Raw genomic sequence first — 288,358 nt, forward strand, 5'->3', positions numbered from 1 at the left:
TGATTGAACTCTCAACTTGGCATTTAAAAATGTATTCATTATAGAATTATATTAAATATCTGTTCTGAATTTGTCATTTATTTAAATAATTTATTTAGACACAGCTGCTAGATTTTCTAAATAGACAAAACATGATTCATTTTCCTGTAATGTAACCTCTTAACCTCTTCATTGTTCATTCAAAAAGTAAATTACACTAACATAATCGAATGTGCACTTCTACTACAAAATGATTGGAAAAGAAGATACAGCCTGATTCCCCATGCCATATTGACTTTTCAACCCTTTCTTAATTAAAGGGTTGAAAAGTTAAAATGGCATTGGAAATCATTATCTTCTTGTTGTGTAAGTTGTGCAAGTTGTGTAAGTGCATCTACAGAACTTCTCATAATTATTAATCTATTAATCCCATGCCCAGAAAAGCACAAATAAATATGGGGAATATTTCTAAATATGTATATGTAATAATACAGGCTATTATATATAGGCTAATATATAAAATATATATGAATACCCTACCTTTTAAGGCATTTCATCTTATTTAAAAAAATTCTTCAATTAAATAGAAATAAATATATATTTAATCTTTTCTTTTTTTTTAAATCATCAAATCATTTGTATGGTTATTTTTGATTTTCTAAAATTATTTTATGCATGTTATTGTGTGCACAGAGGAGAATTGGACATGAGTTGTTATGTTATTTTCATATTATATATGCCATTATGACAAATGGTGTGCATCTTTCAGCTGACACTGCAGCTGGGTTGTGTGTTTGGCAGGCAGCCTGTAGATGGAGTACATGACAAACTCTTGGTGTACATATACATAGAAATATTACCATGACCATAGGAATCTGAATTCATTTTGAAATGGGTGATAAATCATTGAAGATGTATAAATCAATGAAATATATAAGTTGAGCACGATTCTATCCTCCTCACTAACAGAGAAAGCAGAACATCTTTCATCTGTCTGACCTCCACAACAAGATCACACCTTCAAGCCTTCATAAAAGAGCCAACACTGTCAGAAATATTCACATTCTAGTCGAATGCATAGGTATAGGTACACTGAATTTCTTATGTTAACAGCATTTATATAACATAACAGTGACTTATTGAGCATGTTTAACGCCGTGGATCTTCATTTTTGAAGGATTTCAGCCCACACTGCTCCACCCTGATGCTCCTCACGCAGACTCTTCTTCAACCACACGGATCTGCCTCACTGGCCTGCCAGTTGCCGTGGTAACTTGACATGTCTCCATTTGCTCTGATCAATGGAAATGTTGCTGTCGCAGGGGATTGGAGCGCTGCCAGCTCTCTCGGAGTGCGAGTCCCTCTCTCTCTCTCTCTCTCTCTCTCTCTCTCTCTCCCTCTCTCTCTCTCTCTCTCCCTCTCTCTCTCTCTCTCTCTCTCTCTCTCTCTCTCTCTCTCTCTCCGAGAGAACGAAGACACAAAGGAAGAAATGGTGGCAGGGGAAGCAGTGGGGTGGTGGAGGTGGGTGTGAAATGCCATCTGGGTGGTTTCTTGACCTCTGTTGTCAGGGTTAAATGATCACGCATGAGGAAAATCGTTTTCATTTGAGTGCACTGATTCTGTAATAACAAAACAATCAGTTTGAGCGGCACTCCTGTGATGTAGAATAAGGGATTTTCCTTAAAAGATCAGCCTTCCAGATTCTGCTGAGTAAATTTCTGGAGGAGTGGGGGTAAAAATGGCTGCGGCATCCATGTGTTTGTGTGGAGGAGGATTTGATTTCAGCATGATGCTGTTTTGCCAAACCTTGAAGAATTGAGCAGTATATATAGAAAACAGATTTAAGGTATTGTTTGTTCTCAATCAGTGAAACATGACCACAGTGAAATTTAACATGACATGCTTAAAGGCACAATATGTAAGATTTTTGGATTCAAATATCCAAAAACCACTAGAACAATGTTATATATTTAGTTGAATTGTGTACATTAACCCAAAGGTTTCCAGCAATGTTTAAATCCAGAGAAATCAGCCATTTTAACCAGTGTAACGGCCCGTGTCATCGCGTAGCCTGTCAATGACGCCACATCCATGTGTTACCTTCGATTTCTGGTTTTACTTCCATAGAAACACCAAGAACGCTTTAATATATTACGTGTTTTATTAGACATGTGAGCAAGTTTTTGGATACCTTTATCGATTGTTATATAGCTCAACTATTTTGTCTTGATTTACCGCAAGGAACATGTTTGTACCATGCATCAGAGACAGCACCAAGTAAACCATGTAAAACAGCGCTGTGTTAAACCACAATTTTAATTCATCAAATAAAGTGAGTAGTAAGCTAATTCAGCATTTGCGGCTATTTCATTAGAATTTAATCAAATTAAGTGAATATAAGTGATCAAACGTTACTGTAACAGTGTTCAAGTTTAGGGACGAAGGAGGCAGACATTAAACAATGTTATATAAGCATAATTAAAACATCAACATAAAATGTCCCAGGCTGTCCCATAACACAGTAACGTTAATAAAACTTTAATACATTAGCTCATAATCATGATTTGTGCATGAGTCCCGTCAGATAGCATTCCATCGGCTGTGGAGGTGAAGACGACAACTCCCGTGATTCCACACTCATTCATTGTGTCATCAAGCTATGCCTTTGCTATTGTTTTGAATAAGTGACCTCTAGCGTCGAAAACTACATACTGTGCCTTTAAAGTCCCCTGTAGTCAATAATTTTATCCCTTAAAAACTCATCTTTGATCACCAAAATGACATATTTAAACGTTTTTTTTTTTCCTTGAAAAAAATGTAATGCCTTAAAATAGCTTGAATGTAACTCTACACCCTTGCCTTATTTAGTATATGCGGTTCTATGAATATGCTAATTAGCCCCGCCTCCACTCACTCACACCAGCTCAGAGATCCAATCGTTGATGATCACATGTTGACATGATTGGTTACAAGGTAGTTTGTGATGTCAGAAATACCAGCGAATTCAAACCGTGTTTTTGAGACTGTCTTTAGTTCACTGCAGTTTTAAGAAGAAAATATTCAGCAATGGTGTTGACTTGTGAATTTGCACATGGTTTGTCTTAAAGCATATTAAAAACACCACATAGATAAACAACATTAAAAGCTGGATTTTCACCACAGGGGGACTTTAACACACTGTTTAGTGAATGATTACATATAGAGCACAGTAATGAGTCTACATTCATCAGTTCTACACATATAGGTAATGACGCCTGCTGTATGCAAGACAAATAGAGTCCCCTCAAAGAAAAAATAAAGAAGTGAAATGAAGTTAAAAATGATATTTGATTTAGAAGTTGTATGGTTATTGTATAGGTAAATTATAAAGTGCTGCAAAATCATTAAAATTAGTTAAAAATATATAATTTGGACCATCTGTTCAAAATGAATCCTTCAGAAATCATTCTAATATGCTGATTTGGTGCTCAAGAAAAATGTTGTATTATTATCAATGTTGAAAACAGTTAAGTGCTGCTTAATATTTTTGTAGAAAGCGTGATGCTTTTTTCCAGGATTCTTGTTAAACAGCATTTATTTGAATTAGAAATATGTTGTCACATTGTAAAATTCTTTACACTTTTCTTTTTAAAAGTGTTAATCTCTTACTGTTACCAAACTTTCGGTGTGACCCATTTTGACGGCTCACCAGTCGAGAACCTCTACCAACCAGTAAAGTCCACTATACCTGTTTGAGTCATAAGCATTGAGAAGTGGTCCACTCCTCAAAGCTCTGCAAAAAGTGTGACATTTGGCCACCTGAGTTGGTGCGAAAGCCCAGTAAAAGTCACAATGAGCAGCCGAAGCACCTGGAGATCAAAGGGCTGCTGTCTTCATTAAAGCTCTTGAAAATTTAATCAACGTGAATTTAATCAGGTTGAGTAAACTGAATAGCCTACTGAAGGGACGAGCAAAAGACATCACCCGCTGTCTCCTTTACAGCAGACGACTGATTTCATTCTTCCTCTAGTTATTTTAGACGCATGAATATGATGAATTATGAGGAAAAAACAATTAAGATATTGTGTATTTGGGTGGTTGAGTTAGCAGATACTATTTTATCTATTTTCCTTTATTGTTGGACTCCTGCATACTTTGATCCATGAGGACAAGTTATCTCCTCCCAACAGATGAAGAACAGGCTGATGAAATGAGAAATATATTGTGGTCTAAATATCCAAAACCCATTTGTAAATCATCAGATAAGATTTTAGAAGAAGAAAAATTTCCATCTCATCTCTCATCCATCAACAGAACAATTGAAAAGGAATGAAGCAAAGTGACAGCTTTAAATTGAATAACATTTCTATTCCATAGAGTCTTCTGTCTCGGTTTCCTTTAGTCTTTTGAAAAATGATTACATCAGATATGACATAATAAACCCAGCCGTACACCTCGCAGCTGAAAATAAAGGAAACTTTATCAGTGCTCAAAATCCATTTCAACCTCTCATCTTTCAAAAGCATTCAATGTAATGAAATGAATTGCATGTCTATGTGATTGTGAGCCCAGACCCACCCCTTGAAACACACATAGTTCTTATTAAAATGATAAATTGCTCCACACTGGAGGCCCCCACTGCTCAACCCAGTCACCATAGCAACAGCCAGATCTCTGTTGGTGAGCTCTTTCGCAGACTTCACGATAGTTGCAGTGGATGGCGTGGGCACTGCTCGTGTTTGGAGAGCGTATGTAGGCGTCAGAGTTGACTAGGTGGAAGAAGCATGTACTGATGCAGGTGAACCATCGGCTTTTTGACACACAAAAAAAAACATTATTACATAAGCAGCGTGTATTTGCCTAATGATAATTTTGGAATCAACTAAGAAATGATTTACTAGGGCATCCACTTTGGTACTGTAACGCTTAAGTTCCAATGAAGATAGTGTAACACAAGGTTTAAAAGATAAATCCAAATAGGCAGCCAACATGCAAGACAGTGTGCTAATGCACAGACAATACCGGACAAGGAGTGCAGGTGAAGGAACAACTTAAGTAGGAACACAAACTAGGATAATTACTACTAATAATAATGATGGTAACCAAAGAGAAAATAATGGCACAAATACCAGTAAATTGACTAGCACAAACCTTAGTAAATCACCTAGCATGATTCATTTAAATACTCTCCTCCCATACATTATCTGTCTGAAAGGGAAACTCCAGCAAATACAATAAGTGCTAATTTTCACTGCGTCTTTAGTAAATTCTGACGCCAAAAGTGGGTTTGCGCTGGCGCAAGCTGTTAGCAGATCTGGGGCCTCATTTATAAACGTTGCGTACGCACAAAAGAAGGCGTACGCCGCTCTCTACGCAATAATTGGTATTTATAAAAAGCAAACTTGACGGGAAAATGTGCGGTCTTTCACGCACACTCTGACCCAGGCGTACGCACAAAAACGGGTGAAATGAGAAATGGCGACACCGTCGGCAGTTGGAAGAAACACGTGAAAGTGTGTGAAACTGTAGACCGTTGTGTAAAATAAACGGCAATACTGCCTCTCATAAATAACATGAAGACTTCACAAAGCAAGTCTTACAATTAACAGCCTACACGAACACCCGTTTGATCGATCTGCAGTGTAAAACAAACAAAATCAAACGAAGATTACAACAGAAATGCAAATTAACACATATTTGCTAAAAGAAAAGTGAAATATGTTCTGCAATAATATTGGCATGTTATGCAATTCATCATCATAACACATCTGTAGCTTGTCAGATGCAATCAAATGGATGGTAATAAAATGCCATGATGCCATCACAATGCGTAATGACGTGAGTGAAGTTACGTTTCTTGGTTTTCCTCTCTGTGTTTGCCATGATTTCGCAATCGATGAATATTAACTTGTGGGCGTTTCACGGACTATTTATGGGCAACTATGGGCGTGACATGAAGCCGCAAAAGCTGCGCTACATTTAGAATTGATTGTGATTTATTAAGGGAAAACTGCGTAGGATGTGCGTGCGCACGGTTTTATAAATCCGAATATTTCTGTGCGTACGCACGTCCTATGTTTCATCCGTACGCCACTTATGACGCAAATCATACGCAAAGTTTTATAAATGAGGCCCCTGGCCCTTATTCGTTTAGCAGACTAGGCCTACATCTGCAGTGTTTTTGAAATGTAGCAGTGAAATACTGACAGATCTTTAAAAGTTAGTGCCTTTAAAATATTTTTAGGCTGCTTGACATTCATTTGGACTGAAATAAAGCTAATTGTTGATGCCTCTAGAGGAGAAAAGAACATCATTTGTGCTTCTCTGCAGTACTACTACTCACTCAGAGGACTGCATGGCAACAGTATAATTAAACCCCAAGTGTGGGATGCTGTCTAGGCTTCATAGATGTCTGTTTCATCTTTTTTTTTTCTTGGTATAATCACTATAATCATTACTCATAAACCCCTGTGTTCTTTTAATCTAAGAAATAACAATCTGTTACAAATAGTGTACTTTGGAATAGTAGAAAAGTCTTCTGATTTTTTTTTTTTTTTTCTCTTCCTGCCCTTAATGACATCCTGGCTGCATATGAAAGTTTCATATTCAAACTCATTTTATATTTAGGAATGCTTGCACTGCCAGTGCTTTGGTTTAATCTGCATTTAATAAGATTTTAAAGTATGACCTCAGCAAGTCTTGCAAATGCTAGTATAAATGCTCTGGGCTACAAATGATCTCTGGTGGAGAGATTAAAAAATCCAGTTTTAATGAGAAATCAAGCTATTTAAAAACCAGTTCCTAAATGTTGGCTTGTCATATTTGAATCCAACTTAAAAGCACAGCATTTTGCGGATCTGCAGAGTATTTTATTGCTTAATGTTTTTGGTTAATTACTGTAAATATTGAAGTGATCATTTATACCTCCAGAGCCATTGTGCTCTACACTCTACATCAACACACACAAACACAGACACACACACACACACACACACACACACACACACACACACACACACACACACACACACTTATCTACAATTTGCCTTTTGTAAAAACACGAAAATTCGATGATGCGGACGCATTTATCTTTTTCCATTAAATTCCACAGGTGAAATGTTTTTTTTTATTTTATTCCCCTGTATCCTGCTGACAGAAATACGAAATGCATGTTTGGTGTATTATGTTTGTGTATGTGACATCATGGGGTCTGTGAGGGCCAACCTTAAGAAGTAGCTCCTCGCATCAATCGAGAGTTTTTTTTTTTTTTTTTTTTGTTGAATTAAAGCTCCTGACACCCTGCAGCTCTAACCTGGTTTACTAAAGCCAAGCATGGATGGGCTTGACCAATGCCTGGATGGGAGACTTGTTATGAGAATTAAATTGCTGCTAGAAGTGAGGCCAAAAGTGTGTGTGTGTGTGTGTGTGTGTGTGTGTGTGTGTGTGTGTGTGTGTGTGTGTGTGTGTGTGTGTGTGTGTGTGTGTGTGTGTGTGTGTGTGTGTGTGTGTGTGTGTGTCTGCTAATGCTCCAGCGATGAGGATGATACTGTACACTGTGAAAAGGCACCATTCTTTGAATGAGAATTTAATTTGAGGTCATTGAAAGACAGAAAGCAAGACATGTTCATTGTCTTGCTTGGCAGATTTAAGACTATGTAGCCAGTAAACAGCCTTCCTGTGATTTTTAATTGTTTATAAGTAATGTTTATAAACCAAACGGCACAGAATTGCTTACCTTTCATGTACATCATGGCCTAATTGGTTCAAAATCTTAATCTCCAGCACTATCCTGCTGTAGGCCGCCAGATTTACACTTTATAATTTGAAGAAAAGATTTGCAGTGCATTACAAATGACAAACATTGTAATTTACTGCAGCTTTTTTTATTTTTGTCATTTATGTTGTCTTTTATCAGAAACTGCATCAACTGCATGAAGCATCCATTAAGGACAACCATCTACAGAGATCCAGGAGTACCTCAGAGCACCGGAAAGAGAGAGCTGATACACACAGAATTCAACCTGCAGTGACAGCTGCACATGTACATTATAACAGATTGGAATTCTTTACTGACAAGGCTTCACTTCCACCTTGACGACACTCACATAACATGCATCAAGTTCATTTAGAGGAGAACCTCTGGGAAACAGCATGACAAGGAGATCGCTAACTATTACATATAAATCCCAGAGAGTTTGTAGAAATAATTTTTGTGATTTACAGCAAAAAAAAAAAGAAAAGAAAAAATTTCTTTTGGGGAAAAAATTCTCATTGTGACATACAATGTGGGACTTGCAGTAACTTCTTCATGTGTACTCCATTAAGCTGTAAGGTAAATGATGAATTTTAAAAAATACTTTCCTTATAGTCCAGTTCAGTCTAATATTCCTTTGGAATACCTGACATACCATTTCACCTCACTTATTAACACACAAAGACATGAAGTAATTCATAAGTGCTTATTCAAAGTGCTTCCATATTTCCACTGCTTTTTCACAGAATGTTTTTAGTACATTTGCAAAGTGACCAGAACGCAGTATCAGCAATTATAGTCAGATGCAGAATGAAGGACATTACCTTTTTACAAAGCAATTATCATTCATAAAGAGCCAACAAAACACTTTAACTTGGTTTTCACCATGAAGGTTACAAGGCAATATTTTGTTTTGTTTTTTCATTTTACAACATACACTAAACAATCGTGCATAAACACATATACACATAAATTCAACTTGACATCTCAGTCACACGTTTATGTAAGTCAAGTATGAACAAAAAGAGCAGCAATATAAATAAACCCGAATCTGCCTTGTAGGAATTTAAGAATATAAAGATAATGTAATACAATAAAGCTGAGAGGAATTTTTATGATGAATTTTTATAGTTTGGTTTACCCTCAGAGGGTAAAACCATTGTGCTCTTAAGTCGTCAGAAGCAGCATCTCCTGAAAGCTCTCCTATAAGCTCCACTGACTCAAAGTGTAGTGAATCCGGTCATTCAGATATTCCTCATAGAATCAAGTAAATCATTTAAAACTAAAAGACAAAAAAGTGTTAGCACATGGTCACTCTTTGAAATGCCTGCCGCTTTGTAGCTTTCTGTAGTAGTTTTCCTGTTCAGTGTGGTTCTGATTGCCCTCTCTGTCCAGCAAAACTAGAGGGGTCTTGCGGCGCAGACTGCGACCTTCTGAGATTTGACCCACAGGTGGGAGTTGAGGGGGAAGTGGTGGCTGGGGAGGTTGAGGGAGCTGGGGCGGCCCGTGGTCAGCCTCACTGGCAGAAGAACAAGGAGAGCTGCTCCTGACATGGCGGTAACTGCGGGAACTCTCACGGTTGAGGTTTTTGAGCTCGTATGACTCTGCCATGTTTCCATCACAAGATCCTCTCCACTCCCATGGGTTATTTGGATTTGAGGTCATACGAACTACAGGGTGGTGGGGGGCATGGGCATCAACGGTGATGATGCCTGAACCGCTGTCGCGTTCCGAGCGATTGGGTGATGATTCTGTGCCCGTGATAGATGAGGTACCAGAGGAGGATGAAGTCTCAGAGGATTTTGCTGATCCAGACAGGAGTCCCTGTTGCTTTGACATGGCAATGACCTGCATGATCCGAGGCTGATTTCCTCCCTTGATAACTGGAATATTAGCACCACTTTTCTCAGTGATGGACAACCATTTGGCTCGAGTGCTGGCGCTTTTAGGGGATACAGGCGGGGGAACTGGCTGCCCAGGGGGACGAGGGGGCATCACTACTCTTGCACCTGCAGGTGGGTTAGCTGGTTTGGTAGTTTGTGGAACAGACGAATAATTTGAAGAATGGACACTGTCCTCCTCTGTGGTTGTGTCGTCACCACCGTCTGAGCCCTGCTCGCTGGTGTCCTCATCGGGCAAGCTGCCACCTCGCATCTCCATTGACTTTTGCTTCCATTCAGATACTAATTGCTGTGACCGCATGGGGTCCATTGGTACAGGTACAGGTACTGTCACCAGACGCCTTGTTGGCTCCTCTGGAGCTGTAGCACGGGGTAATGTGTTGCTGAAGGTTACCATGGTCTCCTTACCCATTGGGCTGCGAGGTGCCAGAAGCTCCACGTCCACACTGGCCCTCTTTAAGCTTCCCAACGAGGTTTTCTCTCGCTGTACAGGACGGTTCAACCCATCTAGAGATGCTGGTGATGTGATTTCCTCATTGCTCTCAGAGGCATGGCCCTTGTTATAGACAGAGTCATGACCTCGCTGGGCCAGAGCCCTCAAAGCATCCTTCTGCAGAGGAGGGGGTTGAGGGATGACAGTGTCCTCAGGAGATTTGAAGTTGGCAACAGCATGGAAAGCCTGGAATAAAATGGAATGGATCCATAATTCTAATTGGCAAAATCACAGCCACTCATTTGGTTAATGCTTTTATCCAAAGTGACTTAGATTGCATTAATACCCCATTTCTGCATTCCTTTTGTATCAAAATGGCTTTGTGCCATGCTCTACTGTAGGTGTAGTCAACCCTACTTCTAGAGGGCTACCTTCCTGCAAACTTCAGTTTCAATCCTGCATCAACACTCATGCATGTCATTTCTAAGTAATCATGAACACCTTGGTTACCAGCTGTATTGATTAGGGTTGTAGCTGAACTCTGCAGGATGGTAACCCTCCAGGAACAGGATAGGCTACCCTTACTGTTTAAGCTACAGCAGGTGTTTTCAAACCATTCTTGAAGCCTACCCAGCACTGCACATTTTGGGTGTCACCCTTATGTAACCTGGCTGAATTAACTCATCAGCTGATTACTTGAGTACTCTATGACACTCGAGCCCTCAAGAGAGCAGCCAGAAAAATAGAGAGCATTTTGTGGAAAGCATTTTGTGGAAAGAGCATGGTTGCTTAAAGACAGGCCTTAAAAACTGCTAGATCTGATTATTTTTCGACCCTCTTAGAAGAAAACAAATACAACCCTAGGTTTTTATTTGATACAGTGGCTAAATTAACAAGAAATAAAGCTTCAACCCCATGTTGTTTCCAGACAGCACAGCAGTAATGACTTTATGAACTTCTTAGTTAGTTCATGCATTCATGACCTAAAGGCTAGATTATTGTAATGCTCTAATGAGGGGTTGCCCTGAATGCTTAATAAACAAACTCAAGCTGGTCCAAAATGCAGCAGCTAGAGATCTTACTAGAACCCGGAAGTATGACCATATTAGCCCGGTTCTGTCAACACTGCATTGGCTCCCTGTTAAACATTGTATAAATTTTAAAATCTTGCTAATTACTTACAAAGCACTAAATGGTTTAGCTCCCCAGTACTAGAGTGAGCTCTTAACGCAATATAGTCCTTCACGTTTATTGTGATTTTAAAATTCTGGCCAGTTGATAATAACTAGAATTTCAAAATAAACTGCTGGCAGTAGCCTAGATCCATTTCCTATTTAGCACCTAAACTCTGGAACAGTCTTCCTAGTGTTGTCCAGGAAGCAGATGTGCACCAAAATGTGCAGTGTTGGGGAGGCTCCGAGAACAGTTTGAAAACCTATCCAGAAATTTGATTTAGCCAAGTAGGATCAATGTGTTCCTGGGTCAATGTTCAATCAACGTCTCCATCAAAAGGTGTTCCTGTATAGCCACTCGGCAGCCATATTTGCAACACCTCCAGGCAGCTATTTCGGGGCATCCAAGACCAAGTCCTATCTATTTAAATGGGGGAATCCTAAAATCTCAAAAACTGTTTGCAGAACTCACCAATAAATAACATATTTCAAATAAGCAACAAAATCTGACAAGAACTGTCTCATAAATGTTGTTTCTTATGCCCAAATAGCGTTAAAAAAGCTTACTTTACAGGCTAGACCAGCCAATACACAAGTCCTAAGCGCGAGTCTCAGGTTTCTATGGAAACTTGAGCTTCTAACGGCAGCTGCAGTGACGTAATGACTTTACCAATCAGCAATTGTCTCTTTTACTTAGAAGGCAATACATGTACAATGTATTGCTTGAATGCAATTTAAGTTGCATCCTTTTTTAGGATTAACAAATGTCAAATGTAAACTGCCATAGCCCTAATCCTGAGGGAACAGATAGTTTGCTGAATGTTGTTGAAGTCCCTATCTCCAGGTTTTGCCCAACCCAAAACACTAAAATCTAATTAATTGGCTGTAATGTTGCGCCAGAACCAACAAGGATTTTGATGCAGGAACATGTTCTACATGGGTAAAACACATTAAGCTCATTAGCAACATGGCATGACATTACATGGGGGATGGCTGTCCAAAAACACTACACCACTGATACAACAGACATCAGAAAACCAATCACTCACCAGGTACGCAGCAATACCAGCGCCAATACAGAACCCAACATACACATCGATGGGGTGACTGCGGTACTGGGTAATCTGAGTGAGTCCCGTCAATGCAGCCGCAATGGCAAAGGCAAACACCAGAACGGGTTTGAGCAGCTTGGTGCTATCTGAGATTGTTGAGTTGAAGTACATCTAGAAGAGTAGAGAGCAGCAGAGGTCTCCAGCTGTCATGTGCAAATTAATAACAAGCTGGCTTACAGCTTCTGACAGTCTGACAAGCGCAAGGTGGGAAGAAGTAACAACTTATCTCCATGTCTGTCGCTTGAAGTGGATCCTGCTAAGTACCAAGAAATGTGAAGTGCTTACTTATAATTAGACTTTCACTAATCTAGCGAACATAATGCAACTGAGCATATTAAATCAACCCTTAAATGTCTTAAAAACTTGAGCAGTGTTGAAATCTATCACATGTGTCAGTGCATGTGCCGTGTCTTTTCTATGCACATCTAAAGTACAATTCAATATTATTTTGGTTGTTCATTATTTCTATCTACAGGACAATCACTTTAAACTGTACTAAATACTCTCTTTTAAATACTTTTTTAGGAATGTACAGCCTATTAGGTTTATATACAAACAGTATTTGCAGTAAACATTGAGTAAACACACATTAACACTGTGTCGAAGAGACTTACTGAAATATAAACCGCAGCAAAGGAAGAGAGGGTTGCATGCTGGGAAGGGAAGGTTTTCCTGTCACAAAGGAAAGCAAACATCTAGAGTAAGCCTACACAAGATATGCAGCAGAAGTCAATGTTAAATGTCAAGATTTAAAAAAAAGGGGGGAGATTGTGGAGTGCTCTACAGGAAGAAAATCACAAAAGGTAAAAAGAAAATGGTGATTGTACAAGGTTGAAGTTAATCACAGTTAATCACATAATTAGATGTAATTTTGTAGCAAAACACTCAATTACCTGGCCGATACAATAGCATGCTGATCCTGGCCAGAGCAAATGTCTTTGGTGATGTAAGGGTTCTTGTCACAGGATACACCTGGGACAGTGTAATTGGGTTTGCATACTGTGAGAAAGAATGGTGTGTGGTAGCCAGTGGCTAGCTGGATGACATCAGTAACCAGTGCTGTTGCACAAAGTCCAAACACATGAACACCTACAAGGAGAGACAGATCATGAGGAATACAACAATGATGATTCATTTCATCAGGTCCATGTAACACTCTGTGCATGACTCATGTTACATAATATTCATCTGCATCAGTCCTATTCGGATTTCACAAGTTCACACTTACAAATAATTAGATAGAGTAAAAGAGTATGCGTATTTGGCGCATGCTGTCCGGGGGAGCGCTCCGAGCTCGGAATGTGGCCTGAAACCTAGATTATCTGGGATAGGAACCAGCTGAGAGTGAGGAGTCGGGTGACGAAGGGATAAAGTAAAGTAAAGACTGTCGAGGAACGGAGGTGAGTCGGCTATATATATATATATATATATAGGCCTCCAATCATTCTGATTAGAATGTGCTCCTCCTGAACTTTGTTAATAAAACATCATTTCATTTCACACATTGGAAAAATTGTAAGGATTTTTCTAGATTTCTAGTAATTTCTTTCAATAAAAATGCAATATCAGTATATGTTTACAACACAACTCCTTTCAGATTCCTGAGTCACAAAATGCAGTTAAAAAGAATACATTTACTTTTAAAATTATAAAAATGACAGTGTAAAGCAACTGGAGACCAGGATTACACTGTAAATCCACACTAAAATTCTTAGCTCACAGCCCTCAGATTCAGCCAATTTTAGCATACAACACATTACTTTTTGCAATACAAAATTGCCTCACAATGAAAAGATAGTTACATACCAACAAAACGAACAGTTCTCCGCAGGAAAGAGTTAAAATTACATCCACCAGCATTGATGCTTCCCTCAATCCCTGGACGGACCTTCAGTTTGGACTGCATACAATACAGCAGACCTTCACCCATCATGATCTGAACACAACAAGAATTATATGATCGTTAATCCAAATTTTTACTTTGGCCTATTTAAATATAATTTGAGGATAGTTAAATATAGTACACTTATTTCAGATATTAAATGTAGAGAAATATAACTTAAACCTAAGGTTGTGTCTTTTCTCTGGAGAAGCAAGTTAATACGTTTAAGGTAAATAATTTTATTTTCTTTGGAACAATGTGCACAAGTTGACGTTAATAACCCTGACTAGTTAGGTCACAAATGTTAGAAATATTTAAATACAATAAGTTGTCATGATTGCTATGATCTCACAGAGGCAGCAGGGCCAGCAAATGCCAGACTCAGGAGCATGAGTAGAGGGATGAGCTCATCGCCGCTGTCCACGTAGGGCATGCTGAGTGAACGGTCATGGCAGCGGAATCCCACCAGCGCTGGCTGGAGCACATCCGTCAGTTCCAGGAAGTACAGTGAAACCATGGAGGACGCCACAATGGGTAGCTGTTTTCTCAGGGGAGGGAGAGTATGTGTAATTACATGGTAGTTACTAATTTATTACAATGTAATAAATGCAAGAGCCTTTTTCAATTTTAAAATGTACTAAAATGCCTACAAACAGATATTAAAGATTGATAATACACAAACATAACATCAGAACACAGTTGAATTACTGTAGAGCGACTGTGGCAGATGGCTGTTAAATGTCAACACAGAGTACTGTACTCCAGGGCTGACAGTGTGTTGAAAGGTATACACACTAACGCACTCAAACTGACTGCTATTATGCATTTTCAATTATGTCTTCAATGAAAATGAGGAGCCAGTTATTTGGAGTGCGTAATGTAATCACCTGAGACATTAATTGCTCTACTGAAGTATTAAATGGGTAATAATTGATGGCACGTACCTCTACAAAATAGAAGCAGGGTAGCAGCGTCAAACTGTCTTTGGGTGGTTTCTTCTTAAGTTTTTCACGTGCAGTCATCATGGTGGTGGTCTTCTGAAGTTATTCTGTCAACACATGAGTTCATTTAAAGGACCCCAAGGCTTGACAAGTGCAGTTTATTTACTGCACATCATAGCCGTAAACGATGATTTGCTAATTACTAATGCTAATCAGTAGGCGGTATTAGGGAGTGCCACATATTTATTCTAGAGAGCATTTGATTGGACAAAAATGTGGATGTGTGTAATGTGGATGTGAGTGTAACATAAGAAATAAATGCTTAATAGCTTCTTAAATATGTATAGCTGCTCACATTTTTTAATTTCAATATAGCATGTAAAGCATATAAAGATATTACACACATGGACTAACATAATAGACCTTATGCGCCAGAGAAACAAGTGCACAGCCATATTTAGAGTTTTGTTTTTGAATTTCTGTTTCTGTGATAGATCTGTATATTTCTATAACTTCGCTGTTGAAGAGTAATTACCTGGTGAAGTGGATTTACTTATTGTAGAGTTAACTTAAGTTATCATGAGCAGTGTAATGTTTTAAGTGCAGCGGATGTCATAAGATATATCAGAAGACTGGGAAGATTTTAAAATGAGCGGATCATTCATAAATCTGTAAGATCTTACCTTCATGCTATGACAATGCAAAACGGAAGACAGAACACAACGAACACAGTGCCCAAAAGGGGCGGGGCTACATAAGATCTATATAAGCAGGCCTATATATATCAAAATGTACTTCAAAGGGCATTTTCATTTGATTTAAGATTGAAAATGCATTTTCAAACTTAAATCAAGTTTGGGTAAATTAATACTATTTTTTTTTTACATAGCCTATATTTTGCACAATAGAAATATATTAAGATTGATAATATCCCCCCATAAAATCCAAGAAATTTATGAGGAAATAAATATTTGGCCTGTAATATATTTGAGTATTTAATTATATTTTGAAATATAAATGTGTGAGCATTGGTTATATCCACTGGAAAAGGCATGCACAAAAATGTTCAAATTATTATTTTCTCATCTGAAACAGAATGAAGCCCTCCTGAATAAATGGATAGCAGACTGTGTGCCTGAGGAAAATAAATATTAAATAAACAGCTTCTCTCTGAATATTCTCAAAAGAGCATAATGAACAAATGTTGATGTGGGCTATTGTTTGAGCAGGCATTGAGAGAATAGTGTTCCGTGCCAAATCAACAGTGACTAAACAAGGCACTTGTCCTGAAGACACTCTCCCAACTCTCGAGTGGGAGTGAGCGAGGCTCTGCTGAAATTAGCAGGAAGCCTGTTTTCAAGAGTGGGAGCTCTGTTTATCTCGATGAGCCGCATGTCTCACAGGCAAAAGATTTCTGAGTGTGTGTGTGGGACTTTTAAGGAAGAATCCATAGGCACTAAGTTCTCTCCAAAAATACTGTGTTTGTGCTCACACATACTCACAGTGAGAGGCTTTGACTGCAGAGAAAGGAAATTAAACTTGACTGGGTTTCTCACACAAATCTGTGGGGTAAAGTGAGGTTAAAGAGTGAGCTGTGCAACACTGCTACTTTTTGACCCTGGTTTGTCCGCAAGAACCCAAGCAAAATGTATCCACAACACTGCAGAACAATAGTTTGGTCAATAAAGATTTGGAGCAACGTCAACCAGTCAAGGCGAAATCATTATACACTTGAAGTGAAGAGACCCAGGAAAAATCAATAATGAAATCAGATAAGAACGAGCTCAGTCTCGCTAATGTCCTCACATTATGAGAAAAGTCACTGATGATGATTTCAATTACACTGGAAATTTAGACTGACAATCACATGTAACACCTTGTTGTTCACAGAATAGAAATTCAATATAGTATAATATATGTATTGTATATAGCCTACATATATATTATAGGCTATATATATAATGATTGTCACGAATAGTGAATTACAGCTAGTAAGCCTAATTAAATAGTGAGTAGTGCAATAGTGAATTAAATGGCAAGATTTTTTAATCACTCAGGAATTTATCAGGTGTAGGTTCAATGATCAGGTGTCAGTTGAACTGAAACCTTGCGAGAATCGTTGCACATAACGGCTACTGAATGACCTGCAGTCGATATCAGTATCATATATGTTTACATGCATTTGCCTGCCTAAATAATTTTGATTCATACTATAAAGTGAGACCGAGATTGTGTTTGTTATGTAAAACTGCCGTACAGCAGCGTCACTGCGACACCCTCAGTTATCATTTATCGAAATAATAGGCTACTGCATCTCCACTGGACGCGACGCGACCGTACCCGCACGCGTTTTCTCCCACATCTAATTATAATGGCAGCGTTCTTGTCGCGTCGCGTCGGGAGTACGTGTTGTTTATTCAGACAGATCTGCTGCTGTTCTTCATGCAGGTAAAAATTTGAGGAAAAAATCTCACCTTGACTGCGAAAAGAGACGATTGTCTGAAAGAAAGATATCCTGAGTGAAAAAAAAAAAAAAAATCCCAGCTTATTCCTTCTTCACGAGGTTATACTGCGGCTCTTTCAGTTCATATTCCTCTTTCTGCTCACGTTTTCCACGGAGCAATCACGAACTCCTGTTATATGACTGCCTTCTGGAGCCAACCACAATATTCCTCAACTCACTTGAGCTGCTGTTCTGACATCCAACTGACATCCAATATCTGAGGGGCTTCAGTAGCAGAGGGACCCCACTATTAGAGATAGGCTAACAATGATTTGTCAGTGCTGCATAAAGCTGCTGCATCAATTGATTTTACTATAAAATCGGTCCATCATCAGCAGTCATCAGGTGTGGCAGCATTCCTGAGCATCTGTTGTGATCTCCTCTAGCAGTGGTAACATGGTAACATGCTATTGCACAGGTAACGTGTTTAGAACAGGGTGGAGTGGAGATGGTATGGACTGGTTTATTGGACAACTTATGTCTTGATGCAGAATGAAAACACACATGAACACCCTATCATGATGTCCTGTTTGCTGTAGTCTTACAAACGGTTTCCCTTTTAGCCGTGTTAGGGACCACAGAATAAGTCAAATTACAATTAGCCTATGTGGATTGCATGTGTTTATGAATATGGATTTAAGAATGTAAGACACAAATCTGTTATAGTGCATTTATTTGCAATTTTGCATTATAGTTTTCATTTTCATGCATTCATTTTATATGCATTATAGTTCAGAGGTGACTCAGTAAAATACATGTGATTCATGCAGTATTTATTTTGCCAATATAAATAATGTGATTATATTAAAACCTGCGGACCCCCATATAAAAAGCCAAATTGTCTTGGTAACATTTAATTTGTATCTTTCATTAATAACATTAACAAACACTTTCCTCAATAACACCTATCATACATTTATAAATACATTTTAATATAGAAGATACACCATTCTAATGTTTGGGGTTGGTAAGATTTAAATATATATATATATTGAAAAAAGTCTCTTATTCTCACCAAGGATGCATTTATTTCATCAAAATACAGGAAAAACAGTGATATTGTGGAAAACTTTTCCAATTTAATATAACTTTTCTGTTCAAATATTCTAAAAAATAATTTATTCCTGTGATGGCAAAGCTTATTTTTCAGCATCATTACTCCAGTCTTCAGTGTCAAATGATCCTTCAGAAATCATTCTAATATGCTGATTTGGTGCTTAAGAAACATTTATTATTATCAATGTTGAAAACAGTTTTGCTGCTTAGTATTTTTGTGGATTTTTTTTCAAGATTTTTTGATGAATGGAAAGCTCAAAATAAAATCATTTATTTGAAATGGAATTTTTTTGTAACATTATAAATGTTTTTACTGTCACTTTTGATCAATTTAATGCCTCCTTGCTGAATACAATACTGAATAATATTGATTTCTTAAAAAAAAAAAACCTCAAGAAAAACTCTCTATACTTTGTTATTAAATTACCTTTAGGGCATCAGTGATTTTGAGATGAATTTTCTTTGCTTGCTTCCAGATGGTCTGAATATTGGGAAAATCTCTGGTTGCATTGAGGAAAAAGTGTGAACCCCCAGCAAGCTGCTGCCACTGAAGGCTTGGAGAGATGCCCGATGGCCCTCTGGCCATACCTCTGCTGAGTATCCCGTGCTGGGATGACCTCTTGAATCAGAGCCAAAGCACAGTAGCTGGCTGTCACAGTTCTCCTGTTGATTTCCCATTTATTCCCATGGTCAAATCATCATACTGTCCCTACACTGTAAAAAATTGCCAGGAATTTACAGGATTAAAGAACATTATTTTACAATAAGTAGTCAGAAATTCTACAGTGAAATGAATGCATGCTAGGTCATTTTCTTACGAATTACTGTTCATCAACAGCAAAATGATGCTGATATCACAGCAATATACTGCTCTTTTTTTACTGTATAGTTTTACTGTTTAACCATGACACTGTAAGAAATTATATTGTTTAGTACTGTAATTGTTTTGAAGTGATTAATGTTCCAATTGCTAGGGATCTTGGACCTTGTATATTCATATTCAAATTTGTGATGTAGTCAAGCCAGAAGTGTGACAAATGAAAACATTTGTTTAAACAATGCAAAGCTAGAATATAAAATAAGTTATTTGGATGATTTTAAGTTAGTCTAACTATTCTTAGCATTTTGTTTTAGCATGAAGATTTACCAATATCTTATTTCAAACTCATAACTGTTTGTACATTGATCTTTCACAGTAGCGAAGCAACTGTCTTTGAAAGGTGGGACATCATCTTGAAGCACAAGACATGTTTACTTATAAGCTTCACCTATGCACAATACATCAATACTACAAAACACAACAATGGTGACACTAAACAAATAATAATAATAATATAAAAAGATAAACCCTAAAAGGGTACAAAATATACCAACAACACAAACTGCTAAAAGTGAACCAAAAAGCAGCAGATAAAACCAACAGGAATCAAGAAACTCCACAGCATAATCTATTCATGCCGCACTGCATTCTGGGTACCTTCATAGCAGGCTAAATATGCACTGTAGAAATACTATGATATTCTTTGTTTACAGTCATTTTTTGAGAGTGCAGTTACAAGAGAAGTCATACTGTGAAATTACTGTGAAAGTAATGCAATTATTAACCTGGAATATACTGTAATTTCACTCTATTTTTTTATGTGTACAGTTAAATAGTGCTGTTACTGAAGTGGCTGTCTACACTTAAGTGATCATTCCAATAGTCTGTTGTGGGCAGAATCAGTAGCTAATCAGTATGCTAATTTGTCTGTGAATAATAAGCATGATGGATATTTAACATGACTGTGTTTATCAGGTTTAGCACCACCCTATGGTTGTCAGACGACAGACAATGTTACAATTGGTATTTCTGAAAAGAAGAATTATCGTTTTAAAATGTTCATTAATACAAATCAGAAGGCAAATCTATTTTATTCATTACAAAAATGTTTATTACATACTACAACATTACAAAAAAATAACATGGTTTCATATTTACAACATCAAAAAAATAAGACATTATTCACTCTCTCCAGCAGACATTGTGGCTGGGAGAACGTCTTGTAGGACATGTTTTCAAGAAAATAAAGATTGCTTCGTTGCACAGATCAATATGTTAGTTTACAATGAGAGATTCATGCAGCTTTAACATTTCCTCACATTTCCAGACGGTGCGGTTTTTATGTTAGTGTGGAGGGGATTCTTCTCCAGAGACCTCCACACAGACAGTTCTTGATCCAGCGCTGCTCCCACTGTCTCATGGCGTTGGTTTTATTTGGGGATCTCAGCATGGTGACACAGCCACACCTAAGCAGACCAAAAAGACAAGAGCTCATTAAAGAGTGCTGCTAAATATAGAGTTTGTGAAGGCAGAATCATCATCATATGTGGAGATTAAAGATTTACAGGCACATCAGTTTGTTTACAAGTACTATTATTTTTTGCATCAAAAGTAATTTAATGTAATTGGTCTTTATTATTCCATCAAACTCTTTTTAGAAGTCAGAAGTTCATATATATATTTTCACATATATACATATATATATATATATTTGAAAGTACACTATGTAACTTTTGGCTCTCTAGCGGTTAATAAACAAAAATGCATGCATCTTGTGGAAGAACATCGTTGCCGGAGCTACTTCTCTCTGGTTATGTATATGACGAGTCACACAGGTACTGTGCATTTTAAAATATGGCACAAATGGCCTTTTTAAATATAAAACTGTTATTTTAAATTATAATAAAATTTCACAATATTACATTATTTTTAAAATCAAATAAATGCCACCTTGGTGAGCATAAGAGACTTTCAAAAACATCAACTTCAACATCCAACAACAACTAGCGCATATATATTCATTTCAGAAGACAAAATAACGATATACGTTAATTCACATAATAAAATATTATATGTACAGTTTTGGCCAAAATAGAACACTTGGCATATTTAAGAGGTTTCAATTGTTATTTTCCAAGAGGACAATGACCCTAAACATTCTTCTAACTATTGCCGGAACTGCGACAAAAGGAATCTGCTGGAACATTGAAAATGATGGACTGGCCTCGTCAAAGTCCGGACCTCAACCCCATCGAGCAAATTTGGGGCGCATTGAAAAAAAAAAAAAAAAAAAAAAAAAAGAAAAACACTGCACAGATCTATTGTACATTCAAAGGAAAGCCTTTGGCTTCAGTTGCAGAAGGCATGGGATAACATTAGTGTTGAAGTTCTCAGGAAATATATAGACACTATGCCAGAGAGATGTGCTGTTGTAATTGCAGCAAAAGTTGGACATACCAAATATTAAAGTTAAAAGTGGATAAAAACACGAAGTACGACTCACTTCATCTGATATTTGTTGTGCCCAGAGCAACCATCTGGATGTTTCATGAACATTATGAAATGAAATCATGTAATTCTAATAATTGTGGCCACCATGTGTATAATATAATATAATATAATATAATATAAATCACCTGGTCGTTAGCAGGTCTTAAAATGAGGTAAATACAACCTCAGATGAACAACAACACATGACATCTCGTTGGCCAGAGGAGAACTGGCCTGACTGAGCCTGGTTTCTCCAAGGTTTTTTTTTCTCCATTCTGTCACCTGATGGAGTTTTGGTTCCTTGCCACAGTGACTGTTGCCTTGGCTTTTGGCTTGCTTAGTTGGGGACATTTAATATTCAACAATAATATTGATCTGCCTGCATTGACACCATTATATGAGAACTGAACTGAGCTGGACGGTGACATCACGGTTTTCTCCAGAGCAGCTATATATGTATATAAAACTTCAAAAACTTGCAAGTTTGAACATATATGTGCGCAGGCGTGCAAGTCTTTCTTTACAAATTGACCTCACCAAACTACTTATCTGGCATTAAAAATTCATAATACAGAATTCTTTTCAAGGAATAAACGTTTAAATATGTAATTTTAGAGATCAAAGATGAGTTTTAAGGGAGAAAATTATTGACTACAGGGGGACTTTCACGAGAACAAATTAAGCCAAAATGGAAATGCCATGGGTGACAAATGAGCCACTTTAAGCAGCAATAACTTGAAGGAATCATTTTCTGTATGACAGTATCAGTCTCTAGCATCGTTCTGGAGGAATTTTGGCACGCTCTTCTTTATAATGTTGCTTCAGTTCATTGAGGTTTGTTTGTTTATGCACAGCACTCTTATGGTCCCGCCACAACATTTCAATCAGGGTTGAGATCTGGACATTGACTGGGCCATTGCAACCTTTATTTTCCTGTTGCATGACCCAATATCGGCCAAGATTTTGCGGTCAGACAGATGGCCACACATTTGACTCTAGAATACTTTGGTATACAGAGTTCATGGTCAACTCAATGACTACAAGGTGCCCAGGTCGTATGGCTGCAAAACAAGCAAAAATTATTCCAGAAGGCTTATGGTTTGTTCAGATACAACTTTGCAAACCTAAGTCGTGCTGCTGTGTTCTTTTTAGAGAGAAGAAGCTTTCTCCGTCCCATCTTTTTCTAATTGTACTGTCGTAGGGCGGTTAAGCGCAAAAATCGATCACTTTGCGATAAAAGCATCAAATTTGGTAGGAAGCCTCACAAAGGGGGTCTGATCAGATTTAGGACCGTAGGCGCTTGAAATTTGGCCCCTGGGGGCCATTTTTCAAAATGGCCGCCAAATATGGATTTCGTAATGGGAAAATGGATTAAAAGCTGCCAGAAACATAAAATGCAATAACATATTTCACCATAAATACATGTAATTATGAGCACACTTTCACAAAGAAGGTCTTTAAACTTTAAAATATAAGATATGTTTTAAAATTTGCTCCTGTAATACTAAATATTACTATACATGGGTTAATGAATTATCTGTAAATTCATGTTATGTAATCAAAATTAGACATCACAGTGACAAGTGATTAAGAGCTGATCTTTGTCTGGTCTCTACCAAACCAATTCACCAATGGTGATACAAAAAGGTTTTTAAACAGCTGACATGGAAAGAGACATGCAAGCTAATCCACCAGGTCTACTACTAACATAGAAGGCATGTGCTAATACCTTAAAAAAATATTGGCTACTCTATTTCACTTAACTGGCACAAAAAAGATTAAATCGACTGACTAATTGTGGTAATCATGCTAATCGTGCTAATTTACGTTTTTCTTGTGAGGAAAACTCGGTCTACAATGTGATGTGTAGGCCTACCTACTAAACCACTTGCAAATAATCCAGCAGGACTCAACAGTTCTTGCAATTAATATTTCTAGTCAAGGTCAGAGCATTTGGAGAGCAAAGAATTGACTGAGATTAGCTTTGGGTGGTAGCCTGGTTAAAACCAGACCATTCTCAGTAACTGAGTTATGGTTTGGCAAAGCTTCTTTAATAACTCATTTCTAAAGGGGCGTCACCAACGGACGTCGCTCAAATGCCTCTGGGCGCAATTGGATAGACCTAAAACCAATCAGAGCGATCGTCATCGTGTAAAGCCATATTCTGCATCCCAATTCGCCTAAGTTACACTACGCCATAAAAGTATGTACTCTTTTTGTGAAGAAAAGGTATTTACTTTTGAATGTGTAGCAAAAAAGTAGGCAAGCTTTGGGACACACTACTTCGTCATCTTTATCGGACGGATCTGTCGCGTGCATCCTGTCACGTAAACTGCCCTGTCAATCATCTTGTCACAGTTAAAATCCTCTATTAAATCTAATTGAATTTCCTACCGTTTCGGAGAGAAATGTAGTAGCACGTTCATCTGCCAGTGGGTCTTTCATGGAGACTGTCCTCATGTGTTTGCAATTTGAATATAATAATGCATTTAAAAGTTGGTGCGCTTCACCAACGGAGTGGACGTCGCTCAAATGCCTCTGGGCGCAATTGGATAGACCTAAAACCAATCAGAGCGATCGTCATGTGTAAAGCCCGCCTCAACGTTTCTGATTGGTGCCGCGATTTCAACGTCATGGAAATGGACTTGAATGAGCTCTTTGCCAGACTACTTGCAGAGCAAATCTAAATTTGCCAGAAGTTGTCTGGGTTTTCCCAGGCTATTTGGGTGGTATAAACTAGCCGTACAAGAGCACAGATTTACAATGAAATAAATAGGATGAATTGCAGCTAGTTTAGATCAGTGATTCCCAATCCCCGGTCCCCGGACCGGTGCCGGTCCGTGGACCCGTTAGTACCGGGCCTTGAAATATTCCCAGAATAATGTTTCTTTTTTTTTCTTTTTTCTTTTTTTATAATAATAATAATTGTCTTTTTTAAATGCTTTTTAAGTGCTATGACGTCATGTTATTCAATCCAAAACCTAAACAATAAATAGATTAAAATGTGTTTCTTTGAGCGCCTTGCGATTGCTTAGCAACGCGTCATAGCTGAACGGACTGCAAAAAAGCGCGCTGCACCTGAAGTGACAGGGAAGTAGAGAGATGAGCGGGCCGCCATATATTTTTTTCAATGGCTAATTTCATTGCGGACAGTTCTGTTAAAAGGAAAGGCGATGACCAACTCGAAAATAGAGAGAGAGAGAGAGAGAGAGAGAGAGAGAGAGAGAGAGAGAGAGAGAGAGAGAGAGAGAGAGAGAGAGAGAGAAAAGTCAAGCTTCATAAATACAATACCTCATACATTAGGTATGGATTTACGACAACAGGCGATTCCGTGGCGCCAAATCCGTTGTGTATTATTTGTGGTGAAAAACTGTAAGCTGGTTTTCGTTCATATTTGTGAAGCAGACCTTTTTAAATTTCGTTTTATTGTATCCTGGAATTTGTGTGCATTGTTTTGGATGCATATGTTTTTTATGGATGCTCAGGAAGAAAAGCTTGTCTCGTGCACAGCTACAAATATAGTAATATCAATAAGCAGTTCATGCTCACATTAAAATAGTTTTGTTCTCATTGGTCTGATCTGATATTTTTTGTTAAAGGTTAAAGCTTAATCTCTAATTTTATACTTTTAAAAATGATTGGCTGAAATCACTAAGTTATGTGTTTGCTATTGTATTCTGAAACTGACTGTTGAAACTGGCTCTTATTTTCATACAATTAGCCTTTGTTGTCACCTGTTGGTGTGTGAAAACACTAAGTTGCTGTTGAAGTGATTGTCTTTAGTGGTTCTGGAGAGATTTGACAGGTGAAATGGACTGGTATTTTCATACTATTTGCCATTACTGCCACCTGCTAGTGAGTGAGTGCTGTGTGAGTTGCTTTTGAAGTAGACCTAATTGTATGGCAGAAAAGGGAAACATTTTGTGAACTGGTCTGAAAGTTTAAAAAGATTGGTATATTCATACAAGTAGCCTTTGTTGCCACCTAGTTCATTATATGCAAATAAATGATAGGTTGTTACTGTTTTACACAGTGATATGTTCCAAACGATGCATCTTAAAATTGACAACTGGTCCCTGGAATTTTTTTTATGAATATGCTGGTCCCTGGCACAAAAAAGGTTGGGAACCCCTGGTTTAGATAACCAGCCTAAATGAAATTCTGTGGAAATGCACACCTACTTTATTTCACAGAATCCTAACTCTAAATTCCTGCAGACTAAAATCTATTTTATGTTATATTTGCCTGTCTGAGTTATGTTTGCTTACTTGCAGTATTAGCCTACACTATTTTTACTGAGTAACAGTGAGAAACACATTCAACTGACTTTGCCTTTATCTAACTTGTAGTCAAGAGTAAAACATCCCACCAATTCCCTAGATTTTAAAGAGAATAATATTTAACCACCACAAGTGGAACCTACTGACTGAATAAGGAGGAGTCACTGACAAACTACCAAGTAAAAATTATGCGTATTAGTATATGCACACAATTTAATATTAAATATTTAAATATACATTTAAAAAGTACATAATTTTTGATAGATATCATAACCTCTTTTCCTTTTTGTTTAAAAATGAACTAGACTGATTAATGATCAAATGTGCAACTTTTTAAATTGTCAATTTCTGTTATCTATCCATTATGACATTATGAAATCCATTTTTGGTGGCCATTTTTTTTTTAAACATATCTTATATTTTAAAGTTTAAAGACCTTCTATGTGAAAGTGTGCTCATATTTACATGTATTTATGGTGAAATGTGTTATTGCATTTTATGTTTCTGGCAGCTTTCAATTCATTTTCCCATTACGAAATCCATATTTGGCGGCCATTTTGAAAAATGGTCCCCAGGGGCCAAATTTTGAGCGCCTACGGTCCTAAATCTGATCAGACCCCCTTTGTGCGCCTTCATACCAAATTTCATGCTTTTATCACTAAGTGATCGATTCTGGTGAAAATCTGCGCTTAGCCGCCCCACTAACTGCCATGAACTTTAACATTGAACATGTTAACTGAGGCCTGTAGAGTCTGAGGTGTAGTTCTTGGGTGTTTAGCGATTTCTCTAAGCATTGCTCGGTCTGACCTTGGGGTGAATTTGCTGGGACGTTGACGCCCTGGGAAGATTGGCAACTGTCTTGAATGTTTCCCACTTGTGAACAATCTTACTTACTGTAGAATGATTCAAATTATTTGGAAATGGCCGTGTAACCCTTCTCAGATTGATGGCAGCAACACTTGCTTCTCTGAGATCATTGTTGATGTCGTTCCTCCTTGGGATTATGTTAACACACACCTGAATGCTCCAGACCAGCAAACTTCTGCTTTTATAGAGGTGATCACACTTGCTGATAATCAATTAATCAAAGACATTTGATTAGCAGCGCCTGACCGCTGCTATTGTGTATCCATCGACAGACACATGCATTAGCAGAACTTTGTCTGATTTGAGGTTTTACACGTTGTTATTTTCAATAAACCTTATTATAGATGCATGCCGAACGGTATGGTACGTTTTTTACCGTCAACCGTTACACCCCTAATATATATATATATGTGTGTGTGTGTGTGTGTGTATAGAATTTATCCTTTTTTTTTTTTTCAAAAATACATTTTAAAGGCTTTATAAACTAATTTGTTTATAACATTAACATTTCACTTGAGGAATACTTCTAAAGTGATACCTGGTGCAAGCTTTGCTGTCCTCTGTTGGAGAGATTCCCAAATGTAAACATCTCAGATGGTCCATCTTCTGAGATGCTGGAATCCTGAAACAACACCATCAAAACATAAATGCATTAACCACTGGCAACAATTAAACCTTTTTATTAGACAATTATCTGTCAATTTAGTTCCTCAGAAATAGCGCAACAAGACTATAGCGCAACAAGTCATATGGACAACTTTTATGCTGCTTTTTTATTAATTTTGGAACTTGGTTGTCCAGTCTTTATTAACTTTGATTATATTTGAAAAGTGGACAAGATATTCTTCAAATTATGCATCTTTTGTGTACTGAGTAAATGATTCTAGAATCTTTTTTGGTGAACTGTCCCTTTAAGAAACCTATAATCGCTCACCTGAACACCTCCACCTGTGCGTTGGGGTTGACCCCAGGCAGGGTGTATGGTTTGCCAAACTGAAGTCTGAGCGGGTGTTTGCTCTGGATCTTAGTGATGACACCATCATTGATGGGCAGCCAGTCCATGCTGGGTACTAGGAGCTGACTGGGCAGCAGACAGCACTCATCAATCAACGTCTCATCGGGGTCCTGTGGGTGACTCTCATCTCGAGCTATCAACCAAAAGAAAACAGCAAAATAGAGTACTTTTTTTCACTGAACTGAAATTTTGGCCCAAAGAGTGGCGGAGGGTCTAACTCACAGCAGAGCCAGAGTTTGGTGAGCAGGCGGAAGAGCAGAAACATGCTGTCCTGGTTGTCAGATGTGGCCGTGTAGATGGGCAAACAGCCTGGTTTCAGCAGGCCCCAAATACGGATCATGACCAGCATCTCTCTGAGCATGCCCAGAGACGCACCATCCCGCAGGAACCCAAACCCTGGACGCACAATGGAGCCCTGAAAAGATATTCAAGCATGACAGCATCATGTAAAACTCAAAATTGGCAGGATAATTTGGCAGAAATTGGCAGTACTCTTAGTAAAGGTCATCCAGTTGATCTCACCTGGTTGGGCAGGTTGGCCAGCAGGTAAAGAACAAAGTCTCCGACCCACTGAATGAGCTGCTGGAGAGATTGGAGAGGGGGTCCGTCCAGAACAAACTCCTCAGTCTTAAGGTTGATCATCACTTTATCAATGTCTGAACACATTAACCGATCAAAAATCTCCATTAGTGTCAAAACAACAACAAAAGTGGGAAGATGGGAGAATGGAAGTATGGATGCTCTGATGTAGACCTGTATTATCTGTCATACAAATAATTGCGACAAACGATTTTATTCTATTTTGTTCATGTCACTTACAGTGTAATGGTGTGTTTAGTGGGAAAATCTTGCTGAACAATTTGCAGCCACCTTGCTCCGAACAAAGTGACTTGAACGCACCTTCTGTCGTAATTACAACTTCCCAAATCCCTGAACTTCCCTGACGGCCTAGAGCTCACATCACTTAAAACGTCTAAACAAATTTTCAAATAGGTGCTATGTTTATTTATCAATTGCATATTTGAGGTCTAAACAACTACATGCACACCTAAAAAAAAAGAAATTATTTGTAATATTATAGTAGGTTTTCTCCTCTGCCATTTATCTGGCAGAAACAGACGGAGTCATACAAATTGTGAAACGGTTCTCTACTAATGACTGAAAAAGGCTCTCAGCCAATCAGATTCGAGAACCAAAATATAATAATATAAAATAATAGAATATATAAACCCACAAGCCTTCAATTCGCATGAAGGAAGACCTTTGACTTTGTGTACACCAATATTTTTTTTACATTTTCATTCATCTTTATTCTCCACCAGATTAGTTCCCTGCTTCTCCCTACCAAACCGGAAAACGAGATACGAGATTGTGCACTTCTTTAAGCACTTAAATTTCCCATATTTGTATGTCAAAATGTGATTGCAATTTAAACTGCACAATTATCACGGTTATCTCAAATAATTAGAGATTAGATCAAATAACCAAAATCAGACGATTAATCAATAATCACAACAGGCCTACACTGAAGCATTTTCTGGGTGGTGGGTTATTACCAATGTCAGTGTTTTTGGCACAGATCTCAGACAGTCTGTCTCCGGGACTCTTGTCGGGGGTGTTGAGCACATGAGGTCTCAGTAAAGACTTCAGCGTGGAGCTGATGGCAATAAGGAGCAGTTTAGCATGGAAGTCACAGGCTCTTGCTGCAGTGGCAGAGGACAGCTTACACAGAGATGCCTTCACTGCCACTATACGGGTGGACAAAACCTTAAAGAGAGGAATCACAAGAAAGTCAATTGATAAGTCATGAAGTGGAAGTTTCTATAATAACAGGTTGGTCTACCTGCTGCAGTGCTTGGTTTTGTCTCATGTACTCCTCATGAAGTTTCTCCAGAAGGTTATGCACCATGCCGGGCTGCGCGTGCAGCAGCACGTCCCACCAGTCATATCCCGTCACCATGCAGTACTCAAGGAGGAACAGCAGGTGGCGCAGGAGCGTGTTCATGTCCAACATTTGACCCATAGATGGGGACACTCGAAGCATGTGCAACTGAAACCATAGGAGGGGAAACATAAGATCTGAGGGTGCTTCTGTCATCGCTAGGTGTCATGATACGTCATGCCTTGGTCATACCTTGCCGTGATTGTCCACGCCCACCAGAGCCAGAGATGTCCAGGAGAACTGAAGGGCTTTGAAGTGCAGCATCGGGCCACCAGTCCTCTGGCGTTTAATGGCGGGTTCTTCTCCAACACGCTGGGAGGAACCAGAGGAACCGTAGAACACTCCCATGGTGTGCAGGGAAAGGCGATGGAGAATTTGGATACTGCCGTCATGGAATGCCAGGGCAAGACCTGCGGACAACGAAATAATAATCAATCTGAGCCATCAAAGCTACGTTCTTTGAAGTAAGAGAAAGGATACAAAGGCTGTACCAAGGCCTGGGAAGAACTTGGTGTCTGAGGCGACTTTGAGATCGGTGTTCGAGATGGAGATGGGAAGTTTAGGCAGAGCGACAGCAGATACACGGTCCAGATCGTTAGTCGCTGAGAGAATACGCCACTTCAGAATCATTGGCTGCTTTTCACCTACTAAAAATGTTGAGAAAACAAACGACAATGGGTTGACGTCTGATGACACCAGCAACTTAAGTTTCAATCCAGTGATCTAATAAACACACACACACACTCACACACGCATATACTACTGCAGCTCAGGGGATTTGTTGTGCCCAGCAGTAAAACAAGAAGACATAAACTTTATTTTATTCCACATGCTCTTAAATTGTTTTATAATAACGTACAGGTTTGATTGTATGAAGCCTGATGTATTTCAGGTGTTTCTGTGTAAGTTTTACTCCACCTGTTTTTTTGTTGTTGTTTTAAATTAGGTACATATGGTTGTCTTGAGCATTTGTTATGTTTGATACATTTCAGGGTTTTGTTCTATAATATCCTGCCTTGTCAAACTCTAAATAAAACTAACATATATTTGAAATCAACCCACACAAACATTTTCAAACAGCAGTAAAGAAATGAACAGACTTTGTACATGTATTGAGAGGGTCCCTTATCGCGCTAAAAACCCGCTACACATGAGCCAACACTAGCTGACTCTGCAGTGGGCGTGTGTGTTTAGTAAAGTCATGATGACTGATTAAATGCCTTTAAAAACATTGAATTATAGTAATGTTTACATTTTAAAAGTAAAACATCAGTGTAATACTGAAACAAAACTCTTTTCCAAAAATGGATTTATGTAACTTACCCACAGGTGATCGATGTTGAAAGATATTATTAACTGGGAGACCCTCCTTCCGCAAGGACCAGCACTCTACAATGCTGCCCATCTGACTGGACGCACAGAGCAGCACCTTCAGAAACACAGCAATCACAAAAAACATGTTAAGATATAATAACCAGAAAACAGCATGGAAATCAACATTCAATTTCTGCCCAGCATTATCAGCCAAGAATTCTACTAAATCTACACTATATTAAGAAATTATATTATATACACTGCCGTTCAAAGGTTTTGGATGGTAAGATTTTTTATGTTTTTAAAAGAAGTCTCTTCTGCTCACCAAGGCTGTATTTATTTGATTAAATATACAACAACAACAACAACAACAAAAACAGTAATATTGTTAATATTGTGACAATTTAAAATAACTTTTCTATTTTAATATATTTTAAAATGTAATTATTCCTGTGATCAAAACTGAATTTTCAGCATCATTACTCCAGTCTTCAGTGTCACATGATCCTTCAGAAATCAGTCTAATATGCCGATTTGATGCTCAAAAAACATTCATTATTATTATCAATGTTGAAAACAGTTGTGTACATTTTTTTTCAGTATTCTTTGATGAATAAAAAGTTCAAAAGAACAGCATTTATTTGAAATACAATCTTTTGTAACATTATAAATGTCTTTACTTTTGATCAATTTAATTCATCCTTGATAAATACAAGTATTGATTTCTTTTAATTCTTTTCCCCAAAAAAATAAAATAACAATTCTTACTGACCCCAAACATTTGAACGGTAGTGTTTAATGTTACAAAAGCTTTCGATTTCAGACAAATGCTGTTCTTTTGAACTTTCTATTCATCAAAGAATCCTGAAATAAAAATGTAAATAACTTTTTCAACATTGATAATAATGAGAAATGTTTCTTGAGCATCAAATCATCATATTAGACTGATTTCTGAAGGATCATGTGACACTGAAGACTGGAGTAATCACAGGAATAAATTACACTTTACTATATAATATTCACATAGAAAACAGCTGTTTTAAATTGTAATCATATTTCACAATATTTGATCAAATAAATGCAGCCTTGATGAGCAGAAGAGACTTCTTTTAAAAACAAAAAAAATCATACCGAACGACATAAACAAAACGGCAGTGTACACTACCATTCAAAAGTTTGGGGTCATAAGATTTAGTTTGAAAGAAATGAATGCTGAAAATGAAAATAATCATTTCTATTCATTTTAATATTTACATCTTTAACATATAAAAATGAATAACTAATTAATGCTACAAGTAATTTTAGGTATGAATTGAAAGATGAATTTTCTGACGTACCTGTTCCGAGTTTTCACGTGTCAGGAATTTAAGGTGTGTGACGGCGGGGTACTTGTCCCTCCGCACCGGGTCAGTGGTGCAGCGCATGAATAGCGAGGGCAGTAGCTCAGTGTCAATGCGGCACTTCTCATTCACTACGCTCACGCACACTTTATAGAACTGCACTGGAGAAGAACTGCTGCCATCGGTGGCCGCCACCACGATATTCCCACCGCCCGTGAAGGCGATGTCAGCCAGGGCCACGCGACCCCTCAGCCTGCACAGGCTCTCGCTGGCCGTCAGAAGAGTCCCGTTTGGCTTTAACAATGACACTGTCACCAGACCGCTTACTGTCACTGCTAGCCAACCCTCCATGGGTTTCCCGCCAAACAACGTGAGGGAGGGGGAGAACTTAACCCGGGAAAACTTCTCTCCAAAGTTCGTAGAGCCAGACTGAAGAGCAACAAAGACATCATGGTGTTAGTTTGGTTTTTTAACCCTTAGTTGGTAGGCGGTAATGAGGTTTCCTTGCCTTTTCAACATGCAGGGCGAGTTTGACGCCATTGTGTAACCATGAGAGGGACACGATCGGGTCTCCGTCCACTGAGCTGCTCTGTGTGCACTCCCAGCTGTTCACCAGGTGCTCCGTCATCCCCCAACACTTAATATGACCATCCCCATCAGCAGACAACAGCTTCGAGCCTGGCGGACCACAACACACACAAACAAATGGTGATAATGATGAGGACATTTTTAAATCTATAGGCGAGTCTCAAGAAACCTTTCAAGAACATGTCTGGCTTACAGTTAACTCTAAGTTTAAAATAAAAATAAAAAAATATATATATATATAATTGTATTTATTATCATAATAATAAATAAATATCATAATGTCAAAAATAAAGCTTATTTCTTGCATTGTGACATGACAATACAGCATATTATGTATTGATTTAATTATGTCAATATAAATTTACATACTTTTTATTGAGATATATATATATGTATGTGAATTTTCTATATATATATATATATATATATACTCTATTTTACTAATAGTATTAATTAGCTTTAATTTTTTCTTTTCATTAAATGTTTTAATTTTTCTTTTGTTATTTTTATGAGGGTTTTAAAATTAATTTTACTATTTAGTTTTTTCGGTTTTAGTTCATTATTTCCAGTTAGTCATTTTAGTGCTTATTTAAGTTAGTTCAATTGGCAAGGAAACTTTTCTAATTTTCATTTTTCATCTAATATTTGGTTTTAGCTTTGTTTCAATTAACAAGTAAAGTCAAGTCACCTTTATTTATAAAGCGCTTTTCACAATATAGATTGTTTCGAAAGCAGCTTTCAGTGACAATAGGAAATGAATGCAACAAAGATTGTTTTGGCTGTACATCAGCTCTAGGAGAAATGCATTGTCCAGTTTAAGTAAGTTCAGCGTTGATTCATTTCTGTTGTAAAAATCATTAGTTATTAATTTAGGGGCCATTTACACTACACCTTTTTCAACTGAAAACAGAAAACTTTGAATGCGTTCTGGCCGTTCATTTACACGACAACTGCGTTTTGGTGGCCTGAGAACGCAAACTTTGAAGTAGGTTTCAAAGTGCAAGTTTTTGAAAACAAGGTTTTGATATACTTCTATTTTTAGTATATTGTTGTTGTGTAAACATCCTTAGTTCATTTATCGTTACAGCAGCTCTGGAGAAAACAGTGATGTCATCGTCCAGCTCAGTTCACTTCCCATACAAACATTTTGTAATAGTTTTAGTTAATGATTATAACCCTGATTTGCAGTATTTTGGATCTACGTTTTACATTTTCCCTCCCCAGATGATAAATTATGAAATAATTATATGAATAAAAAATGAAATGTTATTTTTCTCCTCATTTGTAAGTTGCTTTGGATAAAAGCTTCTGCTAAATGATTAAATGTTTAAATTATTTATACATTACAGTAGCATCTATTGTTCTGTCTCTAATTTATGCTGATTTAACTAAAATTATCACATAAAATTACTACATCACAAAAATGAGAATACCCATTTAGAATAAGGAGAACTGAACACTTCAGCGCCGGTGAACACGTCATCAAAGATGCAAGAGGGAGAGGAAGATACTTTGATTAAAGATTACAAGGGCACATGAAAAAAATAATAAAACATATATATCCTATTTCTCATTTTAATTGTAATTATTACCTGGACATGTTCCAGAGATTTCACAAATTTCATGATCCATAAATGAATCATGATGACTGACCTGACTGGTCCCATTCCAGGCAGGAAATGACCTCAGTGTGACCAGAGTTGATTGAGTACACATCCCAGGGGTGATCAGTGTCAATGATGTGTATCATATGACTCAGATCTACAGCAGAAAAAGACACCCGTTCATAAATCAGTTATCCTCTCATTATTGTTGTTGTTGGTAGTAACGTTACAGCATCTCATCAAAAACACTGATGCTCTGGGCATCTCCAATTCAGAAACAATTAAAAGTGTATGCTTTTCCACATCACTCATTTATAACTCACCAACGGGTCTGATAATATTGGTAATAAAGGCATTGTCCAGACCTTTGTCATCCTCCTCATTCTTCAGATCAGTGGTGAAGGCGATGAGGTTTCTACATGACCAGGCGCACACCAGAGGGATTGAGGGACAGTGGTTGCTCTTGGGTCTCTTCTCCCACTCGCAAACATATGCGATCTCCATTATATAATGAATTAAACTGAAGGTCAACAGCACATATAACGTTACTGAATACCTTTAAATATATAAACAATCACTGTGTGAGTCAATAAAAGCAAACACTTAAGTTAGCATCCCTGCTAGTGTACAGAAAGAAACAGAACAGAACGCAGGAAATCCTGCTTGAAACTCCTGCTTTTAAGATAGAAAATAGAGAAATGTGTTAAAGTATAATTGCCATGTCATTACGAAAACTATTTTATTTCTAATACTTTTATCGGCATTTTAAAGCGGCACATCACCGAGCGTCTATGTTCGTCTATTTTTTCCGCGTTTAGAGACTCAACTACGACGTGCTGCCCCCTATTGGACTGGAGGAAGTATTCTTTCTTTCTTTCTTTCTTTCTTTCTTTCTTTTTTCTACGAAATACTTTTCGTTCCTTTCCTTCTATTTTCGTTTAATATTTAAATTAAGATTTTTTTTTTTTTTTTTTAATAACATTTATTTTCGGTGTCATTCTTAAATTATTTAAAGTGGACTTAATGTAAACGTATCTTTATTTTCTTCTTTATTCTGCCATTGTAAAATAAATATCTTATGTTGGTTTTTTTACCTTTACAGTCTATGGTTTTTACCTGTAGTCATCCCACCACAACAAGGCGCTGTACTTGTGCTGGTTTAATGTTACAAGTGGTACTTCCACTGAATGAAACGCTCCTTAGCTGCTATACTGACTAGCCCTTCCACTCTCCAATAACAAGATTCAAAACCTTTCTTTAAGTAATGAAACAATTAATTGAGTCAAAAATCAATTCTTATTTTTATGGAATATTGCAGTATTTATCATAAATGATTTATCTGTGCAAATATATATATATATACACACATATATACAGATTATATATATACTATATATTAATTCATGTGCCCTTATACTTTTTAATCAATGTATCTTCCTCTCCCTCTTGCATCTTTGATGACGTGTTCACCGGCGCAAGGGCATGACAACCTGTCACTCACATGAGATCGCAACAATCCCTGTCTGCATCCGAAAACTGATAAATGACGCATTCCAAGGTCGGAAGGTATTAAGGCAAGTCCGAAGAATGCAATGTTAGTTTCACTTCTTGTCTCCTAAGATACCTTCATCTGATTGATTCTTGAAGGCAGCATAGATGTATCCTTCGCTGCCTTTGATATCCCACAATCCTGTGCGTTCCATTCTGTAACAGTTGAGCTAGAAAGAAAAAAAAATGCTGTCTGAAAGTTGCGGCTGGTCGTCAGTTTAGCTGTAAATATTTTTTATCATCATTTTCCGCTTATTATGACATTTCTAACGAGAAATTACTACTGTAGTCATTAAACATTCTTTTAGTTTTCACCAAAGCTCTCTCTATTTTGCTGTGGATCATAAATCCATTACGCTGCCTCAGAAATTTGTCCGAAATCAGTTTCGTGAGTTTCCTTCGTACACAGCCTGCAAAGTCATTGCCTGATAGGGCAGCGAGGCAACAAGTCAGCTACCTGTATATAATAATACTGCATATATACTAAGCTTTCGGACGCAGAAACCATGCAGGCCTAAAAGTGTTAACTTATTTCCTGCCAAACTAGAGTATTCTGTACTTATAAACCATGCACTATTTTACATTTGTACTGTCACAAACTGAAAAATATCACTGCAATTCAGTGAAATTATAAATTACAGAAATAATATAAATATATTATTAAAGTTCATTGTACATAATATGAAATCATGAAGAATCATTTTGATTTTTGCGTCTTCAAAAATCACGTGACTCGATGTCGCGTGACTAAACGCGGAAGCGAGACCAGAGTGGAAACGCTTCCCTCATTAAAAGCTTCCTAGTTGCTGCTCCCAAGTCCTCTCCGCTCTCGAAAATGGTTGTGTAAACAGATGGTCTGTAAGACACGTTGACGTCGCTACCATCGGATAGTTCTGGCGGGATATCATCACGTATCTGAGGCCTTAATTAACCGAAGAGTGTCAGCGTTATACGAGGAGGTGTTTGTCAAAAAGTAAACCGAACATACGGGTTCTTCAGAGGAAGCTCGGCTAATTCGTTAGCTTACCCCTATTAGCAGGCGTGCTGTGTGATATTCCACTTTTCTTTGCTTTTAAACACTCAGCTACGTAGTCTGGGACATATTTCACTTCCAAACCAGAGTAAATATGATTCATTTAGCTGGAGTGAGTTAGCAAGTTTCGTTATTTTGGTTGGGGTGACAGTGGGTGCAGGAGGCCTGAGTCACAATTGCAGGACAAATTGAGCCTAAAACACAATTTAACAGTCTGACATGCTCCTCTGGTCTCACGGTATATAACGTTACACATGATCCGCAGGGGCGTCAAAGGCATTGAAGCTTTAGTAACGTTAGTTTGTTAGATCGCTAGGTTATGACATGGTAGGAGTGGAAGCAGCCTTTCCCACCAACATCCTTACAAAATTCAGAATCTGTTGGGGTGTTTTGTGGTGATCTCTGAAGGTCAGTCCAGTTTTGGTGAACCAGGACCATCATCAGTGTGTGCTGATGTTGTGTGACTGGCCTGCTCAACTGGATCTGCGCAAGTTTCTGTCTGCCTGACCTCAGTTGGTCTTTCTCCTTATCAAGTTACTGAACAACGACCAGCATGTCCGACAACCAGGGCAATCTGAACAACAACAACGTCCCACTGAACAACAACAATAACGGTGGGCCGAACCGGATCCGCAACCCCGCGATGAACCAGAACCCCCTGATCAACGTGAGAGACCGACTCTTCCACGCCTTATTCTTTAAGATGGCAGTGACATATGCCAGGCTCTTCCCACCATCCTTCAGACGAATATTCGAGTTCTTGGTCTTGTTAAAGGTGAGATTTGACATTTTGAATGTGTGTTGAATCTGTTGATCACTTCCAGAAGCCCTAAACACTTTCAGACTGATGTCTTTTTGAATGTTTCTCTGTTCTTACCTGTTGGGATGCTGTGCCAAGCTCACTACATCAGCATCATTTATTTGCCAATTAACCCATGGCTTTTGGTCTTACCTGGCAACTAGATATATCATTCCTGTATATGCATTGTACTTTGAATGTGGCATTAAATCAAAATGGACACTATTTACTTTGCTAATGCATGTTCCTGCACTGAATCATCAGTAGACGTGATGATAAACTTTGTCATTTTTCAGCGAATGTTATTATTATTATATAATCTCTGAAATGACTTGACAGAGACAGTCCCCCTTTACCTTTTTGTTCTTGTGTCCTGTATTATTTGAAAATAACCTATTTTACTTTCTAATATGCAGTATTAATGATGTTTCATGTATATTTAATGCATTACAAATTAAATAAATGTGTATACACTAATGTTCAAAAGTTTGGGGTCGGTAAAATTTAATTTAGCCGATATGGTGTTCAAGAAACATTTCTTCTTATCAGTGTTTATCTGATTAATATTTATACAATTGATATTTTTTTTATAAAAAGCATTTCTTTTTATCTTTCTATTCATCACAGAACATAAATCAATTATGTATATTAGGGCTGTGTATTGGCAAGAATCCGACGATACGTATCACGATACATGGGCCACGATTCAATATATTGCAATATATTTCGATACTGTGCATAAGGCGATATATTGGGTATATATATTGACTATAATTTTAGAAAAAGTAATATTTAAAAAAAGACATGATGTGCATAAAAGTCAAAGAAGTTTACTTTAGGTAAACAATTCAGTACACAGAAAATCAAACTGCCAGTTTGGGATTGTGGTTCACATGTTCTTAGGCCGGCTGCGTGGCGTTTCTGTTGCGTGTCAGCTGCGTGGCGTTTGCGTGGCGTTTTCCATGTCTTTGCACAGAAACGTGTCTGACGCGGCGCTGCTGCTGCTAGGTGACATGATAAGCCTCATTGGTGATATATTTGACATGGGGAGAGAGTTGTGGAAGGACTATACTTCATGTTAAACATAAATATATAGCAGCAAAGACAACGTCGGCAGTGTTGACGGCAAAATAGGCTATAGAATATTTCGTTCTGTATTGACAGGTGCAGTATTTGAAAATCGATAATAGTTTTTTAAATTACATTTATATTTGCATTTATGTCAAAACCTAGAGACTTTCAAACATCAAAATGACATTTATTAATATGTATTCGTGTCAAAATGACATATAAACATATTTTCCTATTCTATTTTGCCTGGAAACGCTTCCAACACGCTTCGTGTCGCGTGAAAAATAGGCGTCAGTTCTATTTCTAGCATGCACGCGTTTTCCGCGCGGCTGTCACGTAGGCAGTGTGCAAGCTCTAACCTGTTAAAGGAGAACTCCGGTCAATTTTAACATTGAGCTCATTTTTTTGTACATTTGGAGTGCTGTCAATACAGAGAACAACGACAAAAATCGGTGTTGCCTACACTGTGTTATCCTCTTTTTAAAATTTGCACCCTGTTGACTTCAATGGGGCAAGTTTTAAACCTGCTTTTAGCCTCTTAACATCCTTGATGTGTTATTACAAGTGCACAGGTCATGTGAGTGATTCCTTCGGAGTGAACGCGGTGAATCTGACTGCAGTAGATGTGAAAGATATGAATAAAAATTATGTTTATTTAGCCAGTGGTTATACCTGTATTTATTTCCTGTTTTCGGTCAAAGTCCATAGTAATCGATTGTCGAGTTCACGCGCATTGGTTTAGTACCTATGATCACCCGCGTTCACTCCGAAGGAATCACTCACATGACCTGTGCACTTGTAATGACACATCAAGGGTGTTAAAGGGATAGTTCACCCAAAAATGAAAATTCTGTCAGTAATTACTCACCCTCATGTTGTTCCAACCCCGTAAGACATTTGTTCATCTTCGGAACACAAATTAAGATATTTTTGATTAAACCTGAGAGTTGTCTAACTCCTCCATAGGCTTCTTAGGGACTGAAACTTGCTGGCCCAGAAAATGTATTAAAGACATCGTTAATATAGTCCAAGTGACTCCAGTGGCTCGATCTTAAGTTTATAAAGCGACGAGAATACTTTTTGTGCACAAAAACAAACAAAAATAACGACTTTATTCGACTTTTCATTTCCTTCTCTCTGGGCCTCGGGTCTTTTCACGTAGTGTTTAAGCGTAGCGCGTCTGTGTTGTACGTCGTACAACACAGACGCGCTACGCTTAAACACTACGTGAAAAGACCCGAGGCCCAGAGAGATTTGTCCCAGAGGCCCAGAGTCGTTATTTTTGTTTGTTTTTGCGCACAAAAAGTATTCTCGTCGCTTTATAAACTTAAGATCGAGCCACTGGAGTCACTTGGACTATATTAACGATGTCTTTAATACATTTTCTGGGCCAGCAAGTTTCAGTCCCTTAGAAGCCTATGGAGGAGTAAGACAGCGCTCAGATTTAATCAAAAATATCTTAATTTGTGTTCCGAAGATGAACGAAGGTCTTACGGGGTTGGAACAACATGAGGGTGAGTAATTACTGACAGAATTTTCATTTTTGGGTGAACTAACCCTTTAAGAGGCTAAAAGCAGGTTTAAAACTTGCCCCATTGAAGTCAACAGGGTGCAAATTTTAAAAAGAGGATAACACGGTGTAGGCAACACCGATTTTTGTCGTTGTTCTCTGTATTGACAGCACTCCAAATGTACAAAAAAATGAGCTCAATGTTAAAATTGACCGGAGTTCTCCTTTAACATGGGAGCCGAAATAAAAACGGACACGCCACGCAGCCAGTGTCTCGACCCTACGTTGTTAACATCTAGCAAAAATGTTAGGCGAGGACACTAGTGGTGCGTCTCAGCATAGCCATATAGTGGTAGGGATTTAAACACAACATAAACGTGAACCACTGTCTTACCATGAATATTTTTGCACGTAAACAAAAAAAAAAAAAAAAAAATCGATATTGCGTTTTTGAAAATCGATACAGTATTGCAAAATAAAATATCGCGATACTCAAGTGTATCGATTTTTTTTTTCTTACACCCCTAATATATATATATATACAATTTATTTATTTGTGTACTGTGATTAATAGAAAGCTCAAAAGAAATGGTTTTTAACAAAAAATATATAATTTTTTAACATACATTCAAGTGTATCTTTGCTGAATAAAACTTAATTTATTTTTTTTATTTTTTATTACTGGCCCCAAACTTTTTAACATTGTAAATAAATATAAAAAAAAAAGTACAATATTTACTCAATGAATTCACAAATTATTTTAGCTTCACACAATGTTTAATATCCATTGAAAAGGCTGTCATCAGACTTTGGAACTGACACAAGGTGCCACCACAAGGTTAGTTGGCCAAGCGTCATGGTTATCAGCCAATGCAGATAATCTTAAAACAGATATTGGATGATTAATAAGCATGACCTGTAGAACAGCATATTTAAAACCCCACAGGAAAGTGCAGTAGCCTATCATAATTACTCAATCATAAACTCAGAAATCACTGTAACAGGTGCACACAGGAATTATGATATTCAAATGTTGTTGGCATGTAGATCTGCTTCAAGAATGACCTGTTAAGTTAGTGAGGCACCCGTGTCTCTCAGCTAACCACAAAATATTGTCGCAGTTCATAATCTTGCTAAATTGCAAAGCTGTGAAACAATTACTGTACATAAGTTGTAGGAGATTGTTTTGGGCTGACAAAAAGAAAAAAGAAAGTTGGAAGGTGTTTAAAGTTTGACATTATCCAACAAAAATGTTGTATTCATAAATGTATTATTTATCTTATTTGATAAATCTCAGTGGTGTTTGACGAACATATAAAAATGTGTGGCATATTACAAATTCTAATTAAAACACTAAATGTATTTATTCATGCAATATTTACTGAAAAAATTAACTAAACGTATTTGAAAACAGCAAATGTGCATTATCTATTGACACCGTTGGTAGGTTCTGGATCTTAGCTAACCCACTTTTGCTGTAACATTGCAGTCACAATTAATTGAGCAGATTTTGCCCTACTTTCTGTTAATAAACTAAATATGTTAACATTAGAAATGTCTATGATATAATCATTTAAATAATCTCAATTTCAGTTTAACTGAAGTACTGTATAACAGAAGTTTGAAAGGAGTTTTTTTTTTAAATATCATATGCCATCCATGTTATGGAAGTGCTATGTTAAATGCTTCGTTGCCTAAACTGGTTTGTGTGCACATTTTAGTTTTTATGGACTTTAATTTCATGTCATTTGATTGGCAGGCATTGTTTATGCTCTTCATCCTGGCCTACATCCACATTGCGTTCTCCCGCTCTCCAATCAACTGCCTGGAGCATGTGCGGGAGAAATGGCCCCGTGATGGCATCCTGCGTGTGGAGATCCAGCGCAACTCCAGCCGCGCACCCATCTTTCTTCAGTTCTACGAGACGGAGGGAATCCAGAGGCTCGTGAAGGAATCGGAGGAGGACGGAAGTGAAACCAGACAGCCAATGTTGCCGGCAGACGCTGAAGAGGAAGAAGAGATGACCATGGAGATGTTTGACAACAGCACAGTACGGGTGAGATTACCAGGAAAACAAGCATTAAAAGGATAAATCACTCAAGAATTGAACATTTATTTGACTCATCGTTCAAAACGAATTTGTTATGTTTTCGGTGAAACAAGAGAAAGGGCCTTCTGGCAGCTCTTTTCTATACAATGAAATATAATTAATTAATCAAGAGAATACAGCAATAATATAACAGTTATTTCTAATTTAATTCTATATTTATGTTAATTCAAATTATTGGAAGATATTGTAGTTGTAATTTAAATAATATAATATTATGTCACTTTTATTATAATTATTTATGTAGTATTAACTCCAACTAACAATAACTTATAATAAGTGAAATAATTATAGTTAAAATAATATAATATTATATATTATAATTAGGACTGTCAACGTTAACGCATGCACACGTGTAATTGACTCATTAACGTAATTTATGTCACACAGTTGACAGTTTAAAGTTTGAAGCTACATTTCTCAGCTGAATAAAGAAAACTAGCTAGCGTCTTGCTAGTAAAGTTTTAATGGATGAGGATTGTAATCAAGGTAAAAACGATTGCAGTGACGTAAAGGAGTTGTACAGTAAGCATGCGTCAGTCTGTTATATTGATGCGCAAACAAACCGTTTATGTGCGCTCTCGACTTACTAATCGCACATTGTATTTATACACAGACACATTTCAGTACATACTGAAATGTCATTTTTATTACACACACAGGAAAAATATTTTGATAATATTTTGATTTGTCATATGTTTAGTATTTCTGTTTAGTTTAGATCCGTGTACTGTAGTAGGTATTTGCAGTCTGGTCAAGGCGGTTGGTTTAGGGGTTTTTGGTATCCATGTGGTCCTGTTCGGTATCGCAACTTGACATGTCTAAAATGTAAACAAGCTCTTTGCTGTTGCACTGAACACAAAGACACCTTTGAAAAAAGCTTGAAGAAAATACAGTTTTGTAACAATCACCCTTCAATTTACTTTGCTGTAGGGATGCACCGATACCACTTTTTTCCAGAACTAGTCCGATACCAATACTTTCATTTTTTTGTACTTGCTGATACCGATACATGTATTTTCACTGCATTTGTAATTTTTTTTAAATATTTTAAATATATAAAGTAGAGAAACCAAAAGAAGATGAATCATATTAGTTGGCTTAATTTGTTTAGCAAATATATATTTCCTTCAGTAATTTAATGCTTAAGAATGTTCAAATGTATTGTATGAGCCTCTGTTACTTTCGCTGTTCATTCGATTGCTCTATCGTATTTTATCTATCGTTTAATAACACAGCACATTTAGAGCTGCTTCAGTAGGGTTCAGTGCAGAGGATTGTGTCAATGGTACAAATGTTTAGATACCAGTAAAATACCACAATTCTCTATTCCAATGTTGGGAAAAACTACTAGCCTAATTAATGTAAATTTAAAACATTATTAAAGACAAGTAAGCAGTCAGTAATAAAATAAGAACAAATATTCAAATTACAAATAGCACAAGTAAATACAATAGAAAAGCTACAAATTAAATAAACTCTTTTTGGGGGTTTTCAGGTAGGTCTAACAGTAGATTTTAGGTAATTTGAATAAAGTAATCAAATGTGAAATAATACTGCATATTCACCACTGTATAAATTAAATATAGATTAATCTTTATAAAGTTACGAAAGTTATTCAGTCAAGAGCAATGAGTGATTTTTGTAGTTTGATTAACAGTAAAAAAAAAACAAAAAAACACAGCAGCAGTGTTTTTATTTTTACTTCTTAGTTATATAAATGATATAGTATTATTTAATAGAATTTATTATATATAATATTAACTACACAATTTAAAGGCGTGGTTCAGAATTTTGGACATCGGACCTCATTTACAAGTTAGCGTGTGTGTTATTTATCAGTGGAGACAGTTTTCAAAAATTTTCACCCAGTCCTTCCAGTTGCATAGTTCGCCGGTGCTAGGCTAGCGCGAGTCAACGGTATCTGTTAGCCTGCCATTAAAAACAGTTTTACCCACTCCACAGTACACCAAAAGCAAATCAATTATAACGCCAGACTACCGATGTAAATGTCTGTTGAGAGAATAATGTTAAAAATCAAACTACCCTTTCATTGCATTGCAATAGTTATACTTTGTTCCCTGTATTTATTAGCACAGTCTACAGCAGCGGCGAAGTGATATTAAGTTACCTAGGCAACCGAGAGAGCCGGTCCACATGATCGGTCCGCAAGTGTATTTACCTGCCGCTGACACTCATCACTACAGCAGAAGCAGAGTATATTTCACGAAGAAATCAACAAGACATAAGACTATGGCCACGTTTGAAAGCCATGGCAATGTTTCGGACTTTGGAGACGATGCAGGCGAGGAATGTGTGTTATTCAACGAACCGTAACTTACATGTATGAGCCGGAATACACAGACGAACAACTAATCGAGATGGATGCCTAAAGGGCAGAAAGAGAAAGAATGTCTTTCTGTAGAGACAACAGCAGCTGGAGATGCCGTAGAGAACCGGGACAGAACATCGGGAGACTGGTGGTGCCAGTGCAGAAAATGTATAGCTACATATAGCTAGCTAGACGTCCCGACTGTAGTGCGCTTCTGTTCTATGTTTACTTTTCGGCGCAGTACTACTAACCGGAGCAAAGTAAAATTCCGCCGCTGCTGAGAAACTAGTTCCTGTAAATGTAATGCGATCATTGAGATGCAAGAGTAGTTTGATTTTTAACATTATTCTCTCAACAGACATTTACATCGATGGTCGTTATAATTTATTTGCTTTTGGTGTACTGTGGAGTGGGTAAAACTGTTTTTAATGGCAGGCTAACAGATACCGTTGACTCGCGCTAGCCTAGAACCAGCAAAATATTTAACTGGAACGACTGGGTGAAAATTTTTGAAAACTGTCTCCACTGATAAATAACACACAGGCTAACTTGTAAATGAGGTCCGATGTCCAAAATTCTGAACCACCCCTTTAAATCTGGTCCTTATGGAAAATAATATGGGTGCTCTTCAGTAAAAACTTATTTGGAATGTCATGATGGTCAGTAAATTATAGATATATAGTATTTTTTTGTGAATCATTCCATTTAAAGGGACCCTTATCCAAATCTTTCTGACAGTGCCCTCTCTCTCTCTCTCTCTCTCTCTCGCTTGCACACATGCAGTTTGAGCTGGACATCGAGCCGCGGCTGAATCCATCGATGAGCGGCGGTGTTCCTGGCTCCAGCCTGAATGAATCCCAGGATCTGTCCTTCAGCCAGGCCCCCTCTAAAGGTATGCAGCCGCTGAGGGAGACTGTCTCCGAGATTGAGATGCTAACTCGAGCAGGTAAACATCTCAAATACGCCCCACTCCGTAGCCATCTGGTCCTTCTCCTCTTCCTCCTGTGTGAATTCATTCCCTCTCCTCCCTCCATCCAGTGCAGCCCTCCTCGCTTCCCCTGGTCAGATTTCCTTTTTATTCCCACATTCCTTTATTACCTTACCCTTTTCTAAGGCCATGTGTGCTGCGTCACACACCATTGACTGTAGTAAGATATAATATATACAGTGGTGGTCAAAATTGATGGCACCCCTGATAAATATGATATAAAATGGCTGTAAAAAATAAATCTGCATTGTTTATCCTTTTGATCTTTCCTTCAAAAAAATCTCAAAAATCGAACCTTTCATTGAAGTAAAAGAATTGAAATTGGGGGGTAAATCACATTATGAAATAAATGTTTTTCTCCAAAACACGCTGGCCATAATTGTTGGCACCCCTAGAATTTTTTGTGAGAAAAATATCTCTGAAGTATATTCCCATTAATATTTACCTTTTTTAGCACACCAGGGTGACTAGGAACATGAAATTGTCCAGCTATGACTTCTTGATTCAAAGGTGTTTAAATATGAGGAAACACAAAGGCCAAATCCCCTTAATCATCCATCACAATGAGTAAAACCAAAGAATATAGTTCTGATGTGCAGCAAAAGATTGTTGAGCTTCACAAAATAGAAAGTGGCTGTAAGAAAATATCTAAAGAATTGAAAATCCCCATTTTGACCATCAGGGCAATAATTAAGAAGTTATAATCAACTAAAGATGTTATGAATCTGGCAGGAAGAGGACATGTGTCTATATTGTATATCTATATTCACTCCTCTTTTCCGGTTGAGTGAACGCTGTGCGTGTGTGTCTGCCGCTGCTCACCGGGAGTCTCTCCTTCCCTGCTATCGCTGGATTTCTTCTCTATGTCATTTACCACCGAAGTCTAGTGGACTACTGCATCTCTTCTCGCCGAATCTGTCTGCTCTGTCGCTGGAGCGTTGTTGCTTGATGCTGTTGTATCAATCCGTGGATTAATGCTACAAACTTTGCTACAAACTCTGCTACATTGCTCCTCCAGTTCTGTTTGCCACTGCCCGGTACGCCTGCTTTTTCCCTGCATGAGCTTTCTTCCTCTCTCCCCTCACAGTGACTGCCGCTGAGGTAAGTGTGTTTCTACCCGCTTGCCTCGTTGTTGTCCCCAGTCTGTTCTGTGGTTGGTGTACTAAACTGCGCTGATTACATTGCGGATTGGGTTGTGTTGTGAGCCTGGTTGGCTAACATGTAGCATTAGCGTGGTGTTTCTCTGTGTTGCTTGTGGCAACTTTACTGTGTCGATATCATGTTTCCCGCTGGCAGCTGGATTAATGTCCTCTCAGCTTGCTTTATGCTGTGCATGTGTGTTTTTTGTAACTTGGCAATGGAGCCTGTTTACACCCCTGCTACTCTCAAACTTTTTCGCTGCCACGCCCCCCTGGACCCGACGCTGTACAAACACTGCTGCTCGCTTGGAATTATTCGTCGTCCGCGTTACGCTCATCGTTTCAAAAGGGAACCGACTCTCATCTATGAACATGATGCTCAAATTCCAACTGTTTACACGCCCGACCGTTGTCGACGATACCAGCCAAAGAACAGGGGAATTAACTTTGACAACCTTCATCACCCCCCTAGGCTGCCTCCTCCTGCCTCGTCATCATGTCAGAACTTTAACATTGACCACCTAAATGTGCGCTCAATCTCAAACAAAACGGCCCTAATAAACGATATCATTGTGGACAAAAAATGTGATTTGTTTTGTCTCTCAGAGACCTGGCAAAAACCCGGTGACTACATTAATTTAAACATGCTGACTCCCCCTGGCTACTGCTACTTATCCAAACCCAGATCTGTAGGGAGAGGGGGTGGGTTGGCTGTAGTGTACCGCTCAGATCTGACTGTTAAAGAACTTAGGCCATTTGAAGTGACATCCTTTGAATATATTGCTGTGAAGGTTGTTTCAACCATACCCCTTCTGCTATTGCTAATCTATCGCCCCCCTAAACCATCTGTAAATTTTCTGTCTGAATTGAATGAACTTCTCACTGTTATTTCATCTCTTTGTTCTGCTATGATTATGTTAGGGGATTTTAACATTCATGTGGATACAAATTGTTCATACACCTCAGAGTTTAACTCTGTATTGGACTGTTTTAGTTTGACACAGCATGTTGACTTTCCTACTCACACTCACGGCCACACTTTGGATCTGCTCTGCTCTTCTGGTCTAAATGACATCTCTGTCTCTGGTTCCATCTCAGGTGTCTCTGACCATAAGCTTATTGAATGCCGTTTTCATATGATCACTCCTCCTCCATCCTCAGAAAAAACAACTATCACATGTCGTAACATCAGGCCAATAAACCACAGCATGTTTGCTGCCTCTATAGAGGCCTCACCACTATTGGACCTTGACGAGCTCTCGTCCGCGGATGACTTAGTTGCTACGTACAATGGCACCCTGACCAGCCTGCTTGATAGCTTAGCCCCTGTCAGGACTAGGCTTATACCAGCTAACCGTACTTGCCCCTGGTTCACCCCTGAGCTCAGGAAACTTAAGGCCTCTGGCCGCCGTCTTGAACGGCTATATAAGAAAACTGGCCTTACAATTCACTCCATGCTTTACACCAAACATACTCTGACATATAGGGATGCCCTCAATGCTGCCCGTTCAAACTATTACTCATTACTCATAACGTCCTCCATGACCAGGCCTAAAACCCTTTTCAGGACTGTGGACAAACTCATCAAACCACCTGTCACTGCCTGTCCTAAGACCCCTGAGCAGTGTCAGGCCTTCTTACACTTCTTTGATGACAAAATTAGCCAAATTTACCACTGCTTCAACCACAATGCTATCTCTCTCTCTTCATCTCCCCCCCCTCTGGGTCCTAAGCTCTCCCATTTCACCGCTATTGACTCCCTCACTATCACTGACATTATTAATAAATCAAACTCTTCATCGTGTCAGCTTGACCCTGCCCCCACCCCTCTACTTAAAGCCTGCAACACATCCTTATCTGAACCCATTGCACTGATTGTAAACACCTGCCTGAACTCTGGTGTTGTGCCTGCTGCCCTCAAGACTGCTGCAGTCACACCCATTCTCAAAAAACCGGACTGCGACCCAACATCACTATCAAACTACCGCCCTATCTCCAACCTCCCCTTTCTGGCCAAGGTAATGGAAAGAGTGGTGGCTTCTCAACTTCACACTTTTCTTAATCACCATGACCTGTATGAGTCTTTTCAATCTGGCTTCCGTTCATGTCACAGTACAGAGACTGCTCTTCTACGCATAGTTAATGACCTCCTCCTGTCTGCTGACGCTGGTTCACTTAACATTCTCATCCTCCTTGACCTTAGTGCTGCTTTCGATACCATCAACCACAATGTTCTAATTGCCCGTCTGTCTGCTATTGGTGTTTCTGGCACAGCACTCACTTGGTTTCAGTCTTACCTCACCAACAGAAAGCAATTTGTAACACTGGGTCCACATCAGTCTTCCAAGTCCCCTGTCACTCGTGGTGTTCCCCAGGGTTCTGTACTTGGGCCCATACTCTTTCTCATATACATCCTCCCTATTGGGCAGATCATACGCAGCCACGGTCTTAACTTCCACTGTTATGCAGATGACATCCAACTCTATCTTACCACTCCCTCTCCCTCTGACCCACCACCATGCTCCCTCACTGACTGCCTTTCTGACTTAAAATTATGGATGCAAAACAATTTTCTCAAACTCAACACAGATAAAACCGAAATTCTCCTGATTGGCCCTAAAAGCATCCTCTCCAAATCTCCCAGCTTCACTCTCAACATTGATGGTTCACCTGTTCACTCTACCCCTGTTGTTAAAAACCTTGGCATTCTGCTTGACTCCTCCCTTAGCTTTGATCCTCATATCAAATCACTCACTAAGACTGCCTTCTTTCACCTCCGCAACATTGCTCGCCTCCAACCCTTCCTCTCTGTTAGTGATGCTCAGATTTTGGTTAACTCCTTTATTATGTCCCGTCTAGACTACTGCAACTCACTTTTCCTTGGTCTCCCTGCTAAATCACTTCAAAGGCTACAATATATTCAAAACTCAGCAGCCAGGCTCCTCACCCATACCAGACGATCAGCACATATCACCCCTATTCTCCACCAACTCCACTGGCTACCGGTTCCGTCCCGGATCAAATACAAAGTGTTATTACTCACCTTCAAAGCACTCCACAACCTTGCTCCCCCCTACATCCGTGACCTCCTGATCCCTTACACTCCTTCCCGCTCACTCAGATCCTCTGACCAAAATCTCTTGGCTATCCCCCGCTCCAGACTCTCCACCCTGGGTGGCAGGTCCTTCAGTGCCTTGGCCCCCAAACTCTGGAACCGCCTCCCACAACCTCTTCGTGACTGTCCTTCTCTTCCCTTCTTTAAAGCACATCTCAAGACCTTTTTGTTTAACGATCACTTCTCCACACCTAACTCATAGCTTCATACAGATAACTTGTCTTGTTGTATTGTTTTGGTTGTTGTTGTTGTGTTTCCTTGCCTTCTTACTATGTAAAGCGACCTTGGGTTTGAGAAAGGCGCTATATAAAATAAACTTATTATTATTATTATTATTGTCTTAATGGACGGTGAGGAGGAAAGTTTGAGTGGCCAAAGACTCTTCAAGGATCACAGATGGAGAATTGCAGAGATTAGTTGAGTCTTGGGGGTCAGAAAGCCAAAAAAAAAAATTTATCAAACAACCCCTACATCACCACATGTTGTTTGGGAGGGTTTCAAGAAAAATCCTCCTCGCTCCTCCAAAAATAAACTCCAGCATATTCAGTTGTCATACACGACTGGATCTTCAAAAGGGACCGGATTCTATGGTCAGATGAAACATGAAAAAAGGGCTTTTTGGCAGCAAACCCAGCAGATGTGTTTGGTGCAAACAGGGATTTAGAGTCCCCCATGTCTACGGTTAAATATACTGCTGGATCTTATATGTTGTGGGCCTATTTATTTACTGGAGGTCCTGGACATCTTGTTCAGATACATGGTATTATGGATTCTAGCAAATACAAACAGATAAAAAATCAAAACCTGACGCCTTCTGCTAGAAATCTTATAATGGGCCGTGGTTGGATCTTCCATCAGGACAACGGTCCAAAACAAACATCAAAATCAACACAAAAATGGGTAACTGAGCACAAAATGAAGCTTCTGCCATGACCGTCCCAGTCCCCTAAACTGAACCCTATAGAAAATGAGTGGGCTGAACTGAAGAGGAGAAGCGCCAACATGAACTTGTGAATCTGAAGGATCTGGAGAGATTCTGTGTGGAGGAATGGTCTCTGATCTCTTGTCAGGTGTTCTCCAAACTCATCAGGAATTAGAAGAAAACTCAGAGCAGTTATCTTGGCAAAAGGAGGTTGCAAAAAGTATTTAATAACAGGGTGCCAACAATTATGGCCAGTGTGTTTTGGAGAAAAACATTTATTTTATAATGTGATTTACCCCCCACTTTCAATTCTTTTACTTCAATGAAAGGTTCGATTTTTGTGAATTTTTTGAATGAAAGATCAAAAGGATAAACGATGCAGATTTATTTTTTACAGCCATTTTTTATCATATTTATCAGGGGTGCCATCAATTTTGACCACCACTGTAAGTGTCACTAATTCAGGACAGTACAAATTAGTTATTTTGTGTAATATACACAAAGTATTTCATTCATACTGGTTTGGAACAACTTGATGGTGAGTAAATGATGACAGAATTTTCAGTTTTTGGGTGAACTATCCCTTTAAAAGGACATTTTATCAAACATTTTAATTTAGCATATTAAATCTTTTTCTGTAACTAGAAGAGATTGATGACAATATAATCAGTGTATATATTTTTTGTTTTAATACAGAAACTTTATAACATTCTACCATTGGTGTGAAGTGACAGATGTTGTCAGCATTGACCAGTGTTTGTTTTTGTGCAGTGTGGCCCCAAGAAGAGTATATTGTGGAATATTCTCTGGAATATGGTTTCCTTCGGCTGTCCCAGGCCACTCGTCAGCGACTCAACATCCCTGTTATGGTGGTGACCCTGGGTGAGTACATCACACCTTCCAGGACATCAACAGAAAACCTGCCCATACCCACAATCCTCTTTTCCCACAAAATAGAATATTCTTGGTAATGTTCACCCACAAAATTTAAATTGTAGTTGATTACTGACCTTCATGCTGTTTGAGGGATAGTCCACCCAAAAATTTCTAGGGGTGCCCCCGACAAAAGATTTTTCTAGTCGACTAGTAGTCGTTCATTTAAGCAATTAGCCGACTAATCACATGTTTATATTAAATGAGTAAATGATGCTCGAATTGTTTTTTTGTTTTTGTTTTTTCTAGTGGACTATCCCTTCAACACCCCCAGTCCTCATTGCATTTCATAGTATTGAATAGGGTTGCAGGATATTCTTCAGAAAGTCATTTTTGTTTTTCATAGAAAGGTCATACAAGTTTTCAGTGTTATGAGTGTGAGTAAAAAAAAAAATACCATAACAATTTTATATTTTGGTGAACGTTTCCAATAAGACAAACATACAGACATTGGACAATGAAACTGAAACTGGTTTTAGACCACAATAATTTTTTAGTATGGTGTTGGGCCTCCTTTTGCAGCCTATACAGCATTAATTCGTCTTGGGAATGACAGATACAAGTCCTTCACAGTGGCCAGAGGGATTTTGAGCCATTGCTCTTCCAGAAGGGTGGCCAGGTCACTGATGCTGGTGGAGGAAAATGGGTTCTGACTTGCTCAGCCCATTGCAGCCCAAACCATCATTGATCCACCCCTGTGCTTCACTCTGGGCAGCAACAGTACGGGTGTGAAGCCTCTATGGGGCTCTTCCACACCGTAACTCTCACGGATGTGGGAAGGACTCATCAGAGAACAATACATGTTTCACATTGTCCACAGCCCAAGATTTGCACTGTTGGCACCAATAAAACCAACATTTGACATTGGCACGAATGACCCCCAGCAAGAAATTTTGCGTTTAAAATACGTCTAATAGCCGTCCAAACACAGCCCAGACGTCTAGGCTAAAACAAGGCAAAATTTGGGCTTTCAGTGAAAATTTAATAGATGTCTAAACCATAGCCCAAGAATAGACTAGTCATCAATTAGATAACAAAGAAATGAAATGAGTGGCGAAATGAAACCAAACACCTTGTAATCACTGTTGACTTTTTTTACATGATGGAATATCATACATCTTCGCAAGTTATTTTGGCAAAAACGACATTCAAATGTTATTTTCAACGTTAACCAAATTCAGTGTTATTTTGGCTAGAAGTGGGTTACTCATAGCCGGACTATTTTGGGTCTATAGTTAACCTAGACGGTGAAATGACGGCTGTTGCTTGCTGGTTTGACTATAGCAGCTCGACCATGAAAAGTCTCTGTGGAGCTTCAGACGAACAGTTTTGGTTGAAACAGGAGAGTCGATTTCCGCATTTAATTCTGCAGTGAGTTGGGCAGTTGTGGTTTTATGTTTTTTGGATACAATCAGGGTTAGTACCTTGATATCCCTTTCAGACAGATTCCTGTTGCGTCGACAGTTACTTCTGTTGGATGTGGTTCGTCCTATGTGGTGGTATGCCATCATTACCCTGGATACCATAGCTTTCAATACACTGCAGAGACTTGCTGTCCATGTTACAGATCAGCCAGCAAGACGCACACCAAAACTTTATCCTCTTTTGAACTCTGATATGTCTCCCATTATGTTGTGTGGATTGCTATTGCTCTGCTGATTCAACCTTCAAACTTCTGCAGTTTTATTGTCCAACCCCTGTATTTAACTTTTTTTTTTTAAGAAATGCATTCTGTCAGTTAGTACTGTTGTGTAGTAACCATAATCTCTCTCGGTCTGTCTGCAGACCCCATGAAGGATCAGTGCTTTGGAGATGGTTTCAGTCGCTTCCTCCTAGATGAATGCCTGGGTTATGATGATATCTTGATGTCCAGTGTGAAGGCTTTAGCAGAGAATGAGGAAAACAAAGGTAAATTAGAAGTTCTCTCTCTCCCAAAAAAAAATTGTTTTGATGATGTTATAACTATGACATGAGAATGTGATTTGCTTGTTTTTAGGGTTCTTGAGAAACGTGGTCTCTGGAGAACACTACCGTTTTGTCAGTATGTGGATGGCTCGTACCTCGTACCTAGCAGCCTTTGTAATCATGGTTATCTTTGTGAGTACTTTTACTTTACTGCCTCTGCACTACAGACTAGAGTGCTTGTTAGTGATTGGATTGTAGGTGTGATATCATCACATTAGTTCAGTTTGTGTATTTAGGCAATTACTCCTTAATTGAATCATTCTCATGACTTTTTGTAAGTGGAACATTAGGTGAAATTTTAACAATGTTCTAGTTAACTTTTTTTCTCCACGCAATTACAATGAATGCTACAAAGTGGCCCATGCGCAATATTCCAAATTTTCTGTTATATCATTGCTTTAAGTTAGAAGCTTGTGACATAATAAGTACTCAGTTTGGGGAAAGAATGATTAATTCACAAATTTACAGTACCGTAAATAACCTAAATTTTGTTTTTCATTTGACTCGCATGAACATATGACTTCAGAAAACGCTGCATATGTTGCACAAGTCACATGGACAACTTTCTTAAAAGATTATCAGGATATTCTTCAAAAATTTACTTTTTTGGGATTCATTAAATTAGAAAGTCATATTGGTGAGTAAACGATGACAGACCTGTCATTTTTGTGTGAACTATCCTTTTGAGTCACTTGGACCATGGAGTGATGCTAATACGACACTGAATCAAATGCAAAATTCCATCATCCACAAGTCTTGTTTTTTTTCTCTCTCTTTCAGACTCTGTCCGTTTCCATGCTGCTGCGGTACTCACACCACCAGATTTTTGTCTTTATAGGTAGGCTCCCATCATCCTCTCAGATCTTTACCACTGCATCAAGCATCTATAATCATGTCCCAAGACGAAGTTCATAAATAGCAAACTTTTAAAAGGTCCATCTCTCTGATTTCCTCTGTCTCAGTGGACCTTCTCCAGATGTTGGAGATGAACATGACCATTGCCTTCCCTGCTGCCCCTCTTCTCACTGTCATCCTAGCTCTTGTGGGTAGGTAGAGATCACTGCTGGGGTTTTGGAAAGATGTTCTCTTTGGGTCTCCTATCAACTTGATGCCCAATCTGTTAATTTATTGACTTAATACCATAATCACATGATAGTTTCTTATCAAAACATTTTATGAAGGTTGTTTGAACTTAAATGCCTCTTTTTGATTCTGTCTGTAGGGATGGAGGCCATCATGTCTGAGTTTTTCAATGACACAACCACTGCCTTCTACATTATCCTCATTGTTTGGTTGGCGGACCAATATGATGCCATCTGCTGTCACACCAACACAAGCAAGCGCCACTGGCTTAGGTATGTTACCTCACCAACACAGGTAAATGCCAATGGCTCAGACTCTTCTGATGTTTGTTTGTTTTGCATTTACATTTATGCATGTGGCCGACGCTTTTATACAAAGCGTCTTGTATTGCATTGAAGATAAACATTTGATCAGTTCATGCATTCCCTGGGCAAGGGACCGTGGCAATGCTAGCTCCATTCTCTACTGTTTGAGCTAAGGAAAGCTGCAGACGTTTTACAGCTTGATTAGTTTCACACAGACTTGAATTCATTGTGCTTAGTAGGGCCCTATAAACTTCTGTTTTATTTTTGCCCAAATTTCATTAAACTTTTTTCAAAATCAACCTTTTTTTTCTTTTCTTTTCTTTTTTTCGATTTAATCGTTGAATTAAATGTGATAAAAATCATGTCTAATTAATTGAAATCATTAAACATACAATTTAACAACAATTTATTAAAAGTTAAACAAAAAAATAAATATTTTTTTTAGGACCCTATGAATACGAAGTTGTTTTATTTTTCACAAATTGTGTTCCAGTTTTTTTTTTTTTTTTTTTTCAATTTTATTAATCAAAAAGAATGTCTAATCAATTGAATTCATACAACTTAAACAACTTAATTCATACAATTCTTTTTTTTAACAATAATAGGGCACTATGAAGCGTTTACTTTTTATTTATTTTTTTTATTTTTTTTAGAGGAAATTCTGTTGTCTGTTAATTTTCCAGGATTTATGATTGAATACAAATTTATCAAAAACAGATCAAATGAAGGCATAACACATTTTAAAAAGATTATATAAATTTGTAATGTAATCAAATGAAAATTAAACAATGCCTTTTTTTGGCAAACAAAATGCTGTACAACAGTGGTTCACTGTTCAAATTAAAACATGGAAGAAAAATTGTGTTTATTCCTTAAAGTTTTCTTAATTTTATTTTTATTATATAATTTCTTTGAGAGGTACATTCTACTGTACAATAGCAATATACATTGTGCTCCAAATTATAATGCAAGTGACATATCACTGTGATTTCACTACAATACACATTCAGATTTTAGATTTTTAAAGAAATTGTTTGTTTTATTTCTAATATCTTTTTAGATAACTGGTATCAATCTCAGACAGGTTTGTTAAATCGTTTGCCGGGTCTTCTTGGGTAAATGGAAAACCTTCTTAAAGAGGTTGTTCCACATTATTAAGCAAGTCACCGTTCTCATGCAACATGGGGAGGAAGATCTTTCTGAAGATGAAAAGCATGAAATGCTTCAATGTCTTGTAAAAGGCATGAAAACAACTGATAAAACTGAATAGAGATTGTCGAACTATCAAAAGATTTGTCAGTGATTTAGAGCACAGAACTCGGTCAGTTAAAGACTTAAGGAAAGTTTCTGTCTAACTAATTAATTGTATTAATAGGGCATCTATTTAAAAAAAACACTGTTGAGCAGGTATTTGAAGCCATTGGTGTCTCTGGAGTCCCAAGAACCAGTTGTGTATAAAGTTGCATTTCAGCAACCCCTGACCAAAGCTCACAAAGAGAAACATTTACATTGGGTTTTGAATAGGGGTGTGCACGAATATTCAATCTGTAATTATTATTCGAATTTTGCTTCATATGCTGCTTTGCTGTCCCAGTGAAATCCTAAGTACGCAAACTAAAACTGAATTTTAACAGTTATAACTGAATACACTGGGTGGCGCTGTGGAGCTTGTTAAGTTGATTATATTTGATCACAGAATGTCTTCATCTGCCTCTAGGCACAGCAAAGTATGGAATTACATTGATCAAAATGATTACTTTTGATCAAATGGATCAACATATAAATATCACCACCATGAAATCCAAACTCTAGTCGAATGAGGAAAGACAGCTGTCCATCACTGCATTCACGAGTAGATAATATGATACTAAAATGATCTCGAGACATATGCTTCCTTTAAGTTTCGACGGGGGAGACTGGTTTAAGAACAGAAAACACAAAGCACTGTAAGAAACTTCGCTTGGCACACTGTTATCTTTGTGTCCCTTCAACGTCTGTCAGTGGAGCGCATTTTCTCTGCACCCGGCCTTATTGTTTTCAGGCTGAGGAGCCAACTTTCATCCGAGCATGTGGATATTCTTCTTTTGTTCTCAACATGAACATGTGAAACAATATAAACACGATAACCATATGCTGACTCAAGTGTATGTACATTCTGCACAATAACTGCCGCAGTCTGCATTATTAGCTTTTATTTTATTTCCTTTCACTCTGCTTCAGCGTAAATGCTTTTGTTCTATTTTTTTTTTGTTTACACACATTGTTTAATGTTTTCAACTAAAAGAAAATCTCAAGATATAATGTAAGCTTGTGTATATTTAATGATCATAAGCTTGTGCAGAAATGGGGACAAAAATGTAATGATTAAAAAGTAGAGGTGGGCATAGATAAATTTTTCAGACAGAGATTATGTGCTACACCCAGGGCCGGATTAACCATTAGGGCAACTGGGCACTTGCCCAGGGGCCCATGACATCTAGGGGGCCCTGACAGGTAGGAAATACACAGACATTTAATAAAGTTATCAAACTCTTTACAGTCTTCACTGCATAAACTGCATCTACGTGGATTCACGCAGACTTTCCTCCCTCAAACTTCTCAAACTTGTTTCTACACCCACTGTAAACGTTTCTCTTTGTGAGAATTGGTTAGGGGTGGTTAAAGCCACTCCTGTGGCTTTAAATAGCTGTTTGCTGCTCAACAGTGGCTTTTTTTATAGCTGCCCTTTTAATACAATTAATTTGTTTTGCAGAAAGTTTCCATAAGTCTTTATCTGACCGAGTTCTGCTGTGCTCTAAATCACTCACAAATCTTTTGATAATCTCTGTTCAGATTTCACGAAATATTAGTTTTTATGCCTTTTGCGAGACATTGCACTATTCCATGCTTTTTATCTTCAGAAAGATCTTTCTTCATCCCCATGTTGCATGAGAACGGTGATTTCCTTAATAATGTGGAACAACCTCTCAAAGTAGGTTTTCCATTTACCCAAGAAGACCTGGCAAACTGTTTAACTGACCTGTCTGAGATTGATACCAGTTATCTAACAAGATATGAGAAATAAAACAAACACTTTCTCTGAAAAACTAAAATCTTAATGTTCATTGCACTGAAATTCTACTGATGTCACTTGCATGCATAACAATTTTGAACAGTGTATTTGTCTTTTTTTTTTTTTTTTTTTTGATGGGATGTCGTGAAAGAGTTTTTTCTTTTCTTCTGAAATTAAATGGTGAAATGCTCGTGAAGTGACTGAGCAACTTTAGAGATGAAGTTCATGTGGAGTGTAATGATAGTTGACGGCAAACACTGAAAACACCACAAGCATCACACATGCTTGAGTATGTGTAGTTGACGAAACCACACCATTAATAGCCATAGAGACATGCACACTTCATATTTATAATCTTTTCAGTGTAATATTCTCAGACAGTAGTGCAAATCATGATTTAATTAAGTGTACAGCCCTACTTTTGATTTATGCATCCAAAATTTGTCTCAACTCCATTCCACGTTATACAGTAAATTCCAATTTTATTACTGGATTGCACAATTCTGTCTTTGTTTTCAGCACTGCGGAAATCATAGGGCCCTAGTTTTGTAAACAAAGATATTTGGAAGTTAAGCCGCCTTTCCACTATCTCCAGCATTCACATACTTTCCATGCTCCACAAAGCTCCCGTACTATTATCCTTTGGAAAGGGTCTGTTGCTTGTTTTTTATCGGAGATAGGGAAATGGCGACTGTAGGTTGACTCTACTTGGATCAGCCTTTTAAAAACTGAACTTAAGTGGTGTATATTATCTCTGTTCCAAAACTTAGTGAGCTGCCTACCTATACAGCATCATAGGTATTAGGGCTGAACGATATTCTGTTTTAACATCGACATCGCGATGTGCGAATGAGCGATAGTCGCATCGCCGGAACATGCGATGTGAAGGGTAGTAGCACCCATGGTGTATTAAGAGAACGGTAGCACCAGGGTAGCACACAGTAAACACGAGTTTGTTGTATGGCTTTTTGCTGGGGTGACTTGCACGTTCCGCGTGCTTGCACAGTGATTGGTTCGCTGTGCCGCAGCTCACCGCGCTCACAGCCAACATTCACTGGCATCCTATAGCTAAAAATGGGCGACGAAGAGGATCCGCCGCAAAAAAAAAAGAAAAAAAAAAAAGAAAAGATTTTGTACCAAAAAGAAAGTCAAAATCAGCTATTTGGGACTATTTCGTCTACAAAAAGGAGGATGTTGACCAAAAAGAGGTACTTTGCTGGAGTGTTATAAAGTTGTGGATGGTTGTCTTTTTAAAAAAGTATTTTATTTTTCGTGTTCGCATTTATGAGGAAAAAACAATGTTACGAGACAGTTCTCCATTACGGACGCGACCGTTATGAAAGCGGCACTAAAAGACTGCTTTAAAACTTTCACAGAGACTTTCACAGAGACCTCAAACAGAAAGCACAAAGCCTTTCTTTAAAGCAAATTTCGTTTTGTATTAATTGTATCTTAATTTTAATCAGTGTTTCATTATCCAGTTTCCTGGATTTAATAAATAAAAAGTAAATATAGCAGACATAATCACGAGACGGAGGCGCCAGCGCCTGAATCCATGAACCGAAACTCAGCGTATAAGGTAGCCTACTCGCCTCACACACCTAAAAAAATAGGTGCACTGCATCAGCACCGAAAACATAGAAACACAAAGAGAGAGAGAGAGAATACGATTTTTTGACAGAAATATTTTTTTCGAATTCTGACAGAAATATGTTCTAATTTTGGAATAAAATATTAAGTGGCCTTTTTGTCACTTGTAATGAAGCTTGCTTAGTGAAATTATTAATATCATGGAATGGTAGGCTAATTATTGACTTTAGCCTGGATTGATGGCACGTAATATCGCAATATATATCGTTGGGAAAAAAATATCGCAATGTAATTTTTTTTCCAATATCGTGCAGCCCTAATAGGTATGCAGCTGATAACTAAGATAAGTTAGCTTTTTTGTTTGACTAATATAATTATCTGAATTGTTCTTTGGCATAAACAAAGTCAACATTTTGGTCAAAGAATTTGGTCCCATTCTCTTCGACTTCAAATGTTGACTACTGTACACCAGAAATACTGTCCATAAAATCCTTGTCCGGTAGTCATAGAAGTTCATTGGTCGAAGAGAATGGGACCAAATTCTTAATGCCTGCCTCGAAGTATCATGTTGTTAACTTAAGCGGATATAGGGTGATGTTAGAGTCGCAACGTAAGGAATATTGTTTCCGGGTCCACACCTCTACTGTCCAAGCATAAAAAGAGGTTTATGAGCACTTTTTATTCATATCACACATTTAAGCTGAACGTTTAAAACCTCATCTAAAGCATCTCTTGTGCTGTTTTTCAGGTTTTTTTATCTGTATCACTTTGCCTTCTATGCGTATCATTACCGCTTTAATGGCCAGTACAGCAGCTTGGCTCTGGTCACTTCCTGGCTCTTCATTCAGGTATCGTTTTTCAGAATGTTTTATTTTTTTTAATGTACTTGGGAAATCTGTGGATTTGTATGGAATTGTTTGTTGCTCATGGGCTTTTTCGTTTTCGTCTTCCACAGCACTCAATGATCTATTTTTTCCACCACTATGAGCTGCCGGCCATCCTGCAACAGATCCGGATCCAGGAGATGCTGCTTCAGAACCAGCAGGTGGGCCAAGGAAACCAGACTGCATTGCAGGACAATCTTAACAACAACACTAGCAATGCTGCGCCCCCCGGCCAGGGTAACGCAGCCGCTAATGTGAACGTTAACGGTCAGGACCGGCAAGCTGCTCAGGAGCAATCTCAGCTTGAAACCCACAATGGATTGGTGGTAAATCCCGGTCTGCCCATCGACCCATCCAGTTCCGACCTAGACTGGATGGCTGAGATTGCCATTGGCCCAGACGTTCTGTCCGTTACACACCTGGGCGAGACTCTTTTGGAGCCGGGAGGGATCCAGCAGCCAATGTCGTCCGGGACAGGTGTAACAGAGCTGTACAGTCTTAGCACAGCAGGAGAGAACCAAGACGGAAACATTAGCGCAGCCAATGCTCCTGCGGTTGACATGAAGGGCCGGGGTTGCGCTCAGGGTCTGGGGCCCCCTTGTGGCGGAGGTGGGCATGTGGAATCTGAAACGAATCCCACTTCCTCCCCAATGACCTCACACACAGACTGCAAAGTTGCAGAAATGCGCATGGGTGCCACAGACTGGGATGACAAGGCAAAGAACAAAAGCGAGAGCTCGGACTCCCACTCCGCCCCGGCTTGAGTTGCGCACTCGGTCTCCCCCATTCGGAACAAATGAATCCACGCTCTGCAGTCACCACCCCTCTCTGTAAATTAATCCAGAAGGCATCAAGAGGAGAAGCTGTGATGGAGCTTTATTTAATTACATCCTGGAAACCTCCAACGTGAACATGAGGAGGGCAGAGGCAGACTTCCGCCATCTAGTCATATTCTTAAAGAGTAAATACGCAGTGAATTGTCAAAATGATGCCATGTTGTGAGGGTGTGATCATTTGGAGACTTTACATGTGAATATTTTTTCTTTCTTTCTTTTTTTTTTTTTTAGATGATTGGAGCTTTTAATACAGGGAGTATTGAGTTTGAAATGTGATGTATCGCTCAATTATGGTACTTTCTGTGGCTCCTGATTATGGAGCTACAGGTGTCAGCAGGCCGCATGAGCGGCAATCTTGCTTTAAATCCAAATACACATCACACTTTGCACATCTTGTGCGAGGGTCCATTCCTCTAATGATAACATTAACGCTGCATACTAACAGCAGTGAAAATTCATTTAGAATGACGTTTTGGTCCCTACTACTTTCGTTCACTACAGCAAGCCACCAAAATGTTCCTTATCTAGCTCATGCCGGTGTGTTCAGGTATGCTATTATCATATGCATGGAGCAGTTTGACCAATGAATTTGATGCTATTCATGGTCAGAGTGCTCTGATGTTGATATATAGGTTGGACTGCCAGTCAAAGAAGTGGACAGGTGACGACAGAATCTGCAGAATAAGTCCTCCTTCAACATGATCCTCTTTGAAAACTGTCATGGGGTCATTTCTGTGTTTTCTAATCCTCATCAAGAGACATTTGTTCTTGTGGTTAGTTTAGCAGACGTTTTCGTCTTTTGCACGATCTCATCAGAGTCTTTGGTTTTTCTTCAGGTCAAGTCTGGCTTTGAGAGAGCGGGTGTATAGATTATTGCCTTATGCTTCTAAAACCGAACATTAACCTTGTATTTCCAACTTTAGGAAGTACATTGGTGTCGATAGCCTTACCAGAGGCTTCAAAGCCAGTAGAGAAAAAAAGTCATGGAAAAGTCACAACTGAAGCAAGAGTGAACTTGTCGTTACTTGTAACAGATATTATTTAGAATCAGACGTAAGCAGTGAATGTCAGACTGTTAAATTCACAGCTTTGCTGCCCTTCAGCTAAAGTCACTGATCCAGAAGTCCATTGTCTTTTCATATTATGCTTTTGTAGTGGTTTGTCCATGCGTTTGACTTGAGAAGATCGGTGGCTGTCCAATGACAGGACAAGTTTATCTACATGACCATGTGTAAAATCTTTACTAAAAGTAAGAGAACAAATAGAAATATCTTGTTGTCTGTTGTGACATAGGACTGTGGACAGGGGAAGGTCATTTAAAGGCTATGCAACAATATGGCAGGCTTCCAGGCTCTGGACTTTTTTTTTTTTTTTTTTAATTGTGCAATATTTTGTGAGGCTCAGATCCATAAAGGATTCCAGGTCTAAAAGAGTGATTTATGGTTTTCTGATCAGTTCCTCATTATTATATATTTTTTCCTGTGCCTATTTGCCATTGTCAGAGGAAGCGGATGATTGTAGTGTTTAGATTGTGTAGGATGTCTAGACAGAATCTGGAATGAAAAATTCTCAGTTCTGTGATAAACTCGATTCCATGTCATTCAAATGTATTTAACTGTAATGTTTAAAAAAACTGCATAAAGAGACAAAATTAATTTCCATTTTGAACCTTTTGTTTGTGGTTATTTTTATATCTTTCAGGCATGTTCTATGAATAGGGTACATATTAATTGTTTTAAACACAAATTGTCTGTACCTGCTGGAGGGCTTAACTCTATTAAAATTAATTGTTGGATCAGGAAAAAATCAAACCATTTAAAATATTTATTCAAATATTTATTGTTACTGCATATTGAAATAACTACTGTTACTGCAGCAACCTCATTTTGACATTTTCCACGACATGGTGAGAAGACGAGTTTAAATAAGGATACTATACATATTTTAGCATCAACTAAATTTCATCAGTAAATACAAACCAGCATTTGACTTTTTGGTTCCACTTTATTTTAAGGTATCATTGTTACAGTGTAATTATATATTTAAGTACTGAGTAATATTAAGCAACTACATGTACTTACTGTAGGATTAGGATTTGGTCAAGGGTTAATTGCATGTAATTATGCATAATTTACTGTTATTACTATGGTAAGTACATGTAACATTATGTAACAAAGACACTGTAAAATAAAGTGTTACTGACTTTTTTATTTTAGGCTTTTTTATTTTATTTTTGTAACCTATTCATGGAAAGTACCTTGCTTCTTTGCTTAAGAAACTGCAACATAATGCTAAAATCTCACACAGAAAGTGTCATGCGATGTATTTTTCAAAGTTGCGTCTCTGTATCATATACTTGAAAGGTATTGTAAGCACAAATAAAACTAAATTTTCAAATAACGGGAAATTTTACAAACCAACATTTGACTTCAGTTGAAATTTTTAATTTAGGCTTTTAAATTTGCATCTCTGTTACCTCCATTTTAAAGTGATATATATATATATATATATATATACACACACACACACACACACACACACACACACTAAATGGACAAAAGTACTGGGACACACCTCTTCATTATTGAATTCAGGTTTTTCAATCAGACCCATTGCCAAGGGTGTATTAAAATCAAGCTTCTAGTCATGGAAACTACGTTTACAAAAATCGGTGAAAAAAATGGGTCGTTCTGAGGAGCTCAGTGAATTCAAGCATGGTACTGTGATAGGATGTCGCCTTTGCAATAAATCAGTTAACGAAATGTCATCCCTGTTAGATATTCCACGGGAAAGTGGAAGTGTTTAGGAACAGCAGCATCTTAGCTTTGAAGCAGAAGACCACGTAAGGCTCACTTACTACCAGTGAAGGGAAATCTGAATGCTTCAGCATACAAAGAGACATTTTGGACAATGCTAGGCTTCTAACTTTGTGGGAACAGTCTGGAGAAGGCCATTTTCTATTCCAGCATGACTGTGCCCCATTGCACAAACCAAGGTCCATAAAGACATGGTTGGATGAGTTTGGTGTGGAAGAACTTGACTGGCCCGAAGAGAGCCCTGACCTAAATCTCATTGAACACCTTTAGGATGAACTGGAATGGAGATTGCGAGCCCCACAATTGCTCTACTGGATGAATGGGCAAAAATTCCCACAGAAACACAAAAATAGCCTTCCCAGAAGAGTGGAAGCTGTTATAGCTATAGGGGGGACACTAACAGTTTACAGGTGGTAGACAATTAAGTGAAGTGAAGTGACATGACATGACAAGTCCGCCATGACTGCCCCAAAGATTTTCACCCTAGATAGGGCAGTTAAGGTCACAGTTCCAATTACTTTGGACATTAAAGAGACCTTTCTATTGAGAAAAAAATACCCATGGTTCCAGATCATCTGCAGGAACATACAATAGTCTGCAGATATCTATATATAGATACATCCTCTCACTTTCAATTGTTTTTATATATATATATATATATATATACAGTGCCCTCCACAATTAATGGCACCCCTGGTAAATATGATCAAAACTGGCTGTAAAAAATAAATCTGCATTGTTTATCCTTTTAATCTTTCATTCAAAAAATGTGCAAAATTCTAACCTTTCATTGAAGTAAAAGAATTGAAAGTGGGGGTAAATCACATTATGAAATAAATGTTTTTCTCCAAAACACGTTGGCCACAATTATTGGCACCCCTAGAATTTTTTACGGATAAAATATCTCTGAAGTATATATTCCCATTAATATTTACCTTTTTTAGCACACCAGGGTGACTAGGAACATGACACTGTCCAGCTATGACTTCGTGTTTCACAGGAGTTTAAATATGAGGAAACACAAAGGCCAAATCCGCTTAATCATCCATCACAATGAGTAAAATCAAAGAATATAGTTCTGATGCGTAGCAAAAGATTGTTGACCATCACAAAATAGAAAGTGCCTGTAAGACAATAGCTAAAGAATTGAAAATCCCCATTTTGACCATCAGGGCAATAATTAAGAAGTTCCAATCAACTAAAGATGTTACGAATCTGCCAGGAAGAGGACGTGTGTCTATACTGTCTTAATGCACGGCGAGGATGAAAGTTTGAGTGGCCAAAGACTCTTCAAGGATCACAGATGGAGAATTGCAGATATTAGTTGAGTCTTGGGGTCAGAAAGCCAAAAAAAAAACCTAAAAAAAACCCTACATCCCCACATGTTGTTTGGGAGGGTTTCAAGAAAAATCCTCCTCGCTCCTCCAGAAACAAACTCCAGCAAATTTAATTGTCAGACATGACTGGAACTTCAAACGGCACAGGGTTCTGTGGTCAGATGAGACAAAAAAAAGAGCTTTTTGCCAGCAAACACGCTAGATGGGTTTGGTGAACACAAGGATAAAAAGTACCCCATGTGTACAATTTAATATACCGTTGGATCTTTAATGTTGTGGGCATATTTTTCTGCTGGAGGTCCTGGACTTCTTGTTCAGATACATGGCATCGTGGATTCTATCAAATATCAACAGATAAAAAATCAAAACCTGACGCCTTCTGCTAGAAATCTTATAATGGGCCGTGGTTGGATCTTCTATCAGGACAACGATCCAAAACAAACATCAAAATCAACACAAAAATTTGTTGCGGAGCACAAAATGAAGCTTCTGCCATGACCGTCCCAGTTCCCTGACCTGATGAGTGGAGTGAACTGAAGAGAAGAAGCACAAACATGGATCTGGGAATCTGAAGGATCTGGTGAGATTCTGTATGGAGGAATGGTCTCTGATCTCTTGTCAGGTGTTCTCCAAACTCATCAGGCATTATAGGAGGAGACTCAGAGCTGGTATCTTGGCAAAAGGAGATTGCAAAAAGTATTTAATAAAAGGGTGCCAATAATTGTGGCCAACATGTTTTGGAGAAAAACATTTATTTCATAATGTGATTCCCCCCCCCACATTCAATTCTTTTACTTAAATGAAAGGTTAGAATTTTGCAAATTTTTTGAATGAAAGATCAAAAGGATAAACGATGCAGATTTATTTTTTACAGCCAGTTTTGATCATATTTACCAGGGGTGCCATTAATTGTGGAGGGCACTGTGTATATATATATATATATATATATATATATATATATATATATATATATATATATATATATATATATATATATATATATATATATAATTTATTTATTTATTTTTTTACATTTCTTTAGCAACCATGTAGGAAGACACATCATGGCCATTTTCCAGAGGATGATAATGTCAAGATTCATCAGGCTCAAATTGTGAAAGAATGGTTGTGAGGGAGCATGAAGAATTGGCACCTCTGTGTCATTTTAAGTCTTTGGGATGTGCTGGAGTAGACTTTACAGAGTGCTTGACTCTTGCATTGTGTGCCCCTTGATGGAAATAAATGTTGTGATGTTATTTACATCAAGAGATTCATCCATATATATCAAGATCATCAATGTAGGTTGAAGGTGGATATCCTAAGTGTTTAGCAACTTACATGACAAAGCAGAAACATGCTGACTGTGCATCAAGTGGATGTGTTTCTAATCTGAACTATAATAGTAAATATTGTTTAATTATGATTTATAATGCAGTATTCTCCCCCCACTGTGCACCATGACCCTGTGCAACCATCAAAAAATGTGTGGTTCATCATGAGGACTGTAAAAACAAAAATCAGCCTTACTATGTAAATTAACTCTCTGAGCTGTAATTTTTCCAAGCAAGATATCAAATTTATGACAAGATCACATTTATTTAATTAACATCAAACTCAATTCAAACAGGCAACCTGGCCATTCATATGTCCATATAACTTTATGGAGGGGAAAAAAAGGTCAATAACAATAACAGTTTTGAGATCAGACACAACCAAGCTATAAAATAATTGTCAAAGCAGCCAAGTCAATATTCTGTTCTAACTCTGACTGATGAGACCTCAGGTGCAATAGGAGTTTATTCTGATTCTTATTCACAGATGGGCAGAGGGGAAATGTCCTTCTGGGATATGAATAAACAAAGCTCTGAGAAAAAAGCATGGACTTGCTTGGTGCTTTAAACTTTATAACGTTTCTTCTTCAGGTTTCACCTGCAAAAGTCTGAATGATTCGAAAAAAAAACCCCAACGTGCCAGCATCGCCAGCTTTAACAGCAGTTATGGAGTGATGCTTTAGAAAATAAGCCACATGAGGCCCTATAGCGTTATCATTAGCAAAACGGTACCAAGGATCAATGTTCCCTCAGCATGATGATTTTAAAAGTGTCCCTGGTGTATATGAAAGTTATTTTTGAGGAGAAAGATAGAAAAACATGTCCACTGTTCATTTCAGACATTGTGAGCATCACCTTTTTAAATCTGCTGGCTCTTTGGTGAGTGTGGGGCAAATGGTGGCCGTGACTGTGGGCGGAGCTACTGTGGTCGCCGTGGCGACAGCCGCTCGTTCTTTAGCCAGTGTAGTCTGAAGCTCCGCCCTACGAGCCAGAGCGGCTTTCAAATGCCCACGGATTTCCTCAATCTTCACCTGGAGTTCTTCAAGCTCGCCGTCTTTTGAGGGGCTCGAGGATCTCACCGAGGAGGTAGGCTGCTGAATGGGCCCTCCGTTTTCACACACTCTCACCAATAAACTCCCAGTCCCAGAGCTCAACGCGGATGAGGAGCTGGCCTGACCCCCCTCCGACATGACACGGGTGAGGAGTCGGCGTGTGTTGAGAGTTTCCAGGTTGAAATGGACTCTCTTGTTGTCTTTGGGCTCCTCTTCTGCCTTGGTGCTTTCGTTGTTCCATCTGGCAAAGGATCCAAGGGGAGCAGCTGGAGGAGGCGGATGCGGTTGGGCTTTCTGGATGTTACAACTGGGAAGAGAGATGCAAGATGTGATTTTGTTAAATAGACCACCCAGAAATTAACATTCTGTCATCATTTCTTGAATTTTTGCAATAACCCTGCAATCTCACTCTTTTACGTATAATGAAAGTTAAAGTGGACTGGAGCTCTGAAGCTCCAAAATGACAGCATAAAAGTATCATAAAAGTAATCTATATGACTTGGCTGCTATATTCCAACTCTTTTTGAGTCACATGGACTACTTTTATGGTACTTTAATGGTGCATTTAGAACTTGACAGCTCCAGTCTCCATCTACTTTTCATTATACTGAAAAGAGCAGCCAAAATATGAATCAAAAAGTTACCATATGTGACTCCGGAAGTGATAAAGTCATGGAATTATGGATGAGTGTGGAATAACATGAGAAAAAGTATGACAGAATTTTCATTATTGGGTGAACTATCTCTTTAAAAAAGCACACCATTGTTGTCCATCATTATATGATCCTCAGGTTATCCTGTAATAAGAATAACAACACTGTACTGCTGATGTTAACTTAAAATTATTACAAATCATAATTGAAATGAAGCAGAAATAATATATAAATATTAGATGAAAAAACTTGAATAAAAACAAAATTATAGAAATGTTGCCTTGGCAACTAACTCAAGATTTAAGTACTAAAACTAAAATAAAAATAACTTAAAGTTAAATCGACATTTAAAAACTATGCAACTAATTAAGAACATAAAATTACTAAAACTTAAAATTATATTAAAATTAAAACTGAAAAAATAAAAATAAAAGCTAATTCAAAATATTAAAAAAAATCATGAATATTATTTATTTTTTGGTAAACTATCCCCAAAAAGAGCTCCACTAAAGTGTAGACATTGAAATCCACTAAAATCAGCAACATTCTGAGTAAAAAAGAATGAAACAAACATAAACCCAAGTCCATTTTTTTGACATTTAAAGTGGAGAGCAATGAAACGATGTGATAAGCACAATCCTGCTGTTATTAAAATGGAAAATAGATTAATAAAACAAAGTCAAAACCTTTTCTCTGTGTTCGCCCGCTGCCGTTTCACATCCTCATAAGTCATGTTCAGTGCTCTGTGGATCTTCTGCAAAAAAGAAAGAAAGAAAAGGAAAGAAAAAAGGATTTGTCTCAGCATGAGATGAATGAGAGAGATCAACATCATGCTTTTGATTTTAAAAATCAATATTCCAGAGATGGCAATTACAGACTCGGCTTGGCAGTAATCCCTCCACACCCCTCAGAGAAAGTAGCTTATAAGACCCTGAGAGATCAAGCACGGCTCATTTACAGAGTCAAAGCTTTGCCCCATGAATAGCAGAGCTGTGCCATTCGTAGTCTTAGTTATCAGCGGAGGGAAGAAAGGAAACATTTTGATGAAATAATAAACTGGCGACAGCTCAAATTTAGCAAAAAACAGCCCAGTCAATAAGAAACATCATGAGCATTAAAGGGACAGTTCAGTCAGCTTTGAAAATGTGGCCAGTTATTCACACTCACATTGATCAAAACATGTATGTTGGGTTTAATGGAACACAAAAGAAGATATTTAGCGTGTTATATATATTATATTTGATGTTAAAAACACCAAACATGACAAAAAGCAAAGTAAACGTACCACAACATTAGTGTAAATCTATAAGATGTGGTTACCATTCACGGTTTTTTTTGAAAAGAGCAGCTTGGACATTCTGTGAAACATCTCGTTTTGTAGTCCATGAGAAAAGTGAAAAAACAAAAAAGTCAAACTGGTTTGGAAGGGATGAGCAAAGCATGACAGAGTGTTTATTTTCGGGTGAACTGTCCCTTTAAATTAGCCTCATGGCTCACCTGACTGGTGTGAAGCCAGTATTTGAACTTCTGTTTGCGGCGGATATGTGGCAGAACCAGGCGATAGAAGGCATGTTCTCCAGCCAGAGTGAGTAAGGCCCCGGTCACACCCACACAAAGCAACAAAAACAACCCTGAGAAGTGACGAATGCCCATCTGCAGTGTCTGGAAAGAGAGAGAACACACATAGAAGAAATTATACACTGCAGATTTAATGACCAAATGGGTGTGATGCAGTACTTGTACACAGGGGGGCAGTATACTCATTCTGACTGATATTTCATTAGTCTGAGAGAAGAGCATACCCTTCCCGGAGTGCCTTTGATGGAAAAGGATTCATACCAACTTGAACTAATTGACATTAAAAATCATCTTTAAACCAAAGCAGGAGCCACATCAATATTAGACGGGGAGAGCTGATCTGTATGTACCTCTAGATTGTTAGAGCTAACCACAGACCTTAGACACAAAAATCAATCAAATCAAACAGCTCTAATTGTGTTTTTTAATCATAAATCTGTAGGTTTTTGAAACTGCAGAAAGAGTTTTCACACTGCATAAAATCAAGCTAAGATGACTGAAATGCTAAAACTTAAAGGTACAGTAGAGTGTGTAAATTTTTTTAGGTTAAAAAACATTTTCTATGCTGTGTTGACATATTTTTGTACCTGAATGTTTAGTCAGACATATTAAAGGGTTCATCCCTCTTTTTTTTTTTTTTTTTTTTTTTGTGAAACTTGATTTAGTCCCATTAGGGGCGGGACATTCTTATTCTAAAGAGCATTTGATTGGAGAAAATATATGGATAATAGTTAATTTTCCTGTAAAAAATTACTAAATTTTAAATTAGATAATAGGCAACTTTATCAGTAGAATAGAATATACATTTTTAAAAGTTGGAGGTTGGTAAGATTTTTTTATGTTTATGAAAGAGGTCTCTTATGCTCACCAAGGCTGTATGTATTTGATCAAAAAACATTTATTATTTTTATCAATGTTGAAGACAGTTCTGCTTAATATTGTTGTGGAAACTTGATCCTTTTTTTTTTTTTTTTTTTTTTTTTTTTGCAGAGTCAACTTTTAAGTGAAATATCTAAAGGTTTATTTCCCTGAATGTGTAAACAATTTAAGGGTGCGTCCTTCCTAGTCCAGTCCTTCTTAGGCTTGTAGCCTAGTGTCCCCCTCAGCATTAAACGCTAGAAATGAGACGTCTAGTAGGTGTGCATGGCTACGTCACACATGTTCCCGCCCCTGCGGTCGTGGCATGAAAATACTATTAAAAATTAATTTTGGAAAAATACTTTGTATTACGAAATTTATATTAACTCCCACCCAGTGTCTTACATTATTGGCAGTTTAGTGTTGGTGATTAATTTACAGCAAAACAAAAGATAACACCAACACTTTCATGTCCGAAAACATTATTTTTGTCTTACATTTCATAATAAAATATAATACAAATGAGCAAATGAAAAAGCTTGGGTTGATGAATATTCGATCCCTTACTTCAAAAGCACTTATTGTTAATGATATGATTACAGACTATAACCAAGATGTGCTGTGTTTGACAGAAACCTGGCTAAAACCAAACATTACATTACTTTAAATGAGTCCACCCCGCAAGATTACTGTTATAAACATGAACCTTGTCTGAAAGGCAAAGGGGGAGGTATTGCTGTAATTTATAGTAATATTTTCAGAATTACTAAGAAGTTTAGTTTTAAATATAATTCTTTTGAAGTGTTGGTGCTTAATGTAACAATATATAGTGCAAATGATAAATCATGTTTGAGCCACCAGGGCACCAAACAGACTTTATCAAATAATTTGCTGACTTTCTATCAGAGTTAGTACTGGCTGCAGATAAAGTCATAATTGTTGGTGGTTTTAATTTACATGTAGATAACGAAAAAGATGCATTGGGATTGGCATTTAAAGACATTCTTAACTCTATTGGAGTTAGACAACATGTGTCAGGGCCTACTCATTCTCTTAATCATACTCTAGATCTAATACTATCACATGGAATCAGTGTTGATGCCATTGAAATTCTGCAGTAGAGTGATGAACATCTCAGATCATTATCTAGTCTCATGTAAACTTAATTTAGCCAAGACTGCAAAGCCGACTCCGTGTTACAAATACGTTAGACCTATCACTTCTGCCACTATAAAGATTGCTTTATTAATAATCTTCCTGATCAGTTTCATCATCTCAACATCCCAGATTGCTTAGAAGAACTCAAAATTGCGACAGAAACTTTTAACTCTCTCTTTTCCAGTGCTTTAGACACAGTTGCTCCGTTGCGCTTAAAGAAGATTAAAGAAAATAGTCCAACACTGTGGTACAACGAGCACACTCGGGCCCTTAAGAGAGCAGCCAGAAAAATGGAGCGCAACTGGAAGAAAACAAAACTAGAGGTATTTTGCATTTCATGGAAAGAGAGCTTGATTGCATACCGAGAGGCCTTAAAAGCTGCTAGATCTGCTTATTTGTCAACCCTATTAGAAGAAAATAAACAAAACCCTAGGTATTTATTTGAAACAGTGGCTAAACTAACGAAAAATAAAGCTTCAAGCCCAGAAGTTTCCAAGCAGCACAGCAGTAATGACTTTATGAACTTCTTCACTTATAAGATTGATAATATCAGGGAGAAAATTATAACTATGCAACCGTCTACTACAGTATCGCATCAGGCAGTGCATTGTAGTGTCCCTAAGGAAAAATTCGATTCATTCATTGCTATAGAAGAGGAAGAATTCTCTAAACTCATTAAATCATCTAAATCGACAACATGTACAATGTTAGACCCTATACCGACTAAGCTACTGAAAGAGATGCTTCCAGAGGTCATAGATCCTCTTCTTAATATCATTAATTCATCTTTGTCATTAGGATACAAACCAAAAACTTTTAAGCTGGCTATGATTAAACCACTTGTTAAAAAATCACAACTTGATCCTACAGATTTAGTCAATTACAGGCTCTAACCCAATTACAGAATCTACCTTTTCTGTCAAAGATACTAGAGAAGGCAGCATTTTCACAACTATGTTCCTTTTTAGAAAGAAATGATATCTGCGAGGATTTTCAGTCAGGATTTAGACCGTACCATAGTACTGAGACTGCTCTCATTAGAGTCACAAATGATTTGCTCTTATCATCCGATCGTGGTTGTATCTCACTATTAGTGTTACTCGATCTTAGTGCTGCATTTTACACTATCGACCACAACATTATTTTAAATAGACTCGAAAATTATGTTGGCATTAGTGGAATTGCATTAGCATGGTTTAAATCATACTTATCTGACCGTTATCAGTTTGTAGCAGTAAATGAAGAGATGTCTTATCGATCAAAAGTTCAGTATGGTGTACCACAAGGCTCAGTAACATTGCTGTTCACTCTATACATGCTACCCTTGGGAGATATCATTAGGAAGCATGGCATTAGTTTTCACTGTTATGCTGATGATACTCAGCTCTATATTTCTTCACACCCTGACGAAACTTACCAATTCACAAAATTAACGGAATGCATAGCTGATATAAAAAATTGGATGACTAACAATTTCCTACAACTAAATTCTGAAAAAACAGAGATTCTAATTAATTATTGGACAAAAAACTTCCTCACGTAATAACCTAGAATACTGTCTAACACTTGATGGCTGCGTCATCGTCGTCGGTTAGGAACCTGGGTGTGCTCTTTGATACCAATCTTTCATTTGAAAGTCATGTGTCTAGTATCTGTAAAACCGCATTTTTTCCATCTTAAAAATATATCTAAATTACGTCATATGCTTCCAATGAAAAATGTGGAACAATTAGTTCATGCGTTCATGACATCAAGGCTAGATTATTGTAATGCTCTACTGGGTGGTTGCCCTGCACGCTTAATAAATAAACTACAGCTGGTCCAAAATGCAGCAGCTCGAGTTCTTACCAGAACCAGGAAGTATGACCATATTAGCCCAGTTCTGTCAACACTGCATTAGTCTCTCTGTTTATCTGAAGTTTACTGCAGTCTGCTGGATCCAGGCCGTATCCAGATCTGATGAAGGACCTGTGCCTGGGACACGATGACAACACAGTCCTGAAGTGTCAACCAGTCCCTCCCCTGTGAAGGCCTTCCCTTCCCTTTACCTCAGACCAGATAAAATGTTGTCGGGATAATTCTGGTTTGTGTGGCTACGCAGACATGACAAAAAATAATAATTTCTGTATTATAAATTTTGCTCGACGTCTGCATTTTCGTTTGTTTTTTTGAGGTATGCGCAGAGATAGCGGATAATCGTTTGCACCTTCGAAGTTCGAACCTATTTCAGGGAGTGCGTTCTCGAGACACCAGGCACTGTTGTTGTGCGGATGGGCGGCCGGAGCGCGTTAAGGGTTTTCCTGTTAGAACGGTGTTGTGTGGTGTAGCGTGTGAATCAATCAATCAAAAAGCTGGACAATAACTTTATCCTAGAGCTGTTGTAAAGCCTAAACAATCTGTTATGGTAATTTCCTATTATCACTGTAAAGCTGCTTTGAAACAATCCATATTGTTAAAAGCACTATAAAAATGAAGGTGGCTTGACTTGACTTAATAAACTCAGATAAGCTCAGTACTGACTCGTTTTCTGTCTGTTTATTTTCGTGAATTGAAATGTGTGCAAAGGATTGTGGGTGATTTAAGGCCTTGAAGGATACATCCGATGCATCCTTCAAAACAGGACGCAAAACGAAGGCTGCCTTCAAATGATCCTTCAAATTGATGTGGTCTTCAGCGACGTGTGGTGATGTAGCCGCTGAGTTACGCAGCCTTTGTAGGATGCAGCCTTCCGTTTGAGAAACACACTAAGACTCAAAACAACCTCTGTTTGTTTGAGCTTCCTAAGCAGCCCGACATAGCAACAGCGGCTCAACCAATGGAATGAGTTTGTGGCGGAGCTATATGTTTGTCAATCAAGGGAAGATGGGAGGAGTGTTCGGGGAAACCCTTTTGAAAACCGTCTCTAGTTTTGCACTTTTGTTTGGTGCAGATATTGCACAACCGAAACAGAGACTACAGAAAAGAAAAGAAAACTACATGAATTAACTTACAAGTCTTTCATCTGTGTGTTTTGACCGCAGGGCATAAGACCTGTGTCTTGCCAGATAAACTTTTCATCTGCTCTATAGCTCTAGCAAACTCTTTTTTTTCCGGGTATGTGTTCTCAAAACCAATGAAAAAGCAGGTGAAGTCAGATTCACTGTGTATTTTACTTATCCACAAGTACAAATTCAATCCTGTAAATCTTGTGAGGCCACTACGTACTGCCAATCAAGCAGCATTCTGGGAAATAACACATCCTATTAGCTCTCTCTCAAACATGTTCACTTGTCGGATCGATTCAAAACCGAATGTATCTTGCGTAGGTTTTAACCAGCACACAATGCTTTGTCCTCATGTTCTCATCCTTCAATGAGCCTCTGATGCCATAAGAGCACAGAGATTTGAAATGGAAATGAGGAATAATCTTTTCTGCTCAGGCAATGGTAATTTTCCCCCCTGAAATTAAGAGATGAAAAAAACATGCCCTGCTCCAAGCTTAAAGCATTCGACAGCACTGAGAAATCTGTGTTGTAGAAGAGAGGGATAGTTCGGCCTTTATTTCTTCCTCTGCATGTCAGTCGTCAGCCGATCAGCACGCTCCAAAAGTGTCATTTACTCTGAAATCTTCTGAGGTTTCAAGCAGATCTAACGCACACCTCTGTCAGCACCGGAGATAATGACACAAGATAAGTTAGTGAAGGTACTGAGCCAAATCAATATGTAAAAACTGAAGCCTCTCTGCCACCGATCGCTAAAGCAAACATCACTTACTCACATCAGCCTGTAAGACTTAAAGGGGCTCTGTGGAAATGATAAACATTTGAGCTCTCTATTGGCTCTATCATATGAAGAATGACAGGATGGTGTCACCACCATGATCTCAGAAGATTTGTTTGATTTGATAATGCATCAAGTAATTAATTAAAGAAAAATGTAATTTGGTAGTACATGACAGGCAGGTTTGGAGGTTTGATTGATTGGCACAAATATTTTATGACTGAGCTTTAAGACCTCATAAAATGGTGTTGAACGCAGTTTTATTATCTATTTTTTGAAACAGGAAGCTGGGATATTTCAAAGTCAGTAAACCATGATTTCCTACTTGCTAGTCAGAGGCAGGTGGAATTAGTGGGAAGGACATTCCTATTCTAGAGAATGACAGAATTAGGACACACCCACTGGCACACACCCAAGATGATGTCACCATTTTTTTGTCCCGTTCCCCTCTAAGATTTTAAATATAACGTCATTGCATAGGAAAAGTATCAACGGCCCCTCGCTATTAGTATTATCCAAATAAAACCGTCATTTACAGACAAAGTGTTCAGATAATGACGTTAAAGGTAGTGTATAGGCACTTTTTTTATAAACACTTTTTTTATACTGGTTGAAACTCTCTTCACATTCTGATAGCAATCAATAAAAGAAGTGGTCTAAATATTAAAACATATCTTCTGTGGAAGTCTCAGGACCAAAAATTGCTCGTCAAATCATTGCATTTGGTCTGAATGTCCTGATGTCCTACCTGCATATAATATCCAACACTGTACAATATCCTGTACAATATAAAAACAAGCTATTTCTAGAGCATGATTACATAAATGTATTTTTTATAATGAGGTGGATGTTTTAATCTATGAAACTTGCAGGATGTTTTAAAGACCTCATCAAAAGATCAAGGAGAATTAGATTTCTCATTTTATGAACCCTTTAAATTTCTGAATTAAAAATTTTTGGATATTTTTTTAGCAGTATGTCAGCTGAACTTAATTAATTGTTTTCCATTTATTTATTTATCTGAGATTTATTTAGCCATGTGTGAGATAATGTGCAGTTTCATTACTGAAAAATACATTAATTTCTCTTTATATATTATGCCTTATTTATTTGCTGTATCACTTAATAATCTCCATTTAACAACAATATAACTGTATCTAAAAACATCTAGGTGAAATCTAAATGTAACATTCAACCACAAAATCCAATCAACACATTTACATTTACATTGCTTGGATAACACCATCAAACAGTTCAAATGTATGAGATCGGAAAGTGACACTGTCAACCATGAATTCATTACATGCTTCTAATCTGGTTAAAAGGATTTAACTGATATAGGAATTATACAAATACATATTTATTAATTTGTTAATCATAAAACAAAATGACCCAGTTCGGTTTTGGGCCACCTCTGAAGATTTCTCGCACTATGCATGCACCCTGGTTCATTTTTCTTTTCACTTTCAATTAAATTGAAACCTGCTCACCTCTGTAACAGCAAAGACTCTCTTTCCGCACGGCACAACCTTGTACCACTTGTCATGCAGCATGTCCATGTAGCCATCTGACTTGTAACGGCTGATGAATTCAGATATGTTGGAGGTGAGTGGCGAGTTCTGGGGCAGTCCAATACCATAACCTGAAGGAGAAACAAAACCACTTAGCTCATCCAATTCATCAAAACACCACCAGAACAAATAGAATATGCTACAAAGGTTCATTAAACTGCCTGTTTAATGATCACAAATTTCATGTTTTGACAAGGTGAGTCAATAACACAACATGTTACTCTACACTTTTTTACTAAAAGCCTCGCAAAGGCTGTTTCTCAATTCCAAGAACGCAAAGAAAGGACTTGCGTTCTCATTGAGACCGGTCTTGCGAGGCGACCTTGAAAGAACAAACTCGGAAAGAATCGAGGACACAGAACGCATCTTTGTGAGAATTGAGATGTCCTGCGATCTTGCTGCTTAACTGACCATCTCAGCAAATAGCGATAATGACCAAAGCATAATAAATACAACATAACATCACAAACAAATGTCACAGCCTATTAAACATTTCTTTCATATTATTATAGACATTGTTTTTTTTTATATAAGTTTATATCTTTTTTAATTTTACTGTGTGTATTTATGAAAATGAGTAGCCTATGCGTTACCTATGCTTTGTCAATGTTAAGATTCTTTTTAATATGCCAATAAAAATACTGCTGATTTCTTAAGGTCTTTATCACTTTATTAAAAATGAAGTAAAAGAGATGGACAAATGTTTACTTTCACAAGCTGTCACATATTTCGAGCTTGCAGCGGGAATCTCTTAAGTTAGAACACAAAGTTCAAAGCTTACAGGCTTCCATATGTCGACCACCCGCAGTGTCTTCTGGGATTTTTTAATGGTTCGATTCTCTCAAGTCTGCGGCCGTTTCTCAATATGCATTCTTGTCTGTACAGTACTTGTGTTCTTGTGGACTTGTGAAACGTCATCAGTCGCTGCCCAAGTACTGCTCCAAATCAAAGTTCACATCTAGCCAAGTCCAGTTCAAATCCCTGGATGTGTTCTTGATCCGCCCCTTTTATCGAGGATGCATCGAGAGGTGACTTGTGCGGACTTGAGACAGCCAGGTATCCCAGAATGCATCTCGCACCAACCAGCAAGCATCAATAGCAGAGGAGAAACCCAGCGTAATTTAAAAATACTGCTGTTATTGTGTCACGAAATGTAGTTTTAAGAATTTTTCAGTCGAGAATGTAGTTGATTAAAGCTCAAATATGTGGTTTATTTATAAATATAGCGCCTATTTTAAAATTGTATCCGACGTTTTCAGAGTTGTGAGATCCAGGTGATCACCAGGCGCTCAGTGCTCATATACCCCACCTGGAACAGCCCTTCCTCGGCTAGTCCTTCTGACGTTTGTCGCTGGCTCTGATGTCTCTAGTCTATAGTCTATAACTTGTATAGTCTAGTCTCGAGATATAATTCGTTCTTGTGTATATCTAACAGGTGATCTTTGGTCTCTTTAATCTATAATTTGTTCCCTTGCAAATCTTTTGTCTGAGGGCAGAGTGAAGTTTCATAACTTTATATATTTAGGCTATTTAACTTTAACGTTGTAGCCTAGAGAGGTGACTTATGTTTTACTGAATCGTTTGCTTTATTTCTTATTGTATAGATTATTATACCTTTTAGGCTTCTTATTCTTTTATAATGGCTATTATTGATCATTAAAACTGACATTTAACAAAAAGGGTTTTGTAATTTTATTTTATATATTTAAAATATGTATGTACATTCTCTTCACTCTGTGTAGGCTACATGTATAATAAAATAAAATTGCACAACCCTGTCTCTTTTTGTTAAATGTCAGTTTTAATGATCAATATTATAATGTTTCATTTTATTTAAATGAAAACAAAAAAAGGCAGGGTTGTGTTTTATAGTTCTTGTGAAGATAATCATTGTAGCTACTCGTTGCCTGAACTGAACCACATTTGTGTGGCTATTCATATGTTTAAGATTTTTAAATGAAAATGAAAAGAGGCAGAGTGGTGTTTTATAACATATTTTGTTTTATTGTTGCCTAAATATACATAACCAGCCAGACTGAGCAGAGTGACACTATCAAGAACGCTGCTGTTCCATTTGCAGAATTACCAGACTTGAGTCCTTCCGTCCTCGGGAGTTCGTTCTCCTGAGTCGAACTTGGCAAGTCTGAACTACCAAGGATGCAAGTCCGAAGTCTGTGTATTTGGTATTGAGAAACGGCCTGCATTCGATGCATCCTCGATATCAAGTACACATCCAGGCACTTTCATGCGTCCTCTGTACGACGGTTGATGATGACGTAGTACGAGAACACAAGGGCTTTCTCACTCACTGCTCACACGCTGATTGATTGCTCCTGTCTGCCTTGCTGCTGGTTTGTGTCTGTATGTTACGTGTAGCTTTCTGCTTTGAATCTCTATTTACTATCATTCCTTGTTGTTTATATTGCTAAATATAACTTACTCATCAATATCTAATATTGCCTATCACATTAATTTGACATCGCTAGCTTTTATCTAAATCATTATTGCTAGCACAACATGCAAGTATCTCGCTAGCCTGTTAACCTGCCATCATGCGCGCTCACACCTTTTACGAGTCTATTAAACAACTGTGGTAAGTAGGATCAGGATCAACAAGTATCAAGAAGTAGGATCAACAAACACGGTGAATAATGTCTTCTCCTGTTATTGTCACTTGCACTTTGTGTCACATGTATAGTATAGCCTTCTCTGTCAGCGGTGAGGACTACACATGTGATAAATGCAGGGAGATAGTCAGGCTAACGGAGAAGATTTCAAAACTGGAGACACGCATCCAAACTTGAATCAAGGATAGTAAGAATGCAAGGGCTTTAGATACTGCTTTGGATGCGACTAGCTTAGTGAACTCTGGTCATTGTTCGGTTCTGGCTGTAGAGCCCGTGCAGCAGGGCAACTGGGTGACTGTGAGACTCTGTAGTCGCGGGACAAAACACCGCTCTTCTGTTCCGATTACCATAACAAATAGATTCTTCCCACTCGGTGAAACACCACCTGTGAATCCTGCTGAATGTGCCCTAGTTATTGGCGATTCTATTACACGGAACGTGAAAATAGAGACACCAGCCACCATAGTCACATGTTTGCCAGGAGCCAGAGCGCCTGACATCAAAGCAAATTTAAAAGTGCTAGCTAATGCTAATTGTAAATTCTCTAAGATTATTATTCACGTCGGCAGTAATGATGTTCGACTTTGCCAGTCGGAGATCACCAAAATTAACGTTAAAGAGGTGTGTAAACTCGCAAGTACGATGTCAGGCAGAGTAATTTGCTCTGGCCCCCTTCCTGTTCGCAGGAGTGATGAGATACTTAGTAGACTGTCCTCACTCAATGGCTGGCTGTCTAAGTGGTGTCCGCAAAATAATATAGAATTCATAGACAATTGGAAAAGTTTTTGGGGCAGACCTGACCTGTTGAAAAGAGATGGAATTCATCTCTCCTGGGATGGTGCTGCTCTTCTGTCTAGTAATATGGCGCATAGTCTTAGAGCTCAAACATGAATTGGGGCTCAGGTCAGGAAGCAGACAAACTGGCTAAACCGACCATCTGCTAGCTGTCTCACGTCACTGAGGTCAGATAAATCACATCACATAGAGACTCTTTCACCTAGATATCACCCAGAGACTGTGTCTGTTCCCCGAATTAGGACATACAAAAAAACTGCTAAACCCATTTAAGGGTAAACATTTAATTGATGTTCAACAAACAAAACAAATATTGCTGGATATTCAATCCCTTACTTCACTAAAGCACTTATTGTTAATGATATGATTACAGATTATAACCTAGATGTGCTGTGTTTGACAGAAACCTGGCTAAAACCGGACGATTACATTACTTTAAATGAGTCCACCCCACAAGATTACTGTTATAAACATGAGCCTTGTCTGAAAGGCAAAGGTGTTGCTGTAATTTATAGTAATATCTTCAGAATTACTGAGAAGTAATTCTTTTGAAGTGTTTGTGCTTAATGTAACACTATCCAGTGTAAATGATAAATCACATTTGAGATTTGTGCTGGCTACTGTCTACAGGCCACCAGGGCATCATACAGACTTTATCAAAGAATTTGCTGACTTTCTATCAGAGTTAGTACTGGCTACAGATAAAGTCCTAATTGCTTGTGATTTAAATATACATGTAGATAACGAAAAAAAATGCATTGGGATTGGCATTTAAAGACATTCTGAACTCTATTGGAGTTAGACAACACGTGTCAGGACCTACTCATTGCCGAAATCATACTCTAGATCTAATATTATCACATGGAATCAATGTTGATGCCGTTGAAATTCGACAGCCAAGCGATGCAAATTATGCAAATTAGGCTTCATGAATAAAATGACATTTTGACTAAATTAAATTTCTGTTTCAGTTTTATAAGGGCCAGTTCACCAAAATTTTTATATATTTACTCACCCCTCATGTCAAAATCACAGCTGACAGTTTGGACTGACATACTGTAAGGGTTAGTAAACAATTACAGTTTTAGCTATTCATTTAAGCTGTGTCAGAAATCAGACACCTGACGTCGGAAATGTGGACAAAAAATGTGAGAGCAAGGATGTATGATGTAGTGACAGGAGGGGTGTGCCATTCTGGGCCGTCTCACAGGTGAGATATGATGTGGTTGGGGCTTAAGAGTACTATCATTCATATGTCATTGATAGACCTGTGTTCCTAGTGGAAGACAGGCATGAATCTCATTCAGTCAGCACACACATGGGAGACGAATTGAAATAAGAAATTGGACGACAGGCATATGGTAATTAGCACAGTTAGGAGTCCTCCACAGCCCAGAAGGATCTGATTAAACTGAACATACTATTTTAGCCTAGATGGCCAAGGAAGTGTCGGTCCTGGAAATGGAGAAATTACAGCTAGGACAAAATATAGGAAAATATCAACAAAAAGGAGCAAACATACTAGAACAAGTCGGTGGGCTGTTTTCCCTCAAGCTCTCTGCAGTAAATCTGTCACTCGACAGGCCCCACTGGCCCCTAAGTGGCTGACAGATCACAGATATTCAAATGTTGACATCTACACATTTAATCACTGCCAAGCTGCAACATGTACACACACAAACACAGGGGCGAATTCACTAAATAGTTGCGTTGCTGTAGCTGCAACTCGGTCTTTAACCATTCATTAATAAACCAGGTGCTGAAAGAGCACTGCCTCATGTGTAATTAAGAATTGCCAGCCCTACCTACTGTAATAAGCGACATAAGTGGTTGCATACCAGGGGCCACCAGGGGCTCAACATTAATGCTTGGTAATAATTACTTTGATAAAGTTTGCTTGTGTCTATGGAAGCTGAATAACTGTCCACCACTGAATAAAAAAATAAAAAAGGTAATTGCGAGATTTTGATCTCACATTTAACTTGCAATTCTGACAATTCTAACATAAAATTTTACAAGAGACATAGGCCCTAACTCACAGCTCCAAAAAGTTTCAAACTGCGAGATTCTGAATTGTGACTTTGATTCTCAGAATTGTGCATATATAAACTTGCAATTCTACTTTTTTCTCACACAAAGTCAGAATTATGAGATATAAACTTACAACTGCGTGAAAGAAAGAAAGAAAGAAAGAAAGAAAGAAAGAAAGAAAAATAATTGTAAGACAAACTTCACCGCGACCAGCGGTGGTCGCTTCAAGAGCATTGCATACTGCTTCCTGCAGTTCTAAAAGAGCATTGCTGCACATTGCAGACTTAAATATAGGTCTTGCAAGTTATGCTGCAACCATTTCCCTGTGTGCTTCAGCACTTTAAAAGAGCTCATTTGTCTAAAACAGCAAACACGGGTGTGACAATGCATCTTTTTAAAGAAATCATTCCACCCATGACTTTCTGGATTGCGTCGTTTCCTGGCTTCGTCTGACAGTCACGATCGCTGCCTTGCATGTCTGGGCTTAAAGCACTCTGTGGTGGCTTTCATGGATGAGTCATGTACCCATTGAGGGAACATGACCATCTCGATGCTGCGGTCGAGACATTTGCATTCTCAACTGTCTCAACGACTATCAACCATCTCGCGAGAGCAGTTGTGTGGACACAGGGACCTGCTGCTCCGGCAGGGAAAAGAGCAAACTCTCCCCTGTGCAGAGGATCTCTTTTCTATGGAGCTGGACTCGATCAACATAACAACATGTCTCACGAACGAGCGTGCTCAGTCAGTGCTCAACTGCCTGAATTCATTCAAGGACAGGACGGCAGTTCCACTAAAAGTATTTCAGAGGCTCCTGGGGAATGGCATCCGCAGCCGCAGTCACACCACTTGGGTTGCTTCATATGAGACTGCTTCAGCACTGGCTTCATGGCAGAGTCCCGAGATGGGCATGGCAGCGCGGCATGCACTGGGTGGCAATCACCTCGGCCTGTCGCCCAACCTTCAGCCCGTGGTCAGACCTTGCAGGTATCACTTCATTCGCACATTCTTGCATGTGCGTGCACGGGAAGTAACATCTCCGTTCCCTCCTTCCCTCCCCAGACGTTCCCTTTCAGTCAATCAGACTGAATACGTCAGAACGCCTGACAAATAGGGATCCCTACCAAAGCACCATTCCTGTTCCTGCTGTTCCTTGAATGACACAATAGTAACCCAGTTGTTTCTGACACCTGCTTGTCACTGACAATGCAGAAAGGAAGTCAAACATTATTTACATGTTTTCAAACAGTCATTAAGAGTTTTGTTAAAAACATTTTTGTTTACTATTATACATTTTTGCATTTTAATCTAGACTAAAACATGCCAGTCCCAAAAAAAGAGATTGTTCTCTATTGTAGGTCATTTCCCATTGGCAAAATTGGCTAAAATCACTGCTTCATAAGTGTGCTTAATAAGTAAATATATCTTCATATTTATATCTTAAGCATACATAAGACAATTTGGGAAAAATTACAATAAGATGTCAGTGTAGGATGTGTATATTGGGGAATGAGGGGTGATTAGCTTTTGAAAATCTGCTTTGGGCCCACAAAATGTGCTGACTGAGTGCCGACTGAGTCTGATTCACAATAGTCAGAGCTATATGCCTGTTGCAATTTACGCCTTGTAGTTCAAATTTAAAAACAATGTACAGATAATTTAATATTAATGAAATATAAGGCCACTTAAGTGTAAAGTGTAAGAAAGTTAACTTTCTTACCAGTTTCTTAACACACTTTTTAAAAAGGGCATTTTTGTAATAATTATCAGTCGCAGGGGCAGCAGTCTAAGCAGAGATGCCCAGACTTCCCTCTCCCTAGACACTTCCTTCAGCTCTTCCGGGGCAATACCGAAGCGTTCCCAGGCCAGCCGGGAGACATAGTCCCTCCAGCATGTCCTAGGTCTTCCTCTGGGTCTCCTCCCGGTGGGATGTGCCCGGAACACCTCCCTGGGAAGGCGTCCAGGAGGCATCCGGAACAGATGCCCGAGCCACCTCAGCTGGCCCCTCTTGATGTGGAGGAGCAGTGGCTCTACTCTGAGCTCCTCCCGAGTGACCGAGCTCCTCACCCTATCTCTAAGGGAGCGCCCAGCCACCCTGCGGAGAAAGCTCATTTCGGCCGCCTGTATCTGGGATCTTATCCTTTCGGTCATGACCCACAGCTCATGACCATAGGTGAGAGTAGGAAAGTAGATTGACCGGTAAATCGAGAGCTTCGCCTTGCAGCTCAGCTCCTTCTTCACCATGACAGACCGGTACATCGACTGCATTACTGCAGAAGCTGCACCGATCCGTCGGTCAATCTCCCATTCCATACTTCCCTCACTCGTGAACAAGACCACAAGATACCTGAACTCCTCCACTTGAGACAGGAACTCTCCACCAAACTGAAGCGGGCAAGCCACCCTTTTCCGACTGAGAACCCTGGCCTCGGACTTGGAGGTGCTGATTCTCATCCCAGCCGCTTCACACTCGGCTGCAAACCATACCAGTGCATGCTGGAGGTCCTGATGCGATGAGGCCAACATGACAACATCATCCGCAAAAAGCAGAGAGGAAATCATGTGGTCCCCAAACAGGACACTCTCCAGCCCCTGGCTGCGTCTAGAAATTCTGTCCATAAAAATGAAATGAAATGCCACCTTATTGTGGTGGAGGGGTTTGAGTACCCGAATGATCCTAAGAGCTATGTTGTCCATGGCTATATGCCCCTGGTAGGGTCTCCCAAGGCAAACAGTTCCTAGGTGACGGGTCAGGCTAAGAGCGGTTCATAAACCCTTTATGATCGATTTAAGAACAAGGACCGTGACATTGCCCGGCATGGCGCAGCCGGAGCCCCACCCTGGAGCCAGGCCCGGGGTTGGGGCTTAGCCTGAAAGAGTGACGTGGGGCCGTCCTCCCGTGGGCTCACCACCTGCAGGAGGGATCATAAGGGGACGGTGCTTAGTGGATCGGGCGGCAGTCGAAGGCGGGGGCCCTGACGACCCGATCTCTGGACACGGAAACTGAAAATACAACATCTACTTTGAATTAGAGATTTCAAACAAAGGCAGTAAATAACACATTAGAGGATGTGTCCCAGCAGACTCCAGTCTTCACTGTAGCTCCTGCATGAATCCACATAAACAACATCTTCCTCCTCTTACATTGAGCTCCACCATTTCTGTCTTTCACAGTGCTCTTTCTCCATTTGTCTCTGTTAACCTTGTCTCCAGCAACTGCAAAATAATTGCAAAATAATAGTTTCTAAACTAACTGTTGTCTCTCTTTGGCTTTTTTTTACCACAACCTTGATTGAGTTGGGCCAGCTGGGCCTTTCCGGAATGAAACTATGAATACTTCTTCCTCATAGCCTCATTATACATATTTGGAATACACTGTAAGAAACTGACTGTGAAATTCACAGTAATTAACTGGCAGCAAGTGACAAGTAGCTTACAGTAAAAGTATTCACAGTAATTAACTGGCAGCAATTGTCAAGTAACTTACTGTAGAAGAAATAACCATATGTTCTCTGTATTCATTTACAGTAGTAACCATGTAACTATAAAGTAAAACTCTCTAATTTGCAAGTACTGCTTTTTAGTACTGCTTTTTTTCTTTTGCTAGACAGGACAGTGGAGAGGGGGATGGGATCAGCAAAGGACCTAGGAATCGAACTCAGGTCACTGGAGGCACAATTGCACTATATGTCAGTGTGCTAACCATTAGGCTATCAACACCAACTAGTTCTTAATGTTTAAGTGCTGTTTAGTTAAATTGTTTCAGCCAAAATAAATGCATAAATAAAATAAGTAATGCATATTACATGATTTGAATATGAATATCCATTTATTGACAGTCACAGTTAAACAGCTCATCATTATAACAAGCTTAATTTTTCATTCTTCACTTATTGCTAGATGTGTTGAAAACAATAAAATCTCTGTGACCTTCTGGTGATTTTTGATTTTTTTTTTTAAAGTTTTATTAAAGAATACATTTGCTTCCTGTATTCTCTATTCAGAGTGAAAATGTAATTGAATTACAATCCATTTAAATGCAGCAACTGGCTGGCAACCCAGCTGCCAGTGTACTGTGTTTTCCTTCTCTATATACATAATTGATTATTGAGTTTTCTACAACATTGGTAATTACTGTGATTTTCAACTGTACATAATTGGTTATTGCTAAAACAGGGGATGGGGTGTATGTATGTGTGTGGTTGTGTGTGGTGGGAGGGGATTATTTATTAAGAGTTAGATATATGGGAGACCAGAGCTGTTTGACACACATTTTACATAAAATATTTCACCGGGGAGGTATATTTTGAAAGTAGGATTGTTTATTTATATGTAGTTTATAATTATTTATATATACTCTTTTCTAGTTTTGACTAAATATAGCCATTGTACAGTTCCACTGTTATTGCCCAAAGATACGCGTCATAACACACGTTGACTTTTTGGTAGGCATTAATCAATATTAGTAGGAATACTGCTAGAGAAACCACAATTGTCCCTCTACACCAGTAAATGACCAGGTCTTAATTTCTGTGAAATAATATGGAAAGAAGAATGAAGTTGGTAAGAGAGGATACCTTCAAATTATAAATCATACATAGATATGTTCTCTAATGGCTCTGTTAAAAAAAAATAAAGCTATAGCTATATTAGACTATTTTGAGACTGTTTTGTGAAACTTCCCTGGCTCACCCCCCTCCCTCACAAATGTGTAATTAAAAAATGTGTAAATGTGTAATTAAAAATACATGTAATACATGACATACAACTTTTAATATAAATTACATTAAACATATATTTTGGGTCATTCCATGTCAAATCAACCAAATTTTGAAAACTTCCCTGGCTTAAATTTTAGATTTTCTTAAAGGGACTATGTGTAGCTTTTTAGGTATTTTATTATCTAAAATCAATATTTTTATTCATAAATATGCCCTCAATGGTGTACAAATACCTATGCCAATGATCAGACTAATCCTCGTAAACGAAGAATTTATTATCTTTATATACATGAGACGGGTAGGTCCACGGAGGCTTCCATGTAGTTCCGCCATCTTGAAAAACTATAATAGCAGAGAGGGACAAAAACTACTAGGCCAACGCGTTTCCATAACGCGTTTTCGTTCAGAATCAGCGTCACGTGACTGAAGCCAGCAGAAGCAGAGGAGCAGAGCAGTGAGAGGCCCTTGTCAATGCCCCGGCAAGTTTAAAAGGATGTACTGCACGGTTATTTATACACCGTTCATTCATACATATGCTGAGTCACAGGATGAGTCCTCGTCGTCAAAAAAGTCCAAAATAGACCGTAAAAGGAAACGTGACCGGAGATTACAAAAACAAGGGTTAATGTCGGGATAGCTAATGCAGGAGAAAGCTTTCAAAAGAGACCCTGAAGTTGCCTGCTTTCTTCTCGACAGGTAAGTCAATGTTACGGTCTTAATTACAAACTTTTTTTTCATTGCTTGGTTGTTTACTTTATTATATAGACAGTAGAACATTTATAGTTTAAAGTTAAACAGGCTCTTTGATGAATAGCAGCTATTAAGTAAAGTAATGTTAGAGAAGGCTCTGATGATGATGATATCTAACAATGCACGTACTTCAAAAAATATAAGGAGTAAAGGCATTACTACTAATTACCATGGTTAATGTTTTTCACATTCAGTAATTCATACTGTAGCATTCTTTTTTTCGTTGTTTCAAGTTTCAGTTTGTTTTAAATAACAAACCTGTTCACCCGAAGGAAAACTTGAAGTGCTATTATAAGACATCTTGTCATAGCTTTTTGGTACATAACGGCTACCGTAGATGCAACGCGCATTTGAAAAAGTGAGGCGCTGGAGAGCATTATTCGTTTGAATGCAAAATACAATTTCACCACTAGATGGGAGAAATTCCTACATATAGTCCCTTTAAAAAAAAAAAAAATTGTGAAGAAAGACATAAATAGTGATGAAAGCCAAAATATTAAACGTAATTGCTGTATATTTGCTGAGTAATCCACTATTTTGTAGAGGGGTTAAATTGCAGGGGGGTAAAAATGACATACATAGATACTGGTAGGTCTATAAGTTAAATCTGTTTACTTTAGCAATGTTTGAAGCATTATATGCCAACGGTGAGTTCTAAAATAGGAAAAAGCACTTGTGTTTTTTGCCCAAGTTTGCATGCCTGTAACTCGAGAGGTAATAAAGATATCTTAAAAATCCTTTTAGATTTTGTTTTTCATGGTCTCTTCATTTTAAAGACCCTACAGTTCCAGAGATATAGAGATTTTAATGCAGTTCCATGAGTAAATTGGTAAATTGTACACATTTTCAGTGTAATTTTCACTCTAATGCTAAAACTATGTGAGACAATTACTTTAGAAATTAATACAATTTAAAATAATAGTAATTTTGAACATAAATCATTACTATGGTTACCCTTTACGTCTGTCTGTGGGTTTTGCAATATTTAACCAATGAGAAGTATTAAAAAGAGCTTGTGATCAAATCTCGTAACTCCATTGCCTCCTCAAACTGTCAGTCAAACCTCATAACATCTCTATCCTGAATGAACTGCCACAAGCAATTTGGAGTGTCTCTGCTTTTTTACAGAACTGGTTATTTGAGTACCAGTACAGCGATTTCTTTACTTAAGTAACACTTTATATATAAAGGGTACCGGTAATCTTTTATGTATTTGAGGAGCGGAGAATGCTTCTTGCATTTACCTTTGAGTCACAGCCAAATAGCCTATGCATAGCTCTTTATTATAAAGTGAGATTTTGGCCAAATGGAAAAAAAACTTTTTTGAAAAAAAAAATGTATCTGCTTACTATCGTAACATCGGGTTCCCTGAGAGGCGGGAACGAGACATTACGTAGCTACACTGCGGGCCGGGAACTCCTCCCTTTTCCACTTTTGTTGAAATCTTATGGGCTAATGTCAGCTTGGAACAGCTGGCCAATTGTCGCGAAGTATGCAAATACTGACAGGCTCACGGGCAGTATAAAATACATGGGCGCGACAATTGCGTCAGAAAAACGACTGAACGCTGCACAGCTGATTGAACAGCGAACACGGCCGCTAACGCAATGTCTCGTTCCCGTCTCTCAGGGAATCAAGGTTACGATAGTAAGCTGAGACGTTCCCTTTCGAGAGCGGTAACTCTACATTGCGTAGTTATGCTGCGGGAACTGTATTAAATCCCACCGTGAGAGTAGTGAAGATAAGTTACACCAGCCACGGAAGAGACAGTCATCCAATAACCGCGCTGCTAGGAGTGCTTGCATCTGATAGGCGGAACTAGACCAATGAGACATCATCCCCGACCCTATCAAAATTTGCATATACAAACGCAATGAAAGTGAAGGCTGCACTGATCTAGGGCAGACAAACGCAATAACCACTCAAGCATGAAAGTAAACACAGTGTCAAAGGTGTTAGCGGTAACAGCTGTATTATACACTAGTAGCCATATACACAGAGTCATAGCGGTAACCACTGCGTACAAATAGAACCGTTCACAATACATGAGTAAGGAACTTAAAGGCAGTTTAAGTTTTGATTGGTGATCAACTTTTGATTGGCCAGGCGACTGTCACTCTCCCTCGCTATAATGGCTACCACCCCTGCCGCTACAGGAGCTGCCCACACGCGCGCATCCGTTTGACTCGAGGAGGGGAAGAGGCACGGAGAGAGGCACGGAAGCTAGGAAGAATCACAATTATGGCAGAGAAAGAGCAGTCAAAATTCTCAGTACCTGCATATACAGTCAGCGAAGGCAAACAAGGCAAAAAAAGGAACTAGTAAGGTAGAAAGGTAGGCTACTTGTCACCGGAGTGTAACGTTAGTCCTCATCAGAGCCAACAGTGCTTTCATCGTGGAAGCTCTTACATGCAAAACACCGTATATCTTATGAATCTTACACAAAATTCACCTTCATCACAGTGTAACTGATGGTAATGGGAAAACGTGTATCAATGCAACCTGTTTTTAGCTTTGCCTTATGTTACTAGCTCGTTACCGAATCAAACTCAATATATTTTAAACTTTACCAGTATCGATATGCTAGCTTGATAGTGAGTACTAACAGCCATGTTAGTTGTTTATATTCATAATGATAAAGTTAGGTATTTTATTACATGTGATTCTGACATGATGTCACTACATGCACTGCGCTCCTCTCCGCTCGGCGCTGGCAAACGCGTCCTCCAAGCTGAGTGGTCGGCATTGCGCATTCATGTGTTTTGGGGGCATGGCTTTGGAAGGAGCCCAGAAGGGAGGGGGTGGGAGTGAATGGAATAAGTAGCTGTGCTTATTGCAGTCCTGAGAGGACTACAGACACTCAATGTTTATACTCTCTTTTTCAGAGTACTTACATTTTAATTATGTATTGGTATATAAAGACAGTTTAAACAAATTTGGGAAAAAGTTTTTTAGAAAAATCCTGCCTAACCTGCCTTTAATTCACTGAAAGCACTTGAGACGCCACAGACGGTGCATCCAGCTTGTAAAATCTGGCGAAGGTGTTCTGAGAAGACCAGCCAGCAGCAAAACATAGAAGCAGATAGTCAACATAAATCCTGGATAGACATACCTCTAGACCAGGCCCACGAAGAGGCAACAGCCCTCGTCGAATGAGCTCATATGTTAGAAAAGTCTCTGTTTTGAGACAGTTGACGTCTTTCCCTTAGTACAGCAACCAAAGCACACGAAAAGCTGGCCCGACTGTAAGAAGGTGGCCGCGCGATTCACATACATCCGCAAAGCCCTGTTAAAGGGCAAGCGCTCTGAGCGTCAGCGTCACATGAGGATGACAGCTCAGCTGAGAAACATCCTGTGCTTTAAAGCGTGTAACGTTAGAGAGAGACTTAGGCACGTAGCCCCGTCTCGGTCGGAAAGTAACACTGCAGTCGCCGGGTCAGAAACAGATAAAAAGTCTCCAATGCTCTTAGCTGAAGCAAGGGCATGGAGCATAGCCGTTTTTCTTTTCTTTTTTTTTGTTTTATCCAGGGAGAGCTCCTTAATAGCAATCGAAACCAAGAGCTTTAAAGGCAGTAGAGAATGAGCCCTCAAAACAAGAGCTAGATCCCATGGTGGCACTGAAGGCGGCCATGATGGACATAATCTCCTTGCTCTCCTGAGAATCTGACCACCAGAGCATGCCTTCCGATCGATTGCCCGTAACCGGGGAACAGAACGAAGCAGTAGCGGCCACGTAGTCCTTCAGCGTGGGTGCACTCACATTATTTTCCAGTCTGTGCTGTAGGAAACGCCAAAAATCGGACATGGGGGAACCACCGGGTCAACGTCAGTGTCCTGGCACCATTTACACCAATCACAGAGTAAAACAACAGTCAATAGTGTCGCTCCTCTGGGAGTGCTGACAGCTGATAGGCAGGGCCAGACCAATGAGCTGTGGCAAAAACACATATCAGTATACATAAGCACAGTGTCAGCAGCCGAAGCGGCAATGACTGTGCAAACCCGTAGTCAAGACTCAAGACTAGGAGATTATTTAGGATAATCACTCACCGAAAGCACTGTTCTGTGAAGATCTGCCAGTTGCAAAACATAGAACCCTAAAGACGCGCTTACATGGCCCATGAAGAGTCGATAGATTTCTACGAGTGAGCTCACATGTTAAGGGGGGGGGGGGGCTGGTCCTCCATCCCTCTTGGGCACCACAAAATAGCGGCTGTGCACTTCCATTCTCAGAACGGGGCATTTTGTGGCAAAGTCAGTGACAGACCCACGCCTGACGCGGTGTGGTCTGCGTCTGGACTGAACAGACCATGACTTTACCACGTGCTCGTGGACGTCTTGGAAGAACGGAGTCCTCCTCCTCAAAGCAGCCTAGCGGCGGCTCGACTGGAGATTCCAGACTTACTTCCTTATTACCGGAACATTTCGCGTCGAGTCCAGCTCGCCAGAGAAAAGGACCGGCGCGTGGCGACGGCAGAGGACTATGGCCCCAGGCCTCGTTGTCACCGTTGTTTCTAGGTGGGGGAGGGCCCACCAGCGGCTCGCTGGCGGCAGTGGGCCTCGACCCCGTAATAGCAAAAACTCTCTCGAGTGCGTCAAAATTTCATTTTGCCTACATCACAATATGAGGTAAATCCGGCCCTGTACAGACCCAAGTAAGGAAACAACTATGGACAAGGAGAGCACATCACACAAGACATCCACGATGACAGCAAAATGCAAGCTTCAGGTGTGCATTTGTGGTTGGGAGAAAATAACATCAGAGAAGGGTTTGAGGATTCACCAAGGGAAAAAAAGGTTCTTGAGAGAGCAGAGACAAGGGCCTCGCATTGACCAGTACTTCTTACAAGGTAACTGGTCAAATCAGTCAAGTGACAGGACACAAACCAAAGTTTGCAGAGCATCAGCACCCCTGTTACTGGAGAGAGAGCTACTAGCACAGAAATGTGGGTTCGAGGAGCCAACGCAACCACAAAGACCTCTAAGTGAAAAAAAGACTGAAGGCCGCAAACCTGGTGTGAAGTGTCCCAAAGCTGTTAACAAAAAAGAATGGTAAACAATTAACAGTGATCTAACGCAAATCTTGGAGCAACAAGTAGGCACACCAGTGGAAGCTTGAAAGTGGAACCTACGGAGAAGAGCACTTCGGAGTGGCTAAAGGGAGAAGTGGAAAGAACCACACCAGCCAAATCCAGAAGGCAGCAAGAGATTGAGAGGCTAGTCAAAGAGAGGAGACAAAAGAAAAAACAGTGGAAAAGAGCCTGTGATGCTGAGAGGTTGATGTTGAGCAACTTTGCAAAAGGCAGAGAACTTGATGAAATGGCGCAAGAAGAAAGAACAAGCAAAGACCCTGTTGTAATAAATACCCTTTCAAGTTTGTCAAAGACCTCTTCGCAAAAGAAAAAAAGTGGAACTCTGAAAACATCAAGGCAGGAATTGGAGAAACACCTGGAAAACGTCCACCATGACACAAAAAGGCATGAACAGATAGTCATCCCACCTGTCATCTCGCTAATTCAACCACCTGAATTCAACCTGGACACTAGCCCTCCTAAATGGAAAGAGGTAGAAAACATGGTCTGGCGAGCAATAGTAGCATAGGTTCCGAGATCTAACGGAGTATCATACAAGCTCTACAAGAACACACTGGACATCCTACGCTTTCTGTGGAGCCTCATGAGGGTAGTATGGCAGATGCAAAAAATTCCCAAGGCTTGGCAAAGAGCTTGCGGTGTGCTAATACCAAAAGAAAAGGGTGCATCAGACATCAGCCAATTTCGGCCAATCTGCCTTTTCAACGTCGAGGGCAAAATATTTTTTTGCATCGTAGCACCGATGCTGTATGCCTTTCTGGAAAGAAACAAGTACATTGATGCATCTGTACAGAAAGCAGGAATTCCAGGATTCTCTGGCTGCTTAGAGCATGCAAGCATGATCTGGCAGCATCTCCATAGTCAAAGGGGTGCTTAGAGAAACAAGGTTCTGCATCGGGTGACGACCCAATACCAACAGTGTCTGAGCAGCCTGTCTAAAGCCTAGGCAGATGGTATAACTCAAGCCTTAAGGTCAAAGAGCAGGTGCAACAACCAAGCAAAAGAGATTGCTAATGGCCTGGACAACATCAACAAGAAATGGGGAAATTGATTCTCTGTTACCAACAGTTCGGACTCTTCCCCTGGACAATGGTCACACTGGCCAATACACACTCTCTGTGTATGAAGTCCCATTAACAACCGTGGCGAAGATGGAGCGAACCATCACTTCAAAAAACTGGCTCAGTGTCTCATGATGTTTAACTAACATCAGCCTCTATGGCAAAATGGAACCATGGAACTACCTCTCACTAGTCTAACCGAGGAATACAAGTGTTCTAAAGTAAGTAAGTAGTTTTTCATAGGTGCTTGTCATTGCATTCAGCAGTACATTTTAACCCTATTTAAAGACAGTAGTAATTATGAAATTATATATAAAGATGTACTTAAGTCCTACTTCTGTCGGCCAAAAGCACTCTAAAGTTCAAATAAATGTAAACTTAAATTTTTTATTTAAATTAATACTTTTCATTTAACGTGTGTGTCCAAACGCATTACATTCATTTCACACTGAAGTATACTCTTTAAAATATATTTTATTTATTAAACTATTAAAGGAGTATTATATGAAATATTAATGAGTTGTGACTATGAAATAAATGTATCTTGTTTTTAGTATATTTATTTATTTTTACTATAGAAAACAAGACAATAATACTGATTAAGAAAATATTTTTTTGCAGTGTATCTTAGATTAAGAAACGGTTTCACAGACAGGGCTTAGACAAAGCCAGGATTAGGCCTTATTTCAATTAGGGCATTTAAATAGCTTTTATAAATGTGCCCTAGAAAAAAACATTACTGGTCTGTGCATCTTGAGACAAAACAGTAGTACTGGTCAGTGCAAGTTGCTTTCAGTTAAAACAGCTCAAACATGCATTTTTGTCAGGGACTAGCTTAAACCTTCTCTGTGAAAATGGAGGGAAATGATTTATATGCTGTGCCTCTCTGCAATCTTAAATTCTGAGCAATTTCACATCTGTGACAAATAAGTTTGGACCATTTAAGGGCAGAACTGAAGGGCAAGACCTCTCTGTTAAATTATGGCTGATGCATGATACCATGCTTATTAATCCATTAAAAACATGCATAACATTGTCCAGCACGTTTACAGAGGTATTAAACGTGCTGAGTGAGATTGAACAGACACAAGACCTGAGACAACAGGCATATGCTAATTAACACAACTCGAGCGGGGCATGAGCTCAATTAGCCCAGACACCCAGCTGAGGAAATGAAAAAATTACAAACTGGACCACAATTTAACCCAAAGAAATTCTCTCTTTCCTACAGCACACCTTTCAGTGCCTCCTTCTAGAAAGAGCTGTTCTTCCTGTATAGGCAGCTCTGGAAAACAGCCCTGGTTAGCATTTAAATTGGCTTCTCCACTAAAATGCATGACAGCAGGAGAGATCTGTGCCAAGTTGACTTCCCTTGTCAGTTGTGGATTTGTTAAAATATGCAAATGTAAAGTTTGAATATTTCTGCCCAATTTATCTCTGTTCTCTTTATTTCCCTCAAGCACAGTACCTCCTGATGGCAGTCCAAATTTGTAATTACACCCATTTTGCTCAGTGAATGACATTACATAGCAGATTTCGTCATGTCCATGTCAGGGTTCTGTCACTTCGGTCTGTTTATTCTTGGTTTGGTGGTAGAGCTCTGACACTCCTATTGTCTTGTCTTGGTGGACAAGCTTGTGGTTTCGAGTTCGCTCGGGCCGTACACTCTTCTGTCCGCGTGTGTTTTGTGTTCAGTGTAGCAAGCAGTTTGTGTTTATTTCGGCCGTGTGCTTTCATGTCATGTATGTCTTGTGCTGTGTGGACACGCAGGCGTGTTCGTGTCAAGTTTGGGCACATGGCTTGTGATTGTGTTCACTGGTTCACTAAACAGACTTTAAACCATATTTTTAAGAAAAGGGATGAGTCAAAATTGTGCACACACACACACACACACACACACACACACACACACACACACACACACACACACACACACACGTGTGAGTATGTAGGTGCATGTTTTTCTATCCCGGTGCATGGGAACTTCAGCTTGAATGCACACAGACTGAATGGACTCATGTCACCACGGGGAACTAAATTGAGGTACCCATGAGGAAACAAGCTTATAAATCATACAGAATGAGTTTTTTTGAAATTGTAAAAATGCAGAAAGATTTCTGTGACAGGTAGGTTTAGGGGTAGGGTTAGTGTAAGGGGATAGAATATACAATTTGTACAGTATAAAAACTATTACGTCTATGGAGAGTCCCCCACAAAGATTTTGTAAGTGTGTGTGTGTACAATAACATATAATATAATATATGCATCCGATGTAGGATTTTCAGTTACTTTTGTAAACACTGTAAACATTCATATTTGGCCCCTCTACTCCTGACATCATATCAGTTGACAGAATACACGCAGTCCAACCTGCATCATCATCACATGAGACAGCGCCTCGAGAGCGTACTAACTGCGGGAAGATAAGTAATGAGGTGTTTTGCAAAAATAAATTCAAATATTGTGTTTATCATGCATAAATGGCATTTCTGTGTGCAACAAACAGTTAGGCTAATCATTTGATGACTGACTGTAATTTGCGAGTTGTTTACCCATCTTCAGTCTAGCTCGCTATAATAAACAATAATTACGCGTCATCATTAAAATGTAATTACAATGCCTAGTAATCTTTCGAGTTACAGACAGCAGTCAATAAGACAACAGCAACATTAGCAAATAGCACAGACGACACTTGCCGAAGGTTGCAGCCCAGAAACGTTTCAAGCACAGCAATAGAATTATAAAATAAGAAAATACAGGCAGAGGACAATATCTGCATCTATCTCATAGTGTTACAGAGGAGGCTCCCGTACCGCCTCCTCCGCACCACCGGAGGGATCCGTCTCCGGAATATTAATCATCCTTACCGAACTCAAATTCCTATCATGCCTCTCACCTGGGACTGATTGCGCAACACACCTGCACCTCATTCACACACACACATAAAAGCCACTTCCACACATCACTTCTCTGTGAAGTCTTGATTTGCCCTGGCCATCATTTCTGAGCATTATTCCCCGTGTTTTCTTTGTACTCTGACCTTGGACTGTTTATCTCGTTTCCGACTGTTCTCTGCCTGCCCCGAATTGGATTGTTTATTGGACCTTGCTTCTTGCCGCCTGCCTCGACCTCTGCCTGTCATTCTGGTTTGTCTCTGCATTGTCTCCATTGCCCTGTCTGCTGTTGATTATCCTGACTTTGACTATTCTTAATAAAAGCTGCAAATGGATCTCACTGAGTCTGATGATTCGCAACAGAAGACTTCGCCACCCAACGATCCAGCTGCAGTCATGCAGCTATCTACAGAACTATCAGCCCAAGCTTCACAGTTCGCACTGCATCACCATCAGCTGAGCCGTCTCACATCTCTCACCGAGAAGCTCGTTCAAGCCCTACAAAGTCTCTGTGTGTCATCAGCGAACGCCCCCGCCGATCAACCACAAAATGTCTCTCCACCTATTATGAGTCCGCCAGTCAACCCTCGTCTTGCATTCCCTGAAAAATTTGACGGTACCCCAACAAAGTGCAAAGGTTTTCTGCTATAGTGCACACTCTTCGTTGATCAACAACCATCACTTTACTCTACTAATTCAAGCTGAATAGCGTTTGTCTGTTCACTACTCACTGGAAGAGCTTTAGAGTGAGCTACAGCTGTCTGGAGGCCAGATGGGTCTTCCTTCTACAACAATTTTGCAATGTTTTCAAGCATCCCACTGAAAGAGGGAATGCCAGCAAGCAACTGTTAAATCTTTCCCAGGGAAGGAGAACAACTGCCGAGTACGCTCTGACCTTCCGCACTCTCACCACCACCGCACACCCATGCAACCTATGCAACTAGGATTCACTCACCTCACACCTGAAGAACACGAACGCCGAATGCAGAATCATCTGTGCCTTTATTGTAGTCAGCCAGGACACATGAAATCTTCCTGCCCAGTTCGCCCTGCATCCAACTCTCAGTCGGTGAGTGCTAATGCCAAACATAACACACTGACATCCAGTTTCACACTACCAGTTCGTCTGCTTATCCAGAATAAATTAATTTCTACCACTGCTCAACTAGATTCAGGAGCAGCTGGGAACTTCATCTCTCATGAGTTTGCTTCGCAGTACCAACTCAAATTAAACCCCTGTAATTCCTCCCTGACAGTGGAGATGCTAGATGGCCGATCTCTCGGAAGAGGAAAAGTTAACCGTCTCACCATCTCAAATCATTCAATGGGATACCACCTGTCAAGATCGCTGCCTGTCTAAAGTCTCTCGAGTTTCCCATTACATCCCAGATACCTCCGCGAGATCCTGAAGAGTTAAACTAACCATCCGAGTATGCAGATCTCACCGAAGCCTTCAGCAAGAAAAAAGCTTCTCAACTCCCTGAACACCGCTCAATTGACTGTGCCATAGATCTCATTCACGGTACCACACCTCCCAAGGGAAGGATATTTCCTTTGTTTCAACCCGAATCCGAAGCCATGAAACACTACATTGAAGAGGAACTAGCCAAGGGTTTTATCAGACCCTCAACTTCACCGGCATCTGCCGGATTCTTCTTTGTGAAAAAGAAAGATGGAGGTTTACGACAATGTATTGACTATCGTGGACGGAATGACAACACAATCAAGTTCAGGTACCATTACCTCTTGTTCCAGCCGCCTTAGAACAGCTCCGCCAAGCCAAGTACTATACTAAACTGGATCTACGCAATGCTTATAACCTGATTCGTATCCATGAGGGCGATGAGTGGAAAACTGCATTCTCTACCACTAGTGGGCACTATGAGTACTTGGTTATGCCCTTCGGCCTAGCTAACAGTCCATCCGTGTTCCAGTCATTAATGAACGACATCTTTCGGGACATGCTGGATAGATGGGTAATCGTATACATTGACGATATCTTAATCTACTCAAACTCCATGGAAGAACACATCCGTCATGTCAGGCTAGTCCTGAAACGCCTCATGCAATACCAACTCTACGCCAAATCTGAAAAATGTGAGTTTCATCAAACAAGCACGTCGTACTTGGGATATGGTATCAGTCAGGAGGGGGTAGCCATGGATGAAAGGAAGGTCAAGGCTGTCTTGGACTGGCCATTACCCCAAACTGTCAAAGAACTACAACGTTTCCTGGAGTTTTCAAACTTCTACAGGCGTTTTATCAGAAACTTCAGTGCTGTTGCCGCTCCCTTAACCGCTATGACTAAACGTCACACTGCCCGTCTGAACTGGTCTACAGAGTCACGTCAAGCATTCAATGAGCTAAGAACACGATTCACGTCAGCTCCCACCCTACGACATCCAGATCCCGAACGGCAATTCATTGTGGAAGTAGATGCCTCCAACACAGGGGTAGGAGCGATATTATCACAACGTCAAGGCAATCCAGCAAAGATGTACCCATGTGCTTTCTTTTCCAGAAAATTAACATCCGCTGAACGTAACTACGACGTGGGCAATCTTGAACTGTTGGCCATGAAACTGGCCCAAGAAGAGTGGCGACACTGGCTGGAGGGAGCAACTCAACCATTTATCATTCTCACTGACCACAAGAATCTCGAGTATCTCCAATCAGCTAAAGATCTGAATCCCCACCAAGCCAGGTGGGCGTTGTTCTTCACAAGATTTAATTTTACTTTGACCTATGGACCAGGCACCAGGAACATTAAAGTCGACGCTCTCTCGTCAAACAGAAGATAAAGTTCAAACCTCCACCAATGATAACATCATTCCAGAAAACCTGCTGGTGGCCCCAGTACAATGGGATGTCATCACTGAGATCGAACAATCTAACCTCCAAGTGACACCTCCCTCCGAATGCCCAGCCAACCACGACTCCTCGATCAGGTACACTCAACACTGAGTTCGGGTCATCTCGGAATCACGGCTACGACCCATTTACTTAGAAACCGCTTCTGGTGGCCAACCCTGCTGACCGATACTACCAAGCATGTTCAGAACTGCATCAACTGCAACACCTCCAAATCTCCCAGACAACTACCTGCTGGCCTCTTAACTCCACTGCCGACACCTCATCGACCCTGGTCTCACATCGCCATAGACATTATCACTGACCTGCCCAACTCACAAGGACACACCACCATACTCACCATTGATCGATTCTCCAAGGTTTGCCGGTTAATCCCACTGCCCAAACTTCCCACAGCACTTGAAAGGGCTGAGCTCCTCTGTAACCATGTGTTCTGCTTCTATGGCTTACCCGAGGATATAGTGTCAGACCGGGGACCTCAGTTCACATCGAGGGTTCGGGCCGCGTTCTTCAAGCATCTTAACGTTAAGTCAGTCTCACCTCCAGTTAACACCGCCAATCCAATGGACAAACTGAGCGTCTGAACCAGGACGTCATCCGATTCTTTCGTTCTTACTGTCAACATCAACAATCGGAGTGGAGCGCCGAATACACCCAGAACTCTCTTGTCAAACCCGCCACTGGCATGACCCCCTTCAAATGTATTCTGGGCTTTCAACCTCCACTATTTCCTTCGTCTGGCGAACCTACTGATCTACCATCCGTCACTGAATGGCTGCAAAAGAGCGAGGAGGTTTGGAACCAGGCTCACACTTACTTACTTCATGCAGTCAGACGTCAGGAACAACAAGCCAACCGTCACCGCCGCCCTGCTCCGGAGTACAACCCCGGCCAATGGGTTTGGCTTTCCACCACCTAAGACTCCGACTTCCTTAAGAGACCTAAGACTCCGACTTCCATGCCAGAAACTCAGTCCCAGGTATGTTGGCCCGTTCCAAATTATTAGACAGATTTATCCTGTATCATTTCGATTAGACCTACCTGCTAATTATCGTATTTCTCCCACATTCCATGTTTCCCTTCTGAAACCTGCCGGTGGTCCGAGAGGAGTGCCGGAGGAGGGAGCCATATCACAGACTCCCCCAACTATCCTGGTTGACGGCGAGGAGGCGTATCGTGTGCACGAGTTGCTCGACTCCAGACGCCGGGGCAACACTCTCCAGTACCTGGTCGACTGGGAGGGGTTCGGTCCGGAGGAGCGATCCTGGGTCAACTCTGGGGATATCCTTGACCCCACACTCACTGAGGAGATTCACCGGATGCACCTGGAGAAACCGGCCCCTTGACCTCATGGAAGACCCCGGCGTCGTCTGCCTCCTCGCGCCAGGAGCCGCTCGCAGGGGGAGGGCTCTGTTACTCTGCTCCCATACCGCCTCCTCTGCACCACCGGAGGGATCCGTCTCCAGAATATTAATCATCCTTACCGAACTCAAATTCCCATCATGCCTCTCACCTGGGACTGATTGCGTAACACACCTGCACCTCATTCACACACATAAAAGCCACTTCCACACATCACTTCTCTGCGAAGTCTTGATTTGCCCTGGCCATTTCTGAGCATTATGCCCCGTGTTTTCTTTGTACTCTGACCTTGGACTGTTTATCTCGTTTCTGATTGTCTCTGCCTGCCCCGACTTGGATTGTTTATTGGACCTTGCTTCTTGCCGCCTGCCTCGACCTCTGTCTGTCATTCTAGTTTGTCTCTGCATTGTCTCCATTGCCCTGTCTGCTGTTGATTATCCTGCCTTTGACTATTCTTAATAAAAGCTGCTAATGTATCTCACTGAGTATGATGATTACAGTCTATGCATTAGCCATGTTGTCTTTATCATGTGATCTACCAGCATCAGTTGCGTCACTTCAATGCTATTCACAAATCCTCTCCCGTGGCTAATGGGATAGTAAAGTGTCCATCGTATGCGCACTCAGAATCTCACTGGAAGTAGTAGGTCATCCAGGTACTTTTTGCCTACTCTTTTATCAGTACTGCGAAATTGGACATACTACTTTTGTCACATAGTCATAGTAGGGAATTATGTAATTTCGGATGCAGCCAAGGTCTTTGTAGACACAAACACCACCACACACTTCTAGTGGATCATGAGTAATGACTGAGAGGGATCATTTTTGTACAGGTATGAGCCTATACCTGCATATTGCACCCTTTAAACAGCAGACTGGCTGAATGAAAATGCAAAATCACTATCTGACAGTAGGTGGCGCTTATGGAACAGAAGAAATACAACTGAACAGTGCAACAGTGTCATGTATTTACTTTGAAATGTGCAGCGTTCCTAATTAATTAAATCATAGCCTTTTGAAGTTTAACAATCAATCACATTAGGCCCTTTCACTTTTCCTGTTTTTCTGTCCCAAATTTAAGACCTCTTGAAATTATAATAAATGTATAAACTTTTTGTATTCAATTTAAGCCATTCAAGACCCGCGGCAACACTGCTTAATGTGGCTACCTCAAATGAATTTTTAAAAAGATATTTTGAAGAATGTTGTAACTGTTGATTTTCATACAGTTGAACTGTAGGGTCCAAAGCAACACTGAGAAAGAAAGGTTTGGAACAACATGAAGGTGAGTAGGGTGAACTATCTCTTTAATGTTACACACTAAACTACAAAATGTGTCCAGTAAAATAGTTTGATAGTACATTCTGCTTACCTTCAATAGCAAAGGGTTTACCAACTGTCAGCAGCTTGCAGTCGGCATCAATGGACACCTCATAGTCCAGCAGGGCTTTGTCCATGATAAAAGCATCAAGTTGAGGCGGATCTGTCCTTCACAACATAAAAAGAGGGGGGGCTACAAAACTACACACACAGGCAAGCACACACTCTCATTAAACATGCACAGTATGATTCCGGTGCAAATGGAACACAGACATCATTTGTCTAAGCTAAATGTTCATAAACTGCAGTGGCGGCCATAAATCAGCAGCTACGTTAAACCACATGCAAGCTGAATAAAGCCCGAAAAGGACTTTTAATGGATTGTGACACCTTAAGGGCAGCGGTCCACCCTTACTTAATTTAATGATTAAGAAAAAGATGTCATTTATCAAAAAGTTCAGCCAGCAGCACATTTGAAATTAAACATATTTAGAAGCACTTTTGGTTGATAATTACAGTGACCGGGAGGGGACATGTTCGGTTCACTTAGTTTTGTCGTGGCCACAACATATAAACTTGTGGGAACGTGATATTAAGTCGTGGGAACGTCTTAATATCTCGTGGGCACGAGATCATATGTTGAGGGAACGACATCCGTTTCTCGTGGCCACAACGTAATATGTTGAGGGTACGACATCCGTTTCTCGTGGCTACGAGTTTTATAAAACGTGGGAACCGAATATTCACACGCGACACGGGTACCCTCAACATAACTTGTGGCCATGAGAAATAGATGTCGTTATCTCAAAATATGAAGTCGTGGCCACGAGAAAAATATATCGTTCCCTCAACATATGATCTCGAGGCCACGATTTATTATCACGTTCCCACTACTTAATATGACGTTCCCACAAATTAATATCTCGTGGCAACAACATTTTATCACGTTCACACAAATTTGTGTTGTGGCCGGTCACCGTAGATAATAACATTTCTTTTCCCACACATTTTATCAGTGTAATCCCAATCTGGCAAATCAAAATGATTATTGACAAATGAAAACTATTAACATATTACCACCAGTATATTCTTATAAATATGAAATTTTCTTAATAGAGTACAAATAAAACTGCATATAAACACCATCAAAGGGCAAAAACAGACATACTGTGGCATACATTTGAAAATCAAATATTTCAGAAATGAATTGCTTTGCTGGTTCTTTGCGATACATATGGTCACTGATACCTCTGATCCTCTTCTCAAAATTAAAAAAGGATTAAAGAGTTTTCAGCCAATTTAAATACTTCATGGATCTTTGACTCTTTTGAAGACGTTTGTCTCTTTTAAGTTTTTCTTCCAATTACATTCCGAATGATACATCCAAATATTAAATGAAGCAACTTCTATGCCATGATTTCAGGCTTAATTCTGCCATCTGTCATACAGACTCAAACCTTTACTAAGGAATTATGGAAGGAAGTGAGATGCGCTGACTCTCAAAATGTTAATATTTCTGCTGTTCCTTTTTAAATTCATCTCTAGTGTGAGTGCAAACTAGGCTAGAAAAAAAATCAAGTTATGTGGTTTGCTTTCAAACTTGTTAATTAGGCTTTAGATAAAAATCACATAAGAATTTTTAATTCTCCTCCTTTTTTCTATCATAGTTCTCCTCTATTTTTTTTTTTTATACAGCCCAAAAATAAATAAATATTTAAATAAATAAACAAACAAAAGCACACTCTTCAGAATTTGGTATGTGTGTGACAGACTGTGTCACTGCAGCTGGCAGGAAACAACAAACCACTCGCCTGGCGAGCAGCAGTGAGAGGGAATCTCAGAACTTAGACTCAAATATGCTGAGAGAAAAAAAATGCTTCAGGCAAACACCTCATTTTAATGACAGCATTTTTCAAAAATTGAATTCATTTGGCCGAGATATTGACACCTCTAGTAGTATTGTCAACCAGTGAGTCACTAGGGAGGATTGATATAGAAAAGACTTGAGATTCAGCATTTGCATTGTAATGAACAGGGTGCAACTGCTGTTTGAATTATTGATAACTATGCACAGTTTATTTTTTTCTCCATGTGTTGTAAATTTCTCTTTAAAATAATAGTGTTTGGCAGTATAACTACACCAGGGCTGCGAACCAGTCCAAAATGGTCATGCCCTTCACTCGCTAACTTCCCTCCGTCTCGTACGTCATTGCTTACGTTGCATGAGTGCCCACTATTGGCGGAACCCTTGCAATAAACTGAACTGGAACGTGCTAAGCCCTTGATCACCTAGAATCCACCATGGGGTTGATTTATTATTAATATTTTTCCCTTACAAAATTGTTTAATGCAGCAGTCTATATGTATATAAGTGTGTTTGAGTTGTTTATTTTTTTATATATATAAATAATTAATCATAGAGTTGTTTGTGGTGGGGTAAATTAAACACAATATGCGTTGACGTCACAATCGTGTTGCATTGTGGTATATGGAGCTGCATGAAGTGTACATATGAAGTAGACTAGCTCCCTCTGTCAAAATCGAGGGAGCGAGGGTCTGTCCATATAAACTTCCCTCGTCCACTTCACGAAGTGAAACACAGTTCAAAATGGCGGCAGGGATTCCCCCGGGGGGAAGTGCTTAGGGAAGTTTGCAAGTGCGTGTCTAAAAGTGGACTGGAACGCAGCCCAGGAGCACTTGCTACCATCTGCTAGATGAGTGTATTCTGTTGGGAGAATTGGTCTCTTACTTGAGAGTGGCGACCCCTTCAGGTGTGGTGGGCTCATTGAATTTCCGCATATACTCGTGCATCTCAGGAAAACTCTTTTTCATGTAATCCTCTGCACTGCTTTCCCGAACAGTGCCAAATCGGAATCCCTGAGATGGGTGATGAAGCTGAGGCCAAGGGCAAGGAAAAACAGCTAAGTTTTAGATTATAGTGCATTGTTTAGCTGTGCATTTACTGAATGAGTACTGTGCCACTGTACGTCCGAATGATTACACTGTATTTCAAATACATTTATTTCTAAATGACAACGATTCGACTGTGTCTAAGTACGCTCACAGCGAATATTCAAATCTGCTTTGGCCATGCCGCTGACCCAGAGAGAGCAGATATCATGTGTAGGTATGAAATAGCTTCACAAACAGTATTTACAACCACACTGTATCAATATGTTTGTGTTACAATAATTAATATTATCATTAAAGTACTGGGATAAAAGTTTATAGTTCGGATTTAAACACTGATGTCTACAGTAGCGAACTTGATGCTTCAAATAAAGATTGTATTGATTACATCATTACACCAGAAGGTGGCGACAAATGAGTGTTAAAAAATGTATTTGTCATTGAATCATTCATTCATGAGATTTGTTCAAAAACCCTGATTCATCCAGTAATGAAACAAGTAACTCTTTATGCGCAAGTCATTGAAGCATTCATTCAAACCAAACCAAATTTTGTCAGAACCTCTAGTAAATTACATGTTATTTGTTATTTGTTTAAACAAATAAAGCATGAATCTCAAAAAATCAAGAATTGTGCATCTCTAGTATATACCAAAGTGTCTCAAAAGATCTTACCTTGGCATCATGTATTCCAGAGAGCTCTTCAAAGGTTTTTTCCCCTACCATGACTGCAGCCAGATTTGCTGTGTAACTGGACAAAACCAGCAAGCAAAATATGGCCCACAGGTTCATCAGGAAACGTCCAGTCCAACACTTGGGAGTCTTACTAGAGACTGTTCGGCCAAAGAGGATGGCGTAGCAGAGGTTGAGGGCTGAGGAATAAGAGAAGACCTTCACACGGTTACGTCCATGAGGCGTCATGCCAAAGGGACTCTTCCATTCGTAAAGGGTGAGGAAGAGCGCTGTAATATGCAGTGCTACAAAGATGCCCATCCACATGGACCAGTGCAATGGCCACATGAATGCTCCAATAGGTGCAGCCGTGTCTTTACTGCGCACCAGTATTCCCAAACTTGTGGAAAAAAATGGACTGGTAAAGTCAATCACTTTACTGCGAGCTGAGTTGATGCTGAAGCTGGTAACAGCCATATCGGCCACCCCGCTCAGCAGGTCGCCCACCAACCCCGTCCACTTCCCCCCCTTGAGTGCACCATATTTTCCATCCCCAACTATGTACAGGTCAAACTCGAAGTTCATGTCTTCTGCCAGCTTCTCCAGTAGATCAATACAGTATCCATAGCAACACTTGCTGTAATCCGGTGGCAAGAAGCTGCTGTTGCCTTGAGCCCGCTCGGAATACAAGTGGTCCAGGGTTACCGAGCTGTTTGTCCCTGCATCCAGACAGTATTGCCCAGCGGGACAGTTCCCATCCTCATCTACCTCTCGAGTGAACACGAACGGGTGCTCTACCAGAGTGACCACACGCACACGACTCCCCAACACAGGAAAGCCAGCCCGCCATCTACGACCTTCCCTGCCCAACTGGCCCTCCGTGCGCTGGCGAGGGGATGAGCCCTGCCACAATTCCTGCTCCTCTACATCCAACCTACCGCCTTCCCAGCTGCCTACAGTCACCCACGTGGGCTGACCGATGGCATCACGCCGCAGACTCCAAATGTGGACCCTCTGAGAGGTGTGTACACGAGAAAGGTTGCGTTGAACGCTGACAGGGCCAGTCAACCCTACAAAGGACGTATTAGAGAGGAACCTGAGGGGGGAAGAATACAAGTGTCAAATGATGATTGGAAGAGGCCTATATTATTTGGAGAACACTATTTCTTAACATTCCTATTTATGCCAAATTGCTCGGCTGGAGCAGAACCTCCTGGAAGTATGTAACCTGAAAGCTACCATCTGAAAGCTACCTGGGAACCTTTCGAGCCTGAATTGTAATTTTGAATGGCCGTCAGTAAACAAAAATGCTTATGATGTAGCTATGATACCAGCATGAGCTAATGGGCCCAAGCTAATCAGGCCTGAAAAATTACTCAGGGGGATCCCAGACAAAGACTGTGGTTCACAACTAGACATGTGGGAGTAAGTAACAGGATCGGACACAGGTTAAGCTTGCTTTATTCTTTCCAACAGCAAAGCAGACAGTAAATATAACTGCGGCAGAGGGGGGAAGGCCTGGGAGAGGGATTGCCTAGCTGGATGAGTGACACGGTCTGGCATCCGTCACACCATAAACTACAGATGTTGCTTTCACAGAGCAATATATTTGATTGTGAAACTCCCTCCCACTCTTCAGAATTACAGCCGCTCAGTCGGCAGGGCTGCTGCTCTGGTGCACAAGTCGGGTCACTTAAGGAAATGCTTTGACATTGAGCTTGAAGATTAATGTCTGGAGTCATAAATAATAAATATGACATTTGACAAATGCTGTGCTGGTTAATGAAAAACTGAGGAGAAAAGCTTAATATATAATTTGGCTCCAAACATTTATCCATAGTTCTACCTGCCACAGAATGCAAATGGCCGATCTTAGTCCGCCAATGGCTGACAGTGTGTATCTAAAGGACATCTAATTTACAGCATGTGTGTTTCAGCTCAATTAAGAGAGCATGTTGTTATATACTTAAAAGCTCTCTATGTCTCTGCTCTTACTTTTCTGATCTTTTATATATTGAGAAGAGAGGGGCTATTGTAAGGTAAGATGGGAAAAGATATTGGAAATGAGAGTAAAATATTACTTCTATTAATCCAACCGTGCATAGTGAGCAACTGAGCAACTGAGTCAGTTTGACTAACTATCTTCTCACTCACTTAACTCCTCAATGTAAGAAAAATGCATGCAAAAGAAAATGGTTGGAGCTACTTAGAAAATGTTTGGTAGGAACACGCTCAAATGATCTATCCATTCAGCTACAAGAGGAGGCCTATATATGTAGCTGACTCACCTATTATATGTTCCTCGACAATTTTCTGCATCCCTCCGCCACCCCGACTCGTAACTATCGGCTGCTTCCTATCCCTCTGGGTTTGGGCCAAATTCTGAGTTCAGAGCCCTCCCCTCGGACAGCACGCTAAATACGCCTACTCTTTTACTCTATCCGATTATTTGTAAATGTGAACTTGTGAATCAATTTAAAGTAGTTAATCTAAAGTCAAGCTACTTTTTTTGGGAAAAATAGCTACACTACAAGCTACAAACAAAAGGTTGCTCACTACGATTAACCTACCTCTGTTATTAGATCATATTAATAAACAGCACCATTTAAATACATATTTTACTATAAAAGAAGACCTAAAATGCAGCACAGAACTTCTGTAAAGCAAAGCCTGTGAAATATTTCTATATGAATTGGTGAATTTACATGAACAATCTGAACTGATTCACTAGAAATTTCAACATTACACATTAATCCACTACCCAATGCTTTGTATATAATGGGTATCGACCAATATGGCAATCTATCAAAATATAAGATTTTTCGATCTAATTGTTATTTCACAGTAATGTAAAACTGCTTAAAAAGAACAGAATTTCAATTTTACAATAGTCATCCACAGGACTCGGGTACTGTCATATATGCGGGATAATACCACAGTTTGACTAACTATCTTCTCACTCACTTAACTCCTCAATGTAAGAAAAATGCATGCAAAAGCAAATTTGTTGATAAAAAATGTAAGTTATTTACTTTTATAGTATTACAATGTGGCCAAAGTCTTGCACAAGCTGCTGAGCTATGTATCACACTCCTGCAGCTATGCCCTTGCAATCGTCCGGTATTATGCAGCATGTTTGGGTCCGGTTTGCAGATTTTCAGCCTTATCCTGTTGTGATGAGAGACCCAGGCTTCCCACACAGCCACATTTCACTTCTGTTTGTTGTGAGAGATATAGTGGTGTGGGGCAGAGTGCTGGCATGATCCACACAAAATGACGGGCCTGCATGGTAGGCATGTGCCAGAGCTTTCGATAAGAGTGATCCCTCCTCAGGGAAAGGCAACTGAGGGGAAGTCATAAATAAAGCTTAAAGCTCTAAAGCATGTCTGCATTCCAGCTGAGCGTCTCGGCAAACACCAGTAATTTGCGCAGCAAGAGAAAGTGGCCGTGCTCCTGTCCTTAAGCATGACACTAGCTGTCTGGAACATCTCATCCAGATGGTAGGATGTTCTACTGATTCTACTGTTCTACTGAGAGTATTGAGAATAAAACTTCAAAGCCATTTATTCTATAAAAATATGTTACATGTAATAAAGTGTAAAATGTGGCAGTTTTATTCCTGTTTATCAAATATTGATGACTTTTTGAAGAATCGAATTTGTCAATCCAATTATTTATGTATGAAATACCAATCTATTTTTATAAAAGCAGTTAATTTAGCACATAAATAGTTGTCTGTAGGGGTGGGTGGGGCACAACCTATCGCGGGGCTAGTTATAACACACATGGTTTAAAAGTTTCCACACATGCCAGCATGACAAAACTTAGTATATTTAATAGTTGCCATTTCAAAAATATATAGAGAAAAAAAATGCACCAAAATTCAAAAATCTTTGGAAGATTTCACTGAATATTTATTTAACCATAGCAAAATTTCCTACTGAAGTTACTTTTTCATCTCAGTTTTTAGTGTTTATATAAAATAGAAAAATCTGCTATTATTTTAATCTCCAATCTGTTATTTAACAGAATAACACTTTAGCACTTTGTTTCGGCCCAATTGTGATCGAAATAATGCCACATCAGTTCATTATTCAATTTATCTTCAAGTATATCAGGGCCTTAATTGTTTCTGTAATTATTTAGTTTCAGCTCTATGCTACATTAAAAACTGTTTTTATATTTGCCACTTTGATGTGGCTTCTTTGAATAATTAAATCACTTCTAATTTAATTGTAAAAATAAGAAGGCCCCCTGCAATACACCCTGGTTCTAAATCAATAACAAAAGCTAAACATGCTGTATTGAAACATACCATTTCACAAAATATAATTAATTTTTTATCTTGTGGGTTCAGGGTGCTCTGTTGGAAGAAACTGAAGAGCTTGCTGTCCTTTCTGTCAGGGTACATTTGCCATGGCTGTTGAAATTTACATTTTGACAAGCATGTTTCAAAAATCATTCTGAAATGTATGCATAAAGCATGTAACACTATACTTACAAGATGTATGGCAACTTTCTCAAGAATAAATAATAAATAGATGAATGTATCTTGTGGTCTAAGATGGTGCTACATTGATGCTACAGTAGCTGGTGGACTAGGCTCACCATGCTGTTCACTAGCATTACTGCAAGGTGCACCCCATTTCACACAGTATTCTACACCAGGTCTTCAACTGAAACCAGTTGAATACTTTATGGATACTTTGGAGTAAAATACATAAAGTTTATGAATTGAACAGTCACAGCTTTGTCTATGTAATGGAAGGGGCTAAACATGTTAACACTAATAAAAGCATATCAGGTGCATTTGAAAAGCCATTTACCTTCAAATGGAAAATGACAAATTCATCAAATGTTAAGTGTATCATACACTTTATGGCATGACAATATACTTTATGGGATATTTTTGGAACATTTTTTGGAACATTTGGAACTCAACTGTGATGAAACTGGTTAGCTGCTAGATACTTAAGAAGTTTGTTGGGGACCTGCACCCAAAACACAACACACCTTCTTAACAGGTTACATACTGAACTGACTGATAAACTGAGAGAATATGGATTTACCTGGCAATGTACTGTCCTGATGAGGGCAGCTCGTGTTTGTTGGGTTTGTCAAAACAGTTTACCATATTTTGGATGAGGGCTAGATCAGGCCGTACGACCGTTGCTGCACTAACAGCTCGGTTGACCAATTGCAGGGCATCATGAATGTAGAGGTCTAGTGGTTTGCGGTCAACCTCTCCATAAGCCAGCAGTCCTAAAGGCAGGCCAATAGAATGAAGGGTGTCTGGGCTTAAAGGATGTCCCATAATCCAATGTACAGTGGGCAATGTCAACCCCAGGTCTTGCGCACTGCGCAGAACAGAAGAGGCACACTCTGGGTCGGCCCCAAAAAGCAGGACCGAGGCAGGAGGAGGATGGTCCTGATTAAAGTGCTCAGAGAGGAACTCAGAAATGTTAGCAATGTGAGGTATGCTGTGGGAGAGGTTCAGGGCGGATCGAAGTTGCCAGTGTGAGGGTCCCCAGCCAGAGCGGCTTTGGAGCTCCAGGAGATTCAGAAGACCAGCGTCCTCCCAGCCTTGGCAAAGCACTGCCATACTCTCTTCCCAGCCACTGCGCTGCAGAACATCTAGAAGCAGCTCCACCAGTACTGAAGGGGGCATACGAGTTGTCATCTGCAAGTGGAAGCGATTCTAAAAACAGAACAAGCACAGAAAGACAATATGGTCATCAAATTATTAGTTCTTAATGTGACTTTATTGCAACTTTTTTCTCGTAATTGTGACTTTAGATCTCAAAATACTTTTTTATTATTTTTTTTTTATTTCTCATAGTTGCGAATTGAGGTCTACCAATTGTGAGTTTTTATCTTTATTTCTTGCAATTGCAACTCTATTTCTTGTAATTGCAACTTTAGGTCTCACAATTGTGAATTTTTGTCATTATTATTCGCAATTACGACTTTGAATATCACAGTTGTGACTTTTTATCTTTATTTCCTATAATTGCCAGTCTATCTCTCATAATTGCGACTTTAGATCTCACAGTTGTGACTCTTAATCTTTATTTCTCATAATTGTAACTTTATTTCTCGTAAATTGTGATGTTAGGTCTCAAAATTGTCACTTTTTATTTCTCGCAATTGCAACTTTATTTAATTATAATTAATTATAATTTGTTACATTTACATTTATATAGTGATTTTCTCTGCACTCAAAGCCCCAGTTTCACAGACTAAGTTCACAGACCGGTTTAAGCTAGTCCTAGAATAAAATGCATGTTTGAGCTGTTTTAACTGAAAGCAACTTACACTGAAATATCTTAAAATATGTCAGTGCTATTGTTTGTCTCAAGATGCACACCAGTAATGTTTTGTCTAAGGCACATTTACAAAAGCTACTTAAATGTCCAAATTTAACTAAGGCCTAGTCCTGGCTTAATCTAAGCCCTGTCTGAGAAACCGGGCCAAAGTGCTTAAAGGGTGGTTGATTATGATTTCACTTTTTTAACTTTAGTTAGTGTGTAATGTTGCTGTTTGAGCATAAACAACATCTGCAAAGTTACAATGCTCAAAGTTCAAAGCAAAGGGAGATATTTGCTTTTAAAGAAATTGCTTTTTAAGAACTACAACAAACGGCTGGTAGGGACTACATGACATTCATCCTGGGTTAGTGACATCACCAACACTAGAATTTACATAAACCCCGCCCCCTGAACAAGATTTATAGATTATCAAGACAGAATATGCTAATCAATGACTAGAAGATAACTACACATAAGCTACATAAATTCATCAACTAACCATTCAGAAATGTCCTGTTGCATTCTACATATTGTCACTTATTCTTGAGTCTCTCCATCATTTTCTGAATCTGGTTTGAACATAAATGGCTAAAAGTTTTTAAATTTTCAGTGCATGTCTGTGTGAGTGCAAGCTCTTGAAGCTCCGCCCTCTGTGCCATGAGCAGCAGCTCATTTGTATTTAAAGGAACAGACACAAAATGGTGCGTTTTTGCTCACCCTCAAAAAGTGACAATTTTAACATGCTATATAAAAATATCTGTTGGGTATTTTGAGCTAAAATTCACATACACACTCTGGGGACATCAAATACTTATTTTACATCTTGTGAAAGGGGCATTATACCACCCCTTTAACATATGGAAGGGGAGAATCTCCTCAACCACCACCAATGTATAGCATCCACCTGGATGATGCGCCGGCAGCCATATTGCGCCAGAATGCCCACCACACACCAGTTTACTGATGGAGAGGAGACGGAGTGATGAAGCCAATCAGTGTATATATATGGGGATGATTAGGAGGCCATGATGATGGACAGAGACCAATGGGCAAATTTGGCCAGGATGCCGGGGTTACACCTCTACTCTTTTTCGAAGGACATCCTGGGATTTGTAATGACCAGAGAGAGTCAGGTACTCGGCTTAACGTCCTATCCAAAGGACGGTGATTGCTATAGTATAGTGTCCCCATCACTATACTGGGGGCTTTAGGACCCACACAGACCATAGGGTGAAGCACCCCCTGCTGGCTAACACCTCTTCCAGCAGCAACCAAGTTTTCCCAGGAGGTCTCCAATCCAGGTACTAACCAGGCTCAACCTTGCTTACTATCAGTGGGCGACCAGTCTTGTCCTATATCACAATTGTGACTGTTTATCTTTATTTCTCATAATTGCACCTTTATTTCTTATAATTTTGACTTTATAGCTCCCAAATATGACTTTATAGCTCATATAGAATACATACATCAAGACACCAGAGTTTAGAAAGGGAGTCCTCTAAGCAATAACTTTTTATTTTGGGTAACCAAGGTCCAAAGTTACATTAGAATTAACCTAATTAAATGTTCTGACAAAGGTCTGAGAAAAAGGAGTCCAAAATGAGACTGGGTCGTGAGAAACATCGAGATCTCTTTATTTTCTTGCAGTTGTTGCTCTTTTTTATTATTATCATTTTAAGCCATTGGGGTTTTTCAGCTTTAATGACAGGACAGTAGGAGGAGAGACAGGAAACAATGGGAGAGGTGAGAAGGGAACAGAAGCAGGAAAGTATCTTTAGCTGTGACTTGAACTTGTGCTGTCTGAGGTGCAGTTGTGTCTCGATCTCGATGTGCTGCCCACAAGGCTATGGCTCTGACAAAGATTTCTCTAAGGTCAGGATACTAAGTGGTGATACTTTTACATGTCTCATTTAGGTATCAGTTGTGTCTTCAGATGTCTTTAATTTTATATTATAAAAAAAAAAAAAAAAAAAAAGTATATTCTTAATATTGTAAATACTGAAACTATCATTTAAATACCATTATACATTTCAGAATATTAAGGGTTACCATTCTCAATTTATCTTCAATGTCCAGCATTTGATATGCAGCACATTTTCCAAACACACTAGAAAGGGATTAGAGAAGTGTAAGATGTTTAGTATAAGAGATAAATAATTTTTATCAAAAGTAACACTAGTGTACCAGTACTTCATTGTTATTGCATAGCATTGAAAATGTTGTCTTGTACATCTCATTTTGCATGCATGTAAATATAGGTCATGATTTTCTAACAACGTCTACACTAAACAACTTCAAATATGACAATGCATGTATTGTGTTTGACTGAAATGGTGTGGATGAATGAGATTGAAGCTATAGTGAAGAAAGAAAATAGAACTCTTTCACATCTCAGATGTTTCTGCTAGACATAAATGAGGTTACATCAACATCAAATGGAGACTTTTGTTTGAGTCGCTTCTCATACTTTTCTTTTGAGACAAAAAAACAAACAAAAAAAAAAACTAACACTCTCACAATAGTCTCCTTTAAAGATTTAGAAAGGAACTCAACAGCATTACATAGTGTGCTCAGAGTTTTCTCCTAAACTAAAGACTCCGGGGGTATCACATTTGTGTCCTCTAAAGTTTAGAAGAGATCTCAGACACATCACACACAGTGCTCAGATTCTTCTCCTTAAACTAAAGACTCTGGGGGTCTCACATTTGTCTCCTCTAAAGTTTAGAAGAGATCTCAACAACTTTACAAATTAAATGTCTCAGTATGAACTCAAAGATTACTACCATAAAATATATATGAATAATCAAACTGGTCAAGGATTGAGTCGTAAGATATTTAATGTGCCTTTCAGCAAAGTAAGCTCCAGGGCTACTGTTCCTTTAGTAAGACCTCTATAAGTTAGTTTTGATAAGGGCATCAGTTACATTACTATTTCCAAGAACAAATGATGTGCCCTATGCACATAAAGTGTACAGCTCCATTCTCCTATTGTGTGTCAGCAATTAAGATTAACGTTAACCTTATTTCTGCATAACTCACTCTTAATATATGCTTAAACTCTGAATTTATGGATTGTTTTTTACTTTGGTGCATTTGAAGTACTTGACTTGGTGCACAATTTGTAAAGTTGTTGATGTTTCTTCTAAACTTTAAAAGAGACAAATGTGAGAGCTCCTCTAGCTGAGAAAGATCTGAGCATATGTATGATGTTGTTTAGATCTTGTCTAAAACTTTGGAGGAGACAAATATGAGACCATCGGCGTCTTTAGTTTAGGAGAAAAATTCTGAGCACATTGTGTGATATTATTGAGGTCTCTTCTAAACTTTTAAAGAGACAAATATGAGAGCTCCAGTTTCTCTACCTGATGATAAACATATGAGCATGATTTGTGATGCTGTTGAGATCTTGTCTGAAACTTTAGAGGAGACAAATGTGAGACCAGCAGAGTCTCCAGTTAAGGAGAAAAATCTGAGCACAGTGTGTGATGTTGTTGAGATCTCTTCTAAATCTTTAGAGGAGACACATGTGATTCCAGCAGAGTTTCTAGGTAAGGAGAAAATCTGAGCACAGTGTGTGATGATGATGAGATCTCTTCTAAAACTTTAAAGGAGACCGTTGTGAGAGTGTTTTGTCTCAGGAGACAAGTAAAAGTCTCCATTTGATGTTGAAGTAACCTCATTTTCGTCTAGAAGAAACATTTGAGATGTTACAGAGATCACTTTTTTATTTTATTTCCCCTGGGCTCCTTCCTCCTCAGTATGCCACTCACATGAAGTAACCCCACATTTCCTGCCATCATGTATTCTTGGCCACGGTTTCCACATGTCCTTCCACAATATTGCTAGTTTCTCTATTGATTTTGTACTGTAAAACCAAAGGCCACAATAAATTTCCTCTCTCTGCCATGCTCTTGACAGACAGTGCTACACCAGCAGTTTTAATGCCATACAGAAAAAACTGCTCACAGCTCTTCACCAACTTATATACCGTTAACGCAGATCATTGTATACTCAGGATGTCCATCTTGGGATTGACTCATCTTGGTCGACAATCTGATTCAAAAGGCCAATGTTTATTCCTTGATTTGTCTGACGAGTTAATGTGGTGGCTCTCCATAGTCCAGACACCAGATACAGACTGCTATCCATGAAGAGTCACGGAGAGCCACTTTCCAAGTTTCTCAATACAACTGGAGAAAATCAAGGTTGTGAAATCAGTGCAATTGATGATGCAATGCATTTCAACAGGTTTATTGAACCAAAGATCAGATCCATGTACACTGGGAATCCTGTAAAATTTAAACATACATAGAGAATGAAGACATACTGTATGCAGTGCAGGGCAAAAAAGTGAATCTGTTATTTGTCAATATAAAACCATGCTAATTATTTGGCTAAAACGTGATCTGACAGGGTAAATTGTGTCACTGACTAAACTTATAATAATAGTAAGCTTTGCCTCCAAATGCAAGACATACTATTACAAATACTATTACAGTAAATGCACATGGAGTCATAAAATAAAACCGGTGTAACAAAATAGCCTTTCAAATTATTTTACCCTTATCAAAGCTTCTGCAAAGTGCTTTATTATGCCAGTTACACAAAGGAATTATATAATCATAGTACACTGATTCAATGAAATTACCCAACTCTCACATGTACTAATTTAATGCACATAACGTACATATACAATTGCTGTACGATTGAAGCACAGAAACCAAAGCACCTGTCTCTGGATGATGAGTAGAAACCACTGTAGTGTCTAATGCAGTCTCTGCACATGCAGCTGAATTGATGGGACCCAAATCAAGTCAGTCCAAGTCCCTGCAGCTGTTGCGTTTAGTCACCAGGGGCTTGAGACTCATCAGCATTATCATCCTCAGAAACACACACACACACACACACACACACACACAGACACACACATCTTATGACACCCGGTGCAGTGTGTGCATATATACATGCAGAAGAAACCCCATACATTTTTTTATGTCTGACTGGTCATGATGAGAATCTGTTTGCTGAAAAATTATTATTATTTTTTTTTACCATACAATAAAGTCAATTGGGTTCAGTGTTGTTTTGGGCTCCATTGAGTTACACTGTATGGACTAAACATTCTACAAAATATCTTCTTTTGTTTTCCCCAGAAGAAAGAAAGCTATAATATATAAATGTATAGCTTCATGGATTGATTGCCATTTACTGTTATTACACAACAGACAAATTAGAACAGTCTAGAGATATTTTATAAATATCTCTAGTAATTTCCTGATGAAAAGAAAACTGCTTAATCCAGCCAAAAATGGTTTGCTGGTTTTAACTGGTTTAAGATGGTCTCCCAGCCAGGCTAAGATGGCCAGTGGACTAGCTCAGACCAGCAAACCAGGTTAGGCTTAAAGTTTTCTGTATTGTAAGTTTACAAAATATACTAAAGATTTATGCAGGTATTGTCCAAAACCCCAGTTTGCCTAGGGCGTTTCTTAACTTTTGGAGACGACTTTATATATTATAAATATTATAGCATATTATTGTTTCAAAGAGCTTAGGTTTCAGGATACTCTCTTGGGAGGAACTTTACTGCTAGCTGTCTTATTCTGTCAAAATACATTTCACTGCTGCCATGTCATGTACATCTGAAAAGCATGTTTCAAGAACATTCTCCCATGTACTGTATGAATAAAGCATGTAGCACTGGCCTCACAGCATGTATGGAACAGGAGGCAGCTTTTCTCAATAAAATATTCACTACTGTTGGAACTGATAGATCTCTTCTGAAAATACAAGCATTGATCTTCACCATTATATGTTGTGTTTTTAATGCTAGTGTGCTGGTGTTGCTAGTGGTGCTCGTGCTAATGATGAATCTTAACTAGCATAACTAACAAAATTTCTTTGGCAAAAAGACTGTTGGTGAATATTTTGATCTGAGCATTGTATTTTCACTCTCCACTATCGCAACTCTCAGTTCCCTATCAGTCGCTCACGTTCGACGCAACGTCGACGTGATGACGTAATTGGGATCACTTCAGGGAGCCCTATCAACTTCGAGTGTCTACAGAACGAGCCAATGACCGTTGGCGTGCATGGATCGCATCACACGATATGAGGGACACCGATAAATATCGGCTCCTGGATGCCCCTCTTTCGCAGCTTGGGTTGTTCGGCGACGCGGCCAAGAGCTTTGCCCAGCAGTTCTCGGCCGCCCAGAAGCAGACGGAGGCCACCCAACACATCCTGCCACGGCAGACCGCTCCTGCCCACACCCGACCCTTCATCTGCTCATCGCCGAGGTCGACCTTGCTTTGCGTTCGAGGAGCAGTCATATCAGTACAAAGTCTTACCCTTCGGGCTGGCCCTGTAGCCCCGTGTCTTCATGAAAGTTGCGGAGGCGGCCACTGCTCCCATGTGCGAGCGTGGTGTTCGTATCCTCAACTACCTCGACGACTGGCTTATCCTGGCCCAGTTGAGAGAGTAGTTGTGTGAACACAGGGACATGGTGCTCAGTCACCTCAGCCACCTTTGGCTTCGGGTCAACTGGGAAAAGAGCAAACTCACCCCCGGGCAGAGGATCTCTTTTCTCGGTATGGAGTTGGACTCGATCAACATGACAGTGCGCCTCACCGAGGCTCATGTCCAGTCAATGTTGAAGTGTGTGAGCTTACAGAACAGCGGCACCACTGAAACTTTTTCAGAGGCTCCTGGGCATATGGCATCTGCAGCCGCGGTAATGCCACTCGGATTGCTTCATATGAGGCCGCTCCAACACTAGCTCCACGATCGAGTCCCGAGATGGGCGTGGCAGAGTTGCTCGTGCCGGGTCCAAGTGAACCCGCACTGTCGCCAAACTTTCAGCTTGTGGTCGGACCCTTCGTTCCTGCGGGCAGGTGTTCCCCTAGAACATGTGATAATGAGCTGATGAGTTGAATCAGGTGTGTTTGATTAGGGAGACAAAGAAAACGTGCAGTGTTGGGGGTACTCCAGGACAGGTTTGGGAACCGCTGCCCTAGAACAAGTGTCCAGGCACAGCTGGGGGGACACGTACAACGGGCATGCAGCTTCAGATCTGTTTTTGTAATGTGAGGCCTCAACTGCATTGGCACATCAACTGCCTCGAGTTGTTAGCAGTACATCTTGCACTGGGCCGCTTCAAAACGCCGATTGTGTGTTATAAAGTCAGAATTGCGAGTTCTGAGAAAATTTATCTTGTCAATTCTGAGAAAAAGTCAGAATTGCGAGTTTATTTCTCGCAATTGCCAGTTTATATCTCATAATTCTGACTTTATATCACACAATTCTGACTTTATAACTCACAATTGCGCCTTTATATCATGCAATTGTGAGATAAAAAGTCAGAATTGCAAGATGTAAACTGGCAAATGTGAGAAAAAGTCAGAATTGTGAGATAAAAAGTCGCAATTACCTTTTTTATTTTTTTATTCTGTGGCCCTGCCCCATAGGAAAATATTTAAAAACTACTTAAAAAAAAATATTGAAACATTTCCAAATGTATTCAAGCTGCTAATTTTAAGTTCCTCTTTAAACTCATGCAAAGTGCAAAAAATCATTTGTGCTTTGCAGCACTTAACTTAAAATAATGATTCACCACTGAATACTTTTGAAATGGCTGTTTAGATGCTTTTCAATTAGGTGTTTATTGGAGGTGAGTCATTAGTCTTAAAGGAGACAGGAATCCGAAATGAATGTAACATCACAAATCACCAATTTCAATTTCTCCTGTGTCAGACACCTGCATTATTCTGAAGATGTCTATTGTATCATTGTTGTGGCTAGCTAAATGCAGCATTCATGTATAGTAAGATGATGTTTGTGATCTCATTGAGAAAAAATACAATAGACTGCTACAGGAACATATTCAGAGCATTAGAGTTTTGATGGATAAATATAAACATAAGAGATGACAGGATGTTTACTTTCAATTCATAGCTGCTCGGCTAGACATTTGTTTTCTGAGATGAATATGGTGCTGGTCTCAATAATGATCATTGATATATTATACACTAAAAACACATCTGAGGTTATCAAAACTCATTCTGCTTTCTGCTCATTTGCTCTCTCCCCTTTCTCACATAAAAAGTGATATATTCAGCCAGAGCCGGAGCAGTTCCCTGAGGTTCTCCATTATAAATGTTTGAAATCACTAATGTCCACATAGATACTTTCAAGAGCCAAATTACGCAACTATTTCACATGCAGTTCAGCTCAAAAGGGGCAGTAAAAACAACTAAAGGACTTTTATATACCTGGATTGTGGCTGCGTCAGTCAAACCTGCTTGCAAATCAGTGAACATAAGCAAAAAACGTCCTCTTTTTGTAATGTGAGGTTACTACGTTAATGGACAGAGAAAGAGGAATATTTTAATACTGCAGGCTGCCATCACAATGCAAAGTACTGGCATCATAATGGCAGATAATCAACATTTATGAAGCATTAAGGGTAATGCCGTCTCTGTATAAGAGGAACATTTCTTCTTGTCCCATATCCCTAGGAAGTGAAAGCATAAATTGTCTCTAAACTTTCATAAAACTCTGTTTTAAAATTCATAACATGCTGAAAGCAGCCACAAGATTGAACAAGATGTTTTTGTATATTGATTATCAAAAGGATGATATATTGCAGAAGTTTTCCTTCACGGAGCAGAATATAGAGTCACTACATATGCATATGTATTATATGTATGCATATATACAAAATCAACTGTGGTTTGTCTCTTTAAATATCAGCCAGGGGTGCGTTTCCCGAAAGCATCGTTGGCCAACTATGGTCGCAAGTTCATCGCAATGTCCATTGAACTTTATTGGTAACGACGGAACTTGCGACCATAGTTGGCCAACGATGCTTTCGGGAAACGCACCCCAGATTGACTCTTTCAGTCTAAGTGTGTTCTTGGCCAGAATACGCTGCAGTGTGAAACAGACTTTTTGCCGTTCAGTCAAAGCTAGTGTTTGCCAGTAACATAAATGTGAATGTGAATGTAAATATAAACGAGTTTCTCTCTGCCAATTCAGAATTCTCAATGCATCACCATGATTATAAGAATGCAACCCCAAGAGGTAGAAAAGTTTAATCAGCAAATACACTTGGATCAAATATTTTCTGTCTTGAGCTGATGTCATGATAATACATTATGTGGAACACAATATCTGGAACACGAGATTCTTGAGTGAAGTACAAGTACAAAACTGTTGAAAAGCTGCTTAGTAAAAAGGTGCTATTGTTATGTTACATTTAATTACTGCAGAAAACACAAAAGCCTCTTATCCTCCCAACCAACTCAACAACTCAGCTCAACATCACCAATCAGTTAGCCTCACAAACACATTATACTTTCCAGGACAGCCAGGAAGCAGGAGTTATCTTTGACAACCAATTTATTTATAAAGACTACTTTATGAAGACTACTGTACCTTGTCATTCAGATAAATGTTAAATCAGGAAAATCAAAATAGTTATATATATTTATATCTGGGCAGCAGTAGTAGTTTGTAAAAAACAAAACTAAAACAATTCTAAAAAGTCAAAATAGTCATCAAAGAGGATAATGGGTCCCTAGAACCAAAGCAGTGGCATCTGAGAGTTAAAAAAAAAAAAACAATGTCATGCACAATAGGATATGAATATTAAAAGGTAAGATTAGATGTTCCATCAGGCTATTATTATTTTTACATTTCGATATCTATGTACAGTATGGCAAAAAAAAAAAAAAAAAAAAAAAAAGCCAGTGGAAAAGGTTTCTTTAGATTAATTGAATGTTCTTCACACCAAGAAGAAGTGGTTCTTTTAGGAACTCATCACTGTAAAAGCCTCCTTTTGGACCGTTTGTTTTTAAGAGCTTATACTCTTACCATGTCCTGTACAAGTAGTTTGTTGACTCTGTGTATTAAAAAGAGTGTCTGCAAGCATCTTTCATGCTATAAATGCCCAGGGTCCAATATCAACACTCGCCAAGCATCAAATTCAAATGTTGCACTTTCATATAGGGACAAAAAAATATGTTTTTAAATAAAAATCGATGCTAAATAATAAGTAATAAATGAATATAACCAGAACGTTTTTGTAAGATAGACTGTATACCTTCCTCCCTACAGCCCATATGTCCACAAGTGAAAGCCCTCCCATGCCTAACGGACAGTGGAGACGTTCTGTCCAGTGGATTTCATTCTTAGTTCATGATACTTAAAGTGTGCAGTGAGGACTCAGGGTGACAGGAGGCAGAGGGCACCTGATCTCCAGAGACTTCTAATGATTGCTACGATGACTCTGGAGCTGGCGCGTCCCACGGGCCTGACCGGCACAGATTGAATTCCTTTGATCTCTGCTCAGTTCAGGCTCAGCTGAGTGCATCCGTGAGACAGTGTTACTGGAGTCAGGAATGAAGTATTGATCAAGGTGTGTGCTTCTCTTTCTGTTCTCTACTGACTGAGATGCTCATGTTCCTGTTTGTGCAAGTCATTCATTTCATTTTGAGAAAATAATTACTAAATGGCCATGACTGACAACTTGACTTAGTGCGGTGCAATGCTGTAAAAACACACAGAAAGAGTGAAAAAATAAGAAATAATCACACTTTTATTTTATGTGGCAAGCTTCTACATCAAAGTACAAGAAAGATGGACCTAGAGGTTTCTGATGTGAGAAAACTCTGATGAAAGGAAAAATATCACCTCCTGTCTTCTGTGTCTGAACTCTGTCTTTGTAAATTTTCTACAATAGGTAAGCTTACTCAGACTACGTACGTCATCTTGTCAATCTTCTTTGAAGGATGAAACTTTTAGTGAACCTTAGAAGCTAAAAAAAACCCTACAACGTATAACCTTCCTCTCAACACAATATATAATATATTCTAGTTCTATTCTTTATAATCTTAATCTCTATTATAATCTTTATAAATATATAATACAATTAAAAATAAATTATCTTTGGGAGATTAACTCAATTATTTTATATTTGTATAAATACATAAATTATATAAACAAATAATTAAAAAATATTACATTACAAAAAAAATGATATTTTGCCATCAACAGAGGACAAAAGTAATGTGAAAGCAGTAATTGTATTGGGCTAGAGCCCAGTTATACCTATCAGCAAATAGGAGTTACATCACCTAATTAATATTCATGAGCAAAATTGATAACATTTATAATGTGCCTAGCCCAGACACCCCGCCACCGCCCAAGGGTGCCAGCACTTTTAGCTCACTCTGCCAATGTTAGTCGCCTGATATTAAAATATCCACCTTTTCTGGCTCACATTAAAAACACTCCTCATACAGGCTAAATTATGCAATGATTTTAGCACCTGATATTATCCCTAACAGGTATTTGTACCTTTTTTGCTTTGAAGATCCAAGCCTACTAAACCTACTAAATTCCGAATCAATGTCATCTCAGTCGTTGTTCAACATTCGCTACATCAGCTAATTAATATTCATGTCCACAGGCTTCTCCATGCAGTGACATCATAACCCACCAATCTTTGTCCCCTGTCCACTCTGAAACTTCCTCCAGCACTATTCCCCACACACACTTTCAGATCATTCTTATGTCCCTTTCGCATATGCTTCTGCAACACTGAGCTGGTTTGAGAGGCCTACAACATTTCCTTATTCACCCTGTTTCTCCTCAATAATTACCTGCCATTCTCAACTCTATGTTAAGTAAAAAGAAGCAAATCACAAAATAAAAAAGTTAACACACCACCAGAGCTCATCTAAACTCACAGAAAAGAATGAGACAGCCTGCCGCAGAGACGGTGGATATGTCCCCCCATAACTCCCTCGGTATCTCCAGCATCACAGCGTTATTTGGTCCCTGACAGATTGTTTGTGACCAACCACCTGCCATTGGTGCAGGTGTCCTACTGAAAATGTTAAAAATACAAAGAGTATAATAAAGAACACCTCTCCATCCTGACAAAATAGGAGATGAATTTCCGAAGTGTCAGTTTTACTCTGGTGAAGCTTTGCAGTATTGGAGTAACTCCGCTGTTGTGCTCACATTCATTGTCTTATTTACTTGTATTAAGAAACTTGAGAACATGAGACTCAGTCACTGATGCCCATCTTGAGGGAGAATACAAGTAAAGTTAAAGAGACATCTGTATAAACATGGAATAATATGGAAGAATGGAAGTTGTATAAAAATGGAAACACAGACAGAAGAACAAAATGTCATCAGATTTCACACAGATTGTCACGCTTGTTGGCTATAATAAACAGACAAGGACGAGACATACTGTACTAAATCAACAGACTTTTAATAATAATCTGATAAAAGAGAACGTGCAGGAGAGCAAAGTAACATAACCACTTGTCTAAAGACAGCCATGGAACAATGAAGTGAAGAAACTAAGGCTGCATCAGAAATCGCATACTTCCCTACTATACAGAAGGCGAAAGACAGTATATGACGAAAGAAGTTTCACAGTACTCATAAAATTGTAGGCAAAAGGTACCCAGATGACCGACTACTTCTGGCGAGATTCTGAAGTGTACATGCAATGGACACTTTACTATCCATTAGGATAGCCACGGGAAAGGATTTATGGATGGCAACTGATGCTGGTAAGTCACATGATAATGACAATATGGCGGATCGAAGGTGATAGGCTTCTAAGCAAAACCCCATTTCGTCGTCTCTGACGTAATGTCTCCTTTCCCTACTCAGTGAAAGAGGGTTACAGTATGTCCGGATTATATTCATACTACAATCATTCATACTATATAGAACATACTTTTTTAGCAGTCGCTAAGTAATTACTTATTCAAAATAAGTACCTACTTAAGAGAGTATGTGATTTCAGCCTATATGGGTATATAAACACATGGGGAGCTTATTAACAAGAACAGAAACAGGTATAACTATAATTTAGAAACATAGGAATTAATGGCAGTGAAATAGGTGAAATACACTGATGACACCTGTGACATAAATTACTTTTTACAACAGGGTAAATGAAAACAAAATGATGGCTTATATGTAATGCCAGTAATGACTGAACAGTAATTACAACACGATTACTGAAAAATAAAGAGTAGCCCCCTCTATTACCTCATTACAGATACAGTAATGTGATTACTGTAATGCATTACACCCAACAGCACAGCTCAGCACCAGTTCTATGCTCTTATCCAATACATTGTTACACATTCAATTGACTAAAAGTAAATAAAAATAATGTTATAATTACAATAGTATAATTTAAAATAGCAATTAAAACATACACGATAAAATTGTATTTAATAATAATAATAATAATCATTTAATCATTTCATTAATATAACTGAAACTAAAAATCATTTTTATTGCATCTATGAGAATGATGCTTCACATGCTTCTACAACAACTGGAATAAACACTGACAAGCGCATAAACAATGAGAACTGGAGCCAAATGCGTTACAGATGATTCATTTTATCTAATGATTTCTTATCTGGCAAAACAAAACATAACAATCCTGTCAGTGTGATCTAGGAGAAGAGTTCAAAATTGAAGGGCAAATAAAATAATGCATTTCACTGAACTGATGGATATTTGTCTCATGCATTAGTGGGAGAAAATCTCTTTAGTCAGGGACACAATTTGACTTTCCATCCAAGAATCTAACTAGACACATAAACCAATGACTGCGCAAGAGATTAAAGTAAAGGACAAGCTCTTAAGGTTGGAGAAGAGCGCATACTTTGGATGTTATACTGTAAGTCTCAGAGTGGGTAACTCTAAGTTCCCTTTCAGTCAGTCACTACGAGTTATGTCAGTGGCTGACTAAATGGTTTCGCTAGAGAGCCCTATCACCTTCGAGTATTAGAAAACGAACCAATGGTATGAAAATACCATGGGTCTGCGGAATTTGCATCGCAAACTCCGCCCCACCCCGTGGGTATAAAAGGAGCCGCGAGTGCAATCTCGCATTATGTTTCTGCTTCGGAAGTGTTTATGTGGAGGTAGAGTCCCCTCTGCCACACCCCAATCTATCTCCTCCTCGAGAGGGGATACTTTGGCTGGTGGCAAGGGTGATCTGAGGATCCGGTGGGTTATGGTGTGGAACAACCCGACTAGTCTTCCTCGGTCCACACCCCCCTGCACATCACAAGCCGTGGAGCTTCCGGGTGAGCCTGGTTCCTCTCGGGGACCCAGTGTCTCATTCGGGGCTCCAGCGGATGATGCTGTCACTCACAGCATCACAAGGTGGGCTTGATTCCTCTGGGGATGAGGATTCGGCTGCATTGCATCCCTCGGGAGTGCCAGCGTTGCACGAATTGATCGTGAGATAGCTTTGGAAAATTCATTCAGTGGCGAGGAAAGAGTAAAGTAGATTTGAAGTAAATTCCTTTGTACGCTACCAGTGAACAAGCCTACACAAAATTCAGATACTCAGAATTAGGGACATCTGTTTTCTTTATAAATCAATGTTTTCAAACAATGCAAGTTTATGAGACAGTATGCAAAACTTTGTGAAAAAAAGTATTTAATAGGCTACTCAATCAAAAGAATAAACACAACTACAAGCCAAGTGTACGTATAATACTTAATTATACTTTTAAGTATATCTCAATCAAAAGATTGAGTACATGTATAGTCCAAATATACTTGGACCTTTCTGTCAGTATAAGTCAAGTATATACTAAAGTGCAATTTTAAGTATATTTCTGAGAAGAACATAAATTATATTTCTAAGAAGTAAATAAAAAGTGGACTGAAAGTACACTTTTAGTTTAAAAAAAGTATACTAATAGCAAACTTGAATAAACTTCTTTTTTGTAAGGGTAGGCATGGACTGAACAAGCACCTGCAGTCTCTCCTACCTGGTGGACTTAGATGTCATTAATTTTGCCTTGAGCTCAGATCTTATTAGTTCAGTTCTTCCTACTTCCACGTCCCACGCTGAATCCTAAATCTATGGTCCCCACGTTCAGTCTGCTATCATCTGGGAGATCATGCATTCTCACCACAGGCACCACCCTGCATACTCTTGCTCTACTTTTCAAAAGGAATAAACTTCTGGTGATGTGCTACATATGTAATTCCTGGATGGTTGCATCACATCTCTTTTTGTTACATCACTTAATTATGAGTTCAAACCCACATAAAAATATCAGGGAACATGTTCTATTATGCTATTTCTGGAAGACACATTGTTAATTGTAAAAGTAAAGCAGATATTAAAAAATTTGAATAATGTGTTTGACAGTGATTTGAGTTAGAGTTATTATTCTAATTTATTTATTTGTAAATGTATTTGTGACGAATACACAGCAGGGCTGCAGTAAGCAATTGTTCTAGATCAATTTAAATTACTTGAAATTGCAAGAGAGAATGTAAATGAAGATAGAAATTGAGGACAGAACATACTGTGCAGAGCATTAGTTTTATATTGAGTGAAGCGCCACTTTCCTCTTATAGGATCAGAGTTACCATTGGCTCTGGAACAATGGATATGCATTCCATAGTGTGGATGGTGAGACTTTACATGGTACATAGCTGAGTGAGATTTTAGAGGAACCTAAATCCCAGAGGATGTGGATTACTGGCACTGGCCACTTAAATCACAGTTAGGAAATGCATATAGAAAGACAAGGAGCACAGGAAGAGAGCTTGAGAGACCAGCAGAGACAGAGACAAAGGCAGAGAGGAAACGATTGATCTGTTGCAGACTGGTGAGGGTTTGCAGGTTGTTCTCTGTATTCAGCCTGTCATATTTTACAGTCCCACTATGGGCTTAAACACCCAACAGCTGCACACAAGGAATGCCAACACACAACATGGGCTCTGCTAAACTACCCTGTTGCGCTTCTGACTTAATTATGACTTATATCTATCTATAAATTACAGGAACATCTTTCTGTCTGTCTGTGTGACTGTTATTTGCCGTTAGTCCGATGGATTTCAAGCTTGACAGGTGTCTTGCTATGGGCACGAGTAAGTGCAGCGCCAAGTTTGACGTTGTTTGGATTAGAAATGCAAAAGATATCGGTAAATATATCGGTAAAAGAAGCACACATTGGCTTTTGCCGCTCTATCCGCTGGCCACTCCCCCTCTCACACTGCACACTGAGTGAGCACATCGCTGGACCAGAGGCCACTCCCCCTCTCACACTGCACACTGAGTGAGCACAGCGCTGGACCAGAGGCCACTCCCCCTCTCACACTGACACTGAGTGAGCACAGCGCAGGACCAGAGGCCACTCCCCCTCTTACACTAACACTGAGTGAGCACAGCTGGCCACTCACCCTCTCAACACTGCACACTGGTTGAGCACAGCGCTGGACCAGAGGCCACTCCCCCTCTAACACTGACACTGAGTGAGCACAGCTGGCCACTCCCCCTCTCACACTGACACTGAGTGAGCACAGTGCAGGACCAGAGGCCACTCCCCCTCTCACACTGCCCACTGAGTGAGCACAGCGCAGGACCAGAGGCCACTCCCCCTCTCACACTGCACACTGAGTGAGCAGAGCTGGCCACTCCCCCTCTCACACTGCACACTGGTTGAGCACAGCGCTGGACCAGAGGCCACTCCCCCTCTAACACTGACACTGAGTGAGCACAGCTGGCCACTCCCCCTCTCACACTGACACTGAGTGAGCACAGTGCAGGACCAGAGGCCACTCCCCCTCTCACACTGCCCACTGATTGAGCACAGCGCAGGACCAGAGGCCACTCCCCCTCTCACACTGCACACTGAGTGAGCAGAGCTGGCCACTCCCCCTCTCACACTGCACACTGGTTGAGCACAGCGCTGGACCAGAGGCCACTCCCCCTCTCACACTGACACTGAGTGAGCACAGCACAGGACCAGAGGCCACTCCCCCTCTCACACTGACACTGAGTGAGCACAGCTGGCCACTCCCTCTCTCACACACGACACACTGAGTGAGCAGAGCTGGCCACTCCCCCTCTCACACTGACACTGAGTGAGCACGGCGCAGGACCAGAGGCCACTCCCCCTCTCACACTGACACTGAGTGAGCACAGCGCAGGACCAGAGGCCACTCCCCCTCTCACACTGACACTGAGTGAGCACAGCGCAGGACCAGAGGCCACTCCCCCTCTCACACTGACACTGAGTGAGCACGGCGCAGGACCAGAGGCCACTCCCCCTCTCACACTGACACTGAGTGAGCACAGCACAGGACCAGAGGCCACTCCCCCTCTCACACTGCCCACTGAGTGAGCACAGCGCAGGACCAGAGGCCACTCCCCCTCTCACACTGACACTGAGTGAGCACAGTGCAGGACCAGAGGCCACTCCCCCTCTCACACTGCCCACTGAGTGAGCACAGCACAGGACCAGAGGCCACTCCCCCTCTCACACACGACACACTGAGTGAGCACAGCTGGCCACTCTCCCTCTCACATTGCACACTGGTTGAGCACAGCTCTGGACCAGAGGCCATTCCCCCTCTCACACTGACACTGAGTGAGCACAGCGCAGGACCAGAGGCCACTCCCCCTCTCACACTGCACAATGAGTGAGCACAGCTGGCCACTCCCCCTCTCACACTGCCCACTGGTTGAGCACAGCGCTGGACCAGAAGCCACTCCCCCTCTCACACTGACACTGAGTGAGCACAGCTGGCCACTCCCCCTCTCACACTGACACTGAGTGAGCACGGCGCAGGACCAGAGGCCACTCCCCCTCTCACACTGACACTGAGTGAGCACAGCACAGGACCAGAGGCCACTCCCCCTCTCACACTGACACTGAGTGAGCACGGCGCAGGACCAGAGGCCACTCCCCCTCTCACACTGACACTGAGTGAGCACAGCACAGGACCAGAGGCCACTCCCCCTCTCACACTGACACTGAGTGAGCACAGCACTGGACCAGAGGCCACTCCCCCTCTCACACTGACACTGAGTGAGCACAGCGCTGGACCAGAGGCCACTCCACCTCTCACACTGACACTGAGTGAGCACAGCACAGGACCAGAGGCCACTCCCCCTCTCACACTGACACTGAGTGAGCACAGCTGGCCACTCCCCCTCTCACACTGACACTGAGTGAGCACAGCGCTGGACCAGAGGCCACTCCACCTCTCACACTGACACTGAGTGAGCACAGCACAGGACCAGAGGCCACTCCCCCTCTCACACTGACACTGAGTGAGCACAGCACAGGACCAGAGACAGAGAGGGTCGAAGAAAGCAGCGGAGCTTAAGTAGCGTTTTCTCGGAGTTCACTGTGTAGACTGCTCCCTGAATCGTTGCGCTTATTCATTTGTTGATGTTAACTGAATCTGTAAGTCAGCTACACTGTTTACTTCTGATTATTAGATTTTATTCTGGTGCGCTTAACGTTATCGCTACTGTGTAATAGTAGCCTATGCTATTCACCAACTAAACATATCCTATTCAATGCGTTCACAGTCTCTTTCACGGCCATCATTTGTAGTAGCCTTTTCACAAACTGTGTGCGCAAGTTATTACTGTGTCATGCGCGCTGAAGTTAGCCTGTAACTATGTGATGTTGAATATGCAATGTTAAATAGTTGCTCATGTAGGCTATGCAGGCTTAAACGAGGTTAACTCTCCTCTTACCGACGGCAAATCCCAATATCCTTACTGTACACAATACCACTTCATTAACTGTATACTACTGTCTCCACTGCACTATATGTCTATACTGTTCACATTGCACTTTTCTGCATTTTTGCACTTCTGGTTAGACGCTAACTGCCTTTCATTGTCTCTATAATTGTAATCTGCACAATGACAACAAAGTTGAAACTAATGTAAATCTAATCTAAACTCCTGCTACCTGTACACAGATACCCAAATACATGTCACCTAATATCAACATTATAAATTGTTTTGCAACCATGTAGTTTAATTTTCCATATTTATTGTATGTCATTATGTCAGTATCAGTATTTGCTTTCAATGCACAAATAAAAATGTCACTGAACGTTTGCTGTGTAATTGTAACAATGAGCACTCAAACACACCAAACCAATGATTTTGATTGGGCACTGCACTAGTCATAACAATAATAATAATAAACCAAGAAAATAATTTTTTATTATTAGTTATTTATTCTCTATCATTCCATATTATATCAACAATAAATAGAATGACATTTAGAAATACTGTTCAAAAAAGGTTTAAAAATAATAATAATAATTTTTATTTATTTAATAGCGCCTTTCCAAAGCCCAAGGTTGCTTTACAAAGTTAGGTTAGAGGAATACAGACAAATTACAAACATCCAAAACAAAGTGCAATCCATAGACCAAGAGCTGAAGATTAATATTCAGAGAATAAATGTGTTTTTAAGAGGTTTTTGAAAAAAAAGAAGAGAGGATGCTTGACGGATGTCTTGGGGTAGAGTATTCCACAACCTGGGAGTCACAACATTAAAAGACCTGGCACTCATAGTGACCTAAATAAAATTAGGTGTCATAAACAATTCTGTACTAGAAGATCTTAAAGGCACAATACGTAAGATTTTTGGTTTAAAATATCCAAAAACCACTACACCGATGTTATATATTTATGTACTTATGTACTTACAGTATCCCAAATATTTTCAAATGTTTAAACACAGATAAATCTGCAAATTTAACAAGTGTAATGGCCCATATCATTGGTTTGCCTGTCAATGCATCACATGAAATCATACCCTCGATTTCCGGTCTTACTTCCATAGAATCCATGGAAACAACAAAGGCACTTTATTATGTTGTTTTAGGAGACAGTGGAGCAACTGTTTGGATACCTTCATCGATAGAAAACTATTCATTGTTATATGTTATATATTATGTAACATTATAACATTTCATAGTATTTTAATTTTAATTTGTCAAATAAAGTGACCTGTATGAGTAGTAATTCAGCACTTGCGGCTATTTCATTAGAATTAAATAAAATCATCTGAATTTAAGGGATCAAATGTAACTGTAACAAAGTTCAAGTTCAGGGAAGAAGGAGGCAACCGGCAAATGTTAAACTCCACACTCAAGTCTTCGGCGTCAGTTAGGAACCTGGGTGTGCTCTTTGATACCAATCTTTAATTTGAAAGCCATGTTTCTAGCATCAGTTAGTTCATGCGTTCATGACCTCAAGGCTAGATTATTGTAATGCTCTACTACTGGGTGGTTGCCCTGTGTGCTTAATAAACAAACTCCAGCTAGTCCAAAATGCAGCAGTTAGAGTTCTTACTAGAAGCAGGACGTATGACCATATTAGCCCGGTTCTGTCAACACTGCACTAAAAACACATCTCTTTAACCTGGCATACACATAACATATTATCAATTTCTATAATTCAAATATTGTAAAATGATTGTTAGGCTGCATAAATTAGGTCATCCGGATCCGGAATCACTTCTTATTACACCTGATGTACTTGTTACATCATAAGAATGGCATCTACACTAATATTAGTCTCTCTGTTTATCCCAAGATTTACAGTAGTCGGCCGGATCCGGGCTGTATCCGGATCAGATGAAGGACTTGCATCTAGACATGACCACAACGCAACCCTGAAGTGTCAGGAGAGACCGTGTCAACAAGACTTTGTAAAGAAAGACTACGAGCCTGTGCACATACGCATTCAAACACACTCACCTATAGACTAAATACATAATACGCATGTGCATGCCTTCACCGTTGTCACAGATTCACATTTTTGAAGTTTACATGCAGATGATAACGGTATCGTTTTCACAAAACCTATTTCAAAGTTTGCGTTCTCAGGCCACCAAAACGCATTTGTCGTGTAAATGAACAGCCAGAACTCATTCAAAGTTTTCTGTGTTCAGAAAAAAACGGAGTTGATTACTAATAATTTTTTCACCGGAAATGAATCAATCAAAAACTTACTTAAGCTTACAGTACTTAAGACAATGACTTTCTTCCAGAGCTGATGTACAGCCAAAACAATCTTTGTTGTATTCATTTCCTATTATCACTGTAAAGCTGCTTTGAAACAATATGTATTGTAAAAAGCGCTATATAAATGAAGGTGACTTGACTTGTTAATTACAGTGACAATGAATGAAGAACTCACAATTTGAATTTATTCCATTAATGTATTAACTACTGTTAATAAACTATTGATTAAGTATAAACTAATAGTTTTCAAGTGATTTACAAGTGCTTTGTTACTATATACTTATTATAAAGTGTTACCAAGCTGTCTTTACCACTCTACCAATGTGAGCATTAAATGAAAGAGTGGAATAGAGAGGAAGATTTCAAACTGTCGTAGAGGGCACAATCAGGCCACCATCCAGATCTATCAGTTGTCCAGATAGTTTAAACACAACAGATTTAGAACCAATCAGTATCACCTCAGTTAAGTTTGAAGTTAAATTTAAGGTGATTTGCCTCCAGCCAAAGCTTTAGTTCCTTTATGCAATATGGTAACATTAAAATTACAATATTGATATTTGTAATATTAATTTCAATGTTTGATTGATATTTATCTTCTAAATATTCAGAAATATTATGGATTTTACTGCACTGACACTTTTGGATGAGAACTGAACTGAGCTGGATGAAGACATCACTGTTTTCTCCAGAGGTGCTTTATAGCTGAATTGAACTCATTTCAATTAACAATTAATGAACGGAACTGAATCAACTCTGATCTGACTTCAGCTAAACAATGACACTATTCTCATTTTTTTAGAGCTGCTTTAAACAATCTGTATTGTATAAGCGCTATATATAAAGGTGACTTGACTTCTCTTTTGTATGGATAAACAATTCTGGTATCCTGTTGGGTTGTCACTTGATGTCCAATGTAAAATGTGGTCCTGAATCAAACCTAGTTGAGAAGAGCTGCTATAAGTGTCCAAAATGCAAAAATAAACCTGTCGGTGAACTCAGCCGTTTAGACCCTGTTCCACCAAACAAAGGCAAGTTCATTAGCGGCTGCCGTTCCAGTCAGAAAAGCGGATCAGTGGTGAATGCTATCTGCCCTCTGTCTGCTGCAGCTGCCGAATCAAAACACGCTGAGATTAGTGTGTCTGTTCCACGGCTCTGAGAAACCATCATTTAGAGAACACTCGTCACAGGCCCACAGAGCCACCATAATGATAATGAAAATTACACCTTTATTTCTGCCTTAAATAATTCATAGAAGACTCCACCAGTGGGGCATTACTACACTTTAAACTATTCATAATTATAAAAAGCTACTGAAACCAATATAGAAACGAATATTAGTGTCAAGCCAATGTATCAAAGTATTAAAATCCATGAGGCTCAGGTGATATTATGTTTATGAATAAAGCAAAGTTTTTAAAACTATAGATTTTCATACAGAACTGTATGTCTGACAGGAAACCCCAAACTTGAATGTTACTTAAACATTCCTGTGTTGAAGAAACAAACCCCTAAAAACGAATGTCAGTTACATATACTCATCCTAAAGGTACAGTAGCAAAACTAATGAAAATGGGACTAATGAAAAATGACATAAAAGACCTGGGGAATTGTTTTTGCACTTATACCAGAAAAGATATTTGATTGATTGATATCGATATTGACTTTAATTAAAAAGTACAAGCACCTGACAGAGTCCATTTTCTGGAAAACAGAATGAAGGGAAAATGCTCTATATACAGTACATTAACCAAGACTTACATTTCATCACATAATGGTGTAATTTGTCACAGAATTTGCTGTCATGCTGTGAAAAATTACCAACTCATAATTTATGAGATTAAATGACATTCAAAAAAAATAACCTGTGGTGATGTACTGCACCACTGGCAATCAAGGTAAAACCTAAATGACAAATAGAACACTGTACCGGTTCTATAGAGTTCAAGCTAAACGACATGTTTCTTCCATAGGATCCCAATGTTACGAATGAGAAGGTGATGTTTAATTTAAACATGAACTTTGATCATTTAGATTGATCTTAATCATATGTGCAGCACTTTTCATTGCAGATTGATTTGTGAAGTTGATTTGAAACCAAACAGTTGATGGGCCCCATTGACTTTCAGAATTTTTTTTTTTTTTTTTTTTTTTGTCATACTATGGAAGTCAATGGGGTTCATCAACTGTTTGGTTACCCATTTATACAAGTTTGAAACAACTTGAGGGTGAGTAAATGATGACAGAATTTTCTTTTTTTGTGTGTGAACTATACCTTTAAAGACAGTAGTCAACTGATATATCGCCGAAAATAGTTTCAATCTAATTGTCTGCAAGAGGATGGAAAAAATGGCAACACTTTACAATAAAATCTCATTTGATAAGGTAATGCATTAATTAATGTTAGATTATACAATGTTAGTTCAGATACAGTCCGATACAAATTTTGATTTAAAAAATGTACCAGTGTAAAGGGTATTTTTACATAGTTAATTCATGTTAACTAGCTAACTATTGTTAACAAATGAAAAATTATTGTAAAGTGTCACCAAATATATATATTTTTTTCTTTACTATATAATTTGACCTCAGGGAAAAATAAATAATAGGGAAAATTAAGAGCCACTTTAACCTTCTACATTATGTTTAAGCTCTCAGCAGACATTTTCCTACCAAAGTAATTTAGTGTATATAGTGTACTAATAAAGTCAATAATTGATGGGGCATATTTGAAAAGTATTTAATTTGTTGCATTTTCCTTCTGTAACTTCAAATTCATTCTCATCACACAGCAACCAAACATGTGGCGCTCTATATTCTAAGCTATTTGGCTGTGACCTAAGATGCATTAACACACTCATGACCAAACACAACTATTTAAAATCTCATTGAGATCTTATACACGTCTGTCCACATCACACAATCAAAGGCTGCAGTGCGTCACAAATTAAGATGAGTCATTTGAGGCTCTTTCTTCCTTTCTCAAGAACACCTCAGCTGAGACTGACTTTAAAAACCATCCCATCATGCAGAGTGAACAGGACACATGGACAGATTGAGACGATGACTTTTTTCTTTCTCTCTTTTCTTAAATTTATCTTTCTCGGATTGGGTGCACTCATCCCTCAATGCCAGCACTGACATTCTGGGAGATAAAAGAGATTTAATGGAAGATTCCACACCTTTTTCTCCCTCTTCTTTTTTTAATAAGAATGACTATGCTGAAGTGTAAATCCTTTGATATTCCCACAGACGCTGAACACAGGGGTTCAAGGACAGAAGGGCGAGAAAAAGAAATAGAGGCTTAAAGCCCTGAACGCAAATACTGGATCCACAGAAAGCCGCAAACACAGCGGAGAAGAATAAAGAGTTTTGCTGGATTATAGACGAGGTGTGTGTGTTTGTTTGTGTGTTGTTATGGATTATGATAAGTGTTCTGGATATCTCAGTCATGAAGTGAAGTGGAAACATTTTTTAAGCATTTTTAGTTGTTAAACCAAAAAAAAAAAAAAAAAGCACCAAGACCAAAAGAGCATAATTGAAAAACAAACCCTAAAAATCATTCCATATACATTTACAAATTACATTCCATGTAGATATACAAACTTATTGAGCTACCTATTTAGACATCTAGCATTTTAAGACATAATAATGGCAATATTATGCTGTCTTCTAACATAGTATGAGGTGAAAACAATCCCAAAATGCATTCCAATGAGATGAATTCAATACTGATAAAACAGTTAAATCTTTAAATCTGTATTCAATGCTTATATTCAATATATGAATATAATACTTATATCATTATATGAATATAATGCTTTCAATGCTTATGTTATGCATATTGTGATGCATATATGCATATTGTATATAAATATATGTAATTAATTTGTATTAATTTATTAATTTATTTATTTTAATATTAATATTAAATTTTGTATATTTAATTAAAAAAAGAAAAAGAATTAATGAATTGATTAATAAATTAAGAAAATAATTGACAGTACAAAAATAAAACAATAAATAAACAAATATAACAAAATATGAGATCAAAGTGTGTAACATTTTCTTTTATCCAAATCAAAACTGTCCAGAAATTACAGCAGTGGATAACGTTTCACAAGGAGGTAGCAGCTCTATTCAATGGACAGAAAAACATCTCAGGTTACGACTGTAACCATAGTTCCATGAGAAGGGAACGAGATGCTGCATCGATGACCCTTAGGGAATGCCTCTGCATAATTACGTCTGAAACACGTGTGTAAACTAGTCCAATGGCGAGACAGAATGTCACAGGCGGGTGACGTCATGACCAGGAACACATCCAGAATGATCAACGTTAGCTTCAATTAGCCGAAGCAAGTCGATCACAGGGATGAAGGAAATATGGCAGGGTGGCGCAGCGTCTCGTTCTCAGGGAACTATGTTTACAGTCGTAACAGAGAGGTTCCCTTTCGAGGGAACTCGCCCTGCGTCAATGACGCATTGTTAAAAGCGTTATAAATGAAGATGACTTGGTAACGATAATGCCCAAAAGCCATGCTTACATGTGCCTGTCTGTGTGAAAACTGTGAGCACAACTAAGACATGAGCACCTGTGAACCTGGGGCAGCATCCAGGACCAGGTTGTAGAACCTTACAAATGTGAGCGGAGAACCCGCCGCATCACAAACATCTTGAAGGGAGACACCTGAAATTAAGGCCTTGGAGGCCGCTCCTAGTAGAGTGAGCTTTGAGAGCCAAAGGTGAAGGCTGACCAGAAACCTCATAAGCAAGAGAAATAGCCTCGATTATTCACTTGCGGACTGTCTGCTTTGATGCAGAGAGCCCCTTTTTAGGCGATCCCAAACAGACAAACAGCTGATCTGTTTTCCTCCACAGGGTAGCTCTGTGCACATAAGTATCCAGCGCTCTAACTGGATATACAAGGTTCAGCTTTTCCTGGTCTTGATCTTTGAAAGGAGGAGGGCAGAAGGAATCCCTGGTGCGAACTCAAGGCACGTGAGGGATACCAAAAGGGCCTGAAGATCTCCTACTCTCTTTAGAGAAGATATGGCTAGAAGGAATACTGTTTTTAAGGTCAGAAACTTTTCTGGGACCGTATCAAGGGGTAAGATTGAGCTTACCCCAGATAAGCCTTCTAGAACAATAGCCAGGTCCCAAGCAGGAACCCTGGTACGAATTACAGGCCTCAGCCTCAAAGTGGCACAAAGAAAACATCCATTTTGACTGCTTTTTGACCCTACTCAGAGGGCACGAAGGGTGGCGAGGTTGGCAGAACGCCCTCCTGAGGTGGCGTGGGCACCATATACTGAGGTGTACACTGCTCCACTCTGGAGGGGGCTGCCCTCAGAAGTCTGACACCAGTGGCATCAGGACTTCTTTTTGGCCGAAGCCTTCTTCGTGAGAAGAAAGGTCCTCAGATCCGCCCTCTGCTTAGGAGGCTTTGGCTGAGAGTGTGTCATCCTGACCCCCATGATTTCTGTGGCGTGGTATGAGAGGCGACACTCTCCTTTTGTTGTGCCCTATACGAGGAGCTTGACGACTGGGGCTGCTCACGCCCAGCAGTCCCAGAGGGTTGGGAATGGTTAGGGATGTTTTCTCCTTCATTTCTGAGAGACTGAGCTAGATATGTCTCTCTGCGGCCACCAGGGCTGCCATAGACCGCCCAATTGGTCTAGCGGTCTCCTTGGTGGCCCTGAGAGACAAATCTGTGGCATTCTTGAACCGCATCGTGCCCTCCCTCCCTTCTCTCCATCATCCAGGTCCCTCAGCAGATCAGCCTGATATGCCTGCAGAATTGTTGGTTTGCAGACATGCGCCATCCTGACCTGCCGCCGTGTAAGCTTTACCTACTAGTGCTGATGATGTTCTCAGTGGCTTAGTGGGCAGCGTCAGGCCTTCAGGGACGAGCTAGGGGACAGATACCACGCAAGCGCCTGTTCAACCCTAGGCATCAAGAAAAAAATGGAAGGCCCCATGGTGGATGTGGTGTACAGTATTTGGTGACAAAAAGTGCTCATCCAGTTCGCATTTAGGACAAGCACCCTGTTTCTCGGCTGGCCAATTGATGTTTAATTTAGACACAGCACGAGTAAAAACCTCCACCAGCTCCTATGCTGGGGAAAAAGGTGGCAAATCCTCTTCTATTACAATTGGGTGTAATAGAATATGTTAACATTCTTTAATGTTCAAAAAATAATAATAAAAATCACATACTGTACATTATTGTAGATCTTCTATGCCTCTATGTCTTTCTAAAACACGTAGATTTCTACAAAATCCCTCTACAAAATCCCTCCTTACGAGAAGCACAGTGTGCTCTGATTGGCCATCTGACCCAGTGGGTTGTGATTGGCCGAACTCCTCAAGCATATGTCGGAAATGTAACGCCCCTTACCATAATCGCAAGCTTCGGTTTCCAAAGACAGTTAATAATGTCGTCAGTTATACAATATCAGTCCGAGCCCGCGTCAGATTCTGAAAATGCAGATGACCAAGCCAATCGATCGAAACCTGATACTCTTCTGTATTTACAGTACACAAGCGGTTCAGCTGCACGTGACAAATGCCACCAGTGTGAAAGTACAATGGGCGAGTGCTATCTCTGCAATTTTTATCATAAGAAAGACAAACAATACAGGCTCTGATTCAGAAGAGCCAGATTGCCTAGCAAAGTTGGAATTGCCCCAATTTATTTATTTTTTAAATAGCCTTTGTGTACAGCCGGCCTTTGTATTCTCCTAGGTTCAGAACATTGTCATCCATAAAATGCACTGCACACACAAATATTTGGGTTGTACTGTTCTGGAACAGTGTAAATATTAACCACTGATTCTTAATAGCGTCCACTTTCGGAAGGCCAAATAAAGTGCTGCTTTTGCTTCCACATAGAAACACACAGTGTTTCATGACATGGCGGCGACAACACTACTACGACAACTGAAGCCAAGCCTTCTGTCTTTGCGTATGCGTTTTGGCGGCATTATGCAAGAATTTCCACCTAGTGATGTAGATCGGTGAGGGGGAATTTGATCGAGGCATTTTAGCTAGGTCTGGATCTGACTTCTAGACAGAATAAATCTTTTTGTGGAAGACTTTGAGCTTTGTAACTTTGCAGATCTAACTCATGCACAAACAGCTACATAACACGCTAAAGGAAAAAGGAAAACATGAAAACGCATCATATGACCCCTTTAAGAAGGGGTGCATGATTTGGAAAAAATTATAATTGTGACTTTTATTATAACAATTTAAATTGTGATTTAAAATGTGTCACGTGCATCAAAGACGCATCCTGGTACACATCTTCAGTGATGTTCCTGAGGTCATCGGGCGTTTTGGGCCTTTCAACATCATACACCATCACCCAGGTGATCCAGCCAGGGTTGATCAAGACCCTGGCTTGTGTCCCAGCAGCACTGCAGAACTGGCTGATGTTAACACCACTTATGGCCTCAATGGCCACGATGTGGACTGAGAACTTGAGCTGCCTCTCCAGAACGAATTGAAACTCCCAGTCCGAAGCCAAGGTGAACAGCCCGGTTGCCAGCTTGGGCAGTGAATGTGGCTGCTCCCCGGCCCTGACAAATGTGAAGCAGCTGTGCTTGTTGTTGGCCATGGCTTTGGAGATGTACTCTGCAATGGACTTTAGCACCTGATCATGCCGGCAGCGGTAGCCTCCCCCAGGACTGTTGGGCAGCTGCTTAAGATGTGCTCTAGGGAACCCCTCCCAGGGCACAGAGGATGTGGAGATTATCCGGGCTAGGAAGGATATCAAAGACCGATTGGACCAGGAACTTGATCTGCAAGGGATATGCCTGCCAGATCTCGGTCCAGGAGATCTTCTTCTCCAGTGTGCCCTCCCACCTCATCCATGCTCTCTGTTTCCGCATGCCCATCATCCTTCAGATCCTTTCCTCTTCAGCACCAGCCTGCACCTCCTCCAGGACTAGTTGGCTGCGGTCCCTATCGTGGGCCTTGTTATAAATTCATGGGTTGGCTCCTGACTCTTCCCGGCCTGTAGCTACCATGCCAACCAAAGCCCTGTGTCTCAGCAATCTCCAGGCCATCCTGTGTTCTCTACTTCCTACCTGTGATGCCTGCTGATGCAACTCTCAAGTCCTTGGAGTCCCAATAGAGTAGTGCACCTCTGGTGTGAGAGCCCTTGAACTCCTTGTCGAGGCTGCTCAACGGGTTGCACTGCTCACGCTGTGTGGAAGTCCCAGCCACCTGCGGAGGTAGCCGCTGACCTTCTTCTCCATGGTCTCCACTCTTGATAAGGTTACCTCATACAACAGCAGAGGCAAGAGGACTCGAGGTAAGATGCCATGTTGGTATATCCAGGCCTTAAATCCTGGTAGGCCAGACTTCTTGACTGTGATGTGCCAAGATTCAAGCTCCCTGATGGTGGGTTGGATGGCCGTTGCATCCCTGAGGCTGCAATCAAAGATGTTGCCAAGGCTCCTGCCAGGCTTCTCAGTGATGGATGGGATTACAATGCCACCCACCTGGTGGCATGATTTGGAGGCAAAAAAAATGATGACTTTTATTATAAAAATTTAGATGTGACTATTATTATTGTTTAAAATAAAAAAGCTCAAGGTTTGCTGTGCTTGTTTGGAAGTCTGCACAATTTCACCCAAAACTGTGATTATATACTGTATTAATATGACTACATATTACAGTTTTTCTTAATTGATTTGACACATTTCTACTCACTGTTCTCAAAACAGTTAACACAGTAATCTGAACGCTTTGTAATTGTCCTTAACAGGTTGTACATTTTCCTTCAGTTAATGCAAATTACAAATCACATGCATCATTTTCTCAAAACACTGTGCATAAAATTCACAAATGTTTTCACAGTAGTTCATACAGCCAACCAAAACTTTAATATATCAGGAAAATACAATTGCAGTTCTTTTATTTGTTTTACAAAAATCACAATCATTTGTGCACCATTTTTCCAAACACAACAAACAAAACTCTGTTATTTGTTACATTCTCAGTTGCACTTGGAATGTTCTCAATTAACCACAAATTATATCTGCTGAGTTCATAATATACACAACACAGGAAATACAAATGTCCTAATGTTTACCCAGCTGTCTCAATTACAAAAACTATAAAAGGGGAAAAGAAAAAAAAGAAGAAGAATGGGAAAAGGAAGAGGTGTAAGAGTAATATTGAGAGGGAGAGGAACAGTGGAAGAGGCAGAAAGAGATGAGGGGAAAGAAATTGATTGTATAGTTAGAGGAGATGGCGTAAAAAGAGTTGAGGATTTAGGAGAAGCAAGAAGAGCTGAGAATAATGGAGAAAGAGGAGTAAATGGAGAAGAGATGGTAGAGTGGAAGGCAATGGTATTAGTGGAAAGAGCAAGAGAAGAAAATATAAGAAGACATTTTTGATAAACACATTACTAGAATAAAATGCAGTGCTTCATTATGCAGTGAATATTGAACTGTTTCGCCAACATAAGAGTGTGGTTAGTTTGCTGTGTTAATTGCTTTGAGAGCAACCACATTTATTTGGAGAAATGTGTCAAATCGATTGAGAAAAACTGTAATATTAAAATAATAGTAATAATTGTTATTATTATTATTATAATATTATTATTAATGTATTACAGATATTATTATTATTAAATAAAATAATTCAACAAAAAGAAGAAATATTACTATTGCAATATTTTACTGTGAAATGAATTAATTGTGTAATGTAATATAATATAACTTTTTGTTTTATACGTAACTAAATTATTTACCTTACTGAGGGCCAGCAGGGGCCCTTTGTGATGTCCTTTCCTGTTTTGTTTTGAACTAATGAGGCCTTTTTTCACCCTGACATTTCTGCGATGCTGGTGTCGTTCTTTGCCGTGGTTCTGATTTCAAGTCTCCACGAAGAGTGTGCACAGATCATGTCACTGTACTGACACTGTGATTGATGAGACCAAAGATCAACCGCTGCAGCCCAACGCTTCATTAGACAAAAGGGGAATCAATCATGACAGACGCAAGCCCTCTACCACAGTGGAATGAGAAAGAACCACGTCAAAATCTGATGTAAAGTTTGTCTTAATCAAAGTTCAGTTCAAAGAGGTGAATGATGATTCTGACTTGTGGAGAAGAAAAAATCCACTGATTAGTGAAAGAATCTGCCAGAATCCATGAAGCTCAGATATATTACATTTGCTGTCATCACTGGTACGGCTTTGACTTGTGTCACAACGTAGAAATAACATGCATTCAATGGACAAGCAAGCCGGGAAGAAGAAGATGAGTAAGGATGTGTGGAGGCAAAACAGAAGTGTGTTTCTTATGAAATAAGGACCACTGTTGTAGACCATGTTCCCAATCATGAACTTACTGGCTGAGGTGGGTCGAAAGGTGCAGCCGAATGTTGGGAGAACAATGTTTCCTCAATCATTCAAGCATTTCGTAGAAAGAACAGGTATGTATTTCAACAATGTGCACTGTGCTCTATTACTGTATACTTACTGTAATGCTTCATATTACGGTAGCATTTTACAACTACAGTAGCATATTACATTTGCATTTTTATTTTTATTTTTTTAATGCATTTTAAAAAAAGCTATAGAACATGTTAAATGCAACTAATTTAGCATGCATATTTTATGAACAAATAAGATACTTGTCACTGGCATTTGCACAGTCATTGCTTATAGAATCAATGTATTGTTTACCTTTATGTACTCTACTCTTCAGCACAATCATTAAAGAACATTACAGAATCTCTTTTAAATGTCAAACATAACATGATTAAACATGAAAAGGTTTTTCCTTTCACTAAAAAAACCCCCATAAATAACATGTAAACTGAAAATTCACAGTTGCTTGTTCATTTTTACACTCTCTATTATGTCTTCCCCTAACACCACCACCACCACACATTCTTGCATATTTTCCTACAATACAAATGTATTCATACAGTACTGCTGTAGCTGCTGCTGTTCAGGGTTGTGACGTTCCTCCATGTTCAAAACTGCTAGTGATTGTGCTGGGCAAACTATTTATGCATCCAAAATTGATTGGTTGATTGGTAAGATTGTGGTTCTCATTTCAAATTCATCCATTTGCCAATTTAGCAGTCATTACAAACATTCCGTGTCAGATGTTTATGGAATATACGTGCATGTCTGACAGATTTTGATAATTGAATGGATCATTTTGCATGCTCACACGATGAAAGAATGTGAAGAAGCTGTGAAGAGTTTTCCAATTTCACTGAGAATCAACTCATCAGTTTTGAGTATAAACTACATTTGAAAAAAGACTACATAATTTTTTTAATGATCAAATAAATGCAGCCTTGGCAAGCATATAAAAACATTTAAAAAAAAACTACCGACCCCAAACTTTTGAACAGTAGAGCACATAAACGTTAATTATTCAATAAAACAACAGAGGATAAAATAATAAAGTGTCTCATACAATAATTTCAGTCATTTTCATGCATTAAGGTAGGTTAATTTTATATGTTAGATAATAGTTTATCTAACATACTGTATCTAATAGTTCTCACACAAGACTGAGAGACACTGTGCATCACAAACGTATCCAGAAGACAAAAGTAAACCAGACAGAGAAGTGTTTCCATTGTCAGATGATTCAGTCTGTTGACACAAGAAGAGATTCTGCTACAGAATAAAATAATTAATGAAAAAAAGTTATGAATTTATTTATTTATTTTCTAGGTGTTTTCTAAAAAAAAAAAAAAACATTGAATACTTTTTTAATATAGGTCAAGCAAGTTCAAAAAGGATTTGACGTCATTCACATTTATTTCTTCTTAGCTGAATGCTTTCTTCCCATGGCAGAGCTAACTGTTTGAGAGGTCATTTTACCATTTGTGCTAAAGGTTTCAGCATCTTTATCGAGGAGGTCAGTATATCTGGAGAAAGTTATCCATTAGCTTTCACATTGATCCCACGGCAGTTGTTCGGCTGGCACAGACCGCCTTTATATGAAGAAAGTCTTTAACAGTCAGGCAGGGGTGCATGACTGTTTCAGGAGTTGTAAGTAGCAGGAGGGTCAGTGAGAAGTCAGTCGCACTAGTCTAATAAAGAGAACTAAAGAGCAAATTAGGAGCTATTTGTTGGAAGATCTGGATTTTCTTGGTTTCAGCTTTCATGTCTCACTGTGTGTTAATAATAAACCCTGTTTAAATGAGACGAGTCTGTGTTCACCATCATTATGTGGGCTCTAAGGATATAGATGTGGTATCAGAGGACTGCTGGTTCTGATGTGCTTTCATTATTGGGCCTTTGAGTAATCCCTGTCTGCTCCACAGCGGCTGCAACATGGCAGTATCTGTGTTTCCCTCAACCTCTCCCATTTGGCTATAGTACAGTGGTCTTTGCAAAGAGCTTAAAGAGGGCTTGTAGAATAAGAGTGCTAGAATAGACCCTGTTATTATTTTAAAATGTTTTTTTTAACAATATACAAATTAAATAAACATTTGAATTCTAGTTAAATCTTACTTTTATTAAAAAAAATAAAAAAAATAATATATATATATATATACATATATAATACACTAATGTTATGTCACTACTGTTACACTTTTATTCACCAATTACACATTTAATTGATCAAAAGTGATAGCTAAAGGGGTGCTTGATTATGATTTCACTTTTCTAACTTTAGTTAGAGTGTAATGTTGCTGTTTGAGCATAAACAACATCTGCAAAGTTATGACGCTCAAAGTTCAAAGCAAAGGGAGATATTTTCTTTTAAAGAAATAGTTTTTTAAGGACTACAACAAACGGCTGGTAGGGACTACACCACATTCCTCCCGGGTTAGTGACATCACTAACCCTAAAATTTACATAACCTCCGCCCCCGGAACACGATTTATAGATTATCATGACAGCTAATGCTAATTAATGACTAGAAAATAATGACATAAGCTACATAAATTCATCAACTAACCAATCACAAATGTTGTCTACACGTTGTCACTTCTTCTTGAGTCTCTCCATCTTTGTCTAAAAGTTTTTGAAATTTTCAGTGCATGTCTGTGTGAGGTAAAAGGACACAAGCTGTTGTAGCTCTGCCCCCTGTGCTGGGAGCAGCAGCTCATTTGCATTTAAAGGGACAGACACAAAAACGGTGCGTTTTTGCTCACCCTCAAAAAGTGTCAATTTTAACAAAATATCTGTGGGTTTTTTTAAGATGAAACTTCACATACACACTCTGGGGACATCAAAGACTTTTTTTACATCTTGTGAAAAGGGCATTATACCACCCCTTTAAGACTTCACATATAAATGCCGTTCTTTTGAACTTTATAATCATTGAAGAATCTTTAAAAAAAAATATATATATATATATATATATATATCATGGTTTTCACAAAAATATACTGTTTTCAACATTGATTATAATAATAAATGTTTCTGAAGTACCAAATAAGCATATTAGAATGATTTCTGAAGAATCATGTGACAACTAGATAAATGACTGCTAAAAAAATGAGCTTTCCATCACAGGAATAAATTACATTTTGTTACTGTTTTATTGTATTTGTAATCAACTGAACACAGGCTTGGTCAGCATAAGAGGAGTCTTTCAAAAACGAACAACTGCACAAACAAAACAAACAAAAAAACTTACAGACCCTAAACTTTTGAATGGTGCATGTGTGTGTGATACAATTTAAGGAAAACCATATTTATTGACCACTGATCTGTATATTGCAAGATGGACATGTGCCCCATGGTGGACCCCAATGTCTATTGTAGTCCTGGCTCTGTTACTTTGGGCTTGGAACCGGAAAACATGATCTGTCTAATCAAGTTTAATCATTCTTCCGTTAATCATCCAAGCTGGCATGTTCATCAGAGGATGCCAATAATCGCCAAATATTTTCTGATTTTACCTAATTAGCTTGGCAATGAGAAGGAGGAGATCTCAGATAAATATGCTTTGAAGAAAGCCTGTGGACTAGTCAGGAGAGCTAAAAAATACTCATTGCCATGAACCTTTCATTAAAAACCATAATAAACGGTTATAAAGCAATAAAGAAAAAACTGTTGTAGCGCCACAGAGCGCAACTGTCAATAAACATCTCATCACTGAATGGCTCCATCTTCTAAATTAGAAGTTATATATCACATTAAACAGTACACACCGCACTATACCACAGTAAATTGAACCATGTAGTACTGCAATGACTGAGCTGAGCCCAAAAGAAAATAATCAAGGTTTTCCCTGAGCCTTCTCTCCCCAGCTTGCACCATGGAATTTGTTTGTTTATTGTTGTTGGGGTTTTTTTGCAGTTAATTTAGTTTAAGACTCTTTGAGGTGACAGGTTTAGGCTTCATTAAAATAATCGCCTATCTGAAAGTTCATTTTAGGACTTCCATTTAAGGTTGAGAAACTTTGCCGCAATGCAGTTGTGTAGTCACACAAACTTTGCAATATTCAATTACTATCTAGACTGGAGGGGGTGGGCTTGTATTATAGGAATATTCTAGATTCAATATCAAACTTAATTGACAGCTGAACTTGTGTAATGAACGGTGTAATGTTGATAACCACACAACAAAATTAATTTGACTTTTTCCTTTAAAAGAAGTTACAGCGAAGCACTAAAATAGTGGCAATCCGTATATGTTAAAATACTTCAAAATCATAACCGGAAGATATTGATATTTTAAAACATTATTTTAGTAATTGAAAATTACTTATTAACCTGTTTAAATTAATTTTTGTAAAGTAATATTCAATTTTACAACTTTGTTGGTATTAAAATGAAACGGAATAAACCCTAAAAGCCAAAAAGTACTGTAAGAATTATGATTTATAGCTTTACGGCTCAAATTATATACAGATTTCTTTACATTTATGTAGTCAAACCATCTAAAAATGGACTTCTAATGTAAGTGTACGGAGCCACTAAAAGGACATTGTGATGGGGGGAAAAATATTTCAGTTGTATTTCAGTCACTCAAGGGAGCTGAATTGATGGCAGGCAGAAACGCACAACAACGTTCAACAAAACAATAAACACAAGAACCGGAAACCAGGGAACACAGGGAACTGAAACAAGCACCATCTAAAGAAGACATCCACAGTAAACATCGACAGACCAGGAACAAGGGAAACACAAGGGGGAAAATCAGGGAACTAATCAACATGAAAAACTACAAGGGACTACAAACATGGCACAGAAATCCATTTTCTTTCCCATCTCATATTTTCCCATCTCTCCCTTTAGAAATGCTCTATATAAAGTGGGGTCATTTCTGCAAGATGTTCTGGGCAAAAGAAAAAAGGTCCAATGTCAATAGTGCAGCGATGTATGAATCAGCTCAGTCAATTTCAAACCAAGCAGCTTTCTGTTGGTCAACGTGGTGAATTTATATAACCAAATTGAACGTATACGGAATAAGCATGTTCAATTTTCGCATTAACTCGAAACTCTATATTACACGGATTCTTATTTAAATGACTTGATTTCGCCAACAAAAATTTGCTGAACAGCACCTTAAAGGGTTAGTTCACCCAAAAATGAAAATTCTGTCAGTAATTACTCACCCTCATGTTGTTCCAACCCCGTAAGACCTTCGTTCATCTTCGGAACACAAATTAAGATATTTTTGATTAAATCTGAGCGCTGTCTTACTCCTCCATAGGCTTCTAAGGGACTGAAACTTGCTGGCCCAGAAAATGCATTAAAGACATCGTTAATATAGTCCAAGTGACTCCAGTGGCTCAATCTTAAGTTTAAAAAGCGACGAGAATACTTTTTGCTCACTATTGGCCGACGCTGGTCATGTGTGATACGTGGTGACGTGCAACACAGACGCACTACGCTTAAACACTACGTGAAAAGACTCGAGGCCCAGAGAGAAGGAAATGAAAAGTGGAATAAAGTCGTTATTTTTGTTTGTTTTTGCGCACAAAAAGTATTCTCGTCGCTTTATAAACTTAAAGGAGTCATAACCTGTAATTTTCACTTTTCCACGAGAATCAATGTATGTTATGATTGCCTAACGATTATACACTGGCCGGGAAGCCGATATTTAAAAGTGAAGCGCTTGTTTACCCCTGGGTTCGTAAAACAGCCCACGTGCACGCGCACTCAAATATGAGATTTTAATTTCTGCCCCGACTTGACGTCAAGACGGGGCAGGATATACCATATATGGACACCGCAGATATGCTGCAGGAAGCCCGCCCTGCCCCTCTCCCCCTCATATTCAGTCGCGAAAGATGCAGAAACGTAGTGCACACGTGAGTTGCTCTGTTGTTGACTGCCAGAATCAACATGTAAATGTGTTTTCTCTCTCAAGAACGGACCAAGCTGTCAGGGACCAGTGGATTAAATTCATTTTTAATGACGCGGTTCCTACAACCCTTCCCACTGGCTTAACGTTAGGTGTCTGTGCTAATGATTTTACGCCGGAATCGTTCACAAATTTGGGGCAATATCAGGCGAAGTTGGCATCGAAGCTCCGTTTGGAAAAAGGGGCCATTCCAACAATCAGAGACTTGCCTGCAATTGAAACGGTAAGACTGTTTTTATTGCTCTACTGTGTGTAACAAACAGCTAACTGCTAATGCGGCTATTGTATGCTAGCGGGAGTATTAGCTTCGAGGTAAACATGGGGAATGGCTGCTACTTTGCAAACAACAAATGACTGAGATTGCAGTTACATTTAAAGTTACGCTAACTGAGCATGGCAGTCATAGTAATGAGAAATCAGAAAAAACTTGCGCCATGATGTCATTTTGGAATGATATGCTGAAGCGTTACCTGCGGTGTCAACCCCCCTCCTTCCTGCCACCAATCAACGCGCCCCTCATTTGCATTATTAAAATGACTGTCCACGACAGCCAAAATAATCGCATCAGATCTCGCGAGACAATAATGCCTTTAGAAATAAGGGTCAGAGGAGCTCTGTGTTTATTTTTTTTCCACTTTTCTTTTTTAGAAGGGCCTGAAAGACTATAATAGAGCGTGGGTATCTAAGGTAATACTAGGTTATGACTCCTTTAAGATTGAGCCACTGGAGTCACTTGGACTATATTAACGATGTCTTTAATGCATTTTCTGGGCCAGCAAGTTTCAGTCCCTTAGAAGCCTATGGAGGAGTAAGACAGCACTCAGATTTAATCAAAAATATCTTAATTTGTGTTCCGAAGATGAACGAAGGTCTTACGGGGTTGGAACAACATGAGGGTGAGTAATTACTGACAGAATTTTCATTTTTGGGTGAACTAACCCTTTAAGTGTCTCACCATAACTTTTTTTTAAAGAAAACAAGGGATGAGTATATTGTATTGAACTCGCAATGCTAAAATTAAACTGCTATTTTAGTGTTTGATAAACCAGTGGCATTTTATAGTTCAAATTTTTTAAGGGGGTCCTTGGCAGATGCATACCTTTGCCTGATGTTAAGTCCATCCCTGCTGTTACATCGGTCAGTGAAAAGTGGCTTGTTGAAATGCTCGTCACAAGCATCCGTCATCAGCCGCTTTATCCTGACAGTCTATTACAGCAACTGGGTCAGAGCTGCCCCAGTTTAGCACAGCCTCTGTCAAGACCCCTGGCAGACAACTGCCGAAGACATGCAGGCGACCCAGACTTTGACGCATCAGAACAGAAAATGCCGGTCACGACCCAAACATTAGGAGCACAACATGACAAAGAGTTGGATAATATCAGAGCGCTGTGTTGGGAGACAAGGCTTTGGCAGGCTCCTCTGCCCTGCTGGAATCCAATGAGTGTGTCGCCTGCCAAAAGATGGTTTGCAGTCTGAGTGAAAAACAAAGGATTAGTTTTAAAGGAGGGCAAAAATGCAGAGCCCATCTCACGCTTCAACTTGCCAAAGCCTACTCAGCTGAACTCATTCATAGAGAGAGCAGAAAAGTAGATGAATAAGAAAGAGAATCAATGAGTAATAGAGTGGATGAACAGAAGAAGAAGAGTTCATGAATGGGGGGATAAGAAAAGGCAGAACAGAGGAACTGAAAATGAAAACTCATGGGAATTAAAAAATTAAAAGCAGGGTTAGCTTGTCGCTACAGATAAAGGATTAGTACGCAGGTTTGATCCTAAAAAAGGGGAGTCTCACACAAACACAGATTATCAAATAATTTTATAAAAATAAGTATTAGTCTGTGCAATGAAAGCCACCTGGATTCAATATTGTTTTGGAGTTCACTGATTTTCATTGTATGGACAGAAAAAGTCACTTTGTGTGAAAGAAATTCATATCAATTTGGAACGACATGATGGTGAGACAAACATGATACTGTAGAATGTTCCTTTTTAGGTGAATTATTATAACATATAACATAAATATATGAAGTATTTATTTGTTGGGTCACTTGCTTTTATTATAATTGTTAATCAGTTACTAAAACTCAAGAAACTCCTAGCCCATCCAAGTATAGAGGGTATGCGCGTGACGTCACCGTCGGCTGGAGTGACTGCGGTTACGCCCACTGAGTGGCAAAAAGACTTAGTGGCAACACTGGTTTTCAGCGTGAATGCCGCGAAAAACACACAAAACACATCTAAAACAGGAAAGTGCTTTGAAATTGATTGTACAAATAGATTTGACAAGAAATCTGAAGTATATTTTTACAGACTGCCGAAAGCTACAGAAAAGAGAAGCAAATTATCCCTGACTCCAGGCAGCGAAACGTGTCAATATGTTGAATTTTGAGGAAAAATCATACCCTATTGTTTTGTTATATATTGTACTGACAACTCGTCAATTAAATATTTACCATCTTATATTCTGCATAATTGGATCTTTTTAAATAAACACTGACAAAAACGACACAAGTTATAGGGCTGGACGATATGATGATATGTATAACACTGATATAAATAATGACCCGGATTTAGACCTACTTATATTGTATTTTTATATAGCGTTCACAGGAAAATTAGCTTTAGGTTTTTCTCCGGTGTCGAAATCAGGCACATATGAATGTCAGGAAACACGATTCCTGGCTGCATGTCAATATCCATGGATCACTGGATCTTTGGTAAGTTGTAAAGAACACTAGATCGAGTCCAACCTTTAATTTAAACAGATAATCGTTTGTTTTACTCACATTTTCACAGTTTCCCCTACTAAATCCAGTCATGCAGCAGCTCTTTTGCCATTCAGTCCGGCTTAAGGGTGCGTGTTCCGGCGGGAAAGAGACGTCAATGTTGTAAATCACTGCTTCACTTAAAAAACAGCTGTAATTGATAAACATTTTCTCTCTCGTGACAAGACACTTCAGATTGATTCTAGTGCTTAATCTGAGCAAAAAGAAGCATTGTAGTAGATAAATGCTTCTCTTGCTCTTGGTCTTTTAAGGGCATTATCAAGACTAAGTATCAAGCTTGTAGACAGCAGTGGGTAAGCGGCCAAATAAAAAAAAAATTCTCTCTCATTTAGTACGTAGGTAATTTATTCTAGTCATTACAAGCCACTTTGATTCCAGAAGTGGAACCGATTTAAACCCCAAGAAAAATCAAGTCAGCAGTGAGCAGGTAACCAATTGACAAATTTCTCAAAACGACACAAAATGGAAGAGGATCTTAAAGGAATATTCCAAAATCAGTACAGGTTTAGCTTAATTGTCATCATTTACACTTTTGCCTTGATTTTTTTGACATTCCTTTAAAACATTCCATTAAAACATCATATTCATATCATAAAACGTCCTCCTCATTACAAAACAAAGCATTTATTTAATCAAGCTCCATGGCTCATTTTGATATTGCAGGATCTGTGACATCACATGGGAAAATACATTTGCACATGACTGCCTCCAGAGCAAGACATCGACCAATCATCGCACAATATGCTCTGCCCACTGGCTTTCAGTCGCTTAACACTTGACATTTGCCTACACTGGATGTGAGCGTTGCGTCGCGTCAAAAGCAAACAGTACCCATTATAATCAGAAATGGTGTCTAGATACAGTATACAGATGCGCACTCAGTTTATACTCCACGCCCTTGAGTCTGTCAACAACAGGACAAATGGAAGAGTGAAAGAACGTTTACTTTGACGTGTCAAGTTTAAACAGCTCTTTTGCATTTCTGTACAGATTTTAGAAGGATCACAGCATCGGAAACAAGGGGGTGGTTCATTTTCATGGATTGCGTCAGGCGATTACCCTGGAAATCCAGAGTTCTCGTGAGAACACAATTTGAATTTGCTCAGCGAGTCGCTCTGGCATTGAGTAATGATGCTCATTAACTATGCCCTTGTAGCCGAGCTGCACCAATCACATCGGTGTATCTGTTATAGGCGGGCCAGAGGCGAGCTAAACAGATGACAACAGCGCTAGTGACAGCGCAATCACGACACTGATTGGTTGTAGTGTTATCCAGTTGCGTGCAGTGAGATTTTCATATGCATGCTTGGTGCCGCCCCTCGAGTTGGGCATTTTCATTACTCAATGCCAGACCCTTAATCTTTCGGATTTGGGTCTGGATTTCCAGGCTATCAGATGATTATATGTTTGTTCTGAGAATTTGACTGCAGATTGATGCACAATGTAATGGAGAGTTCACACAAAATAAATTGGTGCAAGACGAAGCAGCCAACTGTATTGGATCTGACAGGAGCTGCATCGCAAACCGTAAGTAAACAATTTCATAATGCATTGTCTGTAAATTATGGTTTTATGTGGATAATGTTTTCAAAACACTCACGTGCAATAGCGAGTGGGCGTTGATACTGTTTCCAATGTTAGCCAATCATAACAGTGGCCATTAACTGACAAGCCTTAAAGGAGCCGCCCCTTAAAAACTGATAATTTTAGAAAGAGGATCAGAATGAAGGTTGACAATAATCGTGTTTCTGCATATATATTTGTTTTTTTTTTTGTGAACCTCAAGAAACATTATATTAATTAAAATAATTCCTTAAAATAAATTCGTAAATATAGTAATAAATTAATATATTAAAATAATAAATAAAATAAAATATAGAAGAATTCAATTCAATTAAATAATAAGCTTCACATTTCTGCTTTTAAATCCTACAAAAATTGAGACGGCGATAGCTGCATGTCGGTGTAATCGGCTAGCCGAAAGGTAGGGGCGTTCTGAAAGGTACACAATGCTACAACAGCATTTATTGTTGTTGATTGGATTTTGAGATGTAGGTGTTGCACTGCAAGCTTACAGTCGATTGCAAGACAGGGGCGACTTAAAGCTGACTAAACGGGAATATGCCACCTCTGTTGTTTCACAGGAAGATAGACTTATATAGACTTATATTTTGATTAAACATTACGAGGTCCAAAAAAAAAAAAAAAAAAAAAAAACATACATGGATGATTCGTTCACAACAAGATACATAACATGCATTTGCAATATAGATAAGATGAATTTTCATTTCATGTCGATGTTAACGAATTAAACCCGGAATAAAGTTGTTGATGGTTAAACGTGCAAGATGAAATCTGAATTTCTCAGTCGTCTGCTTTTGTTCAGCCAAGAGGGAATGGTTCTTTTGATAGGCCAAACATTTAACAAGCATATGTTCTGACAAAGATTCATGCTAATTTGCACATGTGCAAGGGGAGTTAAAGGAAATCGCTGTTAAACTGGTCCTTTGGGTTCTCTTACATTGCTAGTATAACATTAGCACAGGCCAGAACATTCCCACAGAGGCCACACTGTCACTTCCAAACGCCAGGGGTGAAAATCTCCCGGAGAAGTCTTGTACCCAGGAGGCAAGGCTGCCTATCACTGTCTCACACCTGTGCACTGTTATAACTTATCTCTCTACGCCTCTACAGCCTCCTTTTCTGGGACTTTTTTACTTATCAAGTCACTGCTCATCAAGTCTGCCTCGCTTCCGACACAGCAAGCCGTCGCCACAGATCCAGACAGTAGACAGAGCATCAGGTAGAGGGGAATTACACAACTGCAACGGTGTGGGAATGTCAAGGGCACAGGCTGTAATTCGAAGGCCAGTCTTGTAAATCTAGGACCGTTACAGAAGCCTGTCTCAGTTTGCTAATGTTAAATCTTTATTTCTATCACCATTTACTAATTAATATTATTCCAAACAATGTTTTTTTTTTCAAAGCAGATAAGACCATGAAAGCACCATCTAGTTTGTTCAATCCCATTTTAAAATTATGATCTGACTGATAAAGTATGATTTTACTAAATATTTATGGCTGTCAAAGTTAACATAAAATACACTAATTTGTTATTATCATAAAATACACTAATTTGTTATTATCAATGTTTCAAATTTATTTCAGAGGACTTGTTGTAAATCATGAGATTAATTGTGATTTTTTTTTATTCAGTTAATTGCATCTACATCATTAGTATTTAACAGTAAGAAATCAAAAATCTGCATATTGTTGGTGGAAAATCTTTAAATCTTTCTGAACTATTCTCTTCAGTTTTTTCTTTTTCTTTGATGATTATAAGGTAAAGCACTTTTGGGACATTATTTGACAAATAATGTTAAAACAAATCATTTTAATAAGACTTTTTTTTTGTCTCCATAGGCTTGTGTAAAAATAGATATTAATTTAATATTTTAAAGTTGATTTGTCCAAGTACAGTGACAATATAAAATTTAACTTTGTAAACAACATCTTGTGTGAATAATATGAGGCTTATTTAATTTCATCTCACAGCATAAATGGGATTATGTATTTTTGTAGGACAAAACCCAGAAATGAGTTCCGGTTCCATCGTCCTGATGTTTTTGAGTTTTTGGTTAAATACCTGAAATAAAGCCTGTGGTTAAAGTCCCCCTGTAGTCAATCATTTGATCCCTTAAAGCTCAACTTTGATCACCAAAATGACATATTGAAATGTTTTTTCCTTAAAAAAAAATGTTGTCATGCCTTAAAATAGCTTGAATGTAACTCTACACCCTTGCCTCGTTTAGTATAAGTGGTTCTAAGAATATGCAGATTAGCCCCGCCTCCACTCACTCACACCAGCTCAGAGATCCAATCGTTGACGATCACATGCTGACATGATTGTTTACAATGTAGTCTGTGATGTCAGAAACACCAGCGATTTCAAACTGCGTTTTTGAGACTGTCTTTGGTTCAACGCAGTTTTAAGGAGAAAATACAACAAACCACAAAATGCTACAACTGTAAGATTTCTAGTCTTGAAAAAGGTGGTTGCTAACAAGTGGCTAAATGGGACAACAGAGTTTGCAGGGGCAATAAACATCCTCATACCGAACAGGTAAACTCATCTACTATTTTTGCAGTGTTTCGTCAGCAGAAAACCAGAAACACATTCAAATTTTAGTACCACCCACTGAAGAGATGTATGTCTATCCCTTACAGGCTCAAAAATGGCGCTGCTCTGAATAAGGTTTATTGCCTTGACTGCTATCTTTAACTCGACATCATTGCAATTATGTTTTTATGATGAAACGTAATCATTGTTTATTAGCGAGCTAGACTGCACGTAAAACAAATTTTTGCGTATAAATTGCACAATAAATACAATGCGTGCTATAGAGACGCATTTCATGAGATAGGGTTGTTGGTGTGACTGTTCTTTCATATACATTAAAACAAAAATGCTATTTATGCATGATAAACACAATATTTGCAAAATGGCTCACCACTCATCTTCCCGCAAGTAGTTTCTTGAGTCGGTTGGGCTGTGTGCGCAACTGATATCATATCAGAGGAGAGGGCGTACGTTTCAGTGTTCCGCCCACGAGGAGGAGCCAGGTTTATATGTTACGTTTACAAACAGTAAAAATCCTGCATAGTGCATCTTTAAAAACTTTCAAAGTTTGAAAAACCCTGGTCCTTATGACTGTAATACATTCCAAGTTTTCTGTCTTCTGCTGTTCTGTTTTCTCCATAGCCATTCATTAGCCATGTATTATTGTGATGACATAAAACCACATAAATCAAAAATTCATTATATCACATATTTCACCAGTGTACAATTTTCCAGGGTTTTAAAAGCATGAAATAGATTTTTCTTTTCCCTGTCTGCTGCCTTTTCACGTCACAGCTCACACATTAGCCTGGAGCAAGAGTTCTAATACACTGCAAGTGAAGAACTCAAGAGTGTGTTCTCATGGTGCCATCAACCAGCCATCACACCATTTTTCTCCATTGTGATCAGTCACATGGCATGTAGATCATGTGGGCTACTCCCATGCCTGAATAAGAATGCTAACGGATAGCTCACTCCAGGTATTTTAGACCTCTTTGATCTATTTCTTGTCAAGGTTTAAGTAAAACTGTGGATGATGGAGGCTGGACGTAAACATACTTGAAAGAGTATGAACATCTTTGACAGTAGATGATCTCTGAAGGATTGATGTAGTTCCTGCTGGTTCTCTGACTGCAGTGCTGAGATACAGGTATGGTTTGTTCACTTTACACTGAGTGTAAACTCTCTTCAACACACCGTATCATCCTGCCTATAATAACTGGCTCCTGGAATTTTTATTACATTCATATCGATTTCATATCTGATCTCTGATCTCTGACTCAAATGACTCCTGATGCAATTGCAACATATTTTGAAATTGGAGAGTCATTTAAAAAAGATAATTCAGTTTCACCTGAGAAGCATTAACGTTTGGTGATGTTTTGCTTTCAGAGCAAACAGAGCAAACTTTTTCTGCTCTCTTCTTTTAATGAAGCCAGCATATGAACAGCCAAAAAGTTAAATGAAAAGCCAAATGCTTGTAAGTAAAAATTCTACTTGTGTTAAGTCAGAACAAGTAACATGTAAAATTACATGAAATCATCAGCTGAGTAGACTTTATGGTGAACGTGATTTCACCAAGTACCACATGTTCCTGGATCAACATCTTTGTTGATCCTGGAACAACTTTCCAATCAACCAATCAGATTTGAGGGACAAGTTTACAGTTTATGACAAGTTTAGGCTTAGAACCAGGGTGAGGTGCCTTCAACATCAGTGTTATTCACCTATCATTTCCCTCTGATTGTAGGGAAAAGTTATGGGTAGGGTTAGGTTTAGGGGTAAGGATAGTGTAAGGATACAATTTTTGGACAGGAATGTTATTTCAGAATCAACAAAATATGTTGATCCAGGATCATGTCTTACTTGGCAAAATCACGGTGACCCAGACTTTATAGAGTGCTTGACTCTTGCATTGTCAATACAAGATCTTGACCAAAAATAGGTGCATCAATTTTTGGTCAAGATCTTGTCCAAGATCTATAAAGATCTATAAAGTCTACTCAGCTGATGATTTCATGTCATTTTACATGTTACTTGTTCTGACTTAACACAAGTAGAATTTTTACTTACAAGCATTTGGCTTTTCATTTAACTTTTTGGCTTGATGGAAATAAATGTTGTGATGTTATTTCCATCAAGAGGTGCATACATTTTTGCTCAAGATCTTGTATTGACAATGCAAGAGTCCAGCACTCTGTAAAGTCTCCTCCAGCACATCCAAAATACTTTCAATGAATTTAAGGACTGGACTCAGAGCCACTTCATGTGTGAAAATGATTCTTCATGCTCCCTCACAACCATTCTTTCACAATTTGAACCTGATGAATTTTGACATTGTCATCCTGGAATATGGCCATGATGTGTTTTCCTACATGGTTGTTTAGGAAATGAAAAGCTACACACTCCATCAGTTAAGGTTAGAAGAACCATTGCCAAACATATAACATGCTAGAAACATAACAATCACTGGAATAATGATCCAATCATAGACTCTAATTTGCCTATTTAAATCCAATCAGAAACTTTTTTTTTTTTTTTTTTTTTTTTTTTTTGGTCTTGGCAGTGTATAACACACATAAGAAGAAACTTAGTCTTGAGATATGTGAGGGGAAAATAAACACAAAGGAATTTTGAAAATACATATTTGCAAAATAGCATTCAACTATAATTAAGAATGAACTGAGACTACAGGATATTGCTAAAATATAAAAACAAATTATATTGAATCACTTATGTTTTTGTTTTGGTGTTGAAAGGGAAAACTTTTTGGTTTTGTTTACTTTTGTGTGAAATATAATGGTCAAAAATATAAGCTTAAAATTATAAATAAAAATAAACCAAATCCAAAAACCTAAAAACACCAGAGTTACACATGATGAACAGAATGAGAGCTGATGGTGGTTTTACATTTAATAACATATGAAATTATTTATAAAAAAAAAAATAAAAAGATTTTTAATCTACATGATTGGTTGATTTACAATCTGAGAAGAGGTTATTTTTGGGAGTGGGGTTAAAATAAACAGTGGAAAAAAAAAATTATTGGCCATTTGCGTAAATAATAATCTTCTGATCATCTCTGATTAATATCAAAGTGGAGTTGTTGCTATTTTAAAAACTAATGGCAGATAAAGGTTTGTTTTTCCCTCTGGAATTAAAGAACAACATTACACATTATCGTATCATAATGATAAGCAACATTACTTTTATCTAAAAAGCTCCACAGTACAGCGATCACAGGGTCAGTCCCTCTGGACCAGCGCGAAGTTAAGTGCTTTGTTCAAGGTCACAATAATGGAAAGATTGTGATCTCAGTAATTACAGTAGTTACTGTAGGTAGCTCATGGGATTCACCTCTGCCTGGGATTGATTTGTATTAACAGCCCTGATTTTTATCCACCAAGTTACCAGGCTATCCATGGAGGTTATTATTTGGAATGGGGAAGTTTAGTAAATACAGTGAAAAAGACAAACCAACATAGTTTGAAACACTTTGGCCTGGTTTCACACAGGGCTTGGATTAAGCAAGGAGTGGGCTTAGTTAAATTAGGACATTCAAGTAGCTTTTATAAACGTGCCTTAAAAATAACATTATGGTGTGAATCTTGAGACAAAACAGTGGTACTGATGTATTTAAAGATATGTCAGAGCAAGTTGCTTTCAGTTAAGACAGCTCAAACATGCATTTTAGTCTGGGACTAGCTTGAGCCTTGTCTGTGAAACCGAGCATTTGCATATTAAGTTCAATAGGATTTTTCACATCAAACAATTGTGAATTGTTTCAACAAGATGTGAGAACAGCAGGAGCCTGCCACTTTAAGCTCCTGGGACAGGATACCATTGTATCCACCACTAGTGTATATGTAATGTTCACCTTGCAATTTTGCTGTTAACATAAAACCTATTTTATAATAATAAATGACCACTAGATTGTAGAAATTGCTGATTTTCTTCATGTTAACCAACAATCAGCAAAAGACGAAGCACAATGCTTGCGCTTACTGCTGATTCTGTCAAGTAAAGTTTCTTTAACTGTTCAGCAACCAAAACTCCTTGAACAGCAGACTTTTTCTTATTAAATGACTTGGAATCCCTTGCAATTTCTGCTTCGATTTTGTGCTGTTTTAGAAGAGACCTGGATTCTATGAACTTTAAATTCATGGAGCAAGTAATAGTCTTAAGTTTTGCCCAAGGGTGACCTTTAAAATCTCACATTTCGTGTTAAGCAAACTATACATGGGACCTTTCATACACACATTAAGGATTGGGCTTCGGCTTAATAATCTTTGCTGATGTGCAGAGACAGTTTCTAATCGAACACAATTGAGTACTGCCATTTAGCAACTGCCAGTTTTACAATTCTCTTATAGGATTCTGAACAAATTTATGGTGCTGTGATAAACTGTGATAAAATAAAGCGACACTTTTATGAGCTCTGCAACAGTCAGTGCAAGCTCTTATGGAAGTCTTAATAGAATACTTCCACACCATGACAGTGCTACAGCTATAAAGGTATAGACTCTACATAATAAAGAGCTTTGGGTTTTGGTTCTGCGCACTGGGTTTCTCTTTCATTTTATAGCATCCCCTCTGGTCTTTTTTTTTTCTACTGCAAATTAGAGACAAGAAGGAACATTTGTTGTTTTAATCGAGTTCATGCAAGCAGAGCTTGGATGTTAGTCCAGATGGGACACAGAACAAATATATCTGTACAATAAATAATAATAAATAATAAAAATGTCCTTGGACTGTGGAAGCTTGTTAATCGTGTGTGTGTGTGTGTGTGTGTGTGTGTGTGTGTACTACCAGTCAAAAGTTTGAAATAATTAAGTTTGACCTCATACCTTGAGGTCATTGAAATAGACATCACATGTTTTTTTTTTTTCACAAAACCAATACAGTTTTATGTTTGTATAATGTGAGTGCTGCCTGGTCTCTGATTGGTCCCCAGTCACAATGACATAAGACATTTATTTGCTAATTTATGTTGGTAGAACCATCAATTTGCAACTGTTATAATCTCAATAGTATCAATCAACTGATAATATTCAAAGTTAATTTGAAGATCTTTCAGAGCTGTAGATCACAGGAATTTTTAAATTGCAATGGGCATCAGATCTTGAATGATATCAGCAGGAACCTCATAACACAGTTGTGTGCCAGGATGTAAAATTTGTGCAAGCATTTCAAAACAGATTCTAATGTTAATGTTTTATGAACTTGAATGTTTATATTAAATCATTGTATTAATATTATTAATGTGATTTTATGTCTTCAATGTTATGACCTTAAATTGCCATTCAGTTTTTCATTAGTTTTAATGAAAAACAGCAACAGTAAATGTAAAATTAGTAAATATACGGCAACACACACACACACACACACACACTGATGCCAAAAAAAAGCATCAAACACGTTTTTTGAGACTATACCATTTTTCTATATTCTTATTGCATTACCGTTTGTTACAGTATGTGTTCTTTTCAAAATCTTCAATATATATATGGGGATGATTAGCCCATTTAAGCCCACCGGCAACTAGTTGCCGCAGTATATAGTTGTCATTTTCCTTTTGTAAGTATTTTTCTAGATGTTATCCATGTTTTATGTCTCAATGACATGCAAGCAAACAACCAAATAAAGGATTTCAAGAAAAAAAAAGGTATTCACTTCCTTCCTGTCACATGAGGCTGTCAACATCCTACCCCAATTTCCAGGAAGCATGGCATCGGCAAACCCTCCCAAAGAAAGGTCATTTTCATGTTACTAATAATTATTTCTTGTTGACATATATATATATATATATATATATATATATATATATATATATACATAATCATGAAGGTCTCTAGAATCATCCAAACAAAACAAATCTTACAACAGATCTATATATTTTTTGTATACATAGTCAAAAGTCCAAGCAGCAACTATAGTTGCCGGTGGGCAAATGCCTTGTAAGTACATATATCATGGAAAAATGGGGTATACTGTGTTAATAGGTTAATAAATCAAGGTTATTTGGTCTTGTTTAGTGCATAAATTTAACTTAACCCTTTAAATGACATCTCTACTGTTCATAAATTGTCTGTATGCACTGTTATTTTTGTTATTTGCCTTTTTTTTTTGTTATATATATATATAAAAAAAATTCTTCATTCTATTTATTTGCATTTATTTATTTTCATTTAACTTTTTGATACACAATGCCTTGTTATGGCTGCATTTTCTGCACTATGTTCCACCACTTTAACCCTTGTGCGCTGTTCGTTTGTGGTTTGGGGTCTCAGAGACCCCAGGCAACAAAAAAAATTTTTATTTTTTTTAAACAAATGTAATTTTACTCAGTTTATTAATGTTTTTACTCCACATTTGGATATTTTTACTCCACAAAATGTATATGAATAAATGTAAATATATATATATATATATATTAATTATAGGTTTTTATCAAATAAAAGAATATATAAGGTAAAATTCACATTATAAAAGACCCACGTTTCTATCTTTCATTCATGGGGATAACATGGATAATTTGACATGGTTTAGTGTAAGAGTTTTGCCCATCTTTTGGAAAATGCAGTTTTAAAAGTAAAAAGAATATGACTTTAACCAGTAGATGGCTGCAGAGCTCTAAAAGTACTAAAAGTTTAAAACTAAAATACATCTTTGCACAAGTTTTTCCAGTTAGATTCATATCTACATATTATGATATGTACATCTACATATTATGATATGTACATCTACATATTATGATATGTACAGCTGCTTGTTGTTTTGCGGTCGCCATTTAAAAAATTCCGTCACTTCCGTCTCCTTGTAGACTTGTCTCTCATTATTACCTTCACATCTAACCAATCGTGTTCAAATACTTGTAGTATAAAAGATCGTACTTACACATGTCTGAGTTTGCAGATGCTGACGCCAACATTCACCTCCATCCTCCCCACCACCACCAGGATGGTCCCTACCCATACCTCCCAGGGAGTCGGCTGCGCCCCTGCCTTCATCTTCAGGCAGGAAATGCAGATTCCGTACCCTCGGATTGCGAGCTATAGACACCCCATATGCCAAAGAACTTCATAACACAATACTTGCTCGCTGGGCTGTTAATAAATTAATGCTTTGTTACATAATTTTACCTCCCGAGTCTTTCCAGTAGAACTACTGATGGAATCCTAGTCGTAATCATCCCGATTTAAAATCCTAAATATCAAACATGTTTAATATTGTCGGGGTGGCCCCGATGTGTCCGTGAGCATTTCATCTAAAATTGCCTCATATTACCAGATAATTTGGGCCGAACATCAGAACCGACCGATGCCCTGGACGTGATTTTTTTCTCTGAATGTTGGGAGGGGTAAATCGGGCAAAAATCGACCTGAAACTCCTGTAGTCTAAGCCTGGCTTAAGGCACCCACACACTACAAGATAACCGGGACGATTTTGGGCCCAATTCTCCCTTTCCGACAATCCTAGGTGAAGTCTCAATTATCTTGATGGTTCTCAGATTATCTTATCAGATTCTCCAGTGGTGTGAGGTGTGTTAAGAGTGAGTGAATGTGCTCGGAAATATGTCGGGCCGCACCGACCTCAAATCATACATATTTAACATGTTGGATATTTACAGTACGATCAGAAATCCTGAAGCGCTAGCATTCTGTAGATTGTCATGTGGAATGAAACGAAACCAAATCAGAAAGTGAGCTGATGGAAGCATAACACGACTTCATCAAGGTCAATAAGTGTCTTAAGAGATCATTTGACCTTTTCATGACAAGCCACTGTTAGTTCCGGTTGTAGAATGTCATGTGGTGCGACTTTTCAAATGTTATTGTTATTCATAATATTTGTTTTAAAAAAAGATAATATGAAAAAATATGTTATAAAACATTTTTGAAAATAATAATCAGCAAGGTGTAAGGGAAAACATGTTTTAACTTTTTTACTTGGTGGTTACACCACATTTTTAGAGGTATAAAAAGTCACTATTTATTACATTGAACAATGCTGTATTGCAATGCTGAATCTACCACTGATTAACTTCTTATTTTTCCGTCAATTTTTTTTTATATAGGCCTACTTCTAATTGAAACCCAGTAGGCTGAGATAACTGAGGCTTGTTTTTTGAGGGGTCTGTTGTATTATTACAAAGTAGGCATGCACTCAGTTAGAAAAGCCATTGTCATCCACCACTATAGTAACATTGTTTCTGTTTGGGGTCATTTAAAAAGGCCCTGGGGTCTCTAACACGAGAACACGAGAGTTAAAGCTTTAAAGTTGATGTACTAGAACCGCAACATCCTTCACAAATCAAACTGTGAGGAATAAAACAATGAGAGAGAGAGAAAAAAAAAAACTTGCACTGCATCACTGCCCAGTGCGCCTCGCTCTAACAATTGATGAACAAAACACAAGGCAAAAGCCAGCCTGCTGAAGAACACACGTTTCTCCTCAACCAGCAAGATTAGCAGATCAAGTGAAGCAGGATCCAAGCGGCTCGGAGCTCCAGAGCGTCCCATAAGCATTACAGCAGCAGCCAGTTCACAAGCCCTATTATCACTCTGCCTTTATTTTTGCCTGAGCGATGTCGCACACTAGAGCAGAGCGTCGTGAGCTTTTACACTGATTGACAGATCCCAGAAGGACATAGACATAGGAGGTTTACAGCCTCTGTCATTGTCTGATCTATCTGTGACGGTTGTCCGATGTCAGCATCATGACTCAAGCGTGTAATAATCATTCAACAGTGGACCGCACCGTGTTAATGCAGCAACATCATCTGGACTGGAGGTCCTGCTTTAATCTAAGACAGTGTCCTTGGTGAGATCAAAGTCTTTCTATTTAAAAGGAAAGACTTGATGTGCAGATTTTCACTGGACCACATATTTGTAGGGTTAAGAAGCCCCCATTAAAAGTTATTTTAATGGGTGGATATTAAACAAGAGAAATGTATGCGTTTCCCAAGCTGCCTGTAAGATTTACAGTATTTTTGCCCGCTTTTAATTTCTTAAAGTACCTTGTGATGTAAGCACTTTTCAGCCAGTGGCGCATGCCAAATACACCAGAACATGAAGCTTCCTTCTGCAGACAGGTGCAAAATATTCAATATACTCAAAGGAACTTCATAATATATCATTATGTATGCCAAGAATTCAGAATGATATGGCCTAGAATACATTAGGTGCATAATGAGATTTGCATGAAGCAGCTGCGCGGTATGAATTTGATTGTATTTCTCTCATTTGTTCATTGTCATGTTTGATTCAGCGAACATCCAGCGTTTACTCCAGCGTTTTAGCAGAACATCTCATTTGACACTGATGTCTCTGAAACCGTCTCAGCATATGACATACCTGACTGAGTGTAATGCAATGTGGCATATATTTCTGCTTGAGAGAACACACCTGTCAGAGAAATAGTTTCTCATATAGAGCAGGTGCATCATAACAGTCCGAACACAAAGCTAGCACACAAGCTGAAGAGATCTGTTGTGACCTGAGGGAAAGATCAGCTAGTCCACGTGAAGCTGCCATCTCAGAGCGAAGCCAAAATCTCCACACAAAACGAATCTCCGTTGACATCAAAGAGAGTGAGAAGAAGAAAAAAAAACTCTGAATCATATGAGCCATTTCGGGTAGCACATAAATTGAGGGCATGGTGGTTAATTAGTTGGTCTTATATAAACTGTTTTACAATCACCTTGGTTTGGAGATTATAATAAAAAATAATATTTGGAAATTTGTCTTGTGTGTTGTCATCTATCTAACTACTCTACGGATATCATCTAGATTTGTATATGAACTATTATTTTGTTAAGTAGATAGATGATCCAAGGTGAAATTTGCACTGTCAAGGACATTGTCAATCATCTGCATTGTGCCATCTCATGCTAAATTTAAACATTTTAGCACATGTTGAGATTAAGTTATGCCTTTAAAAACATAGCAGGGTTGACAGTAACAGGGAAATGAATTATACAGGTCATTTAGCCATTACTGGCCTTTTGTTCAAGGTCATGACACGAATGTGCTTATTAGGCCTACAATGACTTAAATTTACTGCACAAAATCATGGCAACATGCTTGATTATTTAAGATTGTCCCCTACTGGCAAACCTAAGAAAATATACAATAAAGTGATGAAAAAGAGGGAAAACTTATACATGTCCTTGAAGAATTGTACTTTTTTTACTATTTTTTTTATTTATGGAATTGTCCACTATTCTGTTAACAACTAGGCTGTAACAACTTTAGACAACTACTTTGAAAACGTTATAAATAAAACACTAACGTATTTTTTATTATTATTATTTTGTGAACATCTTCAATAAAGTTATAATGCCCATACGTGGCACTGTCCAATAGTAATCTTATTGGAAAGTGCTCGAGCTGCGAACTGTTGCTATGGTTACAGGTACCTCCTTTTTTTTGCACAATTAGCATTCTGACAACTTTTTTGATTACTGGAACGTAGTTTGAAATAAGTGTTGAAGTGCATATGTTAAATTAAAACAAGAAAAGAAAAGAAAAGAAAAGAAAACATACACACCCACAAGGTGTTTTGATTTGAATCTTTTTGGTAGGGGTCAAGCATTAATTAGGGGGCATTCAAGCCTTAATTATCCCTTGCCTCAAAACGCCACATAACTCACACAGATTCATGTGCTTTTGAAACCAGTAAACAGATGCATGAAAGTCGAGTTTGTATAAGGTTTGCGCATAAAACGCATCACAGATGCAAGTTGCAAGTAGCCCTACGCGTTAAAAAGTCAACAAATCATCACGATTTAAAAGAGGAGCAGCTTTGTTGCTTAAATGAAACGCGTTACCTGAGTTTTGAGGGGTTCTCCGTGCTCAATGATGCTTATAAAAGGAATTTCCAAAAAAGAGGACATAAATTCCATTTGTACTATTTCCTCCTGCGTCTGAGGGAAGGCGAGCACAGCCGAGACCCCCTGGACCACTATATCCTGACACACACACCTGAAGAGCGACTCGGGGTCTCCGCTCGGGGCTTCCCGAGCCACCACGTCCAGGCTCAAGTTGTACGGAAGAAAGTTGTTGCCGCTTTCGGCGAGACCGCTGAGGGCGCGGTGGAGAGCCGCCCGCACCCGGACCGACTGGCGGGGAGGCAGGAGGGCACCCAGGCGCACGGTGTGTCCTATCCGCGCTAGGATGTGGCAGGGCTGCGGGTGAGAATGAGCGGGCTGGACGAGCAGGGTATGGAGAAGGAATATTTGCGATCCCAAATAAAAGTATGCCAAGAATGTGTAGAAGATGAAATTCATCCTGCTTCACTCTCAAAGGTGGTGATGAGGCATTGTCAGAAGATAGCATTGCTCGCCTTGTTGTCTGGTCTTTTCTTTAACGTCCTTTTTTTGTTTTGTTTTTTAGTTTTTTGTGCAGGATGGTGTATGAGGAGTGATCTATGGAGTTACTGTGTGAATGTGATACACTGCTCAGGAGAGGTGGAGGTTTCTCGAAAGGCGGGGATGTCGTTGCGTTCACACCCAAAGAAGCGCTGGAGAGGGAGAACAGCGCGAGAGAGAACAACTCTGTTATTAACACCTCTTTTGGACCAAAGTAATCTTTTTACACTTCAATCCTCATGTTGTTTTAGAGAGGCAGATACATGACTTAACATACCATGAAACTGATTATTAACAAGAACTTATTTAACAAAAAGTGTTTGTTTTTTTATGAAAAACGATATGGTAGATAAAGCAAGTGCACACACTCTTAAACAATTCTATGCAATGCCTTAAAGGAATAGTTCAGACCATAATAAACATTTTATTCATCATTATACTGAAAGCTTTCCCCTCAAATGCAGTCTTTTCAAACTAATGGCTTCTCAAACAAGAACCACAGGTATGGTGTTAATTTAATGGCGTACATTTTGGTTTATTTGTCACAGAAAACTATCACATCGTAAAGAATTTAGAAAGGGGAAAATAGCCCACAACTTGTAATGTAACAGTGTTTTGTTCCTTTTTTTTATTTTTATTTTTTTTATTTTTTTTTTGAGCTTGGCAGATTGTGGTCATTCTCATATAGATCTGCTCAAATTTATCAAAAAATGCTTGGAAATGACCTGGAACAAAAAGAGGGTGAGTAGAAATAATGAATTATCAAAGCATTGGGTAAACTATGTCTCCTCCCACTTTTAAAATTGCCCTAATGCCCTAGTAGGTGTAAACGCCTCAATGCATTTTCACATACTAAGATACTCAAATATGATTCAGTCATGTCATTTTTCACAAATATTACAAAATTTAGTGTATTACAACATTTAAATATTACAACAAATCATCAAATCTGCAGTTATAGAAAAAAAAGGATGGAGGGAGAGAAGCGCTTAAATTAACATGAAAAATAGAAGAGAGAGATCACAGAAGGCAGGTGATGGTAAGTGGGTCACTGTTTTGGACCCATGTATCAGAGATTCGATACGGGCCAGTCATGCGGTAAAATGCAATCTGATGGAAGTGGACTGAAGCCTCGTCCAATCATACTCTCTTTTATACGCTATTTAGAACTAGAGTAGCATGGAATGTGAGACTAATGTTGAATTCCCCTTAATTATAATATTAAGCACTAAAAGCTGAATTGAACAACAACAAAAAAGTCACTGTTCATACATCTATGCTGGTTAATCCTTAGGTGTGGTGAATGAAATGTCAGAATATAATCTTTGGATTTAAAGTAACAAAAAAACAAAACAAAAAACAGTCAGCAAATATGCTCAATTGTTTTAAGCTGGACCCTTCATATTTCTGAGTTTGATGCGCTGAAGTAAACAATAGCATGGTAAATACAGCTGGTAGAGGAATATTTTTCTCCAACAATAAGAAATAAAATCCACTATTAATATTCTATAACTTTCCCACAGAAAGGAAAATTTATGAAATATGGATTACATCAGTCATAGGAAGGTGCAAATTTACTTTATTTGAAACTGTATGTAAAGACCGTAGTTGAAGGTATGTAATCACTATGCAATGCAGTTAATACTTGTCAGCACTATGGAATGCCACAATTAGCATATTGCATTTCTCACAGAACATTAAAATAAGACTGCTGATTCATTTATTCAGGAAACATAAAACATAAATAACACACCCTCATAACTGAAGAGATAAATTCATAATAACAGGCTTTTGATTTTTTTTTTTTTTTTTTAATCCTTATCCTTCTTTAATCAACAAGAAACCATAAAACATTAGGCCTACAAGCCAACAAATAAAAGGAAAATTACTGGGGCAGTCGTGGTCTAATGGTTAGAGAGTCAGACTGGTAACCTGCAGGTTCAATTCTCAATACCAGCAGGAAATGACTGATGTGCCCTTGAGCAAGACACCTAACCCCCAATCGCTCCCTGGGCGCCACCTTGGTTAAACAAAGCTTGATGGTTTTTTTTCTTCAATAAGGCCTCCCTGAAGTATAATTGGGTTGGTTTGCAACATCACCCAGCTTGCTCGGACACTCAGCCTCATTAGGAAGCTGTCATGCAGCTGAACCTTTTTCTTTAGCACAACTACCCCAGCCAATTTCCTCAAGACCGTATATTGATCAGCGTGCGAGATCAACTGATCTGAGCTGGGTGATACAACGCAGAGAGGTATCCTTGTCTCTAAAGGTGTTCTGATAATAGGTGAACATCCACTGTCCTTTCAACTGCAGAGGAAATGAGACGAGATTAACAGGAAGACTGTGATACAAAAGCCAACATAGGACAACACCAATTAAATGAAAGACTTTAAGATGAAAAAAAAAAAAAGAGCCAGGGCAAATATGCAGACTTTGTCATTGTTTAAATAATGTCTGAACCTAACAGATAACTCCCTGGCTGTAGTGTGAGCCCTTGTTCATTGTCAATTTCACAAACATTTGATACTAAGCAGAGAACACAAGCAGTCTCAAGAGGCTCAGGAGGGTGTGTTAATTCCTAAACGAAATGAGTGTTATGTATGACCTTAAGAATGTAACTTTCAGAAGGTGAAACAAGAGTGCGGATGAAATGTGTAAATAGGGTTGATTAAAAATAAGTGTCGAAAATAGAAAGGAAAATCTTTACTTTAAAAAAAAACAAAAAAACGTCAAGTTCCAAGAAATGTACTCTTTGAATTAATTTGTGTTTTAAATTGTTCCGAAAAACTTTTACTCTTATTTTTAAGAAAAGTTTCAACTGAATGACCATAAAGTAAAAAGTAATAATATATTTTCCTTACACATTGAATACAAGTTATTTTATTTAAACCAAGTCAGAAGCCAGAAGAGTAATTCGCCGCTAGTTCCTTCGAGATTTTCCTATGGGTTTTATAATGTTTTTTTTCTATTTATGTCCATCCATCCATCCATCCATCTTCAACCACTTATCCAGGTTGGGTCGCTGGGGCAGCAGCTCCAGCAGGGGATGCCAAACTTCCTTTTCCCGAGCCACATTAACTAGCTCTAACTGGGGGATCCCGAGGCATTCCCAGGCCAATGTGGAGATATAATCTCTCCATCTAGTCCTCGGTCCTCCCAGAGGCCTCCTCCCAGCTGGACGTGCCTGGAACACCTCTCTAGGGAGGCGCCCAGGGGGTATCCTTATCAGATGCCCAAACCACCTCAACTGGTTCCTTTCGATACAAAGAAGCAGCGGCCCTACTCCGAGTTCCTCACGGATGTCCGAACTTCTTACCTTATCTCTAAGGGTTTTTCGATTTATGTGTGAAATAAAACCTGTGGTAAACATTGACGATACTTTGACTTGATCTCCTCCACGCTCTCTCCCGCCTTCACTAACTGCAAGTAAATCGATAACGAATTGTGATTAGATGGTAATTTTGTTCTTCAAAATATACTATGACGAGATTGGCTACCTTTGATTAGGTTATTCTTACGTGACAGAAGACTACTACTCGCTTTTATGGTCACCTAAGACAATTTAGGAAAGAAGAAATATGGGACAAAACATGTTTTTTTTAATAATAAGTTGGGACAATAAAAATAGAGCTGTCAGGGGGAAAACGGGATGTCTGGTCACCCTAGTTTTGGTTATTTTGCTGTTGTAGGCTGTAAGGACCTTTGAAATAACTGAAATCATTTGGCGAAGTGATATGGACATGTAATGTGGTCAAGACCAGCCTGGAACTACTTTAGCTGTGCGTTTCCCTGAAAATAATTGCACACTTTAGAATGTTTGTCAACCAATCGGATTCAAGCATTCAACAGCCTTGTAGTTGTTATTATTGCATACTTTTTTATAATATACTACAATACATTGAGGTGCAAATAGTATCTGCCACTATCTGCGCTAAGTATAACATCTAACAACTATGTACACTTAGTGCAATTAAAATACTATTTTCAACTGGTGCAAATAATCCCTTTTTTAAAAATATATTTTTCAAGGTAAAAAGTACTTCTTAAAAATCTTATGAATTAATAATAGTTATTACATGACTCTGTGGAATACTTGATTCTGATTGGTCAAACGCAACATCCAGCCGGTAAAAACGGATAACACAGGCTCATCATGGTAACTGAAGTTGGCGCTATACACTTGCTAGGAAAGTTTTTTTCTATGTGGAAGTTTTGTGCTTGGTGAGCTTATAAAATATTAAAACTCAAATCAATATTTTGTGTACAATTAGGCTATTTAATTATTTCATCTGGGTATCGCTGATTGTTTCATAAAACAAAAGCTGCTGCCATTTTGCAATGACTGTTTTGTACACTGTAATGGATTGTAGGATAACAAACAGGTAAGATTAAAAAAAAAAAACCGCTTTTCCACGCTTCACGTGGGGGTCCTGATCACTCTGTCTGGGTTTATTCTGTGATAACAACCAGGCTGGATGTTTATTATCTCTTTCATATCATAAAAATAATTTTTCATAAATTTTTAGAAGTTATACTGCAACCTGACATTATAGTCAAGTCACATTAATTTATATAGCGTCCTCTCTACAATATCTCGTAAGATTTTCTGCATGTTGATTGTGTCATGGAACAGAAGATTGCAAACACAGGTAATCTGAATGGAGTTTATTGAATGACACAGGAAATTAGCAGGTGAGTCTCTGGATTGCAGATTGTGATGGTGATACTGGTATGTGAAAGATAAGTGGCTGGTGGACTGAAAAGTGGCAGATGATGACACAGAAGACTGAAGAAGAAAAAAGGACGTGACAGTTCGATGCACAGGTAAGTAATCCACAGGCAAGGTGTCAGGTAGAAGTTCAGTGTTGAACAACAAGACCAGACGGCTTAAATAGTGTGTATCTGATGAAGGTGATTGATGGCAGGTGTGAATGATTGTGAAGCGTGTACGTGTGAGCCAGGAGGGATTATGGGAAATGTAGTGTGAGGCAACTGGTCTAGTCACTGAGGATTGTACACCACATCAATTTGAATTGGCGGACAATTTTTTTGTTTCCAAATACTAAGCAGTTTTATATTACTTTATCTTAAGAAATAACAATAAAAGATCATGCCAAACTAAGTTGAGCCCTCCAAAACAAATCATGGTATGGTAAAAAAAGAATATATATATATATATATATATATATATATATACAGTGAGGAAAATAAGTATTTGAACACCCAGCTATTTTGCAAGTTCTCCCACTTAGAAATCATGGAGGGGTCTGAAATTGTCATCGTAGGTGCATGTCCACTGTGAGAGACATAATCTAAAAAAAAAAAATCCAGAAATCACAATATATGATTTTTTAACTATTTATTTGTATGATACAGCTGCAAATAAGTATTTGAACACCTGTCTATCAGCTAGAATTCTGACCCTCAAAGACCTGTTAGTCTGCCTTTAAAATGTCCACCTCCACTCCATTTATTATCCTAAATTAGATGCACCTGTTTGAGGTCGTTAGCTGCATAAAGACACCTGTCCACCCCATACAATCAGTAAGAATCCAACTACTAACATGGCCAAGACCAAAGAGCTGTCCAAAGACACTAGAGACAAAATTGTACACCTCCACAAGGCTGGAAAGGGCTACGGGGAAATTGCCAAGCAGCTTGGTGAAAAAAGGTCCACTGTTGGAGCAATCATTAGAAAATGGAAGAAGCTAAACATGACTGTCAATCTCCCTCGGACTGGGGCTCCATGCAAGATCTCACCTCGTGGGGTCTCAATGATCCTAAGAAAGGTGAGAAATCAGCCCAGAACTACACGGGAGGAGCTGGTCAATGACCTGAAAAGAGCTGGGACCACAGTTTCCAAGGTTACTGTTGGTAATACACTAAGACGTCATGGTTTGAAATCATGCATGGCACGGAAGGTTCCCCTGCTTAAACCAGCACATGTCAAGGCCTGTCTTAAGTTTGCCAATGACCATTTAGATGATCCAGAGGAGTCATGGGAGAAAGTCATGTGGTCAGATGAGACCAAAATAGAACTTTTTGGTCATAATTCCACTAAACGTGTTTGGAGGAAGAAGAATGATGAGTACCATCCCAAGAACACCATCCCTACTGTGAAGCATGGGGGTGGTAGCATCATGCTTTGGGGGTGTTTTTCTGCACATGGGACAGGGCGACTGCACTGTATTAAGGAGAGGATGACCGGGGCCATGTATTGCGAGATTTTGGGGAACAACCTCCTTCCCTCAGTTAGAGCATTGAAGATGGGTCGAGGCTGGGTCTTCCAACATGACAATGACCCGAAGCACACAGCCAGGCTAACCAAGGAGTGGCTCTGTAAGAAGCATATCAAGGTTCTGGCGTGGCCTAGCCAGTCTCCAGACCTAAACCCAATAGAGAATATTTGGAGGGAGCTCAAACTCCGTGTTTCTCAGCGACAGCCCAGAAACCTGACTGATCTAGAGAAGATCTGTGTGGAGGAGTGGGCCAAAATCCCTCCTGCAGTGTGTGCAAACCTGGTGAAAAACTACAGGAAACGTTTGACCTCTGTAATTGCAAACAAAGGCTACTGTACCAAATATTAACATTGATTTTCTCAGGTGTTCAAATACTTATTTGCAGTTGTATCATACAAATAAATAGTTAAAAAATCATACATTGTGATTTCTGGATTTTTTTTTTTAGATTATGTCTCTCACAGTGGACATGCACCTACGATGACAATTTCAGACCCCTCCATGATTTCTAAGTGGGAGAACTTGCAAAATAGCAGGGTGTTCAAATACTTATTTTCCTCACTGTGTATATATATATATATATATATATATACAAGTATATATAAGTAAGTACTAAAAATATCTAAAGTATGTTGCTTGCAAAAACAAAATGTATTTCATCAAATGGAGAAAGATGCTTTTGCAGTCAGTTAGTGAGGTTACGGCATCTACAGTACTAGCAGGGGCTAATATGGCCATGCTAACCAGCAAAACCGCTTTGGTGTTATGAGCAACGTTACAAAATGTTGCCCCTTCAATAAAAGTCTAGCAAATACTCTAAAAGATTAAAGGTTCTTTATTGCCATCAGTGGTTCCATAAAGAACTTAGAAACATGCATGGAACTTTTCCACTGCGCAAAAGGTTCTTTATAGTGGAGAGTGTCACGGATTCACCAGGCTCCACCATCCGTCACCCAATCACAACCAGCGCAGTCTCCAGAATTCTAAGCACCCGCATCTGCCGCACACTTCACCTACCCTCATTGTCTAGTCTCCTTTATGAGAAAAGGACTACTTCTGACGTTTCTCTACTGTGTTTCCATCTCCTTCGTGTCTCCATCTTCATTCAGTGTTGTCTACCAGTGTCCCTCAAGATTACCAGTCTCCTCACCGAAGTCCACATCAACGATCTCCTTCACCACCTGCAAAGACAGTAAACACCCATTCATCTTCACTATACTGCAATAACTCCGATTTTGTATTACAGCAATGGGAAATGCAGTTAAGCAAATCAAAGTTTCTCTACTAACCACCTGTTTTGAGTCTGGGATTCTGTAACAGAAAGAGGTTCTTGAGATTATACTTTTTTTTTTTTTAATTAATGAACTGTTAACTGAAAAGTTCTTTGGGGCAACCAAAATGATTATTCTATGGCATTGCGGTGAAAACATTTTTACTTGAATTTTAGTATTACAAAAAAATCATCATGTGTAGGTGACAGAAATAAATGACCAGAATCTAAAGGTTGGATGGTCAGTCACCTTTGTAAGAAGATCCCATTTCATGAATTCCCTTTTTGAGATGAAGAACCTTGTCTTATCCTTCTGTTTTCTGTCAGAGAATCGTGACAATGCAATAAGGCGGTCAGCTTTTTTAAATGTCATGGTGCCGTTTTAACATTCCTGAGACGTCCGTGGTTCCACATGAGCGTGAAATGTAACAGGGGATGAAGGAGGGTGCTTTGTACACTCTCCAAGCCAGGTGACTAAAGCAAGGAGAATCACATATCTTCAAAGCTTATGAAAATAAAGGGTATTTTCCACAAATGCCACAGTGTTTAAATTACCTGAGCTTTCTTTGGGGGGGGGGGGGGGGGGGGGGTGGTTTTAAATAAGTTGACAAAGACAATATGATAAGTTGACAATACCCTTTTTATCACTTATCATTTATCACTGGTATCCTATCAAACTGTGAAATGTCAAGGCCAATTCATCATTAATAATGTACAAAATACAGTACCGGATGTCAATATTGTCATATACCACTGTAAGAAGAAAACACATTGCTTTTGCTGAATCGCCTATGCCAGATGAGCGCCGCTCGCAGCCTATTCATTATCCTCTCAGATTCAGATAACAGTGAATGTTTCTTTCTCTCTCTGTTTAAAAAAACTCTCATTCACTGTGCATCTGTCAGATTCTTCCATCCTTAATAAACAAGCTGTCAGATGGTTGAACCACCTCAGGTATTTTAGTGCCTTGAGAATTTGGCAAGCAATCATGAATATTCTATAACCTACAATCTGAGTTATTCAGTATCAGCATATGGTTTGCTCCTGAAAATGCCTTGAAATGTGTTCAGAGAACTAAAAAAAACATGAATGTAATTGTATTAGACAAAATATCAAAACAAATCGGGTTATTGGAAACAAAGACATAGATATTTAACAAATACGGGCAATTTGTGGTTGTCAAACGCAGTGTTGGTAGTAACTGATTACATGTAATCTGGATTATGTAATCTTGATTCCAAAAATGAAGTCTTTGTAATTAGATTATATTACATACTAAAATAATTGTATTCAGACTACAGTTACTTTTTTATTGATTACATGATTACATGTTATTTGCACAATGTTGAGGACTAGTGCACCTTTGAGTCTACGTTCAGTTCGAGTAAAATACTTAAGTAATGTTAAAATCAGATACTCTAAGGCCTAGTTTCACAGACAGGGCTTATATTAATCCAGGGTTAGGCCTTGGTTAAATGAGGACATTTAAGAATTAACGTGCCTTTGTGAAAGCGTTTGTGCGTTGTTTTCAGTTAAAACTGCTCAAACATTCATTTTAGACTAGGCTTAAGCCTTGTCTGTGAATCCGGGCATAAGACTTTTACTTAAGTCATATTGGAATTGGTGATTTGTAATCAATTTCACTCACTGTAATGGTACTTTTCCTCAAGTATGGTTTTCATCATGGGGACTTTAATATATTCTTTCAAACTGCTGCATCATTCAGGAAGAAAAAGTGTGGCGGGAAAAAGTTATACGGCCTTCCTATTGTCTAAAATGTGAGTTACTCAATATTAACTTTTTGTTTATTGAACATCAATCGTGCTGTTGTAGAAATAACAGAAACATCCAGTTACCTGCTGGTTCCAATCATAACTATGGCATTTTTATTTTTACTGATATTAACAAACAGCACCACTTTAGCTTGCATGTTAAATAAATATGAAATATGTCACATATTACAATCCTCAGTTGTTTACTGTAGTCATTGCCAATTTTATTAACCAATCCATCTTGAATGTGTCTTTCCATGATCAGAACTCTAATATCTCCTTATCGTTGAGGTAATTTCAGAAAGGTTTTCTTGTTTGTGTTGATGCAGTAGCTGATTTATAAGTTCACTGTGCCTGCTCCCTTCGGCCATTTATTAAAAAGCAATTGTGAGAGACAATATTTCTCGCCCTTTGGGAATACGCTTCATTTAGTCACCAAAACCTTTTACCTATAAAAAATAAAGTTCCCCTCTCTCACTCTTGTGTTTCCATCCAATCACCTAAAAATCGGATTTCAGTGCTCAGTGAAACTGGATCAGGGCCAGAGGTGCTTGAGGCAGATCTCGGTAATGCAAACTTGATGCCAAGTCTTTCCTTCCTAATTCTCTGCCTCATTACATGGGAGACTAACAAGACAAAAACCATGAGACCAAAAAGGTCTAGACACCTGGATACTCGTGACTGGGTTGAGACCTTATGGGTAATGAGTGAACCCAAAATAATGAGCCACGCAGGGAAACAAAGTTAGCACAAATAAGGCCAGCCTCTGAAATAAAAATGCAGTTGTTGTAGAAAGTAAAAAAAAAAAAAAAGTTTCATTCAAAGCACAAAGCACAAAGCACATTCAAAAGCTCTATTCGCACGGGATAATTACCTGGTGACCTCTAGTCATTTGTAATAATTGCGGAGGTTGTCTGTGATCTTAATCCCGTGCGAATCGGCTGTGTCTGTAAATTGTAAAGTAAGAATTCCCCCGCAAATGACCTACAATATTTCGCCGAAAACTGAGGTCCTGTGATAATATTAGTCCCGTGCGAATCGGCATCTCTGTGATTTGGCGAGGTCGTTTATAATTTTTTCAAGATTTTTTTTTTTCTGTGCGCTTTCTTTATCCATCTTTCGCGAAGAATGGAGGCTGCGTTGGAGTGTTTTGATAGTATTTTGGGTGCTGGGTCATATCGCTATATGATACGATACAACTATACCATTTGCAGAAAGAGAAAACTGAAAACCTTAAGAAGAGCAAAAGATGGAGATGAATGACATGTATAGTAACATGTGGTAAGGAACATTCTTCTGTTTATGAAATATCATACAGCTAGACCTATAATAACAACAAGACATTTCCAAGCAATAGCCTATTGACATCATATCCGGGAGATAAGTCAGCAAATTCGAGTAAAATCGCTTCGGTTATCCCGTGCGAATGCGCCACACGAAATTCAGATGTGGGTGGGTAATTTCTAAATCACACAAGGTCCCCAGATAATACTAATCCAGTGCGAATAGGGCTAAAGTCTTCTTGGTTCATTATTTAGTAGTGCTGTCAACTTTAACGTGTTAACGCATGCGATAAACTTTTTACCTTTACACTTGGCTATATGATCCCACTCTTATTCATGCAAATGCTTGTAAAGCACTTGTGAGAAAGTGATGCGCGATTGAGATCTGCGTCTCTGTCAGCAGCGGCTGGTCTTAAAGTGACAGCAGCCACTAATACTGTCTGTCATTAAAGTTAATCAAAGAACAAAGGAAACAGAGAAAATTACTCTTAAACTAAAGAACTTTTGTAGCTTTAATAAGGATTAATCTATATTTAATTTATAATTTAATTTTATAAGGGCACAGGTAAATATGACATTTATTATGGGGTTATGTGAGGATTGTTTTAATTTCACTTAAATTAAAAGTTTTTTTTTGTTTTGTTTTTTGGAGCCTAATAAATGTTTAAAATTGGGGGGAAAAAATAATTTTCATCGAGACATCAGTAGCTGTAGTATCAGTGAGATTCATAAAAAGATGCCATTAAACAAGTATTTAAAATATTCTGTCTTTATGTTGTTTCTACATTAATTTGGAGATTAACTGTGAAATTATTACATTATAAAATATTAAAACATAAAAATGTGCTTTTAATTGCGATTAATCGTGATTAATCACAGAAAAAAAGTGGGTTTTTTTTAATCGATTGACAGCACTAGTATTTAGATCTGAGACATCTAATCCAAATGTTACAGTGGGCATCTAATTTTCACTTGCTTTATTTTAGGCTCTTTCTACTTTCATCTTCCTTTTTATATAACACTACGGCGCTCTTTTGTTTTTCATTTCTCTAATTCATTCTGTTTATCTTTGCTTTGTAGGAAAGACTTCAGTTCATAAACACAATATTTAAGTATATGGAGTCTATCATTGGTTTGATGAAAGGTGCAGTATTTCTGTAATTTCATTCAGTCCGGCTCATGCAGGAGTGCACCGTCCCAGCAACTACAAGAACAGAAAAACATGTCACATGATCCATTGAATAAAATATTTATCTACAGAAATGTTATAGCCAAATGTGTGGTCTTTTGGAAATGTCATGAACAAATAAACAAACAAAAAAACTACAAGTACACTTAAAACATTCACATAAAATAATATAAAAAACATATTCCACTCAATTCCTGTGTTTTGACATGCATTAAAAGAAAGAGATAAATCTGATCAGCAATGAAACCACATTCACTCTCTTCACCGGCCTCTTATATGTCACAGTAAGGATTCAGGCTGTAGAATTCTCATCACGGTCAGGCCACGCTGTATGAAACTGAACCAAGCGAAGTAGGTGGATTTGTTACTTTTGTGTGAGCTCTAGAGAATTCTGGATTAACCCCTTTATTATATATTCACACACCACTGCTTTGCCCAACCAGCTGAATGACAGAGTAAAATAACCATGCATTGAAATTCCTCCAGTGGACACACACATGGAGAACACCACAGCTCATTCCACATACAATTATATTCTTTTAATTTATTATTTTATGTGTGTGTGTGTGTGTGTGTGTGTGTGTGTGTGTGTGTGTGTGTGTGTGTGTGTGTGTGTGTATTTATATATATATATATATATATATATATATATATATATATATATATATATATATATATATATATATATATATATATATATATGTATGTATGTATATATGAAGAGTTCAGATGCAAAAGCCATCTGAAATTTTCTTCTAGAATGATCATTTTTATCAAGCTCGTATATTTAAGTTCAGTAATTTCACTTAAATGACAATTAATAGGTAATTTTCATTGCCATTTAAGTGAAATTACTGAACTTAAATATACAAGCTTGATAAAAATGATCATTCTAGAAGAAAATTTCAGATGGCACTTAGAGGCTTTTGCATCTGAACTCTTCATATATATATACCGTTCAAACATTTAAGTTCGGTAAACTTTTTTTTAATCATATTTTCGAAAGTCTCTTAGTCGTTTATTTAATCAAATATACAGTATAAACAGTAATATTGTGAAATATTATTCACTATATATATATATATATATATATATATATATATATACACACACACACACACACTCATTCTAAGACACAACATTTCTCATTATTATCAGTGTTAGTGTTTCAAAACTTAGTGTTGTGCTGCTTAATATTTTTGTGGAAACTTTTTTTCTGTGTTCTTTGGATTTGTTGTATTCACTGACAACAAGGAGAGATTGTTGAGAAGTGCAAGCATGGCCCTGACTCCTGTAAAGAGACCATCAAGTTTTATATCTGCTATCTGATGGTATCTGTGATTTTACAGCTCTTCAAAAGCCTTTAGTTTTAACAACAAGAGTCTCAGATGCATCATGAGACCATTAGTCAAGCCTCATGGGAAGTTTGGTCCACACCAGCTATGCATTATCCACTATATAGCCTAGTTTTTTTTTTTTTTTTAAGTCCTCCTGTAGTCAATAATTTTATCCCTTAAAACTCATCTTTGTTCACCAAAATTACAGATTTACATGTTTTTTCCTTAAAGGGGGGGTGAAATGCTATTTCATGCATACTGAGTTTTTTACACTGTTAAAGAGTTGGATTCCCATGCTAAACATGGACAAAGTTTCAAAAATTAAATTGTACGTTTGAAGGAGTATTTCTGTTCCAAAAATTGTCCTTCCGGTTTGTCACAAGTTTCGGAAAGTTTTTTTCGAGTATGGGCATTTGTGACGTCAGATGTAACGGAATTTCCTTATACGGGTCCTAAGGGCACTTCTCCGGTAAGATCGCGGGCGCGCGCGCACTCGTACACCAGAGCAAGAGAGCGATGGCTGTGCTCGGCTTTAGGGAAGTCAGTGTCACCAAAGAAGTGGATTTTTGGTTGCCAGGGCAAGACAACCCTGCACAGATTCCCAAAGAACCCAGCGTTAAGGGAATAGTGGATGCAGTTTGTTTTTCCGGGGCAAAAACGAGTTGAGCAAGACTGTTTCCCTGCATTTCGACGATGATTGTTTTATAAACAAAGCCCAGATCGACGGATTTGCAGATCGTCTAATGCTTAAGGATCGAGCAGTCACAATGATAAAGGTCCGCAGTCGTGCGTTGGAACCAGTGATGCGCGGGTTGATCCGAAATGAGCGGGTGCCTGCGGTCACCCGCGGTTACCCGCGGTTACGAGTCATCCAAAAATATTTTTAATGATATTCGGGTCGCGGTCGGTCGGGTCGTTTGAAATAAAGATGCCAATTAAACCTTTGTAATTTATATAGTAGTAGAGCATATGAGCGGAGTGGGGCGGTGAGAATCTCCGCTCATCGCTCACGGAAATGTTCACCTCTCTGCTCCCCCGCTCAAAGCTATACATCAGGCCGCTCCTCCGCTCATCATCGCTCTGCGCTCAACGCAGTTTGCTCCGCGCTCCACTCAAATCGACCCCGCTCCTCCAAAAAAAGAAAACAAATCTACATGTATATCACTTTTAGCTTAGACCACAGCCTTACCTCCTAAAGAACTAATGAGCAACAACAACATTTTTCAAAGAGAAAAAAAAATTCAAATTCAAATTTCAAAAAATTTCAAATGACAAATTAGGCCTAGGCTATGTAAGAAAGAAGGAATATAGCCTATACACAAAGTCCTGTAAAATTAAACGAATAAATGGGCCTAATAATATAAATAACAATTATAAACAAAAATATAGCCTACATACATTTTTTTTAAAGTAAATTTATTAGGCCAGAATTTTGATAAGTGAACTTTTGCGCAATGCACACGATTAAAATTTAAATGGGCTTATATCCATTGTACACACAAACTGCTGTAAAATAAAACGAATAAATGGGCCTAATAATATAAATAAAATTTATATAAACAAAAATATTTAAAAAAATACATAAACGTTTTAAAAGTAGGCTAAATTAACTATTAGGCCAACATTCTTATAACTGAACTTTTGCGCAGAGCGCAGGATTAAAATTTAAATGGGCTTGTATCAATTGTTTGAATATATTTAATTTACACTTTGTTACAAGTTACCATATTCAATTTGCTAACCTTTTGCTTTCTTCCCAGCGTGTTCACATAGCACACTGCATGTTTACGAGAGATGTGTCTTTTTAGATTCCAAAATGAACCTTTACTGACTGAAACGATGTCTCCACAATCACATTCGTTTTCTTCTACCACATTATAGTTAGTTTTATATTATAGTAGGCTACACCTGTATGACTTCTTATTTTCCTTTTTGAAGTAGCCTACTTTTTTAACTCCATTATTGAGCCGAATTTTGACTGAAAATAGAATCCATCTTGCAGTCATCAACAGTAGACTGAGTCCGGCTTGACTGAGCATGCTTCAGAATCGTGGAGTGCGCGGAGCGAAATTGGAGCGGGAAACAGGGCGACGCTCCGTCCTTTTAAAAATGCCGCTCTGCGCTCTGTCCAAGATCCACTCGCTCCCGCTCCACTCCGCTCACATGCTCTAGGCCTACACTTTACTGGCTGAATAACCATGACACACGAGCTCAGTCTGCAGGTAGAGATGGAGGCGGCAAGAGAAAAGGTGAAGACTGGGGAGTGGAAGCTACTTTTAAAAAATGCGGGTCAGGAAGCGGGTCGGGTACAATATTTTCTTCTTTTTTTTTGCGGTCCGAGTTGCGGGCGGGTTAGTTGAAAACGTCGGTCGGGTGCGGGTTGTTTATACATTGACCCGCGCATCACTGGTTGGAACCGCAGGCGGTGAGTAAAACTGTTGAACAAATGTATCTGTGTGTTGTTAACGTTACTAGCTCGGCGCGTTAGCACAGCTAGCTTCGCCCACACGGCCCGCCTCCAGCCGCTCGTTTTTTTCCGGAAAGACTCGGTACAGCCTATCTTTCTTTTATAAAAATAATAAAACTAAAGACTTTTTGGAGATATGAACGATGCAATACTACTCTATAGGTACTCAAGATTAACAGGAGATTGAGTGAAAATGAGCATTTCACCCCCCCTTTAAAAACATATTCATGGCTTAAAATAGCTTGAATGTAACTCTACACCCTTGAAGGTTCTATGAATATGCTAATTATATATATGCAATGTTTTATGGGAATAGTATAGTTCATTCCCTTTTAAAGGATATTAAATCTTTGAGTATACCTTTGCATTTTTTTTCTTTTGCTTTGAATCAAATGTTGCAATGTTATGATTATTTGGATGAATTTGATGGTTTGGTTCAAGGCTTTAAACTTATTTGAAGAAAATCAATTAAAGTGAAGTGCAATGAAAGCAGCAAGCATGATTAGTCCCACATTTCTAATTATATTTGATGTATGGAAATGTGAGGGTATGAAAAATGTTTTAGCAAGACTTAAAAATGAAAGAATAAATGCACATATTCATTGATAACCTGTAATTATTTACTGCATGAGGACCCAGCCCTTAGCAATTGACATTTAAAAGTAAGCTAACCAAAAGGACATCAGGACCTTTTTTGCTCATTTGTTTCCAAGAAAACATGGATATATGGATTTTGAGACTACATGACATTTAGTGTTTCAAAGAAAGAGCACAAGACAGAATTCTGCTTAACACATGGCAGTAAATCCGCTAAATCTCTTGACATTAAATAAGCAAAGTTGTAAATAAGAAGACGCGCTGGCATTGAAATGAGAGCTCTGCTTGAAAGGGAAACAGCTCTCAGTGGTAAACACAAGCGCTGGCTGTTTTCGCCTCGCATAGTCTTCAAGCCTTCATATGCTGCTGTGACAAATTTCCCAGCAGCCCAGATGGGTCATCTCATCGCAACGTTAGCAGTTTAACAGAGGCCATTTCAATTATTCACATCCTTCTTGAGAACATGTTGAAATTCGAGGGCTATATTTGCATAGGACATTCAGAAAACATTTGATTTGGTCAGCATGCAGAAACCAGTGGAGACTTTTAAGTAGGCTATATTCTGCAGCGCTGATGACAAAATGGCAGCTGCATGGAGCGCCACAGAAATCAACACAGATTTGAGTGCTTTAATGTTTGAGCGATATTGTAATCAAGACTTTGAGTTTCCTTCCATTCTGCTCTTGTAATTTCAAATAAGTTCAATAATCACTGGCTCATGTATAAACAGACACGTCAAAGACAACAATAAGGATGTTCCAACTGTTTTTACCCAAGAAGTGAATGGGGTCAAAATGGGCGTCAATACTTTTCAAAATATCTTCTTTTGTGTTCCACAGAATAAGAAAGTCTTGCGGGTTTATAGTAATTGATGTCAGACTTTTCATTTTCGGGTGAAATATCCATTTAATAGACTTAAAGAAATTTGTCTCAGAACACCTTTCAAGCTATCAAAAAATCACATCTGATGATCTAGAAAAAAATCAAGGGAGTTTAAAGTCAGCCAACTGAATTATCAAGGAGAAATTAAAATCTACATTTATAGAAACTGATCAAATATGCTGCTTTAAACTGCTCTATAAAATGCCAATTTAATTTTTCAACAAGCCGATCCACATATAAAGGATTGTGGGATGTCATACTGTAGGATATATGCTGCCACTGAAAATCACCATACTTGGTTTCCAAAGAGACAACAAGGTCAGTGAAGTGCATGCTTAATATGAGAAATAATGATAATAATGTGAAAAAAATTCAAGGCAAACATCACTTGTAAATTGGTTTTATATAAATAAATGCTGATAAATTATATTTACATTTTAGTAGATTTGTAATTGTATATATAGATCCAACAAGTTTGATTAAACATCAAAATATGAGGACAAAATTGTATATTTTTTTAATATTTCAAACATGAGAAAGAGCAAAACACTAAACTTGGTACAAATACACAGAAAAACAAAAAGCTCAATGGAAAAAGCATACATTGACTACAACATAATTCAGTTGTTCATATTTAGTTGGTTCTTGCTTGTTTTTGCATGTGATAATTTCTTTGTATGTCAGCCTTGGCAAAAATAATGTCTGCACAATTTGGCGTTACATTGCGTTATCAAACAATTGATTCCAAGCACCGCAATATGCTTACAAAATCTTAAACAAATTTGTTTGAATAAAGGGTCAATTTTCCTCAAAACATCTCTTTCGACCAGAACTATATATATATATATGTGTGTGTGTTTGTATGTGTGTGTGTGTGTGTGTGTATATGTGTATATATATATATGTGTGTGTGTGTGTGTGTTTGTGTGTGTATATATATATATATATATATATATATATATATATATATATATATATATATACATATATATATATATATATATATATATATATATATATACATCACACTTGTACAGCATTTAAATGCATTACATTGATCAAAAGTGTAAAGACATAATTGAACTATTCATCAGAGTCCTGATTAAATGTATTATGTTTTCAACAAAAATATTAAGTAGAACAAGTGTTTTCAGCATTGTTAATAAGAGCATCACTTGAAAGGTGATGAAAATTACACTAATGTGGTAGAAATATGATCATTACATTTTGGAAAAAATGTTTTGAAAAAGACTTCTCCTGATATATATTTGGGAGATTGTGAGCGGACAAATAAAGCTTGGGAGAGGGTCAAAGAAAAAGTCAAGAGTCAACAGGTCAAAAAAAAACCCCCACCCATACAGCTGTGGGACCAGGTGTTTCAAGTCTCACTCTCAAATCACACCTTTCCCTTTCAGCCAGTGAAACAAAATAAGCTCTTAAGAAGCTGTTCCTCCATGATCCCAGTCTCGAACAGCTAGCTTACAGCGCTTCCCACAGCTGAGGTGTACAGAATGACTCTGTCAGGGTGAGGGAATGAGTTTCCACACGATGATTGGTGTGTGTGTGTGTGTGTGTGGGTAAGGAACTGTTTCTCCCTCTTGTGAGCAGGAACAGCTGAAGTAGAACAATCTTCAAAGAGGAAGTGCTGAGAGGTAGTTGTAATTGTTATCAGTGATTCCCTCTCTCTCTCCATCCTAAGATGATGATACTCAGATGGGTCTTATCTGCATCACATGGTCTAAACGAGTTAACTAGATAGAAATCAAGCATTCTCTGCATTGGCAACAGTATGCAAGTGGAATACTGATGATTCTTTTTTTCTGGTTGATTCATTTATTTGAGTTTTTAAAGGCTGTAATGTTTCCTCTTTAAGATTCTGTGGATGTTTCCAGAATGTTAAATCCTGAGAGACGTCTGTGAGGGTCACAGCGAGGGCAGCTTTACTCTCCTGTAACAAGGAATGAAAATAAGCTGCTGTGCAGGGGAAAGGTGCTTATAAAGTTTTAGATTGCACTGCAAAGCAGAAGGGAGGCACGCGTGCAGGGAGTGAGATGGAAAGCGTCATTTAAGCAAGTATATGGTGTGAGGCTGTATGTACACGGCTAATCCGGTCAGCTTCAAATTACAGGACAATAACCTTGCTGACAGCTGCTGGATGTACAGCTGGGCACACTTAACTGACAATGACCCATGTTTGGTAACAGGTGGGACGATAAAAAAATATCACAGATTGTGTTTTCTGATGATAAAGTCTATGGGAATTTTCATAGTATGTGCTTCCATTACTTAATACTGATCAAATTAACAGTATACTACTAAACTTGTTCACATTTCATACATTTATTTGGTGCAGGAAAAAGTAAATAAAATAAAATAAAATATAGTATAATAAATATAATAAAAAAAATGATCTAATCAAATAAAATAATAATGATAAAATACTACTAAATAATAATAATAATCAGTACAATATATATATATATATATATATATATATATAAAATAAATATATCGGACAATTTGTATAATGTTTCCCTTATATAATGTGGGATTTACATTTTACAAAGCACACCAAAAATGAGCGATACTGAGTTATCCATCAAATTATAGTATATAATTCATATAAAGTATATCATTTTCAAATTTACCATTATGGGGTAGACCATAGTAGCACTTAACAATTAGGAACAATTATTAATATATAAAAAAACATGCAATTTGTTAGAAAATTCTTAATTTGTCTTTGTTCAACCCTGTTATGCTCTGACATTTTTCCCTTTAATAATAAGAGAAATGTTATTGGATATTATATAATGTGTAATTCGTATTTTACAAAGCAAACCAAAACACTGCAGTTATCAATCAAATTATACGCGTATATTTTCCAAACCTACTGTGATAGGGTTGAACTACAGTAGCACATAAAGGTTAGTAACTAAATAATAATAAATTTAAAACTGTTCAACCCTGTTGTGCTTTGACATTTTTCCCTTTTAAAAATAAGAGAAGGGGTAGAACTAAAGTAGCACTTACAGAAATTAATAAATAAATAGATCAGAATTTTTAAAGAAATTCCTTAAATGTCTTTATTAAAATTAAATAAGAAAAAAAAATCCTCTACATAGAATAATACTGAATCATATTATTCAGACTTTATTTTATTTTAAGATCTGTGCCTTAAGTGATGATCAGAATGGACAGTATTTAGAAACCTAACAAAGAGGCTGAAAAATGGTCATATGGGTGAATGATTTTTTTTTTACTGAAATATTTGTGTAAAAAAGTGTACAGGTGAAAATCTTTTATGACATAAACCGCAATCATTTCAAGTTCAGACTCTTTTATAGGCCTACAATAATGCAAAAAAAGTAAATGTCATCAAACAAACACACTACAAATATAATTCCGGTCTGTGAGCTTGTGTTGAGATTGATGCGAAAAACTAATTTTGCCCTTAGAACATAAAAATAGGGCAGGAAAGAACGGTTTCAACATTTTTCAGTCCATTGCAAAGAGTTTTTTAAATGCATTCTCCCATCCTGTTGCTCTCAAACTGGCGCGGTTGTTCTGTTGGAGGACCTCTGCAGCTGAAAGCTCTTCTAGTTGGGTTTGGTCAGGAGCTGAGAGGAGAACTCATACAGATCTTTATTGATCTTCTTCAGGGTCCTCATCTCCTCCTCTAGTTCAGACACTCGTACCTTAGTGTTCTCCCCATCACCAAACATGCTCTGGCAGCACCACAGAGAGAGAGAGAGAGAGAGAGAGAGAGAGAGAGAGAGAGAGAGAGAGAGAGAGAGAGAGAGAGAGAGAGAGAGAGAGAGAGAGAGAGAGAGAGAGAGAGAGAGAAAAAGAGTTATCATGACATATCTTTTTGACAGACAGAGTTTTTTTTATAGATGGATTATAACAGAAGAAGGATTTTTATAGATTATTTTGTTAGCGACTGTTGGGTTGGACATTCATTTGTATGTGAGGCACTACTCAGAATGAGTAAGAATGAGTAATTCAGAATGAATAGTTTTAAACAAACATATTATTGCACAAATGTCTCCAATAACACACTCGGCAGACAAACTGATGTTATCACGGTGGGGTATAGGCAAGTTTGACTGTAAAATATCACTCAAGCAACATTTTAGGGCAGAATTTTAGAGCAAAATTAGGCAATGTTGTGTTGGTGACTGCAATAACCACAACTCATTATTGTGCGGTGTGTTTGGGATCATAATCATGTTGGAAAATACACATTTGATCTCCAAACAGATCTTCCATACTTTTCTACATTGTGTTCAGCAGGATTCCCAATTATTGGTCCATTTCAAGTGCCAAATTCATGTCTGATTATTTTCTTATGTGGCAAGTAGCTGTCAGTGTGTAATAAGCATAAATATAGCTGCAAGCAGCAATTATCGGGGCCAAGCGCAAGCAGATGACAGGATATGCCAAAATGGCTGAAGGTGTCAGACCAACTGCAACAATGAGCAATTAAAGACATTTAGAGAGGATTTTAGGCGAAATGGCTGAAAAATCATATAAAAAGTAATTCAGAATATGATTTAATGGATTATCACTTTCGACCAATAGGTGGAGCAGTTACAAAACTGATGTGATGTGGTCAGAGTGAAGTGACAATGACATATACAAAGTTTGGTGTCAATATTTCAAGGGATTTCAGAGATAAAGCCTGAATAGTGCTTTTGGCATCATGCCTCAACTTTGCTGCTGCGCTATACGAAAACGGTTCCGTCTATCGACACGAAATCCATAACTTTTAGTCGGCACAGTCTGGAGATGATACGATTCGATTTTGGTGAAAATCGGACAAACGGTCTAGGAGGAGTTCGAAAAAGTAGGTTTTGACTGAAAATCAAGATGGCGGACAGGAAGTTTGGCCAAATAAGGAAAACTTGGTATCTATGTTCTCGGCGTGAGCCAGGGAATCTATTAAGACCAGTGGCATTTCAATAGCCAGATGTATTCAAAAGTTATTAGCCTTTTTGGAAATTTTGTTATAACTTTTGACCACTAGGTGGCACTGTCTCGAAATATTTTGGGTACCTTCAGGGGATGGTGTTCATGGCACATTCTGAGTTTCGTAATATTAAACCAATGCATTTGTTTAGTATAGCATTTTATTTCACAAAACTGTATTGAAGTCAATGGGAATTTCATGTTTTGTTGTGTTATAGCGCCACCAAGAGGCTCAGTCACACCATTTTTTTTATGTGTCCTCAGAGTGAGCCCATACATATGTGTGTCGATTTTGGTGAAAATATCTCAATTCTCTTCAGAGTTATAGACATTTATATGAAAAAACACGTAAAAAATGACTGACACATGACTTTGATTGGAATTTACTACCCCTAAACAGCAATATTTTCGCATTTGGGCATTGGCGTATAGCTATCGACCTATGTTTCCAAACTTCTGACGGTGGTTTCGTCTCGATCGGACTAGCGGTTTCGAAGATATAGCCAAATGTTTTTTAAGCGCTAAATCACAACGCTACACAAACCGTAAGGCGAAACCTAGCATGTTTGGTATCGTGGGACTTGGCAACGATTCAGGAGTCTAATGAGATGAGTCTCGTGAAAATAAGTCGACCACACCCAAAGTTATAAGCATTTGGAAGCATTTGGGGAAAAAAATTCACCACTAGGTGGCACTGTTTCGAAACTTCTCAGGCTCCTTCAGGGCATCGTGCTGATGATCCATTCCGAGTTTTGTAACGATACGTTCACGCGTTCATAAAATACAGCATTTTAGCACATAATTCAAAATGGCCGACAGCCAAAATGGCTGATCTGGGAAAATTGGATATCAGTCGACTCGGCATGTTGCCCTGAATCTAACGAGACTGATTTTATGATTTTTGGACAAACCATTCAGAAGTTATAAGCAAAAACATCCATTTGTCATATCTCCGGACCAGTAGGTGGCACTGCGCCGAAATGCAGCATGTAGCCTCAGGTCATGCTTGTGATGACATGTACCAAGATTGGTCTGAATCTGATAAAGCGTTGCGGAGATACAGCCTTATGTCTGTTTTCGCAAGCGCTACGTAAAATTTCTTCGTGGGTTTATCGAAAACGGTTAAGAGAATCAACTTGAATTCCATAACTTTTTGTCGGCATGGTCTGGAGATGATCTGGTTCAAATTTCGTGAAAATCGGAGTAACGGCCTAGGAGGAGTTCGAAAAAGTAGGTTTTTCGGAAAATTCAAAATGGCGGAAAAATTTTCATGACGGAAAATGACGTCATAGGGTGCAATCGAATCGGCTTGAGCTAAGGAATCAGAGAAAAAAATAATTTTGTTTCTAGCCCATGTGGTTCAAAAGTTATTAGCATAAACATGAGTGCAACTTTGGACAGTTGGTGGCGCTAGAGGTAATGACTTGGAGACTCCAAATTTGCTATGCTGATAGGTCAGACCCTCCTCTATCAGTGTGCCAAATTTCATAACTTTCCCGCAAGCGGTTCTATGGGCTGCCATAGACTCCCAGTCGGAAAAATGAAGAATAATAATAATAAGAACGGGAACAGATACAATAGGTGCCTACGCACCTTCGGTGCTTGGCCCCTAATAATAAATCCAGCAGGTTGTTATGGCAGAATAAACCCCTTCAGGGTGATGCAAGACCCCTCTGCTTCGCGTCAGGGTCCCGATCACCCTGTCTGGGCTTATTCTACGATAATAACCGGCTGAATGTACACTATCCCTTACGTATTGGACTGCAGAACACGGCTCCACACTCCAGTCCTCATGTTCTATGGCAAATGCAAGTTGTTTTTCTTTGCAGTAGAAAACTAATAAAATGGCTTATTTACTGGTACACAACCTCTCAGTCCAGCCTTTTTTTTTTTGTGCTTAAAGTTCAAGATGAAATTGGAGGTCTCATCCAGGTCTTTAGAAGCTGTTTTGAGGTGGTCCCAACATTCAGGTGATTTTCATCCTCCTGTCAAAATGCTGACTAGTGTTCCTTGACCAGCCACAGCACTTTACATTCTGCATGGTAGTGGTCTGTCGGTGCTTCAAAATAATTATGTGGACATTATGACAATTATGTGGACATTATGACCATTCACATCCAGCACATGAGCAATATCTAAAACCAACTGACCATTTTTAGTCTTTTTTTTTTTTAAATATCCTCCTTGGTTGCAGAGGACAGCTCCTCCCATCTGGCCACACACACACACACACACACACACCACACACCACACACCACACACCACACACCACACACCACACACCACACACCACACACCACACACACACACACACACACACACACACACACACACACACACACACACACACACACACACACACACAAAATAACATCTAATAATATAGCTAAATAACTATGTGGCAGGTCTACCTAGTGATTACTGAATTATAGGCTGTGAATAATAAGTGCAAGCTTAGTATGACCACTTGGCCGAAAATGACGTCTTCAGAATTTGATATGTTTCATTGAATCATGAAAAATGATACAACTGAAAAGTGGAACATGTACTGTACATTAGTTTTCTCACTCCAGGCACAACTTCACAACATGCATACAACATATTCAGCAAATATATAATAAAAAGTTAGAAGCAGACAATTTATAATATAATATAATATAATATAATATAATATAATATAATATAATATAATATAATATAATATAATATAATATAATATAATATAATATAATATAATAGTTCTTCAACTGTGAGAGCATTAATATAAACCGATTTGTGTTTGTTTTTAATATCTAGGTGAAGAGTCTAATCATTTTTTTGTGGTTATCGACAAAATGTCACAGATGTCAATTGCGCTTAATTTATATTGAACCCGGAACATTCCTTTAATCTAAAAGAGCTAAATCGCAAGCATATACAAGCCAGAAGATGAACTCTGTGTAAATGAGGAGGTGAGCTTTTTTTCATGTCAAGAATAAAAACCCTGCACCTGGGTTTAGGATTCAAGTTCCATCATAGATTTCCGCTGAGGTCATCAAATCCCGTTTTAGAACATCCCTAATCTAGCGTAGAAAATATTGACATTCACTTTGTGCTTGATTCCCCCGTGCAGGCGAGCGCCGAGTGACAGCGATGCACATTTCACCCAGATTAAATGGGTGGGGGGAGGGCTGGTGGGAGGTTAAAAAAAACTCTTGGTCTCCAGTTATTTATTTATTTACATACATCTCCTGAATAAACAGCGGGCTCTGAGCTTGCCGGCGGGATCCAACTCCCTTTTGAGTGAGTGAAACTAATCCACTTAATGGTCCTGCCAGAGCCGGACTCAGTTTAAAAGCGTCAGGAGATCCATGAGGATGAGGAAACAACCTCTATGGTGACCTGAACGTGTTCATAGACGGATAATGGCAACAAACCCCAAAACACCCCTCAGTCCCTCCAGATGGACGGGACTGCGGGGACCATCTGGACTCACTGTACTTTGACATTTTAAAGAGCCTAAAATAATGTATTTGGATAGAGTTATGAGGAACACAGCCTGTGCTTTGCTTGCAGCTCCCTGTAACTAATTCTCTAAACAACTGACGTTCAATAGGCCGAAAGTATGCCGGCACCCTCTTCTAATTAAGGGGGTGCATAAAAAAAACAAGTAGACAGCAATTCAGTCTCGCATTTTCAGTAGAATGAGGTTCCAAAGATCCCACCTCTACTCTAAAGGCTTCCTTTTTATGAGTGTTGAGATCAATAAAAATAAACTCTTAGGCTTTATGTGTTAATCAGTTCAGCTTCAAGCCCAGTCTGATCGTGTTCTCCTCCGCTGGCTCTCAAATAGCTCTTGACTACACTTTCAACATCCCATGGAGAGAGCCTGAACCCCCGGATAAGAGCGGCCCAGTGGAGCTGCTCTATCAGCAGTATAAATCAGAGCGGACTCTGACAGAGGTGTGCAAGTGGCTCATTTCCTGTAGAAGGAAGTGAGTGAGATGCTCTATATAAAAGATTATAGTATTGAATCGATCGCATCTGTAAATCACAGCATGCTGCGGTCAAATATTTTGTATAATTGACTGTTGACGCATGCAACCCATTCCTAAATCTCTGCAGTTCCTTCTCACATAATGAATTCATTTCAAGTCATTATTCATTCATTTTACATTCCATTCCATTATAAACAACAGTTCGTTCTGGTTCTCGATTCTGACTGGCTGAGAGCCTTTTCTAGCCATGTGATATTCTACCAGTATCACCACGGGAACAGTTTCACCATTTGTATCACTCTGCTTTGCAGCATTTCTGTCAAAGCGAGTGTCATGGCAGACGAGCAAACACCAAAATTTTACAAAGACTGTTGTTGTTATTGTGTCACAGAATGTAGAGTTTTTCTAAGCGAGAATGTAGTTATTTAGACCTCAAATATATATATATATTCAACTTATCAACTTAGTCAACTTATATATAAACATAGCACCTATTTGAAGCTCCAGACCACCAGCAGCCGTTCAGCCCTCATGTACCCGCAGAGAAAAGCTTTATCTTGGCTAGTCCTTCGGGAATAGGCCACTGGCTCTTGTGTAGATAGTGTTTAAACACAAGGTATAATTAATTTTGTGCATATCAAACGGGCAATCTTTGGCCTTATTAATCTATTACTCGTTCCAGAGCAAATCGATTTGGCTAAGGGCAAAGTTAAGTTTCATAACTTTATTTTTTTAACTGAAATCCTGCACTATTAACTAGCGCTGATTTTGTATTTTTGACTGAACTGTTTGCTTGTTAATTTTCTATTGTACAAATTTCTTATACTTTTATAATGCTTGTTAAACTATTAAAGTGTCAACTTGAGATTTGAATCAGTGGCAGAAGGAAGTAGTTCTGCACAAAAGAGGGGTTTTAAAGACACTCCGTTGTCGTTTCTTATTTATTTACAAACTTGTGCCGTCAAACTGTTGTATAAATGCAATATCACACTCTTAGCCATGAGATATGGCTCTATATCAGCACGGCTGTGTTTGCCTACGGACGAATCACAGTCGTGCTGATATAGAGCGATATCACACGTTTCTGCAATGAATGATTTCTGTTTAACACATTAAAAATATTTAACACAATTAATGCCGCATATGTTTATTCACTTTCTGGCATCCTTTGGCTGGCATTACAATAGAGTTGTCAAAAAACAACGGTACCAAGTCGGTACTGAAATTTAAAAAATGTGCCGCTTTGAGCGCTGTTGAGCGGAATCATAAAAATGATCAGCGCTTCAAAAACATGTTGTAAATATACATCAATGACGCTCTTCACCGAGCGCTTGTACAGACACAGACGGGAGCGTTTGAAAGCAGGCGTCTATCTGCCATTTTTTAAAACACTTTCAAACACTTCCGTGTGCTCTCAAACGCTCCCATGCGTTGATCATTGTAGCCAATCACAGACATATCCGACGAGCGCGTGAACACAATGGCCAATCAGAGGTGTTTACGGTTTCACAATTTCAAAATTTCAGTACCGACTTGGTACCGAAGTCGGTACTTTTTGACAACTCTACATTACAGTATATGATCTAGGCCCGCTCACCAACTTGTGACCTCAGATTGAACCCATACATATGTGAGCCTAAGTTTGGTGGAAATATCTCATTCCGTTTAAGAGTTATTTAAGTGAAATTTGCCACAACCACTTTAAACGTTTTGTTTACCACTAAGGTTTCGGACACCACTACGTATGACTGTCCCCTCAAATAGCGCCCTATCTGAGGGTATAGGGGACGATTTCGGATTCAGCCACAGTGATGGTTGCCTTAAAAAAAGACCCCTTATTATAGCTAATTAAATTGGAGCTAAATTAAATTAACAAATATAAATTGCTAAACATTTCATTTAAGCAATGTTTTATCAAAATTATCAAAAGGAAGTTCAATTAATTACCCAGGATTGGCAAAATAATTAGCCATCTTAAAATGGCAATTATGGGTTGATTACTCTGCAAAGCCAAGCACTAGTCAACACTACATGTGACCATTGCTCTGTCTCCTCTCTCTTCATGCGGATCATTACAAGAATCAAAGCCGACAGGCTATAAACTGTCTCCGCCTTGAAAGCCTTGCTTAAATTCAGCTCACAGCAATGACTGAATGGTGCGCTTCCCTCCTTACCTTGTCTGTGACGGCACACATCAGAGAGTAGAGCTCGTCTGCTTTCTCCAAATACGTCCCCTCCGGCTCCTGAGAGAGTGAAAAGACAAAGCGAAACGCTTTAAACATCATCACAATAGTATGTTAAGCTACAACAATGATTGAGTGTGCCAATAAGGTATTTGTGTGTAGGCATTTCCCATGACGCAAGTGTCCTGAAGAGGCTGTGCCAAATGTGAGGGTCCATTACAAACAAGGTCTAATCATGGCTGTCTCAAGAAGGCTGATCACTACTGACAATGAGTAAGTGGCCGGGGGTTTGTGGAGAGCATGACGTTGTTCCAAGGGTCCAACGAGATTATTAAGGCTGACAATGAAAATCCTAGCAAGGTCAATCTCTTTTTAACAGCCCTTCCCAGATTCTGCCATCTAACTCTACTGATTTACAGACCATCAGTGCACGTCTGCGGAAATTTACTATTCCTGCCTCGATGGATACAGTGAGTCTGCTGATTTCACAGGAAGATGAGTAAAGCTGGTGCTGGGGCCCAGCACTGTATTTTGATTCTGCTCTCAATGGATTCCCACAACGCTCACAAATTTGAAATATTGTACTCCTAACATTGTAATGGTACATCAATGGATAAGTAGATTTTTTTTTACCGTTTACAATACTGATCAAACTTATGGGGTCAGTAAGATATCCTCCACATTGAAAAATATAATATAATATAATATAATATAATATAATATAATATAATATAATATAATATAATATAATATAATATAATATAATATAATATAATATAATATATACACTCTTTTATTCAGCAGGGATGCATTAAATTGATTAAAAGTGAGAGTAAAGACATTTACAATTTTACAAAATATTTCTATTTCAAATAAATGCTACTGTAAAATGCACAAAATATGGTTTTCACAAATATTAGCAGCACAACTATTTTCAACATTGATAATAATAATAAGAAGAAATGTTTCTAGAGCATCAAATCAGCATATTAGCATGACTAATGATCATGTGACTGAAGACTGGAGTAATGGCTGCAGAAAATTCAGCTTTTAAATTGCAAAATAAATTACAATTTAAAATATATTCAAATAGGAAATAGTTATTTTATATTGTCTTTTTTTTTCACAAATGTACTGGTTTTACTGTATTTTTGATCAAATAAATGTGGCCTGGGAGAGCATAAGAGACTTTCAAAAACATTAAAAGATCTTAAACTTGTAAACAACAGTGTACGGGAAAAAAAGAAAAAAAGTATTTCTTTGTTATACAGTACGTAGATCATTTTAAAATTGCCATGCCTTCATGAATTAAAATATAAATTAAAGAGTGAAATAAACTATTGTAATATTTATTGTGTGGAAATTATGAATTTGGTCCCACAACTGAGACATTCTTTGTACCCCAACAAACAATTTGTATTTGTAAATTGTTTGTTGTGGTGGAAATTATCCCGGAAACTTGCTGCATTTGTTTTTTAATCAAAAGTAGTTAATGTATGTGGTTAAAACAAGATTAATCAATAAAGAAATCTTTATAAGAAATATCAAGGTTAATATTACTGCATCATTTCCAACAAAGCTGTAGTTTTATTATAAGTGTAAAATAGTTATTTGTGTGCATGTAGGATAAAATGTGAAATCAGCCTTGCCCTTGAGTCGACCAGTTATTGCAAATATGTTCAAAATGTATTTTCCATTACCAACATTTCCACCACAGAATGCTACTAAACACAAAACATAATTTGAGATGAGGTGGAAATGACACTGTGGTGGCTCATTGCTAGTGGACAAATTAAACTTTCATCAAGAGTCATTGTGACAAGTGTGTTTTCTAAATGTCCAGGGACCAAAAGTGCCCAAGAAACATCCAATCACATAAAAGGAAGTGAATTACAACTGAGTTCAAGTGCAACCAAAAGTCTAAGAATTCGCTATGAAAGCCAAACGGTCAACCTCTGCAGAACCCCCAACAACAGCCTTTAGCCCACCACCATGAGCTGCCTAATTCAGGTCCAAATAATAGATTTCCTATATTTATGAAAAGGTAAGGGTAATAATAACCCATTGATCCTCAAGCTTAACTCCATTAGCACATAGCGGAGCAGACCTAAGCTCAACTGATGGCAAATGATCTGATGAAACCACTCTGCTTGACCTCCATCAGAATTTAGTCAGCCAGGCTGTTATTAGACACTCACACCCCACAGGTCACGATTATTTAGAGGGTCAAATGGTTTAATTCAGGAGTTTTGCAGCGTGCCCCCCCCCCCCCCCCACACACACACAGACACACAGTGGGGTCGTTGCTTCGCCTTCCAAGTGAATAATGGAAACAATTCCGAAAGAGAAATTAATTTTCTCAGAGCAGCTTTAATTTACACGCTGTGTGGCACGCCAGTCACACCGAATGTGTGATGTTGGGTGCAGCCTCTGGGTCGCAGTTGGAATGTGTTATTTGTGGGTCGTGGTAGAAGTATTAATGCACTTATCAAAACATTTGTTTTAGGCTCCCTCTCGCTGTGCAGAGGTGAAAGAAGCGTGTTTTCCAGATAGGATGTGCTCTCCCAGAGGCTGGAAGATTAGCCGCTCGGTAAACAAGCTGAGGGGGAGGGGGAGGGGGAGGGGGAGGAAGAGGAAAACAGCAGATATGCAGGAAGAAGGAAAGATAAAAAAACGCAAAGGTTGGAGCCACAGAGCAGGTGGTGGGCAATTTTTTAACTTTGTATTAGCATTTCATTTATGTGTCTATAATTGATTTTGACATGGGAGGAATTACGTTCAGGTGCTAACAGCTGTAAACATTCATCATGTTTGAAAACTGCACCCATCCATATGTGCAACTTGCTTTAAACGTCTTTGACCCAATCATTTCACCCACACGCAGCTGTTACACCTTACAGTATATGAGTGTCAGTGAAACTAAAACATCGGATCTAAAGAAAAAGAACATCCACTTACTTACACTTTTGAGGATGGTGGAAAGTAGGGCTGGATGACACTGAATATTCTTGATTGATTAGCAATGTTTTTGTTGTTTTTTTAATTTGCATTTACATTTAGTCATTTAGTAGATGTATTTAAAGTGGATCTTCTAAAGAGGTTGTCATTAGGCTAGCATTGAACCCTCTTGAAAAGAAATAGGAAATAGAAAAGGACTAAGTTGGATTCATTGGTTGTTGATTGGATGAAGTCAGGGCTGAATGCGAACTTGCAGTCGATTGTATGAAAGGAGCAGGGTTTAAGCAGACTAAATGATTGGAAAAGTCTGGCATACATTAGGCACACGTTTCATCAGAATTTTGAGGTTTTGACAAATGAAACATACGCATGGCTGAATAATTCGCAGTAAGACTGATAACCGGCATTTACAAAATGTGAGTTTTAATTCCATACCGACTTTAAGATAGATGTCTCTGATTTAAACTTCAGCAGCAAAAATAAATAAATAAATAATGTGTTCATTTTCAAACCGCTTCAGTGATTTGACTCAAAACAATATATAGGTAAATACTGCTGCAAATAATTAATACATCTTGCTTGTGTTCATTTAGTGAAGAAGTGCAAGAAAAAAAAAAAAAGACCTTAATTATTTCAAACCAGATTATCACAGAATTTACTTTGCGCATTTAAGTAAACTTGTCAAATTGGCATAAAAAAAGAAAAAAACAAAGAATAACCCTTTTAAACAATTAAAAAATAAATCATTATCAAGATATACTGTATGTAAAAAAATATCTCATACGAGATCAATAATATATAATATTATACACTATAGGAATGAATATAAATAAAAATGTTTTTTGTTACAGCATCTTTAAGACTGTTATTTGTAAATGACCTCTGGGTAAACTTTTGCTAGTGACCTTTTGCATTTATGAGGGTAGAACAAGTTGCTGCATACTGAATCCAAATTGATAAGTAAATGTAATAATGTTGCTCTAAATGAGCAATTCTGGCATCTCATAAATACTCAGTGGACCTAATCTTATTTTTTGATTACATGTATCCCCAGATGTTACCTGTGTGTTGGCTCCCAGTCTCAGACACATGCCTCCGGTGCCCATCCCGTCACCCTGCTCGGACGGGTTCAGGTGGCGACTGAACCGTGGCAGTGGGACGGCTGGACGACTGTCAGAAAGGAACATGTTGGCAGGTGCTGGTATGATAGCAGCATTGGTCACAGGACCTGTTGAGGAGACGAGGTGGAAAAAATATCAGTTCTCTCTGAAAACTGTAGCAGTTTAATAAAGGTTTGTGAATACTGAAATTCTCAAATAAAAATGATCCATTTTAACACCAAGCATTTTCTCAGTCAGCCCTGAAAACAATGAAATATGCAAGAACATAGAGTTGTGAAAGAGCTAAACAAATATCTCTGGATCTCTTACGTGTGTTCACACAATCAAAGGTTGTAAAAGAAGGCTAAATATATTCTTTTTGATGACAAAATAAAATATATACAAACTTCTAAAGTAATATATTTTTTTAATATTGCATATATATTACAATATCGTTATCACATTACAAAAGATTTCTATTCCAAAAAATTGCTGTTTTTGCTGCTGTGAACTTATTAAAAAAAAAAAAATGTAATCGCGATATATCACACCCTTTTGTGCCATTAATCGCACACTTCAGAATTCACAGTGCTTAAAAAACTGTTAAAACTTAACAGTTTTAAGTTTAAAACTTAAAACAGTTAAAAAACTGATACTATAGTATGTGTACAATGCAACAGCAAAGAGCTTGTTTACATTTTATATATATAGTTCTAACCCTGGTAAGCGGAATATATATATGTGTGTTTTTTGGGTGACAAGTCGACTATCCAGACCATCTCAATCCAGAAAATCTCAAAGTTATGAATTGCATGATTTTTTTTTCCACATCAGTTCTCCCCCCTACTTGGATTGGAAACTGAGGAGATAAAACCGGCAGATGATCTTTTACAACTCCAGCACTCTCAGAGCTCTTTACCTCCCGCTTACAATGTTGGACATTTTTATTTGCCCATTACTGTCAGTGTAGAACAAACTAGCACCAAATCACTGAAACCATCTGTCTGTCTGAAACCTCTTTCATACTGAACAAGACACAGTGGCAGGAGAACGTTTGTTTTTGTTTTTATCGAGTTGACGCAGTGTCTACACACTCTCAGGAGTGAAACAATGTTCCTGCGGTTCACCTGAGATTAATTAACAACAACCAGGTCCAACTGAGCTTCTGGCATCTGCTGTCAACTGTCCTCCTTACAAGAGCTCAACACAAATCATCTGCACCAGTGAGAACTGTGGCAGACTCAACTGAACTACATTAGCTTGGGTACTAAACATCCCTCAAAAGCAGACTGAAGGATTCAAACCAAAGCTAGTGTAAACCAGATGATCATGTTCTCCAGCATGATTTGAGAATGATCTAAATAGCATTAGTGCTTCAATAGAAGCAAAAACATCTGACCCTCTGTACAAATTAATTAATATCACCAGTGTCACATATTAACTCCAGTACGTCACGTTATAATATAATATTATACAGCTATATATATATATATATATATATATATATATATATATAAATATAATATATAATATGTAATACTAAAATATACACTATCCAAACAAACTGGGGTCTTCTTTGTTTTTGAAAGAAGTCTCTTATGTTAACCAATGATGCATTTATTTGATCTAAAACATTACAGTTAAAACATTAATATTGGTATAGCCTACATCTTCCTGAAAAACCTAAAGCACTATTTATTACATCACCCACCTATAATCGTGTTAAATAATCATGACTTCAAAATTGAGCTTTAGTTTTACATTATATATATAATTTGAATTATATTTTTTCATTATAAATTATATTATTAACATTCATTTTTGAGTCAAAGGTTGAACTGAAAAATGAAATATAAATATGAAAAATCCAAAATAGAAGCAAAAATAGACGCATTAGAATCATTTTAGAGCCAAATCCAAAAAATGACTTCCAGAACTCGCAGGTCTACATTAGATTGTGAATCCCAGATTTACAATATGGCCTTTTGGAGCCAATTTAAGGAAAATAAGATGTATACAAAACATGCTTTATTTAAATGCTGCATTAAAGTTGGCAACACATTTTGGACCAATATATCAGTCTAAGGCCCCGTCCACACTACTGCGTTTTCGTTTAAAAACGGAGACCTTTTGCTACGTTTGCACCTCCCGTCCACACTAAAACGGCAAAAACGGAGACCCAAAACGGAGAAGTTTAGAAACGCTGCCGACCCGTTTTTCGTTTTGAATCTCCGGAGGGCGTTTTAGTGAAGATGGGTCAAAACGGACGACTTTAGAAACGATGACGCAGAGGCTCACGCTCGGCTCTATGATTGGGTGTCATCAGTCATGGAGTACACAGGTAATATTCAGTACCAGTAAACTTCACCCGCTGGAACAGTTTCTTACAGTAAGAAGCTGCCGTGTCTCAGGCGCGGTAAACGCGTGCATGCTATAATTAGAACCGACGCCTATTTTTCATGCGACACGCAAGTGTGTTGGAAGCGTTTCCAGGCAAAATAGATTAGGAAAAAATGTTTATATGTCATTTTGACACAAATACATATTAATAAATGACATTTTGATGTTTGAAAGCCTTTTTTTTTACAGTCTATGTTTGAAAGTCTCTAGGTTTACACCGGCACGCGCATGCCCAGTGTTGGTGAATGGTCACGTGATCTGCGTTTTCAGTCGTTTTAATGTGGACGGAGATCAATTCTAATACGCAGCTAAAACGCTGGTGTGGACGGAGATCGTATTCGTTTTAATTCTCCGTTTCTAAACTAAAACGCAGTAGTGTGGACGGGGCCTAAAATGATTAAGAATCAAAAAACGGAATCATGCCACCATAAGATCAGACATGCACCATCAAGAGCTCAGACATTTCCATAAAAGCCCAGAAAATGCCAGTGATTTTCCATCAAAAACAGATGAAACCCCAGCAAACATAATTAAGGTAAGTATCCACACTTCAAAGACGCTGTGGAGTAACTGTTTTCAACAGCACAATTTTGTCCTGTCAGCCTGATATTCTCTAAAGATTAATCATTGAATAATTCCACAGAAAGACACAGAGTGAGAAGATCTATCACACAGAACAGTCTGTTGGCAGATTAGATTAGACTCATAAACTGTGTTGGCGTTTTATAGAAAAATTAAAAAATGAGCTCCATCACTCACTCGGTCTGAGATATTCCAGACGCTGATGACATCAAAAGTTAAAACTGGCCACACGGGAAGTATCTCGCCAGACTGGAATTGTTTGTTAAGGGGTTTTCATTTCCCCTGGCAAAAGTTGCAAGACATCATTAGATTAAAATAAAATAATAAAATATGATAATAATTAAAGAAATAAAATGCATGAGTGTGTGCCCAAGTGGTCTAATTAAAAGCATGGTTCTGCTGTAAGCATAAAAACAAAAACGATGGAGATCAACTTCATTTTTGTTTTGAAGCCATTCAAAAAAGTCACTTGTCCCCTCTATTTTCTCTCAAGCCTTTCGATTTAGAATTGTTGATTTATTGAGGACAGTCAAATTAACACAAAGGCACTTTCACAATCTGAGCTTCCAAAGCTCCCTGTGCTTTCTGCAAAAGACGGTGATAAATAGGCTTTTTGCAAAGCAGTGGCTCAGTGAACTGTGTGTACATTAATCCCTGTTTCTGAACGATGCCAAAACAATTATGATAAAACAGGTAAGCAGTGATGCAGCGGCAGACTCCCGCAGGACGCGCCGGTCTCTCGGCAGTGTGGATTTGGCGGGAGAAACAAGCCGCTTCTCTTCAAATACAATTAAATTATATGGGTCTTTTCATCAATTCAACCTGGACCAGAGAGGATGCAGAGCTCACGTTTTACATAAACCCTCTTTCAGGCCTACAATACCAACATCTTGCTTGTGTAACTAATGTTTCCAGTAACTAGGCCCAGATGAAATCTGCACAATTTCTGCACTTTTTTGGGATATTATGTGGAATGGACTGACTTAAGTTAGAATGTGTTAAAGAGAGTGCATGCTTCACTGAAATTGTTATGCTGACACAGGGCTGCTCGATTATAGCAAAAATCATAATCACGATTATTTAGCTCAATACTGAAGTCATGATTATTTAACACGATTATAGGTGGGTGATATAATAAATAGTGCTTTAGGTTTTTAAGGAAGATGTAGGCTATAACAATGGTATTCAGATAATAGGCCTAGGCCAACAGAAATTGAATAAAGTAATCAAATGTAAAATAACATTGCTGTATACATTAAATATAGACTAATCCTTATTAAAAATGCAGTTTATTCATTCAAGAGTAGTGAGTGATTTTATCTTTGTCTTTTGTTGTTTGATTAACAATGATGACTGCAGTCGGTTTATTAGGCGGCTGTCACTTTAAAAGCTAACGCACGGACCCAATATACTGTTACACACGCGCTCTTTCTCAGTATTTACATTCACTTAAGACATAACCGACTGTGTTTACAAGGATACTTACCAAAACGGCATTTCGACATATTTGTATGTAGGCCATTTGACCGTTTAGGCGCGTCTCAGTACTTTGCTTGTGCGCGTTCCGCCCCGTCTCGAGTCGCACAGGAGGCCGCCTAGGGAACAGCGTCTTTTAATAACACTGTTTAATATTAAGCATGTCTGCAGTTTAGCAACAGTAGACTGCATTTTACATCACTCACTTATTCTGCAGATTAAGATTTTAAATTTGGCTTAGGGAGGAATGAAAGTGCACCGCTGTGAAGGAAAGGAAAGTGCGCTGGACAGAATGCGGCAGCGGCACAATAATCGTTTTACCTCGATTATGTTGTTTTCATAATCGCTGGGAGCCAAAATCAAAATACAATTACATCGCAGAGTCCTATGCTGACAATAATAATTGTAATTGATATCTATAAAAGAAACTTACCAAGCAATTGTTTTTATATATTTTACTATATAGAAGTAAAATATCTAAAACTATATTTTAATTACAAATAATATTATCATTATATAATATATATATATATATATATATGTGTGTGTGTGTGTGTGTGTGTGTGTGTGTTTTTTTATTGTGTGTGTATATATATATATATACTGTATATATGTGTGTATATACAGTACTGTGCAAAAGTCTTAGGCATGTTAATATATATATATATATATATATATATATATATATATATATATATATATATATATATATATATATATATATATATATATATATATATATATATATATATATATATATATTAGGGCTGTGTATTGGCAAGAATCTGGCGATACGATACGTATCACGATACATGGGTCACGATTCAATATATTGCAATATATTTCGATACTGTGCATAAGGCGATATATTGGGATTTTTTTTAAGTAAAATATATTACAAATATTTTAAAAAAAGACATGATGTATAAAAGTCAAAGAAGTTTACTTTAGGTAAACAATTCAGTACACAGAAAATCAAACTGCCAGTTTGGGATTGTGGTTCACAGGTTCTTAGTGAGCAAATTTTTATATGCTCAAGTAGGCCATAATAAAAGAAAATAGGTACATAGCCCCTGTCACAATACAAAACAACAACGTGAACTGGACGAAAATGAATGAAAGTGGATGAAAGTGAACAAAATGAATGTGTCATATACTGAAATCAAGGTGATAAAAGATTTTAAAAGAACTGGACGCGCGAATGAGGCGAACCGCGCCACGCTAAACGCCTCGTGCCGCAGGACCTCCAGACGCGCGTAAACGCGTCTTTGCATTGACTTAACATTGAAATCACTCGCGCCAGATGCTCTATTCGCGTTTGGTGTGAATGATGCACACGATTACATTTAGAAATAGACAAGCTTTGTTTCCAAATGCACCAAGCAAAGATATCCTTTCAATTGTATAAACTTTTATAAAACCAGCCAATATAATCACAATAAACACATCCAAAATGAAATATTTAACATATATATAACAACTGCACAACGTCTAATTTGTAAACAAAATGATTTACGCACTAAATCCAGCATAAACTCCGGCACAATTTGCATATGTTTAAACTCTCAAGACAGACGTCACATCCCGATCCTCACAGCAATTGGCTGCCGACTGCGTTTTTCGCTTGATATTTGTATAAAGGAACTGCCCAACTTTTTGACGCTCTCGGTCGCTCTCAACGCTTTCTCCGGTCCGCTGTCAATCCTAAAATGTCCAGTGGACACGCACCGTTATAGGCGAGCCTGGCGAGGACACTAGTGGTGCGTCTCAGCATAGCTATCTAGTGGTAGGGATTTAAACAACATAAACGTGAACCACTGTCTTACGGTCTTACCATGAATATTTTTGGACGTAAAAAAAAACATTTAAAAAAAATCGATAATTGCGTTTTTGAAAATCGATACAGTTTTGCAAAATAAAATATCGCGATACTCAAGTGTATCGATTTTTTCTTACACCCCTAATATATATATATATATATATATATATATATATATATATATACATACATACATACATACATACATACACACACATATATAAACACAAACACACACAAATGTATTATTAAAAAAAATATTTCAGTATAGCATACATATATAATCATGTATAATTTCGAGAGAGAGTATGTATAGATTTATCTATTTATAACCTAGATATAGATGTTTTGTCACTACAGATTATATTATCTAATAAGAAGTAGACAAATTATATGATTACTATGAATAATGGAATTCAAACTGGATGAAAATCTGTGGGTGCAAATTCCATGTCAGTCTGCTAGCAAGTACATAACAAATGAATGCAATGAATTTTACTAGTTGACAGGAACTCCAAAGAAGATGCACATAATATGCTGTGAGTTTGATGTAATGATAGCAGTCATCTCAAATTTAATGATGACAAACGTTTTATATCAAGTAAATCCCCTTTGAAAGACCCCTGCGAAAAAGTTTGCCGTATTCTGAACCTACTGGAATACAGTGAAGCTCCATGATTGTTTGGTTTTTCAGACTAGCAGAAACACACAAGAATATTTTGTTCAGATGGGATTTGGGAAATGATTGATTCCTTTCAAATTTTAATTATTCATTTGTTCGAGACTTTGATTTATATTTAGTTCGCTTCCCGGTTTGCATCTCTTGTGTGGTTGAGTAATCAGAAGGGGAAAATGTGATGACCTCCAAAAAGCTTTTCTGTACAAAAAAAAAAAAAAAAGCAAAAACCAAGGTAAAAATAAAATGTACTTATTACAAAAAATAAAAGCAAACACGGGTTTAATCGCACACACAATGAAAGAAAGATTGCAGTATGTGTTTGGCACATTAGTGCACTGAACAGGAGTACAATCAAATGTGTGTGAGAGAGAAAGTCATGATCTAAAGATTAAATGAACGATTTTCAGCAAGAGATTTTGCTGGCAGGTTCAATTAACATTGGATTAATATTTATAAAAAAAACAATACTAGAGATGAAAAAGATTGTTTGGTGCATCCAACATCGTGTCATGCTGAATTAGGTTTAATATCACTCTTCTGGGTCAAGGCTTAAAGATAACATACATGGAGAAGACCTTTTTTAACCAAGCACAGGGTGAGCCTGGCTGATGCATTATTTTGTGGTAGAGTATGCGGGAGGCATAACATGAATGTTAATGAAGGTTTTAAGACCTGTAGTAAAATTAAGGATGCCTGCGGTTGGATTCACAGCACTCAACACATGGAAACGGTGAGGGAACTCCTCACATCATACTTTGGCACAATTCCAGTTTGCTTGCTTTTTTTTTTTATCAGAATCATTTTATTTGACCACCGCATATACAGTGCGTGCATAATTATTAAGCAAGTCGATATTCTGATTATAGTTTTTTTTTCCCAAGCACATTTTACCAATCCCAAACCACATCAAGAGAGAGACATCAAAGCAGTCAGAGCTAAACTGTACTGAGGGTGAGTAAATTTTGACAAAATTTACTCACCCTCATGTTGTGCCAAACCTATGGGCCTGTTTACACCTGGTCACTTCATGCCTTTTTACTGATCGGATTGATATCCGATTCTGTTCTATTTACACCTGGCCACACAAATGTGTCTCCGCAAAACGAATATAATTTTCAATTCCCGCGCTACAAGCAAATTCATGTCAACCAAATATTATATATTTAGACTGCAATAGGAGAGAGAGCAGCATCAGCACTGGTAATGAAGATGATTGTGTGTAAAGTTCAGTATGCAATGCTGAAATGTTTCATTTGCGGCAGTTTGATGCTTGAAGAAGAGGTACTCAGCTACTCATCTGCGGAGGGCCATATCTGTGGCATTGCATCTTGCAGTCAAGCTGTCATATATGGCTACCAGGAGCCGGTATACTGTAACACGCTCTGACACATTTATTTTTTAAACTATTTTGGGAGGAGTAAAATTTACATATGTGGCTTCAACAACCAAAAGTGCTTTGAAGTGGTTTGAGTGATTGGATTTAAATCCGTCTCGAAAGCACTTCGGAGGGTATTTACACCTGGTCTTTTCAGGAACAGCTATCCAATCACAGAAAACGCATGAAGTGTCTGGGTGTAAATAGACCCTATATGGCTTTGTGGAACATAACACATTTTTGAAGAATGTAGAGTACCAGTCGCACTTTTCCAAACAATAAACCCAGAGTTTAAGTTTTAGAAAAGACCTAGGTTTATTGTAATTTAGAATGTGAAATTTTAGTATTTATTTCTATTTTATTTTTTAATTTGAATTTTCAGTTTTGTTTAATTTGTATTAGATTTTAACATTATTGTTAGTTTTTTAAGAGTGTTCTAGATTATGTTTATTTAATTTTTATTTTAGTTTTATTCTATTCTATTTATTTACTATTTTAGAGTTATCAATGTTAATGCACTAACTGAAATTTAAAAACGTAAAAACGGTTACTGCTATCTAGTGGCTTTTTTCACTTTTACAAATGCAACATTTACCCAAAACTAAAATTAAAATGATTTGTTAACTAAAATGTTTTCATTCAATATTATGTTAATGATAATAACGCAAAAACACTACATAAAATTATCTTACTAGATTAAGATATTTATAATAATTTTTCAACACAACAATCCACTCAAACTCACTGATTGATCCAATGAATCCCTCAATAGAGAAAAAGATTATCAGTGAATATGGTATAAATATATGACTCTAGTATAATGGTATAAATAATATGGTATAATATAATAAAGTCATATGGTATAAATATAGGACTGTTATTTGATTTATACCATATTAACTGATAATCTGGATCAATCAGTGAGTTGAGTGTTTTGTGGACGAATCATTCAGAATTTTCAGCTATACTTTAAAACAATGAGGCGGCAGCATAATGAGCAGCATCGCAGCAGGGGTCTGAACACGTCAATTACCTCAGACCCATTTATGAAGCATTTCATGAATTATACACACCACTGAAACCATGATGGCAACGTCTGTTGATGGCCTTGTAATAATGCACTGCATTATGTTACTAGCCATTCAGCTGTGCAGTCTGCACAATCCCATTTGCTCAAATACAGCGTGAAATGCCTTTTAAGAAAAACACCTGAAAGCAGGTTGGCTGAACAAAAAGTGGCATGGCTACTTTGCACGTAATGCCATAAATGTCTGTCTTGGGGAAAGTACCAGACTGGAAGTGACATTTCAAAGATTCTTCAAAGGTTGCTATTCAGCAAAATGAGAGAGAAATATATCACTACTATAAAAGCATGAACGCTTTTATTTTATTTTAAACCCCATCAGAAGGCGACCAGTGAAAAGCATGCAACCTCCACAAAACTGCTTATGGCCGCTAGATCTGAAGAATCAAGATAAATGTGCCAATTTCTGTTTTTTGTTTTGTTTTTTTTTGACAAGGGAGTTGAATAATGCATCCAAATCAGGATGTTTTTGTTTGTGTGTGCGGTAGAAATAGAAAAGAGAGGGATAAGAGACAGCGGAAATGAAAATTAAGCACATATATGCACATTTATCTAATATGCTTCGATCAGTCTGGCACAAAGGTTGTTTTTGTTATGCTAATAAATGCAATCCGCTAAGACAAAAAAAGTATTTGAAGAACAAATAGCTAATGAATAATCATCAACTTTCATGAGAGAAAGCAGCTCTGTTCCAAATAAGAATAAATGCACACTTTATTTAATCAGCACAAATTTAATCAGCTTTTAAATATTTTAAAACATATTTTTACAGATACATGTCTATGTTGAATGAATTATTTAATAACATTTATAACATTTATCTCATTTTATTAGGGATTGTTTTTTCTTTGTCTAAGTGCATTCTGGGATTTCCTTCCCTGTAAAGAATCCATGGTGCTTTAGAATTCACAGACAAAAATAGATAAGAGAAAAAAATCAAAGATGGTGGACAAGATGACAAATACATATTTGGGAGGCCCAATCACCTCTGATACTAGGAGAAAAGGCCAATGTAAATTGGCGAGTGGAATTGGCATATGCCACTCCCCAGAACACACAGGTATAAAAGGAGCTTGCATGCATCCACTGAGAAACCACATGACTAAATCAACCAATGACAACATGACACATCCACAAGGGCAGCACATGGCAAGAACACAGGATCACTGAAACTTTATGAAACTTAAAGCTGCAGTCCGCAGTTTTTCCACTTTGTCGCCATCTCTGGTCGAAATCTGCGATTGCAGTTATTCGCGGAATTATCAACTTTACGTGCGTTGTGCCTCGGCAGGGCACAGCGCGGATGAATCCAATGTTTTGAGGAGAATGTGCGGCTGTCAGTCACCACGCCGGTGTGGATACTGTCATTCGCAATCACAGATTCTACTTTTTGGAAGTATGACCAACATAAGAATTTTCACCGGAAAATGCCGTCTGAACAAGTAACATCCACTTTTATTCTGACCAAATAAGGGGAAAAAAGCATTGCAGTAAATCGCGCCGATTTGTTCTCAAATTGTTCATGTTAACAACATCAGCATTGCGTGACTACATTTAATGCCCTTACGATATTTATCCTCGTTTTCGCATGGGCCTTTTTTTCTCCGAAGTCTTTCGCGTTGTCACTGGTGATTGTTGTTTGAACATTTCTGGATCCGCCATCAAATTGATAAGTTTAATTATATCAAGTGCTGTGAGAAAAGGCTATATCTCCACCTCTAACATCCTCACACGCAACATAGCCTACTAGCCGAGACACCTTCTTTATGTGTACAGATATGACACAATGACGCAAAGACATGCTCGAATTTCCCGCGGAAATCCACTAGTACCACTGGAATTAAAAACATTATTACAAGCTTACCATTTTGAATCGAGCTAAGGCAAGCAGATAGTTTTGAACACTGGCTGGTTATGTACTTGCTCAAAAATGTATTTTAGAAAATTTTTAACCCAAAAAAGCTACGGACTGCAGCTTTAAACAAAACCCAAAACCATGTTACAGATTGCTGGCGTTACCGCGCAGCACAGTGGTCTATCTCCAAGCCTCACATGGATAAGTGCAAAGAGAGCTTCCCCAGAGCATTTCAGCGATCTCAAAGATCAAGACGGAGAGCGTCTTTTAAAAGATGCTTTTCCATCTGTGTGTTTCTGGGTGTGGTTTGATATTTCTCGTCCTCGACCATGATCTTTGTCTCAAGTGTTTGGGTCGCGTTTGTGGGTGGTCCATGTCCTCACTGCGAGAACGTGACCATGGGAATGCTGCGATCGTGACTGTCTTTTCTAGTAAAGAGTTACCGCATCTGCTCCTCATTCCAGTCCTTCTGCAATGCACAAGGCTGTGGTGGCTAGCACTCAGGGCGATCTGAGGGCAACAATGAGAACTTTTCCACCGGGTAAATCCCCACAGACCTCCCATCTCATCTTGCATGCTGCGCCCAGTGGAGTTCCCGGATGAGTACGACATTGCAGTCGAAGTCGTAAAGGCTGCCCATGCCAAGTTAAGGGTAATGGCCATTCACATTCTCAACTAGCTGATCTCTCTAGCTCACTCTCAAGATTTGTTGTGTATACACAGGGACCTGGTGCTCAGACAAGCTCTACCCAATGCAGAGCATCTCTTTTCTTGGAATAGAGTTGGATTCAGTCACTATGACAGCGTGTCTCCCTGAAGACATTCAGGGGAAAAACAACGGTTCCACTGAAAAAAATTCAGAGGATTCTGAGGTGGCATCCTCTGCCGCAGTTATGTTGCTCAAGTTGATGAATATGAGACACGACACACATCGCGTGGCCATCAAGCCAAATTTGTCATGGCTTATTCAGCACTTGGACAGACCTTGCATTTCTACGGGCAGGGGTTCCCCTAGAACAAGTGCCCATGCATGTTGTTGTCAAAACAGACGTGTCCAAGACTGGCTGGGTTGCCGCGTGCAACGGTCAAACAGCATCGGGATTTTGGACAGGACCTTGACTGTAGTGGGACATCAAATTCCTTGAGTTTCTGGCAATATTGCTGGCCCTGCAGAGGTTTCGACCACTGATACAGGGCAAGCACGCGTTGGTCCAGACGGACAACACAGTGGCAATAGCGTTTATAAGCCGCCAAGGTGGTTTACGATGACACATCCCAAATCGCCCACCATCTCCTCTGGAGTCAGCAGTGACACTGCGGGCCACTCAAATCCCAGGTTAACTCAATCGCGCAGCAGATGCACTCTTTAGAGCATACTCAAAGAAAGGTCTCTGAACCACATTTGTGCATTCACAGGAAAAGTCAATCTGGTAAATTTGCGGCAATTTACAGTAAATAAACAAAAATGTTATATGTTCACAGTAGTTAATACCATGAACTAACAATGAAGAATACTTCTACAGCATTTATTAATCTTAGTTAATTTTAACATTTGAAGAGTTTGGTTCCAAAACGCGATAAATACATTTTGATTAATTTGAGTAAAAATGTGTTTTCTTTACCAAGAAAGTGGCAAAATGAAAACCACTATTTTCTGTTTCAAACTTTCAAAAAGCATCTTTGGGTTATAATAACATGAAAAATTCAAATCCAGATTTAGATTTTCCAAGATTTATTATAAAAACGGAAAACATTTTCCCCAAAATGCAATAAATCCATTGAATCAATATAAAAGTTATTTTTCATATTGAAACTGTTGAAAATACACAACAAAGTAAGTTGATCCACATATGACTGAACTTGGTCAATACTAATCTTATACAGGCACCGGACTAAAAATACATACATTCAATCCGCAATCGCTCCAAAAATGAATTCGGGTACTGACGGGTCATCATGTTAATGCTATAAATTAATTACAACAATAAACGAAAATTTCACATCATCACATTAGAAATTCCAAAATGACATTTCCTTTACATTCAACTTCGAAAAGTGCATTAATCTTTGCCATGTTACATTCATTTAGTTGACTACTGCTATACGCTGTATTAAGAAAAACATTAATGGCATTAATAAAAACACGTACTTTGTCATATTAAGAACATTGTAAAGAAGAAAGATTCACATATTATAGTATCAATTTTATATCACTTGTAGGCCTAAAAGATTTTTTTAAAGATTTTATTCAACCCATAGCCCTGTTGAGCAAGGTCACCACGAGCTATTGATAGGTAAAGGAATAGCTATCAATAGCTCACAGTGACCTTGCTCAACAGGGCTATGGGTTGAATAATGCCAGAGTTATGTTTAAATTTTTAAACAATGAATAAAATCATATTCATTTTTAACACACTGAATTAGTTGTCTTGTGCATACTATAAATCCATTGCATTATTATAATATCTGTGTAAAACTGCAAAATAGAACTGTAAAGAAGATTGAAAACTGATTTGCACTATCGCTGTGGTCAACCTTGGGACGTCGCCGCTGAAGTTTTTTGACCGCAATCAGCTGTAAAATGGCTTGGTCCTGCTCGGTTTCAGTAAAACAATTGAAAGTTTTTCAAAAGATCCCCTGGGGTCAATGTGTCAGCGTGACAGAAGTTTGATGCTGTCGAGTGAGAACAAGCAACAGCCGGCATTTTTCCTCCTCCCGAGTGCCTCATCTTCTTAATCTCCTCACGCCAATGATTAGATTTCAATGGCTTACGTTTCTTCCCCACCGCAGAAACCACCACAGGTTCATCAATGCCAACAAAAAAACTTTTTTTTTGTTTGTTTGTTGATCACAAAGTACAAAGTAGATAAGGAAAACTAGGATGTCGGGTGTATTCAAAGCGCCGCCTTTACTGTTTACAATGCGTGGAATGGTGCGCTGTGATTGGTTGAGCGGATGTAACGCATTCTGCAGAGAAGGGAGACTGGCATTTGTCGCGGTTTGAAAAGAAAGGGAGAAAACATGACAGAATAACACGGCGGATATTGCATTTTTCCTTAAAACAAAAAATTGACTTTTCAATACCGACCAGATACAATACTAATTTTTGCGTGAACAATTTTTTTTTTTAAATGCCGTTTATCGTGTTTTGGAACCAAACTCTTAATTTACTAATACTAGATTTAAAATCAAAACTTTGTGTTAACATTAATTAAAGGGTTAGTTCACCCAAAAATGAAAATTCTGTCAGTAATTACTCACCCTCATGTTGTTCCAACCATGTAAGTCTTTCGATCATCTTCGGAACACAAATTAAGATATTTTTGATGAAATCTGACAGAATTCTGACTCCTCCATAGGCTTCCAGAGGGACCGAAACTCGCCGGCCCAGAATAGTTATTAAAAACATTGTTAAAGTAGTCCAAGTAACTACAGTGGCACTACATTAAGTATATCAAGCGACGAGAATACTTTTTGTGCGCAAAAACAAACAAAAATAACGACTTTATTCCACTATTCATTTCCTTCTCTCTGGGCCTCTAGTTGGTTCGCGTAGTGTTTTTGCGCTGCGCGTCTGTGTTACACGTCACCACGTAGGCTCACAATTGGCCGAAGCTGGTCATGTGTGTGATGCGTGATGACGTACGAAACACAGACGCGCAGCGCAAAAACACTCGAGGCCCAGAGAGAAGGAAATGAATAGTGGAATAAAGTCATTATTTTTGTTTGTTTTTGCGCACAAAAAGTATTCTTGTCGCTTGATATACTTAATGTAGTGCCACTGTAGTTACTTGGACTATTTTAACGATGTTTTTAATAACTGTTCTGGGCCGGCGAGTTTCGGTCCCTCTGGAAGCCTATGGAAGAGTCAGAATTCTGTCAGATTTCATCAAAAATATCTTAATTTGTGTTCCGAAGATGAACGAAAGACTTACATGGTTGGAACAACATGAGGGTGAGTAATTACTGACAGAATTTTCATTTTTGGGTGAACTAACCCTTTAATGCACTATGAACTAACATAATGAATTCAATAAGATTTTTATCAAACATTAACAAATAATAATACATGCTGTAAAAAATATACTGCTCATTATTTCATGTTTTAAAATGCATTAACTAATGTCAACAAATTACCTTACTACAAAGTGTTACCATAAAATCGAACTTAAAAAAATATTTTACCCAATGTGTGTTTACAATACCTCCGTGAAGTTGGCACCCCATAAAACGAAATAATTTCCAAAACTATGCCATTCGTTTGTGCTGCGTTTGTGCTGGTTTGTGCCGCAAAAACGAACGTTTGTGCTGGTTTGGTGTTTGAGATATTGAACATTATTTTTTGGGTTGTGTGACGTCACTCTCCACCCCATGTCCTTCAAATCGCTCCAAACCGGTGTCATTCGTTTGTGCTCGGTTTGTGCTGGTTTGTGCCGTTAAAACAAACACTGTATCTGTTTTCCTTTCGCAGATATAACAAATTTAATTCGGGACCTGTGACGTCACTCTCCACCCCACCTCATCTAAATCGCACCAAACCGGTGTCGTTCGTTTGTGCTCGGTTTGTGCTGGTTTGTGCCGTTAAAACAAACACTGTATCTGTTTTCCTTTCGCAGATATAACAAATTTAATTCGGGACAGTGACGTCACTCTCCACCCCACCTCATCTAAATCGCACCAAACCGGTGTCGTTCGTTTGTGCTCGATTTGTGCCGGTTTGTGCCGTTGAAAGAAACACTGCAACTACGATCCCCTCTTAAACATAAAAAAATAAACTTTTTAAGTACAGTTACATAACTGTCCACCCCATATGGTCCAAATCGTTGCAAAACTGTGCCGCTCGTTTGTGCTCGATTTGTGCCGGTTTGTGCCGGTACGATGAACATTGTATCTTTTTCCCCTCCTTAGAAATAACACATTGGATTCGGGACAGTGACGTCACTCTCCACCCCATGCCGTCCAAATCGCCCCAAACCGGTGCTTTTTGTTTGTGCTCGATTTGTGCTGTTTTGTGCCGTAGAAATAACCATCATAAATTATTTCATTCTTTAGACATCACAAAATATTTGGAGGAGTAGTGACTCCACGCAAGCAAGCCGCGCTCTCCATCCATCTCGTCAACAAACCTGTCCGGTTCGTTTGTGCTTGCACAGGGCCGCAGCTGTCAGTGTTCTTTTCTTTAGATATGGGAATGTTTTATTTTAGATTTGTGCTATTGACATTTGGTCTTTATAGAATCACCAATGCACTATATATGTAGGCTAATGTAGGCTACTATGATATGTAATGTACTTTCACTACTCTGGCTGTAAGCTACGTGTGACTGATGCTTAATTTTGTATTAAAATAAAATAAAATAAAATAACCAATAAAAAAAAATATTTAAAAAATTGTGTGGTGTCTTAAGTTTTCTGAATACTTTTAACAGCTTACAGTGCCGGTTTGTGCTGTAAAAAGTTTCGTTTGTGCTGCTTCGGTTTTTTAGATAGCCTATTCAAATAATATTTTTTGGTCATTCTGAGGTCCCAAATTCACCCAAAATAGTCTCGTTCGTTTGTGCTGGTTTGTGCCGGTACAAATTTACTTTGTGCTTTGTGCACCGGATGAAGAAGCGTTGGCTCTCCGCAGAACATAAATTATTCATTTTATTTTATTTTTCGTGTTTGCATTTATAGGAAAAAACAATGTTACGGACAGCACAGTTCTCCGTTACGGTGACCGCTCTGAAAGCGGCACTAAAAGACTGCTTTAAAACTTCCACAGAGACCAGAAAGCACAAAACCTTTCTTTAAGGTGAAATTCGTTTTGTATTAATTGTATCTTAATTTTAAGCAATGTTTCATCAACCAATTGCCAGGATTTAATAGGCAAAATAAGAAGTAAATAGGCCTATATCAGACAATATAATCAGGACATGGAGGCGCCGGCGACTGAACTGCAGCTGGTCTCATAAATGAACCGAAACTCAGCGCCTACTTGCATCACAGACACTTTTAAACAGAACAATTAAAAACGAAAGAAAACAGACTGCTCTCTGCCTATGTATGAAATGTGCATTTCTCTGTGGCGCGTTCACGAAGATGCAGGTGGGGGGCTGGTGAAGTCACGTCTATAATTCGCTTTCATTCAATGTCTAATATTTTAAAGGCCGATGCAGCACAAACGAAAATTGTACTGGCACAAATCAGCACAAACGAAAGAGACTATTTTGGGTAAATTTGGAGCATGTAGGGGACTGGTAACGTCATCAACAATAATTTAATGTCTAATATTTTAAAGCCCGACGCAGCACAAAGTAAATTTGTACCGGCACAAACCAACACAAACGAAGCACAAACGAACGAGACTATTTTGGGTGAATTTGGGACCTCAGAATGACCAAAAAATATTATTTGAATAGGCTATCTAAAAAACCGAAGCAGCACAAACGAAACTTTTTACAGCACAAACCGGCACTGTAAGCTGTTAAAAGTATTCAGAAAACTTAAGACACCACACAATTTTTTAAATATTTTTTTTTATTGGTTATTTTATTTTATTTTATTTTAATACAAAATTAAGCATCAGTCACACGTAGCTTACAGCCAGAGTAGTGAAAGTACATTACATATCATAGTAGCCTACATTAGCCTACATATATAGTGCATTGGTGATTCTATAAAGACCAAATGTCAATAGCACAAATCTAAAATAAAACATTCCCATATCTAAAGAAAAGAACACTGACAGCTGCGGCCCTGTGCAAGCACAAACGAACCGGACAGGTTTGTAGACGAGATGGATGGAGAGCGCGGCTTGCTTGCGTGGCGTCACTACTCCTCCAAATATTTTGTGATGTCTAAAGAATGAAATCATTTATGATGGTTATTTCTACGGCACAAAACAGCACAAATCGAGCACAAACAAAAAGCACCGGTTTGGGGCGATTTGGACGGCATGGGGTGGAGAGTGACGTCACTGTCCCGAATCCAATGTGTTATTTCTAAGGAGGGGAAAAAGATACAATGTTCATCGTACCGGCACAAACCGGCACAAATCGAGCACAAACGAGCGGCACAGTTTTGCAACGATTTGGACCATATGGGGTGGACAGTTATGTAACTGTACTTAAAAAGTTTATTTTTTTATGTTTAAGAGGGGATCGTAGTTGCAGTGTTTCTTTCAACGGCACAAACCGGCACAAATCGAGCACAAACGAACGACACCGGTTTGGTGCGATTTAGATGAGGTGGGGTGGAGAGTGACGTCACTGCCCCGAATTAAATTTGTTATATCTGCGAAAGGAAAACAGATACAGTGTTTGTTTTAACGGCACAAACCAGCACAAACCGAGCACAAACGAATGACACCAGTTTGGAGCGATTTAGATGAGGTGGGGTGGAGAGTGACGTCACAGCTCCCGAATTAAATTTGTTATATCTGCGAAAGGAAAACAGATACAGTGTTTGTTTTAACGGCACAAACCAGCACAAACCGAGCACAAACGAATGACACCAGTTTGGAGCGATTTGAAGGACATGGGGTGGAGAGTGACGTCACACAACCCAAAAAATAATGTTCAATATCTCAAACACCAAACCAGCACAAACGTTCGTTTTTGCGGCACAAATCAGCACAAACGCAGCACAAACGAATGGCATAGTTTTGGAAATTATTTAGTTTTATGGGGTGCCAACTTCACGGAGGTGTTTAACCATGCATCAGTATCATGTTATCAGCATGCTAACGCTAAACTTCACCTGAGCAGCATAATTTGTTCCAAATCAGTCACTTAATTTTTTTGTCAGTTAGAATGCTGGATTAAAAGGCAGCTCACTACGTTTTGGAGCAATAAACTCACTCTCGAATTAAACTTCACTAAGTCATGAAATGTAGTTTGTGTGCTGCGTACTTAGGCGCAAGTATTGTTCTTTGTTGTGGGCAATCAGGCCTGGATAATTATCTCCCACTCAATCATGGCAATTGATTCACGGGATACTGGCTCCACTCCTAGAATTTCACTAATGGTGCAGGCTACTCCGACACATAAATCCTGTGTGCAGGCTTCCCGGGTCACTTAACGCGGGATTTGGGAGTGACAGGGAGAGGCGCAAGGAGGTGGGTAACATGCACACTCTGCCAGCTCACTGCAGAGTCTCCTGGCATGATGACACCCTAGAGGGAATGAGGTGGAATGGATGTAAAATTTGTGCCTGTAATTCTGCAAAATGTCCAAAAGGTCTCCCTCCCAAAGGCTTTGAGCTTTTTCTGTACTCTTACTTTGGACTCAACCTGACTTTAATGGTACTTTTGAAACTGCATTTCTATTACTATAGCAGCCCCTTTCCAATGGAAAATTTCATGTTAGAAGCACGGAAATAGCACCAATGGAATAGCAAAATGCGACAATAAGGACTGCCCGATGGCCCGGGGCCAGTGTAAACGACGCTCGGGAAAGGACACTTGACAGAATTGCCACTTACCTGATCGTGCCAGTTTTTGCATGTGTTATTAAGCATTGCCAATTTAAATATTCAAGCACAAAACAACGTGAAAGAGAACTCAATTCGGTACTCGAGCACTGTGCGAAAACTTTTCTTTGCGCACACATCCGAAGCACTCACACAGAAAACTGCCTCTCAGACAGCATGCAAATACTCATCTAGTGCTTGAACTGACAAATTAACAAAAAAATATTTCAAAATGCCCATCTTGGCAAGTATCCCAATAAACAAAAATAAAGTCAGTTATCAAGTAAACGTAAAGAATCAAGAAAGACAAGGCATGTGTATCAGTATATTGGATCCGTGCATTTGCCTAATATTTCAGCTTCTGTCTGTTTTTAATGTTAATCAAACAACAAAAGACAAAGAAAATCATTTACTGTTTTGTAACTTTAATAAAGATTAATCTACATTTAATTTATACAGTGAAGACTATGCAGTGTTATTTTACATGTGATTACTTTATTTACTGTCTGTACCTGAAACTGAAATGTCACTGGTACCTAAACTGTATTTTTGTCCTAACCTTCAAAAAGAACAAAAACAATAACTATTTAATTTGATTATTTATGTGGTGGGGCCAGTGAAAGCTTTGGCAGGGCAAATGACAGATTTATTGTAACACAAAGAGAACAGGAGCCTATATCATGAAGCCGGTTTGGGTGGCCGGCATACCTGTCAACACTCCCATTTTTCCCAGGATTCTCCCGTATTTCACACCCATCCCGTTTTATTTATCCCGGGAAACTCCCGTAATTTGTATGGCCCAAAGCTCGTTATATGAATAATCACATCAATATATTATTCCAAGGTTGTCCAGTTGCCAGATATTGTATAAAATGCATCCTATCAACAATCAACACATCATACGAATTTCAATCCATTTGTGATCTCAACCTGGCAACCTACACTACAACCCAATTGCGCTGTTGATGTCTGCACAGGTAGTAGACGCGGGAAGTTAAATCAAGCATCACTGGTAGAAATGGGAGGAGAAGACTCAGTGGCAAATATTTAACGCAGCATTCGTTTTTTTCTGTTATCCGTTGGCTAGCGTTACATTATGATCACGCTCTTATTCATGCAAATGCTTTTAAAGCATTTCAAGCGCGGCTAGACAAAGAGAACGCGCTGTCTGTGACTTACACACTAAGTACAGAAAGACGCGCGCCAGAATCAAGTTATTTTAGCTTGAATGAACAATAACACACGCAATTATGCCAAAATGTCCATTTAGTCAAATATCCTAATAAGAGCAGTCTTAAATGAGTTAAATAACGTCTCAAATGAACAAAGAGTTGTTAGTAAATGAGATGCATGTGAGATCTATGTCTCTGTCAGTAGCCACTAATGCTGTCTGTCATTAATGTTAATCAAAGAACAAAGGGAACATAGAAAATCACTCACTGCTCTTGACTTAAGAACTTTTGTAGCTTTAATAAGAATTTAACTATATATGTTATGCAGTGCAAACTGTTTGATAACTTTATTCAATTTCTGTATATTTCCTACCCTAGACAGGTAGGAAGGGCACAGGTAAATATGACATTTATTATAATGGGTTTATGTGAGGATTGTTTTTAAGTTCACTTAAATTAATAGTAGTTATTTTTTTAAGCCTAATAAATATTAATTAGTTATTTCATTGAAGTGTCGAGGAAATGTTATTTCATTGAGACATCAGTATCCGTTTAGTATCAGTGATACTGGCCTTCATTCATAAAAATATGCCATAATAAGTTTATTTTTATTGAATATTATGTGTTTATTTATGTTGATATCTGTGCAATTTATGTGTATTAGCCTCTGCCATCCAGCACCCCCCATAAAAGTAACAAAGCACAAAGCTTATTGCGATTACTGGATGGGAGGCATGCTAATGGGAGGAATGTCTAGTGAAGTTTTGTTTCAACTGAAAACAGAATAGACTAAAAGATCTCAGTAAAAATAAGATAAAGGCAATTATTTTCACTTTAAAAAACGATGATCAGGGCAGATTATATTCTGTCAATCAAAAGGGAGTAGGAAAAACGTGTCAGACTGCAACTCATACTGTGTGTGAAGAAAATCTCTCTTGTATTGAACGTAGGGCTGTCAAAGTTAACATGACAAAGCATTAACAGTTAAAAAAATTCTCTCAAATCTCTCAAATTCTGTCCATTTTATCACAAATTTGACACGTGAAGTGACAGATCACTGTAGCTTCTCAGTTCAAGCGGCAGCACGAGTCATATATATGTATACATACACACGTATACATGCATTCATACTAGAATAATATCAGCAGGTCAGGAAACATGAACTCAATTTGAGGCCATGTCTAATAAATTTGATAATCCAGTGGCAGGAAGACGGCCAGAGAGCAGGAGACGGGATGGGAATGGAGCTGTTCTGACATCTCCAGTTGGTTTTTAGCCGTCTAAACCCTCTTTTCTTTCAGAGTGCTCTGGTGTTTGGGTCAGATGGGATTAAGAGATTAGATGAGTAGTAGCTAATTGCTAGTGCTGTGTAATTAACACAGGGGTCAAAAAACCTGACCTCTTCTGCATGTCACAACAACTTTTGAACTAATCAATCGATACCCGGGGAGTAACTAACTAAAACTTAACTTTCGTGTGACATTTCAAAATAGTTTTTTCTAACTATTATTTACAACAAAGTGGTGTAGTATGGCAAAACACTAAATTCGCATGATGTTTGTATGCAAGCTAGCAAACTAATCAAAGACAGTCTCCAAAACTGTCCTCTCTCTCATAAAACTGCAGTGATTTGAGTCCCTGCATAGCATTTCAATCTAGTTCAAACCTACGGTTGTTTGTCATTTTATGATAGTAAAAATCACTACTTAGATTACTGTTTAAAAATTAGCGGTTGAAGTTTTTTTTATGTTTTTGAAAGAAGTCTCTTATGTTCACCAAGGAGGCATTATTTGATCAAAAAAGTGCATTTACATTTATGCATTTGGCAGACGCTTTTATCCAAAGCGACTTACATTGCATTTCAAGGTACATTTATATTCTTATCAGTTCTCGCTTTCCCTGGGAATCAAACCCATGACCTTGGCGTTGCAAGCGCCAACGCTCTACTGTTTGAGCTAAAAGTAATATTGCAGTAATATAACAGTAATATCGCTCTATTGTTTGAGTAAATGGTAATATTGCAAAATACAATTTAAAATAACTAAATTATATTTTAATATACTGTAAATATATACAGAAAAGCTGATTTTTTTTAGCAGCCTATACCCCAATCTCTAAAATGCTGATTTAGTGCTCAAGTAACATTTATTTTTATTATCAATGTTGGAAACAGTTGTGCTGCTTAATGTTTGTGAAAAACCATAACACGTTTTTTTTCAGGATTCTTTGAGGAATAGAAAGCAGCATTTTTTACTCTAAATGTCTTCACTATCACTTTTTATCAATTTAATGAACTCTTGTTGAATAAAAGTATGAATTAAAAAATTTTTAAGACAATAAGGATCCATTTGTTAACATTAAATACATACAACAAACATTATGAACTAACAATGAAAAATACTTCGAAAGCATTTATTAATCTTAGTTTATTTTAATATTTACTGCTACATTATTAAAATCAAAATGTTTTATCTATTAATAACATTTAATGGACCTGAGCTAGCATGAACTATGAACTTTTGCATTTTAATAAACATTAAGTTAACATTAATTAAACATTAAGAAAGATAAATTATACTTGAACAAATGTATTGCTCATTGTTCGTTCATGTTAGTTATTGTATTAACTGACATAAGGTCAAAAACAAACTTTTGAACGGTAGTGTGGGGAAAAAAGATAGTGAGTAGACGCAGAAGAAAAAAAAAAAGTGTACTACCCAAGTTGTCCAAAGCATAAGAACACTAAATACTTCAAATGAAGTCATAAGCAAATAGTTTCATGTGCTAGAATTGTTGTGTCAAGTTGTTAGACAGATTGCAAGCACTTTTTAATGAGGTTGAGAGCAATTTATCAGCAGGACACTACATTTTGTTGTAATATTCTCATCTGTCAGTTACAGAATATCAAAGTAATGTGAGTGTTTCCATTATGCAAAACAGCAAAACTTAACAGCAAGTGAGCGATTAAATGTTCTTCAAGAAATCAAAACTCCTTGAAGCCAGTAAGCAGGCAAAAGCTTGGCAAATCCAATAATTATTTGACTCGACATGGTAGCTTGCAAACACAACATTGTTTCATGGAGGACTGTAAAAATGCCCTGTGCACTCTTACTCTTAAGAATTATGTAAAATCAGCCAATCATGGTCTAGGACTTTGGGTGCCAAACCAAACTATCCGTGTCTCACTATCAAACAACCAGGGCCAGTGGAATCTGTTGAAGCAATTTATCACAATAGAACATTCCCAATAATTTATTACAGGGAAAAGCCCCATGAAGCAACCTCAGATAAGTGCCTTGCTCAATGGCACAAAAGTGAGCCTCATGGCTCGCTCCTTGCAGGTACCAAACCAGCAGCACTTTCAATTGACCCTTCGCAGGGAGTCTGATTGACAGGCGATCTGACCAATCATAATCCGCCATTTTTGTCCGACAAAGCAATCAGGAGAGTTAGTAGATTAACGTTGGAGGATTTGAACTTGAAAAACGGAGTGTACTGATGTCTTTCCGCGGTTCAAACAACATTCCTTCTTATGTTCTTTCATGTTTATTTGATGCTATAAATTAACTAGAAGGAAGAGATGATCGGTTCACGAGCAGCTTAAAGAGGCTCTACAGTGATCTGTCAGACACATTAAAGAGCCACAAAACGGCATTTATTGTTTAAATTTCTTTCAAAAATGACCAAATTTGAAAGGTGAGACTTTGTTTCACATCAAAAGTAACCTGGTCTGTCCTGTCTGTCAGCGCGATGTCAGTGTCCTCTCTGCTCTGTGATGTATTTTTCATCATGCGAGTGGCGTGAGAGCGGCGTCGCTTGTCGGACATAGCAACAGTAACTAAAGGGGGCGGGTCTTTGCAAACGGTCAATAACCTCTTGCACCTTAACCACTATAACATCCCACATTCACAAAAGTAAGGTCAAGAATAAAGACTAAATGAAAAATAAAACATTCCTGCATGTTACAAAAAAAAAAAAAAATCTTTGTCCATTTTTGATAAAGTAAACTGAACAATTATGCCCTTCAGCCTTCTGAACATGAAATGTCTGAAAAAGACACTTCAGTGCTAACAGTTTGTTTGGGTCGCTCTCTTTTCGTTCTTTCGTTTGACATGCTGCCTGCTGGCTTTAATGAAGACAGATAAAAGGAGGAGTGGGGTATCATCTGCGTCTAGGGATGAGGCGTGAAACTGGGTTTAATTGCCTCCATGATCAAGAGCCTTGAGGAGAGATTCATTGCCCCTCGTCCAGCTACTGCGAGTACACAGCACCCATTTCGAGACTCATCTCCTTGTGAAGTTCAGTCGACATGCTTGGACCCTGTCCTGGACGCTAACCAACCCAGGAGAGTGGATTTCTGTCACAAACTCAAATAAAGAGTCATGACGTGTAAGACTAAAATGTAACTGGTTTGACCTACATTTTGTTTTTTTTTACAGATATGAACACTTCTCATTTCTTACACTGTTCTTATGCTGAATGGTGGCATCTTCCATTATTCCTCGTAATTGTTAAAGGTTCTTAAATATTAAGTTTGTCCATTTAAAGTTTAATTATGCCATTTAAAGTGTGCATCTCATTAGTACACAGTAGAGGTAGACGATAATCGATTTGTCGACTTTGTTACCGAAATATTTTTTTTTTAGCATAATCTGTTATCAGTATTTACACTTAAATTTTAGGTTGGTTCTTAAATATTGTGTTTACCCATAAATGGTGCTAAAACAATGTTTCAAATCCATACACATTAGCAAAGAGATGATAATCGACTTGACCATTTTTTTTGTGATATTACAACTTTTCTGCATATCTGGTTATCGTTTCATAAATACTTGGTGCCACCAAAAACAGTGCTTCAAATTACGGCACAATAGCAGATATTTTGCCTAATAGCAGATATGGTGCCAGTTTCACCAATTAAGTGTTTCAAATTCATACACATTAGAACAAATAGATCAAATATATATATATAGATTAACTGATAAATGGTGCTATCTGGTAAGGCTGAATGCACCATTAAAACTGTTGCTGGATTCCAATGGGAGATGCTTATACAAGACACTGTTCAACAACAGCTAGATTGGACTACTCACTACTAGAACTTCTAGATTGGACAACTCCTCGATTAGTCGACCATCATGGCCCACCCCAAGTAAGGATTTGGGTAGATTAATAACAAAATGCACAAAACCCTTGAACCACCAAAAGATCGTCTATTTCTCAGTGAAAAGCTTTTTTTAGCCACACAAAAGTCTCAGAATCTGAGAGTCAGTCTGACACATAGCACATTGGTTATTAACTAAAACCTTTAAACCTCTCAGAGCTGTTTAATTACAGCAGGTATTTGATCAAAGGCCCTCAAAGTCAACGGGGTAATTTAGCCTGCATCAATCTGAGAATATATGAACAAAATCTGCTGTAACCCCACAGTGTAATTCCCTCGCTCTCTCTCTCTCTTTTTCTCTAAGTTGAGAGGACAGATAATGAACTAGAGGCTAAGGGTTATCACAATAATTTGGTGCTAATTTGTTCATTTCAAGAGAACTTGATTGCCTTTAAAATGCTCTAGCCTGCTCAAAGGGATCTGACATCTGTGGTCCTTTAGCCCTCATTGACCACCAGGGCAACAATGGCTAGAATGAAAACTAATTCATCAGCTTGATTTTTCTCACTGCAATACAGCTTGCCCTTCACCTCTTCATTTGAAAAATTACCTTAGAGTTCCAGCGATGGATTTTTTCCTTCAACCAAAATAAGTTATCAAGTAAAGAAAAGCACAGAGCATGAAACAATTGTGTTCAAAAACAGCTCGATATCAATAGTGGAAATTAGAGATGCACCCGCCATAAATCAGAAACTCCTGGTTCCCGATCTATATTCTGGACTTGCACACAAATGCCATTTGTGTGGAAATATTAAGTCCGTAAACAGGACATTAACACAGGCCAGAGTCTGGACACGCTGAAGATCGACGCAAAGAAGAAAACACAGATGCCAACAGAGAAAATACTTTACCAGGCACAGCAAGCTCACTGTTCGCAATGCTCGAATGCTGTTCGCTATTTGTTTCGATCGTGATTAAAATGCAGTGATTTTCTCTAATTTCAAATGGCTACAGAATACTGATTTTTTTTTCTTTTTGGTTTAAGGCCAGTTTGCCTGTTATAGAGCAAATAAAACACAAATACATTTGCTTAACACCGGTATCGGAATAGTCCATGAAAAATCATGATCAGTGCATCACTACCGGAAATAACACAACGTGTTGAGGACTGGTGGCCATGCAATGTAATCTGGCAATTTTAGTTTCTCTGGAGTCTCCCGGAATGAAATTAATGGAAAAATTCTTTCATCCGCCTGCTTGGAACCCAGGATGACCAAAGCTCATCTGTATGTTGAAAGAGTGAAGCGAGCTAATTAGTGATTTTACCTCACGGGAGAAAAATGAGAGAGAATTCAGTAGTCCATCAGAACTGCCAAGGTCTTCACACTGACTCATTCAAAGGCTGAAGGATGTTTGGAGTACTGAAGGGTTGTTATTGATATAGTATCAGCAATACAGATTCACACAATTATTCAGTTATTTACGTCAAAAATTAAATTCAAAGGGAAATAAAAGAATTTAGTCAACATAGCTTTTGCAACACATTTTACTTTTCGTAAAATGATATTTCTTAGTGACCTGGGTATTAAGCAATAAAAACAACTGTAGAGCGGGACTTCTGTTTGTTTTGCCAGTGCCCAAGTTTTGGTGTCTTAAAACATTGAATATAACATGAGCATAAGGTTAAATGACATGCATATTTTTGTCCATATTTGTTAATAATAATAAAAAAATAAAAAAATAAATAAAAAATTATATATATATATATATATATATATATATATATATATATATATATATATATATATATATATATATATATTAATAAGGCAATTCACACATACAATTAATACACCTGTTCTATGGTGAATATCTTGTTCTGAAATAAAAAAATAATTGACGTTTTGGGGGCATAAAATCAAAGTCAGGGTGATATAACTCTCCTGATATCATAATGAAATCAAAGAGAGAAGAAAAATGTCTTTTCATTAATCTTGCATACTTTTATATGTCACTGACCTATTAAAAAAGCCTAAATGCCTATTTCCTAGAGGCTTACCAACAGTGCACATTTTGTATGTCTCCCTTATCTGACCTATCTATTTCTGGTCTTGGAGTCTCTGCTAACAGGCTGATGAATCAGACGTGATTGATTAGGAAGAGATCGAAAATGTGTAGCGTCTCCAGGAACAGGGTTGGGAAACACTGGTCTACTGGGCATTCGCCAAATATCAGCTAATAAGAAACATCATCTTAGGGAAAGAAGTTTGTTTTTCATTTGGAATAAATAATGTGCACTGGTGAACTGTGAACAATAATACACGAGTTAAGAAAGTTAGCAGGATCAAATTGTGAATTCAAGTTGAATTTTAAAAATCGCCTCAATTGGTTACACAAGTGTCCTAGAATTCTTCCATATTCCATTTTTTGCACTGTTTCCATAACTGAGAAAGAAGAGAGAAAAATCTAACTCAGGAAACCCATGCGGTTGTTTTGTTTTCTGTGGAGGGTGAACTACTGTCAAACCCGAGCGGTGCTGACAGAACGTATTCACGGATCAGAACCACAATAGAGCATGCTGTGTCACTATCACTGCAGAATATGGCAAGCCGTTTTAACATTTAATCCTTAAAACCTACTAGTACCGATTTTCATGCTAGTACTTATTTTTTAGATACTAGTATCTATTCCATTAAGTAAGTGGTTATTCTTTAGGTACTAGTACCTTTTTTTAAGATACTAGTACTTATTCATTAGATACTAGTACTTATTCCAATAGTGACTAGTATTTAATTATACCAAACTTAAGAAAAAATAGAACTAGTGCTTATTTTTTAGTTACTAGTAACATTTTAGATCAAATATATCCTTACCTTAATAGATACTAGTACTATTTAAATAATCAGTACGCAAATAATATGTTGAATATTAATGAACCAACAACATATCAAAGAGATATGACACAGGAAACGGACTGAATTGCAGAAGGCCGTTTGTATAATAAAAATATAACAATAGCCTACCTTTTTAATGGTATTAGAGTAAAAAATATATAATTAATAGGCACATGTAATATAGTGCATATATACTCTTAATTTGACATGACTCTCATTCTCAGACACAGATTAATATTCAGAATTTTTTAAGAAATTATGAATGCTCACCAAAAATCCCAATATCTGGGTATTGTGGTTGTTTGGCTGGTGGGTATGAACCTCTTTTTGGATCTACTTAACTGTTGTTTGAATTTTATTATTGGCAGTTAAGTCTTTATTATAGCCTACTGTACATTCAAAACAATAAATGTCATATTAAACATATATCTTTCCTTGTGTTCATGCTAACCAATTAGCTAGATAAACCAACAAAGCCAGTTACTTACGAAAAGTCAATCTTCTATAGCCTTAGTTTAGCCAGCATTACCATATGAACTCTGATTGGATGGTTGAGAGTATACTCATGTTTATGTAATGATCTGTTAAAAGAATAAATCTCTTAATATTTTCTTACTAGTTCCTTATGAGGTTGACGATATCTGCAAATTAACAGATACTAGTAGCTATTCTGTTTTGATATCATCTAATAATTTATGACTAGTAATTATTCCAATATTGACTAGTATTTTTTATTTAGTATTATTTATTAGACACTAGTATCTTTTTTAATAGTAACTATAACATATCTTATCTCACAAGTCACAACTGTTTTTTTACTCGTCTTACGTTATGACTAGGCAGACTGACCACAGTAGAGTTCAATTAAAAATCTTACTAGTGACATTTGGAATAAATACTAGTATCTAATAAATAGGTACTAGTATCTACTGAATAAGTACTATTAGCTAATTAATAAGTACTTGTATCTATTTAATAGGAACTAGTATCTACTGAATAAGTACTAGTATCTATTGAATAAGTATTAGTAGCTAATGACTAAGTACTAGTATCTAATAAATACGTACTAGTCACAATTGGAATACATACTAGTCAGAACTGAATAGTTGATATCTGAATGACAGATTCCCATAGAAGTCAATGGCAAAAATTTCAAATGTGTTATTACTAGTAACAAAATAATAGTTACTAGTCACTATCGAAATAAGTACTAGTATCTAATGAATAAGTACTAGTACTTAATGGAATAGATACTAGTATCTAAAAAATAAGTACTAGTAGCATGAAAATAGATACTAGTAGGTTTTAAGGATTAAATGTTAAAACGGCTTGCCATATGCAGAATCTCATCATTCCTGCACTACTGCCAGAGAGCAGACACTTAGACTGAAGAAGACGCAGGTGTCTAATGGCACGTCAGCTTGGAGCGGGCTAGAAGCAGACTGGTCAAGCTCAAGCTGCCAGGGAGGAAAGAAGAGTCAGCAAGCCTGGCTGAGCACTGAAGGATGCTGGGATGGTTGAAGGGTGATTGTACATAGTAGCAGATATTGTCTGTACACAAGGAAATCAAGCTGAGAAAGAGAAAGAGAGAGAGAGAGTGCTTGTTGCTTACCCTTGTGGTTGATGGACCATATGCACTGCTTGCTCTGAACGTCCCACATCCTGACAGTCTCGTCATTTGAGCCGGACAGCAGGAGTGTGCCGTCCATGGACACAGACAGACATGTCACCAGATTTCTGTCCAGGAGGAGAAAGACTGTTAAAGTGAAAATTCTAAGAGCAAATTTGGTTTGCCTACAGCTGACCTTTTGCTTAAAGTCTGCCTTCATAATATTAAAAATGCAATCATGGTGTGGTGGTTAACATAAATGCATGACATGGTGCTCATATTGGAGAAGCAGGTTCCAATCCAACACACACAAAATGTACATATAAATATATAACCATTCAATCATTCAATAGGCTATGTCTTATGTTCACCAATGCTACATTTATTTGATAAAAAATACATTAAAAACAGAAATATTGTGGGGGGAAAAAAAGATTATTCCTCTGATGGCAAAGCTACATTTTCAGCATAATTTCTCCAGTCTTTAGTGTCACATGATCCTTCAGAAATAATTTAAATATGCTGATTTGGTGCTCAATTATCATCAATTAATACTTGTGCTCAACTATTAATAGCTCTTATTAATAACGTTGAAATCAGTTGTGCTGCTTAAAATGTTTGTGGAAAAAGTGATGAATTTCTTTTCAGGATTCTTGGCTGAATAGAAAGTTCAAAAGAAAATCATTTATTTGAAATAGAAATCGTGTTTGTAACATACATTTCTTTACTGTCACTTTAGATCAATTGAATGTGTCCTTGCTGACTAAAAGTATTCATTTATTTTTTTCAAAAACAAACAAACTTTTGAATGGTAGTGTATTATGGTTTCCACAGAAATATTACCTTTTTAATTTGTTTTCAACATTGATAATAAGAAATGTTTCTTGAACACTAAATAAACATATTAGAATGATTTTTGAAGGATCATGCCGTAAGATATATACACTACTGGTCAAAAGTTTTGTATTATCTTATTTAAAAAAAAAACACCAAAATATGAAAAATTATAATCTACTGTAGTATAGAGAAGTGGTTTTCAACCTGGGGGCCTTAGGGATCCTCCAGTGGGCTGCGAGATAACTTACAATTAATTTAAATATATTAATATAGTTAATTAATTGTATTATTAATACATTAAATAAAAAAAAAATTAAAGCACCACCTCTCTCATACGCATCCTGTGATTGTTTGGGAGCAGCCCAAGCCATTTTTCATCAGTTGGAAAAAGAGACAACTAGTGTCGCTAATAAAGTTTGATGGATGATGATTTCATACAGTGACATACAGGAGTCATACATTTGGCATGCGCAGGTCCGTTATTACTGATGCGGGAAAAAACGTGCATGTGCGTCTTGGCTCACTGATTGCTATAACATTGTATTTCTGCATGACACACATTTCAATATATTCGCGTAGTTGTCAAAATGAATGTACTGGGACTGGGAGTGTTTTATAATGGATGCTTGTCGAAGAAGCGTGTTTTGGAGAAGTTTGTGAGGGTCAGTGGTGTTTATGTACACATGGGCATCAGACACTCCAAACATACATGACTTGTTCTGACAGAAGAACTGTTAACTTATGACATCGACCCGCCTTTAGATCGCTGAGTTTCCACACATTCAGAATGTTTTTATTTTTCATTTGTATTTTGGTTTGTTTAATAATTCTGAATGGATACGTATAGTAGCTAGCTATATGCAGTCCTTTGGCATCTCCCTGTGGTCTTGTTTGACTTGTGCTTATTTGTTTAAAGGCACACCATGTAAGTTTTCGCCACTAGAGGTTGTTTATTCAAAACAAAGGCTTGATGACGCCTTGATTTCGCGGAATCTTGGGAGCTGTTGTCTTCATCTCTACAGACGATGGAGAATACGACGGGACTCGGGCAGAAATCATATTCATGGATGACTGGTAAAGTATTAAAGATTTATTAACGTTACAAAAGCCGTTGGAGCAATTACTAATGACAGACGAGTGCAACACGCGGCTCGAGAGCAGTGGAGCTTTTATTATGCCTCAGACCGCTTCCGCTTCTTCCGGTCATGCGTATGTGGGGTAACGTATCGCTGTTTTATCATATTAGATACATTTGAGTGTGTTATAATTGTTATAATTATATATTGTTATAATGCTACTCTGTGTGTTCACTTGGCGGATACTATATGAGACACTTGTTGCACACTGCAGTGAGCCACATCGATATTAGGCATGGTAAATATGGTACTCGCGGTAAATAAATAAAAAACGACATTTAAACAAAAAGACTGTGTTGAGCTGTACAACAATGATTAGTTTTCTGTCGATGAATGTATCCAAACGGTTGGTCACCTGTCTAATAAAACACATAATATATTAAAGCGTTTTTGGTGTTTACATGGTTTCTACAAAATAAAAACGGAAATCGAGGTTAACACCAGGCATGATGTCATTGATAGAAAACGCACGGACACAGTCCGTGTTAAACTGCTTATTTATCTGGATTTAAATATTCTTAGAAAAATTTTAGATGTAATGTAAGTACACAAATCAACAAAATACATAACATTGTTCAAGTGGTTTTTGGATATTCTTACATAGTGTGCCTTTAAGTTACTGTATAACTGAGCAGAGTACTTATAAGTTGTAAAGAATGTCTGCAGTGACATTTTTGCAAAGTGTGAAAGTATTTTGAATTTATTTTGTTTGAAAAATAATAACTGTTGAGAAGTATTAACACCTGAATACAAATGTTTTGTGAATAAAAATATTGATTCGGAGAGGAGGGGGGCCTTGGAGTAAAAAGGGTTTACAAACACTGGTATAGAGTATATAGAGTCAAAGCCACAATAAAATGTGTTTGTTAAAGTAACAAAGTACAAAGTACAATTCCAAAAGACATCCTTTCTGCCACCAGCAGATGCCAATTCTGCAATTCTCGCTGTGTGTAACCTGAAAAACACACAGTAAATGGAGGCCGTGATTACACCTCCTGCCTGCACCGTCTTCAGCACAAAGGACAGGAAAAAGAAATGTAATCCAAAATGAGTAGAAGCCAGAAACTTTCACCTTTCTTCCTTTCATTGATTGAACTTTGTGCTCCAGCAAATAAAAAAAATAAAAAAATTCAAGACTTTTCCTGAAGTAATGATGGAGGACAGACACATGGGTCACAACAAAGAGCAGAAAACCTCACCCGTGTCCTTTGAACACCTGATTGCCGTCGCTGTCAGACTGGAAGGTTTTGTCCCGGCTTAAACTCTGCCAAGCAAGAAAGAAAGAGAGAAAAAGAGCAAAGGGGGAAAAAGAAACATTTATGGTCAATGTGGAGAAAACAATCCATATGCTAACATGGGTCGATAATAACGACAGCCTGCTGGCTTGGGGTCAGTCAGTGTTCGAGTTAAGGTCTCGCTTCATCTTAAACTCGTTGATCATGTACATGTTTTTATGCCAACTGGGGTAGCTGAAAAGAAAAAAACCTTTTAGTTGAGCACTGGCTAAGAATTTGTTCCACAAGAGTCAATTAGCCTGGTATACATACAATCACGGTCCATCCTGAAGCCTCCATAAGGAACCAGGGGATTTAGCCCCGACTGTCTCCTAAACGGTCAGATCGATTTACTTAATGGCATTAATTAAGGAAGAGGCTGTAGAAGTATGGTGGCCTGGACTGGACCATTGCTGACTCAAATCATTACATCACCTCTTGAAAGACTGGCAATAAGGAGCATCAATAATACATGACAGGAAGAGTTAAAGCCAGGAGGAGTTGTCTGGACTTTCATGAAGGAAAAGAACGTCTTTCATATTCAGATTTGCACATTAATACAGACAGACGTCGCACTGGTCCGGAAATAAAATCCATGTGATTAGGAGGAGGAAATAGTTTTGAGAGACCTTGTTATAATTCAAATAATAGAGCCGTTCAGTTTGTAGTCCTGAATCCCAGAAGAGAATTGGCAATTTCAAGCCATGAATAGTTCTTATATCAAAGGCTTTAAGATTAGCAGTTTTTGATTTATGATTAAAAGGAGGGCTGTGGTTAAAATGACTGACTTTCACGATGTGTTCAAAGTCAATTAAAAAACATTATACCTTAAACGTTGTGCTAAAACATATTTGAGACCACTGTGTGCAATAAAAAATAATTTAAAAGAATTGCTACAAGGACTACTACCACATTGCTACTACCACAAGGATTTGAGTTCATGTGCTTAAGAACTATTGTTGTCCATATATAGCGACTTACACCACCGTTCAAAAGTGTGGGGTCATTTTTGTTTTGTTTTAGAAAGACGTCTCTTATGCTGACCAAGGCTCCATTGATTTGATAAATACAGTAAAAACTGTAATATTGATAAATATTATTACAGTTTTAAATAGCCGTTTTCTATTTGAATATATTTTGAAATGTAATTTATTCCTGTGATGGCGAAGCTGAATTTTGTACTTTTCGTTATTTCTGTACTGAGTAATCTATTAGGTTATGGTTAGGATTAAGGTTAGTTGCATAAGTTATCAACCTTTTTCCTAACAAGCCTCCTACGTTTAGATTATGGGAGGCACTTCCGGTTTGGGGAAGTTCCACTACTGAAACATCATTTCAAATAAAAAGGTTGCACAACAAATAATCTTATCAGTCAGTTCGACTGAATGAGCTGTACAATGTCCTTCATGTTCTATTTTCAGATGTCAGGAGAACGCAATGCTTGGTATTTTATTGTGACATGGTACAACAAGAATATCTAAGGCAAGAGTTTTTTTCAGGCACTGCATTCTTTTCCTCCTGATTATTTTCTCTTTTTTCCCTTTGCATTCTGCTGTAACAGTATTAAAAAAGACAACATATACTGTGCACTTGAGTTCTGCTCTCCTGATTTAATTATGATACATCCCATGAATAATTCACTGGAATGCACAAATAATCTCTGGTTTTCCTCCCCAAATCCTCACGTCTCTTTCCAGGTTTGTTTTCAAGATGCTTTCAAATGTAATCGTCTCCCCTTCACTTCTAATCCCTATTAGCAGGAATGTTTCTATAGTACGTAAATACAATATTTATTCACTGCCTAAATGACAGAAATCAGTTTGAAATATTATCATTCAATGTTCCAGTTAATGAACACCATTGATTAAGGCAACGTATGTTACATAACACAGACATATCTTACTACAGTGATATTTTAATACGACCGTAATATTGCTGTGGAAAGAATCAAGCTTTTGGTGTTATTCATGGTCTGTTTTAGTAATTTTGTTAATGCTTTTGCACTTTTAAATGTCTTGGTTGAATAATGTCATCTCATTGTACCCAGTTTTCGAAAATGCTTATTTTTGCGTTCATAAAGCGAATCCTTCGCTGGCTGTTTACAGTTTAACAGAAGTTACTCCCATAATTTGCGCAAAGCATCATGGGACATAGGAAAAAGGTGGATAATTATTATTGTAGTAACTACATGTAACGTGTAACAACAAAAAGTGTTACCGACACTTATATGTACGGATCCCCGCACACAGAAAATCATGGCCATGAAAATCATCCCACGTCGAATTAATTCATGGTCATGTTTTATTAACTGAAATATAATACCCTGTTCCTTTTATACATATGACACTTCTGTGGTGTTTTTTTTTTTTTTTAAGCTTGAAAGATTGGCTATAACTGCAAAGAGCAAATTCCCCCCAAAAATTATTTGGTGTTCCACAGAAGAAATAAAGCAATTTGAGTTTGCAATAACGAGGGTGAGTAAATACTGACAGGATTTTCATGTTGAACTGTTCCTTTAATCTAATCTTGATGGGGAAAATAAACTCTAAAAGCAAGTTAAGCAAGCATTTGTCTACAGCAGGGATGTTCAGAGCATGAGTTAAAGTTAAACAGATGTCTTTCTGAGGCAGAAAGTCTAGACAGGATTAGATTTTAAAAACCTTCAGCAGTAACACTCTATCTCTCTCTCTCTCTCTCTGTATTTTTCTCTTTGCGTCTCTTTATTTTCCCTCTCTGTCTTTTGTCTTCAAGCAGGCAGGGGATTCTAAGCTTTCCTGTCAGAAAGCCTTTTTCTATCAAAATATGACAAATTCAACCCTTGTTCATCACTAAAAGACCATCTAAAAAACAAGGGTAAGGAAACTGAGCTGAGGAAGTACTTTTTTAACCTTTGTAGCGGGGTGAAGAGGTCAATGGAACTGCTGGACTGAGAAGAGAAGAAGGTCACAACTGAATATTAAATAATGTTTTTTTTTTTTTTTTACATGAAATCTAATACATAACACCATAAGACACATCCTCTAGCCCTGACGAGAGGAATTTTTTCCACAAATTTTACTGGCAAGTGATTGTATTTTGTTCAAAGGAAAACGTCTAACCCAATCAGAGCGAGAAGATTGAGGCCGTTGTTTTGGAATTAAGTCAGGATCCCAGATTCAAAGACTCCTAAGACTGCTTATTAGGGATATTCATGAGTTTATTGTGAAATACAGTGAAACTATGGATTTGAAAGTGTGCAGTGATGCCTGGAATCACTTTGATCATGAAAATACAGTTAAGTGCAAGATATGCAGTACCAAACTGCAATATACATTATAATAAGAACAGTATTGGGTTACACTTTATTTTAAAGTGCCTTTGTTACACTGTAATTACACATTAAAGTACTGTGCAATATAGGGTTAGGATTAGGGTTTGGTTTGGTTTAGGGTTAGTTGCATATATTTATGCAAAATGTATAGTTATTATGGTCACACTTTAGTTTAGGGTCCAATTCTCACAATTAACTAACTATTAACTACAATTTTGCCTCAATAAATTCCTAATTACTGCTTATTAATAGTAAGGTAGATGTTAAATTTAGGTATTGGGTAGGATTAAGGTATGTAGAATATGGTCATGCAGAATAAGGCATATATGCTTTATAAGTATTAATAAACAGCCTAGTAATATGCATGCTAATAAGCAACTAGTTCACATTGAGAAGTGGATTCTAAACTAAAGTGTTAATGTTATTACTATAGTAACTACATGTGACATTATGTAACAATGACACTGTGAAATAAAGTGTTACCCAGTATTGTAATAGAAATTGTAAATTCTTTGTGCTTTAGTTGCCCATGTTTCAGCTTTGTTGTTATGGGAAAGAGCGCATCCACAACAAGAGTTACACATTCAGACAAGAACGGTCAAGTTCACGTCTGCATTCACGTCCTTTTGTGCAGATGTAAGTTGTAATATGACTTGAAATAAAAAAAAAATTACAATAGCCATCCCGACTTATATCCCACCAATAAATCTCACTTTGAAACCAACCTTAAGACAGCAGACAAAATTATTAAGAGTGCAAAACCCAGCTTTAGAAGTCAAAGATATTCAAGTCTACCAATAAACAGCCTTTGAACATCTTGAAAGGTTTTAGAGACATGAGAAAATAAATAAATCAGGAAACCCTGTAGACTACTAAGGCTGGCTGAGATTCCAGACGGGGGGAACAAAATGAAAAACCGAGAGGCTGAAAAAGCACGTCATTACCAGCTAATTAATGCCCTGATTAAAGTTTAACAATGATGATGAATGTATCAGGACAGATTGGGAATGAATCGCACACAGTTTCACCTCAGTTTAAAGATGTTTAGAAATACATGCAGAAAACATGCTTTCTCTCACACATACATTGGCTTAAGATGTATATAGAGCGAAAACACTTAAACACTTAAAACATAAATACTGCCTCAAGAGGAAAATTGTTTATTCCTAAAAAATTCTGCCTCAAGCATCTCCTGTTAGGCTGTTCAATATGAGCTCAGGAAAACTTTATCATACGGCGAGCACTGTAAGATAAATCTTTTTATTAAGTGCTGACTAGGAAAGGATGGGATCATGCTGCCAAGTGTTTGGTTCCTCCAAACGTTTCTTTCTTCCATCTACACTTATCATCTAAGGGAGTACAAGTTCACAAGGCAAAAATCAACGGATGTACGATATATTTTATCGGCACCATATTGGTTATCAGCCAATATTAGAGTTTTTTTTTTTATATTTGTTAGTATCGACAATATGGGATATTTAATTGTGCATGCTCATTTGTTAAATGTCATTTACATAAATTCTAAAATAAAAAACTCTTTGTCATACAGTACATTATAATGTGATGCCTTAATTCAGCATTTAAAACATTTTAAAATTATTTATTAAAATTTTTAAACAAAATAACTTAAATGTCAGTCATTTATCAGTTATCGGCCATAAAGAAAATAGCGGCTTACTGGGATTGGCCAGTACTGGAATTTTAAAATCATATTGTAATATTTTATATTGTAATATAAAAACAACTCATGAAAAGCCATAGTGTATATAATGCAAATATGAATGGAATTCGGGAGCTGCAGCAAAGGAGTCTTTATTAGTAAATAAAGACATACATTTCTGTATGTTTCTTCACACAAAACTATCATATGACTTCATAGAATATAGTGAACATGTCATATGGGCAACTTTTATGATGTCTATTGTCACTTTTGAAGCTTGACAGTCACTGATCCCTTACATTACAAAAAAAAACAGCAGCATGAACATTCCGCTAAACTCCTTTTATTTTCCACAGAAGAAAGTCATACAGTTTAGAACAACATGAGAGTTGTAATAATTTCCAAAAACCAGAAAATTCCTAATACCAATGTTCTCCATAAGCAGATGTTTCTGCAGATTGAGCTCATACAGGTCCTCATACCTTCTCAAAGCCAAAAGCACCTGCTGGGGAATAACCTACTCCCAATGATCCAACAATGGGCTTTAAGTGAAACTGACAATGGCCCTGACACCTGCATACGTTTCATCTTAAATTCCTTTTGAGAAGAGTCCTCTGGTGTAAAGGTGACGTGAGGTGAGAATGTGGAAAACATATTCGTTTCACATCCATTTTTGCCTTCCAGCACAGAGCGCTTTCTCTAAGATGCCCTGACCTGGACTGAAATGGACAGCTCAACAAAAAAAACACTTAAAATCACTCACTCTAGCTCTCAGCAGTGCTGAGGAGACATTTGAAGGATCAGAACAGTGGATCGCAAATCTCAGCATATAAATGTTTAACACCAGAAATTGAAATTGACTAAGTTTACTCTGAGGACTATGTGAAATAAAAGAAATGAAGATTTGACGGAAAATGATTTGACGCTATTTATATCTAATCGCTGCCAAGCAGGAGTCCAGTAAAAATAACTAATCTTCTCCATCTAATGCAGTGAAGATAAGACAGGGTGCATTATTGCTTATGAAATCCCAACAGGCTGTTCGTCAATGTGCTATGGGCCAATTAAACGTCTCATAAACAACTTCACAACGGTGTCAAAAACTCTATTACAAAGGTCTCATTGGATATGCTTTCAGAATTTAAAAGTGCTTACCGTGCTGCATAGAGACACCTGAAAAATATTGCCATCACTGCCTCCACAGAATAGGAAATACTCGCAGGGGTCAAAGGTCACTGACATGATGCCAACGTCGAAGAGAACGGACAGGAGCATCTCCCCAGAGGAAATTTCCCAAACCTATGACATGAGGAGAGAGAAAGACATCGGGTCAATAAAAATAAGGTTGTCAAAGATCATGAAAACAACAATCTTTTTTGAAACGTGCCAAGTTCTAAGAATTGTTTTATGTTCCTATTATGTTTCTTAAAATGTCAAGCATATACATACACAAGCATACATACTTGTTTTTTTTTTTTTTACAAGTAAAATTATTTTAATCCAAAATATTGCTTTTATGATACTGGTCAATCCAGTAACTGGGCACAAAAGAACCATAAAAGTATCATATGAAAAGTGGACTTTATTCGATTCTGTCGAGTCACAATCACACAACATGAGGTGAGGGATATTCCCCTGAGTGCCAATTCTAGGGATACTCTCTATTACTGAACAGCTCTATCACAAACATGTAAACTTTGAAACAAGGTACCTGGTTTACATTAGACCTGGTTTACACAGCTGGGAGAAATGCATACAGGGCTGTCGTTTGCCCCCATTTTGAGTACTCAAATCACATCTATGTTATGCTAATTCCAGCATGCAGACCACTTCTGAAATTGCCAAACCCCTTTTTTTTTTAAAAAAAAAAAACCTTTACAGTATGGCCAGAGGATGCAACCACAATGCTCCAGGACTGCTTTCAGGACACAGACTGGAACATTCAAGGAGGCAGCCACAAACAACAATCACACAAACCTGCAAAAATACACACTAAAACAGTCACTGCCTACATTAAGAAGTGCACTGATAATGTGACAGTCACCAAAACACCACCACACGTGCCAACCAGAAGCCATGGCTTAGAGCAGAGGTCCGTGGACTACTGAAGACCTGAGATGTTGCATTCAAATCAGGAGATAAAGCAGTCCTCAAAGAAACAAGAGCCAATCTGTCACATGGCATCAAGGCGGCAAAACAGTTGTATGCCCACACACAAAAAATAAAAATAAATCAACAAATCACTTCACTAACAGCACACACAGAGCCTGTGGCAAGCCATTCAGACCATTACAGACTACAAGCGCCTGCCACGGGTCTGTGATGATGACACATCCCTCCCAGATGTACTCAACCACTTCTATGCACGGGTTGAAATGCAGAATGACAGACTTGCACGGAAAAGAGCTACACCTCCTAATGACCAGGTGATCTGTCTGTCTTCAGTCGACGCAAGGAAGACCCTATCTAGTAATAACCCACGAAAAGCTGGGGGTCCTGACAACATACCTGGCCATGAACTAAGAGACTGTGCAGAACAGCTGACAGATGTCCTAACAGACATCTTTAACACCTCACTGAGACAAGCAGTCATCCACACGTCTCATCACCACCACCCGTACTAAACAATTCATCCATGACCTGCCTGAATGACTTCCTTCCCATAGCACTGAACCTGATCATGAAGTACTTTGAGAGGTTAGTCATGCATCACATCAAGTGCAGTCTCATAACTCAAACTCTATCTGCTCCAGGTTACTTGCCGTCCAAACCATTCTACGGACAATGCTATATCTTCCTACCTCCATGACAGTTCATCAATTACCTGAATTTGGTAGGCCTCAACACCTCCCTCTTTAACTGGACCCTGGACTTCTTAATAAGAAGACCTCAGTGAGTCCATGACGCCCACAGCACCTCTAGCACTACCATAATGAGCACAGGTGCCCCACAAGGCTGTGTGCTCAGCCCGGTGCTCTTCACACTTCTGACCCACAACTGCACTGCTAAGTTCAGCTCTAATCACATCATCAAGTTTCCAGATGACACAACTGTGGTAGTCCTCATCAGAAACAATGAAGAAACACTCTACAGAGAGGAAGTGGCAAAACTTGTTCAATGGCATGGTGCAAAGAACCTGTCCCTCAATGTAGGGAAGAAAAGCAAGGTTCTGAATGACTTCAGGAGAAACTCTGTTGAACACTTCCAATTGACCATCAACGGCTCGACCATAGAGTGAGTCAGCATCACTAAATCCCTGGAGGTGCACACCTTGACCATCTCTGTTGACAACCTCTACACTACATCATTCTCCAAGAGGGGCAAGCAGTGCCTCCAATTACTCTGCAGGCTGAGAGCAAGAGCAAGTTTCCCTCCACCCATCCTCAACACACTCTGCAGGGGCACCACTGAGATTCTGTTGACCAACTGCATCACTGTCTGGTATGGAGACTGCAGCGACACAATACCCTATAGTGGACAGTGAACACTGCTGCAAAGATCCTTGGTGTCCCAATACTTTCTCTGTCTTTCTCCTCTCTCAGTATATTATGCACTGGACACTTTCAAATCCTTACTGCCATCCAGGCTCACCTGGAAAACACATCTACATGCACATCACATTGTCTGAAGCACTTACGTCACTTCGTCTATTTTTTTTTATAATGTATATCTGTCTCGGTCACATTATGTATACTAAGTATGTATGCTAATGTCCCTATGCCCTTGATGTCCTTTTGCTTCAGTTTGCACTAAATGTTTCTTTTGTACAGTGTGCACTTCGTGTTGTTACATTCTGTGAATCAGAATACATGTATGTTTATATTTTCAGTTAGATTAAAAGTATGATAAGACTAAAATTATGATAAGCGTGGTCCATAAGACTTGTATGCAACCTTCTGAAGTCTTAAGTTTTATGATAGAAACGGTCCAAAATTTAAGAAAAGCAATTAAAATCTTGACCTTCGTGACAGTTCATGAGAGAAGTCACGATATCTGCTTTGTGAAAGAACCGTTCTTTTGCGTCAGATCTTTCGATGTGATTGAGCTGGATAAAAACAACTACATAAATCATTAGGTTTTTGATGTTGGCATTGATTAATCTAGGAATTAATCATGAGAGAGGCAGACAGAGAAAAGAATAAAGAGACACAGATAAGAGTGAATACAAAAGACAAAGACTTAACCATCACTCTGTGTATGTCAGGACTGTGCTTGCCCCAGGATTATTTAAACCACAAAGATCTCCATCTCTCCAACATCTACACCTTTCCATTCCAACTTCCAGCGTAACGGTAACACTTTTGCCAAAAAGTCTGATGATCTCTAATTGGTTCAGGGGTAATGCAGTGTTATCGTCTCAGAGAAAGTGCTGAAGTGGACATTAGACAGCTCAGAAGCTCAGCTTTGGAAAGCTCAAGTTCTCTGCAGTGAGATTGCTGAGCCAACAACACAAAATTTTTGTCCAAGTGAAAGATCTATTCTTGCAGAGCTAGTAGCTAGAGAACAACCATTATTCTCTAATTTACAGCTGCTTTTTAAAGGATCTTTAAATCAATGGAAATATAAAATTGAAGTGAAAGTTTCTACTTAGTGAGCAAGAACATACTGTGTGTGAGCTTGTACAATGATCATTTAACAGAGGAGCTCCGACACCCTTCCCTGCACGAGTCCAGCTGGATTGATGTCCCATCATAAAGAAGACAAACTGACCGTAAAATAATTTTGACTGAAAAGGATCAATGCCCATGACCCTGCCATAAAATGTCAAGAGCGAAAGGAAACTGCCCATTATTGAATAGTCACACTTACTGACTGAGAAAAGATATTCAGAATAAAACCCATATAATTTAATATATCAATAATTTATGTAAATTCTTGAGGAAAAACATGGAGAGATCTAGAGAGCAGACAGTCTAGAGTGGCTGACATTCTACAGTATATACTAAGTATAAATCTATAATAATAATTGTAAAATTTTATTTAATATTTAAAATACAATTTTATATTATATTATTATATAAATTATAAATGTATAAACATGATTAAAATAATAGATTTAATTTAATTTAATTAATAATTAATTAATTATTAGAATTATTAGAATGTAATAATAGCTAATTTGTGAATTTAAATTAATGCTAAGTTTAAACAATATCGACTCAATTAAAATTAAAAACAAATATATAAAAATTAAAATACATACACACATGAATGACAAACTTTGTGAACTTGATGTCTTGAATTTTAAGTACTAAAATTAATATTTTAAGAAAAACTTAAAATAAAAATTTTCAAAACACCAAGTAGAATGACTTCAATTAATCTGCCTACTGGCATAGTTATAATCCAATGTTGATTTTCTGAATGGTCAATTATCAGCCAATTAATATGTCCAGCCAGTATTTCAGTCTATGACCTGCACCAGAGATAATTCTGAAGGGTGTGGATTTTGGAATAAACTGCTGTTTCAATGTATATGTAATGAGTGATTATAATTAAGGTATTAATTCATATTTTTCCTTCTAAATATCACTTTAGATGAATGACTTCTCTAGGCTTGTGAGATTTTACTTTGTTTTAGAAGTTACCAGTGTGATTACTGAAATGTTCTTTTCATGTATTCTCTAATGTCTTTATTTGATATCTGAATGCAGTAACAGTGCTTGCTCATTTAGCCCGGCTTCCAGAAATGAAATATGGAAAGATATTTTGTTTTATTAAGAAATGTCTTCAACATGTGTCAATACATTCATCTGTTTTTCTGGGTACTCTGACAGCAATGGTCACAGGGGTCATTGAAGTCTATAGTTTAAGGGACCATTTCTTTGTTAAAGCTTTACTATACTGCATTATACTACAGTGTCCTCTCCTTGAGAGAAAGAACGCATTATCTCGATGTTTTGAGAGGACTCTCCTGTTTATAGTTAGAGCCTGGCCAAATTCAACCTTGATGAAGCTGTGTGTCGCTGTGTGTGTGTTAGTCTTCTTGGTTACAGGTTAAGGAACCACTGCCATTATTGGATATTGACTGAGTTGTTATTCTGCTAACTGTAAGCTGACTTCTGCTGATGAAACAGCAAACTATCTTCAGTAAATCTTTTCTTTAATTTATCATAATTCTGACTCCGGGTCTTCATTCATCATAGCTGGTTCTGGGTCTTTGACTGTAAAACCCCTTACAATTCAAATCTTGATAAAAGTGTGAGCCCTAATGAGAAACCATAGGCATAAACGATTACTTCTAAACATGTAGGGCAAAGGTCAGGTAATGTTCAACATAATTAACTGACCATAATAAATCAGGCTGTTCAATGCTCTAGTCAAAGGTCATGCAGTGCCTCGGTGTGGGCAGTTCCTGCCTGAACTCTGTTCTAGTTTGTCAATCCATGCAGACGTCAGACGTTTTTAACCACATCATTAAATACCCAAAAGTGATCAGTCTGCAGTCTGACACAGAGACACCTCTCCATCCCTCTTGAGCTAACAAGCCCAGCTCTTTGTGCGACGTGACCTCCCAGAATCCCCTCACGGCAACGACAGACAGAATAATTCATCTATGGTGACTGACAGACTGTAATCCACTGTAGCTGATGCTATTGAGCTCAGATGAGTAATGAACAACAGTGGGAAGGATTAAACATCAAAAAACTTGACTGATGGCAATCTGATGACGACCACTTTGTCTAAAGGGGACAGAACACAAATGGGAGCGAGTGACTGGAGAGTTGAGAAAAAAATGTCACTGTTTAGTGGTAGTTCGAGAAGCAGCTTTATTTCTACAGTGAATATAGGGAAAATGACCATCATTTAACAAGTGCTTTCAAATTTGCTGACATATTAGAAGTGCTCTATTTTCATAGCGTGAATAAATAACTACTTTATATGAAAATGTGATTAGTAAAATCATATTACATAACGATAAACGTGTCATATAACATTGAAAAGGTCTCAAATAGCACAACAAAACAAGAATATTTGTTTCAGTTAGACACCAAACTATACCAAGTATTTGTACGAAAAAGTGCTGTCGACGTAAACGGCCTCATGACAGTGTTTTTCAATGGCATTTGAAAGTTCAACCAATGGAAACTGGATCTCGGGTATGGTGGGGGAGTATAGTGGGAAGGGATGAAGTAGAAGTATAGATACTAGGGTTTAAAAAGACTTCTGTAGAAGTTGAAGTATCAACTCAAGCTTTTTACTCAAGTAAAAGTGTAAAAGTACTGGTTTCAAAACTACTTAAAGTATAAAAGTGAAAGTAATGTAAGGAAAATAATTCCATTAAAGACAAAAGCTTAGGCATAGGGGCCTATGGTGCACTACCCCAACCCCACCTCCTCAAAAAAAACATTTTTCTAAAGGCCATAATGACTATAATGTTATATTAAAATGTTAATGTTGAAAAATTTGGGATGCACTAGGCTACCTGTTTCAGCCGCATATATGCCCATTGAAAATGAATGCATTTTAGAACAATGTAAATACATTACAGAACCAGGGTTTTTTTTTTTTTTAACAATGACGAGCCTGAATGAAAATGAGCCAAACTGAAATAGGAGTAACAAGGCTATTTTTTAAATGTAAGGAGTAGAAAGTACAGATAATTGCGTGAAAATGTAAGGAGTAGAAGTAAAAAGTCGGCTAAAAAATAATTACTCCAGTAAAGTATAGATACCCAAAATTTCTACATACAGTCGTGCTCAGAATTAATCATACGCCTGTTAAATATGATCAAAAATGGCTGTAAAAAATAAATCTGCATCGTTTATCCTTTTGATCTTTCATTCAAAAAATTGGCAAAATTCTAACCTTTCATTGAAGTAAAAGAATTGAAAGTGGGGCGGAAATCACATTATAAAATAAATGTTTTTCTCCAAAACACGTTGGCCACAATTATTCATACCCTTTTATTAAATACCTTTTTGCAATCTCCTTTTGCCAAGATAACAGATCTGAGTCTTCTCCTATAATGCCTGATGAGTTTGGAGAACACCTGACAAGAGATCAGAGACCATTCCTCCTTACAGAATCTCTCCAGATCCTTCAGATTCCCAGATCCATGTTTGTGCTTCTTCTCTTCAGTTCACTCCACTCATCAGGTCAGGGGACTGGGACGATCATGGCAGAAGCTTCATTTTGTGCTCCCTAACACATTTTTGTGTTGATTTTGATGTTTGTTTTGGATCGTTGTCCTGATGGAAGATCCAACCACGGCCCATTATAAGATTTCTAGCAGAAGGCGTCAGGTTTTGATTTTTTATCTGTTGATATTTCATAGAATCCACGATGCCATGTATCTGAATAAGAAGTCCATTACCTCCAGCAGAAAAATATGCCCATAACATTAAAGATCCAATGGTATATTAAATTGTACACATGGGGTACTTTTTATCCTTGTGTGCACCAAACCCATCTAGCGTGTTTGCTGCCAAAAAGCTCTTTGTTTAGTTTCATCTGACCACAGAACCCTGTGCCGTTTGAAGTTCCAGTCATGTCTGACAACTGAATTATGCTGGAGTTTGTTTTTGGATGAGCGAGAAGCATTTTTCTTGAAAACCTCCCAAACAACATGTGGGGATGTAGGGTTTGTTTGATTTTTTTTAATAGGCTTTCTGACCCCAAGACTCAACTAATATCTGCAATTCTCCATCTGTGATCCTTGAAGAGTCTTTGGCCACTCAAACTTTCATCCTCACAGTCCATTAAGACAATATAGACACACGTCCTTTTCCTGGCAGATTCGTAACATCTTTAGTTGATTGGAACTTCTTAATTATTGCCCTGATGGTCAAAATGGGGAGTTTCAATTCTTTAGCTATTGTCTTACAGCCACTTTCTATTTTGTGAAGTTCAACAATCTTTTGCTGCACATCAGAACTATATTCTTTGGTTTTATTCATTGTGATGGATGATTCAGGGAATTTGGCCTTTGTGTTTCCTCATATTTAAACTCCTGTGAAACAAGAAGTCATAGCTGGACAATTTCATGTTCCTAGTCATCCTGGTGTGCTAAAAAAGGTAAATATTAATGGGAATATACTTCAGAGATATTTTATTCATAAACAATTTTAGGGGTATGAATAATTGTGGCCAACGTGTTTTGGAGAAAAACATTTATTTCATAATGTGATTTCCCCCCCACTTTCAATTCTTTTACTTCAATAAAAGGTTAGATTTTTGCCAATTTTTTTAATGAAAGATCTTTTTTATACATATTTACCAGGGGTATGATTAATTCTGAGCACGACTGTAAGTAAGGTAACAAAGTATTTGTACTTCGTTACTTGACACCTTTGGAAGTTAGATTCAGAGTGGTTGTGAGTTTTGTGGAGAGATGAATCACATTGAAACACGAGTTGCATGGTCTTTGAAAATCTGGAGAGAAATATAATAATAAATGCATCTCTACGACAGTGAAGCAAGGAGGAAGAGGTGCCATTGTGTGGGGAGCCTTTTAGCTGCTGGTCTTGGTGAGCTAATTCACTGTGAAAAGTCATTTAAAAAGTAATTTAGTCAATTTACTTTGGAGTACATGTGAATACTGTAGAATGGCTTGTTTCCCACAATTGAAAAGTTGTCATCTAAAGTGGAATGATCAGATGTTAATTTTTTAACAAGACAATGCTCCGGCCTCACAATAAACTCAAACTAACTGGGAGACATTTTTCAACTACTCATGAACATTTTGAAGTCATAAACATTGTGAAACAACACGGTTTCTTCTTCCTGTATAAAGCTGTCTGCAAGTTTACCTACACGGCTTAAAACATTTAAATAAAACAAACGGGAAGGCTATTCTATGCAAAGTTACTACAGTATTTTTGCAATTCTTGCTAGTTGCCTGACCAGTGATTTGTGATTAAAATAGTTAAAAAAATATTTCCCTTTTTTGTCTTGGCCCATTTTTCCCCAGGAGTGTACATATTTTGTCATTGATAAGTGATGTCTGTGCATCTCCACTCTTGAAAAGCACCAGTTTCCACTGAAATGGGTTTAATTAAAAAGTGCCCATACTTGAAGAAACACCCATGAAGAAACACCCATAAAGAAACAAAAAGCACATTTACTAGTTGACATAAAAAAAAAAAAAAAAATCCTTTAAATTCTGTCATGACTGCATTTTCAGTTCTATTTCCTAAACTTTTCATATAGCTTATTCATTTCACATACCTTTAGGCTGTATTTATTTATATATATATATAAAATGCAATATACTGCAATGACTGACTCAACCCGCTATCCATTATAATGAAGATGAAGTCCATTCAAGGCCAGCAGATCTGCAGCTTGAAGAGCTGACTGAAATCAGTTTCTGACCTCAAATAATCCTTTATAAAATTCATGAACGGAGAAGGAAGCCAGGGCAGGACTCAGACATTTGACTGGAAAGCAAAACAACTTTGACATTGAACCTGATCAACAAGCTTCACACCATATCTCATAGATAGAAATGCAGTGATTTCAAGTTGTTGAACAAACAAGAAAGAGCTGTACAGTATCTCCATTCGGAACTGCAGAACGAGACAGAAATTATAGTTGTTTTAGCTTTGAAAACTTTATTTTGCACCTTTTTTAAATTTTGTTTTCAATTTTAGTTTAGTTTAAGTAAATTTAACTCTTTTTATTTTATAAATAATTATTTTATTTTATGTTAACTATAAAAAAAATGTATGGACATAAGCATCTAAGACAGTTTCACAGAAAGGGCTTAGATTAAGAGTAAAGAAGTAGGCCTTAGTTAAATTAGGACATTTAAGTCGTTTTTATAAATGTTTTTATAAATGTGCCTTAGCAAAAAACATTACTGGTGTGCATCTTGAGACAAAAAAAAAAGTTGTTTTCAGTTAAAAAAGCTCAAATATGCATTTGTCTAGGACTAGTGTTAAGCCTTGTCTGTGAAACCAGGGGTAAAATTGTAAGCAGTTTCATTACAGGTAAGCACACAATAACACTAATGAAAGTCAAGTTGGTGCAAGACCACTTCAAGTGCAAAAAAAAAAAACTATCCCAAAATCAAATGAAGGACTATTGCTTTTGAACCTATTCCAGCAAGATTTTGGCTGCATTTCAATCTAATTTAAATGGGATCTTCAAAACTCTTTGGTTCAGTGAACAGAAAGGTTTCCCTGTCGTTCAGTAAAGTGGTGGATGGTATAGCATGCAAACAGGACTAAGTGCAGATGATGATTAAGTTCAAGTTGAGTCCTCTCAACACCTTGCAGCCTTGTGTTGTTGTATTTGCAATGCTCATCAACTCTCTCAGCACCGATCATCTCACACACTACTGTACTGATTTAACACTGAACTGATTTCAGCTGAATAATGACTATTTACTATTGTCTTTCTAGAGCTGCTTTACAGCAGAATTGAATTATATTTGCATCATTGAATCATTCGCCTGTTTATCACTGTAAAGCTGCTTTGAAACAATCTGTATAAAGCGCTATCTAAATAAAGATGACTTGACTTGACTACTTTACATGGAAAGTAATTGTAAAACACATGAATACATTCTTCATTCATAAGGGTGTAACGATACCCTCATGTCACGATTCGATAGATATTACGATACTTGAACTCAGGATACAATATTAATGTGATACTCCAAGACATATAGTAAAAGGTTAACAAAAAATGTACTGTTGATTAAAATGCTAAATTTGGTATTACATTGGGGATGGAAATGAATAGGCTTGTACTTAGTGCAGATAATCCAATGCACAGGACAATAGTGACACCAGAATAAAAATACTCATGTTTCTAAAGCTGAAAATACAGAATTATTTTAGACGAACATGTTTGCACTCTGTCACTGGCTATATATATTTAAAAATATGTAGGCCACTTTTTACTGGTAACAACATAAGTCATTTAGCATTATCAGGACCCACAAATATTCCCCCACTGCATTATTATACATTATATTCAACATAGGGCTGAACGATATTCTGTTTTAACATCGACATCGCGATGTGCGCATGAGCCGGAACATGCGATGTGAAGGGTAGTAGCACCCATGGTGTATTAAGAGAACGGTAGCACCAGGGTAGCACACAGTAAACACGAGTTTGTTGTATGGCTTGTTGCTGGGGTGACATGCACGTTCCGCATGCCTGCACAGTGATTGGTTCGCTGTGCCGCTGCTCACCGCTTACAGCCAACATTCACATCTTAACAGAAGTTTGTTTGTTCATTACGCTATAATTCCTTAAAATAATTAAAAAAAATCTTATTCTCTCTCTCTCTCTCTGTTTTCGGTGCTGATGCAGTGACGCGTTCATGTAAACGGCACCTAAAAGCTGTCACAAAGAACCAGCAAAAGTAATGATTATGAATATGTAAAATGAGACATTTTAATTGTTTATTAATAAACAAGTGTTTTCTGTGTTGGCTGCAAAGATGAAGTTGACGATACTGACTCGCGATCTTCGCAGTAGTGAACGCGCCGGAGAGAAATGCACATTTCATACGGATTACATAGTTTTATTTTGTTTTGAATGGTTCTGTTTTAAAAGTAGAGATTTCTGTAGATAATAGATATATTTCTTTTTTTTTTAGGCGTGTGAGGCGAGTAGGCTACCTTATACGCTGAGTTTCGGTTCATGGATGATAGCTTAAGCTCCAGTTCAGGCGCTGGCGCCTCCGTGTCATGATTATCTATTGTCTGCCATATTTACTTTTTATTTATTAAATCCAGGAAATTGGATAATGAAACACTAATTAAAATTAAGATACAATTAATACAAAACGAAATTCGCTTTAAAGAAAGGCTTTGTGCTTTCTGTTTGAGGTCTCTGTGAAAGTTTTAAAGCACTTATAGCCTGGATTGATGGCTCGCAAATCACAACATATATCGTTGGGAAAAAAATATCACAATGTAATTTTTTTCCAATATCGTGCAGCCCTAATTCAACATTATATATAATAGTTTGATGTAGTCCTGACACTAAAACTCACAGAAATTTTACAATACAGATTGTCACTATCCACGATACATATTGATGCATTTTTGTGCGATATATTGTTACACCCCTATTCATTCACAATGTTGCATACGTTCATAACAATGTCACTTAAATTAAACAAACAAAATGAATATTAAACTATGGTCTTCCCCAAAAGATTCACGTTGGCATCCAGCTCTCTAGAATAAGACAACGGCTGGCGAATATGCATCAACGTCAAAATACAGTCGGATGAACCCCCTGCTATCTGCCACAAGTGACTGGAGGCATGTGGCAGCAGAGCCGTCTGTGAGTCAGTAAGGATCAGCCTTAAACCAGCCATGACAGTATCTGCACAGGAAGCCCGTGACACAAGCATCACTTAAAACAGCCGAGAGCAGAACGTGTCACAGCCTTGGCCCAATTAAACAGTGAGAGCGGTATTCCCACGGACACCACAAACAAATTTTTAATCGCTGACTCCTATGGGGGTATGGGGGTTGATCGATTCTGATATAGATAGGTCCTGCGACCCTGACAGCAGCCACAGCGTTCAAATGGTTTTTGACAGCGTGAGACGAGGCTGATTATACGGGAGCCATGAGCATGTTTTGTCAGGACATTAATTCCTACAACGATCTTGGGGTGTTCGCTGATTCTTCCACATCCTGCACCTGTGATGGCGTGGCAGTCACGGTCCGGAGAAAGAGAGGGGTCAGTCGCCCTTTGGTAAACTCCCCTTTATTTTTACCACAGCCAAACACACCTCGTTCTCCCATATCTCCTCACTAGAGATCTACAATGACAGCAACCGGTCCTGCAAAATCCCCATGGGGGATTGTGGGTAATGAGAGAGAGCACTCAGTGTGACATTGAACGCCTGTGTACCGCGGTGCCGCAGGCACACCTCGAGCTTAAACAAAGACTAAGCAGACCCAGTCGTTCATGACAGATCCTCAGAGCATGTAGTCTGTAGATCAGTCATGCCTGTGGCTTCTTTATAATGGGCTTGATTATTGGCGTAATCCTGTCAAAGCAATGTCAATGAAAGCAGGCATAAAGTCTCAACCAAAATCGTACCGGAATATCGTTAGACGTGAAAAATAGATCAGCATTGAGAGCTGAAGTTTCAGGCTTAAAGCGTGAAGGATCAAATAACTACTCCACTTCTTCACAGTGTATCAGCATAAAGGACTGGAAATTATTCATCGCTGAGGTTCAATGATCACACAGGAACACTTAAAGTGAGTCCATAGAGCGATCTCTGGCTGACCTTGGAGGGATGATGTTGCTGCTACCTCCTTTGATATTTTGATGCTTGAGATTTAGAGTTTCACATTCTTGAATTTGATCTAAAAGTGCAGTTTATACTCTGGATTTAATCATAAGAATCTCTGGGAGGGTTCCACCATCCATGTATGATTATTTTATAAGTTAAAGAGTGATTTATTGGTTGATTCTGAGTAAATATTGTGCATAATAAATAAAGCTGCAGTACGTAACTTTTTTGTATTCAAAATTTACAAAAGGTATATGATAAACTACCTATAATAAGCAAGTACATCATGAATACATTTTCCAAAACGTGTTTTTGTCTTATCCTGAATAACTGCGGTACACCTATAATTACACCCATTAGCATCAGACGCTGGTTCTGTCAATCCTTATTCTCTTGGACTTAAGTGCAGTCTTCGACACCGTTGATCACTTACTACTACTACTTAGTCGACTTGAATCTGTCTTTGGTGTAACGGAGACTGCTCTGGGGTCTTATTTATAACCGTTGCGTACGCACAAAACAGGTCCTGAAAGAGGCGTATGCCACTTCCGACGCACAAGTTGTGATTTATAAAAACAAACTTGACCGGAAAATTTGCGCATCTGCACGAAAACTCTGACCCATGCGTACGAACATTTTGGAGAAATGGCTTTTTGGTCACTTTTAGAAAATTACACATATACAGCAAGATAATACAAATATAATTTCATTCTAGCCTATCACTTGAAGAAAACACCCATCCTTTCTTAAATGTCCACGCTAACGAGCGCGTTGGGCCGTTTAGTGAAGCTGATTGTAGCATATATATCTGACGGCAGATGAAGGAAAACATGCGCACAATCTTCTGCTGACTGGGATTGATTAAGGGAATTCTGTGCAGGTTATGGGTACACAGGGTTTTATAAGTCTGAATATCTGAGTACGTCATTTTTCACTTTCGAGCATACGTACACTTTTAGTAAGGATCCTTACGCACAGTTTTATAAATGAGACCCCTGGACTGGTTAAGATCTTATTTTTCTGATCGCAGTCACTTTGTTTTTATGGATGGCCACAGATCAGATGTTGGTTCTGTTAATACTGATGTCCCCCAGGGCTCAATTCTTGGTCCTTTGTTTTTTAGTATTTATGTTTTCCCACTCTGTCAATTATTAAGATCTCTTGACCTTAACTGTATTTTTTTATGCTGACAATACCCAGATCTACATTCACTCAAAACCAGGCGAAGACGTAGACATATCCCATCTATCAAATTGTATTTCGGAGATTAAGATATGGATGTCTAGGAACTTCCTGTGCTTAAATAGTTCCAAAACTGAAGTCATGCTTCTTGGCACTCCCCATCAACTGTACCTAGGTGACTCATCATAGACATAAACAGAGAAGTAGCTCCGGCTAATATGTTCTTCTGCAATATGCATGTAGTTCTGTTTATTAACCGCTAATGCACCAAAAGTTAAGGACTAAAGCTTTAAATAAATATTTGATTATCAACATGTGTTATATATTATGTAAACACAATATATAAAGTTGAAAGTTTTGGGTAAAGTCTTTTTAAGAAATTTATATTTTTATTCAGCAAGGACACATTAAAAAGTGACAGTAAAGACATTTCTAATTTTGACAGTGAAGACATTTCTAATTTTACAAAAAAATATATTCTGAACAAGGAAACGAAACCTGAAAAAAATGTATAATGGTTTCGACCAAAATATTAAACAGCAAAGCTGTTTTTTTTAACATTGACAATAATAAGAATAAATGTTTCTTGAACAGCAAATCACCATATTTAAATGATTTCTGAAGGATCATGTGAGAAAACTGGAGTAATGGCTGCTGAAAATTCAGCTTTGCATCACAGGATTAAATTACATTTGAAAATATGCTAAAATAAAAAATCAGTTATAACTATAATAAAATTTCACAATATTATTGTTTTACTGTATTTTTGATCAAATAAATGCAGCCTTGGTGATAAGCATGAGAGACTTTTTTTTTATTTTAAAAATAAAATCATACAGAGCCAAAACTTTTTTAGTATGGTGTAGGGCCTCCTTTTGCGGCCAATATAGCATCAGTTCATCTTGGGAATGACAGATACAAGTCTTTCACAGTGGCCAGAGGGATTTTGAGCCATTCCTCTTCCAGAACAGTGACCAGGTCAGTATGTGATGCTGGTGGAAGTCTTTTGACCAAAGTGGCTCAAAAATATTTAGATCTGGTGGCTGTGCAGGCCATGGGAGAAGTTCAGCTTCACTTTCATGTTCATCAAACCATTCTGTCGCAAGTCTTGCTTTGTGTATTGGTGCATTAACATGCTGAAACATGGCAACCCCTTCAGGGTACAATGTTTGAACCATTGGGTGCACATGGTCTTCCAGAATGGTTCGGTAGTCCTTGGCAGCCCATCAAGCACAGTAGGCGATTCCATAATTGCTGCCCAAACCATCATTGATCCACCCCCGTGCTTCACTCTGCGCAGCAACAGCCAGGGGTGTGAAGCCTCTGTGGGGCTTCTCCACACCGTAACTCTCACGGATGTGGGAAAGACTGTGAAGGTGGACTCATCAGAGAACAATACATGTTTCACACTATCCACAGAAACATATGGGAGAAAACCGGATGCGTGTCTGTATATTAGATCTGTGCAAGAGGTCTTAAAGTGACAGCAGCCTTAACCTGGTGCCGCATGTGATTAATGTTAATCAAACAACAAAAGACAAAGGGAAAATCACTTACAGTAGGGCCCTATAATTTCCGCGATCATGGAATCGCGAACGGAATCGCGAAATTGTCAAATTTACACAGAATCTAGTGTTAACGTGGAATTTTGTGGAATTTTACATATTTGGAATGAAATTCTGTTTTTGTGTGGGAGAAGAACGTATTTCTGGGGGAAATGCAGACAGGGGGAAGAAAATATGGGCGACACAACCCCTCCCGTCATTTCAGCTCCCCCTCCCCATTCAAAACAATGAAAGCATGGCAAAGCGGTTCTCCGCGGCTCTGCTTTCGTCTGCGAAAAAGTTAAGAAACTCGACGCTAAGCCCTCAGTACCAAGCCGAGCAGTTCCCACATGACTTTTGTCAGATGAACTCTTGTTTTGTAAGTTTTTGACTGGAAGAGCAAAAATACATGCACTGACCACTTGTTATCCAAAAGCCATGTGAAGAACAAGGAGAAGTACAATGATAATAACGCTAGCAAGGCCACCACGTGGGTGGGAAGCTTAAATGAAGAAAGTTAGCTCACAAGGATTTACTAGTCCTACAACTTGAATGCTTGTTCAAGTAACTTTTGATCAAATGTTTTTGGCTGTTACATGATGATAAAGTCAACTTTAATTTCATAACTCAGGGAGTACTTGCTGTATTTTGAAGTACTTTATGTATAACTTATGTATAAATTGAGATTTTTTTTTTTTTTTTTTGTCCTATTTTTTTTACTTGAAAGAAAAAGCTAATGGAGCACTTATTTAAACTTATATAAACTAATATCATTTATTTTACTGGACAGTTTAAAGCTCATAACCATTAATATGTTGTTGTTACTTGAAGTACTTGGAGTGCAGTGTTATGTTGTATCATGCAGTATTTGTCCTGAAAAGTACTGAGTAAATGTGATGTTTGTTACCTCAATAAATTTAAGGTCATTCCTATTTTATTTGTGTACATTTTAATCATTAACATTAAAAGCACACTCTTTTTACGACTAAAATAACAGTAAAGGGTAAAAAAAAAAAACTGAATTTGGGAAAAAATAAAACTTAAAAAAAAAAATTTTTTATAGGGCCCTATTACTGCTCTTTACTAAATAACTTCAGTACATTTAATAAGAATCAGTGTATACATAGGCTATTTTATACAGTGAAGTCTATTTAGCATTTTATTTTTACACTTGTTTATTCAATTTCTTACTTGAATTGTACTGTTAAATACACCTACTGTGAAAAAATAAAGCACTGTTTATTTCATTTGTATATTATATTGTATTTGTAATTTGCATCTTTGTTCGCATTTTTAATAACAAAGATAAAATAATGAAATAAAAATTTTCATCTTCGCCCACCCCTACTTTGGCCTAAATGGTCTGTCATTCTTGTTTCTTTTATATTTTGTTACTTGTAAGGCTACATTTTTAAAAGAGGGAAATTAGTTTGGCTGTACTGCTCAGTCACTTGCAAAATAGTAAAACCAAAATATGATTGAATCGTGATTTTCCTGAAAAAAATCTTGATATGATATCAACAGTTACTTCTGACATTACCCTGGATACCATTGATCTCAACACTAGGGTTGAGTATCGAGTTCAATACTTTTTAGGCACAGACCGAATTTCCTCGATACCATTGAGTATCAAAAAATCTCTTGTTGTTCGGTACTGTCAGACTGGAGAATCTGGAAGAACTTGAAGAGAGGGCTACTCTCTGAGAAAACAAAGGAAATTAATATTTTAACTCTCTTGAGTTGATCACCTCCCAATTTACACATCATTCCCTTAACCCATCCCTACCTGAATTCACCCAAAAATCTATATGGTTTAATATGAACAATCATCATACAGTATTATACATGTTTGGTAGTATAATAGTATAATGTCTCAGTGCGAGACATATATATATATATGTAATATATAAATATATATATATATATACACACACACACATATACATACATACATATACATACACATATACATATATATACACATATATATATACATACATATACACATATATATATATATATATATGTGTGTGTATATATATAAATAGGCCCAACCAAGACAAGTTTTGAAAACGAAAATAGGAAATCGATTTTAACGGCGTTCTCTCGGAGCGCGTCCAGCTCGTCACGATACGCCCGCAGCGAACGTGCGTCACACAGCAACTACAGGCTCTGACAAACACACATAACAGCAAATTATACTTCTGCATAATGTGTCTCTTTTTACAACAAAAAAGTGAATTCTGCCACTATTCAGACAGTCTCATGCATACAGATACAGATTTGGGCTAATCAGGCGCATAAACACAGCCATGTTGAAGTCTGCAGTAATGTTTTTCATTTATGTTATGGCAGTCCACTCTGCTTATTGTTTTTCGAGATTGTTGCACTCCTGTTTGTCATTGTGCACGAAAATTCACGCCAATAAATCATCAGAAATTTTGCTGACTTATACGCATCTCAAGAGCCCTCTTTACATTCGTCCTAATGTCTGTTAGTTATCCGTGGATTTGCCTATATTTGGCGTTTAAAATGGAAACGTCTTTAGACATGGAAAATCGATTTTACAGTCGATTCAATGAACACTTATGTCTCAAAAATTGAACAGGATTTTTTGGTGACAGACCTAATATATATATATACTTAATTATTTACTTATCTGCCGCAGTTATGTACCGCTTTAAATTGACTTAATTTGTATATTTATTAGCCTATTAACTATCAGTTGACCATAGAACAGGTTTAAACTGGTGTGAACGATCAGATGCGTCTAATATTGTATGGATCTCTGAAATCAAGTTTAGTTCATAGAGCAAGTGGAACAGTACGTTCTTGCCCATACTGCATCGCACTGGGCTCCAGCCCTCCCTCAGGGACATCATTCTCTTTTGCATTGATCATTACATAGTCTTCTCAGTCAAATCAAGCATGTCGCCTGAAGCCTGAAGCCATCCAGGAGAAACTGCCCTGAGCGGTGAACAGCAGCACAGGGACTACTACTACTACTTGCTGCTTATGCAGTTTGCTTCTTGCCCAGACACTTACTGACCCTATGTCATATTCATTAGCAGGAAAATCACATTTCAGCAAAGTTTCAAACTTGAGGAAGGTGAAGCATGCATTATTGTGCATTTAAAACAAAATTACACCTTTTAAAGTGTTTTAGCTGGAAGACAGGATTGCTGTAAATGCCTAACAAGGTCTGTAAAAAGTGCACATCAACAGAGAAAGCACAAATGGGATGCAAACTTCCCCTGAATGACAATCCAAGGTCTCATCACTGCAACATTAATATAAGAGCATCTTCCCACATAAAACAAGGAAGAAACGACAGCACATCATTAAGCCAAGTACCCCATTCATGACCCGATTTCTTGATGTCATCATGAGAGTTTAGCAAGTTAAATAAGCTAAAAATTGGATTACAAGTGAGAACGCTTTAGGTGCGTACGACAGAGAAATATTAATTCATAAATATTAATGCTTTTCAAGTGATTTTTCAAAAACTGAATCCCATATAAAAAAAGAAAATGTTGGGAGATGGCATTAAAAAAAGCACAAAGATGAGTGAGTGGCACATGCAGACTAGAAGGATGTGGAGATGCATTTAAAAAAAGTGGTCTGACATTTACAGTAAATGTTATTTGGACAAAAAAATAGACAAACAGATGTAAACATCTACAACTATGTTAAGAGGCACAGCACTGCCTAAATGTTATTTGTTTATTGATCTATGATTGATTTAGACAGTACCAAAAAAGAAAAAAACACGGAATTAAATTTAGAAAACTTTGCTATGTAATTAAATTAAGGCTTTCCCGGAAAAAAATATTTTGTTTCAACAGTCAGCACCATCATTCAGCGTTTCTTTGACAAAGTCCCTATTTTAACACAGGAAATGGAAATATCTGTTCATTATTTTTCTTATTTAGTCATTTAGTGTCAAATCAAACAAATTTCTGAAACTTTGTTTTCAAACATAAAAAAAATGGGTAAAATTCAACAATTTGTAAATGGAGCTACATTGAAATCCCCAAATATATATGTCTGGGGCTGAACCATATAGAGCTGGTAAGTCCCGCCCCTTCCGCTAACTCAACTCTAGGTTGAAAAATCGTCAATGCAAGTGAATGGGAGAAAATAATTATTTTCTGGTCCCGTTTGAATTTTGCCATGAATGTGAACATATGTTGTCTGTGAATTTTTTTATATAACTTTTCGTGTAAAGAATGCTACAATTTAGCGGGTAGAAGTTTGATACGGTTAGACTTTGTGTGAGAGCACTTTGTGGACTACAACTCTCGACGCGTTTGAAACGTCAACACCACTCGCACACGGACACTAGCTCACGGATCCCGCTAAACATGGCTGTGTCTTTGGTGCACTTCACCGCCTTCTTTCAGGGAGAGGACAAAATCATTGAGGTTGGCGAAAACCACGGGTAAGTCAACTTTATGGGGTGACGTCACATAGGCGACATGTAGTTATGTCTTTTCCACAACTGCTAGCCGAATCATACCATATACTGTCAAACTCGTAACATGAAAAGTTATATAAAAAATTCACAGACAACATATGTTCACATTCATGGCACAATTCAAACGGGACCAGAAAATAATTATTTTCTCCCATTCACTTGCATTGACGATTTTTCAACCTAGAGGTCCACTTGGGGTTTTACGGATGGGCGGGACTTACCAGCTCTATAAGGCCTTTAAAATAAAGATACCAAAAGAGAATTTTTAGAATCATCATCAAAAAGGATATATTTTTTCCCAGGAAAGCCTTAATTAAATTAAGAGACTTCTTGAGAGTTATGCATGCAAACTTTATCCCATTTTTTTAACTGTCATTATTTGCATACAATTCAACAAGGATTGCTAAAGCCATCAGATTTGACTAAAATACCCACCAATATCTGTGCAAAAATAAAACATCATTCTAAAGTCATTCCACAAACCCCACAAATTATGCTACTAATCTTAGGTGAAAATTGTGAATTGGGCCCCCACTACAAAATAGTGCATTACTCGATAAATAATCCATGACATTTAATATTTTAAATACTTAATTTATGCATTTCTTTCACCAGGAAATTACAACTTCTGGTTGAGTTGACACAGAATAACCCTATTATATTCCATTATATTATGTTCTGTTATATTTTATTGAAACAGGTTTTACCAAACAATGTCAAATTTATATAGATTTATATTTAGCATAATATACTATATTATATTAATTATATACATATTTTTATGAATATGTTATATTATATTTTATATGAATAAGACTTAATTTAGTTGAGCACTACATGGACTCAAAAAGTACTGAATCGACAACAATTTGTTTATTACCACAAATGGATTAAGTAAACTCCCATTTAAAAAATATAATAGATTGCACACAAATGAATGAAATGCAATTGTAGATTACTGGATTTTGCTGATACAATAATGTGTTAAAAGAAAAGCAATAACCAGATTTCTGCACCGATAATCTATATATTTAATGTATTAGGCGTAAGTAGACTGCATATGGCCATTTGGCCGGAAGCTAGAATTTTGTAACGTGTTAAATATGAAAATGTTTCTTACACAAACGCATCGCTTCACTTCAGAAGGCCTTTATTAACCCCAAGAGCCGTGTGGAGCACTTTTATGATGGATAGATTTTTATGGACTTCAAAACAGAAACAGCCATCCACTGCCATTATAAAGATTGGAAGAGCCAGGACATTTTTTTTGGACTACGATTGTATTCGTCTGAAAGAAGAATGTTATATACACCTAGGATGACTTGAGGGTGAGTAAATCATGGGCTAATTTTCATTTTTGGGTGAACTATCCCTTTAAGCATAATTTTCAAATACTTTTTACACCTCTGCATTTAATATATTTAAGACATTTTGTGATCTTAAATTTGATAAAACTGAATGTAGGACATTTTAAAACTTTTTAAGGACACCCGGGACCCTGTTTTAGGATTATAATTACTATAATATAAACATTAATGTCAGATATCATGATGCATGCGATTTACATCCTTTATGGTCATATGAGGAGAGATCGAACAAAACTCACCTTAACGGTTTGGTCCAGGGACGCAGTGGCAACACGGGCTTGTGGTCCCATCAGGCCACAGTGGATGTCGGTGATGGGGAGGGAGTGGCGGGAAAGAATGTGACGAGGTTCTGGTGTGCGGGACGAATCCAGCTGAACAACACTGAAACACAACAACACACCATCTTTTATTAACTCGCCATTATGAAGTCTTTATTATAAATGACATGCTCAGGACAACAAGAATTAATTATGAGTGTCATCAATCCTATCACATTATGTGTGTGATGAGTTAATTAAATTGATGAATGTGAAAAATTATAATATAATATACTTGGTGCAAGTGTAATAATAAGATTGATATTCAAACTCTCTATACAAACATCAATGACCTCGTGGTGTGTGGTGTGACCTTGCAAGTACTAGTTTATAACCAGTGTTGGGAAGGTTACTTTGGAAATGTAATAGGTTACAGATTAGCCTACAAGTTTCCCTATTTGACATGTAATAAGTAGGGTAACTATTTCAATTACTTTAATACAGTAATGTAACTGATTACATTTCATCAGTTTAAATCACTTTTTTATTTTTACATTTAATCACTTTTTGATAACTTTTCTAAATTTCTAACGAATGTTTTCAACTGTTAATCATTTTCAAACAGTTTTCACACCAATTTAAACCAGGAAGAGTTAACCTTACAGTACTCAACACTGATTACTGTCAGACTTTCAAAATCCTTCATCACTTGAATTAAGATAATGATATAATTTTAAAGCCACCACAAAATCAAACTTTAGCAGCTCTTTTTATTTTGAGGTTAAATACAGATTTAATGTATATAACATGAAATAATATTAGATCTGACATGGTTACATGCTCAAGCATGTTCGCTTAACATGCGAGAACCAATGAGGTTTTGGCCCTTTTGAGCTTCTGCAAGAGGTTTGTTCTCGCGTGTCAAGCAGATTCAGTTGAGCTTTTGTTTATGTTCGCTGATCAATGTTTATATGTGAATAAAAGCCTAAATTCAATCTGTTCATCGTAGAAAGGGATTGTGTTTCTTTAGAAATTTTGGATTAAAATGCTCAATTCATATGGATTAGTTTTACAATCTCTTTATGAACTTTTTTAAAGCATCAAGTGTCAGTTGTGTAGGCTGTCAATGGAGGGATAGAAATCTCTCAGATTTCATCAAAAATATCTTCATTTGTATTCTGAAGAAGAGGGAAAGTCTTACGGGTTTGGAACGACATGAGGGAGAGAATTAATAATAAATGACAGAATTTTCATTTTTGGGTGAACTATCCCTTTAATAAATATATAATTAGTTTTACTTCCAAATGTATAAAAAGTATGAACACCTCAATAAAGTATAAAGTGCTAAAAACAACACAGAAAAATGCCTGCTTGCTTCTGCCCTTTGCAGTACTTGCGGTACATCAAGTTGTCCTCGAAAATGAGTTTTTGTGGACTTCCACCTCCATATCTTCCTCCGTGTCGACTGTTTCGGTCGTAACTTCAGTTTCTGCACTTGGTCTTTTGAAATAATGACTACTATGTTGCGTATCTAGTTCGCTGCATGTTAACTTTAATTTAAGTTTTTTCTTTTTTAAATGGTGTCTAGGGGCCTGTAGACCTCCTCCTGAAGTGGTTTGAGCGATCAGATTTAAATCCTTCCCAAATGCGTTTCGGAGGGCATTCACACCTGGTCTTTTCACGATCAGATCGGAGAAAGCGCATGAAGTGGCCAGGTTTAAACAGAATGCGTGTTTGTGTGGATTACCTGATTATTATTATTTTTTCAACAGACAACATTTGTTCAGCGCAGAGACAGCGTCGTTGTTTAATTTATTTATTTTTTTAAATGTATTCGCACACGTGCACCTAAATACATTTTGCAGTTCGCACACATCTATTTTTAGTCGCGAATGCGAGTGAAATACTGAGAAAGTTTACAACTTCAGAAAAGCCTCACATATGGATCTGGTTATGTGATGCAAATGTCAAAATGTATTAGTTTACAAATGAGGCATTTTGAGGCCATAGCATGGTATTGTGCAAGGAATTGCATAAGAATAAGTCTTTATTAATTGATAATTTGCCCCTTTAATCATAATTTTCTGTGAAAAGGAATACAAGTTGTTGCGGTTTTACTACCTCAAATGTTCATTTCAGCTGGAAACTGCTGTGATTTGTATGTTTTGAGTTTTGCAAAACGTTTTTTCCAATGAGCATGTGTTGAACTTTTATTCAAATTGAGATTTTTGTTACTTGTTTTCTTCTCAGTTGATAAATATTTTATTAAACTGTCTAATACTCCATTATGGAGGAAGAGTTTGCTTTCTTAACTGATACCATTTACTTAACTTCACTTTTGCTTTGCAAAAATAAGGCAAACATTTATTTCAGTAAACTGAACTTGTTAGAATGTAGAGTCATTAGCTTGAAAATGATTGATTGAATGAGAGAGATGGAGAGAAGAGAAGGAGATCCAGATGGAAACAAGGACAGATAAAGTGAGATGAGACAGAATTGAACCCCATTCTGTCAGCACCACTGTATGACGCAGCACCGCTGGGTAAGCTCAGGGGCCGACCTGTCTTAAACAACATCTGTGATACACATCTGTGTTTTTATGTGAGAGAGTGTGGTTAATTTATGATCTGAACTGATTGAGTTTCATATTCATGAGTGAGGGTCAATGGCGTCTATCCACAGCTCATTTACGCAGTTTTCACGCAAGTTTTCATAGCAGCCTAAAGCCCAAAGTATACTTTCAGAAGTTTTTGTCATCAAGAGGGCCCGAGGACATCCGCGCACACCGTCCTCATGCAGTGTCCGGTGCGCGTACAACAGTGCACGTGCGAGTGACTTGAATGTGAGTGACAGTCCACTTGGCCAAACGTGTCTTTCCACTCTCAAAGAAAAAAAAACTTTGAAAAACTCGCACTCTCAATTGTGCACGAGACGGAGCGGAACGCGGAAAATGAAGTGGTTCTCAACTCATTAATCTTCCAAGGAGGTCACAGGATGACTTAAAATTATTTTATTATATTAAAAAAACATCTAACTTAATTTAACTAAATAAATCCAAATGTAAATAAACTTTTAGAATATAGGTTAATATATCAACATCCCCAGTTTCTTAAAAAAAAAAAAAGCTCACCCTTGATCCAGGTCTCTATGAAATACTGTTTTACCAGAAAATAATATATATACATATATATATACATATATATATATATATATATATATAATTGCCACAGTGACTTAAAGGACAAAATGTCACAATGAAGGACAATATGCCACCATTAAAGGCCATTATAACATCATAACGGACATTATGACATCATAAAGAACATTGTGAGATGGTAAAGAACAATGATTTTTATGTTTGTTAGAAATACTTACATTATTTCTTTGAAAATTTGAAACAAGCTAGTAATTAGATCTATAATGTAACATCTTTGTTAAAAACAAAGAGTTCAAAAAGACTCAGTTTGAAACAGTCTGACGAATGCCTTCACTATTATGATCTCACTACATCAGATCAGTTACTGAATCGACTCTCTGACTCACTTTCTAAACTGAAAATTTTCCATAAAAACGTGTATATTGTGATATTTTGTATAAGTTTATGAAAAATAAATATGTATATAATTACATAGCCTTTATGCTATGTATAAAACATGCATGGGCAATATCAGCAAAAACAATTAAATAACATAAAAAAACAGTGAAAACAAAGATGTAAGATTTTACATCTGTTGTGACTTTGGGTCGACATAACTTGTAAAAACTAAAAAAAGAAGAATGTGCGCAAACCACTTTGAGGTCTCTCGCTCTGTCCTGCATCTGTCGGTGAGCCTGTGTCAACCTCTCACACTTTAGATTCCCCTCGTTCTTCACAGCGCTTCATTCTTCATGCTGCGCTGTGCTTGCCGATGTTCGTTCAGCAGCAAGGTCACAGTCAACACAAACAACACGGTTCAACTTACAGCAGAAACCTGAGTGCGGAACAGGGGTGACGTTTACGGGCAAACACAATTAAACGGCTGTCTTAATGAATCAATAAGAGCCTAGTGTGTTGCTGAGGATAAACATGAATGCATCAGGCAAACAACAAAACGTGATCCCAGTGAAGTCATGTAGTTCCAGAGGAGCATGCGCCAGCTGAACAACTGCCATTGAGTGGGAGAGGCTTTTTCCAGGTAATAGGGTTAATGATATTGTCCACAATAAAGAAAAAAAAAACATGTGCCAAGTTCTTATAAATAATAATAATAAGTGCTTGCTTTACATAGAAGGGGGAATCTCCTCAACCACCTATTCCTATTCGTGTTTGTTTCCTATTCTAAAAAACCTTTATATAATTCTCAAGAAAGTGTTTAAATGTGATGTCATGTGGTGTAACCAAGTTAAAAAGTAGTAGCACATCCTAATCATAATTTTTTTACAGATTAAAAAATATCATTACGTTATCATCAGTGTTATTTTAGTATTAATTTCAGCATTATCATATTATAATAATATTTATTAATATGTTGGATTAGCTTAATTTATTAAAATGTTTTTATATTTTCAGTTTTCATTCAATTTTTTGTTATATATATATATATATATACCGGTATATACATTATTCTCACAGCATTTATTAACCTTTCATAATGTTAGTTAACAAAAATGATCATGTTAGATCACAGTGCATTAACTAATGTTAACAAATAGAACTTTTAATCTTAAAAAGGTATAAATGCTGAGATTTACTTTAAGATTAATAAACGCTGTAGAAGTATTGTTCATTGTTACACTCATGTTAACTAATGTAATTAACCAATGTTAACTATAGTGAAACCTTATTTGCCGTTTTAGTTAACAATTACATCATTGAATAGCATTTTACATCCTGAACTAACCTTGCCGTGTCAAATTATCTGATTAAAAGACATGACTTTGAATAATAAAAGATTATGCCAAACTACTTAAATTCTTGAAAAGAAAATCTTATTAATTCTCTTTATGACATGAGGACAGCTGTATCACCCTTCATATTTGAGTTGATACCCCTTTAAAATAAGTGAACTGCAATTCAGAAATAAAAACATGCTCATCATAGAAAAGGTATATTCAGATCACTGTGCATATGGATTGCTTTTTTGTACTGCATGTTGAAATAAATTAGTATTTAGTCATCATAGGCACGTTCAAAAATGTTCTATGCATTTGTGGCCCCTAAAATGCCATCTAGATAGGCAGCTCAAACAGAGCGCAGTGAACTCACACTGGACCAGCAGCATGTGAGGGTCAGGGAATGTTGATTATAGTGATGGCTTAGAGGTTATTCTGTCGGGTGATAGCAATACAGAATAATAGATGCGCGTCATCTCCTTTCAAAACTCAGAGAGAGACGCTGAATTATTCATCCTGGTTTGATGGCTGTGCGGGTCTCTCTTGCCTTCTTCTTTCATATATTGAAGCCCTTGGGCCTGGTTTACCTTAGCTAATGCTGTCAAACAAACATGATGTGCTCTGGACCTTCATTTGGGATTCCTGAGTGTCTGTCATTGCGAGAAATCGCTTGTCTTCTCCAACATTCAGTTTAAAATCCGCAGTTATGTCAGAAAAATACAGCAAGGAGCCTAAAACTGCAAGTCTTCAAAGTAATATCACAAGTTTGTGCATTCCTCATAAATGATAATGCTCAGAGAGCTTTGAATGAGGTGAATGACTTTGCTTATCAGTCTCAACTCTTCAGCTTCAAAAGTATGTTTTTTTCTTTTCAGATCAATAACAATAGCAGCACAGTATGATACAGATGGACAGATCGGCGGAACACAGACAGCTTGGAAGTTGAATTGCCACAACATCTGAAAGAAGTGAGAATAAACACCTGAGGCTACAGGAAGGAGAGCTGCGGGTTTTAGATGCTTGAAAGTCGTTTTTCATATGTTTTATATCATTACTGTGGTTGAGATTTTCTTAAAGCAATTTTGAAACAAAGTGGAGATGTAAGGTTGTTTATCTAGATTTATTTCACCACCTGCACCTGTTGTAATACATTGAAACCATGGTGCCATCTACTGGCCGTAACGTGAAAGCAATCCTGAGACAGCGAGGATATATCTGGGTTTCATATCAGAAAGCCTGACAAGAACATATAAAGGTCATAAAAAGGCCACAAAAAAAACAAAAGCTTATTTTTGGGACATTAGGATTTTTATTTTATTATTTTTTGCATTGTGATATTTTTCTTTTTGTAAGAGGAATTTGTCGTACTGTCTTTAAGTGATGTTATTAATATTTATAACGTGGAAATGTAAATTATTTATTTACTTGTGTCTGATTTTCCTTACTGTATTAAAGTCGAAAATTGTAAACAAACACAATAGTAAAAAATACAGACACATTACAAAGACTTTAGGTAAATTCTTTTTAAAATGTATTGACCAGTTCTTGACTTCACTAATTCATTTTAATTGCTGCTCCTGCAGTATGACAATTTTTGAATATGACAAAATAATTAGTTTTTGATTTGATAAATATTAAAGATGGAATGTAGCATGTCACACTGCAGGACAGAATAACTTCCCAAAGGTTTTTCACTTAAACAGTGACATTTAAAATATGGTGTGACCAGAAGCCATTAAAATAAACCAGCAGGTCTAAAATACAGCCTAACTGAAATCATTAATCTAGAGGGAAATAGTAAGTGTGAACAACTGGCCAAAGCACTCATTATCTGATTAATGGTAATGTATGGGAAGATATGGCTCATGTACTAACAGTGGTATCCCCACTTTTAAATATTACAGACTAACCTGACCAGACTTACTAACTCAATTACATTCTCAAATTCAAACATACTCTAACAAACACACACATTGGGTTTTCATGTTTTATGGGACAATCCATAGACATAATGATTTTTATACTGTAGAAACTGTATCCCCTAACCCTACTCCTAAAAACAACCCTCACAGAAAACTTACTGTATTTTTACATTTTCAAAAAACTTGTAGTATGATTTATAAGCTGTTGTCCTAATGGGGGCCAAACAATTTCCCAAGAAGGACGTGTAAAAAGGTCGCATTAGCAACTGAAGAAAAAGCACTTAAGCAAAACATGGTCAGGTCAAAGTGTCTAAATAATTTTTGGTCCCAAATTTTTATACATTTTACTGGTAGTCCACTGTATGAAAACTTTTTGGGTATAATATGTCACAGGTCAATTTATTTAGCTAAAAAATTATCATTCTAGAAGAAAATTTCAGATGGCACTTAGAGGCTTTTGCATCTGAACTCTTCATATATATATATATATATATATAGTATATATATAGTATATATACAGTATATATAAAATACTGTGCAAATATATACAGTGCTGTGCAAAAGTCATAGGCACGTTTGTATTTCCACCCCCAAAAAATGGTTTGCTGTAGTGTGTCAGTAGGAAATATCAGCTTAAATTTCCAAACATTCCTTTTGCATTAATTGTATCATCGAGTCTATGATTACATAAAGAAACAGAAAAAACTGAGACCAACTAAATCCAGAATAACTGCTGCAACGTCTCCAAGATTAGTGAAGAAACCTTCCTGCAAAGCTACACTAGTGTGAAATGTTTTAGGCACTTGTGTAAAAATGCTGTAAATTGAGGATGCTTTCAAAAATAATGTCATAAATAGATTTTATTTATCAATTAACTTCTATTAAGTAAATCAAATCAATATTTGGTGTGATCACCATTTGCGTTTAAAACCGCTTTTGTTCTAGGTACACTTGAGCATAGTTTTTTCCATTCATTGTGTCATATTAATATTCTAGTCTCATCTCTCAATATTCCAGAGATTCAGAGTTCCACTACACACTCCTGCCAAACACTGAATATGAGAAGACAAGCAGCGATTTAACAATATCACCTCTAAAAATGAGTCTTTAACTAAATTTATGATGTCGCTTCAAGAGCTGGTGTATTATGAGAGAATTATAAATGCATGTATTTATTGGACTTCTCTCCTTTTCTACCAGTGTGCCAAATATTTGAAAGTTCATTACTCAAGTCAGGAAAAAACAAAAAACCTATATCAATATGTCCTCCTGCATGTGTAAGTGATAACTGAGGAAACCTCTGTAGATTTGGTGACACTTATTGAGGTCAAGACTTCACTCATATCCACAATTAACATAGTAAACAAAAGAATGATTAATGAAGCTTTTAACGCACCTGGAGAGATTCCATATGAGAGCCAGATTGTCTTTTCCTCCTGAAACAAAATGACTGCTGTCATCAGTGAAATGGATGCAGCTCAGGTCTTGATAGTGGCGACTCAAAATAGCCAGCAAATTTCCTGTTGACACCTATTAGAAAGTATTAAAAGTTAATACTATAAAAAAAATATGACTCCTGTCCCAGCTTAATATGCAGAGACAACTGTAAGTCACTTGTCACAAGACTGAATGAAAAATAAATTGTGTTCACAATGAAGAATAGGAAAAATCTAGCTTAAAAGACCAATTACTAAATGTGCCAAGTTCATAGAAATGTACTCTGACTCTTTGCATTCATGTTGGTTTCATATGGTTTTAAAAAATATATATTATGCCATTTTTAACAGAAATTTATTTTAATTACAAATTAATGTGGAGTACCATCAAGTAAAAAGTACATATTTTCCTTAAGTCTTAAATATATGAGTGCACACATCTTTATTATTATTATTTCCAAAAAGGTTTTTAAATGTATTTAAGATAAACTTCTTTTTTTTTCTTTTTACAAATATTGGTAATTCATAAATATTACTACGTTTTTGGGGAGTCGCACCATATGACACTTTACAACCTGAACTAACATGTCTTAATATTTGATATTTTAAAAGACTAAGTGACCTTGACACACAATCACAGTTTTATTATGATATGAGTTGCACCACCCTGACATTTGTTCAAAACTATTTTGTGAATTTTAAGTCAAATTTTGTATGTATTTTGAGAATCATGTCAAAACAAGGTCAAATTATGTTATATTCTTTGATAACCAAAACAAATCTCCTCACCTCCCACAGGTATATAGCTTCAGCAATGCCTGCCAGTACATAGAGGCCATTAGGAGATGCACAGAGACACGTAACAATCCCAGGACACACAATCTTCTGCTGAAGCTGGTCCTGAAAGGTAATGATGTACAGAATCAAAAAGTTATTCAGAGCAGAACAGCTTTGTTCTGGGCATTTAGAAGAGTTGTTGCAATATGTTCAATATGAAATGAACAAGCAATGACTAATGACCATCACAGATTGTCATAGATTCACAGCCGTTGAAGATGCCTTTATTTGAGAGCACATATTTCTGGCTGGTGGTACAAGTTTTCTATTGTTCATATTTTTAAATGGTCTGACAGGTTCAGTTTTAACTACACAACAGCAGAGAGATGGTGAGGGCGAAATAATGAAGTTTGTGTCCAGTGTTCATTTATTAAACTAAAACAGTTAAAACATGTCTACATCTGGCTGTCAAATGTCTTGTGCTCATGCTTGGTTGATTGGATGTAATCACTCAAGGAGTTGAGTCAGAAAGATTTGTCTCGGGTTAGGGATTTCGGGAAATATAATCTACCCCAATTTTGCACATTAGCAACATGTCAAACATAAGTACTTATTGTGTTTAAAAAAGGGTGAAACCAGGGTCACAACACCATCATCTATATAAACAGCGACTTAATTAATCTCTGGTGGCAATGATAACCTAATACACTGTTGTTCTACAACAATTTATTCAATATTTAGTTGATTACTACTAATTATATCATGATCTGATATGTGTCAATAATGCTTATTAAAAAAATGGAAAAGCTGGACTTTATATTAGCAGTGATGACTGCAGTGTGTCTATTCATCTGACAAATAACATTGATTTTTGTATAATAATATTTATGTATAAAGGAAAGTTTATACTTTAGGTCACATTTTTCACAATTTCAATAACCTTTTTTGCTTTCAATTAGATGCTACATGTAACAAAGTTTTAATTTTTAAAAAGCCTTTCATGTCATTTATTTTAATAAGCTCAGAAAATACATGTTGGTGTATCGAAACTAGGGCTGGGTTTCGATTCAAATTTCAAGAATCGATTCGATTCCGATTCTCAAGCTCTTGAATCGATTATCATTATTCGATTCGATTCGATTCGATCCGATCTGATCCGATCCGATCTTCGAGATTTAGATAATGGTTTTTGAAAAAAGCATTTTTTTCCAGCTGTTACCTGAATTACAGGACTGTAGTTATGCAACATATTGATACTATTATTATAGACATTCAACTGCAAATTAATGGAGTATTGGTGGTTGTAAAGAACAATCCCCCTTCCAGAGTGTTGATACAACTGCTTTCACAAACTTGCACTGGTGTAGACGACCGAGGACGCAGAGGTATATCAGCAGTATTAGACAGATTATTTAGACGCGAACCTGATGTATTATTAAAAATGACATTAAGAATTTTCCAAAAAGCTGCTACAGTTCAGATGCAAATGCACCTTTATTTTTTATTTTAATGATCAACATTTAGAACACATTTATTCTAAGCCAGTGCAAATGTAAACAGATTGTTGGTTACTGGCTTCACAGTAAACAGACAACGAGATGCGCGGATGGGCTATTATTTCAACCGCATCACAAAACTCATCCGTCCGCACCAACGTTTTTGACCAATTTTCAAAACCGCACCCGCCCGCCATCCGCTTAATGTATGCATATATTTTTTATTTAATTGGTTAACCGCCCGCCACCCATCCGAATTTAATTAAAATATAATTTTTCGTCACGTCATCCGCCCGATCCACGGTTTATCCGCGGAGTCCGCGGCTGTAACCGCCAACCGCGCATCTCTATTACACAGAATGTAAATAAAACTTGAACTTACAAAACCTTTGCTTTTGTCAAGCTCGTTCTCTGCATTGCTTCTGAACCCGAAATGGTGCCAGATCGCAGCTTTGAGCGTTTCTGGAGTTTTCAAAGCAACCGCTTGCTTAACGTTACTGACGTTGTTTTAATGTCCTTCCACCTCGCGCGCATGCGTGAATTCAATGACGCGGCAAGTTAAAGTTCACGGGGAAAATCGATCCTCTGAGTTACGGATCGATCTTTAGAAATTAATATGAAAATCGATTCAGAATCGGTGAATCGATTTTTTCAACACAGCCCTAATCGAAACGGTCAATGTTTGTGATGATTTTCTTAATTCATATTTTTCCTATCCATTTTATTCATTTATGAATTGTTCCTTATTAATTTTATCTGTATATTCATGTATTCAGATATCCATAATTCATATATTAACCTCCATCATACAGAATATTCAAGCATGTACTCATTATTGTTACTCATTTAGGTTTATCTTTTATTCTGTTTGATTGATATTTACGTGTAGTATTCTCCAAGAATATGTATGTTGTTGTACTCACATCCTCATATTAGGAGAGATATCTTAGTTTCTTTTGTTTTAGCATTTGACATGTCATGCCGACCTAGCTTAGGAGTTTAGGTGTAGGAGTTTATGAGGATGTAAGTTTCCTGCATATATATTCTTCCATTGTCAAACCAATTCTTCCGTTGCGAGCAAAGATAGCCTGCGATAATTTAGTGATAGAAATAGAAATTTAGAATGATCATCTCACAGTGTGTTTGCTGCTACGACATATGCTACATCTACTGACTAGCCAATAAAAATGCAACATGAAAGGCCGTATTGATCAACGCGACATGGTGCTAAAACCTAAAGCTTCTACCTCAAGCTCCATTTGCAAAATTGGCAAGCCAAGTTGGCTTCTTTTCCCTAGCCATGATGACAACGTCCATATTCTCTTCTTTCGCTTTTACCACTAGCGCACGCTGAAGACGTTTTATTATTCTATAGGAACTTGCAAGGTAGCCTACGACTCAATAGGTGTCATCATCACACAGTCTACATACATGCCGTGCCCAAGTTTATTAGATCCATGTGATTTGTCTGAAGCAGGTATTAAAGTGACGGCAGCCTAATATTCCTGCTGCCCTCTGTGTTTTAAATGTTAATCAAACAACAAAAGACATAGACAAAACTTCTGACTGCTCTTGACCAAAAAACTTTTGTAACTTCATTAAGGATTAATCTATATTATTTAATTTATACAGTGAAAACTATGCAGTGTTATTTTACATTTGATTACTTTATTCAATTTCTATAGCCTACCTGAAAACTACTTAGACCTACCTGAAAAGTACTGTTTATTTCATTTGTATCTTTGTTCTAGTGTATTTATCTGTGCTATTGCTTGTAATTTGATTATATGTTCTTTTTGTACCGTTTAATAATGTTTAAATGTATATAGTTAGGAAATCGAAATTGGAAAAGATAATTTTCACTATTTAAAATTTCGGTGTCATTACTGCCTGTTTTTGCTTTGATTGGTCTAACGTTAGTTTTGATTTTTGATTAGCTATTTGGCGGGTTTTGTTGTTAAGACCTGGCAACCCGGCTTGACATGTCAGCTATTCACACTGTTACACACACAACTCTTTTTAAAATTACACTGAAGAACACTTGTTCTGAACAATTCTGCCTTTATTACTTATTTATTGAGTATAATACCAGTGATGTTTATTTCCAGTATATGCATCAGCTCTAACGTTACCCACCTTTCTCTGGATCTCCCACACGTTTATGAAGTTCTTGCAGAGTTGAGCTCCTAATATGTATTCTCCGTTCAAGACTGTTAAAGACCTGGAGGAGGTGTTACCCCCGCGATATGTCAAGAACTCTGCCCCGGAATTAGGGTCGAAAACTGCACAGTTAAACAGCTGACCCGCTGAATCTGCGGATAGAACTATCTCTGCGGGCGCAGACATGTTGGATTAGACAAAGCGCGATTATTTTGCAAGGCGACGAGGGACGGGTCTGTGCAACGTCATTTCCGATAAAGTAAGGGACTCTGGGTATTGCTGTTTTATCAAAGGAAAACCCCAAAAAGTCGTGAGTGAAAGGGGATTTTTGTCGTTGTCTTGCTCAAGTGTTAAGTATTTACATAGTTAATTATTTGAGCTCATGGAAAGTTTTTTAAGGATTTGTGTGTTAAGGAAAATGGAGAGTGCTACAAATATTAAAATGTAAATGTCAGTTTCAGGAGTCAAATCCTAATTACTTCAAGTACCACTTTACTAAAAGCCACACACGTCGGGTTATGATTTTGTTGGAAAGCGATCTCAATAGGTTTGTACAACTATGATAGCATCTCCGTCTCACATGTTTTTTAAAGTGAAGGCAAAAACGAGTGTAGCAGGAAACCAAACCTGCTTTTTCTCATAAAGTTACATGAGCTTCCCCTACTGCTTACATGTTGTGGTTTGTGGTGATGAGTAGCCTCATTCTGCCCCAGAAAGACACAAGTAGATAAAGACTAGCTCCTCATGTGTCTATATAGTAGATGATTTCCAACCCAACAATTGTTAACTCTGGTAAAGATCCTCTTGAACTGCCCGTGTATTCACCATTTCCGAGTGAGGACCTTTCCAAACACAAAAATGGGGATAAGAGTGGCTGTGCTGATGCTTGTTATTTCTGTCAGTCTGACTGAAGGTATGTTTGACACTCACTTTTGTCTGTCATGGCTGATGTTATCAGTGCGAACGGCACATACACAACACCACAGACAGAGGAAGTTGATATTTAGATTAGCTTGATATACTTTACGGAAGTAGCAATAGATTTCAGAAGATTGTGATGGTGTAATTTATCAGAGCTGTGACCCATGGCACCATTTGACTAAACCATTAAAAAACTATAAAACCACGGGATGTAAACAAATTAAAGGAACTGCTCTCTTTTGGTGTTGTTTTTACCTGACTATTACATCCATCTGATTTAAAAAGTCAAATACTTATTGAAATGTAAATAGATAAATTTGTAAATGTTTGTGACTTTACCGAGTCTCAAATTTGATGACTTGTGAAGTTGCGACTCGACTCGACATAATCAAAGAAGACTTGAGACTTGACTTAGACTTTGACACCAATGACTCGGTCTTGAGCCCTGTGACTTGGAATGTCTTTATGGCCTACTTTCTCAAACCAAAGATCAGAGTGTAGGCTAATTTTAATTACTTAAAAAGTATTAACGTAAATACAATCGTTTTGTCTCTAGTGATCGTGATTTGTATTTGTTATCATTGTTTGCTCCTGGGCGTGTCATAAAACATAGCAGTGACTACCCTGAATCCAATGCGCAATGACGTAGTTTCCCAGACTCTATAACCTGGCCACTGAAAGGTATGATGATCACACTTGTATGATTAGCGCTGCTTTCGCGCTTTGGCTGGTACTAAGTCAACCACATAATGTTAACTTAATGTTTCCGACATTTAAATGGGTGGTTGATTATGATTTCACTTTTTTAACTTTAGTTAGAAAAGTAAGAGCACTTATGACTTGCTTATAGGACTTATAGCTTAAAGCTTAAGCTTAAGGTTGACGACATGCAACTTGTGCCTGTCTTGACTCGGGACTTGACTTGGGACTTGTCTTGTTACTGACTCAGGACTTGTCTGTATTGACTCAGGACTTGACTCAGGACTTGTCTGTATTGACACAGGACTTGTCTGTATTGACTCAGGACTTGAATCAGGACTTGTCTGTATTGACTCAGGACTTGACTCACTTGTCTGTCTTGACTCAGGACTTGTCTGTATTGACTCAGGACTTGACTCATGACTTGTCTGTATTGACTCAGGACTTGACTCAGGACTTCTGTATTGACTCAGGACTTGAATGCAAAGACTCGAGACTTACTGTACTTCTGACTTGCAAAACAATGACTTGGTCCCATCTCTGAGATTTCTTAATGTTTTTTTTTTCACTGACTCTTGCCAAACCTGCAATTCATCAAACATACAGTAAAACAGTAATTTTGTGAAACATAACTTTTCTATTTGAATATATTTACAAATGTAATTTATTCCTGTGATGGAAAAGCTGAATTTTCAGCATCATTACTCCAGTCTTCAGTGTCACATGATCCTTCAGAAATCATTATAATATGCTGATTTAGTGCAATTATTATAAATTTGTATTGGTTATTGTTTTTAATGTTTATTATTATCAATGTTATTATCATTTTGCTGCTTATTATTATTGTGATTTTTGTTTGATGATTTTGGTCACACTTTTTTTTTTTATTAGGATCCAATTCTCACTATTAACTATTAACTACAACTTTTGCGTATTCATTTTGCCTAATCACTGCTTATTAATATTTAGTAAGGTAGTTGTCACATTTAGGTATTGGGTAGGATTAAAGGGATAGTTAACTTTGAAATTAAATTTTGGTATGTTTTAGCTTACCTCAAGGGCATCCAAGATGTAGGTGTCTTTGTTTCCGCAGTAGTTTCAATTTTGATATTTTTAGGTCAAACAATTCTTGTCTGTCAGTCAAATAATGCAGGTCTATGGTCACCACCTCAAAGAGCATGCACAGAGTCCAAATTAAACAATTCCCCATCGTAAGTACACATTGATGGCCTAAGACACGAAACGAGCGGTTTGTGTGAGAAAATGAACAGTATTTATATCGTTTTTTACCTCTACACAACCACGTCCAAGTGATCTGAGGGCGCGCACGCTTCCTGGTGTGTGACGTGTGAGCGCGTTCTGGCTTAGTCTGCGCAACAGTATAAATACTGTTCGTTTTCTCACACAAACCGCTCGTTTCGTGTCTTAGGCCATCAATGTGTACTTACGATGGGGAATTGTTTCATTTGGACTTCTCTGTGCATGCTCTTTGAGGTGGTGACCATAGACCTGCATTATATGACTGACAGACAAGAACGGTTTGACCTAAAAATATCAAAATTGAAACTACTGCGGAAACAAAGACACCTGCATCTTGGATGTCCTTGAGGTAAGCTAAAACATACCAAAATTTAATTTCAAAGTGAACTATCCCTTTAAGGAATGTAGAATAAGGTCACGCAGAATAAGGCATTAATATGTATGTACTTTATAAGTACTAATAAACAGCCAATATCCTTGTAATATGCATGATAATAAGCAACTAATATTGAGAATTGGACCCCAAACTAAACTGTTACCGACATTTTTTATAACATTGTAAATGTCTTTACTGTCACGCTTGATCGATTTAATGCATCCTTGACTATTTTAATTTTGAAGTAATATTAGACTAATATTTCTTCAAAATTAAAATAGAATAAAATATGTTTCAATTGTAAAAGTATTTCAATATTACTGTTTTTACTGTATTTTTGATCAAATAAATGCAGCTTTGGTGAACATAATAAACTTCTTTAAGAAACTTATTTGGGATCAGGTGAGGTACAGTCAAACTTACAGATTTTGTTTTTCCATGATGTAAATGTTTTTAAGCAGCAGGATGTATACCTACAACTAGTCCATGGTGTTTCAAAAATTCAGCTTTGCCAATAGAGGACTTTATGTGTAAATGGGATAAGAGAAACCCTAAGGAGAATCAGACACACACTCTTTTTATATGGTGAGTACAAACAACACATTGAAAGTAACACGAACAAATCTCATTGTCTTTATAATAATGTTTCATTTATAGCGCCTTTCTCAAGCTCAAGGACACTTCACAATAACTGTAAAAAACAAACAATCAGTTCATACATAAATGGACAATAGACATTTGAAGAAATAAGTAATCCCAGTCCAAGAAATAAGTGATTGCAGTTGCATATCGCATTGCATTTGGAATACAAACAGAAACAATAACAGAAACAAATTAAAGCTGCAAGCAGCATTTATTGGGGTTCAAGCGTTTAAGGCCTTTAAGCACACATGCATATAGATATTAAATTTTATTTAGCAAGCATATAAACACTTGGGAAACTTAGGAAACCAAGAGTCATTTATAAAAGATCATATAAGAGATTCAGTCAAGAATCATTTTGTACAGACGTAAATAATGTATGTTGGAGTGATGTTTATAAGGAAGTTCATCCTGATAATGCAGCATTGAAAGATTTGACACTGAAGACATTTAAAGATTTGAAACATTTTTTAACCCTTTTGGTAAAAAAAAAATATTTTACCCTTTGGACAAACATACACATATGAAAAAATGTACAGTGAAGAATGTTAGGGCACCATATGTATTGTATGAGTTGAAAAACTGTTTGAGAGAGATGTGGCAAAGGGTACAGCAAATAGAACTGGGAACAAGGAGGACTGGGACGTCTATTGCAAATTAAGAAATCAAGTAACTAAAATTAATAGGAAAAAGAAAATAATCTTTTACAAAATTAAAATAAGTGAATGTAAATATGATTGTAAAAATGTGGAGTACACTCAATGAAATAATTGATAGGAAATCAAGTCAAATTCCTTCTTTTATTGATACAGGTGACTCATTTTTAACTATTTCTTAAACCATATGAAATTGGGAAATAATTTTAATGATTTTTTTCATAAATAAAGTTGATAAATTAAGAGAAGAAATGTTGTTTGGCTGAACCAGTTTGCCACATCTTTAATATCAGTACTGAAAAATGGATTTTTCCTTTAGCTTGGAAAGATGCAAAGGTTATTCATCTACAGAAAAATGCAGCACTGGGTTTTAATGGTCATAATAGTCGACCAATAAGTTTGCTACCAGTTCTTAGCAAAATATTGAAAATGATAGCTTGTGAGCAAATTCAATTATTCTTAAGGAGAATAATTTGCTCTCTAATTTTCAGCATTTATATTGAGAGAGCACAGATTGATGACAATAACGGATCATAAATTATTGCTGGATAAACTGAAATGTTACAAATTTACTTCTCATACTGTTCATTGGTTTAAAAGTTAACTGTATTTTATAATGGAAGTTATTTAGATGTGAAAGAGCTGCAATGTGGTGTGCCTCAAGGAAGTTGTTTAAGACCAGTGATCTTCCTCTTGTTTTAAAGTGTGCATGGACAGTCATGTATGCAGATGATAAAAAATTATATTTACCTGCAACATCAATTAAGCAGTTGTCTACTGCTTTGGATGAGGAAATACAATTGGTCATAAAGTAGGTATACGGAATCATTTCTAAACTTGATAAAAACCAAAAGCATTGTGTTTGCATCAAATTGCATCAAAAGTTGATTGCATCAGTAGTTAAATTTGTCTGTAAAGAGTGTGCCATATTGAACAGGTAGAGGAAATAAGACTTCTTGGAGTTATAGACAGTGGGCTGAAGTGGTCAAAAGAGATAGAAAATATGGTAACAGGTATGGGAAGAGGTTTGTCAGTTATTAAGAGATGTGTAAACTTTTTACCACAACACTGTGTTTCTAAAATTGTGCAAACAATGGTTCTTGCTTAGATTATTGCCCAGTGGTGTGGTCGAGTGCATCAAGTAAAGACAAAAAATGTAACTAATTAAAAAATTACAATTAGTCCAGAACAGAGCGACACGACTCACTTTAAACTGTAATAGAATGGCTAATATAATAAGAATGCACTGGTGAAGGATTGTCTCTCTGCTTTGTTTTATAAGAAATATTTCTGTATTCTCAACTTTTGTATAGTAACACCAGGCATGCATAAAAGGGATGTTTTTTATTTCCTGTTTCGAAAACCACTGCAAAACAACGGACTGTAATATATAGAGGAATGAAAATATGGAAAGATTAACCATTGATTTTACATATTTTTAAACAAGAACAATTATTTTAAAAAAAATATTTAAAGGAACATTTAATACCACGTGGTGGTGTGTGGCGCAATGGATAAGACACATGCCTTTGGTGTGAGAGACCCGGGTTCGAATCCACTGTGAGACACCAATGTGTCCCTGAGCAAGACACTTAACCCCTAGTTGCTCCAGAGGCGTGCGACCTCTGACATATATAGCAATTGTAAGTCGCTTTGGATAAAAGCGTCAGCTAAATGAATAAATGTAAATGTAAATGTACCACAATTTATAGTAAATTTGGTTAGTATGTTTCATTGACTTGACTTTTTATTGATGTTGATTAAATGTAGTTTTTTATTTTTTACTTGTTGGGACCCCAGGAAGAGTAGCCACTATGTAGTGGCTAATGGTAATCCAAATAAACAAATACACTTAGATCATGGAAAAGACCATTTACAGCCAATACAGGCAATTTACTAAGGAAAAATATGTTTTTTAAAGTTTTTTTGACAGTTATAGCACCATGTCTTGCCTGATCTCCACCACTTTTATTAGGTGTCCTCAAAGTGTGCCCATACATACTGTACGTGTGTCAAATTTGTTGTAAATATCTCATTTCGTTTTGAAGTTTAGTCACTTGACATTGATTGGAGTTTTTGTCAGTTCCTTCATAATTTTGACATTTGGGCGTTAGCTATTTTCAAATTTCCTGTGGTGGTTTTGTCTCGATCAGACTAACGGTTTCGAAGATAATCGCAAGTTTTTTAAGCGTTAAATGACACGTTACACAAACCATAAGGCGAAACCTGGCATGTTTGGTATCGTTGGACTCGGCAAGGATTCAGTAGTGGAAATCAGGAGGAAAGGAAACGCTGACTTGAAACTTCTCAGACTCCCTCAGGCCATTGTGCCGATGACGCAGTGGAGTTTTTTGAGATACGCCAATGTTCTCAGACTATCATGGCACCCTGGACAAAGACACTGCCAATTTTCATCGGACTAACGGTTGTGTGCGGCCATTTTCATGATTTTTTTTCCTTGTTATAGAGCCACCAAGAGGCCAATCTTCGAGATTTTATTTCATGTGACCTCAGATTGAGTTCATAAACATGTGTCCCGAGTTTAGCGAAAATATCTCTTTCTGTTCACAAGTTATAGCCGTTTTAGTAAAAGTGGCCCGGTCACATCGAATATTTTGATTCCCCTTTGCGACCGTGAATTGAAATTTTGAATTTTTTTGATGATTACTGATCACAGTCACTCTCCAGAGAATATTTCTGCAGTGGTTTGGTTCCAGTCAGGCCAAAAACCTAGTTCGTAAAAGTAGTTTTTTCAAAAAACCTCAAGGCATGCATTTTGTCCACCTTGAGCCAAAGATTCCAACAACACTTGAGCCTACGCCTAACGGTTTAGGAGTTATGAGCCATTTCGTACTTTTGACCGCTGTAGGGCCCCCGTCAGGCCGTTCGGGGCACGCCTTTGGTGACGTTGTAGGCGGGGTAAGTACTACCAGCCCTCAAAGTTTCAAGTCTCTACGACTTACAGTTCGGTCTGCCCGATCAGTTTTAGATGGAGAATGCTGCATCATGGGAAAATTAACAATAACAATAGGGTTTCAGCACTACGCGCTTGAGCCCCTAATAAAAAGGGCCTAAAAAAGGCCTATAAAAAAAAACATAGCAGACATAGCAGAGTTTGGCAATACGACGGAGTTGAAAAAATGCAACTTTACATTGTTGAATAATAAGCGTCGAAGGTCAGTGAAGGGTCAAGAGTGATACCCAAGTTTTTCAGTAGCACCTCAATGCAGTACACAAGATCCGAGGGGAGGAGTCGGATCTTATATAAGGGGTGGAGATTGGTAGGTTTAGGGGTGGAGATGGGTAGGTTTAGGGGTGGGTTTAGGGATCAGGGGGTGGAGATTGGTAGGTTTAGGTATGTAAGGTGGGAGGAGTTGGATTTTATCCAACTCCTCCCCCCGGATTTTATGCTCTGCATTGAGGACCATCTCAAGTTTTTGACAGTGGCAGACGAATAATTGATGTAGCTTCAAGGTCAAGTGTGGGAGTAGTTATATTTTTTGTTAGAGATGGTGGGCCAGTAATTAAGATTTCTGTTTTAGTAATTCAAACTGAGAAAATTGTAGTTTAGCCATGTCTTTAATTCATTAACACATGATGATAGTAATGTAGTGTGGTGAATAGAATCCGGTCGGCAAGCAGTATATATCTGAATATCGTCGCCATAACAGTGGTATTGCATGGCGGCAAATAATTTGTCAGACAGGCAAAATGTAAATAATAAATAGTTTATAGTTATGAAACATTGTAAACCTCAGAGTTAAAGAATGTGCCACATATTGGGAAACAAATCAGTACTGGGGAGACCGGGGCTAGTTGTCAAACTTTATCCTTTGTCAAACTGAATATTTCTTAGGGTGAGATTATTTTTGAAAGTTAAAGGGTTATTTCACCCAAAAATGAAAAAAATGGCCATCAATTACTCACCCTCACATTGTTCCAAACCCGTAAGACTTTTGTTTATCTTCAAAACACAAATGAAGAGATAAATAAATAAACTGATACATTTGAGAGATTTCTGTCCCTCCACTGATAGTCTATGCTATTACTTTTACACTTTAAAAAGTTAAAGAGATTATAAAACTAATCCATATGAATCGAGCGGTTTAGTCCAAATTTTCTGAAGAGACTCGATTGCTTTATATGATGAACAGATTAAATTGAGTTAAATTGGCTTGATTATGTATGTCAGTCTGCATGAATCTAATTCTCAATTCCTGGTGTGCACAGGGACAGTGAAAAGAAAAGTTTTATTATGTGTGCGAACTCTGGCGATCATTCAGAGAAATATATTCCCTTGCTTGGAGGAACTAGGAAACACAACAAGAAAGATGGACATATGGGTACAAACACAAGTGGACAATCTCACCTGTAATTCTAGCAAAATCTCAGTCATCTTTGAATGCTTGGGTAAGAACCAGTCTTAGAGATCTATTCAAACTGCTATTTTCTGACAGTTTATATGGTGGGATCTTAAAGTCGTTGCATGTTTCAAATAAATTGGTATATTAAATGGTAAATATGGCATATTACATTATATTATTATTTAAATTTAAAGTTAATTAATATTTTTCTAATAATTAGTTACATTATATATTATACATTTAATTGTAAATAATTATATTATCAGCATAACATTTTGCATGGTATGTCGCGCCTAACGTGTCACTCTCATGTTGTCAACAGTCAAATACAGTGCACCTCAGATTACCAGAATGAAAAGGTCAGCTGGAATCCTGTCTCTCAAACCGGACAAGCCAAAGGATAATAAAAGTGTTAAATACGAGATCAGATGGAGGGAGAGAGGCTCTGAATGGCAGAATGTAAGACATTTCAGAAAATCTGATATTTTCATATCCTGAAGTGAATGTGTTATTTTTTTAACATGATGTGTTCTGCAATTATAGGCGACATTTGAAACTGAGGACAGCACTATCCAAGGTTAGACTCCTTACTCTGTTTATAAAGTGCAGAAATAAGGTCGTCTGAATGATACATTCAATTGTCCTTGCATTTATAAAAAAAAGTTAATTCAGTGTACTCTGAAAACATTCTGTAATTTTCAGAACTCAAGTTTTAATGTTGTTAATAGGGCTGTTGAATGTTTGATTCTGATTGGTTGATTGAACATAGGTTCCCTTAGGTGTGCAATTATTTTCCAGTAAATGCACAGCTAAATTAGTTCCATACAGGCCTTGACCACATTACAGCTCCATTTGACTTTGTTGAGTTATTAAGTTATTTCAAAGGTCCTTACAGCCTACAGCAGCAAAAGAACCAAAATCCACAAAGACATTGACCAAGCAAAGAGATATAGCGCTTTTAGTTAACTGCCCTGATACTTTATCAGTAAAATTGTTTTGCAATTGAAAAGCTACATGACATTTCTCAGTTGTGAGGTAGTAATGTTGCTGTTCTTGAAGCAGTTAATTAGCAATTAACGTCACTATTATTAGCAAAGACTATTTTTTATAGTAGAGCTTATTTTCTTATAATTCAACTAAAGGTCAAGTCAAGTGCATTGGATTAAGGAATACATTGGATCATGCACTGCTGTACTGTACATACTGTACATTTTGGCATATACAGTATGTAATAGGCCATAGAGATGTGCAGGCAGAAAATGCGCATACTATGCGCACACTAAATAATGGTATTAAGAATAATATGGCAGCACTGTACACTATTCCAAACACAGCTCATAAAAAGATAAACAGTAAAATGTGGGAAAGTTTGTCAAAGGTGGATTTGTGTAGCACCTTCTACTCTGCAGTCTCTGATCCTTTGAGTCTTTAACAATTTGACAAATACATTGAGGATGTTTACATGCATTCTTAAAGGTACAGCAGCAAACAACGGCTCTAATGGTCATAGAAATGTTGGAAAATTACTTTTAGTTATACTAAATACATTGTTATTGGTGTGGGAAAAAAATCATGATTATGTATGACCCCTTTAAATGATTAGAGTCCAAAACATAAAAACTGACTGAGATGAATGTCTAGATTTCTACAAGCTACATCTACAGAAACAGAAGATCTACCAGATCCAACTGAGACGACAGGCCAAACTGCAGCCACATCTATGTAAAGACTCACTACAAACTCTCTGGAGTGACTGGAGCCCAGTGGTGGATGTTCCCTTAGGTTCGATTTCAGCTGTATCTGCCAATAGAGTGCAAATAAGAAGTTTTTAATAAGTTTAAGCATCTGAAAATATTTGGTTAACAAATGTAACACCTCTCTGCAGAAATCAGCCTCCCTCTTGTACGCCAACTTGTAGAAGAATGGACAAATGGGACCAGGCATATTAATCTCACCTGGGATGTAAGTATAAGAAGAACATTGGACATCAGAAATGTTTCTGTTTGTTGGTGTAAAATGAATGAAATTTGATTTGAAAGATGCTCCAATGTGATTTTCTTTAGGAACCATCTGCTGAAGAGTCTGTTGGGGGTGTATGGTACAAGCTGAACGTCAGTGTTTGGGCTTGTGAAAAACCCAAGAGAAAGGAAAAGCGAACTTTGGATCGAACCTATAAAACCTCAATAACATATTCAGAGGCCAGGATTTCCATTATTGCAACTAACAAGGTTGGAAGTTCACCTCCACGGGAGATCACCATTCCCGCTGTGAAACATCTGAGCAGTAAGTGTGCTGCAAGTGTGAACTGTGAGTGTGTTAGCTTGGGTTTTCATGTACTGTGTGTGAATGAATATCTGAGTGTGTGCGCTTACAGCAGGAAGGAAGTGAAAAGTGTGTGTGTTTTTTGGTGAAGGGGGTCCTAAAGTGTTAAGTCATAAATTACTCATGTAACAAAAATTAAAAAAAAAAAAAAAAAAAAAAAAACTGTACAATGGAAACGTTTTTTTTAATTTTCAGATTGTGACAAGCCCTCTAATATCACCCAGGATTATCAAACCTGCTTAGAATGGTACAAGCTGGAAAACGGTGAGACCCGAACAAGTACAGTAAACAGCTCAGGCGAAAAATCGTTCAAGGATATTGAAAAAGGTAGAGATAAATCATTCATCCAATGTAGAGCACTATGTTCATGTGTCATATTAAAGGGTTAGTTCACCCAAAAATGAAAATTATGTCATTAATGACTCACCCTCATGTCGTTCCAAGCCCGTAAGACCTCCGTTCATCTTCGGAACACAGTTTAAGACATTTTAGATTTAGTCCGAGAGCTTTCTGTCCCTCCATTGAAAATGTATGTACGGTATACTGTCCATGTCCAGAAAGGTAATAAAGACATCATCAAAGTAGTCCATGTGACATCAGCGTAAGACGCTGCTGACGTGTTATCTGGTGCGCACCAGCAGCAGAGTCAGCACTGCGGAGTCGTGAACGCGAATTGACAACAGACCCGGAAGAGAATACAATGCTGAATAAAGTCATAGTTTTTGTTATTTTTGGACCAAAATGTATTTTCGATGCTTCAAAAAATTCTAACTAACCCACTGATGTCACATGGACTTTGATGATGTCTTTATTACCTTTCTGGACATGGACAGTATACCGTACATACATTTTCAATGGAGGGACAGAAAGCTCGCGGACTAAATCTAAAATGTCTTAAACTGTGTTCCGAAGATGAACGGAGGTCTTACGGGCTTGGAACGACATGAGGGCGAGTCGTTAATGACATCATTTTCATTTTTGGGTGAACTAACCCTTTAACGTGCTACGTATGCTAATTTGTGTCTCTGGTTTTAATTGCAGGAGTGGAGAAGTTTGTACGTCATTATTACTTTCTTCACACCATGAGAAAGAAACATTTTCAAACTGTTGACATGTGTCCTTTTTACTCAGAACAGGGAGGTACGTTCAGCCATAAGATTCTGTCCATTATCAATAAGCTGATAACTTTTTATGTTTTGAGCAATAAATGGCCAATATTAAAACTTGGTCTAAATACTATTTTGTCTAAATAAATTCTTGAAATAAAACACTAAAATATTAAATCAGTAAATGGTTCAAGTAA

At 37.9% G+C, this 288,358-nt stretch overlaps 6 protein-coding genes across 10 annotated transcripts in view; 2 read left to right on the top strand and 4 right to left on the bottom strand.

The window, feature by feature from the left end:
- Positions 1-7,834: 7,834 nt before the first annotated feature.
- Positions 7,835-18,100, bottom strand: plppr3b (phospholipid phosphatase related 3b). Of its 3 annotated transcripts, XM_079857413.1 has the most exons (9): positions 17,627-18,100; positions 16,655-16,714; positions 15,156-15,259; positions 14,564-14,749; positions 14,136-14,265; positions 13,223-13,418; positions 12,944-13,001; positions 12,267-12,440; positions 7,835-10,291 (listed from the first exon to the last, which is right to left on the bottom strand). In XM_079857413.1, exons 3-9 carry the CDS (start codon positions 15,234-15,236, stop codon positions 9,023-9,025), a joined length of 2,094 nt encoding a protein of 697 aa, XP_079713539.1. In that variant the 5' UTR covers positions 15,237-15,259; positions 16,655-16,714; positions 17,627-18,100; the 3' UTR covers positions 7,835-9,022. The 3 variants fall into 3 exon arrangements, with proteins under 3 accessions (XP_079713539.1, XP_079713540.1, XP_079713538.1); XM_079857414.1 differs by lacking the exon at positions 16,655-16,714; XM_079857412.1 differs by lacking the exons at positions 16,655-16,714; positions 17,627-18,100 and having other exon boundaries at positions 15,156-15,526.
- Positions 18,101-20,604: 2,504 nt separating this feature from the next.
- Positions 20,605-35,804, bottom strand: med16 (mediator complex subunit 16). Of its 2 annotated transcripts, none has more exons than XM_079858052.1 (14): positions 35,337-35,804; positions 35,021-35,128; positions 33,288-33,457; positions 32,777-33,208; positions 31,449-31,554; positions 30,617-30,772; positions 30,318-30,535; positions 30,027-30,233; positions 29,740-29,950; positions 28,706-28,839; positions 28,406-28,598; positions 28,103-28,316; positions 27,707-27,790; positions 20,605-20,997 (listed from the first exon to the last, which is right to left on the bottom strand). In XM_079858052.1, exons 1-14 carry the CDS (start codon positions 35,473-35,475, stop codon positions 20,871-20,873), a joined length of 2,499 nt encoding a protein of 832 aa, XP_079714178.1. In that variant the 5' UTR covers positions 35,476-35,804; the 3' UTR covers positions 20,605-20,870. The 2 variants fall into 2 exon arrangements, with proteins under 2 accessions (XP_079714178.1, XP_079714177.1); XM_079858051.1 differs by having other exon boundaries at positions 35,295-35,801.
- Positions 35,805-37,300: 1,496 nt separating this feature from the next.
- Positions 37,301-63,447, top strand: tmem259 (transmembrane protein 259). 2 transcript variants are annotated; one of them, XM_079856688.1, is made up of 11 exons: positions 37,301-38,327; positions 42,692-42,988; positions 46,155-46,317; positions 52,307-52,417; positions 54,254-54,376; positions 54,465-54,565; positions 55,214-55,271; positions 55,396-55,479; positions 55,656-55,788; positions 61,212-61,311; positions 61,419-63,447. In XM_079856688.1, exons 1-11 carry the CDS (start codon positions 38,106-38,108, stop codon positions 62,109-62,111), a joined length of 2,085 nt encoding a protein of 694 aa, XP_079712814.1. In that variant the 5' UTR covers positions 37,301-38,105; the 3' UTR covers positions 62,112-63,447. The 2 variants fall into 2 exon arrangements, with proteins under 2 accessions (XP_079712814.1, XP_079712815.1); XM_079856689.1 differs by having other exon boundaries at positions 37,339-38,327; positions 46,155-46,263.
- A 4,406-nt stretch (positions 63,448-67,853) lies between these two features.
- On the bottom strand, positions 67,854-169,188 carry grin3bb (glutamate receptor, ionotropic, N-methyl-D-aspartate 3Bb). Its single transcript, XM_079857665.1, has 9 exons — positions 168,621-169,188; positions 112,472-113,100; positions 107,406-108,498; positions 106,571-106,716; positions 103,874-103,989; positions 78,216-78,367; positions 70,870-71,034; positions 70,059-70,126; positions 67,854-69,026 (listed from the first exon to the last, which is right to left on the bottom strand). The coding sequence occupies exons 1-9, from the start codon at positions 169,077-169,079 to the stop codon at positions 68,519-68,521; spliced, it is 3,336 nt and encodes a 1,111-aa protein (XP_079713791.1). The 5' UTR covers positions 169,080-169,188; the 3' UTR covers positions 67,854-68,518.
- Positions 169,189-188,797: 19,609 nt separating this feature from the next.
- Positions 188,798-276,724, bottom strand: wdr18 (WD repeat domain 18). The gene is made up of 10 exons (XM_079858384.1): positions 275,792-276,724; positions 272,172-272,282; positions 271,343-271,476; positions 263,135-263,276; positions 241,258-241,401; positions 235,058-235,122; positions 231,889-232,013; positions 201,348-201,514; positions 197,320-197,388; positions 188,798-189,925 (listed from the first exon to the last, which is right to left on the bottom strand). Exons 1-10 carry the CDS (start codon positions 275,999-276,001, stop codon positions 189,797-189,799), a joined length of 1,296 nt encoding a protein of 431 aa, XP_079714510.1. The 5' UTR covers positions 276,002-276,724; the 3' UTR covers positions 188,798-189,796.
- Positions 276,725-284,697: 7,973 nt separating this feature from the next.
- The window catches only part of LOC307150828 (leukemia inhibitory factor receptor-like), a 5,921-nt gene continuing 2,260 nt past the window's right edge, over positions 284,698-288,358 (top strand). The window contains exons 1-8 of the mRNA XM_079858383.1: positions 284,698-284,779; positions 285,056-285,192; positions 285,277-285,310; positions 286,375-286,515; positions 286,619-286,695; positions 286,797-287,016; positions 287,251-287,382; positions 288,097-288,195. Of these exons, the coding sequence (XP_079714509.1) occupies positions 284,701-284,779; positions 285,056-285,192; positions 285,277-285,310; positions 286,375-286,515; positions 286,619-286,695; positions 286,797-287,016; positions 287,251-287,382; positions 288,097-288,195 (919 nt within the window). The 5' untranslated portion in view covers positions 284,698-284,700. The remainder of the gene's footprint in view (positions 284,780-285,055; positions 285,193-285,276; positions 285,311-286,374; positions 286,516-286,618; positions 286,696-286,796; positions 287,017-287,250; positions 287,383-288,096; positions 288,196-288,358) is intronic.

The sequence above is a fragment of the Squalius cephalus genome, assembly GCF_949319135.1.
Source record: "Squalius cephalus genome assembly, chromosome: 22".
In the NCBI taxonomy this organism is placed as follows: Eukaryota; Metazoa; Chordata; class Actinopteri; order Cypriniformes; family Leuciscidae; genus Squalius; species Squalius cephalus.

Bases quoted from the DNA above. Each gene is read 5' to 3' on its own strand.
- plppr3b (XM_079857414.1), bottom strand. From the start codon at position 15,236: ATGATGACTGCACGTGAAAAACTTAAGAAGAAACCACCCAAAGACAGT. The intron at 14,266-14,563 runs GTGAGATCATAG...TGTTGTGTTCAG, and splicing joins TTGCTGGCCCTGCTGCCTCT to ATCATGATGGGTGAAGGTCT. The intron at 13,002-13,222 runs GTAATTGAGTGT...CCTTTGTGACAG, and splicing joins CATGCTATTGTATCGGCCAG to GAAAACCTTCCCTTCCCAGC.
- med16 (XM_079858051.1), bottom strand. From the start codon at position 35,475: ATGGAGATCGCATATGTTTGCGAGTGGGAGAAGAGACCCAAGAGCAAC. The intron at 30,234-30,317 runs GTATGACCAAGG...CTATGGTTTCAG, and splicing joins GCGTGGACAATCACGGCAAG to TTGCACATGCTTCGAGTGTC. The intron at 27,791-28,102 runs GTGAGCGATTAT...GTGTTGTTTCAG, and splicing joins GCACAGGTGGAGGTGTTCAG to GATTCCAGCATCTCAGAAGA.
- tmem259 (XM_079856688.1), top strand. From the start codon at position 38,106: ATGTCCGACAACCAGGGCAATCTGAACAACAACAACGTCCCACTGAAC. The intron at 42,989-46,154 runs GTGAGATTACCA...GCACACATGCAG, and splicing joins TTGACAACAGCACAGTACGG to TTTGAGCTGGACATCGAGCC. The intron at 55,272-55,395 runs GTAGGCTCCCAT...CCTCTGTCTCAG, and splicing joins CCAGATTTTTGTCTTTATAG to TGGACCTTCTCCAGATGTTG.
- grin3bb (XM_079857665.1), bottom strand. From the start codon at position 169,079: ATGAATTTCATCTTCTACACATTCTTGGCATACTTTTATTTGGGATCG. The intron at 106,717-107,405 runs GTAAGATCTTTT...CCTTGGCCTCAG, and splicing joins CTGGAATACATGATGCCAAG to CTTCATCACCCATCTCAGGG. The intron at 103,990-106,570 runs GTAAGAGACCAA...TATGTTGTGAAG, and splicing joins GAAGGGGTCGCCACTCTCAA to GACAGATCCGCCTCAACTTG.
- wdr18 (XM_079858384.1), bottom strand. From the start codon at position 276,001: ATGTCTGCGCCCGCAGAGATAGTTCTATCCGCAGATTCAGCGGGTCAG. The intron at 272,283-275,791 runs GTGGGTAACGTT...ATTACCTTTCAG, and splicing joins TGTGGGAGATCCAGAGAAAG to GACCAGCTTCAGCAGAAGAT. The intron at 197,389-201,347 runs GTAACATCTGGG...TCACTCTCTCAG, and splicing joins GACTGGGAGCCAACACACAG to GAGCCGGAGGGGACGTATTT.